This window comes from Stigmatopora argus, chromosome 7 (assembly GCF_051989625.1).
Source record: "Stigmatopora argus isolate UIUO_Sarg chromosome 7, RoL_Sarg_1.0, whole genome shotgun sequence".
NCBI classification, from domain to species: domain Eukaryota; kingdom Metazoa; phylum Chordata; class Actinopteri; order Syngnathiformes; family Syngnathidae; genus Stigmatopora; species Stigmatopora argus.
The window spans coordinates 1,242,779-1,466,792 of record NC_135393.1 but is presented as its reverse complement, the minus strand read 5'-3'; the positions used below and the strand labels follow the sequence as shown (position 1 = coordinate 1,466,792).

At 43.6% G+C, this 224,014-nt stretch overlaps 5 protein-coding genes, 1 long non-coding RNA gene and 1 pseudogene across 16 annotated transcripts in view; 2 read left to right on the top strand and 5 right to left on the bottom strand.

Annotated features, from left to right (window-relative positions):
- LOC144076970 (P2X purinoceptor 3-like) overlaps positions 1-11,027 on the top strand; it is an 88,498-nt gene extending 77,471 nt beyond the window's left edge. For 4 of the 6 annotated variants that reach the window (XM_077604379.1, XM_077604382.1, XM_077604378.1 and 1 more), the window contains 3 exons: positions 706-783; positions 3,851-3,919; positions 10,225-11,027. In XM_077604379.1, the coding sequence (XP_077460505.1) occupies positions 706-783; positions 3,851-3,919; positions 10,225-10,230 (153 nt within the window). In that variant the 3' untranslated portion in view covers positions 10,231-11,027. Of the gene's footprint in view, positions 1-705; positions 784-3,850; positions 3,920-10,224 lie in introns of those variants that run through there. The other 2 variants (XM_077604381.1, XM_077604383.1) reach the window with 2 other exon arrangements.
- Positions 11,028-27,148: 16,121 nt separating this feature from the next.
- ddt (D-dopachrome tautomerase) lies at positions 27,149-39,298 on the bottom strand. The gene is made up of 3 exons (XM_077606267.1): positions 39,079-39,298; positions 30,165-30,340; positions 27,149-27,245 (listed from the first exon to the last, which is right to left on the bottom strand). The coding sequence occupies exons 1-3, from the start codon at positions 39,184-39,186 to the stop codon at positions 27,173-27,175; spliced, it is 357 nt and encodes a 118-aa protein (XP_077462393.1). The 5' UTR covers positions 39,187-39,298; the 3' UTR covers positions 27,149-27,172.
- A 5,304-nt stretch (positions 39,299-44,602) lies between these two features.
- LOC144077165 (girdin-like) lies at positions 44,603-45,923 on the bottom strand (annotated as a pseudogene).
- A 5,956-nt stretch (positions 45,924-51,879) lies between these two features.
- On the bottom strand, positions 51,880-83,816 carry LOC144077699 (uncharacterized). Its single transcript, XM_077605615.1, has 2 exons — positions 82,997-83,816; positions 51,880-52,041 (listed from the first exon to the last, which is right to left on the bottom strand). Exons 1-2 carry the CDS (start codon positions 83,814-83,816, stop codon positions 51,929-51,931), a joined length of 933 nt encoding a protein of 310 aa, XP_077461741.1. The 3' UTR covers positions 51,880-51,928.
- Positions 55,600-59,779, top strand: LOC144077700 (uncharacterized). Its single transcript, XR_013301073.1, has 2 exons — positions 55,600-57,449; positions 57,770-59,779. It is a non-coding gene; the product is annotated as an uncharacterized LOC144077700 (long non-coding RNA).
- Positions 83,817-98,600: 14,784 nt separating the features above from the next.
- Positions 98,601-209,952, bottom strand: galnt7 (UDP-N-acetyl-alpha-D-galactosamine: polypeptide N-acetylgalactosaminyltransferase 7). Of its 6 annotated transcripts, XM_077605122.1 has the most exons (16): positions 209,510-209,782; positions 209,380-209,435; positions 189,382-189,493; positions 178,088-178,376; positions 176,976-177,142; positions 173,630-173,760; positions 170,144-170,223; positions 148,103-148,285; positions 143,714-143,831; positions 143,510-143,632; positions 140,790-140,905; positions 122,303-122,405; positions 122,123-122,221; positions 116,315-116,443; positions 104,846-104,876; positions 98,603-99,970 (listed from the first exon to the last, which is right to left on the bottom strand). In XM_077605122.1, exons 4-16 carry the CDS (start codon positions 178,345-178,347, stop codon positions 99,864-99,866), a joined length of 1,647 nt encoding a protein of 548 aa, XP_077461248.1. In that variant the 5' UTR covers positions 178,348-178,376; positions 189,382-189,493; positions 209,380-209,435; positions 209,510-209,782; the 3' UTR covers positions 98,603-99,863. The 6 variants fall into 6 exon arrangements, 5 of the variants coding, with proteins under 5 accessions (XP_077461246.1, XP_077461248.1, XP_077461247.1 ...); XM_077605120.1 differs by lacking the exons at positions 209,380-209,435; positions 209,510-209,782 and adding an exon at positions 209,794-209,952 and having other exon boundaries at positions 98,601-99,970; XM_077605121.1 differs by having other exon boundaries at positions 209,380-209,782.
- Positions 112,471-114,076, bottom strand: LOC144077782 (uncharacterized). Its single transcript, XM_077605770.1, has 2 exons — positions 113,458-114,076; positions 112,471-113,421 (listed from the first exon to the last, which is right to left on the bottom strand). The coding sequence occupies exons 1-2, from the start codon at positions 113,612-113,614 to the stop codon at positions 112,625-112,627; spliced, it is 954 nt and encodes a 317-aa protein (XP_077461896.1). The 5' UTR covers positions 113,615-114,076; the 3' UTR covers positions 112,471-112,624.
- Positions 209,953-224,014: the final 14,062 nt, after the last annotated feature.

Below are 224,014 nucleotides of genomic sequence, written 5' to 3'. Positions count from 1 at the left end.
ATTAAACATCATAACCACTTATTTGTTACTCTGTTAATAGATGGCGAATTAGAACATATAAAAATGTTTTTCCCATCAAATATCCTGTTTTTGGTGTTTTTTCAGAGGGTTGGAACGAATTAATTTGTTTTTAGTTAATTTCTATGGGAAACGTTCATTTGAGATACGAGTAAATCGACATACGAGCTCAGTCCCGGAACGCATTAAGCTCATATCTCGAGGTACCACTGTATACTGGCATCCTTCCTGGGCTTGCGTTGGTTATCGCTGGTTTACTCCCAAATCCCAATACCATGCTGGTGGGCTGGTTAGACACACTAAATTGCCCCTGGGTGTGAGTGTGAGCGTGAATGGTTGTGCGTCTCCTTGTGCCATGTGATTGATTGGCTGGCCACCAATTCCGGGTGTCACCTGCCTGGTGCCCGTAGTTGGCTAGGATAGGCTAAGAGGGGGAAATGGGAAATGTTGGGAATAACCACAAATGGGGGATGTTGAGTGAGAACGATTTGACAATTTGAACGAAACGAAACATTTGCATAAAAACAACTTCAGAATCTATCTAGTGTGATGAAACACCATATCTCGTTGGGATCTCAGTGTTCATTAAATCAATTGTTGTAGCAGTTTATGGTCTTCGGCTTAAAAAAAAAAAAGAAAATGCTGTGTGTTCATCATATTGTAATTCATAATCTCCCTATCATTTAGGGTACCGTGCTGTGTGACATCATATTGTTGAATTTTCTGAAGGGAGCAGAACTGTACAAGGCCAAGAAGTTTGAAGAGGTAAAATATTTTATTTTTTTGTACCTTTGCAGCGAGAGGTTCCATAACTTGAGATTACATGACAGTAGGGCCGGCAAAAGTTCAATATCGAAATGTATTTGAATAGACAATAAATCGCTCGATATATCAATAAGAAAAATGCATTCAATTTCTGAAACGCTTATCCTCACAAGGTTTGCGGGGGGGGGGGGGGTGCAGGAGCCCATCCCAGCTAACCATGGGTACCAGGCGGGGAACAGCCTGAATTGGTGGCCAGCCAATCGCAAGGCATAAAGAGACTGACAACCATTCATGCTCACACTCATACCTAGAGGCAATTTAGAGTGTCCAACCAGCTTAGCCTGAATATAATTGGAATGTGGGAGGGAACCGGAGTACCCGGAGAAAACATGCAAGCTCCAAACAGTTAGGACCGACCTGAGATAGAACCGTAGACCCCAGAACTGTGAGGCAAATGCGCTACCCACTCTCCACCGGGCTGCCTATTAAGAAAAACATGTTCAATAAAATGTTAAATAAAAAATAAAAAATCCAAAAGAAAACAGCCGAGCTTATGCAAATTTGGAGCGCCACGTCTAGCAAAAGCGGTGCGACTTCTTGTACTTGGCCGTGGGGCGGGTATGTGGGCTCAGCTGTGGGCCCTGAAGGCTCCACTCAGGGAAAAAGTGACTAGAATTGGATTGGATTGGATAACTTTATTCATCCCGTATTCGGGAAATTTCATTGTGACAGTAGCAAAAGGGTGAGAATGCAGATACAGGAAAAGCATAGTTACACATAGTTACAAGTTAGACAATACAGTCGCAAAAGCTGCAGCACAACAAAGAAAAAGCACAAAGTACAAAGCAAAGCAAAGTATATGGAATCATTAAGAATCACCAAATCAAATCATTAAGACAGAAAAGCAGCAAGAGCGGACGGAGCTACCGCCACCGGCTGCCAATTGAGCGGCGCCATCTTGGTTGCGGTAGCAAAAACGGATACAGACTCAAGAAAAAGACGTTGTAGAGTTGGATAAAGCTGGAACCACACACAGGAAGTCTTTGGGAACTTCTGCAGACTGTGACCGAGGTAGAGAATATGCACGCAACGTGTGTTATGCTATCCGCTAGCGTATGTTATGCTAGCTGCTAGCGTAAATTAGGCTAGCCGCTGGCGTGTTTTATTAAAGACAGCACAAGCAAAACTAAGTGCCTTTGATAATGCTTTATTGAGGTAAAACGTACACTGATATAAAGAGTTCGGCGTTCAACATGCTGGGCTCCACTGTCAGTCAGAGTTGTGTATTCCGGGAACTTGATTCCAGCTTTGGCGAAAATTCGAACAACAGTGCTGGCCGACACTTGAGCCCAGTCATCCATAATCCATTGCAACTCACGACATGCATCACTCCCAAGCCTTCTGTAAAAGCCTTCTCCTCGCTGTTATATCAGCATAGACAATTTATTCAAAATCGTCACGTAACCCGTGCGACGCTGCCTGGCTGAACTACTTGTTGGCCATCCGTTAGCAATCCGTTAGCAAAGTTGTTAAATTGTGTTCGATCCATGGCTTCAGTCCATTTTCCAAGCGTTCACACCCGCATTGTGTTGTCATTCACGTCAGGCATTTCCTCTGCTATAGTTCTAATATGCTGTTTCTTTGAGTATTGAGTGTTTTTGAGGATTAAAAGCGCTGCAAGCACACGTAAGTCAAATGCCTTGCCACTCCCCTGGGATGTTTTGAATGGATTTACCGTAATGCTTGGAATGCGCGAGGAGGGTATTTTTAGGGTGAACGTCCGCGTGGTTGATCTCAAAAAGTAGCGTGCCGACAAGAAATAAAACCAGTCACTCAAGCGGTCAGGGCCATACAAAAATTTAATTTTGTGCACAGACAAGGCGCACTGACTGATTGGGCGCTTCGACCATTTTAGGGATTTTTTTTTAGTTTTAGGTGCGCCCTATAGGTGTGAAAAAAGGACCTATTGATAGTGTTCTTAATTTTTTAGAACTAGTCTAGAATCTAGGATCTAGTCTAGTCTAGATTCTAGTCTAGTTTCTAGTCTAGTCTAGTCTAGTCTAGATTCTAGTCTAGATTCTAGTCTAGAATCTAGTCTAGTCTAGATTTTAGTCTAGTCTAGATTCTACTCTAGTATCTAGTCTAGATTCTAGTCTAGTCTAGATTCTACTCTGGGTATCTAGTCTAGATTCTACTCTAGTATCTAGTCTAGATTCTAGTCAAGTCTAGAATCTAGTCTAGATTCTAGTCTAGTCTAGAATCTAGTCTAGTATCTAGTCTAGTCTAGAATCTAGTCTAGTCTGGAATCTAGTCTAGTCTAGAATCTAGTCTAGAATCTAGTCTAGAATCTAGTCTAGAATCTAGTCTAGTCTAGAATCTAGTCTAGAATCTAGTCTAGTCTAGAATCTAGTCTAGAATCTAGTCTAGTCTAGAATCTAGTCTAGAATCTAGTCTAGAATCTAGTCTAGAGTCTAGTCTAGGATCTAGTCTAGGATCTAGTCTAGAATCTAGTCTAGTCTAGAATCTAGTCTAGTCTAGAATCTAGTCTAGTCTAGAATCTAGTCTAGAATCTAGTCTAGTCTAGAATCTAGTCTAGAGTCTAAAATCTAGCCTAGTCTAGAGTAGCCTAGAGTCTAGTCTAGAGTCTAGCCTAGAGTCTAGTCTAGAGTCTAGCCTAGTCTAGCGTCTAGTCTAGAATCTAGCCTAGTCTAGAATCTAGCCTAGTCTAGAATCTAGCCTAGTCTAGAATCTAGTCTAGAATCTAGTCTGGAATCTAGTCTGGAATCTAGTCTAGTCTAAAATCCAGTCTAATCTCGAACCCAGTCTAGTCTAGAACTAGTTCAGTCAAGTCTTGAATCCAGTCGTCTCGAACCCAGTCTAGTCTCGAATCCAGTCTAGTGTCGAACACAGTCTAGTCTCGAACACAGTCTAGTCTCGAATCCAGTCTCGTCTCATCTTGTCTCGTCTAATCACGCACGACCACTTACCAATTTGTTTGGGTGCCTGTTTTCCATAAAATCAGAAAACTCTTGCCACTTCGCCAACATGTGTATGATTTCCTTTTTAGCGAGGAGGTCCCCATTTTCACCTCCTCCTTGCTACTGAGCTCCCGCAACGCTCCGCTCATTGTTTGAAGGTATGTTTACATGAGGGAGTTGCAGCGAAAAAGACAGTGCCCATGCTGTTCTCATAAGCAGCGTCTCGCATCAGCCACCTGGTTGTATGCTCGTCTATCAAAATTTGTCTCGTATCTCAAGGTAAATATTTGCTTGGAATTTTACTCGTATCTCAAGATGCTCGTATGTCGGGGCACTCGTATGTCACGGTATTACTGTATTAAGGTCAATATCATAAGGAAGTTAATATGCCTGTCTTTTAAATGCAAAACATCAAATTGTTAAATTTGAAAAAAGATATATCTATCTTGATGAGAACCTGATGCTTTCCAATGACAGAAATTACAATTTTCTCACCAGAAGTTTAAGAATTCCTTTGATGGTTAGGGTTAGGGTGCTGCAACAGTTGTCACTATCAAACAAGAAATAAAACGGAAAAAAAAGTGGAATTTTATTTTATTTCATAATCAAGGCCAGTCAGAGCACATTTAACTAGGTAAGACGGCAGCGCCCTAGGTAAGATGGCGGCGCCCCACTCTAGGTAAGTTACATTTTGTTTAGTATTTTATCTGTTAATCTTTTCTCTATTTTGAAATTAATGACCGTATCGGCCACATTGTCTTGCGTCATGACGTCATGGCGTCATGACGTCATGGCATCATGACGTTATTGTCTTATGCGTTGTCAACTTGCAGTTTCATGCATGTCCACTTTTTATGTGCATATAAGCCGTACCCTTGATTCAGTCATCATTTTTTGTCTGACAAAAGTGGCTTATATGCTGGAAAATACGGTACATGTTTCATTAGCAACTAAATAATACCATACAACAATGATTACACGACAACACTAAAAACCACATGGCTTAAATACACCTTTGGAACAAACTGACAGGAAATACAGAGTTGATAAGCCCCCGCCTTCTGAGCCCCTGCGGTGAGTGGGTCAGCCCCCACCTGCGGTCACACGTCCTCTGCACAGACAATCACCTCAGAACTCTATCTACTACATGTCATGATTAACACTATTAGCAAACAAATAATCCGATTCAAGCAAAACCCAGATCCGCCAATGCGCTCTCTGGTATTCCTACAGGATCCAAATCTAATGTTGTCAGATCCGCCAATGCGCCCTCGGGCATTCCTACAGGATCCAAATCTAACGTTGTCAGATCCGCCATGCGTTCTCCGTCATTACAGGACGCGTCACAAATGTCATTCCAACGTTACCATATTTTGCTGTTTAATATACCCCCACATTTAATATACCCGGGTATATTAAATGGCGCACAAACGGGAAGGTACGATCCACTACGCACCCTTTATGCCGTGACGGGGTAAGAGAAAGTCTGTTGCTGACAGCGTCTTTGTCCGACTAGTAACTACTACTTACTGCTGAATAAAGTCTGACTTGGAATTTTAATTAACTTAAGTACAGTGGTACCTCGTCACACGACCGCTCGTCATACAATATTCTCGTCTTACGACGGATATTTCGATCGAATAATTCGCCCGTCATGCAATCAAAATTTCGTGATGCGACCAAGCCAGGTGGCCATGGCACTGTCTTTTTTGCATATCTTTCGTGTATAACAATATCTACGAGCACCGAATGAGTTATTCAGACCAGGAAACGCACAACGCGCATGCACGGGGAAAAGAGGGCTTTCTGGGTAATGAAGTATACTCGTGCACACAACGCCGACAGGCAATGGCACTCTTTCTCATAATAAAACTTTACCCACAATCAATACGTGGGTAAGCTCAGCTGCTGCATTTCCTGTTATTTTTATCTAATACGAGGAGTATTATATTACTTCTCGTTCGCTGCTCATAAGAACATCAGGGGCACTTGCTCGCAACTCCCCGCAATAGCATCCACGGTAGCAACTCTATCATAGGCGCCGTTCGAGGGGATGCGAACACAGATGCTACAAGCTAAAAGGGAGCCGCTAGCCAGCGCCCCCGAAGCTCCCATGAGCAGCGGAGCGATCGCTGATAAAAGACTGCTGCTCGTGGGCTGCTCATAAGAACATCAGGGGCACTGGCTCGCAACTCCCCGCAATAGCATCCCCGGTAGCAACTCTATCATAGGTGCCGTTCGAGGGGATGCGAACACAGATGCTACAAGCTAAAAGGGAGCCGCTAGCCAGCGCCCCCGAAGCTCCCATGAGCAGCGGAGCGATCGCTGATAAAAGACTGCTGCTCGTTGGCAAGTGGTCGTGCGTTATCCGATTGTGAGGACATTTGTGTGCATCATTTTCGGAATATTTTGAAGGGAATAGTACAACAGCAAACAGCCCATCGATAGCGAACGTGAGGGTGGAGTGTTTGTTCCGTTTACGAGTGCGTTGTGTGGGAAAAAAAACGAGGCCCTCCGCCCCTTTAGTGCCCCTCTCCCCTCGGCGAAATCCGCCCAATTTTAGTTAGATTAAACACATTTTATTTCTATTAAACCACTAGTTATGTGTTACTTTGTTAATAGATGAGGAATTAGAAGAAATAAAACATTTTTTCCAATCCAATATCCTGTTTTTGGTGTTTTTTCAGAGGACTGGAACGAATTATTATTTTTTCCATTCATTTCAATGGGAAACGTCCGCTCGAGTTACGAGAACCTCGTCATATGATCTCAGTCTCGGAACGGATTACGATCGTGTGTCGAGAAACCACTGTATCTATAATTATGCCCCCATGAACGCCATACAAATCTTGCTAAAGAAGCTGAGTAGCCGGGTATATTTAACGGCAGGGGTATATTAAATGGCGCACAAATGGGAGGCTCAAAAAAGCAAAAATCATTTACTATACCCGGGTATATTAAAATCAAAATACGGTAGTACTTTAAAACAATTAACCCAGGTTATCAAATTCCCCATTGCGTTCTTTGCACATTACTACAGGATTCAAATCTAACGTTGTCAGATTCGCCAGTGTATTCTCTGACATTACAAGTTGCGTTACAAAATCATTCCCACGTTAGTCAATTGACATTCAATTGGACTGTCCGTATTTAAGACAAACAATGTGTCCTATTGTAATTCCGTGGCGCCCCACCATCTGTCATCAAAGAGTTTTGAATTCAGAGCCGTTCTTCCATCCAGAGAGAATCCTTCCAACAGCACCAATTTGTAAAAGATTCTATTTTTGTGTGCTCTGCAATGAACAGCTATGCCTGCTTCTTTTATTTGCACTCTTTAATTCTCTCAAATGGGTAGAAGGTACAAACTTGATTTCAAGAAAATAACACAAAGGAAAAACAGAATATTTAACAATAACACAAATTAAAATACAGAAAGAACATTTAGACAATACAGACCAGTCCGGGCCCCCTCTCCATCCACCCTTCAGTGGCCTCTGGATTGGAGGGAGGTCCATGCTCCCAAGACAAGTCCACTTTTAAGACTACAGCACTAACTGGATCCAAGATGGCGGCGCGCACGGGTGCAGCGGCTCTATGCTCTCCAGTTTGGTGTTTTGTTTTCTCAATCTTATCGTTATTTACTAACATCTGCGAGGCAAACCTACAGACTCTACAGTCGCCAGGATTTAATTACTCTCAGGAGGAGATGCGATATATCCATCACAACAGATTACCAACGGACCTACAATATCCCCGAGGACATCTCGAGACCACCGGGATCTCCGTGGATAGTCAGCCCACTCAGAGTACGACAGGGGCGGAGAAGGGAAAGAAAGCAAAAGCGCGGATGCCGAGCGGTCCTAGCTGCTAAGCTAAGGAAGCAACCACATCGTGCACCGCTTCCAAGTATCTTCTTGACCAACGCCAGATCAATCACCCACAAAATGGACGATTTGGAACTTCAGCTTGCTACCAACAGCTTTGTCAGAAACTGCAACATTATTTTCATCACGGAAACGTGGCTACACCCGCAAATCCGCAAGGCCGCGATATCATTAGGTAGCCGGACGCTATTCCGAAATGATCGTTCGAAAGAATTATCAGGGAAAAGCAAGGGGGGGGGGACTTTGCATGTACATACACAATGAATGGTACTGCAACAGTAGGATCATTAACACTCACTGCTCCCCGGATTTAGAGCTCTTGGCAGTACGGTTCAGGCCCTTCTCTCTACCTAGAGAGCTAACGATTGTCATTGTAATGGCTGTTTACATCCCACCGGATGCTAACGTTAGCACGGCACTTAGCCTCCTGCTAGCGGCTGTAAACAAACAGCAGCTTGACCACCCCGATGGAGTCCTTATTGTCGCCGGTGACTTTAACCAACCATGTTAAAGACTGTTCTGCCTAAGTTTATCCAGTACGTGAAGTGTCACACCAGAGGAGCTAAAACTCTAGACCGTGTTTATTCTAATATCAAACATGCTTATAGAGACACCCCTCCCTCACCTTGCTGGATCAGACCATCTCTGCCTGTCCCTCACCCCCGCATAGACCCCACTCCGGAGGCTAACAACGCCACAAATAAAGATAATAAAAACATGGCCCGAGGACGCCCTTTCTCAGCTGCAGGACTGTTTTTCCCGCACCATTTGGGAACTTTTTGAACACCACAACCTCCAGGACTACACGGACACTGTACTTTCCGACATCAAAAACTGCACGGGCAACGTCACTGTTAAAAAACGGATACAGGTTTTTCCTAACCAAAAACCCTGGATGACCAGTGAGACACAGGCACTCATCAAATGCCGTAACACCGCCTTCAGGTCAAGGTACACATCCACCACCACCCTGCAGCAGTACACTGGAGCTTCAGGAACATGAAGTGAGACAGGTACTGTGGACTGTGAACACCAGGAGGGCTGCTGGCCCTGACGGAGTACCTGGGAAGGTGCTCAAAGCCTGTGCTGACCAGCTGACTGGTGTTTTCACAAAGATCTTCAATTGTTTCCTGCAACAATCCATCATCCCATCCTGCCTGAAATCTGCCACCATTATCCCTGTCCCTAAAAAGCCAACCATTGACAGCCTGAATGATTATAGGCCTGTTGCACTTACGCCTATGATCATGAAGTGCTTTGAAAAGTTGGTCGCCCGCCATATCAGGGATACAATCCCTCCCTCAGTTGACCCTCACCAGTTTGCCTATATAGCAAATAGGTCCACTTAGGACGCCATCGCCGTAGCTTTACACACAGCACTGAGCCACCTGGAGCACCATGGGAACTACGTGAGGATGCTTTTCATTGACTATAGCTCAGCCTTCAACACTATAATACCGGACATTCTGGCTGACAAACTCTCCCACCTTGGACTATCCTCTTCCATCTGCTACTGGATTAAGAACTTCTTAACCAACCGTCCACAAACTGTTAAACTTAGTCCCCACCTATCTTCCTCATTACACTGAGCACTGGCTCCCCTCAAGGCTGTATACTGAGTCCTCTTCTATACTCCCTGTACACATATGACTGTACACCGACCCACCAGTCTAACGCCATCATCAAATTAGCCGATGACACCACTGTGGTCAGACTCATCTCAGGGGGGATGAGTCTGCTTACAGAGATGAGGTCAACAAACTGTCTTTGTGGTGTTTGGTGAACAATCTCACACTAAACACCACGAAAACTAAAGAAATAATCCTTGACTTTCGCAAATGCAGCACAGATGTGGCCCCACTGGGGAACAGTGTCTATCCAGAAAAATGCTACTGTTACACCATCCCTCATTCACTTTAGATGCAGAGCATACCGCCTCTTTTTTTCCCCCAAGTCACTAGTCCTCTCCGATCTGAGTAGTGTGTGGCCTGCTAGCTGCACCGTAGCGTCGGGAATTTGCGGGTGTAGCCAGGTCCCTGTGATGATTAGCATGCAGCATTCTTGAACGTAGCGATTAGCAGCGAGCTGTAATTCCAAATCAACCGTCTTGTTTACAATGGTTCTGACGTTGGGGAGGTAGATGCTTGGCAGTGGTGGTTTTAGGGGCTGTTTTCTGATCTTAGCCAGCAGGCCCGCTTTTACAGCGTCGCTTGTTTTCTCTCCCGACGCTGCCTCCTTCAATGGCCAGAGCCGATAACTATCCATCGTGGATTCTCTAATTTTGCAATTTTTTCTGGCATGCTTTACGCGCAATGGAAGTCGCTAGAAAGCATAATCTCCTGCCTGATGGTTATAGTTCACATTAAAGTCCGGTATTGACAAACAACTTGCAAAAAGACATACAAAAAACTGGAAAAGAGTGCACAAATAGGGGAAGCCGCTGCATGTTCATGCGCTGCCATCTTGGAAATTATGCTACATTTGCAGCTAAGTACCAAGTTGGAAGTGAGAGAAAAATTGCCATTGCATTACTTTTGAATGACATTATTATGATGGTATTATTGTCTGTTTTTGTTTAGGTCTGAGGATAGCTGCATTGGTAGTGTGTCAAAAGAGAAGACGATGCTGCTGCGTTCTACCCTTACACTGACTTGCTCAGCATTTGCAGAGATCAAACTAATATTGTACTAAATTGATTACTTATACTTATGATATACTTTACCTTTTCAAAAGGCTGCTGTTTTATTTTTTTAAATGCATGCTACATTTTATTGTGTGGTGTGGGGGGGACAGACAGAGACACAAGATATACAAGACAAACTGAGACTCACGGTCGGTTCTAACACCCCTGTGGCTTTATTGCGAGAGCGAAAAACTCTTGATATCTAACTGTTGGAGTAATCATTATTATAAATGTGTTTGCAATGCTTATTTAGGAATATAAAGCCTTATTATAAACATGCTTACAATATTAATCAATATATGTGTTGATTGCTGTGCTTTTATGTTAGAGTTATTGGCATTAATAAAAGCCATTTTAATGCATCTCTTGCTAAAGTAAGGGCTGTGGTTAACATCAAGAGGACAGGGAATGGCCTTGGGCATGGAGAGGGCTCACAACAGGTGCTCTTGGGAACCAAGGACTGTTTACGGCTTCGGAAGATGGTCTCACAACAAGCGCTCATGGGAACCAAGGACTGTTTACGGCTTCGGAAGATGGTCTCACAACAAGCGCTCTTGGGAACCAAGGACTGTTTTGGGAAGATTCGACAAGACCTACAATTGTTTTGATAACTGTACAAAATTGTTGTGAGACTCTACGAATGTTTACACTTCTGTGGGGCATGGCGTTAAAATCTTATGAATAAATTAGCGAAGCGGACTTCGAGTGGTTAGAATAATCTTGACCGGACGAGCGGGAGGATGTATTCTCTTCTTGCAAGAATTAAATGGTGATGTGACTACAGATGCCTTTTTTATTGAAAGCTGAATTGGAAATACCTAAGGATAAACTTACAATTGGATGAACCTAACATTTGGTCCTTCGAGGCTAGGGTATACATTTGTGTTGCGTGTGTTACGTGTTGCGTGTGTTACGTGTGTCCTTCCGCGGAAAAGAAATTTGCTAACTGATAACTGAGTGCACGCGAGCTCCCTTCAAAATGGGCAGCCCAAATATCAAAGCGGTTAGCGACGACGATGTGAAACAGTGTCCGCCGTGTAAAGATGAAATTTGTTGAAAATCAAAGCGCTACAAGGGTTAAACACCTAAATTTATGGTTAAACAAATATGGGTTTGCTGGCCAGCTTAAATATGCATGAAATATTAAAACCTGCAGGATAAAATACGCACTAAGCATAGAAGTAATCTATATAATATGTGAAGGGAGATTCAAGCGAGGCGGCTTGTTCCACAGAAAGAAGAGTGATAAAACGGGTCCGTTGTGTAAAATAAAAAAAGAAAAGATAGCGCGGCCTACTCGGCTGACGGGAGAGGATAGGAATGTAAGCCAAGAAGTTGGAAAAAACAAATGAAATCGGGTTTTCAAAAATGCTATGTGCTGGGTTTGTGGAGAATTGGGACATATATCGCGTGATTGCCTGGACAAAAAGTCCAAACAAGGCAGGCCTGCTCAAAATGATTTGAATGGGGATTTTGAACATGAGGATGTTAAGCTAATTTTAAACCAGAGATCACATTCTTTGTGAATGAATTCAATTGGAATTTTTTGTGTGATGCTGAAAGTTGTAAAACGGCAATTAAAATGGTTATTTCCAAGTCCTAGGCATACTTTGCTAATAGTAACTAAATGTACTGTCAATGTACTGGAATGAAATGGCTTATTGTGGCTTATCCTGGTTTCGTTCCCGTCTGCTAGCCGGAATATTTTGGTTAACAGAAATACAAAACAGCCAATTAAATGTTTAGTGGGGTTGCCAAAACTGCGTTTTGGTCATATTCTAAACTTGCCGAATAATGCTTCGATTGCGGGGGAAGCGCTCTGTTTTGGTGCGGCTGATTTGACGGTGTTAGACATTATAATACAGTATAGTGAACGACCGCACAAGCGACTAAAATTTTTGGGGGACACCTTCCGTGGAGAATATTACAATAATTGGTCTTGAAGCAAACTTGAGGGCAGAAATAGGTTTTTGCTATGATATAGTTGTGCTTGCAGCATATTGTGATTATGGGGTCTTGGGAAATATTGTGCACAAAAAGAAAAGAGAGCGTTTTGGAATTTGTAAACAAAAGATAAGAATGCTGCTTCTGCAGCGAGCGTAAAGGTCACAGTCAGCGGCTAAGGGCGCGCTTCCGTTTAAACATTTCAGAATAAGAACAAAACATGGTCTGCAAGGGATGCAGGGTTCCGCGATTATCTTCGCATTTATTTTGGGGATTTAATCAGAAATGTCTTTCGAGGTGATAGAAAATCTGTTTGGCAAAGATTGATTTGGCAAAAGCTTTGGAATTGGGAATAATACTATTATTATTATTTTATTTTTTATTTGTGAAGTTCAAAGGGCTCTTAATTGAAGAGAGCTAGTTTTGTAGGATAAAACGATATTATTACAGTTTTTGAATGGTTGGATTGTTCAAAATACAGTGGTACCTCGTCATACGACCGTTCGTCATACGGAATGCTCGTCTTACGGGGGAAATTTCGATCGAATAATTCGCCCGTGATGCGGTCAAAGTTTCGTGATGCGACCAAGCCAGGTTGCCATGGCATTTTTTTTGGCATATCTTTCGTGTATAACAATATTTACGAGCACCGGATGAGCTATTCAGACCAGGAAACGCACAACGCGCATGCGCGGTGAAAAGAGGGCTTTCTGGGTAATGAAGTATACTCGTGCTCGCAAAAGTATCCCCGGTAGCAACTCTATCATAGGCGCCGTTCGAGGGATGCGAACACAGATGCTACAAGCTAAAAGGAGCCGCTAGCCAGCGCCCCTGAAGCTCCCATGAGCAGCGGGGCGATCGCTGATAAAAGACTCTGCTCATTGGCTGCTCATAAGAACATCGGGGGGACTGGCTCGCAACAGCATCCCCGGTAGCAACTCTATCATAGTCGCCGTTCGAGGGGATGCGAACACAGATGCTACAAGCTAAAATGAGCCGCTAGCCAGCGCCTCCGAAGCTCCCATGAGCAGCGGTGCGATCGCTGATAAGACTGCTTGCTGCTCGTTGGCAAGTGGTCGTGCGTTCTCCGATTGTGAGGACATTTGTGTGCATCATTTTCGGAATATTTTGAAGGGAATAGTACGACAGCAAACAGCCCATCGATAGCGAACGTGAGGGTGGAGTGTTTGTTCTGTTTACGAGTGCGTTGTGTGGAGGAAAAAAAAAACCGAAGCCCCTCTCCCCTCGGCGAAATCCGGCCAATTTTAGTTAGATTAAACACTTTATTTCTATTAAACCACTCGTTATGTATTACTTTGTCAATATATGGCGAATTATAAGAAATAAAACTTTTTTTTTCAATCCAATATCCTGTTTCTGGTGTTTTTTTCAGAGAGTTGGAACGAATTAATTTGTTTCCCATTCATTTCAATGGGAAACTTTACCTCGAGTTACGAGTAACTTGTCATACGAGCTCAGTCCCGGAACGGATTAAGCTCGTATCTCGAGGTACCACTGTACTTTAATATAGGAGATTGGCTGGTTAAAGAAAAATGAATGGAATTTCGGTTTTTTACAATATTATGGCATATTGGTGACAATTTGTGGGTCCTTTATTAAGCGTTGAAAATTATAATTAGGAAATGCCTAGTAAAAGGTTGATTTCTCTAATTTAATTATTGTAGATTTATCTTGTGGTAACAGAGAGCTATATGAAATAGCTCTTATCTTAAGTAAACATAGTATGGGGTGATTTACAAATTATGTCTTAGGTATTAAGAGTTATTTGGTTGTTAAAGAGATCAGACATGAAATTAACAATGCAGAAAGGGCATGAGAAATTTCGTGGCATTCGTCCAAATTATTAGGTAAATTGAACCTGGCTGGGGTAAATAAGATAATTGATTTAGGATAGGCATAGTTTCCCCAGAAGAAACATGGGGCGTCTTTAAGTGCACAAAAGGCGTTCCCTGTTTGGCCTAAAGGGGGAATATGCTTTGGTATAGGTCATATTGATGACTATTGGGACGTTACTGTCTATTACTTTGGGGGCATACAAATTAAGAATTTAGCCAAAACTTACTGCATTGCAATTATGGGGTTAATACACCTGAATGTTACGGTGATAACGATTGGCAATAACAAGCTTAGATAAAGGGGAATATCTACAACAAATTCAGGTGGGGCCTTTCATGGTTTGAAACAAGTGATGAAATAATGTCTATGTTTAGAAAATAACATCTCCAAATTATAAAATATCAACCTTTGAGAAATGCTTTAAGTAGATGGGTTGACTAGAATGGGCAAAATTCGATAGCGTTGAAAGGGGGTGTAACTTAATGCAGAACATGGAGATAAAGTTTTTACAAACGGTTAAATAAAAGGGTGTGTGTGTGTGTTTCAATGTGTCACAACTTTTCCGTTATTACATTATTGGTGAATAGATAGTTAATCACAGCCTCTCGCATGGCAGTCTACATGCTGACTGACTGGGGTAAGGGGCGGTGGCAATTGAACAAATTTCTATTTTTAGATATGTGGCATGTGAATCTAATACATTAATTATCTAGTTTCTTCAGGCATCAACCTTGCGGTTCGAGGATCTACTAATGCGAATGGATCCAGACCTTCCGGAGTGTGGAGTATTCCTGGTGTCCTCAAGAATTCGTAGGTTTTCTCTGGGTACTCCAGTTTTACTCCAACAAACCAAAATTATGAATGATTGGGGGAGCACTCTAAATTCCTTGATTATGAGTGCGAGCGTGGATGAGTGTCTGTCTTTTGTGTTTCAATTGGCTAGCCACCAAGATATATCAATATTCTATCAAGGTGGAATATTTCTGAAATCGCTGCTAAGCCTTTCGAGGACGGCGGTGGCAGAGTAGGACAGAAACAAAAAAGAAAAGAATTTCGTCAAATGAAATTTTTTGATTTCTGCAATGGGAAATTTTGGGAACCTGGGGGACTAAACAAAAACAAAAGACTTATCTGGGAGGGCTGCCATTTTGAGTCATGGTAAATTTCATGCCTCAAAAAAGGGGGAGGTTATATATATTCAATCTATATGCAGATATATGGCCAAAACACGGGCGATTCCCCCTCATGTCAAGCTACAAAAGCTACATATCTATTTCAAAGGATACATATGGATTTTATAGAATATGTGTGGTACATAACAGTCCTAAAACAGATTGGGGAAACCTTGTTGCAGAAACTGGTCTAGATTGGCAAGCTTGGATGACACACCCGTGCGAAAAAACCATCAGGCCTTCGATAAAATTAAACCATACGGTGGGGGCATTACAAATCATTATTCAGACTGACAAATTAAATTGTGGATCCTTGTCTGACGTTTTTCCTAAGTCCATGGGCAGGTGGAGAAGACTCTTTTTACAAAATTCTACAATTGTGTCTCAACAACAATGACCATGTCTATGAGACGGTAAGAAAATCGTCAGAGATGGAAACACCCGGATCCGCCATAGTAAAATTAAAATCTGAGATGACCAGAGAATTCATTTCCGCAACGGGGAGTTCCCAAACGGGAGGCGGTAAGAAATAATTGGTTGCTGTTGATGGAAAATGCAGCTATTACTATAAATCAAACCTGCATAACATGTATGGGGCCCCGCCCTCTCTTACGAGTAGTGCCCGCGCAAATTACTCCTGATTGTGTAGTGGAGATGACAAATGAAAATGTAAGCCCCAATTGTGAGAAATGGAATAATGTATACCCAGTTACAAGAGCAGCAAAGGACAAGTCTAACTTTTCAACACATGTCGCGTTTAATCATTTTACCTGCTTAGTCCTCACAGGGCACGGTCCGGCACTGGGAGCGATAAATGTGACGTGGTGTGCCCACGTCCTAAAACAGACTGCACCCCTGATACCACGTTCTGACCTATGGTGGTGGTGCGGCCAAAACAAATTATACGACTCCTGCCAAAATTGCAGCAGGACTTTGTGCCTTGGTCTAACTGCTATTACCAGTGTCTGTTTTTCCATCTACAGTAGAGGAGATACAATTGGCTGCACAGAAATCCGGTATGATGGCGGGCCCCTCGCGACGGCGTCGATCGGCATGGAGAGGGTGATCCGACATACATTGATGCGATTGGCATCCACGGGGCGTACCAGATGAGTATAAGCTGGCTAATCAGATCGCAGCAGGTTGGGAGTCTATTTTTCTTTTAATTACTCCAAACAAAAATGTTGATCGGATAAATTACCTGCATTACAATGTCCAAAAAACTTGGAAACTATACTGAACAGGGATTTGTGGCGATAAAGGAACAATTGGCAGCCACCAGTCTTATGGCGTTCCAGGGTCGCATAGCAGTTGATATGCTGCTTCCGCAGCAAGGGGGCGTATGCAATGTTTGAAAATGTTGCACTCAACAACACGTCACCCGGTGGGTCCCTCACCCAGGCCATTAGTGGCCTGCAGACCCTCAATCGCAATATGAAGAAGCATTCTGGAGTCGGAGAATTCCGCCTTGGAAAGCTGGTGGCATAAGTCCTTTTGATTTGGCCCAATTTGTTGCATTTTCCGTAGCCCTTTTTGCTGATTTTGACATTATGTGGGTGTTGTATTATTCCCTGCTTAAGATCTTTGATAAGCCAACTTATAAACACTGCGATTGCCCCTACAAATTCTAAATTACATGAATTATATCCTCTGCTGAGAAAACGTACTGAGGAGAGCAGTGAACTTCAAGAGCTTGGTAATTCCGAGGATGAATTGGGCGAAAATGATTTTGTTTTCTGCTTTTCAGACCAGCCGTGCCAGTGAGCGGGTAAAACTAAAGCCAACGGAAACGGACATTTCCTCCCCATTTTTATTTTTTGCCATAAAATGAATTAATGGAATAAAGCCAAAAGGAAGTTTTATAAAATGAAAATCATGTGCAAATTTATAATATAGGGGGGAATGTTGGAGTAATCATTATTATAAATGTGTTTGCAATGCTTATTTAGGAATATAAAGCCTTATTATAAACATGCTTACAATATTAATCAATATATATGTGTTGATCGCTGTGCTTTTATGTTAGAGTTATTGGCATTAATAAAAGCCATTTTAATGCATCTCTTGCTAAAGTAAGGGCTGTGGTTAACATCAAGAGGACAGGGAATGGCCTTGGGCATGGAGAGGGCTCACAACAGGTGCTCTTGGGAACCAAGGACTGTTTACGGCTTCGGAAGATGGTCTCACAACAAGCGCTCTTGGGAACCAAGGACTGTTTACGGCTTCGGAAGATGGTCTCACAACAAGCGCTCTTGGGAACCAAGGACTGTTTTGGGAAGATTCGACAAGACCTACAATTGTTTTGATAACTGTACAAAATTGTTGTGAGACTTTACGAATGTTTACACTTCTGTGGGGCATGGCGTTAAAATCTTATGAATAAATTAGCAAAGCGGACTTTGAGTGGTTAGAATAATCTTGACCGGACGAGCGGGAGGATGTATTCTCTTCTTGCAAGAATTAAATGGTGATGTGACTACAGATGCCTTTTTTATTGAAAGCTGAATTGGAAATACCTAAGGATAAACTTACAATTGGATGAACCTAACACTAACTAAGTTTTTAAACCCTTTCTGGGCAGGCAAAATTGGGCGTTAGTTTGAATATCAGTGGAGGTGTTTCAGTTTCGAAGGAACTTCCAAATATGTTCTCGCCTGTGGTTAGCTTGTCCGGGCAATTAGACCGTGCCCTTCACTTGGTGTAAAGAAGAGTTTTATTATACCAGTCCCCTGCTAAGAACAACTGTTTAAGAAGCAAACACCCGAGCCAAATCCAGAAGTCAAATCTACGTGTGACAAGCTACGCAACCTGAGTGACAGTATACAAGTAAACACTTTGATCAGTGTGCGCAAAACCAAATGGGCCACAGACTTGTGAGTTTATACAATATATAACAGTTGCTAAGGGACGAGCAAGCTGTGAATTGATTATGGATATTTGGCCTAACGTGTCTGTTAGCAATGTTGTACGAAGACAATGAAATGCAACCCTGGGAGACAGGCTGTGAATTTTCCAGACACCATGTTGGATACAGAATATGAGGACTTTGACAGATTTGAAAATGTTTGAGCTCGGACTAACATGAATACAATGTACATTACTAAAATAAAGGACAACCAAACTTAAGTTCTGCGCCAGCTACCTTTTCTAAAAGCATACGCTATTTTATATGCTAGTGGAAGTCTCGTGCTAGCAGCTAGTATGTCATGTTTTCATGGCATATTTTAGTGTTCGTACGCTTGTGTATGGTTAAAAACTGAAATTGCACCCGCGCCTGAGAAAGCGCCTTTTAATACGGTGCACCTCATTGTCATGAAAATACAGTATCATAGAGTGAACATAATTTTTGATGTCCAAGAGAACACAAATAACAGACATTAATAACCCCCGATTACTATATATATATAAACACACGCGCGAGCACACCCAAGTGCGCACGCAACGCACACGCGCACGCACGCGTGTATGCACACACGCACACAGGCCCGGGTGGAACGAGTGGTTAGCGCGTCGGCCTCACAGCTCTGGGGTCCTGGGTTCAAATCCAGGGTCTGTCCACCTGTGTGGAGCTTGCATGTTCTCCCCGTGCCTGCGTGGGTTTCCTCCGGGTACTCCGGTTTCCTCCCACATTCCAAAATCATGCATGATAAGCTGATTGGACACTCTAAATTGCCCCTAGGTTGTCCATCTCCTTGTGCCCTGCGATCGGCTGGCCATCGATTCAAGGTGTCCCCCGCCTCTGGCCCGGAATCAGCTGGGATAGGCTCCAGCAGTGGTGGACCGTCAGGGCCTGCAAGGCCTTCTCTGCTGGCCTAAAAAAATATCTCAATTACTGACTGATGTTAATTATGTTATGCCCATGAATACTTATTAAATAATTCCAAATTGTCTGTCAGCTTCCTTTCATTGCTTTTCCCATCGTTGCGCTGCTTCTATATGTGTTTTTATATTTAAGCATCTAACCAATCACATTTCAGCCATTACTTGTTGCCAGGGTCAGAAATCTACATGGGGGCCTTCACAATCAGTTCTGCAGGCCCTGCAGCATAAAATATACGTCGGCAAAACTGTTGCTTTAACCAATCAGATTTCGAGCTGGCGACACCAAGGCCTTCTCACAGGCGTAGGGATACGTCATCGCTTTCATAAACTATGATTGGCTAGTGATAGAGTGGACTAGCCAGAGCTACCAAACTTTATCTGGAGCAAATAATTGTTGTGTTGATTTAATAGCGGTTTTGTCAAATCGCAATGGCTGAAGGAGAAGAAATTGATTTATTTGCAGATTTACTGTCAAAGCCATTTTCAAGACGGACTCTTCAAGAAAAGCTGGACATCATTAAGAAAGGTCGGACAACTCCAAAGCTAGCAAGCCTGCCAGAACCGGACACTTTCAGCATTAAATCAAATAAAAGCTTATGCCAGAAATACGACAGGACAGGTTCGACTTTCAGCATTAGCTTCGATGGCGATAGAAAAGGAGGAAAGAAAGGAGGATGGATTTTGTGTACAAATAAAAATGATTTTTGGTGAGTAAAATATGGCTGTATTCCTAAATAATGTTTGAATGGTATGAGGTTATTATTGATGCTTTTTATGGGTCACAGCTGTAACTGCAGTAAAGGTTTTATCGCCATAAAATAGTTTTTGAGGGTTGGATTGATTCAGACATAGCACTGAAGGCATCGGTTTGAAATTCACGGCCTGCCACTGGGCTCCAGCATCCCCCGCGACCCTAATGAGGATATATATATATATATATATATATATATATATATATATATATATATATATATATATATATATATATATATATATATATAAACTATTTCTGCATATGCATGTCTGTGAGGTCTGGGTGAAATGGAGACAAGACCGTAAGTCCGATTTGAAGGCGGTTTTCACCTAAAGTTGGCAAATTTTCAAATTTGGACTCCAGTTTTTCAGAAAATCAAGATTTGTACCAGGGTGTCGATTTTCTTAGGTCGGAAAAGTGCGACTACGGGCCATTTCTTTTGGTACTTACGAAACTTTCAGATCAAAACTACTCTGTTTTGTAAAAGCACCATGACGAGGACAACATTGCACGTGCATCATTTTCCAGGTCATTCGTGTCGTCTTGCTAACAATCGATAAAAACCCTCGATTTTGGACACTTCCAAAAACAGCCATTTCATACAGATTTACGTCCGATTTTAATGTGGTTGTCGACTATGGTTAGCTTCAATAGTGAATTGTCCTGACAGGGCCAGATTTTTGAATTTCGCCTTTGGTTCTTCAAAAAAATTGATTCAAATCGACCCTGAGGCCGCATTTCTGACCTTTGACCCAGTTTTTTAACAAATGCAAAACTTTCAGACCACAAACGATTACAGTTTGTAAGTGCTGGACCCTATCTTAGTTGACTCCGGGCGGGGGACACGCAGAATCGGTGGTCAGGGCACAAGGACACGGACAACCATGCACACTCACACCCATACCTAGGGGCAATTTAGTAACGGCTGAAATGTGATTGGTTAGACGCTTAAATATGAAAACACATCTGGAAGCAGCACAACGATGTGAAAAGCAATGAAAGGAAGCTGACAGACAATTTGGAATTATTCAATAAGTATGCATGGGCAAAACATAATTACCATCAGTCACTGATTATTTCTTTGATTTTTTTAGGCCAGCAGAGAAGGTCTTGCAGGCCAGTGGAGCCTATCCCAGCTGACTCCGGGCCAGAGGCGGGGGACACCTTGAATCGATGGCCAGCCGATCGCAGGGCACAAGGAGATGGACAACCTAGGAGCAATTTAGAGTGTCCAATCAGCCCATCATGCATGTTTTTGGAATGTGGGAGGAATCCGGAGTACCCGGAGGAAACCCACGGAGGTCCGGGGAGAACATGCAAACTCCACAGAGGTGGACATGACTTGGATTTGAACCCAGGACCCAGACCTGAGAGGACGACGTGCTAACCACTTGTTCCACCGGGCCACCCTCCATTTCAACATACATTTCAAAATCATTGGTGCTCAAACTTTTTTGCTCAAAGATCTACTTTTCAAGGAGCCAATTTTACGTGATCTACCCAATGACAAAGCTCAGCAGTTACTATGTCTCCTGATGCCAGTAAAAACCCAAAGTAGTGTATGCAGGTGGTAATCATGCTTGGACACGCGATGGCGCTGCTTCCCAGCTCAAGTTCCATATCAAATGTGATTTATTTTGATGCTTTGGCTTGATTGGATTGAACCGCTGTGGCAATGTACATTTTGCTTGATTGATTTACTGCATTACTGTCGATCAGGTGATAAAACAGCTCAAGAATATCGAGGCAAGGAAGGCTACCGGTCCAGACGGCCTCAGCTCCAGACTACTGAGTGTGCGGATCAGCTTGGTATAGTGATTCTGCATATTTTCAACCTCAGTCTGCAGAAGGTCCCCACCTTGTGGAAAACTTCCTGCGTGGTCCCAGTTCCTAAGACGGCGTACCCCAGGGAGCCAAACCACTTCAGGCCGGTAGCATTAACCTCTCACCTGATCAAGACATTGGAGAGAATCATCCTCAATCACCTCAGCCCCCTGATGAATGCAGAGCTGGACCCTCTGCAGTTCGCCTATCGTCCAGGCATTGGTGTGGAAGATGCTACCACCTACCTGATGCACAGGTCTCTTTCACACCTGGAGAACGCGGGAAGCACGCTGAGAATGATGTTTTTTGACCTCTCCAGTGCGTTCAACACCATTCAGCCGGTTCTACTGAGAGGGAAACTGGAAGAGGCTGGAGTAAGGAACCACCTAGCCGCATGGATCATCGACTTCCTCACTGACAGACCACAATATGTGAGACTCCAGGACTGTACGTCTGATGTGGTAGCTTGCAGCACGGGGGCCCCACAAGGCACAGTGCTCTCTCCTCTCCTCTTCTCCCTCTACACATCGGACTTTAAACATAATACAAACACCTGCCACCTCCAGAAGTTCTCTGACGACACCGCTATTGTTGGACGAGTGACGGACGGGAACGACCTGGAGTACAGGGGAGTCATCACAGCCTTTGTTGACTGGTGTAGGCAAATTTTGGGAACCTGGGGGACTAAACAAAAACAAAAGACTTATCTGGGAGGGCTGCCATTTTGAGTCATGGTAAATTTCATGCCTCAAAAAAGGGGGAGGTTATATATTCAATCTATATGCAGATATATGGCAAAAACACGGGCGATTCCCCCTTATGTCAAGCTACAAAAGCTACATATCCATTTCAAAGGATACACATGGATTTTATAGAATATGTGTGGTACATAACAGTCCTAAAACAGATTGGGGAAACCTTGTTGCAGAAACTGGTCGAGATTGGCAAGCTTGGATGACACACGTGTGCGAAAAACCATCAGGCCTTCGATAAAATTAACCCATACGGTGGGGCATTACAAATCATAATTCAGACTGACAAATTAACTTGTGGATCTTTGTCTGACGTTTTTCCTAAGTCCATGGGTAAGAAGGTCGTCAGAGATGGAAACACCCGGATCCGCCATAGTAAAATTAAAATCTGAGATGACCAGAGAATTCATTTCTGCAACGGGGAGTTCCCAAACGGGAGGCGGTAAGAAATAATTGGTTATTGTTGATGGAAAATGCAGCTATTATAAATCAAACCTGTATCAAACCTGTATAACATGTATGGGGGGCCGACCTCTCTTAAGAGTAGTACCCGCGCAAATTACCCCTGATTGTGTAAAGGAGATAATGACAAAAGAAGATGTAAGCCCAAAAAAATGTATGAAATGGAATAATGTCTACCCAGTTACAACGGCAGCAAAGGACAAGCCTAACTTTTCAACACATGTCGCGCGTTTAATCATTTTACCTGCTTAGTCCTCACAGGGCACGGTCCGGCACTGGGAGCGATAAATGTGACGTGGTGTGCCCACGTCCTAAAACAGACTGCACCCCTGATTCCACGTTCTGACCTATGGTGGTGGTGGTGTCAAAACAAATTATACGACTCCTGCCAAAATGACAGCAGGACTTTGTGCCTTGGTCTCACTGCTATTACCAGTGTCTGTTTTTCCATCTACAGTAGAGGAGATACAATTGGCTGCACAGAAATCCGGTATGATGGCGGGCCCCTCGCGACGGCGTCGATCGGAGAGGGTGATCCGACATGCATTGATGCGATTGGCATCCACGAGGCGTACCAGATGAGTATAAGTTGGCTAATCAGATCGCAGCAGGTTGGGAGTATATTTTTCTTTTAATTACTCCAAACAAAAATGTTGATTGGATAAATTACCTGCATTACAATGTCCAAAACCTTGGAAATTATACTGAACAGGGATTTGTGGCGATAAAGGAACAACTGGCAGCCACTAGTCTGATGGCGTTCCAGGATCGTGCAGCGGTTGAAATGCTTCTTGAAGGAGCAGGGGGTGTATGCAACGTTTGAAAATGTTGCACTCAACAACACGCCCCCCACTGGGTCCCACACCAGGGCCAACGATGGCCTGCAGACCCTAAACCGCAAGATGAAAAAGCATCCTGGAGTAGAATAATGTCCGCTGACAGATTTGTGGCCTCGCTAATAATGATTTGGCCTAATTATTAGCCCTTTTTGCTACGATTTTGACATTATGTGGGTGTTGTATTATTCCCTGCTTAAGATCTTTGATGAGCCGACTTATAACCACTGCGATTGCCCCTACAAATTCTAAATTGCATGAATTATATCCCCTACTGATGAAACGTGCTGACACTAACAGTGAATTCCAGGAGCATGGTAATTCCGATGGATTGGGCGAAAATGATCTTATTTTCTGCTTTTCAGACCTGCCGAACGAGTAGAGCCTAAGCGGGTAAAATTAAAACAGCCAACGGTGATATCCCTCTCATTTTGAATTTGTCATAAAATGAATAACAAACATATAGTAAAAGGAGGGAATGTTAGAATTTTTATGGGGTGTTTCTATATGTTTTGTAAGCATTTTTCATAAGTAATAAGGCATTTTAATTACTTTTGTATAAGAGTGTCTTTAATTTGAGACTGGGACAAACTCGAGGTCACCCTGCTGGCTCCAGCTTGTTGACATAACACCTCACCCTCCAAGGACTGTTTACTGGGAGATAGACCTCGCAACCCAGCCACCCGGATGCAAGTTCGCAATGATCTACGAAGGACTCATAAATTGTTTTGTCTGGGACACCGGCAGTTTACCTTATAAAGAAATGATTATGCTTATACTGCAAATTCTTACGCAGGTGTTTTTCTTTCAATCTAATAATGGCAATTGTTTAAATCAGATTACCTTTGAATGTTTTGGTTATGTGCCGCAAAATGGACCGAAGAGTATGCCGCTCGTCAGAATGCACTGTGGACTGAGACGGCGTCACAAGGCATCTCCTTCGAAGTTGTAAGCAGAATTTGTTGAAAGATGTTCTTCCTTTTTTAATTAAATATTACTAATAATGATTTAAAAGGTTTGAATCATTATTCCAACACTGGTGTAGGCAAAACCACCTCTACATCAACACCAGTAAGACAAAGGAAATGGTCATCGATTTTCGGAGGAATCCTCAACAGACCACTCAGGTGAACATCCAGGGTACAGACATTGAAATCGTGGAGAATTTTAAGTACCTGGTTGTTCACCTCAACAACAAACTAGACTGGTCCACAAACACAGATGCCCTGTACAAAAGGGGCCAGAACCGCCTCTACCTACTGAGGAGTCTACGGTCCTTTGGTGTGCAGGACACTGCTGAGGACTTTCTACGACACTGTGGTGGCATCTACAGTGTTTTATGCAGTGCTTTGTTGGGGATGCGGGAGCACGGAGAGGGACAGGAACAGGCTGAATAAGCTGGTCAGGAGGGCCAGCTCTGTTCTGGGCTGTCCTTTGGACTCTGTGGAGGAAGTGGGAGAGCGGAGGATGCTGACCAGGATGATGTCCATCATGGACAACACCTCCCACCCCCTGCATGAGTCTGTGGAGTCCCTCCGAAGCTCCTTTAGCAATAGACTGCGGCACCCTCATTGCAGGAAGGAGCGCTTCCGCAGATCCTTCCTCCCATCAGCTGTCAGGCTCTTTAACAAAAAAATGGCTGTGTTAAGACCTACCGTATGCATGCATGTATATTTATGTGTATGTATGTATGTATATATGTGCTAAGCAACACGCTTATTTGATTATATATTTATTCATGTATTTATTTCTTGACCTACTTATTACCTATCTATTTATGTCTAAAATGCCTTTCCTATTCCTGCATCCTCACCCTCTGGCCACTGGAACAACGAAATTTCCCGAATACGGGATGAATAAAGTTATCCAATCCAAAAAAAAATCCAATTTGAAGTGCTGAACTTCTGTACAGTACCTGTACATAATTATACACGTTTGCTGTGCTATGCGTGTAGATGAAATTTTCCTTTCTCATTTAACCCATTTTTCAAAAGAGAATTTTTATAGCAAAACAACTGTCTTTTGGTTCTAAACAAGCAGGTGGGACCGGCAAGTCTGCCCCCCTTTGCCGTTCCCACCTGCTTGTTTAGAACCAAAAGACAGTCGTTGCGCTATGAGAAAGGAAAATTTCAGTTACACGGCAAACGTGTATACAATTATGTACAGGTATACAGAAGCAGGAGTATGCCTTTTAGGAAAAAGTAAGGAAAACTGACGGTCAATTTCAAAAGAAAGGATGACAAATTTTACCTATTTAAGCAATGCTTGGGTGTTCACTGCAGTGTGCACTGAAGACGCTATGGATTTCTCGAATCTGCTGAGTGTAATGCTTAAAACTACCACAAGAGAGCAGCAAGTTAACATATTTCTGGTCAGGCATACACATCGATAATCCTTGCAAATGCTCAAAGCTTGAGTTTACACACTTAGAGAAGTTAAAGAAATTCTATCAGTCGACCGCCGTTTCCGCCCAACATTAAAAATGTCAACTCTCCACGATGCACTGTTTGGACGAACATAGCGTGAGAATGTTAACATAAAACATCCATCCATAAATCACGCTTTATCTATTCTATAATCCTTAGAAAGTGTGATTTATGGATGAGTGTGTGTGTGTGCACCTGGAAACTCGCTGGCGGAAATTCTTCCGAAAATGACGTTTGTAAATGACGTGGAAAGGCGTCCTACCTTACAACTAAATTGGGTCAGCGCGGCCAGCAGCATCGTGTCTCCACCGAGTCTTTCCGTCACGACAGAAAAAAAAGTGTTTCGGGCAGCACCTGGAAACTCGCTGCCTGAAATTCTTCCGAAAATGACATTTGCATATGACATGGAAAGGCGTCCTACCTTCAGACCAATCAGCCACGCGGTGCGTTAAAGGGACATCATGTAAAAACGATACATACAGCAACTCTGCTTTCAACTTTAACAAATAAAAGATTGAGTTTACACACTTAGAGAAGGTGAAGAAATTCAATCACTTGTCTATAAGGATCTGACAGCCGTTTCTGGCCACCATAAAAAAAAATTCAACTCTACGATGCACGGTTTGGACAAAGGTAGCGAGGGAATCCTAACATAACCACACACACACACACACATCTATAACTCATGCTTTATAAGGATTATTATAGATCACAATCAAAACGTTGCCTGCCTTTTCGGGCGGCTGCCAAAGCGTTACTTCTCTTTCGGGCAGCTGTCAAAACGTTATTAGCTGCCCGAAAAAAGTATTTGGCTGCATTCGGGCAGTCGTAATGTCGACCTGCTTGATGTAACGCTTGGTGGATATACATATATAAATCTCTGTTCATCCACGCGCACCGCCATCACACTGAACCACTCTTCCACACAACACTTTAAAATAAAACACAGGCATTTTTATGAGGTTTGAAACTATTTTTAAACACATTTATTTGTTTTACAGGAAGCTCAGCACTGTTCCCTTCTTCCCAACCTGGTGAGGCTCCAACTTGTGGAACTGGAGAACAATCCTGTGAAAAAGAAAAGTTGTCAATAGAAAGCTATTATAATATGAAAAAAGTTCAGATTAGTCATAAAGGCCATGAAAGTAATAACACATTGCTAAAATACCATGCTATTCTAAAGCAAAAATGAATAGAAAAAAACAGATTAATAAATATGGAATCTCAAATCCATATAATTCAATTGGAAGAGAATGAGAATAGTGGAATATTTAAGCAGGGCGGTGACATAAAGGTGGGGCCGATTTGGTGGCCTCAGTATTGCATCCGTGCTTTCTGCAGATGATGTAGTTCTGTTGGCTTCATCAAGCCGTGATCTCCAACTCTCATTGAAACGATTCGCAACCGAGTGTGAAGCAGTTGCAAGAGGGTGAGAACACAGACACAGCAAAATACATTTTAGACATAAATAAATAGGTAAGAAATAAGTAAATGAATAAATAAGCGTGTTGCATGATATATATATATATATATATATATATATATATATATATATATATATATATATATATATATATATATATATATATATATATATATATATATATTGTGTGTTTGTGTGTGTGTGCATCGGGGGTGGGGATGGGGGCTGGGGGGATGGAGAACGCGCATGCGTGAGAGAGAGCGCACGTGCTTGAGAGAGAGCGCACGTGCGTGAGAGAGAGCGCACGTGTGCGAGAGAGAGTGGGAGAGATTGAGAGAGTGCGAGAGAGAGTGCGAGAGAGCGAGAGAGAGCGTGTGAGAGAGTGCGAGAGAGCGCGAGTGTGAGAGAGAGTGCGAGAGAGCGCGAGTGTGTGAGAGAGCGCGAGTGCGCGAGAGATAGATAGATATACAGACGCTCCCCTACTTACGAACATTCGAATTATGAACAACGGTACATACGAACATGTCTGCAAATTGCGTTTATGTCGAAAAATGTTCGTAAGTTCGATTTTGTATTGCGCGCCTTTTTCCGAGTAGTGCTTCTTTCCGCCGCTAATACCGACGCCTGGCGTTGTGAGAGCTCAGCTCACCCAGCATCCACCTTCCTCTGCCCAGTTCGTTGCAGTGTGGAAGAGCGGGAACGTATCTCCAGTGCACAAAGAACCTTTTTCATTTTTATCATTAAATATCTCGTGCATCCATTATTCAATATGGTTGGTGAAAAGCGAAAGGCTTCTAGTGAGGGAGGTGCAAGGAAGAGGCAAGCCATTTCATTTGAAATGAGTGGCAATAATAACGAAGCTTGATGCGCGTGAGAAAGTGGTGAGCGTTGCACGGGGATACAACTTGAATCGTTCGACCGTCAGTTCCATTTATAAACATAAAGCTCGAGGAGCAGGACCCAAATATTGAACGTTGCACAAAGTTTGCAAATCAATTGAATGATGCCATACAGTGCTACCACATCATTTATGATGAAAAAAAGAAAACTGCAATCGTCATTAGATAGCTTCTTTCGGCCAGTTTCTAGTAAATCTCTCTCTCTCTCTCTAATGTATGTATACAGTACTGTATGTATTCTCTATTTTATTAAATGTTATTCTTCCACATGGTGCCGTTTTATTAGAGGTGTGTGTGTGGGTGTGTGGGTGGATGGGTGGATGGATGGATGGATATATATATATATATATAAAAAAAAATATATATATATATATATATATATATATATATATATATATATATATATATATATATATATATAATTTGAGATTAGAGGGTGCCGTTCTATTTTTCAATTCTTCCACCAAAGTGCAGTTCTATTAGAGGTGCCGTTCAAATAGAGATTTTTCGGCATATATATATATATACACACAGACGCTCCCCTACTTACGAACGAATTAGGTTCCGAGCGATTGTTCATAAGTTGAATTTGTTTGTAAGTTGATTCAGTGCTATATTTTGTATTATAATTTATGTTTAAGGCCTATATAAGTATATATTGAAGGTTTATATAAGTGCATTTGGATGTTTAAGGCTTGTATAAGTAACACTCATTGGTTTGTACTGAAAAAAACTTAATAAAATGGAGAGAATATGTACAGTACTGTATAGAGAGAGAGATTTATGTATTAGAAACTGGCCAAAAGAAGCGATCTAACGACGATTGCAGTTTTCTTTTTTTTTCATCATAAATGATGCGGTAGCACTGTATGGCATCATTCAATTGATTTGCAAACTTTGTGCAACGTTCAATATTTGGGTCCTGCTGCTCGATCTTTCTGTTTATAAATGGTACTGACGGTCGAACGATTCAAGTTGTATATGTGCAACGCTCACCACTCTCACGCGCATCAAGCTTCGTTATTATTGCCACTCGTTTCAAATGAAATGGCTTGCCTCTTCCTTGCAACTCCCTCAATAGAAGCCTTTCGCTTTTTACCAACCATATTCAATAATGGATGCACGAGATATTTAATAATACAAATGAAAAAGTTTTTTTGCGCACTGGAGATACGTTCACGCACTTCCGCATTGCAACGAATTGGACAGAAGAAGGTAGATGCTGGGTGAGCTGAGCTCTCACAGCGCCAGGCGGTATTAGCAGCGGAAAGAAGCACTACTCGGAAAAAAATACAAAATCGAACTTACGAACATTTTTCGACATAAACGCAATTTGCAGACATGTTCGTAAGTCGTATGTTCGTAAGTAGGGGAGCGTCTGTATATATATATATATATATATATATATATATATATAGATATATATATATATATAGATAGATATATATATATATATATATATATATATATAGATATATATATATATAGATATATATATATATATATATATATATATATATATATATATATATATATATGCATGTGTATATATACGTATATATGTGTGTGTGGTGTGTATGTATATATATATATATATATATATATATACACACCACACACACATATATACGTATATATACACACACACCTAGCTCTGGTACTCACCTATCTTCAGTTAGGGAAAGCTCTCTTGTCAGATACCTAAAGAGCTCCGCACTGTGCTCCTTATTTTTGTCTGCTGTGTCAGTGACCCCAATAGCAGAAATTGATAGCACCACGCAGGGAGAGCAAGAGCCTGCTATCCACATTGGTAACCCTGGCTTCACAATCAAATTCATTCTCTGGAAAGAACAACAAATATATTGTTAACGTCATCAATGAAAAACCCTATGAAGAGACAGTAGCTGAATATCCTAAGTAGAGCTGCCAAGTTCTCCGGAATTTCTGGGGTTTACCCGGACAAGCAACGCAAACTCCGGGACTCCTGACCTTCCTAAACTCCGGAAATCCCCAAAAAACAGTTACTTACATTTTTTTTAAGCAACCACTTTGGGAAAGTACCACATTTCCAATTTAAATGCCTTAAATTCACACCATTGCTAAGGCTTCCACATCTTAAACCGGATGAATTTGGTAGCACGAGTGAAACACAAAGATTAACTTATTTTCATTATGCTGTACTTTTTCAATAGTTTGCAAAAACACAATATTTTAATTAATGTAAAAACATGATAACAGTTTGATTTAAATTGTGCAATGTTAGTATTTTTTTTTACATTTTATATTGATTTTGCGTGAATCACATTCATTCCGGAAAAACTCCGGAAATGGGACAAGGCTACTCCTAAAATGGGGTTGACGGAGGTTGGCAGCGTTGTCTAAGACAGTAACAACATATCCCCCCCTTTATTTTCCATTTGTTTTATCCTCATGAGGTTTGGGGTGGGTGCTCCTGGAGTCAACTTGGCAAATTATGGGCAGTTGCAACGATATTCATTAATTAATTCATTTTCTGAACCTCTTTATCCTCACTGGGCTCCAGCAGCCCCTGCGACCCTAATGAGGATAAAGCGGTTCAAAAAATGAATGCAAAAAAAAGAATGAGTGGTTACTTTGTTCCTAGGCTAACTAGAGCTGGGTGATAAAACGATGATTAAAAAATCAAATGTGAAATAATTTTTGTCAACCATAATAAACGATAAAAAAAATCTAGAATTTTAAATTACACCACCCGACCACCACGGAGAACGGGGGCGCTGTTGTGGGATGAACGCTAGTTCCAGACCAACGCTCAGGAGAAGAAGAGGATGATGAAGAATGTGTTTTTAGCATATTATCAATAAAGGCTAACATGGAGCATAAACGCAAAAGGACAATAACAGCCAAAATCAGTGATTATTAGATTCAGGACAACGCCGAGCCGACCCACTAAAAGATCCAAGTTAATTCTCCCTGGTGTTTTCTTTCTTCCTTTTCTTTCTTTCTTTTCTTTCTTTCTTTTCTTTCTTTCTTTTCTTTCTTTCTTTTCTTTCTTTCTTTCTTTTCTTTCTTTCTTTTCTTTCTTTCTTTTCTTTCTTTCTTTCTTTTCTTTCTTTCTTTCTTTCTTTCTTTCTTTTCTTTCTTTCTTTCTTTCTTTCTTTTCTTTCTTTCTTTCTTTCTTTCTATCTTCCTTTCTTTCTATCTTCCTTTCTTTCTAGCTTTCTTTCTTTCATTCTTTCTTTCTTTTTTAATGACTCGTATCTGTGCAAAAAGCAGCTTTATTGAAAATGTCCTTAACATTGTCCTCATTTGAAGACAGCCTGTAATATTTTTCTGACTTGATAAAGGTGTTTTCCCATTTTATGTAAATGTTCTACGGCCCGGTGGGGCGAGTGGTTAGCGCATCGGCCTCACAGCTCTGGGGTCCTGGGTTCAAAACCAGGTCATGTCCATCTGTGTGGAGTTTGCATGTTCTCTCTGCGTGGGTTTCCTCGGAGTACACCGGTTTCCTCCCACATTCCCAAAATTCCCATGGTAGGCTGATAGGACGCTGTAAATTGCCCATAGGTATGGGTGTGTGTGCATGGTTGTCCATCTCCTTGTGCCCCTTCTGAATCCAAAACAAAAAATGTCTCATGTCTCATCTTCCAAACTGCCTACCGTCAAAAGGGTTGCAGGGGTTGCTGGAGCCTAACCCAGCTGTCTTCGGGCGAAAGGCAGACTAAGGCAGACTATACCCTAGACTGGTCGCCAGTCAGTCATTAAGCACACAGAGAGAAAAACGACCATCCGCACCCCCAATCATTCCGCCACCAGCGGGAATTGAGCCCGCGCCTGCCCGCACCAAAGTCAGGCGAGTGAACCACTACACCACGAGGCGGCAAAAAATAAATAAAACTAAATTAATAGTCTGTGGCAGCCCAGTGAAGCCAGTGGTTAGTGCATCGGCCTCACTGCTCTGGGTCCTATGTTCAAATCCAGGTCACGTCCACCTGTGTGGACTTTGCATGTTCTCCCTGGGCCTGTGTGGGTTTTCTCTGGGTACTCTGGTTTACTCCTACATTCCAAAAACATGCATGGTAATCCGTCTCCTTGTGCCCTGCGATCGGCTGGCCACCGATTCAGGGTGTCCCCAACCTCTGGCCCGGAGACAGCTCGGATTGGCTCCAGCAACCGCCGCCACCCTAATGAGGATAAAGCGCTTCAGAAAATGAGATGAAGGTTGAGAGATATAAATGTTCTGAAAACGTTGCAAAAATGTAAAACTTGTTATCTTGGGTTAAATTCATCCATTTTTTAAATCTATTTTTCTGTAAATGGCAATGTTAGGTAAATTTACTCAGTTTCTTTTTGTGAGACAGAAAATAGTCTGCTTGCTAATGGTGGTGTCTTCAGTTGATTATTTTATTTATTTCATATTGCACAGAAACTTTTGGTTTGAAGGTAAATTTATAAAAATAAAGATGCCTGACAAAATGTCTTTACGTTTCATAGCGCAAGGGGGAGTTGTCTTATCTTTATTGCACAACAGAACAACAAAAATACTTTTAAAAATCATCCATTTCATATTCTCTTGTTATAAAGTAAGGTAACATAGTTAGCTTCATATTTGAATAAGGAGGAAAGTAATTTTATACTTATTCACAGAAGTTTGAAGTTTCAAATTTGAAACAAAAAAAGATGTGATAGTTATCGTGATAATGATCAAGACTGATATTTTTTTCTTTGTTGTGATAACATTTTTTGTCATATCGCCCAGCTCTAACGCTAACCCAAAAAAATAAATGCTAGATAACTTTTGTGTCTGGTGTCGTCTTTATTTCTTAAAGAATATGTGCAGCGTTGTCACATTTGTATGTTTGATCCTGTAACTGTAGATGCAGCAATGATCACTGTAGGATTGTTGGCAATTGAAGCCAACAAGGGCTCACTCAATGTGTCGAGCCAATGATATGATGCGGTTCAAATCATTAAGACAGAAAAGCAGCAAAATCACAAAACGAGCAAGAGCGGACGGAGCTACCGCTACCGGCTGCCACTTGAGCGGCGCCATCTTGGTTGCAGTAGCAGAAACGGATACAGACACAAGAAAAGACGTTGGAGAGTTGGATAAAACTGGAACCACACACAGGAAGTCTTCCACAAGATGGGGAACTTCTGCAGACTGTGACCGGGGTTGAAAATACGCAGAGTCACTCTTCCCAGCTTATCGGCACAGTCCCTGAGTAGTCTGGAGCTAAAGAATCAACAGTAGTAGAGTACAACTCCTCGACTCTGTTTCCGGCCTGGTAAGCGTCTACAGCTCTTCCATCTTATTGGGGAGGGATCTCACTTTCCCCACAATAATAGATGTGGGGAACACAATGTGTCCAAAGCAAGCCGGTGCAATGAAGGGCAGTGTTTAAGAAAAGGTGTATGATGACAATCGATATTAAGCACAAAATAATCAAAAAACATGATAGTGTAGGCGTGACGGAGCTGGTTTGCCAATACTAGAGCTGCCAACTACCCCGGAATTTCCGGAGTTTACCTGGAACTGCAACGCAATATCCGAGATATAAAGAAAACTTTGAACTGACGAAGAGGCAGCCTTCCATCAGCCAGATGTTTGGAAAAGGCTCAGGCGAAGAAGAGGTGCGACATAAAACAAATGCACGTGGCGTTTTTACTTGAACACAACATTCCATTAAGTGCTGCCGACCATCCGGGCCCGTTGTTTCGCAAAATGTTCCCTGACTCAAAAGTCGCACAGTTTCCAATGTGGCAGGACAAAGGCCTCTGCTCTGATTAAGCAGCAAGCTGAAATCATCTCAAACAATGTTGTGCATAATTCACCAGTGTTCACCATAAGTACTGACGGCAGCAACAATAACAATGACAAATATTTTCCAGTGGTTCTTACACATCCAGAAGATGGATTAATTAGGCAGTCCCTGATATCTGTACCAGTTGTTAAGGAAAGTTCAGCTACAGGTGAGAATATATTTAAAACTGAATGAAGAACTGGACAAATTTGGATTGAAATGGGAGAACTGCATTTCCTTTGGTAGTGATAATGCTCCTGTGATGAGTGGCAATAAGAAAGGAATTATTGGATACATTCAAAGTGAAAATGAGCATACTTTCTTCGCAGGCTGTTAGGTTCATTTAATGCATATAGCAGCAAAGAAGGCTACGCAAAGCCTTCCAATTAATGCGGAAGAAATACTGACTGACATCTATTTTTATTTAAAGTTCAGTGCCAAAAGACAAGCTGAACTAAAAAAGATGAAAGAATCATGTGGATTGAAAGATCTTAAGGTGCTAAAGCATGTCCCGACAAGGTGGCTATGGGAAGCATTGAAAAGATTCTTTAGTGATGAAACAGAAGGAAATTCTGGAGGAAACAAATCAGCTGGATCCCGACTAAAGTGTGTTTCTGCAGCTACACATCAACTGCCTATTGTCACTTCCTTTACTTTGCCCTGGAATTCTTCGACAAATACAACACAGCTCTCCAAGCCGAGAAGCCACTTATCCATAAAAGTCCGAGAATTTTGTGTGAACTGTACAGGTCCTTGTTATTGAAGTTTTTGAGTCCAGTAGCATTCAAAGGCAAAGCACTCACTGAAATTGATATTGACACAACGAACGAGACTGAAATGAAAGCCACAAAAGAGGTTGTAATAGGTGGGATGCACGAAACTTCATCAAAAGCAAAGATATATCTGAGGAGAAGATCATCAGCATTTATGAAAATGTCTGAACATTTTATAAAGCAGCAGCACAGTATATTCGCACCAAACTTCCACTGACTAACACCCTCCTGAAACATGCAGAAGAAGCAGATTTGGATGTTATTTCAACATCTTCAATTGAATCTGTGAGGTATTTGCTTGATAACTGCCCTGCTCTTATGCCAAGCTGTACTCGAGATCAACTACAAGAAGAGTTCTTCATGCTTCAAACTGAGGATATCACAGAAGCAAGGAAATTAGAGAGAGCTGATGAACAATGGAATGTTGTGGCATCAATGAAAGACAGCACAGGTCAGCTCAAGTACCAGCACATATCAGAAGTGGCCAGAGGGATTCAGATTATTCCACACTCAAATGCAACATGCCAAAGTGTTTTTGGCTGTCAGGAGAATTCAAACGGATTTTCGCAGTTCCATGGCTGCCAACATGCTGGAAGCTTTGTGTATAGTCAAAATGGACTTTCAAAAGAGAGACTGTTTGCCATGAACAGAAGTACAGCAAAGAAGAAACCAAGGAGGCAAAAGAAAGCCACACTGAACCAGCTGAAAAACCTATGTTAAATGTGGTGGAAATTTGAATTTACAAATAAACCATCAACAAATTATACTTTGTTCACTCTTATTTTCATTATGCTGTACATTTTTCAATAGTTTGCAAAAACACAATATTTCAATTAATGTAAAAACAATATAATAACAGTTTGATTTAAAATGTCCTATGCTTATTTTTATTTACATTTTATATCGATTTGGCATGAATCACATTCACTCCGGAAAACTCCGGAAATGGGACAAGGGTACTCCTGAAATGTGGTCGGCGGAGGTTGGCAGCTCTGCAATACTTATGGAGAAGCAGGAAGTTTGCCTCGAACACCAGGGTGGAATACATTAACCTCTTTGCCTTGGTTATTGCACAAGAAGGTTTACATTTAGTGTAACGCAAGATTAAAACTTTTTTTTAATCATTGTGTTTGGGCAGAGTCTTCACAACAATGTGTGAAACACAGCAGGTAACTCTGGGTGTTTGTTGTATGAACAATTTACCTGTGCTCTGGCAGTTGTGAAGCTTTTACCAATTTCATCCTTTCTGGCCTGTCTAGACATCCTCAACAATCTGTGAGGTATTTGCTTGATAACTGCCCTGCTCTTATGCCAAGCTGTACTCGAGATCAACTACAAGAAGAGTTCTTCATGCTTCAAACTGAGGATATCACAGAAGCAAGGAAATTAGAGAGAGCTGATGAACAATGGAATGTTGTGGCATCAATGAAAGACAGCACAGGTCAGCTCAAGTACCAGCACATATCAGAAGTGGCCAGAGGGATTCAGATTATTCCACACTCAAATGCAACATGCCAAAGTGTTTTTGGCTGTCAGGAGAATTCAAACGGATTTTCGCAGTTCCATGGCTGCCAACATGCTGGAAGCTTTGTGTATAGTCAAAATGGACTTTCAAAAGAGAGACTGTTTGCCATGAACAGAAGTACAGCAAAGAAGAAACCAAGGAGGCAAAAGAAAGCCACACTGAACCAGCTGAAAAACCTATGTTAAATGTGGTGGAAATTTGAATTTACAAATAAACCATCAACAAATTATACTTTGTTCACTCTTATTTTCATTATGCTGTACATTTTTCAATAGTTTGCAAAAACACAATATTTCAATTAATGTAAAAACAATATAATAACAGTTTGATTTAAAATGTCCTATGCTTATTTTTATTTACATTTTATATCGATTTGGCATGAATCACATTCACTCCGGAAAACTCCGGAAATGGGACAAGGGTACTCCTGAAATGTGGTCGGCGGAGGTTGGCAGCTCTGCAATACTTATGGAGAAGCAGGAAGTTTGCCTCGAACACCAGGGTGGAATACATTAACCTCTTTGCCTTGGTTATTGCACAAGAAGGTTTACATTTAGTGTAACGCAAGATTAAAACTTTTTTTTAATCATTGTGTTTGGGCAGAGTCTTCACAACAATGTGTGAAACACAGCAGGTAACTCTGGGTGTTTGTTGTATGAACAATTTACCTGTGCTCTGGCAGTTGTGAAGCTTTTACCAATTTCATCCTTTCTGGCCTGTCTAGACATCCTCAACAATCTGTGAGGTATTTGCTTGATAACTGCCCTGCTCTTATGCCAAGCTGTACTCGAGATCAACTACAAGAAGAGTTCTTCATGCTTCAAACTGAGGATATCACAGAAGCAAGGAAATTAGAGAGAGCTGATGAACAATGGAATGTTGTGGCATCAATGAAAGACAGCACAGGACAGCTCAAGTACCAGCACATATCAGAAGTGGCCAGAGGGATTCAGATTATTCCACACTCAAATGCAACATGCCAAAGTGTTTTTGGCTGTCAGGAGAATTCAAACGGATTTTCGCAGTTCCATGGCTGCCAACATGCTGGAAGCTTTGTGTATAGTCAAAATGGACTTTCAAAAGAGAGACTGTTTGCCATGAACAGAAGTACAGCAAAGAAGAAACCAAGGAGGCAAAAGAAAGCCACACTGAACCAGCTGAAAAACCTATTTTAAATGTGGTGGAAATTTGAATTTACAAATAAACCATCAACAAATTATACTTTGTTCACTCTTATTTTCATTATGCTGTACATTTTTCAATAGTTTGCAAAAACACAATATTTCAATTAATGTAAAAACATTATAATAACAGTTTGATTTAAAATGTCCTATGCTTATTTTTATTTACATTTTATATCGATTTGGCATGAATCACATTCACTCCGGAAAACTCCGGAAATGGGACAAGGGTACTCCTGAAATGTGGTCGGCGGAGGTTGGCAGCTCTGCAATACTTATGGAGAAGCAGGAAGTTTGCCTCGAACACCAGGGTGGAATACATTAACCTCGTTGCCTTGGTTATTGCACAAGAAGGTTTACATTTAGTGTAACGCAAGATTAAAACTTTTTTTTAATCATTGTGTTTGGGCAGAGTCTTCACAACAATGTGTGAAACACAGCAGGTAACTCTGGGTGTTTGTTGTATGAACAATTTACCTGTGCTCTGGCAGTTGTGAAGCTTTTACCAATTTCATCCTTTCTGGCCTGTCTAGACATCCTCAACAAATGTTTAGGTTAACGCCCACTTTGGGTGGAGGCACTGAAGGCTTTAAGAAATGGAGTCGGAACGGGAATCTCGCCTTTTCTCGAGCCAATAAAGAGAACTGGTCATGGAAGCTTCAATCATGTCTTGCCTATATTTTTGTTAACACTTTTTTTCACCAGATCTTTCAGAACAAAGAAAATAACATCCAATAACCTCTAATGGTAAATGTTTCGTTGAATATGAAATGTCTTCAAAATACAACAACATAAAAAAACAACTAAGAAATTATACTTGATGTTCCAATATATTTGGAGGCGACTGTAACAAAGGCTACTTTTGTTTGCTTGAGTTCCATTATTTCATGTGATGTCTTATTTGAGGCTTCGTTGGATGCTAGTAGTTTTGTTTTAATCATTTTTTCTTGCCTCAACTCTACCTTCATAGCTTGTAGCAACTTCACGATCATGTGTGGCCAGGACTACATGCAATTTGCAACAGTGAACAGACCTTAAATTGAATTATCAACGACAACTTGACGTGGTGAAATCGGTGATTTGAAGAACTGGATCATTTTAAAACTGGTGATATAAACTTAGAGCCAGTAGAAATATGACATTTAACAATATTGTCTTGCGTCAAATATGTACAAATCTGTATTTCTTTAAACGTGAGCAATACAATTTTTGATAGCTGTGGAGTTTAAAATGTGCACTAGTCATTTTCGAACATGACACTGTAAAAATGTATTTAATAACAGAGTATAAATGTTGAATAATTATAAAATTACTCACATCGTCAGGCTTTCCCAAAACATCTGCAGTAAATGAACAGAGTTTTTTCAGGAAATCTTCGGGAAATGAGCTCGCTGGCAAATTGGTTAGCAAATCGAGGAAGGGCATATTTTTTGGCGTGTGTTTAAGCTACAATTCTACACGTCTAGTAATATCTGCGTGTTTCGAAGCAAGTGGTCTCGACTAGTTCCTCCGCAGATATCACATATATATTGATCTAGATGCGTAATAAACTCTGAAGTTCAATTGGGAAGTTCGTTATCACTTCTCGGCCATTTTGTCAGAAACATTTGATAAAAATCACATCAAATCAAAATCAAATCAAAAGCCTTTATTTTCATCATACACAGCTGCGTATAACGAAATTGGTGGTGGTACTCCACAAAGTGCGTTTTCCCAGTTTAAAAAAAAACACAAATAAGTAATATAAAAATATAAAAAGTCACATCCTGGCAAGGTAAATTCTAAATTATTGCACAATCTAAGACCGGGGTAGGGAACCTATGGCTCGGGAGCCATATGTGGCTCTTTCCATGGGGGCATATGGCTCTCCACTAATCTGTGAGGTAAAATATGGAAATCATTGGTGAGAGAACTGAGTCCCGAACACACTAATAAGAGTGTCACTGCAGTGTCGACACTACCTGTACCCCTACTTTAATCATAATTTTGTTTTTATTACTCTTCTACATGCATGACATCATTGATACTGATTTATTAGCCACAGCATAACAATTTTGTCAAAAGAATTCAGAGACTTTTTGTACGTTACAGGTGATGAAATGACAAAAAAATAAAAAATCACACTTTCATATATTTTTACTTTTCAATTCCGAGAATGGCTCTCGAGAAATAACATTAGAAAATATGAATTGTTATGGCTCTCTCGGTCAAAAAGGTTCCCGACCCCTGATCTAGGATATTGCACATTGTTATTGCACACCCCGAAGTTATTGCACAGAAGGGATTGGATTGGATAACTTTATTCATCCTGTATTTGGGAAATTTCATTGTGACAGTAGCAAGAAGGGGGGAATGCACATACAGGGAAAAAAACACATAGTTACAAGTTAGACAGTACAGTCGCAAAGGCCACAGAACAACAAAGCAAAAGCACAAAGTACAAAGCAACGCAAAGTAAATGGGATAATTAAGAATCATCAAATCATTAAGACAGAAAAGCAGCAAAAACACAAAACGAACAAGAGTGGACGGAGCTACCGCCACCGGCTGCCACTTGAACGGCGCCATCTTGGTTGCAGTAGCAAAAACGGATACAGACTCAAGAAAAAGACATTGTAAAGTTGGATAAAACTGGAACCACACAACACAGGAAGTCTTCCACAAGATGGGGACCTTCTGCAGACTGGGACCGAGGTAGAGAATATGCAGAGTCACTCTTCCAAGTTTATCCGCACAGTTCCTTAGTAGTCTGGAGCTGAAGACAACAGTAACAGAGTAGAAGCCCTCGACTCCACTTCCGGCCTGGTAAGCGCCGACAGCTCTTCCATCTTATCCCATGATGGAATGGTTGGTCTGAAGCGTTGCTTCTTCTCACGGCACTTTTGCCCAGCTCCGAATTTCCAGCGGTATTGAGGTGTTGCTCCTTCTGCTGCGTATTGTAACAGCTAGTCCCATGTGTATGACAGCATAGGCATGGCTGAATGGTTCCAAAAAAAGAAGTAGCCAAAAGCAGAAAGAAGCCAGGCTAACAGAACAAAGAAAGTTGTAAAAACATTAAAGTAAAAAGTATAAAGTACAAAGTAAAGTAAAAAGGAATGTACGTATTAAGAAATATTAAAATGTAATTAAAAAAAGATAGAAGGGCTGGAAAACACGAAAAACAAATAAGAGTGGACAGAGCTACTGCCACTGGCTTCCGCATGACGGCGCCATCTTGGAAAAAAAGATTGCATGTCGTGCTAACGCAAGTTCAGAGTCCTGATGGCTGTGGGGAAAAACTGTCCCTAAGTCTATTTGTCCGTGCTTTGTGAGACCTGTAGCGTCTGCCAGAGGGCAGCAACTGGAACAGGTTGTGGCCAAGGTGGTAAGGGTCCCTAACAATGTTCTGCTGAGGTAGCGAGGGCTGGCAATGTCATCCAGTGACGGCAGAGAGCAGCCGATGATCTTCTGGGCGGTGTTAACTACTCTCTGCATGGCTTTCCTGTCTGCTGCCGTGCTTCCAGCGTACCACACTGTAATGCAGTATGCCAGGATTCTCTCCACAGTGGCTCTATAGAAGGTTACCAGAAGCTTAGTGTCCAAGTTCCTCCTCCTGAGTACCCTCAGGAAATGGAGTCGCTTCTGGGCCTTCTTTACCACTGCCGTGGTGTTGGTAGACCAGGAGAGCTTGTCCGTGACGTGGACCCCCAGGAATTTGAAGGACTGGACCCTGTCTACGCATATTCCATTTATGAGGAGTGGGGCCAGATCTGTGCTGGGTTTGCGAAAGTCCAGGATTATTTCTTTAGTTTTCGTGTTGTTTAGTGTGAGATTGTTCACTAAACACCACGAAGAATGTTTGTTGACTTCATCTCTGTAGGCAGACTCATCCCCCCCTGAGATGAGTCCAACCACAGTGGTGTCATCGGCTAATTTGATGATGGAGTTAGACTGGTGGGTCGGTGTACAGTTGTATGTGTACAGGGAGAATAGAAGAGGACTCAGTACACAGCCTTGAGTGGAGCCAGTGCTCAATGTAATGGAGGAAGAGAGGTGGGGACACAGTCTAACAGTTTGTGGATGGTTGGTTAAGAAGTTGTTAATCCAGCAGCAGATGGAAGAGGATAATCCAAGGTGGGAGAGTTTGTCAGCCAGAATGTCCGGTATTATACTGTTGAAGGTTGAGCTATAGTCAATGAAAAGCATCCTCACAGTTCCCATGGTGCTCCAGGTGGCTCAGTGCTGTGGGTAGAGCTACGGCAATGGCGTCCTCAGTGGACCTGTTTGCTCTATAAGCAAACTGGTGAGGGTCCAATTAATTTTTGAAATTAACTACCAATTGTTTTTATCTTTTTGATGTTGAACATGTTTGGACAAACGTAGCGAGAGAGTTAACACACACACACACACATAAATCACACTTTATAAGGATTATAGATTAATACAATTCAAATTGAGAAACACGCAATTTTTATTAAAGTGACCAAACATATTATTCACCAAAATTTTAAATGTTATGTACTTCATTATGAAAAGTGATACAAAACAGAAATGGATGAATGAATGAATGTTCTTTGTTATTGTGTTATTAATATGACAAAAAGGAGAGTTATTTTTGTGTTATTAATATGACAAAAAGGACAGTTATTTTTGTGTAATAATGATTCGTTACATTACATGTTACAGGATGTTGAAGGCAGCTTCTGTTTGAGAATCTCCAAGTTGTGACATCACAAGAAGGATGAAATTGGCTGGCTAAAGTCAAATTAATTTATTGTGCTTTGAACGTTCCCCCCTGGGATTTCTCCCAAACAATGAACAACTGGTGATTGTGTATACAGGCTACACGTGGAGATATGGAGGCATAAAAAGCTCTGATCGCATCCCTGAGGGGATCAGGACACCCTAGGCAGCAGTTCGATGATCGACTTTGTGGTCGTGTCATCGGACCTTTGGCCGCATGTCTTGGACACGCTGGTAAAAAGGGGCGGAGCTGTCAACTGAACACAGCCTGGTGGTGAGTTGTCTCTGATGGTGGGGGCAGATGCCCGTGCAGCCCAGCAGACCCAAACGTTTCATGAGGGTCTACTGAGAATGCCTGGCGGAGTCCCCTGTCCGAAGCAGTTTCAATTTCCACCTCCGACAGAGCTTCTCGCGTGTCCGGGAAGAGGTGGGAGACATTGAGTCCGAGTGGACTATGCTCCGCACTCCTATTGGTGAGGCGGCAGACCGGGGCTGTGGTCGCAAGATGGTCGGTGCCTGTCGTGGCGGCAATCCCGGTACCCGCTGGTGGACACTACCGGTAAGGGATGCCGTCAGGCTGAAAAGGGAGTCCTATAGGGTCTTTTTGGCCCACAAGACCCCGGAGGAAGACGACGGGTACCGCGTGGCCAAGCGGCGCGCGGCTCTGGTCATCAAAAACCCGAGCATGGTAGGAGTTCGGCGAGGCCATGGAGAATGACTTCCGGGTGGCTTTGAGGAAATTTTGGTCCACCATCTGACGTCTCAGGAGGGATTCAGGTGGAACAGTGGATCAGCTCTACACCCACAGCAGGCTCCTCAGGGGGGGGGGGGGGGCATGGGAGTTCGCCCAACCAGTCTTTATGTGCTTTGTGGACTTGGAGAAGGCGTTTGACCGTGGTGGGGGGTTCTCCGGGAGTATGGGCTTCAGGAACCCCTGATACACGCGGTCCGGTCCCTATATGACCAGTGTCAGAGTCTGGTCCGCGTAGCCGGCAGTAAGTCGGAGCCGTTTCCAGTGGGTGCTGGACTCCGCCAGGCCTGCCCTATGTCACCAATGCTGTTCATCACTTTTATGGAAAGAATATATAGGCGTAGCCGTGGCGTTGAGGGGGTTCAGTTTGGTGGCCTCAGCATTGCAGCCTTGCTTTTGCAGATGATGAGGTTCTGGTTGGCTTCATCAGGCTGTGTTCTCCAACTCTCTGGAACGATTCGCACCCGAGTGTGAAGCAGTTGGGATAAGAATAAGCACCTCCAAATCTGAGACCATGGTCCTCAGTCGGAAAAGGGTGACATTCCCTCTCCGGGTCAGGTCCTTCCCCAGGTGGAGGAATTTAAGTATCTTGGGGTCTTGTTCAGGAGTGAGGGAAGAATGGAGCGGGAGATCAATGGGCGGATCAGTGCAGCGTCTGCATTGATGCGGACTCTGCATCAGTTCGTCGTGGTGAAGAAGGAGCTAAGCCTAAAGGCGAGGGTCCTATTTATCAGCCAATCTCCGTTCCCACCTTCATCTATAGTCACGAGCTGTGGGTTGTGACTGAAAGAACGAGATCCCGGATACAAGCGGCTGAAATGAGTTACCTCCGCAGGATGTCTGGACTCTCCTTTAGAGATAGGTTGATAAGCTCGGTCATCCGGGAGGGGCTCGGAGTAGACCCGCTGCTCCTCCGTATCGAGAGGAGCCAGATGAGTTGGTGTTGCACCCTGCATTTTATCTTGAAACACAGGGATAAATAATCACAATAGTGATTCGTTGTTGCTTCCTCAATGCAGCTTTACTGATATCAGGAAAATCTCCCGTGGTTCAAGCTATGTGCATCAAGGCATCAATAATTCGAATACCCATATACATCCAATCCAAACTAGTGGTATGGGCATCAAGGCTCAAGGCATCAATAATTGAATATCGATATACATCCAATCCAAACTAGTTGTACATCCCCAACATGCGATCGTTAATAAATTAAACACTTGAGCATGTCACACTCTCCCCCACAAAACAAATGTCGTCTCGACATCAGTACATTCCAAGTATCTCTCCACTTGTTGGTTGATTCATGTTCCAAACTCTGCTTCTCTGTTTCCACTTTTTCCAACTGGCGTGCTGTAATTCGAAGTTCTTCTACAGTGGCTTGGAGCCTCTGATTGTCCGCCTCCATTTCCTGAATGTCAGCCTCCAAACGATGGATTTTCCGCTCAGCATTACCAAGGGAAGTTTGCAGTTGTTGATTATTGGAGTCCAGAGCTCTGTATTTGGCCTCCAGACGCTCTGGTGCTTGTTGGAATTAGTGACGCATGCTGGCAAGCCATTGAAGATGCTGTCATGGCTGGAGCTGCTGCTTCTCGAGCCAGGAGAGAGATTTTGTGATCCAATAGAAAGAGGGGCACCTTTAGGATTACAGTCCAGCCCCAGTTCCAAGTCTGATGCAACTGCTTTAAAAAGTTTGCCACTATTTTTTTTCTCTAACTCTTCTAACTGTCCTTTTTCCTCAATATGATGGACTCTATTTTCTGAAATTTGAAAGACAGGCTGGGCTTCCTCTGGATCTTCATGTTCAGGATCTGTATTAAATATCTTCTGTTTCACTGGCTGTGTAAATGGCTTGTTTTCATTTGTCAATAACTTCCAGCCACTACACCAAAGCGACTGTTGGGCATCATCCTTCTCACTGTAGTGAGTATGTTTGTAGGACTGCATGCTTTTGTGAATATGGACAGATCTGAGCTCTTCGACAGTCTGGAGAAGACTTTGGTTCTCCTTATCCAGTTTTAACAGTCGACTACGGATCTGCTCACTCACCTCCTCACTTAGAGTCTGCCGCCCCTGAAAGTTGTCATTAGTTTCAGATAGTTGTTTTATCTCCCATCCTAGGTGCTGAGACTCCTCCATGCTCCTCTTCTGAGCTAAACACAAAGTCAAGTTTTCATCCTGCAGCTCCTCAATGCATTTACGATCTGCATCCCTTCCTTGTTCCATATCGTAGATCCGGGCCTTCAGCAGCAGGCTGTGCTTCTCCAGCTGGTGGATTTGATCTGAGCGTGCCCTCCAACCTGCCAATTGATCCTCAAACACCTCTTTGGTTTCCTGCAGTATTCTGTTATCCTCTTTGAGATCCTCCACTTTGGCCTTGTAAAACTCCATCTTGTGCATTTGCTCCCTGTAGCGTACCACCTCACTCTCCAGGTTGTCAGCTTTGATTGCGCGTTCTCTCAGCGCATCCAGTTCATCGCGGTAGGCGCGGGCTGCACGGGCGTCTACGAGCAGCTTCAAATTCTCCTGCTGGAGTCTCTTTATTTCTCCCTCCATGTTTTCCTGCTCGTGTCTGTTGTCCAGCAGTTGTTCATTCCTCTCTTCTAGCTCGTCTAAGTTGTCTGATCTTTGCCTTTGAATCGGCAAGTTCCACCATCAGGTGTTGCTGAGTTGCCACCTGCTGCTGTTGCATGCTGGGAGGATTGACGATGGACAGTGGACTGGATGTGCCACAAAGCACACGAACCACAACTTCCCTTTCCTGAGTTATCTCTGCTATAGTCTCTTGTTTTGGTATGGAGTTGATTGATGCAGCAGCTGTCTCATTTGCATATGACACTGAACAACACATCTGTAAGGAAGGCAGAGTCAAAGAGGACATTTCCTCTTTCATGGTTGACACTTGTCCCGCAGGGGCAACCACTAGCCGTTTAAAAGGGGCTTCTCTTAGTGGTCTGACACCTCGGATTTTACATCCAACTTGGAAGTGTTCTCTACTCCCACACCGATAACAGTGTGTGCACTGCACATCTCGCCCTCCGTGCTGACAAGCAAAACACCTCCTTGGGACATAAGCCGGGCGGCTAGTGTTCCAGTGGTGTGCTGGGGGCTGGCTGAAGTAATTTTGTTGGGCAGAAGGTGGCTGGGGGTCCCTAATTGGCCTTCTAACTGAGGGTGGGAGGTAGGACTGAGGCTGAAACATAAGCTGCTGTAGTGTCTCTTTGATCTGAGTTATTTCTGCACTGAGATCTTTAAGAGAAGCAACACTTGTCTTAAGTTCAGTCAACTCCGCTAGTACCTCAGGGGACACTTTTGGTTTTTCTTTTACAGGGCAATTGGTAGGTCGTAGGTCTTCTGACTGTACGTTGCTAAAATGTGTTGCTGCCTGTAGGGTACTAAACTTCTTTTTATTTCTCCATTAGCACAGGCTACATTTAACCACTCTAGTAAAAGCTCATCTGTAGTCTTACAGTCCAGCAAGAGGCTGCATATCTACCCTAACACTGTCACTCTGGAGACCAGTGAGAATCGTGTACAAGCACATGCACTGGACTAAACTTGGGTCATACTGGAGTCCTGATTCTGATTCTCGAGATGCAAACAGTACCTTCTGCCTAAGACACAAGACTCACATTAAGAAACTTTGAGGATTCTCTTTGATATGCTGCACTTCTGAAGCTAACTGCTTATAGAGGTCGGTAGCACTCCTCTCCTGAAAATGAGCGCATAGGATGCATTTGAAAATATAAATTTTATAAAAAGAAAGCCAAGCCATTTTTTATATATATGTTGTACTTACTGTTTGCTTCCTGAATGTAGCTTTACTGATAGAGAAAATATAAATTTTATAAAAAGAAAGACAAAAAATTGTTTACCTATATAGGTACCCGGACATTTCGTTGACGGACACTTCGTCGCCGGACGCTATATGTTGTACTTACTATTTGCTTCCTCAATGCAGCTTTACTGATATATATATATATATATATATATATATATATATATATATATATATATATATATATATATATATGTTGTGCTTACTGTTTGCTTCCTCAATGCAGCTTTACTGATATTAAGACAATCTCCCGTGGTTCAAGCTGAAAGCTCCCGTGGTTCAAACACGTGGTCCAAGCTGAAATCTCCCGTGGTTCAAGCACGTGGTTCAAGCACGTGGTTCAAGATCAAATCTCCCGTGGTTCAAGCTGAAATCTCCCGTGGTTCAAGCACGTGGTTCAAGCTGAAATCTCCCGTGGTTCAAGCTGAAATCTCTCGTGGTTCAAGCTGAAATCTCGCGTGGTTCTCCCGTGGTTCAAGCTGTGCATCAATAATCAAATACTGATATACATCCAATCCAAACTAGTGGCATGGGTACCAAGGCATCAATAATCGATTATCGATATGCATCCAATCCGAACATCCCCAACATGCGATCGTTGATAAATTAAACACTTTAGCACAGGGTCCCCAAACTTTTTCTTGTGAGGGCCACATAACTTTTCCCTTCTCTGATGGGGGGCCGGTGTCAGTTTGTAACAGAAAAAGTGTGACGATCGTAGGGGAGCTTAATTTTTTTAAATTGTTTTCCAGAAAGCCACACATAACCAAATAACCCTTTCCAGGTTCTTTACAGAAAAAAAGTCAGGAAACATATAATAACACTATTAATGAAATAAATAATAACTAAATAACCCTCTCTGAGTTCTTCACCGAAAAAACAGGAAATAAATAACACTATTTATGAAATAAATAATAACTAAATAACTCTCTCTGGGTTCTTCATAGAAAAAAAAGCCATGGAACATTAACTTTCTGTTGTGCCATGCACAATCTTCTCCCTTTGCTCTGAAGTTTATGCACGACACCACAACCGTCATTACAGAATCCCACGTCAACATTTTGCAGCACAGTGCTTGGTGGTGAATTTGGCAGTGGACTCGTAGCGGGGCGGTGAGACCCCTTTTTTCCAACTCCCGGTTCATGCGTCCCATTATTAGACCGCGAGTTTCGGCCACCATGCTAGGAGCCCTGTCAGTCGTGATGCTAGCTAGCTTTGACCAGTCCAGGTCCAACTTCTCCATGGTTTGGCACACTTTGCCAAAAATATCCTCTCCCGTTGTAGTCCCTTTGAGACTTTGGAGGGCTGCCAGATCCTCGCAAATCTCAAAGTTTGCGCTAACTCCACGAATAAAAATGAGCAGTTGCGCTGTGTCTTGCACGTCCGTGCTTTCATCCAGTGCTAATGAAAAAAAGTCAAATTATTTTGTCTTCTGCTGCAGCTGGGCATGTACATTACTCCCGATTTCTTCAACGCGTCTGGTCATTGTACTCACCGACAGACTTACGGCATTAAATGCATCTTTCTTCTCGGGACACACCTCCTCCGCGACAGTATCCATACATTTCTTAACAAACTCTCCGTCAGGGAAAGGCTTGCCGCTGCTTGCTATCAATTTAGCAACCCAAAAGCTGGCCCGAACGGATGCCTGGTTCTGCTGAGATAGTAGTCCACTTTTTCGCTTTGAGAGTTTGTCTGCTCGTATTTGGCCTTGCAATCTATCGTACTTGTCTTTGTGACGGGATTCATAGTGTCAGCAAAGATTGTATTCTTTGAATACCGCCACCGTCTCTTGACAAATGAGACAAACAGCCTTTTCTTTGCATTGAACAAAAAAATAATCGTTTGTCCACTCCAGGTTAAATACCCTGCATTCTGAATCAATTTTTCTCTCACCTAACTTTTTCGCCATTATTCCGTTCTCAAACAGGTTGCAGTTTTAATATGCTTGAATAGTCCGCGATGGTCCCAGGGCTCCGCCCTCACCTGCGATCGTCCAGATGTCTCGGTAACACTGCTCGTGCATGCAACGGTGGACGTGCCCGCATGCATCAAAGGGAAACACTCTCCCCGCGCGTGTCACCAAAGAAGCAATGCGAAGCCCCGCTTCACTGGGATGATTTGTGGGCTCAGCAGGGGTGCAATGAACCAAACACAAGAGTAAAACGTCCCAGTCTTCAAGGCCAAATAGGAAAAAAATCCGATAGCGTCTCTGGTATTGTTCAGAGGGCCGGTCCAAATGTGCCGGCGGGCTGCATCCCCCCCCCCCCCCCCAAAAAATCCGATAGCGTCTCTGGTATTGTTCAGAGGGCCGGTCCAAATGTGCCGGCGGGCCGTATCCGGCCCGCGGGCCGTAGTTTGGTGACCCCTGCTTTAGCATGTCACATATACACACACACAAACAGTTTACAAGAAATTACAATTAATATACTAATAGTCTCGATGTGTCTGTTCGGCGAGCTGTCTGGTTTACAAGAAATTACAATTAATATACTAATAGTCTCGATGTGTCTGTTCGCCGAGCTGTCTGGCGTCGTCGCGGGCTAAAAGTATACTAAGACTTTTATTTGTTTGATGAAAATGACCATATAAAGTATTTCAACACCTTGCTGTATTGCAAGTTCTCTTATTTAGAAATGTACATCATAGGTCCATGGCCACTGAGAGATAAACCACAAAGGAAAAATGTATGACTTTTTAGTGATTTATTTGCGTGATACCGCTGCAAATCAGTATTTGCACACCTGTCTATCAGTTAGAATTCCTCAAAATAAATGACCATAGATAGTAAGGCTTTTTTTCTTTAAATCGTCGCGGGTTAGGGGATAGTGGTTAAGGTTAGGATAGTCACGGATGACTATGCAAAGAGTACCTACAAGCCATTGCACATAATTTTTTATAAAATAATTTTATTTATTGCCTTTTATTTTAATGTCAAAGTTCCTTTAAACAATCTGAAGTAAAAACTCTCTCTCTCTCATGATTATAATTTTGAGAGCGAGAGATTACCTGGATGATCGCTTTCAACAGTAAAAACTCTCTCTCTCTCATGATTATAATTTTGAGAGCGAGCGAATCCGGCGACGAATTGTCCATCGACGAAATGTCCGGCGACGAAATATCTGTTCGACGAAATGTCTGTTCGACGAACTGTCTGGCGACGAAGCGTCCGTTCGACGAAACGTCCGGCAACGAAGTGTCCGGCAACGAAATGCCCGAGTACCCAGAAAATGAATGAATTAATGAATTAATGAATTACCCACAGGGGGAAATTTGGTTCAATCTATCAATTGGAAAAAGAGGATGACTATTTCTAAAGTGTAATTTTGGATCCCATGTTCACAAAATCAGTCTCCCAAATTCAATGGTGCTTAAAAAAGAGAAGTTATTTGCTAAGATTAAAAACTGAGAGGAAAATGAACAATTTAATGTATGTGAATTTGAATGTTCATAGAATATCCCACATGATGTTTTATCAATACAATGGAGATCAGCCATGGCAAAATTTAATTTATAAATCACCAAAGTGGGAACAGATTATTTTTGTGAATGTAAACAATTGTTTTTATTATGCTAAATTGGACGAAACTATAATAGAGAGTAGTAATATTTGGTGATTTGGAGTAAAGGGCTATTTGACATGCATTCTGTTCAGGTTTGATGTGCGGACTGTTTCAATTAGGGAGCAATGCAGGCCATTTGGCGAGTTGACAGTCATCACAGCTGAGAACACAGCATTGGAGAATTGGACAATAAGAAAAAGACTATTCTGCCAGGATAATTTTAAAGAAGCAATAATAATAACAAATAAATCTAATGAGAATTAAATTCAATGGCAAGGAATAAAACTATATAATTAGGGTACGACACTCGAGTTAGAATACAATTAACAGAGACTGGTATGTTTGATTTCGCTCTTGTATTTGACAATTTTATATGACACGTTTAAAGCCTGCATTTTAAATCACTTTTTAACCTTTTATTCTTAAGGCTTACTTATCCATACAAATTAGCATTGCTCTTGACAAACTTGCAAAATGGAAAAATTTGATAGTTTCTGTACTGGCTTCTCTTACTACTTTATTCTTCTTGTTTTTACTTCATAGTTGCTGTATTGTTCCATGTGTGGAAACTAGGATTAGGAGATTTATTTTTGTACTAGTAACCTACTGTTTTGGCTACTCAATTACGTACTTGCTATTTATGATCCTGCCATTCAGTGCTCTCCTACTGGCTCTCCTTCACTTGGCCATTTTGATGCTATTCTTACGGAATATTATGAAATAATATCTGTGACCCATGGTTAATTTGCTTTGAATGTGGAGTTTTATTGCTGATGGACCTTTATGTGGAAGACTGGGATCGCAGAACGGTGGAGGAAGAACTGCCAGAAAAAAGAGCTTCAATTGCAGACAATTTGGTCGTAGAGGATTTGATTTTTATATTTTCTTTCTCGTTTTTTTGTTAGCATAATCAAGAAAATTTTATGGTATGTATTTTTCTTTCTTGTGTACGTGACAATTGAGGGTTTTTTTACCATACTGAAGGTTTTGATATTTAAATTTTTACTTTATTTGATTGGTAGTTTTGTTACACAGCGATAAAAATTAACAAGTTTCAGCCATATTCGAGTTCGCTCACCATGAACTCACCCTGATCAAAGTGATTGCTTTTATTGATGTTTGACTTGAGTAGACTGGTAACAGGAATGTGTGACAACAGTATATGTTCCTGGCTGTTACAATCAGGGACGGAAGACCCCAAAGCAGGCAAAGGCAGCAGGTCTGGATGTGGAACTGTTTATTGAAAGTGTCCAAAAGACGGGCAGAGGCACAAAAGGGAGTAGCGTAGGCGAGTCGTTACTCGTGGGCAGGAAGGTCGATACCCGAGGAGTACGTAGTGGAGTCCACAGCGAAGGTTACAATCCACGAGAGCGAGATCGTGGTCCGTGGGGCTGAGCGTGGTCGAGATCCTGGGAACAAAACAAGAGATCAGTAGAGGCAAGCAAGGAGATAGCGCGAGAAGGTACTTCACAGTAAACTGATTAATACGATGCACCGGCGTGGTCATGTTCTCGGTGGCTTTAAATACTCATCACTCGCTGGTGAATCACACCTGGTAGTGCTTGAGTCATTAGGGGATGGGCCTGTGATTGGGTGGCAGGCACAACCAGCCAACGGTCTGGTCCGGGGCCTGACCCTGGTGTTCTCTTTATAACAGGGGTCTCGAACTCAATTTACCTGGGGGCCGCTAGAGGCCGAGTCTGGGTGAGACTGGGCCGCATCAGGATTTCCACAAGAAAAGCACTGATAAAACATTCCAAAATTATCAAATATCTTTATTTTTTAACAAAAAATAATGAATTAAATAAATTAACTTAAAGATGAATAAAAAATAAATCAATCAGTAATACAAAACCAAATAATACTAATGAGCATACAGTAGATATACACTGGCTGGCTAAGTAGTGAAAATGAATTATTTTTATTCCGTTTCGAATGTCTGTATTAACAGCTCTTTAACCTTTAACTTTCTGAACTTGAATGGAACATTGAACATGAAATATTCTGAACACGGCTTCTCTTGCCTAATCCTTGCTGCTAGAGACCTGGCAGCGCTTCTTCTCACATAGTCACATTTGGCTTGAGGGAGGAAGCAGTGGAGACCCTCAGTAGAGCTTGAAGATGCTCATCAGTAAGTCTGGACCTGTACTTGGACTTATTGAAGTTCAAGGTGGAGAAGAGCTTCTCACACAAGTATGTGCTCCCAAAAAGGCACATGGTCCGCTTGAACCTTCGGGAAAGTTCAGGGAAGCTGGGGGTCAACTCTCTCAAAAATTGCCCAAGCTTGTCTGCTTCTCCACTCACCTCCCTGAACTTGGCTTTGAGTGCAGAGTTGCACTGCAGGTCAATAAGCTCCATTTGAAGCTCAGGAGGGGCATCTTGCACATCAAAGGAGAAGGGGTTCGCAAAAATTTGAAATGTGGCTTTGTGTGTCTTGAAGTCTGCAAATCTGTGATCAAATTCCTCCTGTAGCTTCGAAATGGCCTCAACATACTTCTCACCACTGAATGGTGTGCCTGCATCCACGAGAGCCTTGCATGCTGGGAAATGGCAAAGGTTTGTCTGAGAGAGCTGGGCTTTCCATAACACAAGTTTAGTGCAGAATGCTCTCACGTTGTCATAGGCAGCACTGACAAGTTGCCCCTGTTGTAGCTTCTTGTTCAGTACATTAAGCTCATGTGTGATATCAACAAGAAAAGCCAAGTCCATGAGCCATTTGGGATCACTTAGCACAGGATCAATCAACTCACAAACGGCGTAGCTAGCTTTGACTGCTGCATTACTGTCTTTGGTAGCCTTCTTGAAGAAATCCTGTTGCCTCAGAAGACGTGTTTTAAGACTGGCAACCTGGTTGGCTCTCTGATCTCCCTGGTATGTTTCGTACTCCTCAGCATGTCTCGTAGTACAATTACGTTTCAAATTGTATTCCTTGTGCACCGCAACTTTTTCAGTGTAATTGAGACACGTCGGGGTGCCCCTGTGTTCAACAAAGAAATATTGCACTCCCCACTTTTCTTGAAACAGTCTGTGCTCATCACCGACCTTTCTCTTCACGGCAGGCTTTGAAAGAGACATCTCTGGGGCTCTGTAATATGTTTTTCCACTTGGAATGAGTCTCGGGTTGATCTTTCACATTCAGTCGCGCGGGTTTGTGGCGCATGTGCACTTTCGCTCTCCGTTTCAATCGCGGAGATGGCTACAGACACTGACACAGGCTGGATCACGGATCATAGCGCCTCATTCAGTTCTATGCTGAGAGCAGCGGAGGAGTGATCGGCCTCACGGCTTTTCCTCCGCCCAGCTGATTGGAGGAATGAATGAGTGAGTGAGCGAGGCACTGGACAGCCCGGCCGATGTCCCGCCCTCCAGAGCCATATACCTCACCGTGATTGGTTCATTCAGCTCCGAACCAAAGTTCCCTCTAATTTTTTGTTGGTCTGAGCAGAAAGACAACCTCCCTGAGCGCACTGAGTACCAGTGTGAGCGACATCATCGGTACGCGGATGATTCGCCTAAAGACGTTTCGCCGACGGACGTTTGACAGACGGGCAGGTCGCCGAATGGACGTTCCACCGAACGTTCATTCGGCCGAATGGAGGTTTCGCCGAAACGGGATTTGCGTGCTCGCCCCGCCGGATCGTGTGTGTACAAGTTTTTCAACCTCGGCCCGCGGGCCATATACGGCCCGTTAGGATTTTTAATCTGGCCCGCCGCCGGTGTTGTCCAAATTATAGTAAAAATCAATGTTCGTCTACCATCAATGGCAGCCCGGGAATAAGCACTCTTGGGCGGGCATGGCAGTCCGGGAATAAGCACTCTTGGGCAGGCAGATGTAGCAGAACCGAGCCGTAAAATGACAGCAATCGGGTCAAATCCATCCTAAAACAGCGTTTAATGATTAATCACAAATACTGGATGATATCGCGATGTAGGCAAAAAAACGTCTATAGACGTCCATTCGCCAAACGGCTCAAAATGCTCTCAAATTCGGTCAAATCCAGCTGAAAACAGCGTTTAATGATTAAATACAAATACTATTATTTGTATTTAATCATTAAACTAACAAATACTAGTACGACCTGTCCGTCTGTCAAACGGCCGTCGGCGAAACGTCTTAGGCGAATCATCCGGTCACGACATCATCATTGCTCGCTATGGGCACACCAGTATCACACCTGCCACAAGCAGGTGCATGTCAATGTTCCCTCAAATTTTTCATGTAAAACATGCTGTAAAACACAAAAAACATGAGTGGACAGAGCTACTGCCACTGACTGCCACTTAAACGGCGCCATCATGGGGAAAGGGGTAAAAAATAAAAAAAATAAAAAAATAAAATAATAAAAAAAAAAATCGATTTTTTTTTTACTGCGCGCCATATGATTGCTACTGCGCAGAGAAGACGAGAGTAGTGCGCAATTGCGCACGCGCGCAGCTTAGAGGGAACATTGCTCCGAACACAAGTGTCATTCATATCAATTTTCCGGGCCGCACGAACATTAATCTTTCATATTAAGACGGGGGCCGCAAATTATCGTCCCGAGGGCCGCAGTTGGCCCGCGGGCCGCAAGTTTGAGACCCCTGCTTTAATTGGTACTGAAAAATATAGTAATGCACTTTAAGATTAAATGAGACTTTTAAAGAAAGGATTTTTTTAAACCACTTACACAAACGCATATAAAATCTAAATGTAATCCCTGCGTGCACCTTACAAACTAAGGAGAGTGATTTTAAATGTGTAATGAAGAAAGTGTCTGTCTCAGTAATGCGGCTTGTCTTCTACTCTGATGGAAAGAGTGCGCCCCTTAGCGGATAATCCATGAATTGCAGCGAATTAAAAATATTAATTCCATGTCTTTTATGCATTTTTTCTGATCGAACCTCCTTGGGGGCCGGTTCCGGCCCGCGGGCCGTATGTTTTTCCCCCCTGGTCTAAGTACTATGCGCGCACGTCTGGGAGAGTGAATGTGAGTGTGTGTGGGTGCGATCTTCCCCCCTCTCTGTCTGTCTCTTTTTCTCTGCGTCTCTTTTTCAGTCGACAGGCAAAGAAGAATTAAAGCGTTAAGCAGAACAAAACGTGCTGGAAAAAAACGTGATGTGCTTAGGACTGTGTGGAAAGTAAAAGTGTGAAACGTATTGTTAGAACTCCTTGTGGAAAAACGTTGTTGTCTCAGTGGTCACTTCTGGAATGGTAAACACAAAATAGCACTAGTTTGTACCAAGAAATAGTAGAATGAGAGCTAAAGTGTTTGTGGTTGATATTCTGGTGCGGATTTGGTAAGGAAAACTGAATTAAGTGGCGTGGTGTTTTCTGTATGCTTGCTGTAAATCACGTTGAGCAGTGTTTAAATCTCCGCAAGTATTGTGAGCTGTTTCCATTCCGAGAGTGAATTCCGAGAGTTTCAAGGAAGTGTTAGGCAGAGGAGAGGAGTGAGCGTTTTTTTTTCTGTGACCATTGCATACTTTGGAACTGTATTGCTTGCTTGAGGGAAAGCAGCATTAACATATGAAAACACAACCACCATTGACTAAAACTGAATTGAAATCATTTTGTCTCAACGGTCCACTATTCGGTTTGATATAAACACGCGGCTTGCGTTAGACCTTGATTTAGTGACATTAAAAAAAGCTAGCTGATTTTGTCTATTAACAAACCTAACATTTATCGTATTTATTGGTCTTTCGAGCTTCGGAGTCTGTATGCCGAAGGACTCAGAGGCTGAGCCGACATCGGGTGAAGACCGTGGCCGCAGCATTTAAGACCCTTTGAATGGCCTGGAGGCCACTCAATGGTGCAGTGGTTATTCCGCCTGACTTTGGTGCGGCCAGTCTGGGTTTGATTCCCACTTGGTGGCAGTGTGAGTGGATGGCGTAAAGAGAATTCAAGGGGGGCGTGAAGTCATCTGCTAAAAAAATGTTTAAATAGATTATAAGAATAATAAAATCAAAGAACAAATATCTGCCATTAAATACATGCAAAATATGATTATAGCAGTCACTCTGTTGGAGTAATCATTATTATAAATGTGTTTGCAATGAATATAAAGCCTTATAATATACATGCTTACTATATTAATCAATATATTTGCTCATCCTAAATGTGTAACTATATTAAACAATATATATATGTGTTGATCGCTTTTATGTTAGAGTTGAATTAATATGTGAAGCTAACGCTTACGCCAAGGTCGCTCTCCAGGACAGCTGGGACCAGCGAGAGATACAAGTACGCAAGGACATAAAACAATACACTGAGTTCTTGCTCCGAGGACTGAGTACTGGAAGATACACCTCAACCTTTTCCCCAGATGCAAGTTCGCAATGAAGATCTGTGAAGGACGCTTAAATTGTTGTTGGGTCAGCGGATGGCTATCAAGCATATTGTTTTAATTTGTGACGCTAGTTTGACGCTAGGTTTGCTTGATTATAGAATTGTTTTGTTTCTTGCTTACGCAATTGGATCGAGTCGATAACCTTGTAATTGTTTTGGTTTGAGGCCTTAAATGGGCAGGACATAATGCCACTCGTTAGAATAATCTTGTGGGGCGAGCTGCCGGATGTATTCTCTTCTTGCAAGAATTAAATGTGATGTGACTACAGATGCCTTTTTTATTGAAAGCTGAATTGGAAAAACCTAAGGATAAACCTACAATTGGATGAACCTAACACACTCCAACGGTCCAACCCGTTTTCTATTAAGCTAGTTTTTGTTACACGTTTTGAACGCGTCACTGATACTAACCACACTGACGCTACTGAGCGACTCGTCACAATCTCCGCAACCCGTCAACCCGAGCACATGTTCACCTTGTCCACGGTAAGGATTTGTTTCGCTCTTCAATTCTGGATCACATACCTTTCTTTTAGTGATTAAATTTTATTTACGATAACTAGTGAGCAATGTGATGATTTTGATGAATGTTGGTAGTGATAATGGTTATGTTTGTGATGATGATGGTGGTGGTGGTGATGGTGTTATGAGAGGTATCCATTCACGTGATGGTAATGTTGATGGTGATGATAATGGTTCGGTAATGGTTGTGGTGTTTCCGGCAGTTACAGTATAGTTGTTCAGTTATAATAGTTGTAGTAGTTATAGCAGTGTTTTGTTAATTTGTTGCTATTTTCACTTTGCAGAAATGTTTGGAGCAAAGAAAAGAAAGTACTCGGATGAATACATCAAGTATGTCTTCACTGTTACAGCGAGGAATGGAATTCACCGCCCTCGGTGTGTCATATGCCATGCAGTCCTTAGCAATGATGCCTTAAGACCTGGTCGTCTGGAGCGACATTTGATCACAAACCACGAAGCATTAAAAGAAAAGCCAAAGCAGTTCTTCACAGCCAAACTTCATGCGCTGAATCGTATGAAGCTGGACTCAAGCGGTGTTTTTCATAAAGAAACGTGGAAACTGGCAGAAGCATCTTACGCACTTATTGCAAAAGCAAAGAAGTCTCACTCTGTGGGGGAGACTCTTGTAAAACCTTGCATTTTGAGTGCTGCAAATACTGTGCTTGGGGAAGAAAGCCAATGAAAGTTATCAAAGATCTCCTTGTCAGATAACACAGTAAAGCGTCGTATTGACAAACTTTCAGAAGACATAAAACAACAAGTTCTGGACAAAATAAAAGCATCTCGTTTTTTTGCAATACAGTGTGATGAAACTACTGATGTTGCTAACCTCTGCCAGCTGCTTGTTTATTCACGATTTGTGGACGAAGGAACTGTGAAAGAGGAAATTCTTTTTTCAGCAACACTGGAGACAACAGCAAAGGCTATCGATGTTTTTTCAAAAGTTGATGAGTTTTTCCAAGAGCATGGTCTTTCATGGGAACAAGTAGTCAGTGTTTGTACTGATGGTGCCCCAGCAATGATTGGATCTCGCTCTGGATTCGTAAAGCTGGTGAAGGAAAAAAATCCTGCTGTAACTGTGACTCATTGTGTTATCCACAGACAAGCACTAGCAAGAAAAACTCTGCAAGGTAATCTACGCAGTGCTCTGAATTTGTCAATAAAAGTGGTGAATTTTGTAAAGAATAGCTCTTTGAATTCTAGGCTTTTCAAAGCTCTTTGCTCAGATCGGGGCACTGATTACAAGACTCTCCTGTTTCACACGGAAGTCCGCTGGCTTTCCAAGGGAAACATGCTGAGTCGTCTTTACGAGCTCAAGGATGAAGTGGAAATTTTCTTGCAGAGGCAGAAACAAGACAAACTGTATGAAGCATTCACAGAGGAAAACTTTCAGCTTTCACTAGCATACCTTGTGGACTTTTTTGAGGCTATCAACAACCTCAATTTGAAGTTACAAGGAAAAAGTACAAACATCATTGCACACTCTGATGTAATCAGAGCTTTCACTGAAAAAAATTCATCTTTGGAAACGAAAAGTACAAGTTGGGAACTTTTTAATATTCTCACATCTCAATGAGCTCTTATCTGAGAAGAGAAAACTTGAGCAGTATGACTTCACAAAAGAGGTTTTATCTCATCTCGATTCCCTTGCTGAGGAATTTATGCGCTATTTTCCAGAGGTCACAATGGAGAATTCTCTTTGGACTTTGGTGCAGAATCCATTTAACACTGATGTGGAGTTGTTACTGGACTCACTGCAAGAGGAAGCCAATGATTTGAAATGTGACTCGAGCGCGAAAAGGGACTTTGAAACAATGAAGTTAGAAGAGTTTTGGTTGAAATATCTTCCCATGTACCCAAAAGTAGGTGAAGAAGCACTTCGTGTAATTCTTCCCTTTTCTTCAACTTATCTTTGTGAAGCAGGGTTTTCGGCTCTTGTTGTCCTGAAAACAAAACAGCGGAAACGACTTGATGTAGCAAATGACTTGCGTTGTGCGCTGTCATCCATCAAACCTAGGATTTCTGATCTCGTGAGGAAGAAGCAACAACATCCATCTCATTAAATTAGTTCATAAAATTGTGCCTAAGTCTCATGAGTCTTTCCAAATATTATATGTCATGTTTTCAATTTATTTAGATTCTTAAAATTGCCAGTCAATTTTGGCAGTTTGCTAAAGTTTATTTTCCGCTCCCTTTCAACCAAATGTGTTTAGTTTACTTAGAAAAAATGTCTCTCTGGAATGTACTATTATTTGTTTGAGTGGCTTTCATTATTAAAATGTAATACAAACAGAGATCTGTTTTCCTGAACAATGCTAAGAAATAAATGCAATAAAATAAAATAAGTTCACATGAGCAAAAGACGATGGGAGATGGGGGCGTGCGGGTCTACTGGAAGCAAGAAGGGGGCGTCAGGTAAGATAGTTTGGGAACCACTGCTTTAGAGGATGGGCGGTATGGAAGATGAATGAATGAATGAATGGGCTGGACTTTGGCTCTGCACCTGGGTACAGAAGGATGACGACTTATTCAAACGAATTGAAGACATCTCTGGAGAGTCCATGTGAATGTGTCTATTCGTGAGTGCATGAGTGAGTGTTTCTGGCCATCTTAATAAAATGAAAAAAGGTATACCTGCAGGTTAAAGTAAATTCAGCGCAAACGGAAAAAAAATATTGATAAGGGTAGTTCTAAAGAGACAAAATGAAAACTGGGGATTTAATAGAGAAAACAGTAAGGGGGTGGGGTTTAGCAATATGGGGGTGATTTGCAAATTAGATCCTAAATATTAAGAAGTATTTGGGTTTCAATGATATCAAACATGAAACAATAATGCAGAAACGTGATTCATTCAAACAATTAGGTAAATAGTAGCTGGCTAGTTTGGAAAAAAATATTTTATATTAGAATAAGCATAATTTCCCTAGTGTTTTCAGTGTATGGAAGACATTCCCGGTCCTTTCCTGGGCGGGTGGAATACGCTCTGTCATGCGTCATATTGATGACTATCAGAATATCTATGGATTGTTGAACAATTCATGTCAACTCGATGAGGTTGCTTTCCATTGCTTTAAAGGCATACAAATTGGGAGAAGTTCGACCTAAAATTTACAGACTTGGTATTGCATTTACAGGGTTTTATCAGCTAAAAGTACAAATGTGAATATAAATGTAACGATTGGCAAGGACAACCTTAAAAATTAGGGACTTGACAATTCTCCAAGATCCAAAACATCTAACTAAAGTCAGATTATTATTCTAGATTATTAATTTCAAAACAAATTCGAGGCGATTGGGAAATTAGCTCTATTTTCCACTAGACGCTCGAAATTTAGCAAGCCTTCATGGCATAAAACATGTGCTGGTATATGGTCAACATTGGCAATTATGAAATATCAACCTCTGAGTAATGCAAAATTCTTTATGTAGACGGGTTACCTAATAATTAATGGAATGGGCAAAACTCGTACAGGATAAAATATATTGACTGCTACTACAATTTTAGAAGCACAGCTATTACCAGCTCATTTCTATGCAGGAACAGCTAAACTGATAACAGGTGTAAAATGTATATAATTTAACGCAAAACAAGGAGGTTAAAATTCATGCAAACGGTAAACATTTTTGGGAGTGTGTTTTCAATGTGTCACAATTTTTCCCATTATTGCATTATTGGCAAACAAACAGTGGCGGGCCATCAGGGCCTTCAAGGCCTTCTCTGCTGGCCTAAGAAATACCTGAATCATATTATATTTTGTCCATCAATACGTACTTATTATTCCAAATGGTCTGTTAGCTTCCTTTCATTGCTTTTCCCCCTGGTTGCACTGCTTCCAGATGTGTGTTTTCATATTGAACCATTTAACCAATCACATTTCAGCCATTATTTGTTGCCAGATCAGATCTGCCTCAAAGCCTGCACAATCAGTTCTTGCGGGCTCTGCTGCATTAAACTAGACTGTTGCTTTTAACCAATCAGATTTCGAGTTGGCAACCCCACAATGATTTTTCATAGGCGTTAGCATTTTGCTGGCTGGGACATGTCATTGCTTTCACAAACTATGATTGGCTAGTAGGCTGGCCAAACCGAGGCAGCCGAGATCGCAAACTCCACCCACTATGGCCGACAGAAACAAAAACAAATAGATTCTGTTTGCTCACAAAGCTATTTTCCAAACGGACTTTTTCAGGAAAAAAATTGACATAATTAAGAAAGGGCGGTCAACTCCGAAGCTAGCAAGCCTGTTACAGCCGGGAAAATGGCGTGTGGGGCACTTTCAGCGCGCTAACTTAGCTCCACAAGCAAATAGTATATTGTTGTTTTGATTTAAAGCCATTTTCAAAACGGACTATGCCAGAAATATGACAGGACAGGCTCGACTTTCATCATTAGCTTCGATGGCGATAGGAAAGAAGAAAGAAAAGAGGATGGATATTGTGTAAAAAGGATTTTTGGTGAGTAAAATTACAAATATGGCTATATTCCTAAATAATAATTTCAATTGTGGGCCAAGTTCTGATATCTGAAAAGCTCCAGTGTTTGTATTTAAGCTCCAGTGTTTGTATTTAATCACAAAATGCTGCTAGGAAGTGGATTTTACTCCAGTTAAATTTTTGGCGTTTCACCATTGACGTCCATCGCTGTCTTTTCCCGGGAAAAATCACCCCCCCTGGCCTGGTTGTAATGTCTCAAAAGCTCCAGTATTTGTATTCAATCAATAAATGATGCTAGGAAGTGGATTTTACCTAATTTTAGTGCATTTTTTGTCATTTCACGTATGGACGTATCGACGTTCATCGCTGTCTTTTTACCGAGGAAATGATACTCCGGGCCCGGTTCAGATGTCTAAAAAGCTCCAGTATTTGTATTTAATCAATAAATGCTGTTTTTGGCTGGATTTTACCCCATTTTCGGGCAATGTTTGCCGGTACGCCATTGACGTTCATCGCTGTCTTTTCCCAGGAAAATCACCCCATGGCCTGGTTTTAATGTCTGAAAAGCTCCAGTATTTGTATTTAATCATGAAATGCTGCTAGGAAGTGGATTTTACCCCATTTTTGTGCATTAATTTATTGATTATTTTTTATGTGTCGCAGCTGTAGCTGCAGTAGAGGTTTTATAGCCATAAAATAGTTTTTGAGGGTTGGATTGATACGTTGAAGGCGCTACCAGAAAATGCACCGCCCGCCACTGCAAACAAAGGGTTACTCACAGCCACTGACATGGTAGTCCTCGTGCTGACTTACTGTCGCGACTAAAGGCTGCAGTTCGACTTCCAAAACAAATTTCTATTTGTCAATGTGTGGCGCACACATCTAATACATTAATTTCCCATTTCCTTCGGGAATGCTTTTGCTGATAAGACGGCAAAGGGCCAGGGGGCTGCCAAGAAACCCTTCATTGGGATGGCAGTCTCGACTTGAAACATTTGCATTATCGACTATTGAATGGTGGGTTCCAACATTATAATGTGTTGAGTACGCATGGTGTCCCTGAGAATTCGTGGGTTTTCTCCAGGTACTCTAGTTCCCTCCCACAAACCAAAATTATGCATGTTAGGCTGGTTGGACACTCTAAATTGACCCGTCCATCTTTTTGTGATTTTTATTGGCTGGCCACCAAGATATAATCAATTGATCAGATATCAAAGGGGAAAAGATTCGGGAATTTGGAATCGATCTCTAAAATTTCCAATAAACCCTTTTTAGGGATGGCAGCGACAGATAAGGGCAGAAATATTTTAGGAGGGGGGATTAATGTATTAAACGGTGTCTATCCTATTATGAAAGCAGTAGACTACAAACCAATTTTTCCACCAACATCGCCTTTGCTAACTTTACCTGCTTTGAACTTGCAGGTCAGGGTCTGAATCTGGGCCGGTAAATGAGACGGTGCACCCATGTTCCAAGACAAACTGCGCTACTGATTCCACGTTTTGACCTACGGTGGTGGTTTGGTGCAAATAAATTATGTGACTCCTGTCAAAGAGCAGCAGGACCATGTAGTTTGGTTTCACTGCTCTTACCAGTATCTGATTTTCCATCTACAGTCGAGGAAATACAATTGGCAACCAGGTGTGGCGGCTGGCCTCTCCTGACGGCATTGAGCCTCATCAAGGGAGGGCAATCTGCCTTACATTGATGCAATTTGCATCCCCAGAGGCATAACAGATGAGTATGGGTTAGCTGGGCAGGGTGCAGCAGGTGGAGAGTCTATTTTTCTTTGGGTTACTCAAAGTAGAGATATGGATAGGATAAACAAAATCCTTTACAATGTCCAAAAACTAACAAATTATTCTCAGCAGGGATTTGTAGCAATGAAGGAACAGCGTGTGTGTGTAATGTTTGGAGATCAGTGTTACCTTTTATCCCTAACGACACGTCACCCGATGGGTTTCTAACCAGAGCCAATGAAGGCCTGCAGACCGTGAACCAGAATATGAAGAGGCATTCTGAAGTGGAGTTGTCCGCCTGTACAGACCTTTGGCAAGTATAAAGATTTAGTCTCCTCTGTGGGGATCTCAATAGCTGTTTTTGCTACTACTTTGACATTGTGTGGGCGTTGTCTTATCCCCTCCCTGCGCACTTTGTTAAGTTGACTTATAAATTGCGCCTACACATTCCAAATTGCAAGAATTGTATCCACTTATTACACAGCCTACTGGTGAGAGCATTGATGATGATCAAAATGAGAGTGAAACGCGTAACGTAGTCCAGCGGACGTCCGCAACGGCCCGTGACGGGGCGGGGAAGTGAACGGTCCGGCGTGCGTCCGCGGCGGCCCGAGACAAGACGTGGGAGTGGCCGGTCCGGCGGGTATCAATGCCGGCCAGTGCCCAGGCGTGGGATTGGCTGGTCCGGCGGGCCTCCGCGCCGGCCGGTGATGAGGCGTGGGAGTGGCCGGTCCGGCAGGCATTTGGTAGGGAATGGGAGTGGCCAGTCCAGCAGGCGTCCGCGCTGGCCCTTAAAGTGATGGCCGAGTGCCGCGCCCTTAACAAACACCAGAATTTTAGAAAAGTCGTCGGCCACCTTACCCTGGCTGCTCGGGGGGCCGCCAACCCCCTCGTCAAGGGGGCCCGGAGAGTCGCCGTCGCCGACCCCCTTGTCCAGGGGCCCCGGAGAGTCGCCGCCGCTTATGGGCGGGCAGGAACTTGGCGGGTACGGCTATGACCGGCGAGCCAGCCGGCATGGGGACGCTGGTTCGCGGCATAGCATGGGTGCGACAGGCGGGTCAGCCGGCACGGAGATGCTGGTTCGCGGCTTAGGCACGGGTGTGACAGGCGGGCCAGACGGCACGGAGAATCTTGTGCGTGTCTTCAGCACGGGTGCGACTGGCGGGCCTGCCGGCACGGGTGCGACTGGCGGGCAAGCCGGCATGGGGAATCTTGTGCGTGGCTTCGGCACGGTTGCGACTGGCTGGCCAGCCACCATGGGGATGCAGGGAGCTGGGACGGGTGGGGTCGAGCGAGGAGCTTGGACAGGCAAGGTCGAGCGAGGAGCTTGAACGGGCGAGGTCGAGCAAGGAGCTTGGACGGGCGAAGTTGAGCGAGGAGCTAATTCAGGGGCTCGAGCGTCCATACCCTCCTTCCGCTTCTCCCTACGGCAAGGGGCTCGAGCGTCCATACCCTCCTTCCGCTTCTCCCTACGGCAAGGGGCTCGATCGTCCATACCCTCCTTCCGCTTCTCCCTACGGCAAGTGGCTCGAGCGTCCATACCCTCCTTCCGCTTCTCACTATGGCGAGGAGGACGGCGTAGCATGCCGGGCCGCCACGCCGTGGCCCATTGTGGATGGCCAGCGACACGGGGAAAAATCTCGCTGCTGCGCCTTCCCACAATGACAAGACGGGCGGTGTTCGAAACTCCTACCTGAGCCTCTCCGTCGGCCGCCACGTGGTGGCCCATTGTAGATGGCCAGCCGACACGGTGAATCCAGTGTGGAGCCACACACAGGAAGTCCACAAGGTGGGGACTTTCTGCAGACTGAGACTGAGGTTAACACACAGTCCCTCAGTAGTCTGGAGGTTTGAAAGATCATCTTTCTTGCCTAGATCCTCCTAAAATGTCCTATCACCTAATCAGCAGCGAGGACGGTGGGGGGCTTCAAAGCACACAAGCAGCCCAGCAAGCACCGGCAGCTCCTCCATCTGACCGGAGAGAGATCTCAAGCTCGCATTACAATGATGGAATGCTCGGCCTGGAGCTTTGCCTCTTCTGTTGTCCATTGCTTACAGCTGATCCTGCGTGCATGACAGTGGAGGCACGGCTGAACGGCTCCAGAGACGTTTAGGACTAGCACAAAGAAACCAAGCCACGCGATGGGTGGGGCCGAGTTGCAAAAGCTGTAGAACAACAAAGCAAAAAGCACAAAATACAAAGCAAAGCAAAGTATAAGGGAAATCATTAAGATGTACCAAAATGACATACAAAAAGACAGAAAAGCAGCAAAAACACAAAACGAGCAAGAGTGGACGGAACTACCAATACCGGCTGCCACTTGAGTGGCACAATCTTGGTTGCAGAAGCAAAAACTGATACAGACACAGAAAAAGACGTAGAGTTGGATAAAACTGGAACCACACACAGGAAGTCTTCCACAAGATGGGGAACGTCTGCAGACTGTGACCGAGGTTGAAAATATGCAGAGTCACTCTTCCAAGCTTATCTGCACAGTCCCTCAGTAGCCTGGAGCTGAAGAATCAATGGTAACAGAGTACAACCCCTCAACTCCGTTTCCGGCCTGTTAAGCGCCGACAGCTCTTGCATCTTATCGGGGAGGGATCTCACTTTCCCCATAATAATAGATGGAATGGTTGGTCTGAAGCGTCGCTTCTTCTCCCGGCACTCTTGTCCAGCTCCGGATTTCCAGCGGCATTGAGGTGTTGCTCCTTCTGCTGCATATTTTTCACAGCTAATCCCATGTGTATGACAGCGTAGGCATGGCTGAATGGTTCCAAAAAAGAAGTAGCAGAAAGAAGCCAGGTTAACAGAACAAAGAAAGTTGTAAAAACATTAAAGTAAAAAGTATAAAGTACAAAGTAAAGTAAATAGGAATGTATTAAGAAATATTAAAATGTTTTTTTTTTTAAGATAGAAAGGCTGTAAAACACGAAAAACAAATAAGAGTGGACGGAGCTACTGCCACCGGCTGCCGCCTGACGGCGCCATCTTTTGGGGAAAAAGCTGGATAGCTGGAGTCCGAATCCAGATGACTCGGGCGATGAACAGGGGGCGACGGAATTCGGGTATTCTCACTTAGTTGTGCGAGTAGCCAGGAGTGACGGAGTAAGGGATGGGCCCGGTAATCGGTGGAGTATAAGCTGGGTGGCTGGCGTCGGCGAGAGCGCCGGCGGGGGCGCCGGCCGGGGCGCCGGCGGGGGCGCCGGCGGGGGCGCCGGCGGGGGCGCCGGCGGGGGCGCCGGCGGGGGCGCCGGCGGGAGCGCCGGCGCTCTCGCCGACGCCAGCCACCCAGCTTATACTCCACCGAGCGTCGGTGGCTTCCCGCTGGGTCCATGCGGTCGGATCGTTCTGTTATGTTCTTGGGGAGACGTCGAGGCGAGGTTACTAGGAATAGGACCCAATCGCGGGGAAGCAGGCGAGGACGAGGGAAATAGTGTTCATACCAAAACTTTAATAACTTAGGCACGATCTTAGAAAATAACAAAGACTTAGGAATCAAATCACAAAACCAAACCGCACTAGGGAAAACACGGGAATCAAGGAACGAGGTAAAGCAGACACATGGCAAGGGAAATAAGGCAGACGATCCGACAAAATGACATAATAATCAGTGGGGTTTAAATAGACATAAAAAGAACTAATTTTGAATCACGCGCAGCTGCGCGAGCACAACGGCAAGGCAGGAAGGACAAACGGAGTAGGGAAACGTACATCAGAACACAGGGAGAAGGCAATGGGAAAAACAATAACTAGCTACTCCTAACAGATACATTACTTGCAATTTGGAATTTGTAGGCGCAATTGCAGTAATTATAAGTCAGTTTAGCAAAACGCGTAAGCAGGTGATAAGACAACGCCCACACAATGTCAAAGTAGTAGCAAAACAGCCATTGAGAACAGCACAGAAGGCTATATATTGATACTTGTCGAAGGTCTTATCCCACCAGTCTGCTCAGGCGGACAGTTCCACTCCAGAATGCCTCTTCATATTCTGGTTCAGGGTCTGCAGGCCTTCAATGACTCTGGTAGGGACCCATCGGGTGACATGTCGTTTGGAATAAACGTGCAACATTGATCTTCAAACAATGCACACACACACCCTGCTCCACCAGCATAACAACCGCTTTGCGGTCCTGGAAAGCCATGAGACTGGTGGCTGCTAGCTGTTTCTTCATTGCTACAAATCGCTGCTCAGTATAATTTCCAAGTGTTTGGACATTGTCATATATGTTGTTTATCCTATCCATATTTTTATTTGGAGTAACCCAAAGCAAAATAGTCTCCGAACCAGCTGCACTTTGGTTAACCAACCCATACTAATCCGGTATGCCAATGGGGATGCAAATTACATCAACCGTAAGTCGGTTCGCCATCCCTCAATGAGGCTCAATGTCGTCAAGAGATGCCAGCTGCCGCACCGGAATTCTGAGCCACCAATTGTATCTCCTTGACTGAAGATGTAAAAACAGATACTGGTAAGAGCAGTGAAACCAAAGCACATAGTACTGTTTCTTTTTGCCAGGAGTTGTATCATTTATTTTGCACCACATCACCATCATAGGTCAAAACGTGGAATCAGTGGTACAGTTTTGTCTTGGAACATGGTTACACCATGTCCCATTTACGGGCCCCAGATTCAGACCTGCCCTGTAAGGTTTAAAGCAGGTAAAGTTAGCAAAGGCAATATTGGTGGAATTGGATGTTGGTTAATGGTTTCATAACAGGATAGATACTGTTTTATTAATTTTTTTACTGTAATAAATACCCCGACCAGCTTCCTCCATATGCAAATTGCTTACTTTTAACCAGTGAACATAAGGTAGACTTGATTCCAAGACAATAGAATGATACAAACAAAATTGTGTATAAACTAAAAATAGGAAAAGAAAATACTAAAGGCAAACCGGGCTGGATTCCTCACATGAGTTCAAAACCCTCCTCTCCAGACAGGCACAGAAAAAAAGCTCTCTCGTTGTCTTCAATAGTTATATTCGCATCAGTTAACATTCAGACACAAATGCATTAATTTATATTTCTTAAAAGAAGTGCACCACTAACTCCCCTTTTTCACAAGGATTAATATAGTAAGCCTGTGCCCTTTACAGTAATTAAGCCACATAATTTATAAAATGTATGCTAATCAAAAACTCCAAAGTCATTCAATGCAGTGATACCTCGAGATACGAGCTTAATTCATTCCGGGACTAAGCTCGTATGTCGATTTACTCGTAACTCAAATGAACGTTTCTCATAGAAATGAACTAAAAACAAATTAATTCGTTCCAACCCTCTGAAAAAACACCAAAAACAGGATATTAAATTGGAAAAACATTTTTATTTCTTCTAATTCGTCATCTATTAACAAAGTAACAAATAACTAGTGGTTTAATAGTACTAAAATGTGTTTAATAGTACTAAAATTAGACGGATTTCGCGGAAACGCGCTTGTAACATAAGAAACAAATTTAAATGAACCTGGATTACGTGCAGAGACACTCAAAAATTTTTTTAATCTAAACTTAATCCTAATTTTGTTTCATATTTGTATACCTTTCTTCTCCCAGGTCTGCTGTATGCTCGTATATCAAAATAGGTAAATATTTGCTCAAAATTTTACTCGTATCTCAAATTGCTCGTATGTCGGGGTACTCGTATGTCGAGGTATTACTGTAATGTGTATCGTGTTGCATATTAAACCCAGTTGTTTGAAATTAAAAATACCCCATTCTATTAACTTTTTGCCAAAATTTAACATTACATTCTCTTTTTAGTTCATCTATCATTTCCTATAAAAACTTTCTTAATGAATGTTTTTCAATAGTTAGACACAATATAAAATATACTAACAATTGATGAATTAAATTCAGACATTAATATCCAGATTCTGGAGCTGCAGAAATTCAGCGGGGCGTCGTCCAACCCAGTCCGCTCACGGCGCACTATTCTCGGATAGGCTCGGGGGGAACCCCCGCCGATTTTTATAGTGCTCAAACTCGGGAAATATATGGAGCTCGATAATTAAACTCAGCATGTGTCATTAAAATCCGCCCACAAAGCACTGTTCCCGGGAAGAAACCCCTCCGATGACTGTAGGGATATGATTTACCTACTCGGCGGGCCGGATTAAAAATCCTAACGGGCCGTATATGGCCCGCGGGCCGAGGTTGCAAAACTGGTACACACACGATCCGGGGGCGGGGCGAGCGCGCGAATCCGGTTTCAGCGAAACCGAACGGCGGTTCGGCCGAATGACCGTTCGGTGGAACGTCCATTCGGCGACCTGTCCGTCTGTCAAACGTCCGTCAGCGAAACGTCTTTAGGCGAATCATCCGAGTACCGGTAGAATGTGAATACTGCAGTGTTATGGATAGTGTAAACCGTAAGATAATGTTATAATGCATAAAACACTGAATGGCCAAATAATGTCATCGTTGAATGATAAATGATAAATTTCTTGATGTTTAGCTGATGCTTAGCTGATATTTAGCGATTAGTTACTACATGTGTCCTCCGAGCTGATCCCAATGGAATTTTTTTTTTTATTTGTTCTAATTCGCCATCTATTAACAGAGTAACAAATAACTAGTGATTATGATGTTTAATAACACCAGATTTCACGGAGGGGAGAGAGGGACAGAGAGAGATAGAGAGACATTTTTTGGTAACGCACTCATAAAATAAACAAATTTAAATGAACTTGGATTACGATACAGACACACACAAAATAAGTATAATCGAACCTTAGACTAAACTTAATTCTACTTTTGTTTTAATTTTTTTTTACCTTCTCCCGGGTTAGCTCTTTTTGCCCCGCCTCCACCCAGACTTTCAGCCAGAGTTTTTAAAAGGAACCTATCGAGGGTTGTTTGCTTTTGTCTTCCCTTCAAAATATTCCGAAAATGATGCACACAAATGTCCTCACAATAGGATAACGCACGACCACTTGCCAACTTGATCGGGTGCTCCTTTTGTATTGGCAAGCAAGCTCCGCCACGTGTACACCACTCTCATATTTTTTAATTATTTCGTGTTTAATATTGATTGTTATCATACGCCTTTTCTTTGCACAACTCTTCATTCCACCGGCTTGCTTTGGAGCAATTTTTGTTCCCTTTATTCTGCACTGACTAACGGGGAAAAACACGGGAAAAATGCAACGCTCCGCCCATTGTTTGAGGTATCGCTATACAAGGGAGTTTCAGCGAGAAAGACAGTGCCCATGCTGTTCTCATTAGCATCCTCTCGCATCGGCCACTTGGCTGTATGCTCGAATATCAAAATTTGTCTCGTATCTCCAGTTAAATATTTGCTTGGAATTGTAATCGTATCTGAAATCGGAATACTCATATGTCAAGGTATTACTGTATCTCAGAAATACCCAGTGCGATGATTTTTCTTAAGATTTTCCCTTCAAAGTAACACATTTGTACTCCCCATTAAAACCATGAATATGGAGGTGAAAATTGTGAATCAGGGGGTGGCTTATACACAAGAAATTGTAAAATTCAACAATTTTAAGGCAAATTTAAGGGTGCGGCTTCTACGCGGGTGGCTTATATGAGAGTAAATACAGAAATTAGAATGGTTAAACACTCTTATTTTCTCCTTCTCTTTCAGTACCAAGCATCCTTGCTGGTGAATGTTGCTTCCACACTGTTCTCTGTGATTGCTGTCGTCATCTATTCTGTAGATGTGGACCAAAACCCAGCAGCAGCATGTATGAATTTGGATGGCAGCTGTAACGCATTCTTCAAGGCCAAAGTTTGCATCAGTTACTGCACATGCTAACTGGTTCTGAGTAAAATTTACAAAAATAGTCAGCTCTTGTTCGACCACAATGAGTATCAAGTAACCCTCACACGGTCTCATTTATACAGAAGCAGGAGTATGCCACATCTCATCTCATTTCCTGAACCGTTTTATTCTCATTAGGGTCGCAGGGGGTGCTGGACTCTATCCCAGCTGACTGCGGGCCAGAGGCGGGGGACACCCTGAATCGGTGGCCAGCCGGTCGCAGGGCACAAGGAGACGGACAGCCATGCACTCTCACACCCATACCTAGGGGCAATTTTGTCCAATAAGTCTACCATGCATGTTTTTGGAATGTGGGAGGAAACAAGAGTACCCGGAGGAAACCAACGCAGGCCTGGGGAAAACATGCAAACTCCACGCAGATGGACATGACCTGAATTTCAGGAGTATGCCTTTAAGGAAAAAGTAAGGAAAAATGACGGTCAATTGCAAAAGAAACGCTGAGGAATTTTACCTATTTAAGCAATGTTTGGGTGTTATTTGTGGTAAAACATTCTAAACCAAAGTTAAAATATGACGAAAATAAAAACTCACACAATAGCAGTACTGTTGCGTAGGTCATGCAACTACCTTCAAGCGGAAATGACTAAGCAGAAGCACTCCAGTGTGCACTGAAGAAGGTATGGATTTTGGAATCTGCACAGTGTAATGCTTAAAACTACCACAAGAGAGCAGCAAGTTAACATATTTCTTGTCAGGCATACTCATCGATAATCTTGCTCAAAGCTTGAGTTTACACACTTTGAGAAGATAAAGAAATTGAATCATTGTCTATTAGGATTCCACAGCCATTTCTGGCCACCATAATGTCAACTCTCTACGATGCATGGTTTGGACAAAAGTAGTGTGAGAATGTTAACATGAAACATCCACCCATCCATCACGCTTTATCTATTCTATGCTCCCTGAAACACTTTTTTCCTGTCGCGACGGAAATACTCGGAGAGACACGGTGGTGCTCGACGCGCTGACCCAATGTAGTTTCCAGTTGCACACACACCATATATCATGCTTTATAAGGATTATAGACTAGATAAAGCGTGATTTATGGATAGGTGGATGTTTTCTAACTCCCGTCACGACAGAAAAAAAGTCTTCCGGGGAGCACCTAAAAACTCACTGGCGGAAATTCTTCTGAAAATGACATTTGTAAATGACGTGGAAAGGTTTCTTACCTAACAACTAAACTGGGTCAGCGCAGCCAGCAGCATCGTTTCTCGCCGAGTCTTCCCGTAACGACAGGGAAAAAAGTTTTTCGGGGAGCACTGGGAAACTCGCTGGCAGAAATTCTTCTGAAAATGACGTTTGTAAAAGACGTGGAAAGGCGTCCTACGTTACGACCAATCAGCCATGCTGTGCATTTAGGGCACATCATGTAAAAACAACAATTCATATATCAACTCTGCTTTCAGCTTTAACAAATAAAAGTTGAGTTTACACATTTAGAGAAGGTGGTGAAATCACTCGTCTATTAGGATCCGACAGCCGTTTCTGGCCACCATAAAAAAATTCAACTCTCTACGTTGCAAGGTCTGGATAAACGTAGCGAGAGAATCTTAACATACACACACACACACACACACACACACACACTCAAACACCCATAAATAACGCTTTATAATGATTATAGATCAAGGCTACTCGCGTATGGCCAGTCAGAGCATGTTTAACTAGGTTTAGACGGCACTGCCATAGCTAAGATGGCTTCCCGGGACCTAGGTAAGATGGCTGTGCCCCGAACAAAGCAGTGACGGGAACGTGAGTTTTTTCACGTTTTATGCAAGATACGTACGTTTTTTATTCTTGAATTTCATCCGTAGACGTCCAAATAAATTTTGTTTAGGGTTTTATCTGTTTATCTATTTTGAAATAAATATCGTCCGCTTTCGCTTGCATCATGACGCAACGGCGCCCTTTTGTCGTGAAGTCATCGTGTCACGGAGCCGTCAATTTGCTGTTTTTTTGCATGTAGTGTTTATATGCGCATATAAGCCGTACCCTCGATTCAGTCATCATTTTTTTGTTCGACAAAAGCGGCTTGAATGCGAGTAAATACGGTATGTTATCTGCAAAAAGCAAAGAAGCAAAACCGACGCCTCCAAATTGTACCCCTCAATGCATTGGCTGCACCTAGATATTCTGTCCATATGTCATGAGCAGGACACGGGCATAGGGCCTTGGCAGAGTCCAACTCTCACTGTACAGATCCTATTTCCGGAACTACGGGACTCCGGACAACCTCCCTAAATCACCAAAAAATGTCACTTAACTTTTTTTAAGGAACCATTTCGGAAAAGTACCAAATTTCAAATTTAAATCCCCCCAAATTCACACCATCGCTACAGCTTTCACATCTTACTTCCACTTTTGATTCAACTGCACTGTAAACCGGATGAATTCGGTAGCACGAGTGCATTGTGAATCATCCGAGTTGCAAGTTCTGACAATTGATTCGTCTTGTGCGACTTCAGTGCGGCAATCAATTCAGAATCGATTGCATAGGTAGCCTTTTATCGCTTTAGTAGTTCGGTTTTCATTTTTTTCATAAGTGAAGTAAGTATTATTTAGGCTGACTAAACCACCAGTGCCGCCTCGTGGTGTAGCGGTTCACTCACCTGACTTCGGTGCGGGCAGACGCAGGCTTGATTCCCGCAGATGGTGGTATGATTGGGAGTGTGGATGGTTGTTTGTCACTCTGTGTGCCCTACGACTGACTGTCGACTAGTCTAGTGTGTAGTCTGCCTTTCGCCGAAGACAGCTGGGTTAGGCTCCAGCAATTCCCCCAACCCTTTCGAGGATGGGCGGTATGGAAGATGAATGAATGAATAAACCACCCATCTTTTGTTTTGAAATAAATCCTATCATTTCCGGGGTTGTTCTAAAGGAAGTAGGCATACACAACACTGGAAACTCTTATCAATATGCCTGCTCGGTGTACGCGCAACAAGAATGGCCATTTGGATGAAACTTCTAATAAGAAACCCAGACACTCACAGAAGTTTATTGGTTTGTATTCGACAAAATATCCCTTGTTGAAGCCGTCTCCAAAAGGACCGACATTTGCACATTGCACAAGATGCATGTGCGACTTCAGCGTGACACATGGTGGAATTACTGACTGTAAAACGTACGTAGAAGGACCCAAACACAAAGATTAACTGATTTTCATTATTCTGTACTTTTTCAATAGTTTGAAAAAACACAATATTTCAATTAATATAAAAACATGATAATAACAGTTTTATTTAAATTGCAAAATGTTATTATTATTATTATTTTACATTTTATATCGATTTTGCGTGAATTGCATTCACTCTGGGAAAAACTCTGTGACAAGGGTACTCCTAAAATGGGGTCGACGGAGGTTGGCAGCTCTGCTATTTACTGCAGGGTACACAGAACAAAATCTTATTTCGGTCATACAAAACCTGGATCCCCCAGATCAGGGGTTCCGGTACCCTATGCAGTCTTCCCTCAATTATCGCGACTTCATTTCTTCGCGATTTTTTTCTGCTATCAATTACTCATTTTTTAAAGTTCATAATAATGTGAAAATCTCAGTGGCGGGCCGTCAGGGCCTTCAAGGCCTTCTCTGCTGGCCTAAGAAATATCTGAATCATATATTATATTTTGTCCATCAATACTTATTCAATAATAATTCCAAATTGTCTGTTAGCTTCCTTTCATTGCTTTTCCCCCTGGTTGCACTGCTTCCAGATGTGTGTTTTCATATTGAAGCATTTAACCAATCACATTTCAGCCATTATTTGTTGCCAGGGTTGGGGTTATTCTGGATAATATTATAGATGTATTCATCTTAATTACTTTTGTATAAGAGTGTCTTTAATTTGAGACTGGGGCAAACTCGAGGTCACACTGCTGGCTCCAGCTTGTTGACATAACACCTCACCCTCCAAGGACTGTTTACTGGGAGATAGACCTCGCAACCCAGACACCCAGATGCAAGTTCGCAATGAAGATCTACGAAGAAACTCATAAATTGTTTTGTCTGGGACGCCGGCAGTTTACCTTATAAAGAAAGTATTATGCTTATACTGCAAATTCTTACGCAGGTGTTTTGGTTTCGATCTAATAATGGCAATTGTTTTGAATCAGATTACATTAAATGTTTTCAGTTTGTCGCGACTAAATACAGAGAAGAATATACAGTGGTACCTCGACATACGATCATAATCCGTTCCGAGACTGAGATCGTATGACGAGGTTCTCGTAACTCGAGCTGTTTTTTTTTCCACGACAACGCACTCGTAAACGGAACAAACACTCCACCCTCACGTTCGCTATCGATGGGCTGTTTGCTGTTGTACTATTCCCTTCAAAATATTCCAAAAATGATGCACACAAATGTCCTCACAATCGGATAACGCACGACCACTTGCCAACGAAGAGCAGTCTTTTATCAGCGATCGCTCCGCTGCTCATCTTCTTCTTCTTCTTCTTTTTTCACCTCAGGCGCCTGAGGATTACCCTCAGCAGCGCTAGAGCTGCCACTGGAACACGGATAAGTTCATCCAGGGAGTTGCCCAAGCCGCGATGGTAGCGTTCGGTCATTAAGGCCGGGCAGCGGAGCCATAAGTGTTCAGACGACTCTGTTTCCTCGTCGCACAGGCGGCAGCGATCCGAGTTGGATTTCCCCACAAGGTGGAGCCAACGGCGGAGCAGGGGGTGGTGTCCACTGCGGAAACGAATCAGGTCTGTGCGGTCTCCTTTCGATAGGGCAAGTTCTTCCTCTGTGACTTTTGTAGTGTAGGTCTGCAAAAGGCGGGGGTGGGAGAGGGGGGGAGCGATCTTCACGTTGGATGATGGCACGTCTTGTGGCTGCGTCCGGGGGGGTATTGGTTTGGTCATCTAACGAGCCAAGTTTAGCTAGGGCATCAGCCAGGTCGTTTCCGCATATGTTGCAGTGGCCCGGGATCCACAGTAGCTGCAGTCGCTTAGGCGGAGGGAAAAGGGCGATGTCACCCTGAAGTCTCCGAATGGCGGGGTCTTGCGTATGGGGGTTTCCCATAGCTTGGACCAGCGATTTGCAGTCACTGAGGATAATTGATGTCTGCCAGTCTGCTGTTTCCCTCAGCCAGGAGAGTGCCTCGGTCAGTGCCACTTTTTCAGAGTGGTAGGAGCTGCTGCGGCTGCCAGTGGCACCATGCCATTGGTGGATGATTGCACTCTCCTTAATGACGACAAAACCTGCACCACCGTCCGCAGTGCCTTCTTTGGTGGATCCATCTGTGAAGATCTGTAGGTCCGGTTTACCCATGCTTCTGATGAGCTCTTCTGCCTTATCTCTTTGGGTGATGGTCGGCATGTGTTTAGAGACTGCGGTAAAGGCGGTTTGGATGGGGGGGGGTAATAGCCAGGGTGGGCAGGGATGGGAAGAGTATGTGCAAGGGGTATGGAGTTCGAGAGCGGTAAGACGGGGAAGGGTCGATGATCGCCAGTCTGGCTTCTTTTGCAAACGCATTTTAACGTTTTCATGGAGGAGGCGGTGTCGGGGATCAGAAGGAGGCAGCTGGTTCCAGGCATCCGCCTTAAGAAGTGCTTGTAACTTGAGGCGGGATGAGAGGGGTGTGAGATGTGCCTCATGTAGGACTGCTTCGGTGGGGGTAGACCTGAGGTGGTGAGTTATGGCGCGGGCTGCTTCCAGTTGGGCGGTTTCAAGGGATTTGAGGTGAGTTTGGGCCAGCCAGGGGGCCCATGCCGGTGCTGCGTACTCCGCAAGACTTCTCTGGGTGGCAATATACACTGTTCTAAGGTCGTTTGGTTGCCAACCCCAGGATGTGCCACTGAGTTTGCGGAGGAGGTTCGTTCTTTTGGACATGGTTTGGCGGACTTTTTTCGCTTGCTCTGCAAACGTGAGTTGTCGGTCAAAAGATACGCCAAGAAAAGTGGGGGTGGGGTTATGCTTGAGGGTGGCGCCATTTATTAAGATCTTTGGTTGCCATTTGGCCTCAGCGGAGTCCAGGCTAAAAAATGACGCTTCACACTTGGTGGTGTTAAGGTTTAGGTGTGCCTCGGAACTCCACCTCCAGACTTTTTCAACCTCCGCTTGAAGTCTGCTTTCCACCTCCTCTTTGTTCCTACCCCGACAAGCAAGAGCCAGATCGTCTGCATAGGCGCTGACCAGGGTGGAGTCGTTGAACTTGTCGAGGAGGTCATTAATGTAGATGATGAATAAGAGGGGTGACAGGACCGAGCCTTGGGGGAGCCCTTCTTTGAAGGTTCTGCTCCTGCCGGTGGTATTGTTGATCCTGACCCTGGCTGTGCGATTTGTGAGCCAGTTGGCGATCCATCTGATGAAGCGGTAGGGGACCCCCAGGTCTGCGATTTTTTGTAAGAGACCTGTTCTCCATACCTGGTCGAATGCCTTGCTGAAGTCAAAGAATGTTGCAAGCGTGCGTTGCCGTTGAGTCGACTGGAAGCCATCAGAGATGAACTGCGACAGTCGCAGGGCCTGGTCCGTCGTGCTTCTTCCCTTTCGAAAACCGGCTTGCCAGTGGCTGAGAAGCTGTTTATCTTCCAACCACCAGGCGAGACGGTTCACGATGAGCCTTTCCATTGTTTTGCTAAGCGTAGAGGTGAGGGCGATGGGTCTGTAGTTCCCAACGTCCTTTGGTGACTTCCCTTTTTTGAGGAAAGGGATGATGGTGGCCACTCGCCAAGCTTGTGGACACCAGCCCTCTAGCCAGCTGGTGTTGACGATATGGAGTAGTTCGGGAAGGATGTTTGCCGGAAGATTTTTTAGAAGGTCCGGGGCTATGTCGTCGGGTCCAGCTGCCTTACCCGCTTTAAGTTGGGACAGCGCTGTCTGCAGTTCAGCATCGGTGAACGGGAGCTCGAGGACTTGTCGCGGTGAGCCGAGCAGTCTGCGGGTAGCTGTACGTAGAGAACGCACTGCTCGTCTGCTCCGCTTGTCACTCTTGCGTCCGCTGACCGAGGCATATTCCCTGATAAATGCTGTTGCTTTGGCTCGGTCACTCACGTACTCCTTGTTCTTGTAGACCAGGGACTCGCCAGATTGTTGTGTTTTGGTGCCTGAGAGGGATTTTACTAAGGACCAGGCTTGTCCCGTAGATCTTGTCTCGGCGATCTTGGTGAGGTGTAAGCGCCATGCGTTCCTTTTCGCTTCAGTGGTTTTTTGTTTGATCTGTTGGCAGAGTGCTATCCATTCTTTCCTATTTTGTTGGAGGTCTCGACGTAGTCGATTCCTTTCGCGGATGAGGTCCTTCAGGTCCTGTGTCAACCATGGGAGCTCCTTCTGGCGGATAACTTTGACCGGTATTGTAAGTGCTGCTGCCTCTTTCATGTGTTGCACTAGGAGGGAGAGTTTTTCCGGGGCTGTGGCTGCTGCGGAGATTACGGGTAGGCAATCCATGAGGATGGTACGATACCTCTTCCAGTCAGCTTTCGAGAAGTTGGGTCGTACTCTTCTTTGTTGGCATTCGACACGGAGAGCACGGTTCCACCTAATCAGAATCGGTCTGTGGTCGGAGGTCATCTCGTCGATGGGTTCCCATTGCAGATGTTCGGCCGTGGTGGGGTCAGTGATCGTTAGGTCGGGGGCACTCATGCCTGCTCCTTGTTGGTATCTGGCAGTCCGTGTCCACACGCCGTCATTAAGGAGAGTTAGGTCATGGTCATCGACCCATTGATGGATTGCGTTACCCCTGGGATCTGTCTTGGGGTAACGCAATCCATGCTCATGGGAGCATCGGGGGCGCTGGCTCACGGCTCCCTTTTAGCTTGTAGCATCTGTGGTCGCAACCGCTTTGAACGGCGCCTATGATAGAGTTGATAGAGCCTAGGATGCTATTGCGGGGAGTTGCGAGCCAGTGCCCCTGATGTTCTTATGAGCAGCGAACGAGAAGTAATATAATACTCCTCGTATTAGATAATAATAACAGGAAATGCAGCAGCTGAGCTTACCCACGTATTGATTGTGGCTCAAGTTTTATTCTGAGAAAGAGTGCCACTGCCTGTCGGCGTTGTGTGCACGAGTATACTTCATTACCCAGAGAGCCCTCTTTTTCCCGCGCATGCGCGTTGTGCGTTTCCTGGTCTGAATAACTTATTCGGTGCTCGTAGATATTGTTATACACGAAAGAGATGCAAAAAAGACAGTGCCATGGCCACCTGGCTTGGTCGCATCACAAAATGTTGATCGCATCACGGGCGAATTATTCGATCGAAATTTCCGTCGTAAGACGAGAATATTGTATGACGAGGTATGACTGTACTGCACGTCAGAATGCTCAGGAACGAAGACGCGTTGTGAGTATTCTCCTTGCAAGTTGTAATCAGTTATGTGAACGATGTCTTCCAGTTTTAATTAATTATTACTAATAATGATTTAATGGTATTAATCATTATTCCAACACTTTTCCCCCTGGTTGCACTGCTTCCAGATGTGTGTTTTCATATTGAAGCATTTAACCAATCACATTTCAGCCATTATTTGTTGCCAGGGTCAGAAATCTGCCTCAAGGCCTTCACAATCAGTTCTGCAGGCTCTGCTGCATTAAACAAGCGTCGATAAGACTGTTGCTTTAACCCAGACATGTCCAAAGTCCGGCCCCCGGGCCAATTGCGGCCCGTGGACAAATTTTTACCGGCCCGCGGCCTCTATCATGATTATTATTATTATTATTATTATTTTATTTTTATTTTTTTAAATTTTTTTTTTATCATGAAATCAATAATATGCGGCCCGCCAGCACTGTTGACCACAGTATAAAATACATGTGTACAAAAAGCTATTTTTCATATTTTTCATTTCACCAGAAGATGGCAGTAGCCCTGTGGCCGCACTCTGGCCGCCGTGACCCTTGACCTTGCGTGATCGTTTCAGCCCAGCCCATTTCTAACATGGCGTCTGTAAACAAAAAAAGGAAAGTTGACCGCGAGGGCCGCCGCTTCCAGGACAAGTGGAAATTTGAGTATTTTTTCACTGAAATACGAAACAACTGTGTCTGCCTAATTTGCCAAGAGACTGGCTGTTTTCAAGGAATTCAACATCAAGAGGCACTACCAGACGAAACATGCTAGCTACGACAAGCTAACTGGGAACAAACGCGGTGAAAAAGTGAAGCAACTGGAAGCTGTTTTAACGGCACAGCAAAGCTTTTTCACAAGAGTCCGTGAGTCAAATGAAAATGCCACAAAGGCAAGCTACGAAGTGGCAACGCTGATTGCAAAGCACTGCAAACCTTTCACTGAGGGTGAATTTATTAAAGACTGTGTAATGAAAATGGTTGAGAAAATTTGTCCCGCGAAGAAGCAAGAGTTTGCCAATATTTGCCTGGCTCGTAATACTGTGGTACGGAGAATTGAAGACGTTTCATTAGATATTAAGAGACAGTTAGAGGCAAAAGGAACTGAGTTTGACTTTTTCTCGTTAGCGTGCGATGAAAGCACGGATGCGTCCGACACCGCTCAGTTACTGATCTTTTTAAGAGTGGACAATGACATGAACGTGAGTGAAGAGCTTCTGGACCTCCAGAGTCTGAAGGGCCAAACAAGAGGAACGGATTTATTTGTTTCTGTTTGTTCCACCGTAAAAAAACCATAACGGTCAAATTTCCATGGTTAGTTACTACTACTACATTCAAAGAATGTCAGGCTAAATAGTCGGCCCCCACACATTTTCACCTTACCAAATCTGGCCCTCTTTGCAAAAAGTTTGGACACCCCTGCTTTAACCAATCAGATTTCGAGTTGGCAACACTACAATGCCTTGTCGCAGGCGTAGGGATACGTCATTGCCTTGTCACAGGCGTATGGATACATCATCGCTTTCACCAACTATGATTGGCTAGTGATTAGCCAGAGCTACCAAACTGCATTTGGAGCGAGCTGCAAAAGCATATATATTGTTGTGTTGATTTAAAGCCATTTTCAAGACGGACTATGCCAGAAATACGACAGTACAGGCTCGACTTTCAGCATTAGCTTCGATGGGGATAGAAAAGAAGGAAGAAAGAAAGGAGGATGGATATTGTGTACAGTTAAAAATGATTTTTGGTGAGTAAAATATGGCTATATTCCTAAATAATATTTCAATTGTGGGCCAAGTTCTGATATCTGTAAAGCTCCAGTGTTTGTAGTTAAGCTCCAGTGTTTGTATTTAATCACTAAATGCTGCTAGGAAGTGGATTTTATCCCATTTTAGTGCAATTTTTGCCGTTTCGCCATTGACGTCCATCGCTGTCTTTTCCCGGGGAAATCACCCCCCTGGCCCGGTTATAATGTCTGAAAAGCTCCAGTATTTGTATTTATACAATAAATGCTGGTAGGCAGTGGATTTTACCCCATTTTAGAGCATTTTTTGCCATTTCGCGTATGGACGTATATGGACTTATCGTCGTTCATCACTGTCTTTTTCCCGGGGAAATGATACTCCGGGCCCGGTTCTGATGTCTAAAAAGCTCCAATATTTGTATTTAATCAATAAATGCTGTTTTCGGCTGGATTTTACCCCATTTTCGGCAATGATTGCCGGTATGCCATTGACGTTCATCGCTGTCTTTTCTCGGGAAAATCACCACTCGAGCTTATATACTGTCTGTGACCTCAGGCAGGAAGTGTGGAGAGTTTAGTCTGATTGGGGTTTTTCTTCCCCCTGTTGGTCTGGAGGGGGGCAGACGTATCTTCCGCTTAGTTGACTTGGATTGGATTGGATAACTTTATTCATCCCGTATTCGGGAAATTTCGTTGTCACATTAGCGAGAGGGTGAGGATGCAGAAATAGGAAAGGCATTTTAGACATAAATAGATACGTAATAAGTAAGTAAATAAATAAATATATAAATAAATAAGCGTGTTGCTGATATATATATATATATATATATATATATATATATATATATATATATATATATATATATATATATATATATATATATATATATATATATATATATATATCTGGAGTTGGTTCTCTAGCTTCCTCCTGTAGATGGTCTTTCTCTTCCTTATCTCTCTCTTCAGCTCCTTCTTGACCATTTTCAGACTCTCTTTCTCCCCAGACCTGTTACGATCGCGCCGCGTCGTCATGGCACGATCGGGAATGGATTCGGACCCAGGCGCGGGGAAGTAGGATTTGACGAGGTATTAGCTTCAAAGCAACATCTTTAATAACTCCGAAGGGATCTTACAACACAACGAGGACTTGTGAAACGAAAGCGATACCAAACCGGAAACAGGAGAACGAGAGGTATCGAGGAGAAAGGTAGCGTGGCTGCATGGCTACTGAATCCACGCAGTGACTTTCAGGAACATGCAGGAATTGAACAGGAGCTTGCAGGAACGATCCGACAATGATAATAGAACTAATTGGTGTTTAAATACTAACTCAGGAAGTCATCAACAGATTGATTCCAGCTGCTCTGCCTCTACGGCAGGCCAGAAGGGACAAAACGGGGCACTCCTGACAGTACCTCTCCTCAAAGGGACAGATTCTAGACGTCCTAATGCCGAATGTCCATGAAAAGCGAAAGGCAGGCTACCGTTATCATCGTCTGGGGGACGTCCGCGCCAGCCCGTGAAGAGACGAGGGAGGGGCCGGTCCGGCGGGCGTCCGCGCCGGCCGGTGACGAGGCGTGGGAGTGGCCAGTCCGGCGGGCGTCCGCGCCGGCCGGTGACGAGGCGTGGGAGTGGCCGAATCGGCGGGCGTCCACGCCGACCCGAGATGAGGCGTGGGCGAGGCCGATCCGGCGGGCGTCCACGTCGGCATTTGGAGAGGAGTGGGAGTAGCCGGTCCGGCGGGCCTCCCCGCTGGTCCTTTAAGTGCTGGCCAAGCCCCCTGCCCATAACAGACAACAGAATCTTAGAACGGTCGTCGGGCGCCTTACCTCGGCCGGGAGGGCCGGAGGAGAGTCGCTCTCGCCGCCGCCAACCCCCTCGTCCAGGGGCGCCGGAGAGTCGCTCTCGCCGTCGCCGACCCCCTCGTCCAGGGGCGCCGGAGAATCGCTCTCGCCGTCGCCGAGCCCCTCGTCCAGGGGCCCCGGCGCGTCGCCGCCGCTTCCGGGCGCGCAAGAGCTCGGCAGGCGGGAACCGGGCACCCAGGCGCTCCTGACAAGACCTAAAAGCCCTCTTCTTCAGGAGGGCCCTTAGATCCCTGGTTACCCACGGCTTACTGTTGGAGAAACAACGGACCTTCTTGGAGGGTACAATGTTCTCAACACAGAAGTTAATATAATCTGTGATGCAGTGGGTCACGCTGTCAATGTCTTTCCCATGTGAATTGCACAGCACCTCCCAGTCAGTGGTCTCAAAACAGTCCCTCAGTACCATGCTGGTCTCCTTGGTCCACCTCCCACTTGACATCTCGGTTCTTGAACCCAGAGAGGTTACATAAGTACTGGTTGCTCATCGTCCGCGTTATGATCGGGGGTGGAAGACCCCAAAGCAGGCGAGGGCTGCGAGTCTGGTTCTCGAATCTTTATTAGAATGGTCCAAGTAAAAGGCCAGGCACCAGAGGGGATGGCGTCGGCTTGTCGTTAGTCGTATCCGTGGTTGTGGGGGCCGAGCGTAATCGGAATCCTGGGAGCTACAAGAGGTCGTATATCAATGAAGGCAGGCGAGAAAATACAAGAGGGTACCTCACTGTGAGCAGATCAGACGATCCCGCAGCGTGGTCCTGTTCTTGGTGGCCTTAAATACTCCTCACTGGCTAATGACTCACACCTGGCAGCCCTCGAGTCATTAGAGGCAGGACCTGTGGTTGGGTGGCGGGCGCAACCAGCCACCAATCTCGTCTGGGGCCTGACAGTACCTCCCCCCCTACGCGGGCCACCTGGCCCGCGACGAAGGGCCCCCGGGTGTTCCCGGTGGAAGTCCCTGATGAGGTCCCTGGCGAGGATGTGGCGGGCAGGAACCCAGCTGCGCTCCTCAGGACCGTACCCCTTCCAGTCCACCAGGTAGTGCAGGCCGCGACCCCGGCGGCGGACGTCCAAAAGCCGTTCTACCAGAAGCGCCGGACCCCCCTCGATCATCAGCGGAGGGGGTGGGGGAGGGTTAGGGGGGGACAGAGGACAAGTCATGACCGGCTTGATCTGGGAAACGTGGAAGGTGGGGTGGATGCGGAGGGGGGGTGGGAGCTTGAGGCGCACGGCACATGGGTTTATTATCCGTTCGATCTTGTAGGGGCCGATGAAGCGGGGAGACAGCTTCCGGGACTTGGTCTTTAAGGGAAGATCACGGGTGGACAGCCAAACCTTTTGACCCACGACGTAGGCTGGTGCGGGGGCACGGTGGCGGTTGGCCTGCCCTTGGGCTGAGGGTAGTTTTCGGAGGGCGATGAAGTGGGCCGCCTTGGAAAACCGGTCGACTATGGTGAGTATGGTGGTGTTACCCTGGGACTTGGGAAGGCCCGTAACGAAGTCGACCGCAATATGAGACCAGGGACGACTAGGAATCTGGAGTGGGAGGAGTAGACCGGAAATTGGCTTGGTGGAGGACTTGTTGCGTGCACACACCTGGCAGGCAGATACGGAAGATTGCGTATCTGCCCTTAATGTCGGCCACCAAAAGCGTTGGCGCAATACCGCCTGTGTGCGGGCAACCCCTGGGTGGCAGGTCAGGCGGGAGGTGTGGGCCCATTCAAGTACCTTGGACCGCATTGAAGTCGGAACATACAGGTCCTTCTGCGTACCTCTTCTTGGGTCTGGCTCCAGCTCTTGGGCCCTCACTACCTCGGCTTCCAGCCCCGTCCTCATGCTAGCCACCATGCAGGAGGGAGGTAGGATCGTTGGGGGCTCCTCCTCCGAGTCCGGGGACTGAAAAACACGGGATAGCGCATCCGACTTCCCATTCCTGGAACCCGGGATATAGTTAAGCGTGAAATTAAATCTACTGAAAAACATGGTCCACCTGGCCTGGCGAGGGTTTAGCCTCCGGGCCGACCTGAGATATTCCAGGTTCTTGTCGTCAGTCAGAACCGTGAACGGCTGGCTAGCCCCCTCGAGGTGGTGTCGCCATTCCTCCAGGGCCATCTTCACCGCGAGCAGTTCCCTGTCACCAATGCCGTAGTTGCGTTCACCTGGAGACAGCCTACGGGAAAAGAAGGCGCAGGGGTCCAACTTCCCATCCGCCTGTTTGCGCTGGGAGAGGACAGCGCCGACCCCCACCTCCGAGGCATCGACCTCCACCTGGAACTGCAACTTAGGATCGGGGTGGGAGAGGACGGGAGCAACAGTGAAACGGGACTTCAGGTCACTGAACGCCGCCTCCGCTGCGTCTGACCAACAGAACGGGAGTTTTGTGGATGTGAGTGCTGTGAGGGGTGCGGCGACGCGGCTATAGTATCTGATGAAACGTCTGTAGAAGTTAACGAACCCCAAAAAACGTTGCAACTCCCTTCTTCCCTTGGGCCTGGGCCACTGAGTAACGGCCTCCACCTTCTTGGCATCCATCCGCATCTCCCCGGCGGCCACCACGTACCCCAGAAAGGTGGTCTCCGAGACGTGAAATTCGCACTTCTCAGCCTTGGCGAATAGGCGGTTCTCTAGGAGACGTTGCAACACCTGGCGCACATGCTGCACATGCTCCTCGAGGCTGCGTGAAAAAATCAAGATGTTATCCAGGTAAACAAATACAAATCGGTTTAGCATGTCCCGGAGGACGTCATTGATCAGGGACTGGAACACTCCCGGGGCATTGCAGAGCCCAAAAGGCATTACCAGATATTCAAAATGTCCCTGGGGGGTGGAAAAGGCCGTCTTCCATTCGTCCCCCTCCCGAATCCGGACCAGATGGTAAGCATTACGGAGGTCTAATTTTGTAAAAATGCAAGCGCCATGTAGCGGGGTAAAAGCCGAGTCGATGAGTGGCAACGGGTACCCGTTCCTGACCGTGATCTCATTCAGGCCTCGGTAGTCGACACAGGGGCGCAGCGAGCCGTCCTTCTTGTCGACAAAAAAAAACCCCGCCCCGACGGGGAGGAGGAAGGGTGAATCTGTCCAGATGCCAGCGCCTGGGAGATGTAGTCATCCAGTGCCTCCCGCTCCGGCCTGGAGATGTTGTAGATCCGGCGCCTAGGAAGGGAAGCACCGGGCAATAAGTCAATGGCAATGGCACAGTCATAAGGGCGATGTGGGGGGAGTGCTGAGGCCTGGTCCTCGCTAAACACCCGTGAAAGGTCCCGATAGCACTCGGGCACTGTTGATAGGTCAGGGGCATCCTTCCTCGGCGGTGACACTGGGGGTACGTGGGCTGCCTGGAGGCACTTGGTATGGCATGCCGGGCTCCAGGCTACCACGTTGGGTCCCCCCCAGTCGATCACCGGATTGTGCTCTCTTAACCACGGTAGGCCCAGAACAATAGACGCCTCCGGGCAGTCCAAGAGGTAGAAGCACGCCATCTCCTGGTGATTACCGGATAGGGGGAGTAGAACAGGGTCCGTCCGTCGCTCCACTCTGCCTAGGGTACGCCCATCCAGTGCCGTTATACTTAGGGGTCTCTCTATAACCCGAGTCCCGATGCCCAGCTTAGCGGCCACGGAGCGGTCGATAAAACTCTCGTCCGCACCGCAGTCGATCAAAGCAGTGGTGTTGTGATCTCTTCCCCCCCAGGAAAGAGATGCTGGTAAAACAAATCGACGGGAGGCTTCCTCAACGGCCAGGCTCACCATGACCTCCCTTCCTACTGGTGAGCCCTTGCTTTTACCGGGCGGGCAGGGCATGATGGCGAGAGATGGCCCCCCTTGCCGCAATAGAAGCATAGGGCCTGCCGGCGGCATCGCGAGCGTTCCTCCTCAGACGCTCCAGCGCGACCAATTTGCATGGGTTCTGACGTCACCACAGGAGGGGGAGGCGCAGCCGCTGCGGGGGAACCCGGAAGCATGCGCCGAAGTCCAACCATGGCGCCCACCTGCGAGTCACCTCGCCGCTGCCCTCGTTGTCTCTCGAGTTGGCTGTCGATCCGGATGGCCAATTCCACGAGCGCGTCGAGGGACCCTGGTTCCTCTCGGATCGCCAGCTCCTCCCGCATCTCCACATTCAGCCCCTCCAGAAATGCGTCCTGGAGGGCGGAGTCATTAAAGGCACTCTCGGCGGCTAAGATGCGGAATTCGACCGAGTATTTATTCTTAGGTTCTTGTTGCGGCGATATCGGTGTTACCAGGGGAGCGGCTGGGGTTGGCTGTGCACTTGGTGAGTGAGGCAAAGAAGTGAGTTGTGCTCGTATGTCATCTAGGGTCTCAGCCATGCTCGACACCTTAGAACAGAGGTACGCAATAGCTTGGGAATGCTGTTCCACGACCTGCGAAATTGGGTCGGAGGGGGCCTGGTCTGCGCCCGCGGGGTCCATGTTGGCGGGATCGTGCTGTTATGATCGGGGGTGGAAGACCCCAAAGCAGGCGAGGGCTGCGAGTCTGGTTCTCGAATCTTTATTAGAATGGTCCAAGTAAAAGGCCAGGCACCAGAGGGGATGGCGTCGGCGTGTCGTTAGTCGTATCCGTGGTCGTGGGGGCCAAGCGTAGTCGGAATCCTGGGAGCAAAACAAGAGGTCATATATCAATGAAGGCAGGCGAGAAAATACAAGAGGGTACCTCACTGTGAGCAGATCAGACGATCCCGCAGCGTGGTCCTGTTCTTGGTGGCCTTAAATACTCCTCACTGGCTAATGACTCACACCTGGCAGCCCTTGAGTCATTAGAGGCAGGACCTGTGGTTGGGTGGCGGGCCCAACCAGCCACCAATCTCGTCTGGGGCCTGACAGTCCGTTTCTTTGTTGGTTTGTTGGCGTTCACATTTGCTCTTTCACAGGTATCAAGACAATGATGCGTTGTACATCTCTGTGCAGAATTGTGGAAGGGATTTTTTTAGGGGTTTTCTTTGCTTGATCAGATTTGCTAGTAGAGACGGGGTAGCTCGGGAAGGTCTTGATGTGTACATTTCTGATTTCTTTTTCTGTTAATCCATAATAAAGTCATAAAAGAACCAAACTTCATGAATGTTTTTGTGACAAAGAAGTATCTGTTCCAATTTTCTATCAGAGAAAAATCTGAGTTGTAGAAATAACTGGAAACTCAAGAGAGCCATGACATTATGTTCTTCACAAGTGTATGTAAACTTTTGACCACGACTGTATACTGCCAGGTCATAAGAAAACTAGCTGTCAATTGTTCATGGAGCCCCTCAACCAATTGGGAAATAAAATTACCATATTTTCACACCTATACGACACAACGCCTGGAAGGATGACGTCTCAGTTACGGGTGTATTTTCATCTTTGGCAAACGAAGTTTTAATGTACTGTTCATCCTATCCAGATGAGACTCAGGATGATGAACCAAGCCAAATTTGCCTCCACAATGGCCTAAAAACTAGCCTTGAAATAAGTGCTATTATCAGATTGGATTATTCTCAGAAATCCATTGTTTGGAATATATATTTTAAACAACGCCTTAATAACTGACAACATTTCTTCCTTAGCACAGAGACTCCGGCCATCCAGTAGAATTATCCACAATCACTAACAGATACTTCTCACTTTGGACTGAAATTACCATATCTGTATAGTCCATCACCACCAACTCATTAGTACAGAGTGCCATTTAAGTGTGCTACATCATCTTTAGTGGCCACAACACTCTAGACCAGGTGTCTCAAACCGATTCCGCCGAGGGCCGCAGTGGGTCCTGGTTTTTGTTCCAACCGATCCAGTGCCGACATTTTAACCAATCAGGTGTCTTCTAAAGCATATTTAACTAGGTTTAGACGGCAGCGCCCGAGGTAAGATGGCTGCACCGGGACCGTTTTTTTTTCTATAATTTCATACATAGACGTCAAAATAAATTTTGTTTAGCGTTTTATCTGTTTATCTTTTCTCTATTTTGAAATAAATGACCATATCAACCGCATTGTCTTGCATCATGATGTCACGGCACCTTTGCATCCTGACATCACCGTGTCATGGCGTCGTCAACTTGCAGTTTCGTGCATGTCGTGTTTTTAAGCAGATATAAGCAGTACCCTCGATTCAGTCATCATTTAGTGACCGACAAAAGCAGCTTATATGCGCGTAAATACGGTATATAAAGAAGTAAATACTTTTAATATTGTACTCAGTGAAAATAGTTCCTTTTTGCCTGATATAAATAAAAATAAACAGGTTAATGGGAGTTTTAGTGCAAGTCCTTGATGGGCATCCGTCTTTCAGCAAGGTACACCTTCGCGTTCGGGATTAAACAGTTTGTGAAGGCTTTCGTGATACAGGCTTTCCAGTTGCTCATCCAGTAAACAGCTTGCAAGGCTTTGTTCTTGTTTTTTTAAAGCATGAGGACAGTGGAACTTGTTGATTAAGGCTGGCTTTACCATGAAGCTAACCACCAGCATCCCCACAAATGCGATCAATGTGAACCCTGGCACTTTCAGTTCATCTTTGAATAAGAATGTCTTGCACCGAGTTGCTGCCCTTTGCTGCCACGGCTGGGTCAAGGGGCAGACCTCGCTTGGTGCAGGTACGCGCCGCTAGATCGCCGGCCGACCGGCCGCTCGAGACGGAGCACACGCCCCTTGGCTCGCTTTGGCTTTTTATAATATTTGTCGCGTCATTCTTCTTCTGCTGTGAAATTCTTCTTCGGCACGTCATTCTTTTGCGGAGAAATTCTTCGGCACGTCATTCTTCTGCGGTGAAATTCTTCTTCGGCACGTTATTCTTCGGCACGTCATTCTTCGGCACGTCATTCTTCGGCACGTCATTCTTCTGCGGTGAAATTCTTCTTTGGCACGTCATTTTTCTGCGGTGAAATTCTTCTTCGGCACGTCATTCTTCTGCGGTGAAATTCTTCTTCGGCACGTCATTCTTCTGCGGTGAAATTCTTCTTCGGCACGTCCTTTTCTGGATCATCCAAATGTTCTCTGTTGGGGTTATTCTGGGATGTTATTATATGTTCATTAATCATTAATAGGTATAGGCTATATTTTAAGTTGGGACCGAGCAAGCTCGAGGACACTTCCCCCCACAGCTGTTTGAGGCCATTTAATTGTTTTCAGGACTATTGACCGAACAGGACACCATGTTCCAGGAGGACTGTTGATCTGAGTTAGCAATGAAGATCTACGAAGGACTCTGAAATTGCTTTGACTTGGATTCCGGCAGATGGCGATAATCGAATCAACTTCCGAAAATACTCGCATATTGTTTACAAATACTGTCGTTCTGTTTACCTTATATGCAAATTCTTACGCAGTTGTTTTGGTTTCTGACCTGATATGCAATTGTTGTGGCAGTTGTTTTTTGACCTTAAAGGTGTTATTCGGTTAGCTTATGCAATTGTTTGAATCAGATTACCTTAAGTGTTTTGATTATGCGCAGACTAAATGGACAGAGGATATGCCGTTTCTTCAGAATATCCTGGTGGCGAGGACGAAGCCAGGGGACTGATTCTCCTTGCAAATTTCGTAGCTATGATGTTTCTCTGTTTTTATTAAAGTATACAGACGCTCCCCTACTTACGAACATTCAACTTACGAACAACGGTACATACGAACATGTCTGCAAATTGCGTTTAAGTCCAAAAATGTTCGCAAGTCCAATTTTGTATTTCGCCTTTTTCGGAGTAGTACTTCTTTCCGCCGCTAATACCGACGCCTGGCGCTGTGAGAGCTCAGCTCACCCAGCATCTACCTTCTTCTTCGCTGCAATGCGGAAGTGCGTGAATGTATCTCCAGTGTGCAAAGAACCTTTTTCATTTGTATCATTAAATATCTCATGCATCCAATATTGAATATGGTTGGTAAAAAGCTAAAGGCTTCTATTGAGGGAGTTGCAAGGAAGAGGCAAGCGATTTCATTTGAAACAAGTGGCAATAATAACGAAGCTTGATGCGCGTGAGAGTGGTGAGTGTTGCACATTCAGTACCATTTATAAACAGAAAGATCGAGCAGCAGGACCCAAATATTGAACGTTGCACAAAGTTTGCAAATCAATTGAATGATGCCATACAGTGCTACTGCATCATTTATGATGAAAAAAAGAAGAAAACTGTGCAATCGTCATTAGGTTGCTTCTTTTGGCCAGTTTCTAATACATAAATCTCTCTCTCTCTCTACAGTACTGTACATATTCTCTCCATTTTATTAAATGTTTTTTTTTCAGTACAAACCAATGCGTGTTACTTATACAAGCCTTACACATACAAATGCACTTATATAAACCTTCAATATGCTTATATCGGCCTTAAACATAAATTATAATACAAAATATAGCACTGAATCAACTTACAAACAAATTCAACTTATGAACAATCGCTCGGAACCAATTGCGTTCGTAAGTAGGGGAGCGTCTGTACCTAATAATAAACCTATCACTCTCTGGCGAACCGCAGACGGGCCTGGATGTGTATTGGCTTCAGCAGAGGGACATTGCAGGATTTGAGTCCCTGGCGGCGCATTGTGTTACTGATAGTAGCCTTTGTTACTGTGGTCCCAGCTCTCTGTAGGTCATTCACTAGGTCCACCCGTGTGGTTCTGGGATTTTTGCCACTGTTCTTGTTATCATTTTGATGCCACCAGGTGAGGTCTTGCATGGAGCCCCAGATCGAGGGAGACCTCGTTAGAAGAAGTTAGATCTCTGACAGCCAGAAATCTTGCTTCTTTGTAGGTGACCAAATACTTATTTTCCACTCTAATTTGGAAAAATAATCTTTAAAAATCAGATAGTGATTTTCTGTTTTTTTTCACATATTGTCTCTCATGGTTGAGTTTACCCATGTTGACAATTACAGGCCTCTCTAATCTTTTCAAGTAGGAAAACTTGCACAATTGGTGGTTGACTAAATACCTATTTGCCCCACTGTATGGCTGGCTAGACACACATGCACACACGCAAAATCAAGATAGAAATCAATATTTCAAAATCTAATTCATAAATGTATAGACCGTAAATCTGTCCCGGTGACTGAGTGGTTAGATCGTTGGCCTCATATTTCTAGGGTAACTTAACACAAACCCCATCTATACATGATTTTTCTGGATATTTGATATCCATTTATTATATTGATTCTCTCAATACCCCACTCAATATCCATTCTTTCCAGATGGCGGCACCTGCACGAGCAGCCTTCAGAGGCTCTCTCTATTTGTGCACTCTCCATGTGTTTTGTGTGTCTTGTTGTGGGGCTTTCGTCAAAACCGGACTTTAAATTCAGCTATAACCATTTAGACTTATCGTTACCAGCAGCGAATAAGGTTTCTTGCGACTTTCACCGAGGACATAGCATACCGGAGGGGATTGCGACACTAGAAGCATCCCCATAGTTTGTTATTGGGTCTGCTCGGCGAAAGAGAAGGTGTCGGGAAAGAAAACAAGTGAGGCTGTCGAGCGGGCCTGTTGTGTAAGCTCAGGAAACAACCATTCAAACCTCCGCTGCACAGCATACATATATCTCTCCAACGTCAAATCAATTGTAAACAAAACGGACGATTTGGAATTAGAACTCGCAGCTAATCGCTACATTCGTGAATGCTCCATGCTAATACTCACAGAGACGTGGCCACACCCACAAATACCTGACATTACGGTGCAGCTAGCAGGCTTCACTCTACTTAGATCAGACAGCACGTGCGACACAGGAAAAAAGAGAGGTGCTGAGCTTTGCATTTATGTGAATGAGGGATGGTAAAACAATAGCACTGTTCCGGTTAGACACTGTTCCCCAGACATATAATTCACGTCGGTGAGATGCAGACACTTCTTTCTGCCCAGAGAGATAGCCGTTGTTATCACTGCTTCTCCAATGGATGCTAAGGTAAGTACTGCTCTCTCCCTACTAATAAACAAAATAAACAATCACCAGAACGCCAAACCAACTGCCGCGCACATAATTGCAGGAGATTTTAATCAATTCAAATCTCAAAACTGTTCTGATGAAATTATACCAGCACGTGAAACGTCCAATAAGAGGATAAAACTTTGGATCATGTTTACTCAAACATCAAAGGTGCATACACAGCCATACCACGCTTACAGTTGGGACAGTCAGATCACGTGTCTTTGTTCTTGGGCCCAGCTTACACTCCCTTTAGCCCACAATCCAACCCACAAAGGCGAACTATTATCACATGGCCTGAGGATGCCCTCCCCCGACTCCAAGACTGCTTTGAACAAACACAGTGGGAAACATTCCACCATGAGGACCTGGGAATCTTCACAAACACAGTACTGTCTGACATCAAGTATTGAATGGCTACGGTCAATATGGAGAAGACATCCAGGTGTACCCAAACCAGAAACTGTGGATGACCAGCCAGGTCAGATCACTCCTCCTGGACTGAGACGCAGCCTTTCAGATACGGTGACAGAGCACTCTACAGTGCAGTTCACGCCAACCTGAAGAGAGGCATTAAGGCTGCCAAAGCAGACTACAAGGGGAAGATAGAAGGGCAACTTGACGACCCCCGAACGATGTGGCAGAGCATTCGGACCCTTACAATTACAAGGGCCGAGCTGCGACTCCTGTGGACTCAGATGCGGCACTGGCAGAGAACCTAAACAACTTTTTTGCTTGCTTCGAGTCCCAAGCCCACCACCCAGTCACACCACCTCAACCTCCAGTACATCCCACACCAATCTCGGGAAGACATACGAGGCAAAGGACTTAAGGCATGTACTAACCAACTAGCACCAGTTTTTACAGAAATTTTCAACCTTTCACTAGAACAAGCCTCCGTCCCAGCCTGTCTAAAATCGGCCACCATCATCCCAGTACCCAAGAAGTCACCCGCTAAAAATCTGGACGACTACCGCCCAGTAACTCACACCAATCATCACTAAGTGCTTTAAAAATTGGTACTGAAACACATCAAAGCCTGTTTTCCTCTCATCCACGACCCGCATCAGTTTGCATATCGGCCGAACAGATCCACAGAAGATGCAATAACCACCGCCCTCCATGCTGCACTGAGCCACTTTGAGAAAAGGGGAGCTATGTCAGAACGCTTTTCATCGACTGCAGCTCAGCCTTTAACACCATAAGCCCGGGCATGAGACGGCCTACAGAGATGAGGTCCTTAGACCCAGCGAGTGGTGCGCTCTCAACAACTTGGCGGTGAACGTCTCCTAAACCAGAGAACTCATCCTGGAATTCCGACGGAGCAAGGCTGCTCTGTCCCACCCGTATGTCAACGGCAAATGTATGGAGCAAGTGGAGACTTTCAAAGTCCTAGGAGTCCACGTCTCTGCTGATCTCACTTGGGGGGCAAAACTACAGCACCCGTCAAGAAGGCGCAGCAGAGGCTACATTTCCTGAGTACTCGGGAAGGAGCATCTGAACACCAACCTGCTGGTGACCTACCGGTCTGCCAGTGAAAGCATGCTCACCTACTCTGTGTGAGACATAAGCTGCCGAGAAACCGACAGCTGCAGAGGGTGATTAACACAGCCCAAAAGATCATCAACTGCCCCCTACCTACCCTGTCCAGCATCTACAAATCCTGGTGCCTTAGAAGGGCACAGAGCATCATAAAAAACAATACACATCCCGGCTTCCACCACTTCAACCTGCTGCCCTACAGAGCCATAACAACCAAATCAAATAGACTCAAGGACAGTTTCTTTCCAAGAGCTGTCACTATACTCAACTCGAGTTCTGCACAGGACCTAACCAAGACTTATTACTACTAATTTTAAAACTTATTTTTATGTTGTTTATTTTTTATCTATTGTTGGAGTAATTATTATTATAAATGTGTTTGCAATGCTTATTTAGGAATATAAAGCCTTATAATATACATGCTTACTATATTAATCAATATATTTGCCTATTAGGAATAGTAATGCTCATCCTAAATGTGTAACTATATTAAACAATATATATATATATAGATATATATTGTTGATCGCTTTTATGTTAGAGTTAGAATTAATATGTGTTTTCAACGAAGACAAACGCTTACTCCAAGGTCACTCTCCAGGACAGCTGGCTCCAGCTAGAGACTTAACAATTCACTGAGTCCTTGCTCCGAGGACTGATTACTGGAAGATACGCCTCAACCCTTTCCCCAGATACAAGTTCCAGGATCTACAAGGACCCTTAAACTACTTTGTTTACCTTATAATGAAAATATTATGCAATTCCTCACCCCATTGTTTGGGTGCCTTGTTCAACTTTTATGCTCACTTCGGCAATTCTCGCACTGTTGTTTTTCTAGCCATCTAGGGTGTTATTGTACTGATTACATAAACATGTTTTTCGAGTGTCGCGATTAAATACAATGATTCAGTTACTGCAATTCAGAATGCCTTGTGGACTGAGACGACGTCACAAGGCACCTCCTTGCAAGTTGTAAGCAGTTATGTTGAAAGATGTTTTCCTATTTTAATTAAATATTACTAATAATGATTTAAGGGTATTAATCATTATTCCAACATCTATTATTATTTATCATTACTACATATTGATTATCTACAGTGGGGCAAATAAGTATTTAGTCAACCATCAATTATGCAAGTTCTCCTACTTGAAAAGATTAGAGGCCTGTAATTGTCAACATGGGTAAACCTCAACCATGAGAGAGAATGTGGAAAAAAAGTGAAAATCACATTTGATTTTTAAAGAATTTATTTTCAAATTAGAGTGGAAAATAAGGATTTGGTCACCTACAAACAAGCAAGATTTCTCGCTGTCAAAGAGGTCTAATTTCTAATGAGGTCTCCACTCGTTACCTGTATTAATAACATATTTTTACTCATTATCGGTATAAAAGACACCTGTCCACAACCTCCGTCTCTCACACTCCAAACTCCACTATGGCCAAGACCAAAGAGCTGTCGAAGGACACCAGAGACAAAATTGTAGACCTGCACCAGACTGGGAAGACAATCTACAATAGTTAAAATGCTTGGTGTAAAGAAATCAACCGTGGGAGCAATTATTAGAAAACGGAAGACATACAAGACCAATGATAATCTCCCTCGGTCTGGGGCTCCATGCAAGATCTCACCCCGTGGCGTCAAAATGATAACAAGAACGTTGAGCAAAAATACCAGAACCACATGGGGGGACCTAGTAAATGACCTACAGAGAGCTGGGACCACAGTAACAAAGGCTACTATCAGTAACACAATGCTCCGCCAGGGACTCAAATCCTGCACTGCCATACGTGTCCCCCTGCTGATGCCAGTACACATCCAGGCCCATCTGCGGTTCACTAGAGAGCGTTTGGATGATCCAGAAGAGGACTGGGAGAATGTGTTATGGTCAGACGAAACCAAAATAGAACTTTTTGGTAGAAACACAGGTTCTCGTGTTTGGAGGAGAAAGAATACTGAATTGCATCCAAAGAACACCATACCCCACTGTGAAGCATGGGGTGAAAACATCATGCTTTGGGGCTGTTTTTCTGCAAAGGGACCAGGATGACTGATCTGTGTAAAGGAAAGAATGAATGGGGCCATGTATCGAGAGATTTTAAGTGAAAATCTCCTTCCATCAGCGAGGACATTGAAGATAAGACGTGGCTGGGTCTTTCAGCATGACAATGATCCCAAACACAGGCAGGGCAACAAAGGAGTGGTTTCGTAAGAAGCATTTCAAGGTCCTGGAGTGTCTTACCAGTCTCCAGATCTCAACCCCATAGAAAATCTGTAGAGGGAATTGAAAATATGTGTTGCCCAACGACAACCCCAAAACATCACTGCTCTAGAGGAGATCTGCATGGAGGAATGGGCAAAAAAACAGCAAGTGTGTGAAAAGCTTGTAAAGAGTTACAGAAAACGTTTGGCCTCCGTTATTGCCAACAAAGGGTACATAACAAAGTAGTGAGATGAAGTTTTGGTTTTGACCAAATACTTTTTTTCCACCATGATTGGCAAATACATTCTTTAAAAATCAAACAATTCTATTTTGTTTTTATTTTTTTCCACATTGTCTCTCATGGTTGAGGTTTACCCATGTTGACAATTACAGGCCTCTCTAATTTTTCCAATAGGATAACTTGCACAATTGGTGGTTAACTAAATACTTGCCCCACTGTATGTATTTTTTTTGTTTGTTGTTAAGTCCATAAACTCAGCGAGTGGTGCGCTCTCAAAAAGTTTGGACTGAACGTCTCCAAAACCATGGAACTCATCTTGTACTTCAGACGGAACAACACCGCTGCGCTCTGCTGATTTCACTTGGACTACTTATTTATTTATGTATTATTGATTAAAGGGCGGCCCAGTGGAGCAAGTGGCTAGCGCGTCGGTCTCACAAATCTGGGGTTCTGGGTTTAAATCCAGGTCACGTCCACCTGTGTGGAGTTTGCATGTTCTCCCTGGGCCTGCGTGGGTTTCCTCCAACATTTCAAAAACATGCAAAGTAGGCTGATTGGTCACTCTAAATTTCCCCTAGGTGTGGGCTTGAGTGTGCATGGTTGTCCGTCTCCTTGTGCCCTGCGATCGGCTGGCCAACGATTCAGGGTGTCCCCTGCCTCTGACCTGGAGTCAGCTGGGAGAGGCTCCAGTGCCCCCCGCGACCCTCACTCAACTGGCAATCGTCTTGACAAAGTAATGTCCTTGTACAACACCATATTTGTACAAGAAAAGAAACGGCGGTCGCCATGTTCCTTGTGCGCTGAAAACCTCTCCTGAAGATTACATACATTGATGATTCAATGCCTCTGCTTCTGCCTCTCGAAAGGGACTTGGATTAAATTTCCCAATAAGTTTTTTATTTTATTTTTTAAACCAAGCGGAGAGGAACTATTTTCACTTTGGCTACAGTACTTAATTTAAGTATTTACCTTTTTTTAATTTATAGATGTATATTTAGATACATTGGTCTTATCATATGCCTATGAGTATAACATTTAATAAATACACGTCTTGATAATTATACTTGTTCATGTATTTTGTATAGGTGCGAAAATATGTACAGTGGTACCTCGAGATACGAGCTTAATTCGTTCCGGGACTGAGCTCATATGTCGATTTACCCGTAACTCAAATGAACGTTTCCCATAGAAACGAACTAAGAACAAATTAATTCATTCCAACCCTCTGAAAAAACACCCAAAACAGGATATTGGATTTGAAAAACATTTTATTTGTTCTAATTTGCCATCTATTAACAAAGTAACAAATAACTAGTGGTTTAATAGTACTAAAATGTGTTTAATAGTACTAAAATTAGACGGATTTCGCGGAGGGGAGAGAGAGAGGGGGGGAGACTTTTTGCACGGCAACGCGCTCGTAACATAACATAAACAAATTTAAATGAACTTGGATTACGATGCAGACACTCAAAAATAAATTTAATCTAACCTTACACTAAACTTAATTCTAATTTTGTTTTAAATTTTGATACCTTTCTTCTCCGCGTTGGCTCTATTTGCCCCGCCTCCACCATGACTTTCAGATGCAACCAAACAAGGGTTGTTTGCTTTTGTATTCCCTTCAAAATATTCCCAAAATGATGCACACAAATGTCCTCACAATAGGATAACGCACGACCACTTGCCAACTAGAAGTAGTATATACGCCATTCACACTGACTAACGGGTAAAAAAAAAACACTGAAAAAATGCAACCCTCCACCCAGTGCTCGTAGAGACATTACACGAGGGAGTTGCGACCAGAGAGACATTACGCGAGGGAGTTGCGGGGAGAGAGACAGTGCCTATGATGTTCTAATGAGCAGTCTCTCGCGTCCGCTGTATGCTCGTATATCAAAATTTGTCTCGTATCTCAAGATAAATATTTGCCCAAAATTTTACTCGTATCTCAAATGGCTCGTATGTCGGGTCACTCGTATGTCGAGTTACCACTGTAGTACGGTAGTAATAATAGGGGTGATCATACTTCACGGTTTTTAGATTATTGCGGTCAGGTCTGGTCTACGTTATTCACGAAATTCGAAGGGTTACTGTACAATTCAGAATCACAGCTGAGATGTTGCAGTGATCGACAGCACATTTAAAAAATGCATTCGTACATGAGGATGCCATCTAACAAACAATTTTTGAAAAAGAAAATTCCACTGTTATTTCTTAAATGGCATATTTGAAAGTTTTAATCATTAAGAATACAATAATTTTCTTCCATTATGCGTGCTTTTATTGGATTTAAAAAAACATTTTTATGCCACTGTACATGTTTTAAAATCATTTTTGGACAGTCCTAATTTTAGTACAGCTTCATAGTGTGTGAAAAGATATACCTACAAGGTTAAAGCCAGGGATATGCCATTTTCCATGATCAGTTACCTTCACCAATTAACCATAGTCAATTCATATAAATGTTTACCATATGACATGAAAGGCTCAGATCTAAAACGACCCATTACCATAGGAATTAGCAGTTTGAAGCAAGCATGAGCAAGTGTTACAAATCCATTGTGTTAACCATAATAAAAAAAGATTTTTTGTTGTTTGACTGAAGTAGCAGTCTTTATACAGCCACAATGTTGTTCACCTCCCACTGTTGAGTAGTTTTACTGGTGTCACAGTCTGACACAAACAAACTGTGTAGAAGGTCTGAGCGATCTAAACATTTTCCTGGAAAAGAAAAAAAGGTTAGTCATACCTCTACTTATAAATCCCTCTAAGTACAAAATTTTCAGGTTACGAAAGCTTTTTATATGCAAATGAGTGCCCGAAATACCAAAAAGATCCAAGTTACAAAATCCCCCAAAAAGTAAATGCATTTCCTTATGTTATTGCATTTAGAGAATATTGTCGCGGATGCATTGATTCTCACTTTAGAACCTTGCTACACTCTACTGGGCTCTCATTGGTTGTCTCACAACAACCCTCCATGTTTCTTTGACTACAGTTGACTGCTTAAACTTATGCTTGGAAGAAGCTGTGGTTGGCCGAGCAGCTTCGACGTACTCGCAGTCGACAACAACTCATGTTTCAAGATTGTCTTATGGTTTTTCACGGCCGTTGGCTTGGAGTTTTTCTTGAAGGGAGCTGTGGCCACTGAGTGCCTTCAAAGAACTCACAGTCGAGCCTCAACCTGAACCACTACTACGCTGGGCGAAAATGTGTTGCGGGGGCAGGCCATGAGCTTGCGGTCAGTCAGGAGGACGTTGACGAGTTGGTCGAGGGCCACCAAAATGAACTCTCAATGGAGCAGGAGTTATTGCAATGCTCGGCAATACAGGAGGAATCACAAGGAGGAAAGAGCCACCATTCCATCAGCACAAATTAGACAAAAAACGGGGGAGAACCGAACTTTCCTTCTTTGTGGAAAAACATCCTGAAAAAGTGTTTGAGTCGTGCGATTGCCCACTTTGACGACGTTTGTCTTGGGCATTTTAGAAACGTTAAAAGTCATCAAATGCATTTGTCTTCAGATCGATTTTTCTCAAAATGTCTGTCAACAAGCACCGGCGAAGGGGAACTTAAATCCAAACAGGTAAGAAGCAGTGTTGATAAATAAAGTGGGTGAAATATTAGATGCCAAAGAAATCATAAAATGTTAATGAAAGATTTAAAATTCAATGTAATATTGTTTTGTATTTTTCATTTTATGTTTATTAGATGTGTTCATGTCTTTGTTTGCTCCCTGCCTCTGTTGCCTAATGTTACCTACCTGACACAGAATAGATTTTGCATGTTTATTCCTTTAAATGGCTTATTAAATAATTGTATTATAATTTTCTCTCATTTTTGTGTGTCTTCACACTTTCCCTCCAAAATTGTGAGACACCGATGAATTTTTGAGGGTTTAGTTGACAGTTTGCCGTGGAACGGATTAGAGTATTTACATATAAAGTACTGCTCTATTTACGAAATTTTCAACATACGAAAAAAGTACTGGAATCAAATAATTTCGTAAGTAGAGTTACGACTGTACTACTGTTGAGGTTTGGTGTGCGCGGTGGTAGAACTTGGAATGGACCCACTTGCAGGGAAGCCTGGCGGAAGCAAAGGATTAGTGCGTGAAAAACTCAAAAATAAACATTGTTCTCCAAATTAAACTGTAAGGTCAATTTGATGATTTTCTTCTAAATACATGAAATCTGTTTAACAATAAGCACTGATATAAGCGCAAGCTGGGAGCAAGTGAGTTCTGAATCTCACATTAATAGGCAGAAAGTCTGTTGGTCTGATTTTTTTAAGTTTTTGTTTTCAGGGGGTTTTAAATCAATAGTTGCTGCTGTCACGAGCCGAAACCTAGTGTTGTTATTGTTGTTATGTTTATGTTTGTCCTCACAGCGCTTTAACCCTCAAAAACACTCAATACTCAAAGCAATAGCATATTAGAGCTATACAGAGGAAATGCCGGACGTGAATGACAACACAATGCTGGTGTGAACGCTTGGAAAATGGACTGAAGCAATGGATCGAACACAATTTAACAGCTTTGCTAACGGATTGCTAACGGGTGGCCAACATTGTAGTTTGGGCAGGCAGCGTCGCACGAGTTACGAAACGTTTTAGAAGGAATTGTTGATGCCGATATAACAGCCAGGAGAATCGAAGGCTTGGGAGTGATACATGTCGCAAGTTACAATGGATTGTGGATGACTGGGCTCAAGTGTCGGCCAGCACTGTTCGATTTTTCGCCAAAGCTGGAATCAAGTTCCCGGAATAGACAACTCTGACTGACAGTGGAGCCTAGTATGTTAAACGCTGAACTCTTTACATCAGAGTGTACTTTGACCTCAATAAAGCATTATCAAACTTAGTTTTGCCCGCGCTGTCTTTAAAAAAAATACGCTAGTGCCAAGCCTAACATACGCTAGCAGCTAGCATAACATACGCTAGCAGATAGCATAACATACGCTAGCGGCTAGTATAACATAGGTACGCTACCCACTCTTTTTGGGGTCCTTGGTAGGGGTGCTGTAGGGTGCTCCTTCTGGGGACCTTCTCGTTCTGCTGGGGACTTCGATGCTCAAATGGGCAATGACAGTGACACCTTTAGGGAATTGGGAAGAACGTCACCCCGAGTGATGTTCTTTTGTTGGACTTCTGCACGCTTGGACTCGTTTTTCAGCCTGACATGGTCCACTCGGACTCAATGTCCCCTGCCTCTTCCCGGATATGAGAGAAGCTCTGTCGGAGGTGGGAATTGAAACTTCTACTGACAGGGGACTCTGCAAGGGGTTCCCAGCAGACCCTAACAAAACGTTTGGGTCTCCCGGGCCGCACTGGCATCCGCCCCCACCATCGGAGACCCTTCACCACCAGGTGGTGATCGGTTGACAGCTCCGCCCCTCTCTTTACCTGAGTGTCCAAGACATGCGGCCGCAGGTCCGATGACACGACCACATAGTCGATCATCAAACCGCGGCCTAGGGTGTTTTGGTCCCAAGTGCACATATGAACACCCATGATGTAATAATGCATTATTGTCAATCCACGACGAGTGCAGAAATCCAACAATAGAACACCACTCGGGTTTCAATCAGGGGGGCCGTTCTTCCCAATCACTCCCCTCCAGGTCTCACTGTCATTGCCCACATGAGCATTGAAGTCCCCCAGGAGAAAAAAGGGCACTCTCCAGCACCCCCCCAAGGACTCCAAAAAGTGCGGGTACTCTGAACTGCTGTTTGGTGCATATGCACCAACAACAGTCAGGTCCTGTCCCCCCACCCGAAGACGGAGGGATGCTACCCTCTCGTCCACCGGGGTAAACCCCAACATACAGGCACCGACCCGGGGGGCAACAAGTACCGTATTTTCTCGAATTAAACGCGCACTCGAAAATAACACACAGGTAATTTTGGGCCAAAAACATCTGGAAAAACGCAGTAATCGAATATAGTGCGCACCTAAAATTTCCCGCTGACGAAAATCAGAAATCTTACCTTTTTTTCTTCGTTTCACGATTGTTTTGTTCAAAACCGGATAGAGAAATCTTCAGGTACGAGCGTGTCGAGTGTCGTGCAGTTGGTGGAGTTATGCGTTTGAATTTTAGGACAATAGATGATACACAGAGTGGACAAACATATCATGTAGACATGTTATGTTGCAATACCTTTTAGACTTCCTTGAACATTGACTACATTTCAATTGACAATACCATGTTTTAATTCAAATATCTATTGTCATTCTCAAACAAGAAAAGGAACATACAAATTGAATAAATAAATGATTTGAAGATATGCACAATGGAAAAGACTATCACATGTGTTTAAACTACAAGTGTTCATCAAGAGTACAAATGTATTCATTAGAATCCTTCAAATGAAGAGTCCGCATCAGAATCTTGAAATAGTCTCTGCAGATATTCCTCTCTCTCTTTGTCTGTCCTCTCATCCGTCTCCTCATACATCTCTTCGTTGAGAATCCTATCAACGTATATCGAATTTTCTTCCAGCTTCTCTGTTGCCCAATTCCTTTGCCACTTTGATGACTTTTCTTTTGAACGCTGCGGTATAACTTGCTCGTTTTGATGCCATGTTGCTTGTACAATGTCCAAAACTGAACTGAGAGAGGGTGAACTGAGACGAGTACGAGGCTAGAGGGGGGCAGTGGTGGTCTCGGCTTTCCGATTTTCGATTGGCTTTACGAGATGACGTAAAATCCGTGCGTCAAAGTGAGTTTGACAATGCTTTTTTCGATCGAAAATTTGTAATTTATTTTAGTTATTGATTATAACACGCACCCCATCTATTGGAATTAATTATATAGCAAAAATCTGCGTGTTATATTCGAGAAAATACGGTATGCCCACACCCACTCGTCGCCACTCACCCTGGGCAACTCCAGAGTGGAAGTGTCTAATACCCCTCGAGAGGAGTGGTACCAGAACCCAAGCTGTGCGTAGAGGTGAGCCCGACTATGTCAAGCCGGAATTTCTCAACCTCATGCAGCTCAGTCTCTTTCCCAACCAGAGAGGTGACAGAGAGAGAGAGGGTAATACAGTTTCCACTCATAACCACCAAAGCATGCATGGTAGGCTGATAGAAAACTCCAAGTTTCTCATAAGCATACGTGTCAACCTGGGCCAATTGCTCCCCTTATAAATTATTGCAATTCCCCTTATTAAGTGATAATAAGCCGTACAAATGCAACACGGCACATATTTACTCACATTGGGCGTAAAGTCTAAAATTTTCCCCAAAGTGGACATAGTGCCCAATCAGGCGGTGCGGCTTTTGTATGCACTAAATTCAAGATTCTGTACATGTCGCTGTATGATGCAGAGTTCGGTTGTCTGGGTACATTGCTTGCTGAGACGCTATCTTTATATAGTGGAAAAGGCGGACGTGTCAAAGGGGAATGAGTGTGTCATGTATGTCATGCTCAAAGCATGACAATATGACGTTTTTGTCTGCTACCAGTGACCGATACGATCCGGATTAGAGCCGATATAGGTAAAAGGAGATCAGTTTTACAAAAAAGAAAATAATGAATGTTGATGACAGAACTCATCCAAATGAAAGCAAGTACAATATATAGCAAAATATTTACCTGTTGGTACATGAGTGAAGCGATGGAGATCCTGAAAGCATAGAAGAAAATGACATCGAGAAACATGAGTTGGCCAAGGTTGGAGACTTTGGAAAAACTGGACATTGGAAGGTGATTGCAATTATGTTTAGCTGTCATTTCTATGAAAAAAAACATGACCAGTTTTAACTGCTTCACATCTTTAAAGCTGCTATGAAATGCTTAAGTAATGTCAGCCCACTTTTTATTTACCAAAATCCAAATATAAAAATTACAGAAAAAGCTTAATATAAATAAAATATGATCCTAAATAGTTTTCCTCTCTCAGATGCCTTGGCTCTTACCACTAAAAACAATCTAACAGAAAATGATGTCACACCAAGAATGAGCTGCAAATATTTGCTGTTTGCAAGGATGCAATAGGCTTTCTATTCTCTTGTTGCCATTCTGTCAGTGTGCTATATAGCGCACTAATAGAGAGCTAGAAATGATCAATTCTAAATGTGATGTAACTTAACGCATCAACCTTGCGGTTTGAGGATCTACTAATGGAAGCGGGATGGATCCAGACTTTCCAGAGTGTGGAGTATTCCTGGTGTCCTCGAGAATTCGTGGGTTTTCTCCGGGTACTCCAGTTTACTCCAACAAACCCAAATTATGGATGCTAGACTGGTTGAACACTCTAAATTCCCCTGATTATGAGTGTGAGCATGGATGATTATGTCTTTTTGTGTTTTTGATTGGCTGGCCACCAAGATATAATCTATCAATAAAATATCATGGTGGAAAAGGATTTGGAAATTTGAAATTGATTTCTGAAATCGCCAATAAGCCTTTTGGGGATGGCTGGCCACCAAGATATAATCTATCAATAAAATATCATGGTGGAAAAGGATTTGGAAATTTGAAATTGATTTCTGAAATCGCCAATAAGCCTTTCGGGGATGGCGGCGGCAGATGAGGACGAAAACAAAAAGAAAGAAAAATAATTTTGCCAAATGAAATTTTTGATGAGAATGCAGCAGCAGTACTCCACATTTGAAACTTTAAGTGGAGAAACAAATACTCGCTCTGTAATGGGAAATTTGGGAACGCTGAGGAAAAAACAAATTGGTACCTCAGTTTACTTGGGTGGGCTGCTTTTAACAAAGCTGGCTTGAGTCATGGGAAGTCCTATGTCTCGACAGGGGGGATGGTGGCCTCGGTACGGTGCCACTACACAACTCATAGGGTTAAGTTGGTTGCAGAGCATGCTTAACCTGTGCTCGGCATATCAGTGCACGATTTGAATTTCCAAAGAACCATTGATTTATAGTGATAATGGCACCCAAATTGTGTTAACAAAAGAGTTGGCTGGATGGACAAAAGGTTCCATATCTCGTTATGAAATCCATGCCTACATAACGAGGTCAACAGGACAATAAGATATGGAAATTATATCTAATTTGATAATTTAAGGAGGAATTGGATTGGATTGGATAACTTTATTCATCCCGTATTCGGGAAATTTCGTAGTCACAGTAGCAAGAGGGTGAGGATGCAGGAATAGGAAAGGCATTTTAGACATAAATAGATAGGTAATAAGTAAGTTAATAAATAAATACATGAATAAATATATAAATAAATAAGCGTGTTGCTTAGCACATATATACATACAGTAGATACAGAAGATAACATAAGGCAACAGACAAAGCACAAGAACACATGCGCATAAACACACATATAAACAACTTTTTAAAATTATGAATCAAAACAATTAAATATCTGCTTTTTCAGAAATGAACAACTCCATCATTGTATGTCCCGCAATTTCTTCTACATCTATCAAAAACAATAAGAGTCTTTCAGCATTCGTAAATCGGGGTACCTTTGTATTCTGATGATGGCGTTGTATTCGATGACTATGGGCGGGCAAGCAAACTACATAAGTTTTATAAATGTCTGTCAAAATAAAAAAAAGGGAAAACAACACCGCCTACGTCAACATTTGAGAAGACAGCAGTTTGTACGGTGCCTCATTGAGCACCTCTGAATGGAAAAAGATGAGGGTTTTCAAACCTGTGTTTCTACCAAAACGTTCTATTTTGGTTTCATCTGACCATAACAATTCTCCCAGTCCTCTTCTGGATCATAGAAATGCTCTCTAGCAAACCGCAGACGGGCCTGGATGTGTACTGCCTTCAGCAGGGGGAAACGTCTGGCAGTGCAGGATTTGAGTCCCTGGTGGCCCATTGTATTACTGATAGTAGCCTTTGTTACTGTGGTCCCAGATCGCTGTAGGTCATTCACTAGGTCCCCCCGTGGTTCTGGGATTTTTGCTCACCGTTCTTGTTATCATTTTGACACCACAGGGTGAGATCTTGCATGGAGCCCCAGATCGAGGGCGATTATCAGTGGTCTTGTATGTCTTCCATTTTCTAATAATTGCTCCCACAGTTGATTTCTTTACACCAAGTGTTTTACCTGTTGCAGATTCAGTCTTCCCAGCCTGGTGCAGGACAACAATTTTGTCTCTGGTGTCCTTCGACAACTCTTTGGTCTCGGCCATAGTGGAGTTCGTGACCGGACGTTTCGTCGAAAGACGTTTTGTCCCCGGACGTTTGGTCCCCAGACGTTTGGTCCCCGGACGCTTAGTCGACCGGACGTTTGGTCGACCGGACGTTTGGTCGACCGGACGTTTGGTAGAACGGACGTTTAGTCGACCAGACGTTTCGTCGTCGCGGGATTCGCGCGCTCGCCCCGCCCCCGGATTCATGTGTGTACATGTTTTTCAATCCTCGGCCCGCGGGCCATATACGGCCCGTTAGGCTTTTTAATCTGGCCCGCCGGCGTTGTCCAAATTATAGTAAAAATCAATGACCTCATTCATTTCCCTTTGCCCTGCAATACCGCTCATCACTCTCAATTTAAAGACTGCTCTCTTTCGTTGAATAATATGTTCTTAATGTTGAAAGTAAATTTGAAAATAAATTTTCACCTTCAATTGTCTTTTTTCTTATATTTCAATCCCCAGGTTTGATAAATTACATTGCGTGTCCAAATGCTGTCAAATTTTAGTATCCATTCTGGCCCGCAAGTCAAAAAGTTTGCCCACCCCTGGTATAGACAAACTTGCCTCTTTTATACTATTATTGTCCCAAATTAAATAGATTATCAATAAACTGCCATTCAAAAAGTTTGCCTACCCCTGGTATAGACAAACTTGCTTCTTTTATACTATTATTGTGCCAAATTAAATACATTATCAATAAGCTGCCATTCAAAAAGTTTGCCTACCCCTGGTATAGACAAACTTGCCTCTTTTATACTATTATTGTCCCAAATTAAACACATTATCAATAAGCTGCCATTGACGGCGGTAGACGTCAAAAACTTTTTGAATGGCAGGGAAATGAATGAGGTCATTGATTTTTACTATAATTTGGACAACGCCGGCGGCGGACCGGATTAAAAAGCTTAATGGGCCGTATATGGCCCGTGGGCCGAGGTTGAAAAACTTGTACACACACGAATCTGGGGGAGGGGCGAGCGCGCAAATCCCGCGACGACGAAACGTCCGGTCGACCAAACGTCCGTTCTACCAAACGTCCGGTCGACCAAACGTCCGGGGACCAAACGCCCGGGGACCAAACGCCCGGGGACCAAACGCCCGGGGACCAAACGCCCGGGGATCAAACGTCCGGGGACCAAACGTCTTTCGACGAAACGTCCGAGTACCTTGGAGTTTGGAGTGTGAGAGACTGAGGTTGTGGACATGTGTCTTTTATACCGATAATGAGTTAAAACAGATGCTATTAATACAGGTCACGAGCGGAGACCCCGTTAGAAGAAGTTAGACCTCTTTGACAGCCAGAAATCTTGGTTGTTTGTAGGCGACCAAATACTTATTTTCCACTATAATTTGGAATTAAATTATTTAAAAATCAATCATGTGATTTTCAGTTTTTTCCCAAATTCTGTCTCTCATGGTTGAGGTTTACCCATGTTGACAATTACAGGCCTCTCCAATCTTTTCAAGTAGGTTAACTTGCATAATTGGTGGTTGACTAAATACTTATTTGCCCCACTGTAAATGATAAGGCTTGATTGGAAATGATAGAAGGCTCTCTAAAGTCCAGAAGGTTTTGAAACTGCTATCAAGCTCATAAATTGTTTTTCTTAATGTAGAATATCATCAGCCAAACAACTTTTAACTTTCTATAACAGAGACTATTGAACACGCTAAGATTCATTTTAAGGAGCTAAAATTAACGTGGTTTCCCAGGGCAGCATTTGGGTTATGATGTCCAAGGAGACGCTAATTTTCAACTGGTAAGATTGTACCCTGGAGGAAATTATTGACATCCCACAGCTTAGGAAGTCATCATAAATATCATTTAACAAGGTACAAATTAACAAATGTTCTCAAGCATGGTTCAGACAAGATGGCGGAGCAATTGCATGGAGCATCAAACTCTCTACTTTTATACTTGTGTCGTGTTTTTCGTGTCTATTTTTGCGAGTTGTTCGTCAATACCGGACTTTAACATCAAATACAGCCCCATGGATTTATTAAACATCAGTGTTCGGCACGCAACTACAGTTTGTAACGACTTCCATTGGGCGCAGAATACATATACCAAAAGAGATAAGCAGCACCACCGTGGATTATTATCAGATTCGGACGACAAAGGATGGCAGTGTTGTGAGAGTGTGAGAGGATCCATAAAACATTCAATGTTGGAGCCATATTTAGGTTTCTTTGATTTCTCATCACATCTCATCTCATTTTCTGAACCGCTTTACCCTTGCTAGGGTCGCGGGGGTTGCTGGAGCCTATCCCAGCTGACTCCGGGCCAGAGGCGGGGGACACCCTGAATCGGTGGCCAGCCGATCGCAGGGCACAAGGAGATGGACATCCATGCACATTCACACCCATACCTAGGGGCAATTTAGAGTTTCAATCAGCCTTCCATGCATGTTTTTTTGGAATGTGGGCTGTGAGGCCGGTGCGCTAACCACTCCCTCCACCGGGCCGCCCTTCTTTGATTTCTACTCATTGAAATTTGATTTGTACGTTTTGTGAATAGTTTTGGAAGAAGAAATAGTGTTTAATTTATGGTAATAAGGATTACTGTTATATCTACCTGTTGAACCTGAGCTTACTTTGACTTAGCTGAGAGGGTCATGTGATGTGAAACTCCGCCCTTTGACATGCCCTGGTGGCGTGACCCGGATTTGAATGGTTCATCCATAAAAACGTGGGACAGTGGACAGTGTGGGAAGGCAAAGTTTTCGACCACACACTTGGACGCATACTTTATCACATACTTTACTGACCTGAATTACTCACGTAGTTTGTTAAGTTTATTATTCGATCATTATTTCAAAGTCAATTGGATTGTTTAATAAATACTTTTGGATTTTAATTTGGACAACTCTTCGTGCGTGCTTTTGTGTAATGCCGTCGAAAGCTCCACCATCTGCCTTGCGTGGCTACTGGCTATAGAAACATAAAGGTTGAAATCGCCACAACATTCAATATGATTATAGGTCTATCACACAATAACCTCATCCTATTCTCAAGAGAGCCGCCTAAAAATAGATACTCATGCACACAAAAAACATATAAAAGCAGATGAGTGTACAAAAAAGGAGATCCAAAATCTGACAGAGGTGTTAAACTGATGAAAAAAACAAGACCATGCTCTCAAAATATCACTTAAAAAGAAAAGGATTAATGACAGACCGAAATTTACAATAACAAAGTCTCATTCATCTAATTTTCTGAACCGCTTCATCCTCACTAGGGTCACGGGGGTGCTGGAGCCTATCCAAGCTGACTTTGGGCCAGAGGCAGAGGACTTTGGTGGCCACCCAATCGCAGGGCACATGGAGACAAACAACCATTCACGCTAACACTCTTACCTAGGGGCAATTTAAAGTGTCCAATCAGCCTACCATGCATGTCTTTCTGTGGTAGGAGACCGGAGTACCTGGAGAAAAACCACAGAGGCCCGGGGAGAACATGCAAAGGTGGACCGACATGGATTTGAAACCAGGTCTCTCACTGTGAGGCCGACGCGCTAACCACTCAGCTGCCGGGCCACCCCAAGGAACAAAGTAATAAAATAAATTCGAACTGCAAATTCAAATTTCTTGTCAGGAGTGGCCTGTTTTGTCCCTCCTGACGTGCCGTCAGGGAGGCAGCTGCAGTCAATCTGCTGATTGCTTCCTGGCTTTATCATTTAAGGAGCAATGTGTCAGAGGACCATTGCCGGATCGTCTCTTTTGTTTGTGCGTGCGTGTAGCATGCTGCCGTTTTGTTCCAGGCCATTGTGGATTTGTAGACCTTTGTTTATTCATTAAAGAATGTAGTTTGAAGTGAACTGGCTCGAGTCAACTCACGTCTCCTGCGCATGGGTCCCCTAAGATATTCCCGATCGCGCTGCGACGACGCAGCGATGCAGCGTGATCGTAACAGAACGATCCGGTCATAATGGACCCAGCGGGAGGCTACCCACGCTCGCGCCGACGCTCTCGTCGACGCCAGCCACCCTTTTTGAAGCCCCGCGACGACATGGATTCACTGAGAGGCCCCACAGAGTCTATTCGGGAGTCTATAATGGACACTTGGCGTGGGCACCTCAGAGACGTTTGGGCAGCGGAGGAGTCTCGACTAAGAGGTAGTACTGAGCCTCCATCCACCTTTAAACCCACCCTCCACTCAACCCGTCGCACCGGACTGCCAGCACAGCTAAATCATAATTCCAAGGCTCCGACACCCTCAGTTCATCGCCCCAGTTATTTGAATTCAGACTCCAGCGAGTTTTTTTCTCAATGGAGGGAGAATCCCCAGCCTCCCTCGGCCCCATTGGAACGCCAAATCTTTGTCGGTTGGGACTCTGATTTTTCTGAAAGTGAGGACGATCGGGAGCTAATAGATTTGTATGCTGGAGATTCGGACTCGGACATTGATTTTCTTAGCCGGTTTGGACTCCGATACGCTCCACCGGAGGACGTTGACCAAGACTCCACCGATTACTCCGACTTGGATTACCCCGACCATGATCTGCCAGGTGGGTGGGCCATCTACAAGGGACCACCACGTGGCGGCCGGCGGGGGGGCTCCGTTAGGAGTTTCGAACACCGCCCGTCTTGTTTTTTTGGGGAGGCGCAGCAGCGAGGTCTTTCACCTGGTCGGCTGGCCAGCTACGATGGGCCACCACGTGGCGGCCGGTGTGCTGTGACGCCCTCCCGGAGGCGGCGGCGAGCGCCATGCCGCAGGGAGAAGCAGAAGGAGGGCCTGGACGCTCGAGCCCCTGACCAAGCTCCTCGGTCGACCACGCCGCTCCAAGCTCCTCGGCCGACCACGCCGCTCCAAGCTCCTCGGCCGACCACGCCGCTCCAAGCTCCTCGGCCGACCACGCCGCTCCAAGCTCCTCGGCCGACCACGCCGCTCCAAGCTCCTCGGCCGACCACGCCGCTCCAAGCTCCTCGGCCGACCACGCCGCTCCAAGCTCCTCGGCCGACCACGCCGCTCCAAGCTCCTCGGCCGACCACGCCGCTCCAAGCTCCTCGGCCGACCACGCCGCTCCAAGCTCCTCGGCCGACCACGCCGCTCCAAGCTCCTCGGCCGACCACGCCGCTCCAAGCTCCTCGGCCGACCACGCCGCTCCAAGCTCCTCGGCCGACCACGCCGCTCCAAGCTCCTCGGCCCACCACGCCGCTCCAAGCTCCTCGGCCCACCACGCCGCTCCAAGCTCCTCGGCCGACCACGCCGCTCCAAGCTTCTCGGCCGACCACGCCGCTCCAAGCTTCTCAAATACCCGTGCCCAAGCCACGCAAGTTACTCCCTTTGCCACCTGGACCGCCAGTCGCACCCGTGCCGAAGCCACGAACCAGGCTTCCGGTGCCGGCTGGTCCGTCCAGTTCCTGGTCGCCCAGTTCCTGGTCACTTAGTTCCTGTTCGCCCGGTTCCTGGTCGCCGAGTTCCTGGTCGCTTGGTTTCTGGTCGCCCGGTTCCTGGTCGCCCGATTCCTGGTCGCCTGGTTCCTGGTCGCTCGGTTCCGGTCTGCCCAGCTCTTGCCCGCCCAGCGCTTGCCCGCCCAGCGCTTGCCCGCCCAGCTCTTGCCCGCCCGGAAGCAGCGGTGACGCGCCGGGGCGCCTGGACGAGGGGGCCGGTGATGGCCAGAGCAACTCTCCGGCGCACCTGGACGAGGGGCCCGGGGACGGCGGCAGCGACCCTCCGGCGCCCTTGGACGAGGGGGCCGGCGACGGCGGCAGCGACCCTCCAACGCCCCTGGACGAGGGGGCCGGCGACGGCGGCGAGAGCGACTCTCCGGCGCCCCCGGACGAGGGGGTTGGCGGCGGCGAGAGCGACTCTCCGGCCCTCTCGGCCGAAGGGGCAGGCGGCGCCTCGAGCAGCCAGGGTAAGGTGCCCGACGACCGTTCTAAGATTCTGGTGTCTGTTAAGGGCAGGGGGCTTGGCCAGCTCCTTAAGGACCAGCAGGGAGGCCCGCCGGACCGGCTACTCCCACTCCTCTCCAAGGGCCGATGTGGACGCCCGCTGGATAGGCCCCTCCTAAGCCTCGTCTCAGGCCGGCGCGGACGCCCACCTCGATGCCTCGTCTCAGGCCGGCGCGGACGCCCACCTCGATGCCTCGTCTCAGGCCGGCGCGGACGCCCGCCCGACCGCCCACCTCGATACCTAGTCACCGGCCGGCGTGGACGTCCGCCGGACCGGCTATGCCCACGCCTCGTCATCGGCCGGCGCGGACGCCCGCCAGGCCGGCCACAGCCACGCCTCATCACCGGCCAGCGCGGACGCCCGCCGGACCGGCCCCTCTCTCGTCTCTTCACGGGTTGGCGGGGACGCCCCCCGGACGATGAGAACGGAGCTCAACCGCCCTCCCTCCCTGCCTGATTTTTGGCTTTTGCTTTTCATGGACTTTCGGCATTAGGACGTCTTGGATCCGTCCGTTAGAGGGGAGGTACTGTCAGGAGTGGCCTGTTTTGTCCCTCCTGACGTGCCGTCAGGGAAGCAGCTGCAGTCAATCTGCTGATTGCTTCCTGGCTTTATTATTTAAGGAGCAATGTGTCAGAGGACCATTGCCGGATCGTCTCTTTTGTTTGTGCGTGCGTGTAGCATGCTGCCGTTTTGTTCCAGGCCATTGTGGATTTGTAGACCTTTGTTTATTCATTAAAGAATGTAGTTTGAATTGAACTGGCTCGAGTCAACTCACGTCTCCTGCGCATGGGTACCCTAAGATAAGCCCGGTTGATGCCGATGTCCAGCGGCTGTAATTCTTTGGTCAAGCCTCCGGGAACTCTGAGTATACGTCACTTAACCAGTCTCGGCGGCGCTCGTGACGTATATGACGGCTCGCCGTCTGTTTTGATTTCCGACTCCATGCGTGCTTACGTGACGTATACTCAGAGTTCCCGGAGGCTTGACCAAAGAATTACAGCCGCTGGACATCGGCATCAATCGGGCTTTCAAATCAAAGTTACGAGCGGCGTGGGAGCAGTGGATGATCGCTGGCGAACACAGCTTCACGAAAAGTGGCAGGCAGCGCCGGGCTTCTTACGCTACGATTTGTCAATGGATCGTTGCCGCCTGGGCAAACGTGTCTGCTTGCACGGTTGTTCGAGCTTTTGCCAAAGCCGGCATAATTTCTAAGGAGCCACATGGAAATTACGGTGACTCTGAAAATGAAGAGAGGGGGGGACCCGGCTATTTGGAAGGCTTGTTCGGGCAATTGTTTAATTCTGACACAGAAGATGAGGAGTTTGAGAGATTTGAAGGTGATGATGACTTGAATAAATTGTAAAATGTCTAAATAAAGTACAACCGAACTCAATTTTGCTTCCGTTGCCTTTTTAAAACATGTTTTTAGCATGTGGGTGTAGCAAGGAAGAACTATATTTCCCAGCAGTCACTGCGCACCGGAACCCGGAAATAAGCTGCTTCCGGTAGCCAGCGCTATCGCCAGCCGCTCAGCGCCGCTTGGTGGCACTCGGCGCTCACAAAGGGCGCTCTGTATTATAAGGCGCCCTGTCTATTTTGGAGATTTTTTGTAACTTTTTTTACTTTTATGCGCGCCTTATAGGCGTGAAAATGCGGTATATATATATATATATATATATATATATATATATATATATATATATATATATATATATATACAGTGAGGCAAATAAGTATTTAGTCAACCACCAATTGTTCTCCTACTTGCAAAGATTAGAGAGGCCTGTAATCGTCAACATGGGTAAACCTCAACCATGAGAGACAGAATGTAGAGGAAAATGAACAGAAAATCACATTGATTTTTAAATAATTTATTTCCAAATTAGAGTGGAAAATAAGTATTTGGTCAGCTACAAACAAGCAAGATTTCTGGCTGTCAAAGAGGTCTAACTTCTAATGAGCTCTCCACTCGTTACCTGTATTCATAGCATCTGTTTTAACTCATTATCAGTATCAAGGGCACCTGTCCAAAACCTCAGTCTCTCACACTCCAAACTCCACTGGGGACCAAAGAGCTGTCGAATGACACCAAAGAAAAAAATTCTAGACCTGCACCAGGCTGGGAAGACTTAATCTGCAATAGGTAAAACGCTTGGAGTAAAGAAATAAACTGTGGGAGCAATTATTAGAAAATTGAAGACATATGTGCGTTATCCTATTGTGAGGACATTTGTGTGCATAATTTGCGGAATATTTTGAAGGGAATACAAAAGCAAACAACCCTCGATAGGTTGCACCTGAAAATCAGGGTGGAGGCAAATAGAGCCAACCCAGGAGAATAAAGGTATCAAAATTTAAAACAAAATTAGAATTAAGTTTAGTGTAAAGTTAGATTAAACTTATTTTTGAGTGCCTCTGCATCGTAATCCAAGTTCATTTAAATTAGTTTATGTTATGTTACGAGCGCGTTGCGGTGCAAAAAGTGCAAACCCCCCTATCCCTGTCTGTCTTTCTCCCCTCCGCGAAATCCGTCTAACTTTAATAATATTAAACACATTTCAGTACTATTAAACCACAAGTTATTTGTTACTTTGTTAACAGATGGCAAATTTGAACAAATAAAAAAGTTTTTCCAATCCAATATCCTGTTTTGGGTGTTTTTTCAGCCTTCCACCATGATTTGCAAATAAATTCTTTAAAATTCAAATAATGTGATTTTCTGTTTTTTTTCCACATCCTGTCTCTCATGGTTGAGGTTACCCATGTTGACAATTACACGTCTCTTCTCAAGTAGAACAACTTGCACAATTGGTGGTTGATTAAATACTTATTTGCCCCATGTATATGTCCATCAACATGAATATTAATATGCTCATTAATATGTGCTGTCCCTTATTAAATAAATCAAACTCAAACGCGATTGAAAATAATCTGAAAAAAAATAATCCATGGTTTTCCAGCACTGAAAAATCCATGTTAGAGCTCGTTGTCTTTTTATGTTCAATTATGTACTGGGATTAATAAGTGCATGTTTGTTTCACCTTGAAATACCTCCATTCACGGTACTGGTTCTGGTCACAATGTGTAATGATTACAGCGGAATTATCACTTCCTCTTGTCAGACACTGATCATACTGCATCAGCTGGTTGGCTTCATTTATACGGAACAACTATATAAATAGACACACAAAATAACATTTTATTACATTTCATTCATCTACATCAGTGGTTCCCAAACTGGGGGGTGCGCCCCCCTAGGGAGGCGTAAAGAGAATTCAAGGGGGCGTGAAGTCATCTGCTAAAATTTTTTTTAAATAGATTTTAAGAATAATAAAATCAAAGAACAAATATCTGCCATTAAATACATGCAAAATATGATTATAGCAGTCACTCCAACGGTCCAACCTGTTTTCTATTAACAGAGATCTGTTTTCCTGAACAATGCTAAGAAATAAATGCAATAAAATAAAATAAGTTCACATGAACAAAAGAGGAAGTGGGAGGGGGGGCGTGCAGGTCTACTGGAAGCAAGAAGGGGGGCGTCAGGTAAGATAGTTTGGGAACCACTGATCTACATCGATGCAATATGTTTAAGGACATCCTGCCAAGATAGAAGGAATTGATAATGGTACATAATTGACTATTGTTCTAGCGACAAAGATATATCACCACAGCAGGTGAGTTTTGCTTAGAATGCCAGCCACTAATGACATTTTTGTGATCAACACAAATCAATTTAAAGATCAAGTCTGCGTTTAAAATGTGATTGTGGTTGCATTTTAACAGTCAATATGCAGTTGGGAGAAATAAATGCAGTCTCAAACAGTTAAATTAAAATCTAAAATACGGTGCTATCTCTACTAACGCATGCTTCAATATATATATATATATATATATATATATATATATATATATATATATATATATACGTATATATATCAGTAGCGAGCCGTCAGGGCCTTCAAGGCCTTCTCTGCTGGCCTAAGAAATATCGGAATCATATTATATTTTGTCCATCAATACTTATTATTCCAAATGGTCTGTTAGCTTCCTTTCATTGCTTTCCCCCTGGTTGCACTGCTTCCAGATGTGTTTTCATATTGAAGCATTTAACAAATCACATTTCAGCCATTATTTTTTGCCAGATCAGATCTGCCTCAAAGCCTTCAAAATCAGTTCTGCGGGGTCTGCTGCATTAAACAAGACTGTTGCTTTTAACCAATCAGATTTCGAATTGGCAACCCCACAATGATTTTTCATAGGCGTTGGCATTTTGCTGGCTGGGACATGTCATTGCTTTCAGCAACTATGATTGGCTAGTAGGCGGGCCAAAGCAGCCAGAGGTCGCAAACTCCACCCACAATGGTCGACAGTGGCAAAAACAAATGGATTTTGTTGCAGATTTCTCTCACAAAGCTATTTTCCAGACGGACTTTTCCAGAAAAAAATGGACATCATTAAGAAAGGGCGGTGAACTCCGAAGCTAGCAAGCCTGTTACAGCCGGGAAAATGGTGTGTGCGGCACTTTCAGTGCGCTAACTTAGCTCCACAGCCGGGAAAATGGTGTGTGCGGCACTTTCAGTGCGCTAACTTAGCTCCACAAGCAAATAGTATATTGTTGTTTTGATTTAAAGCCATTTTCAAAACGGACTATGCCAGAAATATGACAGGACAGGCTCGACTTTCATCATTAGCTTTGATAGCGATAGGAAAGAAGGAAGAAAGAAAGGAGGATGGATATTGTGTACAGTTAAAAAGGATTTTTGGTGAGTAAAATACAGTGGCAGGCCTCAAAGCCTTCACAATCAGTTTTTGCGGGCTCTGCTGCATTAAACTAGACTGTTGCTTTTAACCAATCAGATTTCGAGTTGGCAACCCTACAATGATTTTTCATAGGCGTTAGCATTTTGCTGGCTGGGACATGTCATTGCTTTCACAAACTAGGATTGGCTAGAAGGCGGGCCAAAGCAGTACACGAGGCAGCCGAGATCGCAAACTCCACCCACTATGGCCGACAGAAGCAAAAACAAATGGATTCTGTTTGCTCACAAAGCTATTTTCCAGATGGACTTTTCCAGAAAAAAATGGACATCATTAAGAAAGGGCGGTCAACTCCGAAGCTAGCAAGCCTGTTACAGCCGGGAAAATGGTGTGGGGCACTTTCAGCGCGCTAACTTAGCTCCACAAGCAAATAGTATATTGTTGTGTTGATTTAAAGCTATTTTCAAAACGGACTATGCCGGAAATATGACAGGACAGGCTCGACTTTCATCATTAGCTTCGATGGCGATAGGAAAGAAGGAAGAAAGAAAGGAGGATGGATATTGTGTAAAAAGGATTTTTGGTGAGTAAAATATGGCTATATTCCTGAATAATATTTCAATTGTGGGCCAAGTTCTGATATCTGAAAAGCTCCAGTGTTTGTATTTAAGCTCCAGTGTTTGTATTTAATCACAAAATGCTGCTAGGAAGTGAATTTTACCCCAGTTTAATTTTTGGCATTTCATCATTGACGTCCATCACTGTATTTTCCCGGGAAAAATCACCCCCCTGGCCTGGTTGTAATGTCTCAAATGCTCCAGTATTTGTATTCAATGAATAAATAATGCTAGGAAGTGGATTTTACCTAATTTTAGTGCATTTTTTGTCATTTCACGTATGGACGTATTGACGTTCATCGCTGTCTTTTTACCGGGGAAATGATACTCGGGGCCCGGTTCTGATGTCTAAAAAGCTCCAGTATTTGTATTTAATCAATAAATGCTGTTTTCGGCTGGATTTTACCCCATTTTCGGGCAATGTTTGCCCGTACGCCATTGACGTTCATCGCTGTCTTTTCCAGGGAAAATCACCCCCCTGGCCTGGTTTTAATGTCTGAAAAGCTCATTAATCATGAAATGCTGCTAGGAAGTGGATTTTACCCCATTTTTGTGCATTAATTTATTGATTATTTTTTATGTGCCGCAGCTCTAGCTGCAGTAGAGGTTTTATAGCCATCAAATAGTTTTTGAGGGTTGGATTGATACGTTGAAGGCGCTACGAGAAAATGCACCGACCGCCACTGATATATATATATATATAATAATAATAATCGGACATAGGCCCTGTCGTCATTATCACAACACAAAGCCTACTTGTCATCACACGCAGAAACTGCGTGTGACGAAATTGATGGTGCTTCTCCATAAGCTACGTTTAATCGGCAAAAGACCTAAATAAGTGTAAGTTACGGACTTGTAATTTGTCATTCCGCTGTTGAGGATACAGGTCGCTTACCTCTCGCTTACCTCTCACTGTCTTCCACTTGCCTTTCCTCAGTCAGCTAGTAGGAGGCAGATCACCAACCAAACATCTGTTCATATACCGCAGAGGGGAATGTGTGTTATGTTAGCGCGAGTTTAGATTTCTGATGGATGTGGGGAAAAAACTGTCCTTAAGCCTATTTGTCCGTGCTTTGTGGGACCTGTAGCGTCTGCCAGAGGGCAGCAGCTGGAACAGATTGTGACCAGGGTGGTAAGGGTCCCCTATGATGTTCTTGGCTCTGCTGAGGTAACGAGGGCTGGCAATGTCTTCAAGTGAGGGCAGAGAGCAGCCGACAATCCGCTGGGCAGTGTTAATCACTTTCTGCATGGCCTTTTTGTCTGCCGCCGTGCTTCCAGCGTACCACACTGTGATGCCGTACGCCAGGATGCTCTCTACAGTGGTTCTATAGAAGGTTCTCAGAAGATTGGTGCCCAAGTTGTTCTTCCTAAGTACCCTGAGGAAATGGAGTCGTGTCTGAGCCTTCTTCACCACTGCCATGGTGTTTGTAGACCATGAGAGCTTGTCCGTGACGTGGACCCCCAGGAATTTAAAGGACTGGACCCTGTACAGTGGTACCTCGTCATACGACCACTTGTCATACAAAATGCTCGTCTTACGGGGGAAATTTCGATCGAATAATTCGCCCGTTATGCGGTCAAAATTTCGTGATGCGACCAAGCCAGGTCTTTTTTGCATATCTTTCGTGTATAACAATATTTACGAGCACGGAACTAATTAATTTGATATTTTTTCAGAATTCTAATTAGTGAAGAAGGCTACCTTCATTAATTTCTTACCTTTTCTTTTCTCGTCTTTTGAACTTTACCAGAACTGACTTTGGGTTCATTTTGCTTTTGTTGACACTTTTACATCAATCCAAATTGATTAGATATGCATGCAACTAAAATTGGCCTGGGAATTAATGTCTGGAATTAACAATAAATTGTTTTTATGGATGCTTTTCATTGACTATAGCTCAGCCTTCAACACTATAATACCGGACATTCTGGCTGACAGACTCTCCCACCTTGGACTATCCTCTTCCATCTGCTGCTGGATAAAGAACTTCTTAACCAACCGACCACAAACTGTTAGACTTGGTCCCCACCTCTCTCCCTCCATTACACTGAGCACTGGCTCCCCTCAAGGCTGTGTACTGACTGAGTCCTCTTCTGTACTCCCTGTACACATACGACTGTACACCAACCCACCAGTCTAACTCCATCATCAAATTTGCCGATGAGACCACTGTGGTCGGACTCATCTCAGGAGGGGATGAGTCGGCCTAGAGAGATGAGGTCAACAAACTGTCTTCGTGGTGCTGGGTGAACAATCTCACACTGAACACCCCGAAAACTAAAGAAATAATCCTGGACTTTCGCAAACACAGTACAGATCTGGCCCACTCCTCATAAATGGAGTATGTGTGGACAGGGTCCAGTCCTTTAAATTCCTGGGGGTCCACGTCACGGATAAGCTCTCTTGGTCTACAAACACCACGGCAGTAGTGAAGAAGGCCCAGAAAAGACTCCATTTCCTCGGGGTACTCAGGAGGAACAACTTGGACACTAAGCTTCTGGTAACCTTCTATAGAGCCACTGTGGAGAGCATCCTGGCATACTGCATTACAGTGTGGTATGCTGGAAGCACGGCAGCAGACAAAAAAAGGCCATGCAGAGAGTGATTAACACTGCCCAGAAGATCGTCGGCTGCTCTCTGCTCTCACTGGAAGACATTGCCAGCCCTCCCTACCTCAGGAGAGCCGGGAACATTGTCGGGGACCCATACCACCCTGGTCACAACCTGTTCCAGCTGCTGCCATCTGGCAGACGCTACAGGTCTCACAAAGTATGGACAAATAGGCTTAAGGACAGTTTTTTCCCCCACAGCCATCAGGACTGAACTTGCAGTAGCACGACACACAATCCCTTCTGTGTAATAACCTCGGGGTGAGGTAACATGAAGGACGTTGGGCGGTGATCTGCCTCCTACTGGCTGACTGAAGGTGAGTGAGGAGACAGTGGGAGGTAAGTGATCCGTTTTTTTTCTTTGTTGGCATCTGCGAGGTAAACTTTTTCTGCTGTCGCCGGGATTTGATTGCGCTCGAGGGGTGATGCGATGTATCCATCACGGCAGAATTCCGAGTCTGAAATTATCACTTATTTGGGCCTTTTGCCGGGAAAGTGCACCTTGTGGAGAAGCACTACCAATTTCATCATACGCAGCTGGGTATGATGACAATTAGGCTTTTTGTCGAGTCAATGATGATGTCCGATTATATATATATATATATATATATATATATATATATATATATATATATATATATATATATATATACATACATACATACATACATACATATGTATGTACGTACGTAATATATATATATACACATATATATACATATATACACATATATATATACATATATATACACATATTTACATATATACATATATATGTGTTTTAACTGATCAATGAATTAACAATTTAATGGTAGTGAGTTAATTAAACTAGTTTAATGAAAAGAGAGTTTTATTTACCTGATTGCCACCCATTCTGTGGCATGGTCCAGTTTCCACATTCCCGCCATTCATGTGTCCCATACTGTCAATACAATAACTTGTCTCAAAGCCACGAATCTTCACACAGAGACATGCATGGACATAGTTTAACCTTTAAATAATGTACTGCATTTCTGTTGTGCCGGTTTGGTTACTCACCTCTCCCCATTCAACATTTTTTGCTGGTAGCGGATAATGTAAGGGAACATCATAAGCTATTTCCTCCATGAACCATTTGAAGCTTTTGCACCGATGTTCTTGCCTAATGAAAAATATTAACAGCAAAGCAACAGTTTTATTTCATGGCCTCACACACAGACCTAAGCTTCAAATTGATAATCACGTTGATAATCATAATTCATTAATTACGACAATTCTGTACATGAATCAGTTAGGGTGTGCCATACGGCGAACCAGCACTATTTGTGAAGTATCAGGACCCAATAGACAATACTTCAAGGTGCTACGAATTGGCGACCATGTCCCAACAAATAAAAATGACTACACTACGTAATAACATTTTCCATGTCAGAAATGAACTTGGTACTCAGATTTGGCGTTTTTTTCTCCCTATTTTATAGTTATTCCACCTAATACGACGCATCAGAGAATGCCCACTCAGCATATCTGGTTGACATCACAACTAAAATTGAGTACCGTATATACTCGCATATAACCTGTTCATAACATGCACAAAACTGCAAGTTGACGACAATGACACGATGACGTCACGACAAAATGACGCAAGACAATGCGGCTGATTATTGCAAAATACAGTGGTACCTCGTCATACGACCGTTCGTCACACAATATTCTCGTCTTACGACGGAAATTTCGATCGAATAATTCGCCCGTCATGCGATCAAAATTTCGTGATGCGACCAAGCCTTTTTTGCATATCTTTCGTGTATAACAATATCTACGAGCACTGAACGATTAATTCAGACGAGTTCCGACCCGGAAACGCACAACGCGCATGCACGGGCAAAAAGAGGGCTTTCTGGGTAATGAAGTATACTCGTGCACACAACGCCGATAGGCAATGGCACTCTTTCTCAGAATGAAACTTCATTACCCACAATCAATACGTGGGTAAGCTGAGCTGTTGCATTTACTGTTATTTTTATTATCTAATACGAGGAGTATTATATTACTTCTCGTTCGCTGCTCCTAAGAACATCAGCGGCACTGGCTCGCAATTCCCTCTTTGTAATATTTCTGGTCGCAACTCTCTCTCATAGGCGCCGTTCAAAGCGGCTGCGTTCAGAGCCATTTTAACGAGGGAGTTGCGAGCCGGTCTTTATGAGCAGCGGAGCGATCGCTAAAATGTACTACAAGACTATTTCTCGTTGGCAAGTGGTCGTGGGTTATCCTATTGTGAGGACATTTGTGTGAATCATTTTCGGAATATTTTGAAGGGAATACGTAGTACAACAGCAAACAGCCCATCGATAGCGAACGTGAGGGTGGAGGCGTGGCAAACCGCCAACCCGGAAAACGAAGGTAACAAAAGATTACAACAAAATTAGAATTCAGTTTTGTGTAAAGTTACATTAAACGTATGTTTGAGTGTCTGTATATATTAATCCAAGTTAATTTAAATTAGTTTGTTCCGTTTACGAGTGCGTTGTCATGGAAAAAAAACCTGTTCACAAACCTGTCAACCTCACCCAATTGCTCTCCTTATTAATGATTGCAATAGCCCTTATTAAGTGATAAAAAAGGCAAATATTTACTCACATAGGGCGCAGTTAAAAGTCAATATTTTCTCCAAAGTGGACAGGGTGTCAGGAGCAGCCCGGCTGCTATTCCCACTCTCGTTTGTCCCTCCTTGCCGTTATGCTCGAGCAGCTGCGCGTGATTCATGATTACTTTCTGATGTGTGTATTTAAACACCACTGAGTTGGTATTCATTGTTGGATCGTCTGCAAAAGTACCTGCGTAAATCCCTGCGTAGATTCCATGGTCATGCAGCCACGCTACCATTCTCCTCGATGTCACTTGTTCTCCATGTTCCGGTTTGGTTTCGTTTTGGATTCACACGTCCTTGTTGCTTTGTAAGGCCCTTCTGAGTTATTAAAGTTGTTGTTATGAGCACAAATTGCCTCGTCCCCACCTGCTTCCCCGCAACTGGGTCCTAATCCCACCGACCTCGCCGACGACATTCCCCGAGGTCGTAACAGAACGATCCGACCACACGGACCCAGCCGGAAGCCATTGACGCTCGCGCCGACGCTCTCGCCGACGCCAGCCATCCGGTTCCCACTCCCCCGATCATTGGCCCCTTCCCCCCTCCCTATCTCCTGGCTACTATCCCGACTAGGAGGTAATTCTGAGCCTCCATCGGCCCCGGTCGAACGCCCCAGCTCAAGTTTCACCGACAACCCGCCCCATCGCTCACTCCGTCGCGCTGGGCTGATGGCACAGCTAAGTGAGAATACCCTAATTCCGACGCCCCCTGTTCATCGCCCGAGTTATCTGAATTCGAACTCCAGCTATTCTTTTCCTCAATGAAGGGAGAATACCAGCCTCCATCGGCCCCGGTTGAACGCCTCAGCTATCTCGGTTTGGACTCTGATTTTTCTGATTGTGAGGATGACTGTGAGCTAATTGATTTGTGAGCTGGAGATTCGGACTCGGACTGTGATTCCCTCAGCCGATTCGGACTTCGATACACCCCCCCGGAGGACGTTGACCCCGACTTCTCCGATTACTCTGACCTGGATTACCCCAACCAGGATTCGCCGTGTCGGCTGGCCATCTACAATGGACCACCACATGGCGGCCGGCGGGGAGGCTCAGGTAGGAGTTTCGAAAACCGACCGTCTTGTCTTTGTGAAGAGGCTGGCCCGCCTAGTTCCTGCCTGCCATGTTCCTGCCCGCCAAGTTCCTGCCCGCCAAGCTCCAGCCCGCCAAGCTCCTGCCCGCCAAGCTCCTGCCCGCCAAGCTCCTGCCCGCCAAGCTCCTGCCCGCCAAGCTCCTGCCCGCCAAGCTCCTGCCCGCCAAGCTCCTGCCCGCCAAGCTCCTGCCCGCCAAGCTCCTGCCCGCCAAGTTCCTGTGACTCTCTGGGGCCCCTGGACAAGGGGGTCAGCGGCGGTGGCGACTCTCCGGGCCCCCTGGACGAGGGGGTGACCCCCCGAGCAGCCAGGTTAAGGTGACCGACGACCAATGTAAGATTCTGGTGTCTGTTAAGGGCAGGGGGCTTGGTCAGCACTTAAAAGGCCAGCGGGGATGCCCGCCGGACCGGCTACTCCCACTCCTCTCCAAATGCCGGCGCGGACGCCCGCCGGACCGGCCACTCCCTCGTCTCGTCACGGGCTGGCGCGGACGCCACCCAGACGATGTTAATGGTTTGCCTGCTTTTCTCTTCTCATGGACATTCGGCATTGGGACGTCTGGAATCTGTCCCTTAGAGGGGAGGTATTGTCAGGAGCAGCCCGGCTGCTATTCCCACGCTCGTCTGTCCCTCCTGCCTTGCCGTTATGTTCGAGCAGCTGCGGGTGATTCATGACTACTTCCTGATGTGTGTATTTAAACACCACTGAGTTGGTATTCATTGTCGGATCGTCTGCGAAAGTACCTGCGTAAATTCCTGCGTAGATTCCATGGCCATGCAGCCACGCTACTATTCTCCTCGATGTCACTTGTTCTCCATGTTCCGGTTTGGTTTCGTTTTCAATTCACACGTCCTTGTTGCTTTGTAAGGCCCTTCTGAGTTATTAAAGTTGTTGTTATGAGCAACAAATTGCCTCGTCCCCACCTGCTTCCCCGCGACTGGGTCCTAATCCCTCCGACCTCGCCGACGACGTTCCCCGAGGTCGTAACACAGGGTGCCTATCAATATGCACTACATTCAAGATTCTGTAGATGTCGCTGTATGACGCTGACAGCTTGACTGTCTGGGTACATTGCCTGCTGACGCGCAATAATTATTTTCACGACTATATGGCACTCCGCATTAAAGGCGCAGTCTCAGTAACAAGTGCTATTTCTGTATTTGACACACACACAAGGCGCACCGCACCAATACACGCAGCCAGGCATGGCAAAACATACAGCAGCTTAAACATACGGACACACGCTAAAAACACGTTTTTAAAAAGGCAACGGAAGCAAAACTTAGTTTGGTTGTAGTTTACACAGATGGACATGACCTGGAATGGAACCCAGGAACCCACAGCTGTGAGGCCGACGCGCTAACCATTCGCGCCACCGGGCCCCCGAATAGGAATCCAAGTTCATTTAAGTTAAATTTAAAGTTTATGTTACGTTACGAGCGCATCCGTCAAGTCTGTCTCTCTCTCTCTCTCCCATAAAATGTGGTGAGCTACCATTTTAAAGGCACCTGTGGTATTTTCTCACACCTTTATATGCCTTTCAAATATATATTTTTTAAACAAACAACAGAACTACAACCAACAATAAATCAGGGAGAGAGGAGTAGTTGGAGACGGGGATTTAATATGTGAATCCCCGTGTCTAAAACTGTAAATATGCAGAGCTCCCCAATAGGCCTATTGCAGAGCTGCCAACGGAATTTCAGGAGTTTACTCCGGACAAGTAACACAAACTCCGTTACCTGCAACCTCTCAAAACTCCAGAAATCCCAAAAACTGCCATCTAAATATTTTTTGAAGTAACCATTTGGGAAAAGTGCCAAATTTCTAATTTAAATGCCTCGAAGATCACACCATTGCTGCGGCTTCCGCCATCTTACCTACGCATTTGATTCAACAGCACTGTAAACCGGATGAATTCGGTAACATGAGTGCATTGTGAATTATCCGAGTTACAAGTTCTGATGAATCAATTGCATAGGTACCCTCTATCACTTTGACAATTCCGTTTTTGTTTCATATGGGAAGTAGGTATTATTAAGGCTGACTAAACCAACAGTCTTTTGTAATCTCATTTTGAAACAAATCCTATCATTTCCGAGTTTGTTCTGAAAGAAGTAGAAGTACACAGCACTGGTAAAAGTCACATAGTATTATAAATATGCTTGCTCCGAGTAAGCATAAAATGGATGGGAATTATGTTGTACTTTTTCAATAGTTTGCAAAAACACAATATTTCAATGAATGTAAAAACATGATAATAACAGTTTGATTGTTATTGTCCTACGTTATTTTTTTTCACATTTTATATCGATTTAGCGCAAATCACATTCACTCCTGATGAAAACATAAAACTCCTGAAATGGGACAAGGGAACTACTGAAATGGGGTCAACAGCGGTTGGCAGCTCTGCTATTGCAATAAGAAATTCTCAATCAACGATTACTAAATGATATAAATGTAGGAAACATTGATTTATGTAGTGAAAATACAATTGAAGTCAGAAGTTTACATACTCAGTGAAAATACAATTGTTTTCGCTTTTTGTTGTTGTCTTTGTCTAAAGTTAACTCAGTAATCGTACGTTTTCTTCAAGGCATAATATAAGCACAAACAACGTAAAAGGGCGGATTTTGCATTACAGACTTCGCACATGGAATTGTGGCATAAATCCAACGCCATACATGGACATTGGTGATGTGTATAATGTAATAACTTTAGCCCTGTGAGAGTGCTTGAATTAGACAAAGCCTCGGCATTTCACATTCATTCACTCATTTATTTTTTGCTTATCACCCTGAATTTCATTCATTCATTTTCTGAACCGCTTTATCCTCAATAGGGTCATGGGGGGGATGACCCTATCCCAGCTGACTCCGGGCCTGAGGCCACCTGAATTGGTGGCCAGCTGATCGCACAAGGAGACTGACAACCATGCACTATAACACCCATATCGAGGAGCGATTTAGAGTGTCAAATCAGTCTACCATGCCTGTTTTTGGAATGTGGGAGAAAACCGGAGTACCCGGATGAAACCCACGCAAGCCGGGAGAACATGCAAACTCCACACAGTTGGACCGACCTGGATTTAAACCCAGGATCCCAGAGCTGTGAGGCGGATGCGCTAACCACTCATCCACCGGGCCGCACCCTGAATTTGTTGCCACCCAATCGCAGGGCCCAATAAGAAATCAAGACTCACACAGAGCCATAACTATTGAAATTCTAGTGGGAAAAAAAGAATTCTGTAACGTTGGCATCAGCTTTATTAAAAACTATTATGTCAGTGTACATGAGACAGCAGAGGACATATGCCTCAATAGAAAAAGAGCATGTAGACAAGTTCTTATTGGCTTTATCCTAGAATACAAATTCATAGGGGTCAGAGGAGGAGCTAAGTCACAAAGAAGATGAGATTTTACCGTACAAGTTGAAACCGGATATTCAAGTACCATAAAATGGCCTCCGTGAGAAAAAAGAAGACACAGTTCCGGCATGGAGACATCTTGGGCTCCATTTCCATAGGATCGACTAAAAGGTAAATATGTTAGACTTTTAACCCTTGACTTTAAAAGAAAACCTGGTTATTAAAAATCAAATAATTTATCTCAAATTAAAAACCCAATTATCTTATTGGTCCACTTTTGGCGACAGTGGCCGAGACAACGAATGCCTTGCGTTTTTGCTCCCATGCCAATGACTAGGGCACCAAGCCCACATGCTAACCATTTAACACATAGATTATACTGCAGTTTTGCCCCCCAAAAAACAACCCGAATCATTGGACACATGCAATTTGTCACTTTGTCAAAGCTTGAGGAAAAATTTCAGAATAAAAAAAACAGAATAGACTGGTTAGTGGCTTTTCAACTTTCTTCTATATGCTCAATTCACTCCATTGCTCGGTGGGATGGAAAAAAATAGAGGTTGCTATTGCCACAGTAATGAAACTAAATTATAGAGAATGTAGTGCGCGATGATGTCCATCCAATCTATTGAATTCAGTAAAGTAGTTATGAGGAAGATGTTTAAAAGATTTTAGCTAGTTACAGTCTCAATAATAAAGTTTAAAAATGAGAAGAACTTTTTTTTCTCAGTATTTCAAGTGTTTTTGTGGGACTTATCGGAATGTGGAAACTAATTGATTTTTTTTATGTTGGCACTAATAATAGTTGTAATCAAGTAAATTACAGTTTTTCAAGTGAAAACAGAACAAGCACGCACGCACGCATATATATACATATGTATATATACGTGTGTGTGTGTATATGTGTGTGTACGTATGTGTGTACGTATGTGTGTACGTATGCGTGTACGTGTGCGTGTACGTGTGCGTGTACGTGTGCGTGTACGTGTGCGTGTGCGTGTGCGTGTGCGTGTGCGTGTGCGTGTGCGTGTGCGTGTGCGTGTGCAGGTGCAGGTGCAGGTGCAGGTGCAGGTGCAGGTGCAGGTGCACGTGCACGTGCACGTGCACGTGCACGTGTACGTGTACGTGTACGTATGTATGTATGTATGTATGTATGTGTATGTATGTGTCAGGAGCGGCCCGTTTGTCCATCCTGGCTTGCCGTCAAGGCAGAGCAGCTGGAATAAATCTGTTGAATACTTCATGAGTTTGTATTTAAACACCAATGAGTTCTAGTATCATTGTCGGATCGTTCCTGCAAGTCCTGCATGCTCCTGCATATTCCTGTGCTAATAGTATGTGTGTATGTATGTGTATCTATGTATGTGTATGTATGTGTATGTATGTGTGTATATATGTGTGTATATATGTGTATATATGTGTGTATGTATGTGTATATATGTATGTGTATATGTGTGTGGATATATATACATATATATACATATACATATATATACATACATATACATACATATATATACATATATATATATATATATATATATATACATATATATATATATATATATATATATATATATATATATATATACATATATATATATATATATATATATATATATATATATATATACATACATATATATACACACACACATATATATATGCAGGCTTTTTTGTTGTTGATAATGACGACAGGGCCTATGTCTGATTATTATTATAAATATATATATACATATATACACACACATATATGTATATATATATATATGTATATGTATATGTACATACACATACACACACATATTTATACACATATATATACATATATTCGATTCGATTTTTTGTGTGATACTGGAGCTTGTAAAACTGCAATTAAAGTGGATATTCCAGGTGCTAGGCGTACAAAGCGGAGGGTCTTTGTGACAACGGTGGGTGGTCAGGTTACCGCCGTTTTGGAAACAATTCCAGTTTGGATAAGAGATACGGATGGAGAGACGTGTAAAATGTCTGTGTTAGTAGTACCTGAATGTCCTGTCAATTTAGTCGGAAGAGATGACCTAGTGCAGGTTGGCCTGGCTTTGATCTCCTCTACTAGCGGGAATATGGTGGTTAAAAGACGAAAAGAGATTCAGAACGGCCAATTAAATGTGTTGCAGAGTTGTCAGCCTGCGTTCTTTTATTATACTCGACTTGCCAAATAATATACCGACTACGGTGGGGAGCGTCCTGTTAGCTGCAGCTGCTGATTTAATTGAAAATGTGGTGCAAAATGACCGAGTGGCCTGATGCGGCCTATGAGGAAAAAATTTGCTCGAGCCACACCGGCCGACGTTACGGTAGACTACCTGTATGCAGACGGTATTTCTACAGTTGTGGGGGGGTATGGAGTGTCCTGAGAGGTTGGAACCCCTTTTTTTTTGAATGGTAAACTTGACACATTGTATTATACAAGGCATACGATCAGAGGAGGAAGACTTTGTACATGTGGCCCGCGGAGTTGTGTTTGCAGCATATTTTGAGATTATGGGGTCTCGGCAAAAAATTGTGATGTGGTTGGATACCGGATGAGGATTTAATTTAGCTTATCATGGACTAATGGTAGTCTTCTCTAAAATGCAATATTCACAGCTATAAAGTGACATTTCAAACATGATACCTTGCTGGGGAGGCATTTGTAAACCGAGCAAAACAAGGAATTTGTGACAGATAAGATGTGTGTGTGAGAGAGGAGAAATCCTGGTTTTGGAGCGAGTCTAAAACTCACAGTTAGAGGCTAAGACCGTGCTTCCGTTGAGAAAAAATAAATCAGAATAAGAGCAAAACAAGGTCTGCAGGAATTGCAGGGTTCTGCGGTTACATTCGCATTTTTCAGATTTAACACAAGAATGTCTTTCAAGGGGATATGCAATCTGTTTGGTAAAAGATTGGTTTGTTTGGCTTTGAAATTGAGAATAGAGCAAAATAGCCATTTTTGACCAATTTGTCGAAGGGCTCTCAAATAAAGAAACTAGCTTTGGGGGGATAAAAGATTATTAATACTGTTTTTGAATGGTAGGTTTGTCCAAAATACTTTAACATGAGTTGGTTAGGGAAAAAGGGATGAGAAAATTGACAATATTATGACATATTGGCAACAATTTGTGGGTCCTTTATTAAACACTGGAAATTGTCATTAGGAAATGCCTAGTGAAAGGTTATTTTCTCTAATTTACTTATTGTAGGTTTTAATTGTGGTAAGAGGGAGCTACAGAAAATGGCTCTTATCTTAAGTAAACATCGTCTCCTTGGTCGGGGTGAGACGAGTCTGTTGCAGGAGGAACTCAGCCAGTGATTTTAGCTATTCTTGGGTAGGTTAGCAATATGGGGGTGATTTACGAATTAGATCTTAAGTACAGTGGTACCTCGTCATACGACCGTTCGTCATACGGAATGCTCGTCTTACGGGGGAAATTTCGATCGAATAATTCGCCCGTGATGCGGTCAAAATTTCGTGATACGACCAAGCCTGGTTGCCATGGCATTTTTTTTTGGCATATCTTTCGTGTATAACAATATTTACGAGCACCGGATGAGCTGTTCAGACCAGGAAACGCACAACGCGCATGCGCGGGGAAAAGAGGGCTTTCTGGGTAATGAAGTATACTCGTGCTCGCAAAAGCATCCCCGGTAGCAACTCTATCATAGGCGCCGTTCGAGGGGGTGCGAACACAGATGCTACAAGCTAAAAGGGAGCCGCTAGCCAGCGCCCCCGAAGCTCCCATGAGCAGCGGTGCGATCGCTGATAAGACTGCTGCTCGTTGGCAAGTGGTCGTGCGTTCTCCGATTGTGAGGACATTTGTGTGCATCATTTTCGGAATATTTTGAAGGGAATAGTACGACAGCAAACAGCCCATCGATAGCGAACGTGAGGGTGGAGTGTTTGTTCTGTTTACGAGTGCGTCGTGTGGAAAACAAACCGAAGCCCCCCGCCCCTTTTGTGCGTCTCTCTCTCCCCTCGGCGAAATCCGCCCAATTTTAGTTAGATTAAACACTTTATTTCTATTAAACCACTCGTTATTTATTACTTTGTCAATATATGGCGAATTATAAGAAATAAAACATTTTTTTCAATCCAATATCCTGTTTTTAGTGTTTTTTTCAGAGAGTTGGAACGAATTAATTTGTTTCCCATTCATTTCAATGGGAAACTTTACCTCGAGTTACGAGAATCTTGTCATACGAGCTCAGTCCCGGAACGGATTAAGCTCGTATCTCGAGGTACCACTGTATTAAGAATTATTTGGTTGTTAATGATATCACACATGAAAACAACAATGCAGAAATGGCATTCATCCAAATAATTAGTTAAATGGTACCTGGCTGGTTTAGATAAAATAATTGATTTAGGATAGGCATAATTTCCCTAGGACTGAAGAGGCATGGAGTGTTTTCAGTGCACGGAAGACATTCCCTGTTCTCTCCTGGGCGGGTGGAATATGCTTTGGCATGGGTCATATTGATGAATATTAGAATATTACGGATTGCATTAGCATCGAACAATTGATTTCCACCAAATGAGGTTGCTTTCTATTGCTTTAAAGGCTTACAAATTAAGAGAACTTTAGCTTAAAACACACCGACTTGGCATTGGAAATTATGGGGTTTAATGCGGCTAAATGTTGGAGTACAGAGATAATGATTGGCAAGGACAATCTTAGATAAGTGGGAAATGGACAATTCTCCAAGCTCCAAAATCTAGCTAAGAAACAGATTATGTTTGTCACTTTGGGTTTGACAAAATGCGTTGACGCATGAGTTCTAGAATATTTGAGGAATGTGAATCCCATTTCTAAAACAAATTCGAGGAAATTTGGAAATTGGCTCTATTTTGCACTGTATGCCCGAGATCTGGCGGGGCCTTTCATGGCATGAGACAAGTGCTGGAATTATGGTAAAAAAATAGCACTTCCAAATTATGAAATATCAAACTCTGAGTAATGCTTTATGTAGACGGGTTATCTACGAAACAATGGAATGGGCAAAACTCGAATGGAATACAATATATATAGACTGCTACTATAAAAAAAGATTTTTAGAAGCCAAACTATTGCCACCTCAATTCTATGTACAAACAGCTAAACTGATAGCGTTAAGGGAGGTGCATAACTTAATGCAAAACATGGAGGTTACATTGTTTTTACAAACAATTAATATACTTGTGTGGGGGTGTGTGTTTCAATGTATTACAGTTTTTCCATTATTGCATTATCGGCATACAAAGAGTTAATCACAGCCACTCACATGGCAGTCGCTCATGCTGGCTGACTGACTAGGGCGACGAACGGCGGCAATTCAACTTCCAAAACAAATTTCTATTTGTAGATGTTTGGCGCGCATATCTAATACATTAATGACCTATTTCCTTCGGAAATGATTATTGCTGATAGGACAGCAAAAGGGGGTGAGCTGCCAAGGAGCCCCACTGGGGATGGCGGTCTCCACCTGTGATGAAAATGTGCAGGCCACTGATGTATGGGTAAACGACCCAAATGGAAAGACCAGTGGTTAGCGCATCAACCGCACGGTTCTAAGATTTACTATTGACAGCTGGATGGATCCCGACCTTCCAGAGTGTGGAATATTCATGGTGTCCTCGAGAATTTGTGGGTTTTCTCCGGGTACTCCATTTTTCTCCCACAAACCAAAATTATGGATGCTAGACTGGTTGAACACTAAATGCCCCTGATTATGAGTGTGAGCGTGAATGGTTGTCCGTCTTCTTGTGTTTTTGATTGGCTGGCCAGCGAGATATAATCAATCGATCAGATATCAAGGTGGAAAAGAAATTTGGAATTGATTTCTGAAATCGCCAATAAGCCCTTTTCAGGGATGGCGGCAACAAATAATGGAACAAATATTTCGTCAAATGAAATATTTGATGAAAATGCAGCAGCAGTACTCCAAATTTGAAATTTGACGTGGAGGAACAAATAACCTGCTCTGCAAAATGGGGAATTTGGGAGCACTGAGAAAAAAAATGTACATCAGCTTACTTGGGTGAGCTGCCATATTGAGTCATGGGAACTCCTATATCTCGACAGGGGGGATGATGGCCTTGGTACGGTGCCACTACACAATTTATGAGTTTAAGTTGTTTGCGGAAATTTTTGCAGAGCATGCTTAACCTGTGTTCGGCATATCAGTGCACAATATGGAATTCCAAAGAACCATTGCTTTATTGTGATAATGGCACCCAAATTTTGTTAACAAAATAATTGACGGGATTGGCAAAAGGTTCCATATTTCGTTATGAAATCATTGCGCCCACATAATGAGTTCAACCTGACAACAACATATGAAAATCCTATTTGGTAGACTATACAGATCGCCATAATTCACTGCACAATTGGAACTGGATGATGCGACTAATCTGGTTGACTACATTAAAAAAGAAAAAAAGAAAATACTTTAAGGAAACGCATTGAATTTGGGGTAGCAGAGGGATACTGTGCTTCTCAACAGGAAACGGACTGGACCAACAGTGGTGCCAGGAGCCTGGGTGCTCAACCTACGGTATAAAGAAGAAGCACTAGCACGACACAAAGAGGGGAACGTCCATACCAAGTGTTGCTGACCAACCAGTTGACATGAAAATAGCCTAGAGGGGGATGTGGATCCACCTTTTGCACTGTAAAAAGGTTTTCTCAGTTGAAACGTTTGAGGAGACAGGTGAGAACAACTTTCTGATGTAATAAAATGAAATGAACAAGATAACCACTCCAATATTGATTGGAAGGATTATTGCTCAGGGGTCAATGCCATAAACCATAGGGATCTCATTTATATTGGTTTTATTGTCTCCATATGCAAAAAATGTGAAAGAGTTTCAATTGAGACTCAACCTTCTTACAAAGGGTTAAAACAAACGACCAGACGAGGGAAAATACGATCGGATATAACAACAACCTTTTCAATCACCATTCTTTGGGGTGTGTTTTTACAAAAGAAAAAAAACGTGCCATGCTTGTAAAGAAAAGAAAAGATATTTACACGGTGTCTACCCTGTTGCGAAAGCAGTGAGTGACAAGCCAAAATATTTTCTACTGTGCTAACTTTACCTGTTTGAACCTTACAGTGCATGGTCTGAATCTGGGTGCAGTAGATGAGACATGGTGTGCCCATTGTCCAAGACAAACTGCGCCACTGATTCCACGTTTTGGCTTATGGTGGTGAAGTGGTGCAAATAAATGATATAACTCCTGTCAAAAAGAAACAGGATTATCTGCTTTGGTTTCACTGTTTTTACCAGTATCTCTTTTTCCATAGAGGAGATACAATTGGCGGAATATCGGTGCGGCGGCTGGCCTCTCTTGACGGCGTTGAGTCTCATCGAGGGATGGTGATCCGACTTATGGGTTGGTTGGCCAAATTGCAGCAGGAGTCTTTTCTTTGGGTTACGCCAAATAGAAATATAGGGTAAACAACATCCATTACAATGTCCCCCCCAAAAAATTGGATTTGTAGCAATGAAGGAACAGCTGGCAGCCACCAGTCTCATGGCTTTCCAGGACGGCAAAGCGGTTGATATGCTTCTGACCGTTGATATGATCTTGGTGGAGCAGGGGCCGAGTGCAATGTTTGGAAATGTTGCACTCAACGACATGTCACCCAATGGGTCCATAACCAGAGCCGTTGAAGGCCTGCAGACCCTGAACTGGAAATGAAGAGGAATCCTGGAGTGGAACTGTCCACCTGGGCAGACTGGTGGGATAAGACCTTCGGCAAGTGTAAAAAAAATGACCTTCTCTGTGGTGATATCAATGGCTGTTTTGGTACTACTTTGACAATGTGTGGGTGTTGTCTTGTCCCCTGCTTACGCTCTTTGCTAAGCCGACTTATGGTTAGTGCAATTGCTCTAACAAATTCCAAATTGCAGGAGTTGTATCTGCTTATTAGACAGCCTACTGGTGAGAACATTGATGTCCAGGATTATGCTAATTATGAAAAATAGTTGGACGAGAATGATTTTGTTGTTCCTTTTTCAGACCAGACATGCAAGTAAGGTGAACTCGGGTAAAGATCGAGACAACGGACTTCCCCAAGTGTATTTGTCATAAAACATGAATTAATGAAATATAGCCGGAAGGAAGTTTTATTATGGGAGTATGTACAAATATACAATAACAGGGGGGAATGTTAGGGTTATTAGTCTTACATTATTATATATTGGCTTGTAATGAAGAAAGTGCTTTGCTTACTACATCTAAAATGCCTGCTTGCAACAAAGTATATGCTTTGCTCATTAATTAGACTAAACAAAAGGGAAGTTAATAAACAAGGAAAAGAAGCGTGTGACGCCAGAACGAACCGGGGACTAGATCTGAACGGTTCAATTTCTCCTTGCAAGAAAAATCCAGAAGATTGTTTTCTCTTTTCTTTTATTTGCGGAATGCCTATTGGTGAACCTATTACTTTACCACAACGATAATAGTACAATGTGTGGACAATATCACCGGTATAAGTAGAAAAATGCAGTTTGATGGTAGACAACGCTGCAACAGGGCGGAAACACGGGATAACAGTTCTTTGTGAAATAAAACAGCTGGAGCCAACTGTCACGTATATATGTTAAGTTTCACCGATCGTGAAGCGTGGTCGGATCCAAACGCAGGGAAAAAGGCAAACGCAGGGAGTAGAGTGCATTGAAAAAAACTTAATTAACAAGCAACGTTCGCAAAAAATAAAGACTAAAATCAAATAACAAAATCAAACGTCATGTGGAGGACGTGGGAAAACGAGGATCAAAGGACATGGACATGAGCATGAATGACAAAGGCAGACGATCCGACAAGCACTGACAAACGCGCAGGGTTTAAATAGACAGAGATGGGGTGACGAGACAATCAGAAAAGCCTGTGTCACACAAGAGGAAGCAAGCAGGAGGTACACCAGGGGAAGGGAAAGGAGAAGTGAACTCAATGGGCAGTGACGGGGACAGGTCACATAGGGGGAAAAAACAGAACAAAACCAGTCCCTAACAATTTATTCAGTTTCAAATCACGATTATAGGATGAGTGCGTTTTAGAGTACATCATAGTGTACTTCAAGTGACATTAAATGGACAGTCCTGATATTTAATGCTAACAATGACTTAATTTAACTGAACTATGTAAATTGACTATTTAGGACCTTCATTAATTACACTGATTTTAATTAAATCTTTTTATTTTGATAAATTTTGAAAGAAATTTTAAGAGCCCGCGGGAACCCTGGTATTGTACTAAACCACAGAAAACGTGCTTGTATGCATTTAAATAGTTTTTTTCTATATACAGTGTTCCCTGAATATCGTGTCCTCACTTATTGCGAATTCACTGCTACGTGGATTTTTTTCTTCTATTTAAAAAAAAAAGGTTTGCAACCGGAGGACAGGTGAAAATGGCGCAAGTCAGGCCACCGCCTCTTCTTCTGTGCTGAAATGGTTCGTTCTATGCACCAACGAATAAATAAATTAACCGCAGAATAAGAAAGGCTGCGCCGAAAACTCCGGCGTTGGCCGGAACTTCGGCGTTGGCCGGAACTTCGGCGCGGAGCGAGGTTTGCCCCTCAACAGGCAGCCACACGGATCGTATATGTGGGGTTGCTGCTGGATGCCTTATATAATCGACAAGTTCGATCAGCATGCGGGACGTCGAGGCAGAGCAACATGGAAGTTGAGATTCCATTTAAATCCGGGCAGTGGGCTGACATTGCTCGGCAAATTGTGAAGGCGGATTTTTGGGGGGGAGAAATGAGAGCCCCGGGCGACATTACGGCAAATGGAATCGGCCTTGTCCAAAAACAGAGCACTTTGGCCGGCGAGCATGGTGGAACGTCGAAGCGGAGCAACATGGTGGAAGTTTAATTTCTTGGCCAGTGGTCCGGTGGCGCATGCAGCCGGGTGGCCTGCGACCCGGCCCCGGTCGGAACAGGCACAAGAGTGTAGTAGTGAGTGGACTGTGTTTCAAGATAAGTGTGGGGTGTGTAACAAATACAAGACTTGAATAACAAAAGAAAGGAATATATGATTACTGTGAATAATGTCAAATGGGCTATAGGTTGGTGAGAATATACTTTGAATATATATGACAATGTATTATACATTCAATTTTTGCATACTTTACTTACGTTTGCACCGTCACCAATTATGCCAAAAAAGAGGAGTTCTCATTTCGTAACCCTACCGCGGTCATCCATAATCCTTATAAAGCGTAATTTATGGATGTGTGTGTGGTAAGATTATCTCGCTACGTTTGTCCAAACCGTGCAACGTAGAGTTAAAAAAAAAAATTATGGCGGCCAGAAACTTAGACGAGTCCTAATAGACAAATGATTGAATTTCTTCACCTTCTCCAAGTGTGTAAACCCAAACTTTTATTTCTTAAACACCAATTTTTCAAAATATTTTTTTAATAGCACAACAATGTCAATATCCCGCTCCAATCTTCCCTCACTCATAAACTAGACCAGAAGGTACTTAAACTTCTCCACATGGGGAGATTTGGAGGTGGTGATTCTCAACCCGACCGCTTCACAATCGGTTGGGAATCATTCCAGCGAAAGTTGGAGATTGCCACTTGATGAAGCCAACTGAACCACATCTTCAAAAAGCAGGGACCACCAAGCTGAACCCCTTAACACCATGGCTTGATATTCTGTCTATTAAAGTTACGAACAGAATCGGTGACATCGGGCGGCCTTGGCGGAGTTCAACCCCACTGGAAAGGTATCCGACTTTCTGCCGGCTCTGACACCGGTGATAGAGGTGCTGGACAACACGTATGAGGGCTTTCGGTACCCCATAATCCTGGAGTACACCCGATAAGAATCTCTGGTTGACACGGTCGAACGCTTTCTTCAAGTCAACAAAGCATATGTAGACTGATTGGGCAATATCCAATGACCACCTGAGAAACTTCCTGAGGGTAGAGAGCTGATCCACTGTTCCATGGCCAAGACGAAAACTACACTGCTCCTCCTGAATTCGAGTGCACCTTCCTCTCTAGTACCCCCGAATAGAATTTCCCGGGGAGGCTGAGGAGTGAAATTCCCCGACAATTGGAAAACACTCTACAGTCCCCCACTGACCCTGATGTCCACGCGATGTTGCAGAGGCGTGTCAACCAAGACAACCACACAAATCCAGAGACTTTAGGAACTTCAGATGGATCTCACCAACCCCCGGGGCCTTGCCACTGAGCAGCTTTTTAACCACCTTAGTGACTTCAGCTCCAGACATGAGAGAATCCTCCTCAGTGTCTCCAGGTTCTGCGTCTGCATAGGAAAGTGTGTCGTGGAGTTGAGGTGGTCTTCAAAGTATCTGCCCCACCCGATTAACAACATCCCGAGTCGAGGTCAGCAGCGCCCCATCCAACGATATACTGTATTGATCGTGCACCGCTTTCCTCTCCTGAGACGCTAGATGGTGGACCGAAATTTCCTTGAAGCTGTCCAGAAGTTGTTCTCCATGGCCTCACCAGGAGACGTTTGGGTCTTTCCCCGAGTCTCCAAGACATGCTGCCGCAAGTCCGATGGCGCGGCTACCAATTTAATCATTGAACTACAACCTAGGGCAGGGGTGGCCAACTCCAGTCCTCGAGAGCCACAATCCGGTCTGTTTTCCATATCTCCCTCCACCAACACACCTGAATCAAATAATCAACTCATCAGCAAGCTTCTGGACAGCTTGCTGATGAGTTGATTATTTGATTCAGGTGTGTTGGTGGAGGGAGATATGGAAAACAGACCGGATTGTGGCTCTCGAGGACTGGAGTTGGCCACCCCTGACCTAGGGTGTCCTGGTGCCAAGTGCAATAAGGACAAACTTATGCTGGAACATGGTATTCATTATTTTCGCTTTATGGGGAGCAAAGAAATCCAACAATAGAACACCATTCGGATTCTGATCAGGGGGGGCCGTTCTTCCCAATCACGCCCCTCCAGATCTGTCTGTCCTCACCTGCTTGGCACCTCTCACCGTGAGCGACACCAGAGTGGAAGAGAATCCAATCTCCCTTGAGAAGAGTGGTACCAGAACCCGAGTTATGCATAGAAGTGAGCCCAACTACATCTGGAACTTCTCGACCTCACGCTCAGGCTCTTTCCCAACCAGAGAGATGACATTCCACGTGCCGAAAGCCAATTTATGCAGCCGGGAGTCGGACCTCCAAGGATCTTTCCTTTGGCTGCCATCGAACTTTCAGGGCGCCCAACCTCTTTGGAAAAAGGAAACAACGTAGCCTCTTCGGGCTGTGCCAGGTGCTTGCCATTATGCCCCACCTCCACAATAGATCACATGAATTTACATTGGTTTTATTTTAACTTCTTAAATTGAGACAAAGATAAACAGACAGAACCGATATTAAAAGAGTGACAATTATATTCTAATAATCAAACATGTTATAAATGAGTTATACTGTACCTGAAGTCTTTCAGCCCACTTATGTCTCCATAGGCAATGGCTATGGTTTCAGGACGACTGGCGTAGAAGTAGTCCTTGTATTCATCCCACCATACCTCCACGACACGAACATAATTCTGTATAAAAATATATTTGTTTAAAAAAAAAAAATCTGACCAGAAATGAATAAAAATACCATGTGCAAAATAAAAAATAGGTGTCACGTCTACTTACAAATGATTTTACATTAGTAAAATTCAGGTTACAAAAAGCTTTGATGAAATACCCTTTGTTCCAAGATTCAAAAAAAAACATACAAGTGACAAAACATATGCCACTTGTTAATTTGGTATTATTTGTGCACTTCCCTACTTATTTATGTTGTTGACTACCTATACATTTATTATTTATTACTTATTCATTATTTATTATTTGTCTGTTTGTTTGTTGTTATTTGTGCACTTCGTGGTAAAGCTTTAAATCTCATTCTACTTGTATAATGATAATATAAGCATTCAAGTTATTTCAATTCAATTAAAAAAAAATCCCCCAAAACACAAATACACTTTCGGTGTCCAGTATTTTTATTTTTGAAATTGTCAAGTTATAGTTGCTTTTTTGTTGGCTATCTCCCATCACTCTTGGGATTTTTTTGTTGGCTCTCTCGCAGGCTCTCTCGCGCGCTCTCTCTCTCGCACGCTCTCTCACATGCTCTCTCTCTCGCATGCTCTCTCTCTCGCACGCTCTCTCTCTCGCACGCTCTCTCTCTCGCACGCTCTCTCTCTCGCACGCTCTCTCTCTCTCTCTCGCACACTTGGTCTGTCTCGCTGTCTCGCTCTCCCGCGCGCCGCCTCGCTCCCGCGCGCCGCCTCGCTCCCGCGCGCCGCCTCGCTCCCGCGCGCCGCCTCGCTCCCCCGCGCGCCGCCTCGCTCCCGCGCGCCGCCTCGCTCCCGCGCGCCGCCTCGCTCCCGCGCGCCGCCTCGCTCCCCCGGGCGCCGCCTCGCTCCCGCGCGCCGCCTCGCTCTCTCGCACTTTCTCTCACACGCTCTCTCTCTCTCTCTCGCGCTCGCTGTCTCTCTCTCGCGCGCTCTCGCTCTCTCTCGCGCGCTCTCTCTCGCAGGCTCTCTCTCGCAGGCTCTCTCACATGCTCTCTCGCAAGCTCTCTCTCACTCTTGCTCTCGCGCACTCTCTCTCGCACGCTGTCTTGCTCTCTCTCTCGCACGCTGTCTCTCTCTCTCGCTCTCTTGCGCGCTCTCTCTCTCTCGCACGCTCTCTTGCGCGCTCTCTTGCGCGCTCTCTTGCGCGCTCTCTTGTTCTCTCGCACACTCTAGCGCACTCTCTCGCAGGCTCTCTTGCACGCTCTCTCGTGCTCCCGCGCTCTCTCTCGCACTCCCGCGCTCTCACTCTCGCGCTCCCGCACTCTCTCTCTCACGCTCCCGCGCTCTCTCTCTCGCACTCCCGCGCTCGCTCTCTCTCTCTCTCGCGCTCTCTCTCTCTCGCACTCCCGTGCTCTCTCTCGCACTCCCTCGCTCTCTCTCGCACTCCCGCGCCCTCTCTCTCTCGCACTCCCGCGCTCTCTCTCCCGCGCTCTCACGCGCTCTCTCTCGCTCTCTCGCACGCTCTCTCGCAAGCTCTCTCGCAAGCTCTTTCTCTCTCGCGCTGTCTCTCTCTCTCGCTTTCTCTCGCACTCTTGCTCTTGCACGCTCTCTCGCAAGCTCTCTCTCGCACGCTGTCTCGCACGCTCTCTCGCACGCTCTCTCAAACGCTCTCTCGCACGCTCTCTCGCACACTCTCTCTCGCACTCTCTCTCGCACGCTCTCTCGCACGCTCTCTTGTTCTCTCGCACTCGCGCACACTCGCGCACAATCTCGCGCACAATCTCCCACACTCTCTCGCAGGCTCTCTCGCACGCTCTCTTGTGCTCCCGCGCTCTCTCTCGCGCTCCTGCGCTCGCTCTCTCTCTCTCGCACTCCCGCGCTCTCTCTCTCGCACTCTCTTTCGCGCTCCCGCGCTCTCGCGCTCTCTCTCTCGCACTCCCGCGCCCTCTCTCTCTCTAGCTCGCTCCCGGGCGCCCTCGCTCGCTCCCGCGCGCGCCCTCGCTCGCTCCCGCGCGCGCCCTCGCTCGCTCCCGCGCGCGCCCTCGCTCGCTCCCGCGCGCGCCCTCGCTCGCTCCCGCGCGCGCCCTCGCTCGCTCCCGCGCGCGCCCTCGCTCGCTCCCGCGCGCGCCCTCGCTCGCTCCCGCGCGCGCCCTCGCTCGCTCCCGCGCGCGCCCTCGCTCGCTCCCGCGCGCGCCCTCGCTCGCTCCCGCGCGCGCCCTCGCTCGCTCCCGCGCGCGCCCTCGCTCGTTCCCGCGCGCGCCCGCTCGTTCCCGCGCGCGCCCTCGCTCGTTCCCGCGCGCGCCCTCGCTCGCTCCCGCGCCCTCTCACGCCCGCGTGCCCTCTCGTGCCCTCTCTCCCCCACACGTCCTCTTGCGCCCCCGCGCACCCCCACGCGCCCCCACGCGCCCCCCCGCCCTTGCTCTCTCTCTCGAATAAGTTATTTGTTACTTTGTTAGTAGATGGTGAATTACAACCAATAAAAAATATGTTTTTCCATTGTAATATCCAGTTTTGGGGTGTTTTTTTCAGAGGGTGGGAACAGTCACGGAACGCATTAGGCTCGTATCTCAAGGTACCACTGTACTGATCAACAATGGTCGTGGAAAAAGTTGTTTGAAATAGTGAAAGTTTGTGCCCCGGTACCTTTAGCGTAGGTGAGGAACCAACATGTGCAGGAGGAGGATTGCCTTGCCATCCCTGAAGTCTGTATATATGGCCCACACGAGAGCATGGGACAAAGAGCAATTGGCCTCCACACTGCCATATCTATAATGACAAGAATATGCTATCATAATAGTGCACGTTTAGAAAATTTAGCAAACTCAACAACCAGTATCAATATCCTACCTTGTACGATATTTCAAAATTCTCTCCTCCCCATATCTGCAATCCAGGATCATACAGTCCCAGCTCAAAGAAGTAGTCGCGCTCGATAGCAAAGAGACCTCCTGCCATAGCTGGAGACCTATGCATTAAGAGGCACATATATGAAAAATGACTGACTCAAATCAACAGTCCTTATTATCACACTCTTGACAACAAATACTCACCTCATTATCACACACTTAACAAATACTGACCTCATTATCACACTCTTGACAACAAATACTGAATGAAAATTACCACATTTTCCCGCGTATGAGCCGCACACTTAAAATTGCCTTAAAATCATTGAATATGTCAATTTTATCAACGCTGTGGGTCTTGTGCGCATATAAGCCGTACCCTTGATTCAGTCAACTTTTTTTGTTACAAATACGGCTTATATGCGAGAAAATATGGTACATTTGCGGGTGGTGTGTGAAATGTATCAACATGTTTGCTGCCATGCTTCTTGAGAAATGTGAAATGTATCAACAGGTTTACTGCCACGAGTAACCAATAGAATGTTTCAGTACGTGTCATAGCCTTCATCCGTGTCATAGCCTTCATCCGTGTCATAGCCTTTGTCCGTGTCATAACCTTCATCCTTGTCATAGAGACTTTGTATGTCACGCAATCTTGTTCTAATAAAATCCGTTGATGCGGAAAGGGGAGTCGGAGATTGGCAGGTGGAAACAGTCGGAGATTGACCGGAGTCTGACGCAGAGTAAATCTCTGTCTGTTTTCTCTCCGTGCTCCCCTTCTGCAGAAGCATCAAAATCTCACTCCATCTGTCTTGGTGTGCTTACTTGTGTCCATCCTTGTTGAATGTTCAGCGTGGAAATGCTTTTTACGAAGCCACTCCTTTGTTGCCCTGGCTATGTGTTTGGGATCAATGTCATGCTGAAAGACCTAGCCACAACTCATCTTCAATGTCCTTGCTGATGGAAGGAGATTTTCATTCAAAATCTCTTGATACATGGCCCCATTCATTCATTCCTTTACAAAGATCAGTCGTCCTGGTCCCTGTGCAGAAAAACAGCCCCAAAGCATATTTCCACCACCATGCTTCACAGAGGGTATGGTGTTCTTCAGATGCAATTCAGTATTCTTTCTCCTCCAAACACGAGAACCTGTGTTTCCACCAAAGTTATATTTTGGCTTCATCTGACCATAACACATTCTCCCAGTCCTCTTCTGGATCATCCAAATTCTCTCTAGCGAACCGCGGACGGGCCTGGATGGGTACTGGCTTCAGCAGGGGGACACGTCTTGCAGTGCAGGATTTGAGTCCCTGGCGGTGCATTGTCTTACTGATAGTAGCCTTTGTTACAGTGGTACCAGCTTTCTGTGGGTCATTCACTAGGTCCCTCCGTGAATCTGGGATTTTTGCTCACCGTTCTTGTTATTATTTTGACGCCACGGGTTGAGATTTTGCATGGAGCCCCAGATCGAGGGAGATTATCAGTGGTCTTGTATGTCTTCCATTTTCTAATAATTGCTCCCACAGTTCATTTCTTTACACCAAGCGTTTTACCTATTGCAGATTCAGTCTTCCCAGACTGGTGCAGGTCTACAATTTTGTCTTTGGTGTCCTTTGACAGCTCTTTGGTTTTGACCATAGTGGAGTTTGGAGTGTGAGAGACTGAGGTTGTCGACAGGTGTCTTTTATACCGATGAGTTAAAACAGATGCACTAATACAGACGCTCCCCTACTTACGAACATTCAACTTACGAACAACGGTACATACGAACATGTCTGCAAATTGCGTTTAAGTCGAAAAATGTTCGTAAGTCCAATTTTGTATTTTTTTTCCCCCGAGTAGTGCTTCTTTCCGCCGCTAATACGCCTGGCGCTGTGAGGGCTCAGCTCACCCAGCATCTACCTTCTCCGTTGCAATGCGGAAGTGCGTGACGTATCTCCAGTGCGCAAAGAACCTTTTTCATTTGTATCATTAAATATCTCGTGCATCCATTATTGAATATGGTTGGTAAAAAGTGAAAGGCTTCTATTGAGGGAGTTGCAAGGAAGAGGCAAGCCATTTCATTTAAAACGAGTGGCAATAATAACGAAGCTTGATGCGCGTGAGAGTGGTGAGCGTTGCCTATATAACAACTTGAATCGTTCGACCGTCAGTACCATTTATAAACAGAAAGATCGAGCAGCAGGACCCAAATATTGAACGTTGCACAAAGTTTGCAAATCAATTGAATGATGCCATACAGTGCTACCGCATCATTTATGATGAAAAAAAGAAGAAAACTGTGCAATCGTCGTTAGATCGCTTCTTTCGGCCAGTTTCTAATACATAAATCTCTCTCTCTCCCTCTCTATACAGTACTGTACATATTCTCCATTTTATTAAATGTTTTTTTCAGTACAAACCAATGCGTGTTACTTATACAAGCCTTAAACATACAAATGCACTTATATAAACCTTCAATATGCTTATATAGGCCTTAAACATAAATTATAATACAAAATATAGCACTGAATCAACTTACAAACAAATTCACCTTATGAACAATCGCTCGGAACCTAACTCGTTCGTAAGTAGAGGAGCGCCTGTACAGGTAACGAGTGAAGACCTCGTTAGACCTTGTTAAAAATTAGACTTCTTTGACAGCCAGAAATCTAGCTTGTTTTTAGGTGACCAAATACTTATTTTCCACTCTAATTTGGAAATAGTCTTTAAAAATCAAACATAATTAAAAATCTGTTTTTTGTCCACATTCTGTCTCTCATGGTTGAGGTTTACCCATGTTGACAAAAGTAGGATAACTTGCACAATTGGTGGTTAACTAAATATTTATTAGCCCCACTGTAAATATGTATGTGTATACACACAGACACACACACATACACATTTCCATGGTGGAATACATTAACCTCTTTGCCTTGGTTATTGCACACGAAGATTTTAATTTAATGTAATGTAAGATTAAAACTTTTTAAGTGTGTGTATAGGAATCTAAGTCTATCCAAGACAATTGCAGGTCATTCTAATCTTTTCAAGTAGGAGAACTTGCACAATTGGTGGTTGACTAAATACTTTTTTGCCCCACTGTACGTAGTGTTCACCAAGTCTCTGGATGCAATAATAGCATACACATATTACGTAGGTATCAAGGTTTATATTTTAACGATCGACCACAAGACCTTCGATCAGCCTTAACTATTGTTAAGTGCTGACATGGTAAAATCTACGGTCAGAGCACGTTTAACTACAGTACGATGGCCGTTCCCCGAGCGAGCAGTGACGGGAGCGAAAGTTTTTTTCATGTTTTAAGCAAGATACAGTAAATTTCTTTCCTTGAATTATATTAATAAACGTCAAAATACATTTTGTTTAGCGTTTTACTGTTTATCTTTTCTTTATTTTGAAATAAATGACTATCTGCCGCATTGTCTTGCGTCTTGACGTCACGAAGGCACCATTGTTTTGTCATGACGTCACCGTGTCATCGTCATCAACCTTCAGTTTCGTGCATGTAGTGTTTTTATGCGCATATAAGACGTACCCTTGATTCAGTCATCATTTTTTGTCCGACAACAAAGGCTTATATGCGAGTAAATACGGTACTTATGTTGACTACTTAGTTATTCATTACTTATTTATTGTTTATTTATTATTATTTATTGATTATTTATTTGTGTTTATTTACTGTTGTTATTTGTCCCATTTGTGGTGGAGCTTTAAATCTCATTATATTTGTATAATGACAATAAAAACATTCAATTCAACATAAAAAACACACAGTAAACGCTGTCTTCAGTTTGCAATACTAGTAGCATCAGTGGCAGAGCCACTCTTAACGGGGCCAAGGTGCTAAATGGGGCCCCCACGCTATGTATACCAGAGCTGCCAATCTCTGGTTTTAGTCAGGAAACTACTATATTTTACCCTTCTTTTCAGCTATCCCCATATTACCTTTTTCCTATTATTTCTCATCTCATCTCATTTTTTGAACCGCTCTTTCCTCATTAGGGAGGCGGGGGGTGCTGGAGCCTATACCAGCTGACTCCGGGGCAGAGGCGGGGGACACTGAATTGGTGGCCATCTTATTGGTTATTTATTATTTATCTGTTAATTTGTTTGTTTGTTGTTATTTTTGCACATTTCAAACTTGTATAATAACAATAAAAGCATTCAATTCATTAATAAAGCACAAAAAACATTAGATGGGAAAGTGGCACGTTAGTTGTTGTTTTGTCGAATCATCAAAAATTGGGTTTCTTTATTGCATTATCCGGAAAAATAAGTTCTCTGAGCAGACTGGACAACCGGGAAACCTTATGATATGGTGTTCTGCCACTTTTTAACCAAACATTTGCACACATTCATACAAATAGTTCATGTTAGGTTTTAGTACCTATATGGCTCAGTACGTGTTTTTCTTAGTTGTTTCTCTCTGTCATTCAGAGGAACCCTCTTCCACAGCATGCTCCAATCCCAGGCTCCTCGAGCAAAGCCGTCTTCATCTCCTCCACCTTGCGGTTCAATGGTGAACATCTCACCGTGGATGGCGTCAATCAAAGGTACAGTACACACTGTTCTTTTAGATGGGAATGAGATCACAGAAGTAGCCATACATTCAAGACACATGAGGGAGAAGGTGGTCACAGACATATAGATATGGAGTGGGGATTGTCAAGATAGGATGAAACAATCAAGGTGAGATAAAAAAAATGGGAAAAGGAGACAAAAAAATTGTTAGTTAACACAGGTTGCAATGTTTTTACCTGTAACATTCAGAGGTATGTTTTCGTTGTGATTTCTCTTTTTGGTTTAATGGTACAGACGCTCCCCTACTTACGAACATTCAACTTACGAACAACGGTACATACGAACATGTCTGCAAATTGCGTTTAAGTCCAAAAATGTTCGCAAGTCCAATTTTGTATTTCGCGCCTTTTTCGGAGTAGTACTTCTTTCCGCCGCTAATACCGACGCCTGGCGCTGTGAGAGCTCAGCTCACCCAGCATCTACCTTCTTCTTCGTTGCAATGCGGAAGTGCGTGAATGTATCTCCAGTGTGCAAAGAACCTTTTTCATTTGTATCATTAAATATCTCATGCATCCAATATTGAATATGGTTGGTAAAAAGCTAAAGGCTTCTATTGAGGGAGTTGCAAGGAAGAGGCAAGCCATTTCATTTGAAACGAGTGGCAATAATAACGAAGCTTGATGCGCGTGAGAGTGGTGAGCGTTTCACGGGCATTGAATCGTTCGACCGTCAGTACCATTTATAAACAGAAAGCTCGAGCAGCAGGACCCAAATATTGAACGTTGCACAAAGTTTGCAAATCAATTGAATGATGCCATACAGTGCTACTGCATCATTTATGATGAAAAAAAGAAGAAAACTGCAATCGTCATTAGGTCGCTTCTTTTGGCCAGTTTCTAATACATAAATCTCTCTCTCTCTCTACAGTACTTACTGTACATATTCTCTCCATTTTATTAAAAAAAAAAATTTCAGTACAAACCAATGCGTGTTACTTATACAAGCCTTAAACATACAAATGCACTTATATAAACCTTCAATATACTTATATCGGCCTTAAACATAAATTATAATACAAAATATAGCACTGAATCAACTTACAAACAAATTCAACTTATGAACAATCGCTCGGAACCAATTGCGTTCCTAAGTAGGGGAGCGTCTGTACTCTCTTCTAGAGCAGGCTCCACTCCCATGTTCCTCTTAACATTCTGTCTTCATCTCCACCATGTTGGGGTTCCATACTATAGTCATGAGCATCTATATATTCGGTACTCGGACGATTCGCCGAAAGAGGTTTCGCCGACGGACATTTGGCCGACGGACAGTTCGCTGAACGGACGTTTGGCCGACCGGACGTTTGGCCGAACGGACGTTTGGCCAACCGGACAGTTGGCCGAACGGACGTTTCGCCGAACGGACGGTTGGCTGAACGGACGTTCCGCCGACCAGACGTTTGGCCGAACGGACGTTTGGCCGTCGCGGGATTTGCACGTTTGCCCCGCCCCCAGATCGTGTGTGTACATGTTTTTCCACCTCGACCAGTTAGGCTTTTTAATCCGGCCCACCGCCGGCGTTGTTCAAATTATAGTAAAAATGACCTCATTCATTTCCCTTTGCCCTGCAATACCGCTCATCACTCTCAATTAAAGACTGCTCTCTTTTGTTGAATAATAATATAGTGGTACCTCGTGATACGACAGCTCGTCATACAACATGCTCGTGTAACGATACAATTAAGATTTCGAGATGCGAGGAAGCCAGTTGGCCTTGACATGAGAGGCTGTTTATCATTGTAGCGCACTGTCTATCTACGAGCCCTGAACATTTATTCAGACGAGTTTCGACCAGGAAACGCACAACGTACATGCGCGGGAAAAAAAGAGGGCTTTCTGGGTAATGAAGTATACTCGTGCACACAACGCCGATAGGCAATGGCACTCTTTCTCAGAATAAAACTTCATTACCCACAATCAATACGTGTGTAAGCTCAGCTGTTGAATTTCCTGTTATTATTATCTAATACGAGGAGTATTATATTACTTCTCGTTTGCTGCTCATCAGAACATCAGGGGCACTGGCTCGCAACTCCCTCCCCGCAACAGTATCTCTGGTCGCAACTCTCTCATAGGCGCCGTTCAAAGCGGTTGCGACCAGAGCTACTACAAAGAGGGAGTTGCGAGCCAGCGCCCCTGATGTTCCCACGAGCAGCGGAGCGATCGCTAATACTACAAGACTACTTCTCGTTGGCAAGTGGTCGTACGTTATCCTATTGTGAGGACCTGTGCATCATTTTCGGAATATTTTGAAGGGAATACGTAGTACAACAGCAAACAACCCATCGATAGCGAACGTGAGGGTGGAGGCGTGGCAAACAACTAACCCGGCCAGAATGAAGGTAAAAAAAAAGATAAAACCAAATTAGAATTCAGTTTTGTGTAAAGTTACATTAAACGTATTTTTGAGTGTGTCTGTATATATTAATCCAAGTTAATTTAAATGTTTGTTCCGTTTACGAGTGCGTTGTCGTGGAAAAAACCCTGAACCCCCCCGCCCCCTCTGTGCGTCTCTCTCTCTCCCGTCCATCGGCGAAATCCGCCCAATTTTAGTTAGATTAAACACATTTTATTACTATTAAACCACTAGTTATGTGTTACTTTGTTAATAGATGGCCAATTAGAAAAAATAAAACATTTTTTCCAATCCAATATCCTGTTTTTGGTGTTTTTTCAGAGGGTTGGAACGAATTAATTTATTTTCAATTCATTTCAATGGGAAACGTTCGCTCGAGTTACGAAAACCTCGACATACGATCTCAGTCTAGGAACGGATTATGATCATATGTCGAGGTACCACTGTATGTTCTTAATGTTGAAAGTAAATTTGAAAATAAATTTTCACTTCATCTTCAATTGTGTCTTTTTTCCTATATTTCAATCCCCAGGTTTGATAAATTACATTGCGTGTCCAAATGCTGTCAAATTTTAGTTTCCATTCTTGCCCGCAAGTCAAAAAGTTTGCCCACCCCTGGTATAGACAAACTTGCCTCTTTTATCCTATTATTGTCCCAAATTAAACACTATCAATAAGCTGCCATTCCCAAAAATATCTTATTAAAAAGAAGACAAAGCAAATTCACAGATGGTGTTTTTATTAAAGCAGTAAAACTTACAAAAGCAAATTCACAGATGGTGTTTTTATTAAAGGAGTAAAACTTACAAATTATGTACAAAGGGAATTCACAGATGGCAGTTTTTATTAAAACAGTAAAACTTACAAATTCTACGCAATGGCTTGTAGGTACTGTACTTTGTTTGCAAATCGATCCGGGTTTTCATAGTCATCCGTGAGCTTTTTCAACCGTTCATTAACAGCTGCTTATGACTTTTTGGTCTGTCTGGGCATAATACCGCCATAAGCCTGTTGTATTCGTATTTCCCTATCATTTTGCTCTAATTTGAGTTTGTTTATAAGACGAAATAAATTTGGATGGACGAGTGACATTCTACGTTGAAATGCGCGGTGCCAACCTTCAACAGAATTATTAGTGCGTGGTATTCCCAGCAAGGTCTTTTCTCTAACATTCCATAAGGGGATAGCAAAACCTGGACAGCGTCGCCTTCCCCTTAAAACAGCACCTAGCCAAGTAGTCTCAAAGTAGATGAGAAATTCTGCTAGGACTTAATCTGTTTCCTTGTCTAGTGAAGCCATAAATGCATTAAATGCTTCTATGACATCCTCCTTTGGGACGAACGCCAGTGCTGAAAGTTTTTTATCACGAAAGTATTCATTGGGTCACTATACCAATTTTGTAGGCCACATGCCTGAATTTTTCTCCAGAGGCATTGACCGAAATGGAAAAAGCATCCAGATGTGTGAGAGTTTGGAAAATACTTTTGTATACTACTTATTACAGCCTTTTCAAAATCAACAGAATTCTTACCAGCTAAATAGCCATATGGGGCCATATAGGCTATTTGACCGGTTACCAGCTAAAAAGCCCCTGGGACTATTTGACCAAACTTTTTGACTTGCGGGCCAGAATGGATCCTAAAATTTGACAGCATTTGGACACGCAATGTAATTTATCAAAGCTGGGGATTAAAATATAAGAAAAAAGAAACAATTGAAGGTGAACATTTATTTTCAGATTTATTTTCAACATTAAGAACATTATTATTCAACAAAAGAGAGCAGTCTTTAAATTGAGAGTGATGAGCGGTATTGCAGGGCAAAGGGAAATTAATTAGGTCATTTTTACTATAGTTTGGACAACCTCGGCGGTGGGCCGGATTAAAAAGCCTAACGGGCCATATATGGCCCACGGGCCAAGGTTGAAAAACGTGTACACACGATCCGGGGGTCACACGATCCAAGCGCGCGAATCCCGTGACGGCGAAACGTCCGCTCGGCCAACCGTCCGTTCAGCGAAACGTCCGTACGGCCAACCGTCCGTTCGGCCAAACGTCTGGTCGGCGAAACGTCCGTTCATCCTCAATCAGGGTCGCGGTGGGTGCTGGAGCCTATCCCAGCTGACTCCGGGCCAGAGGCTGGGGACACCTTGAATCGGTGGCCAGCCGATCGCAGAGCACAAGGAGACAGACAACTATGCACACTCACACCCATACCTAGGGGCAATTTAGAGTGTCCAATCAGCCTACCATGTATGTCTTTGGAATGTGGGAGGTGTGAGGCCGACGCGCTAACCACTCGCCCCTGTATGAATCAAAAGCCTATTGCTAGGGTCAATATCATAAGTTAATATGCCTGTCGTTGTAAATCCAAAATAATCAAATTATTCAATTTTAAAAAAGAAATGAGTCTATCTTGATGAGAACTCCATGTTTTTTGATTCTGTTCTGTTCTGTTCAGACATAGGCTTTATCATCATCATCGAATCATCAAAAGCATATTGTCATCATACACGGCTGCGTATGGTGAAATTGGTGGTGCTACTCCACAAAGTGCGCTTTCCCGGTAAAAGACCAAAATAAGTAATATAAAAATATAAGAGTCATATCCTGTTAAGGTAAATAATAAAAAAATGCCTAATCTAAGATATTATTCCTATCCACGGAGATCCAGGTGGTTCATTGCAGGTTCGTTGGCAATCTGCTGTGATATATTGCATCTCCCTCCGAGAGCAACCAAATCCTGGCGACTGTAGAAAAGTTTGCCTCGCAGGTGTTAGCAAACAACGACAAGACTGAGGAAACAAAACACCAAACTGGAGAGCAAGAGCCAGCTGCGCCCGTGCGGGCCACCATCCCGGATCACTTACCTCCTCACTACAACCTCACTTAACTTCAATCAGCCAGCAGGAGGCAGATCACCGCCCAACGTCCTTCATGTCACCTGACCCCAAAGTTATTGCACAGAAGGGATTGTGTGTCGTGCTACCGAAAGTTCAGAGTCCTGATGGCTGTGGGAAAAAAACTGTCCTTAAGTCTATTTGTCCATGCTTTGTGAGACCTGTCGCGTCTGCCAGAGGGCAGCAGCTGGAACAGGTTGTGACCAGGGTGGTATTTGTCCCTGACAATGTTCCTGGCTCTGCTGAGGTAGCTAGGGCTGGCAATGTCATCCAGTGAGGGCAGAGAGCAGCCGATGATCTTCTGGGCAGTGTTGATCACTCTCTGCATGGCTTTTCTGTCTGCTGCCGTGCTTCCAGCGTACCACACTGTAATGCAGTATGCCAGGATACTCTCCACAGTGGCTCTATAGAAGGTTACCAGAAGCTTAGTGTCCAAGTTGTTCCCCCTGAGTACCTTCAGGAAATTGAGTCGTTTCTGGGCCTTCTTCACCACTGCCGTGGTGTTGGTAGACCAGGAGAGCTTGTCCGTGACGTGGAACCCCAGGATTTGAAGGACTAGACCCTGTCTACGCATACTCCATATATGAGGAGTGGGGCCAGATCTGTGCTGCGTTTGCGAAAGTCGAGGATTATTTCTTTAGTTTTTGTGGTGTTCAGTGTGAGATTGTTCACCAAACACCACAAAGACAGTTTGTTGACCTCATCTCTGTAGGCCGACTCATACCCTCCTGAGATTAGTCCGACCACAGTAGTGTCATCGGCAAATTTGATGATGGAGTTAGACTGGTGGGTCGGTGTACAGTCATATGTATACAGGGAGTACAGAAGAGGACTCAGTACACAGCCTTGAGGGGAGCCAGTGCTCAGTGTAATGGAGGAAGAGAGGTGGGGACCAAGTCTAACAGTTTGTGGTCGATTGGTTAAGAAGTTGTTTATCCAGCAGCAGATGGAAGAGGATAGTCCAAGGTGGGAGAGATTGTCAGCCAGAATGTCCGGTATAGTTTTGAAGCCTGAGCTATAGTCAATGAAAAGCATCCTCGCGTAGTTCCCATGGTGCTCCAGGTAGCTCAGTGCTGTGTGTAGAGCTACGGCGATGGCGTCCTCAGTGGATCTATTTGCTCTATAAGCAAACTGGTGAGGGAGGGATTGTATCCCTGACGTGGCGGGCGACTAACTTTTCAAAGCACTTCATGATCACAGGCGTAAGTGCAACAGGCCTATAATCATTCAGGCTGTCGATGGTTGGCTTTTTAGGGACATGGATAATGGTGGCAGATTTCAGGCAGGATGGAATGATGGATTGTTGCAGGGAACAATTGAAAATCTTAGTGAAAACACCAGTCAGCTGGTCAGCACAGGCTTTGAGCACCTTCCCAGGTACTCCGTCGAGGCCAGCAGCCTTCCTGGTGTTCATAGTCTGCAGTACCTGTCTCACTTCATGTTCCTGAAGCTCCAGTGTACTGCTGCAGGGTGGTGGTGGATGTCTTGAGACTGGGTCTGATTTGTCAGTCTCAAAGCATGCAAAAAAACGGTTCAGTTCCTCTGCTAGTGAGGCATCTGCATTAACAGACACTATATTGTCATTGTAATTGGTAATATGTCGTATTCCCTGCCACATCCTCTTTGGGTTATTTCCTGTGAAGTGCTCCTCAATTCTCCTTGTATATGCTGCCTTGGCCTTTTTAATGCCTCTCTTCAGCTCTGCTCTGGCAGTGCTGTATTGTACCTTGTCCCCTGACCTGAAGGCGGTATTACGGCATTTGATGAGTGCCTGTGTCTGACTGGTCATCCAGGGTTTTTGGTTAGTAAAAACCTGAATCTGTTTATTAACAGTGACGTTGTCCGTGCAGTTTTTGATGTAGGAAAGTACAGTGTCCGTGTAGTCCTGGAGGTTGTGGTGTTCAAAAAGTTACCAAATGGTGCGGGAAAAACAGTCCTGCAGCTGAGAAAGGGTGTCCTTGGGCCATGTTTTTATTATCTTTATTTGTGGCCTTGTTAGCCTCCGGAGTGGGGTTTATGAGGGGGTGAGGGACAGGCAGAGATGGTCGGATCCAGCAAGGTGAGGGGGGTTGTGGCTCTATAAGCATGTTTGATGTTAGAATAACCATGGTCTAGAGCAGGGGTCTCAAACTCGCGGCCCGCGGGCCAACTGCGGCCCTCGGGACGATAATTTGCGGCCCCCGTCTTAATATGAAAGATTAATGTTCGTGCGGCCCGCAAGATTGATATGAATGACACTTGTTGTGTTCGGAGCTGAATGAACCAATCACGGTGAGGTATACGGCTCTGGAGGGCGGGACATCGGCCGGGCTGTCCAGTGCCTCGCTCACTCACTCATTCATTCCTCCAATCAGCTGGGTGGAGGAGAAGACGTGAAGCCGATCACTCCGCTCGGCGCGCACAGTCCTCCGCTGCTCCCAGCATAGAACTGAATGAGGCGCTATGATCCGTGATCCAGCCTGTGTCAGTGTCTGTAGCCATCTCCGCGAGTGAAACTGAAACTTAACAGTAAGTGCGTTAACATGACACTTGAGAAATTCGGAGAACTGCCGTAATCCAATACGATCGGAGAGCGAAAGTGCGCACACACCCCGACGTGTCTCATTTGCACTGAAAAAGTTGCGGTGTACAAGGAATACAATTTGAAATGTCATTATACTACGAGACATGCTGAGGAGTACGAAAAATACCAGGGAGATGAGAGAGCCAACCAGGTTGCCAGTCTTACAACACGTCTTCTGAGGCAACAGGATTTCTTCAAGAAGGCTACCAAAGACAGTAATGCAGCAGTCGAAGCTAGCTACGCCATTTGTGAGTTGATTGCTAAAGCAGGTAAGCCATTCACAGAAGGTGAATTTATCAAAAAGTGCATATTACAGGCTGCACATATTGTCTGTCCAGAAAAGGAAAATCAGTTCAACCACATCAGCCTTTCTGCCAACACGTGGCAGAGCGCATTTCTCACCTGTCAAGTGACATTTATGATCAAATGTGTGAGAAAGCACAATGTTTCAGTGTATATTCATTGGCTCTGGATGAGACCACAGACATCACAGACACTGCCCAGCTCGCAATATATGTCCGTGGTGTTGATGACAATTTTGAAGTAATGGAGGAGTTGCTCACAGTAATTCCAATGCATGGCCAGACCACCGCTAAGGAAATATTTCACCAGCTGTGTGATGCCATTGAATGCCGGTTTGCCATGGAAGAGCTTTGTTGGAATAACAACCGATGGAGCCCCATCAATGACAGGGAGGAAGAATGGACTGGTAGCACTTGTTAAAAAAAACTGGAAGAGGAGGGTGTTGAGGAGGCCATAGCTCTGCACTGCATTATCCATCAGCAGGCCCTTTGCAGCAGATGCCTGAAGTTTGACAATGTGATGTCTGTCGTTGTGAAATGCATCAACCAAATCAGATCCAGGGGCTTAAAGTACAGAAGGTTCCGTGCTTTTTTAAAGGAAATTGAGTCAGAATATGGGGATGTGCTCTACTTCATTGAGGTACGTTGGCTCAGCAGGGGAAACGTGTTGAGATTTTTTTAGTTTAGAGCAGAAGTAAAAGACTTCATGGAGATAGACGGGGTTGCTGTTCCTGTGCTCAGTGATCCCAAATGGCTCATGGACTTGGCTTTTCTTGTTGATATCACACATGAGCTTAATATACTGAACAAGAAGCTACAAGGCCAGGGGCAACTTGTCAGTGCTGGCTATGACAATGTGAGAGCATTCTGCACTAAACTTGTGTTATGGAAAGCCCAGCTCTCTCAGACAAACCTTTGCCATTTCCCAGCATGCAAGGCTCTCGTGGATGCAGGCACACCATTCAGTGGTGAGAAGTATGTTGAGGCCATTTCGAAGCTACAGGAGGAATTTGATCACAGATTTGCAGACTTCAAGACACACAAAGCCACATTTCAAATTTTTGCGGACCCCTTCTCCTTTGATGTGCAAGATGCCCCTTCTGAGCTTCAAATTGAGCTCATTGACCTGCAATGCAACTCTGCACTCAAAGCCAATTCAGGGAGGTGAGTGGAGAAGCAGACAAGCTTGGGCAATTTTTGAGAGAGTTGATCCCCAGCTTCCCTGAACTTTCCTGAATGTTCAAGCGGACCATGTGCCTTTTTGGGAGCACATAGTTGTGTGTCTTCTCCACCTTGAACTTCAATAAGTCCAAGTACAGGTCCAGATTTACTGATGAGCATCTTCAAGCTCCACTGAGGGTCTCCACTGCTTCCCCCCTCAAGCCAAATGTGACTCAGCTATGTGAGAAGAAGCGCTGCCAGGTCTCTAGCAGCAAGAAGTAGGCAAGAGAAGCCGTGTTCAGAATATTTCATGTTCAATGTTCCATTCAAGTTCAGAAAGTTAAAAGTTTAAAGAGCTGTTAATACAGACATTTGAAACGGAATAAAAATAATTCATTTTCTCTACTTAGCCAGCCAGTGTATATCTACTGTATGCTCATTATTATTATTATTTTATTTTTGTATTACTGATTGATTCATTTTTTATTCATCTTTAAGTTAATTTATTTAATTCATTATTTTTTGTCAAAAAATAAAGATATTTGATAACGTTGGAATGTTTTATCAGCGCTTTTCTTGTGGAAATCCTGATGCGGCCCAGTCTCACCCAGACTCTGCCTCTAGCGGCCCCCAGGTAAATTGAGTTTGAGACCCCTGGTCTAGAGTTTTATCTCCTCTGGTGTGACACTTCACGTACTGGGTAAACTTAGGCAGGACAGTCTTTAAACGTGCTTTGTTGAAGTCACCAGCGACAATAAAGACTCCATCGGGGTGGTCAAGCTGCTGTTTGTTTACAGTCGCTAGCAGGAGGCTAAGTGCCGTGCTAACGTTAGCATCCGGTGGGATGTAAACAGCCATTACAATGACAATCGTTAGCTCTCTAGGTAGATAGAAGGGCCTGCACCGTACTGCCAAGAGCTCTAAATCAGGGGAGCAGGGAGTGTTAATGATCCTACTGTTGTAGCACCAGTTGTGTATATACACGCAAAGTGATGAAAATAATGTTGCAGTTTCTGACAAAGCTGTTGGTCCCAAATCGTCCATTTTGTGGGTGATGGATCTGGCTTTGGTCAAGAAGATACAGTGGTACCTCGACATACGAGTACCCCGACATACGAGCATTTCGAGATACGAGTAAAATTTCGAGCAAATAATTATCTCTAGATACGAGAACATTTCGAGATACGAAAAAGCCAGGTGGCCAAGACATGAGAGGCTGTTTATCATTGCAGCGCACTGTCTTTTTTACCGCATCTCTTACGTGTATAACAGATATCTACGAGCACTGGGTGGAGTGTTGCATTTTTTTCAGTGTTTTTTTCCGTCACTCAGCGCGAATGCCGAAGCGATCGCTAATACGAGGAGTATATATTACTTCTCGTTGGCTGCTTATAAGAACATCAGGGGCACTGGCTCTCTCCCTGCAACTCCCTCGTGTAATGTCTCTGGTCGCAAATCCCTCGTGTAATGTCTCTGGTCGCAACTCCCTCGTGTAATGTCTCTGGTCGCAACTCCCTCGTGTAATGTCTCTGGTCGCAACTCCCTCGTGGAATATCTCTGGTCGCAACTCCCTCTTTGTAATGTCTCTGCGAGCACTGGGCGGAGCGTTGCATTTTTTCAGTTTTTGTTCCCCCTTAGCCTGTTAACTCCCGTTGGCGGAGCGATCGCTAATTCAAGACTACTCGTTGGCAAGTGGTCGTGCATTATCCTATTGTGAGGACAGTCGTGTGCATCATTTTCGGAATATTTTGAATTAAGTTTAGTGTAAGGTTAGATTATTATTTATTATTTTTGAGTGTGTCTGCATCATAATCCAAGTTCATTTAAATTTGTTTATGTTAGAATAATGATTCAAACCTTTTAAATCATTATTAGTAATATTTAATTAAAAAAGGAAAAACATCTTTCAACAAACTCTGCTTACAACTTCGAAGGAGATGCAATGTGACGCCGTCTTAGTCCACAGTGCATTCTGACGAGCGGAATACTCTTCGTTCCATTTAGCGGCACATAACCAAAACATTCAAAGGTAATCAAAAACAACTGTCTCTGCTGTTTTGAACAATTGTATAAGCTCAACCGAATAACATCATGAAGGTTATAAAAACACGGTTGAGGTGTATCTTCCAGTACTCAGTCCTCGGAGCAAGAACTCAGTGTATTGTTTTATGTCTTTGCGTACTTGTATCTCTCGCTGATCCCAGCTGTCCTGGAGAGCGACCTTGGCGTAAGCGTTTGTCTTCGTTGAAAGCGATCAACACATATATATATATTGTTTAATATAGTTACACATTCAGGATGAGCAAATATATTGATTAATATAGTAAGCATGTATATTATAAGGCTTTATATTCATTGCAAACACATTTATAATAATGATTATTCCATCAGTTTATGTTATATTACGATTCACCAATGCGACAAAGATAAATAGAGAAAAATATGTAAGAAAAATGCAGAAATCACTATCATTTTTTAATTATTTGTGTGATAAAGCTGGAAGTGTATGAGCACCTGAGAAAAAAAGATATTTGGTACAGTTGCCTTTGTTTGCATTTACAGAGGACAAATGTTTCCAGTAGTTTTTTTACCAGGTTTGCACACTCTGCAGGAAGGATTTTGGCCTGCTCCTCCACACATATCTCCTCTAAGTCGGTTAGTTTTCAGGGCTGTTGCTGAGAAATACAGAGTTTAAGCCCCCTTCCAAATATTTTCTATTGGTTTTAGATCTACAGAGTGGTTAGGCCACGGGAGAACCTTGATATGCGTCTTACGGCGCACCTCCTCTACTGAATGCTTCAATTGTGGACATTTTTTTATTTAGCTGCAAGGCAATTTTCTCCGTAATCCCTTCCAGCCAGTGTACAATATTATCTCTGGTATCTTTGGACAGTTCTTTGGCTATGTAACAAGTTTGTGTCTTACTGATTGTATGTGGTGGGCAAGTGTCTTTATGCAGCTGATGACCTCAAACAGGTGCATCCTATTCAGGATAATACAGGCAGACTTTTGAAGGCAGACTAACATGTCTTCAGGATGTTTTTGGCAAATGTAAGACAAGCCTTTATATTCTTTTTGGACAGCAAGGGTTTTCACCTTGAAACTCTGCCATGGATGCCCGCTTTGGCCAGTGTTTTTCTAGACCTTAAATGAGGCCAGCGAGGCCTGCAGTTCTTTCAATGTTTTTCTACGTTCTTTTGTGACCTTCTGGATGAGTCGTAGTCGCATTCCTGGAGTAATTTTAACTGGCCGACCACTGCGGGGAAGGTTTGCCAGTTCTCTCCATTTGTGGATAATGGCTCTGACAGTGGTTCCGTTAAGCCCCAAAGCCTTGCAAATTGTAGTAGTAATAGCAATAGTAGTAGCAATCGCAGTAATAGTAATAATAATGTGAAAGGTACCCTCTTAACAACAAAGCCGAGCTGCCATGCTTCTTTTGTAACGAAATGGAATTTCCAGTAACACCACCTATGGAATTCTCCAGGAACGCCGCCTATGGAATTTTCCAGTAACACCGCCTATGGAATTTTCCAGTAACACCGCCTATGGAAATTTCCAGTAACACCGCCTATGGAATTTTCCAGTAACACCGCCTATGGAATTTTCCAGTAACACCACCTATGGAATTTTCCAGTAACACCGCCTATGTGTTAAGGCGTGCTTGTCACCGCCTACTTTTGTGTCACCGCCTATTTTTCTGTCACGTGATCTTTCAATAAAACCCGTTGATGCGGAAGGGGTGGTCGGAGATCACTGCGGAGAGCGCAGGGAGATTGAATTCTGTGTCTGTTTCTCTACGTGCTCCCCTTCTGCAGAAGCGTTAAAATCTCACTCCATCTGTCTTGGTGTGCTTACTTGTGTTTGACCTCTTTGAATGTTCAGCGTATACCTGACATTTTCTGGTGCCGAAACCCGGGATTCAAGATCTGCGGCGTTGGTACGGCGAGGGATCGAGAGGCCACGAAACTGACGTCAGCTATTCCCCGTTGAGAGAAGGGGCCAATAGGGATTGGTTCCCCGTCGCCCCGAGGCCCAGTGAACAAATACCCCTCGAACCAAGATGGGCACCTAAGACGGGTAAGGCGCTGGTTAAAATTATTTCGCAAAAACCAATCTAGAAGTCCCCGTTTCCCTGTGTGTGGGGGAAAAAAATATGTGTGTCGGAGAAAAAGTTATCTGTGTATACGTAAAGGTATAAAGATAAAAAGCAATACCGGATTGTGACTGTGTGTCGGTCTATCTCCGAGGAAGGCTGTGCCTTCCAAGGCAATCCACGTGGTTGACTGTGTGTCGGTCTTCCCGAGGAGTAGGATGCACGCCCCTCCTGATGGGACTTCGAAGTTTGCGTTAAAATAGAGTGAATGTGTAGAGATACAGTGCCAAGAGAGTGAGTAAAACAGAGCTCAATGTCAGAAATAAGATCGTACGAAGAAAAATAGAATAAAAACGGTGATAGCATACGTAATCCTCATAGGAGCAAGTAGATAAAACCGGAAGGGCAGTGTGACGCACTTACAAAACTCGACAATTGCCGCGCAAAATAAGAAAATAAATGACTAAAAAGGCTACCTAGGCAGATAAATAAGATAATAAAAGAAGTATTAAAGGGATGATAAATTAAGACGGGACGTCCCTGGGAAGAGGTGAGTAAAATTGAATAAGAGATATAGCGTAAAATACAGCCGTAAGATAAGACGTTCGTAACAAAGTAAGTGACGAGAAAGAAAAAGAATGTGAAGTAAAAGTGTTTAAAATGAGGTCGGGAACCAGTAAAGAGCTCCCGGCCAACGTGAAGTTTATGCTTAGGCACTTTCCTGATCACTGCGCTCATGCAGAAGATTGGAAAAAGAAAAAACATGGATGGAAAGGAAAGTTAGAAGTTGAACCGTTGGAAGCGATACCGAGAAGATTAGAAGTGAAGAAGGCTAAGAAAGAAAAGAAGCAAGAAAAAGTATGTAAGCAGTTGGAAGATGTCGAAGTGTGGCTTGGTCAAGCAAGGAAGAGAGAAGAGGAGAGAGAAGAAGATAAGGGAAGCAGAGCAAAAAGCATGTATGGCCACTGTGATAAATAAGAGGTCAAACGAAGTAACAGGAGCGCGTAGTTCAGCGTATAATCACCAACCCCCACCAGCCCAAGCTCCCCTCCGCAGGGAGGGGCGACTCCTCAACAGGTTGCTCCTCCCAGACTGCACAATACTCCTCACCCACCACACGATGGAGCCAGAGCAGAACAAAACGTCCGGCAGAGAAAACCACCACAAGGTGGAGCGATAGGAGGAGAGCCAGAGCCCGCAGGTGCCGCTGCAGGACCAGCAGGGGCCGCCAAAGTCCCACCATATGACTCGGCCGACACCCCAGTGCCATTCTACAAGGGAAGTATGGACATGGGTCCGATCGTCTCACCACAGATGCAAACGAGAGGACAAAAAGAAAGAAGATTAGGACAACTCTATCCTTCTCTGATGGCATCAGACCAGTAATTCAAGAAATGCTCGAAGCAGGCATTCTAATTGAAAGTCCATTAAGTGAATGCAACACTCCCATCTTTCCCGTGAAGAAAGCAGACAGGAACGTGGAGATTGGTCCAGGACCTAAGACAGGTCAATGCAGCAGTACAATCCAGAGCACCCTGTGTACCAGACCCACACACACTGTTGAACGAGTTAAAACCACATCAGAAATTCTTTAGTGATTGATCTCCACAATGCATTTTTCTCTGTTCCATTACACAAAACAGCCCAAGGCTGGTTTGGTTTCACATTCGAGGGAACCAAATACACATACACAAGGCTGCCACAGGGGTTCTGTGACAGCCCCCAATATTCTCACAAGAGATCATAGCATGTATAAGTCAGCATGAACATAAAGACACCACACAGATCCTAGTATGTGTAGACGATATACTGATAGCCAGTCCCACAGAAGAGGAAAACAAAGAAGAAGCGATCAGATCATTCAAACACCTGGAGCAAACTGGGAACAAGGCGTCACTGAAGAAACTGCAGTACTGTCAAGAGTCAGTCACCTTCCCGGGACATCAAGTCTCACAGAAAGGAAGGGAACTAACGGATGGAAGACGAGAAGCCAACCAGCAATGTCCGAAACCACAGACTAAAAAACAAATGATGGCCTTCTTAGGCCTAACCAACTACTGCAGGAGTTGGATTCCAAACTATGCAGAACTAACTCACCCACTGCTAGACATGATCTACGCTACTGAGATGACAATTAGGGACCCAGTAACATGGACTGAAGAAGGAAACAGAACATTCATGGAAGTGAAGCAACACATCTTGGAATTAGGAGTCCTGGCGCTTCCTGACTATGAAAAACCATTCACCTAAACAGTGACTTGCAAAGGGACGTTCATGACATCAGTATTACTACAACCACATGAAACAAAGATGAAACCAGTAGCGTTCTACTCAAAACGACTGGACCCAGTTGCAGCTTCTCTACCCCCGTGTACGAGCAGTGTGCGCAGCAGCATTAGCCGTACAGATGACAGCTGAAATTGTACTGTCCCATCCACTCACACTCCAAGTCCCCCATGGAGTGGATCTACTGATAACACAAACAAAAATGTCGTTCCTGTCACCAGCAAGACACCTGGCCATAACAGCCACATTTTCGCAACCCCATCTCACCATTAAGCGATGCAATACCTTGAACCCAGCAACGTTAATACCAACTGAAGAGGACAGAGATCCACACTAATGTGATGAAAGAACCAATGAATTCTGCAAACCAAGACCAGATCTCAAAGACACTTCCATTCCAGACAGCACTTATCTATACGTAGATGGATCAGCATCCAAATCAGAACAAGGGAAAAATCAAGTAGGATTCACAGTCATTACAGACAATGAAGTCCTATGTGCAGAAAAACTGCCATCCAATCTCTCAGCTCAAGCTGCAGATATTACAGCATTAACAAAGGCATGCACATTGTTTAAAGGTCAAAAGGTCACCATCTATACAGACAGCCAATATGCACACTCCACTCTACATGTATTTGCTGCACAATGGAATAGAAGAGGGATGAAAACATCCACAGGCAAATCAGTAGAACACGCTGAACTGCTGAAACAATTACTTGACGCAGTACTACTTCCTAAAGGCAACGACAGAATTAGTAGAGGAAATGCCAGAGCAGATGCAGCAGCTAAAGGAGCAGCACAAACACTCACTGCACAGTATACACAACAACAACAAAATGAGTTAATCCCAAAAACAATCTTAATTGCTATGCAAAACATTGCACCACAAAAAGAAAAAGATGCATGGATACATGATGGCACAGAACAGTCTGCAGACGGCCTGTACACAGTTAAAGGCCTACCGTGCTTACCAAAGAATTTATTCCAAATGGTAGCAAAATTGAGCCATGGAAAGTCTCATGTCTCAACAGGGGGGATTGGATTGGATAACTTTATTCATCCCGTATTCGTGAAATTTCGTTGTCACAGTAGCAAGAGGGTGAGGATGCAGAAATGTGGACATAGTACATGTATTCCATATACCAACAGGTCTAAATACCTACTTTAAAAAACTTTTGTAGGAACTGTTTAACTTGTTGCAGACATAATGTGCAAGGTAACCTCAGGCCCAAACGAGGCCAATGTCCAAAAGGTACCTACCCATTTGAAATAATACACATGGATTTCATTGAATTATCCAGAAGCAACCAGTATAAATACTGTTTAGTCTTGATTGACTCATTCTCTAAATGGACTGAAATAGTCCCCACAAAATCACCAGACGCATTAACAGTGGCGAAAGCCATCTGTAAACACAATCCCAGAACATGGGATCCCCAGAATCATCTGGAGTGACAATGGAGCTCATTTTTAAACAACATAGTACAACACATGGGAAAACACCTAGGAATAAGTCTGAAAAACCACTGCTCTTACCATCCGCAGAGCGCGGGACTGGTAGAGAGAACGAATGGTACAATAAAACTAAGGCTTAAGAAAACCATGGAAGAGACAAAGAAGCCATGGCCAGAATGTCTATCACTGGTCAAAACATATATGTGGATAGTACCTACTAGCTCGGGGTTAACACCCTTTGAGATAGTTCATGGAAGACCATTCTAACTTCCCCTATGGGAAGGTGAACCATGGCAAGAGACTAAGGGTGAAGCAGATCCACTCACAGAGTGGATGGTAAAAATGTTTAGAGAAAAACTTTTCCAAAGTGCATGTAAGCTGCCGTTATTCCCTTTGTCTCCCTTACAGGAGGTGGTGAAGCCAGGTGACCAGATCCTGATCCGAGTCATAAAAAGGAAGTCCTGGTCCTCGCCACGCTGGGAAGGCCCATTTGTGGTTCAACTCACCACCCCCCAGCAGTAAAGATCGCTGAAAGGTCGACGTGGATTCACCAATCCCAGGTCAAGGTAGTTCGAGACATAGGTGACTCTGATTAGAATGGAAGTCGTACGGTTCCAAAACCTTTGTCCATGAAAAACTCATCTGATGTCTGCTCACCTGCCACAAGCACCCCTCACCTAACCTTCACCTCCCAGACTTAGCACCCCACACAGAAGCCAAAATGGAAGCTGTTGCCACCCTCATCACAGTGACTACTGTCAGTGGCAGCCTGGGTGTGGCTGAATGACCCGCCCACAGAGACTCGAGTTGGAAAACGAGATGGTGCCATATTCCTGTTACAGAGAAAAGTGAAGTGGTATGAGAAGAACAATCCAAATAACTACTATGAAGGAAATATGTGGTATAATTTCATGGTGTTCCAGAAGAAACTCACTGGTGTGAATGAAAGTTGTTGTGTGTAGTCGCATACCTATTTCCACAGGTACCCCACTAGTGTACCCCAAGCCGATTGACCCCTATGCCAAAGACACTGACACACCTCCATGATATCCCGACATCCTTATACCACAGTACCAAGGCACTACACTTAAGTGTAGTTCCCCAGGCTAATTCCACAGCACCAAACATGACAGGTAGAAATTTCACAAGGTTCCTACGCCATGATTGGACAGATCTAGCTATGTTAAACAACATCCCATACCCACGTGATTTTAAGGCTGTGTGTTTTGCTATCAACATGTCATTCTGGGGCTACTCTGAGCCGGTAGGAGAAGTCCCCATGAAGTGCTGTAGTCAGGTACTTACCAAGCGCACGCGAAACACCACTGACAAAGCCCAGTTCAATGCCACAGGTGCGCCCCTGGGTGCCACATGCAGGGACTATTACACTCTCCCTGATGTGATGGGCACTCTTGCTCAAGATGATGGGTATTGGATGTGTGGACATAGTGTTTTTGAGCTTGCCCGTAGCTTGGACAGGCTGTCGTGCAATGGTGCAGATAGTCCAAGATGCATTCCTTTACAGGGGAGTGAAAATAACAGTAAGAGATAACCACATGGTTCAGTCTGGGGCACTGATGTTCCTGACCATAAAATGTGGTCCACCTCCCAGAAAATCGCACTGTCAGCACTTCCCTAGCTTGGAGTGGGTAAAGTTATGCTCGGTGTAGAGACACTGACCTATCGTATGGGACTGTTCATTAACCAAACTATCAAGGCCCTACAACTAGCCGCATGGATCATCGACTTCCTCACTGACATACCACAATATGTGAGACTCCAGGACTGTATGTCTGATGTGGTAGCTTGCAGCACGGGGGCCCCACAAGGCACAGTGCTCTCCCCACTCCTCTTCTCCCTCTACACATCGGATTTCAAACATAATACAGACACCTGCCACCTCCAGAAGTTCTCTGACGACACCGCTATTATTGGACGAGTGACGGACGGGAACGACCTGGAGTACAGGGGAGTCATCACAACCTTTGTTGACTGGTGTAGGCAAAACCACCTCTACATCAACACCAGTAAGACAAAGGAAATGGTCATCGATTTTCGGAGGAATCCTCAACAAACCACTCAGGTGAACATCCAGGGTACAGACATTGAAATCGTGGAGAATTTTAAGTACCTGGGTGTTCACCTCAACAACAAACTAGACTGGTCCACAAACATAGATGCCCTGTACAAAAGGGGCCAGAGCCGCCTCTACCTACTGAGGAGTCTACGGTCCTTTGGAGTGTGCAGGACACTGCTGAGGACTTTCTACGACACTGTGGTGGCATCTACAGTGTTTTATGCAGTGCTCTGTTGGGGATGCGGGAGCACGGAGAGGGACAGGAACAGGCTGAATAAGCTGGTCAGGAGGGCCAGCTCTGTTCTGGGCTGTCCTCTGGACTCTGTGGAGGAAGTGGGAGAGCGGAGAATGCTGACCAGGATGATGTCCATCATGGACAGCACCTCCCACCCCCTGCATGAGTCTGTGGAGTCCCTCCGAAGCTCCTTTAGCAATAGACTGCGGCACCCTCATTGCAGGAAGGAGCGCTTCCGCAGATCCTTCCTCCCATCAGCTGTCAGGCTCTTTAACAAAAAAATGGCTGAGTGTTAAGACCTACCGTATGCATTCATGTATATTTATGTGTATGTATGTATATATGTGCTAAACAACACGCTTATTTATTTATATATTTATTCATGTATTTATTTATTAACTTACTTATTACCTATCTATTTATGTCCAAAATGCCTTCCTATTCCTGCATCCTCACCCTCTTGCTACTGTGACAACGAAATTTCCCGAATACGGGATGAATAAAGTTATCCAATCCAATCCAAGGTATAGCAGATGAATTAAAAGCCTTTAGGGAAATGGAGTTGCAGGACCGGATGGTCCTGGATCTGATAACAGCCAAGGATGGAGCTGTGTGCCATAGTCGGAGAACACTGCTGCACCTTCATCCCAGATGAGACCGGCGACGAAGGTAACATTACTCGTGCCATAGCTAAAATGAAAGCCCTAGCCAAAACCATGTCCCAGGATCACTCAGCCGTAGGTACATCACTGTGGTCGTGCTTCTCCATTCTGGTTAAATTTGGAACCCCCATTCTTGTGATTTTGCTACTATTCTGCATTTTTACTGTGTATAATCCCGTGTGAAAGCGTGACCGGACGATTCGGCGAAAGACGCTTCGCCGACGGACAGTTCGCCGAATGGACATTTCGCTGAACGGACGTTTCGCCGAACGGACGTTTCGCCGAACGGACGTTTCGCCGAACGGACGTTTCGCTGAAACATGTTTTTCAACCTCGGCCCGCGGGCCATATACGGCCCGTTACAGATAACATTCATTTAGGAATAACAAGGGCATTTATTCACGGCCAAACACGCGCAGAACAGTACGTGACAGAATAAATAGAGAAAAGAAAGTAGTAGTAACAGTAAGTACTACTGTAATGAAATTGTAAATCCAAAAAGCAAGTAAAATTATTATCTTTGTACTGGCTCTTGACTAATTCATTTGAATCATTACTATTTACTCCCAAATGACACATTATTAAACTTGCATCCAGAGGATGAATAAAGATCAATATTCTTTGCCTGACGGATTTTGTCAGTTGACTTATATAGTCTTATTCATGTTGTTTACGTCTGACGGTGAGCAGTGTTCAGTGAATTTGTTTTGTGATCCATTTGTCACTCAACTACAATAATCCTTTTGGTGACCCTTGCTGACCCATGTGTTAAGGCCATGTGTTAAGGCGTGCGAGTCAACGCCTACTTTTGTGTCACCGCCTATTTTTCTGTCACGTGATCTTGTTTCAATAAAACCCGTTGATGCGGATGGGGTGGTCGGAGAGCACTCAATAATTTTTATATTTTTATATATATATTTTTTTTAATAGGGGTGACCCTAACTTCACAGATTTTCACTTTTCGCGGGGGGGACCGACCACCCATTAACCACGATAATCGAGGTATTACTGTAATAATAATAATAAATAATAATAATAATGAGGGGGTCGAATTAATCAATAATAAGTAACGCCCTGACTCAACATAATTTTAAAGTTTAGAGGGTAGTTGCTTAAATTTGTCCATAGTAACTCGGGACTTGCCTGAAGGTATAGATTTCAGACTCATTTGCACACAAGTATGAAAAAACAAAGCCTTCCAAACTGACAATCAACAACTGAAAGATGTCTCAAGTAGTGGTCAGCATTGATCTTGTGATTAATTCTGAAAAGATGTTTGTAAACAGATGTACATCTTAATATTGTTACTATTAAGAGTACAAATCACTACTGACAAAGACATCAATTTGGAGACATCTTTTTTTTTTAAACATATCACTGTCGCGGCCCGGCAGAAGAGTGGTTAGCATGTCGGCCTCACAGTGGGGGAATTGGGTTTAAATCCAGGTCGGTCCACCTGTGTGGAGTTTGTATGTTCTTTCCGGGCCTGTGTGGGTTTTCTCCAGGTACTCTGGTTTCCTCCCACATTCCAAAGACATACATGGTAGGCTGATTGGACACTCTAAATTGCCTCTAGGTACGAGAGTGAGCGTGAATGGTTGTTTGTCTCCTCGTGCCCTGCGATTGGCTGGGCACCAGTTCAGGGTGTCCCCCGCCTCTGGCCCGAAGTCAGCTGGGATAGGGTCCAGCACCCCTCGCGACCCTAGTGAGGATAAAGCGGTTCAGAAAATGAGATGAGAGAGATAAGAAATATCACTGTTACCTGTCTTTTGAAATAGGAGCAACCAGTGGAGCATACCAGTTGATCCCAACCTCACAGTGAGCATCCAAGTAAATTAGCACCTAAAAACACAAAATGACAGTATTTATTAAATTACCTTAATTTTCTGCACAGGTGTATATTCAATGAATGGCCTCTCTTAAAAAAATGTTATATAAGAGCAGCACATGATTTTAGAAGCAGTAATACTGGTGGTAGTAATAGTAATAGTAGTAGTAGTAGTAGTAGTAGTAGTAGTAGTAGTAGTAGTAGTAGTAGTAGTAGTAGTAGTAGTAGTAGTAGTAGTAGTAGTAGTAGTAGTAGTAGTAGTAGTAGTAGTAGTAGTAGTAGTAGTAGTAGTAGTAGTAGTAGTAGTAGTAGTAGTAGTAGTAGTAGTAGTAGTAGTAGTAGTAGTAGTAGTAGTAGTAGTAGTAGTAGTAGTAGTAGTAGTAGTAGTAGTAGTAGTAGTAGTAGTAGTAGTAGTAGTAGTAGTAGTAGTAGTAGTAGTAGTAGTAGTAGTAGTAGTAGTAGTAGTAGTAGTAGTAGTAGTAGTAGTAGTAGTAGTAGTAGTAGTAGTAGTAGTAGTAGTAGTAGTAGTAGTAGTAGTAGTAGTAGTAGTAGTAGTAGTAGTAGTAGTAGTAGTAGTAGTAGTAGTAGTAGTAGTAGTAGTAGTAGTAGTAGTAGTAGTAGTAGTAGTAGTAGTAGTAGTAGTAGTAGTAGTAGTAGTAGTAGTAGTAGTAGTAGTAGTAGTAGTAGTAGTAGTAGTAGTAGTAGTAGTAGTAGTAGTAGTAGTAGTAGTAGTAGTAGTAGTAGTAGTAGTAGTAGTAGTAGTAGTAGTAGTAGTAGTAGTAGTAGTAGTAGTAGTAGTAGTAGTAGTAGTAGTAGTAGTAGTAGTAGTAGTAGTAGTAGTAGTAGTAGTAGTAGTAGTAGTAGTAGTAGTAGTAGTAGTAGTAGTAGTAGTAGTAGTAGTAGTAGTAGTAGTAGTAGTAGTAGTAGTAGTAGTAGTAGTAGTAGTAGTAGTAGTAGTAGTAGTAGTAGTAGTAGTAGTAGTAGTAGTAGTAGTAGTAGTAGTAGTAGTAGTAGTAGTAGTAGTAGTAGTAGTAGTAGTAGTAGTAGTAGTAGTAGTAGTAGTAGTAGTAGTAGTAGTAGTAGTAGTAGTAGTAGTAGTAGTAGTAGTAGTAGTAGTAGTAGTAGTAGTAGTAGTAGTAGTAGTAGTAGTAGTAGTAGTAGTAGTAGTAGTAGTAGTAGTAGTAGTAGTAGTAGTAGTAGTAGTAGTAGTAGTAGTAGTAGTAGTAGTAGTAGTAGTAGTAGTAGTAGTAGTAGTAGTAGTAGTAGTAGTAGTAGTAGTAGTAGTAGTAGTAGTAGTAGTAGTAGTAGTAGTAGTAGTAGTAGTAGTAGTAGTAGTAGTAGTAGTAGTAGTAGTAGTAGTAGTAGTAGTAGTAGTAGTAGTAGTAGTAGTAGTAGTAGTAGTAGTAGTAGTAGTAGTAGTAGTAGTAGTAGTAGTAGTAGTAGTAGTAGTAGTAGTAGTAGTAGTAGTAGTAGTAGTAGTAGTAGTAGTAGTAGTAGTAGTAGTAGTAGTAGTAGTAGTAGTAGTAGTAGTAGTAGTAGTAGTAGTAGTAGTAGTAGTAGTAGTAGTAGTAGTAGTAGTAGTAGTAGTAGTAGTAGTAGTAGTAGTAGTAGTAGTAGTAGTAGTAGTAGTAGTAGTAGTAGTAGTAGTAGTAGTAGTAGTAGTAGTAGTAGTAGTAGTAGTAGTAGTAGTAGTAGTAGTAGTAGTAGTAGTAGTAGTAGTAGTAGTAGTAGTAGTAGTAGTAGTAGTAGTAGTAGTAGTAGTAGTAGTAGTAGTAGTAGTAGTAGTAGTAGTAGTAGTAGTAGTAGTAGTAGTAGTAGTAGTAGTAGTAGTAGTAGTAGTAGTAGTAGTAGTAGTAGTAGTAGTAGTAGTAGTAGTAGTAGTAGTAGTAGTAGTAGTAGTAGTAGTAGTAGTAGTAGTAGTAGTAGTAGTAGTAGTAGTAGTAGTAGTAGTAGTAGTAGTAGTAGTAGTAGTAGTAGTAGTAGTAGTAGTAGTAGTAGTAGTAGTAGTAGTAGTAGTAGTAGTAGTAGTAGTAGTAGTAGTAGTAGTAGTAGTAGTAGTAGTAGTAGTAGTAGTAGTAGTAGTAGTAGTAGTAGTAGTAGTAGTAGTAGTAGTAGTAGTAGTAGTAGTAGTAGTAGTAGTAGTAGTAGTAGTAGTAGTAGTAGTAGTAGTAGTAGTAGTAGTAGTAGTAGTAGTAGTAGTAGTAGTAGTAGTAGTAGTAGTAGTAGTAGTAGTAGTAGTAGTAGTAGTAGTAGTAGTAGTAGTAGTAGTAGTAGTAGTACATAATTGCTGAGCTTTGCAAGTGGCCTGTAAAAAAAGGTAGATCGTGGAAGGTTGAATCCTTGAAAAGTAGATCTTGATGAAGCTGTAGTTGGAGGAGGACTTGTGTTATACACCCACTAAACCAAAGGTGGGCAAACGATTCTAGAAAGGGCCGCAGTGGGTGCAGGTTTTCGATCAAATCTAGTATGTTAGTAGTTCAATCAGTGGATTGCAGTCAGGGGCTTCTTGTTTTCTACAGAAATCTCATTGGTTAAAGTGCCTTAACTGGATCAGTTACAACAAAAATCTGCACTGACAGCGGCCCTCGAGGACCGGTTTGCCCACCCCTGCACTAGATTTGCTTGCAATGAAGAATGCTTTGCTTTACTATTAAACTTTGCTCATTATCATTAGAGGATTATTCGTTTCACATGATTATATATTTGCTTGCAATGAAGAATATGCTTTGCTTTACTATTAAACTTTGCTCATTATCATTAGAGGATTATTCGTTTCACATGATTATATATTTGCTTGCAATGAAGAATATGCTTTGCCTTACTATTAAACTTAGTTTCATATTATAATTATATGGTTGCTTGCAACGAAGTAAATGCTTTGCTCCTGAGGACCTTAGTTAGACTAAACACCAAAACGCCTTGGACCTTGGACTGCTTGGAGTGGACTAAACAAAGAAGATTCAAAACACCTAGAGCTGCATATGACTTTCAAACCCTCCTTTGTTTTGACTATATTGAGGTCTCACTTATGTTTCCCACCCCTACTTTGAGAGTTGAGACGTCCATTGTCAGGGTCCTTGAAGTTAATAAACAAGAAAAGAAGCATGTGAGGGCAGAACAGAGCGGGGACTCGGCATGACCAGTTCGGTTCTCCTTGCAAGAAGAAATCCAGAAGATTGTCCTTTCTCTTTATTTGTGCGTACATTTGGGAATACCTGTATTTGGGAATGCCTATTGGTGAACCTATCACATAGTACGGACGCGAAATCATGTACATATAGTAGAAATGATGTGTGATCCTACTTCACGTTTTTTCGATTACCGCGGCCAAGTCTGTTCTACATTATCCGCGAAATTTTAGGAAATACTGTAACAATTCTCTGCCAAACACATTTGATGGGAAGGTCACAGTCAGGATACCTGTCCTTTGGTGGCCTTCTTGGCTCCAATACTTCGTGCCTGGATAAGACCTTCTCTTTTCTCATTTCTGTAGAGTTTCACAAGACCATCCCACTGCTTGATGTACACCTCCAAACGCTCCTTCAAATGGGCTAGAGGGTGGAAATTATATTTAAATATACAGAGGGGAATTTTGTCAACATGCAATTAAAATGATGAATGGACTTCATAGAATTATTGTCAAATTTTTAAACAGGCCAATGCAAAAGTAATCAAACTTGACCAATATAGGCAAATTGAAAAGAGGAGCCTTGCATTTTATTTGCTCCCCACTCATTCATGAATTCATACATGTTCCATACCGCGCATCCTCGAAAAGGTTGTGGGTGTTACTTGAGCCTAACCCAGCTGACTTCGGGTGAAAGGCAGACTACACCCTAGATTAGTCACCAGTCAGCCGCAGAGCACACAGAGACAAACGACCATACGGACTCACAATCATACAGCCACTGGCGGGAATCGAGCCCACACCGGAGTCAGGCGAGTGAACCTCTACACCACGAGGCGGTGGCACTAAGTCAGTGCGCCATTATTTTGTTCGTGAAGCCGTATATGGTTAGTAGCAGGTATCTTATACATGGTTAAGCAAGCAATAGACCATTAGGCCATAGGGAATTGTTTTTAATTAAATACAACAGCAAAATGTTAATTGAAGCCTGGTGGTTTTATGTTTGGATGGAGAGATATTTTAAAATACCACATGTTAAACTCAAATAGAAAACAATTAAATTTGAACCTAACTTTCATTGGCGGCCACATTAATTAAACTGAACAATTATCCACGTACACCGGAGTTGTTTATTCTTGCACAGGTCTATGTATGCATACAGAAATGACAGGCGTCATAATAATGAGATGTAATGTCATCCCTCGCTACTTCACGGCTTCAGTCTATTGCGGCATTTTCATATGTATCCAAAATCAAAAATGTTAATAACATTTTCAATATTTGTGCTGAAACTCGTAAGCACTCTAGCTTCCTTGAAGAAGGCCCAATGGAGAACAGCCAGCCACCCATCAAATCATCTTCGTTTGACCATCATACTGCACTGGTCTCTCATTGCCATTCTTTTGGATTAAAATCAAGCGGAAAAGACTTATTGTCCTTGTGGGTACATTACTTAACGTATTTAAATATTAATGCTGTGATCCTTCACCCCTTTGAAGCTTCAGTATATTGTTTTTATATTAAGTATAAAAAAGTCCATAAAAACGTCAAAATTCACGCTGAAATATTTTAACAAACCTACATCAAAGTCACAATAGGAAAATGGAGAACAACAGACTCAATAGGCACCTGTTAACATGAGTTTCATACATTTACGACCCTCGACTCTACAAGCAAACCTAGTGATTGAAAATGCAATAATTTGTCATCAGAAATTTAAAAAAAAGAAAACTGAATTTTTCTTAGTGGTGATGGTGGCCAGAACAACAATGCCTGCTAAATTGACTAGGGGAGGAATCCTGCATAAGCATCTGAAACCACGACCTCACGTCGTTTGTCACTTGGTTAAAACAGTCTTGAGGAAAATATTGGGGTTAGGACAACAGAATAAACTACTAACCGGGCACATGATTGAGGCCTTGTTGGCTTCAATTGCCCACCAGACAATCCTACAGTGACCATTGCTATATCTACAGGATTACTTACTTAGAAAAGAAGACACATGACAGACAAAGTTATCTATCATTTATTTTTGGATTAGTTTAGGAACAAATTAACATAACTCAATACATACTGCTATTTCTACCGCCTCTTGACTGCGTGCACCAGTAAAAGAGTCCCGGGTGAAACACAGATATTTGATTTGTTGCTAAGGGAATTGGGGGAGTCTATTGCACTAATTGGAGTAGGGGGAATGGCCCTGATCAAGCCATTCCTTCTCCATCTATTAGTGTAGGAATGAAAGTACTTTAGGACTCTGTGTTGGGCGTGAGTTCAGTTAGGTATTTCTTCTTGGGTACCTTATCTTCAGTCTGCCTCAAGATGTTTGTAGCGTACCAGCCGAAAGATGGTCAAGTCTCCACTGATGGTTTTCAGTTCGTTTAATTATATTACGTCCGTTTATAAAAACATCCAACAACCTTGAGATATTGTGTCGCTTTTGCCAGTGCTAAGATGTATAAAAAGACTAAGAAACTCCTCCGCGGTTCACGCATCAGCTGTTGCTTTTAAGTTTGTGACCTTCACAATAAAAGTGGGATGGCCTTTAGAGCGTAGTATGGAATAGTTTTGCTTTTTACTTTTGGAGCAGATTTTTTTCCCAGGGGCAAAGGTTTGTCACCCTCAGCTATTGGCCAGTTTCCTGCTTTGAAATAGATGCCATGGGACCAGAGCTACGGTCAGATGCTCAGCTGGTTCAAGGTGCCATGGGCGAAGAAGATGGGTCAGAGCCAAAATTGCTGAGGACACCTCTTTCCGGGAACTGAAGGAGATGTTCCGGGCCCATATGGCACAACAAAAGGCTCAGGAGGTTCGGATGGAACTAGAGTCTGCACGACAGTGGAAGGCTATCCAACTGAGGGTTAATTTCGATCTTTAGTCCCTTGTCTAGGTGGAAGATAAGCGAAGAGAAATACTACACACACACACACACGCGCACGCACGCACGGACGGACGCACGCGCGCACACACACACACACACGCAGGCACGCACGCACGCACGGACGCACGCACGCACACACACACACACACACACAAGGAGCAGTTTTAGACGGCATTGTGTTCGCAATTTTGTTTGTCTAACAGCCAGGCTTTAAGATGATTGGTGAAGAGGTTCAGAGATGGGAGTTCATATATGTTAATTGGTATTGAGTTCCAGGTATGTGCGGCATTATTTTATTCATGAGTACAGGTACTACTGTACTCATGAAAAAAATAATAAGGAAATATGGCCTCATAAACACTCAGTTGATATCACGCGGGGCGGCCCGGTGGAGCGAGAGGTTAGCGCGTCAGCCTCACAGTTCTGGGGTCCTGGGTTCAAATCCAGGTCACATCCACCTGTGTGGAGTTTGCATGTTCTACCCGGGCTGGCGTGGGTTTCCTCCGGGTACTGGCTGATTGGACACTCTAAATTGCCCCTAGGTATGGGTGTGAGTGTGCATTGTTGTCGATCGACTGGCCACCGATTCAGGGTGTCCCCCGCCTCTGGCCCGGAGTCAGCTGGGATAGGCTCCAGCACCCCCCGTGAAACCTAATGAGGATAAAGCGGTTCAGAAAAGCTCTACAACAAGAGTCTTCTGGTGGACAGCAGGGATGGAGTACAACACATTTGTAGATGTCTGAGGAAAGCAAACCCACCTTTGTTGCTAAAATCATCTATCATGACAATTTCTGCCAAGTATTTCCTGGGAGTCCTCTTGATAACACTGTGGATGGTTCTCAACAAGGTAGACCAACCTTCATTATGAAAAACTATCACCACACTGGACGTCAGCAATCTCTCATCATAATGCCAGTACTTGCACCTGCATCAATAGCAAAGATCGATAGAAATTGGATAGAATGTTAAGGTTATTATATAGATGGGTTCAAACATATTTTAACAGTTAAACACATTGTTATTTTGCAGTGCATGAAAACATCAGTATACAATTATACAATGATCAATAAAGTGTCAAAAGTAGAATCGCAAATATCTGATCATATTCATGTACACATTGGTGCAAGGTATTAGGAATTAAAGGAATGTTTTAAATTAAAAATGCTGTTCCTCCATATATATATATATATATATATATATATATATATATATATATACACACATACATAGTAATCCCTCGAGTATCGCGGCTTCACTACATCGTGGATTTTTTTCTGGGGGATTTTTTTTTTTTTTTTACTTTTTTTTGTAAGTTTATAAAAATGTGAAAATTCACGCTGAAACTCGCAAGCGGAGGACAGAGGAGTGGCCTCCGCTAGCGAGTTTCAGCGTGAATTTTCACATTTTTATAAACTTACAAAAAAATGTAATTAAAAAACTACTAATCGAAAGTTTTGCGGTTGATCGTTAAAATATAAACCTTGATACCTATATTCCTTTTTTAATTTGTCTACGTGCAAACAACACCCTCCCTTTCGGAACACAGAAAGCAAGTGATTGTACATTTGTGATTATTATTATTTTTTACACCAACTTCTACACTTTTACTGCAATGAATATCTGCTCCAAATATCTTATCGGCTCCCTTTAACTAATAATAATCAGTAACGGTCCTGGTTGATCTCTAGTTATTACTCAAAATGTGTAAAATAAATTAATTAATAAGCTGTGTTTTTTCATATACAGGGAGGCCTCTGGGTGCTCAGTTTCCAACTTGTCAAATATGTAGTAAAGGCTGAGTATGAGGGTCGCCTAATAGTAACTTAGGTTTAACATTAGAGAAAAAATGAGAAACAGGATAAGTACTCACTCGTCATGCCGTATATCTCTAATTGTTCTATCAAGCGATATCATGTCACTAGCAACCATGTTGAAGCCAAACTCTCTGATAGAGGCATGAATGGTTTCCTTATATTCAGGGCCGAGAACAAATGGCTTGGCTCCTTCTCCTGGGCCAGCTGGGAGACCTGGAGGCTCAGGATCTTTGGGTTCAAAGTTTCCAAGAACACCATTTTTCAAGATTGGGGCATTGTAAACATGAAAGTTGGGTTTGAATGTTGCATACTTCATTTTGGGGGTCTGCCCATTGTTGCTCCCTCCTAAGACAAAAGAATAAGTAAAATATATCAAATTTTGATAGACAAACATTAAATACATAAATTATGTCTCTTTAATAAGATATATCTTATTAATTAGGGCCCGAGCATCTTCAGCGCAAAGGCCCTATTGTTCTTCTAAGGCAGTGGTCCCCTACCACCGGTCCTCGAGCTACCTAGTGCCAGTCCGTAAGAATAAAATATTAATGTTTTCAATATCACCCTCCTACTTGAAATGAGAAATGATTATAATAATAATAATAATCATCATCATAAAAATTGCAATTATGCTTGGGACTTGTTTTTTTTGCCGTCGTGGGTGTCGTTTGTGCACCGACCCCATCCCCACACAATTTTGTCTTACCGTATTTACTCGCATAAAAACCACTTTTGTCGGACAAAAAATGGTGACTGAATCGAGGGTACGGTTTATATGCGCATAAAAACACCACATGCACGAAACTGCAAGTTGAGGGCGCCATGACACGATGATGTCATGACAAAAAGGCGTCATGATGCAATGGCGCCGTGACGTCATGACGCAAGCGAATGCGGCCAATACGGTCATTTATTTCAAAATAGAGAAAAGATAAAACGCTAAACAAAATCTATGAATGAAAATGAAAATCAAGAAAAAAAATACTGCTCGCTTGTGGCACAGCCATCTTACCTAGGTCACGGGCAGCCATCCTACCGTGGGCGCTGTCGTCTAAACGTAGTTAAATGTGCTCTGACTGGCCAGACGAGAGTACTCTTGGTTTTTAAATAAAACAAAATACCACCTTGATTTTTTTATCGTTGTATTTCTTGTTCGAAAGTGACAACTATTGGAGTCATATGAACCATCGAAAGAATTGAGACATTTTGACATTAGAAGCAATATGGCTGCCACAATATGTTGAACTTCTGGTAAGGAAATTGTAATTTATGTAATTAGAAAGCATCAGGTTCTCATCAAGATAGATTAAAATATTTCTAGGCTATTTTCAGGGTACGGCTAATATGCGAGTAAATACAATATTTGCTATAAAAATTAACTTAAATGTTTGTGTCATAGTCAAAAGATATTTTCTTGCCAGAATCTAGGATGCTTCATGCTTGCAGACCAAAGTGATTGCTTCTATCTGATTATTGTGTCTGGGCAGAGTCTTCACAACAATGTGTGAAAAACAGCAGGTAGCTCTGGGGGTTCGGTGTATAAACGATTTAGTTGTGTTCTGGCAGTTATGAAGCTTTTACTAATTTGATCATTCCTGGCCTGTCTAGACATCATGTTCCTTTAGTTGAAAGAAAGGTGTTATATCTTGTGAATGTTTAGGTGAACACCCACTTAAATCATTTAAAAATTGGAGTCAGATAACACGAGGGGGGCATTTTTCCCAAATAAACCATTGAGAAATGACCACTGAAACTGATCCGTGTCTTGTCTGCGTTCTGTCCAAAAATCTTTCAAAGCAAAGAAAAATGAAAAACACGTGATAGGCGCCATTCAATCGGCAGCCAGTTGCATAGCTCCCGAAACCCTCACTCGTATTCTGTGTTTTTACAGCTGTTTTATCCTTTATTTTTATGTTTTATTGTCTCTTAAGATTCTACTTGTTACTTTACTTTATATTTTTGTTGGAGTTATTTTGGGTACTATTATATGTGTGTACTATGAAGAAATATTAATCATTATATGTATGAGTGGAATATTAATCATTATATGTATATGTGAAATATTAATCATTGTAATCAGGCAAACGCTCAGTATAACTGTTACCAAAGGACACTTCCCCCTGCAGCTGAACCCGAGGACATTTAATTGTTTTGCCCTATTCCGAGGACTATTGACCTGACAGATCACCCAGTCCCGGGCTTCGAGGACTGTTGATCTGGGTTCGCAATGAAGATTTGTGAAGGACTCTTAAATTGCTTTGACTTGGATTCCGGAGCAGATGGCGATAATCGAATCGACTTCCGAAAATTCTCGCATATTGTTTTAAAATAGTGTTGCTCGTTTCACCTAATGTGGAAATTGTTTTGCTTGCTTGTGTGAATTCTTACACAGTTGTTTTTGGTTTCCGACCTTAATTGTTGTTTTGAAGACCTGATATGCAATTTTTGTTCCAGTTGTTTTTTTACCTTAATTGTGTTATTCGGTTAGCTTATGCAATTGTTTTGAATAACATAACCTTAATTGTTTTGATTCTAATGCAACTAAATGGACACAAGAGGATGTCTTTCTTTAGAATGATCCGTGACAGGGACGAGTCAGGATGGATTCTCACTTGCAAGTTAACGCTGGATTATGTGCTCTGATGTCTTTCCTTTTATTAAAGTATATCTATTAATGAACCTATCAATTTTATACTCCATACTTTAATGTTTTACAACTTTACTTTCAAGACTACTTCAAGACTCAAGTTGTGCAAGAGGCAGTCCTTGATCTATTAGTTTAGTTTATCTTTGCAAATTCTGGACATTTTTGGCCCATTTAGCCATGCCTCTGTTGTTTTACACCAGTGGTTCCCAAACGATCTTACCTGACGCCCCCCTTCTTGCTTCCAGTAGACCCGCACGCCCCCCCCCCTCCCACTTCCTCTTTTGCTCATGTGAACTTATTTTATTTTATTGCATTTATTTCTTAGCATTGTTCAGGAAAACAGATCTCTGTTAATAGAAAACGGGTTGGACCGTTGGAGTGACTGCTATAATCATATTTTGCATGTATTTAATGGCAGATATTTGTTCTTTGATTTTTTTATTCTTATAATCTATTTAAACATTTTTTTTAGCAGATGACTTCACGCCCCCCTTGAATTCTCTTTACGCCTCCCTAGGGGGGCACGCCCCCCAGTTTGGGAACCACTGTTTTACACAAAGGATTAGCTGTTAGTGCTACGCAACACCTGGATGCCCTTGGACCTCCCCGCGGAGTTAAAGAGGAAGAGAAGAGGATGCAGAGCTGGACAAAAATGTCAGGAGAGAAAGCGACGCTTCAGACCCAGCATCCCGTCTATTATTATGGGGAACGTAAGATCTCTCCCCAATAAGATGGAAGAGCTAACGGCGCTTACCAAACTACAACGACAATATCGGAAAATCTGTATTATGTGCTTCACGGTGACCTGGCTGAATGAACTAACACCAGACTCTCTCGTCTCCTTGGATGGTTTTCAGCTGGTGAGGGCGGACAGAAATGCTGAGGAGAGTGGTAGGAAGAAAGGTCGGGGACTAGCTGTTTTTATTAATAGTAGATGGTGTAGCCTCGGGCATATTACGATGAAGGAGCAACTTTGCACTCGAGATATCGAGCTAGTAGCTGTTAGCATCAGGCCATTTTACATCCACCGGGAGTTCTCGCACGTTATCGTTATTACTGCGTATATACCTCCTTCCGCCGATGTGGCAGTCGCTCGCGAGCTGCTTCACGCTACTGTGTCGCGGCTGCAGACGTGACACCCCCAGTCTCTCCTTACCTCTGGTGATTTTAACCATGCTTCCTTGGCTTCTACTCTCTACACCTTCACTCAGTATGTGAAGTGCCACACCGGGGAACAAAAATCAAATCAAATCAAAAGCATTTATTGTCATCATACACAGCTGCGGATAACGAAATTGGTGGTGCTACTCCAAGCTTTTCAAAGTGTGTTTCCCAGTAATAAAAAAACATAAATAGTAGTATAAAAGTATAAAAATTCACATCCCGGTTAGGTGAATTCTAAAATATTGCACAGAATTCTAAAATATTGCAGATTCTAAAATATTGCAGATTCTAAAATATTGCACAGATTTCTAAGATATTCCGAAGTTATTGCACAGAAGGGATTGTGTGTCGTGCTAACTCAGTTCAGAGTCCTGAATTAAAGTTTTCGAATGGCCTTCCCAAAGTCCTGACTTAAACCCCATTGAGAACTTGTGGACAATGCTGAAGAAACAAGTCCATGTCAGAAAGCCATCAAATTTAACTGAACTGCACCAAATCTGTCAAGGAGTGGTCAAAGATTCAACCAGAAGCTTCCCAGAAGCTTGCGGATGGCTACCAAAAGCACCTAATTGAAGTGAAAATGGCCAAGGGACATGTTACCAAATATTAGCGCTGCTGTATGTATATTTTTGACCCAGCAGATTTGATCACTTTTTTCTGTTCACCCATAATAAAGTCATAAAAGAACCAAACTTCATGATAGTTTTTGTGACAAAGAAGTATCTGTTCCAATCACTCAATCTGAGAAAAATCTGAGTTGTAGAAATAACTGGAAACTCAAGAGAGCCATGACATTATGTTCTTCACAAGTGTATGTAAACTTTTGACCACAACTGTATACAGACGCTCCCCTACTTACGAACATTCGACTTACGAACAACGGTACATACGAACATGTCTGCAAATTGTGTTTATGTCGAAAAATGTTCGTAAGTTAGATTTTGTATTGCGTGCCTTTTTCCGAGTGGTGCTTCTTTCCGCCGCTAATACCGACGCCTGGCGCTGTGAGCTCCGCTCACCCAGCATCCACCTTCCTCTGCCCAGTTCGTTGCAGTGCGTACGTTGCGTAAGTGCGTGACGTATCTCCAGTGCGCAAAGAACCTTTTTCATTTTTATCATGAAATATCTCGTGCAGCCATTATTCAATATGGTTGAAGAAAAGCGAAAGGCTTCTAGTGAGGGAGGTGCATAGAAGAGGCAAGCCATTTCATTTGAAACGAGTGGCAATAATAACGAAGCTTGATGCGCGTCAGAGTGGTGACCGTTGCACAGGCATACAACTTGAATCGTTCGACCGTCAGTACCATTTATAAACAGAAAGATCGAGCAGCAGGTCTGTTTTTATTGAACGTTGCACAAAGTTTGCAAATCAATTGAATGATGCCATACAGTGCTACCGCATCATTTATGATGAAAAAAAGAAGAAAACTGTGCAATCGTCGTTAGATCGCTTCTTTCGGCCAGTTTCTAATACATAAATCTCTCTCTCTCTATACAGTACTGTACATATTCTCTCAATTTTATTAAATGTTTTTTCAGTACAAACCAATGCGTGTTACTTATACAAGCCTTAAACATACAAATGCACTTATATAAACCTTAAATATACTTATACAGGCCTTAAACATAAATTATAATACAAAATATAGCACTGAATCAACTTACAAACAAATTCAACTTATGAACAATCGCTCGGAACCTAACTCGTTCGTAAGTAGGGGAGCGTCTGTATACCGTATTTTCACGACTATAATCTGACTACATCATCTTGATGTATCGAATGAAGTGGAATCGGCAGCGGCAGTGCTGTATCAAACGATAGGCTCAACCACTGCAATACTCCAGTGTTTTACTGCTTCAATAAAAACACCATCTGTGAATTTGCTTTGTCTTCTTTTTAATAAATTGATTTTACTTATTGCCTTTTATTTTAATGTCAAAGTTCCGGGCTAAAAGTATACTAAGACTTTTATTTGTTTGATAAAAATGACCATCTAAAGCAGGGGTCCCCAAACTTTTTCCTGTGAGGGCCACATAACTTTTCCCTTCTCTGATGGGGGGCCGGTGTCAGTTTGTAACAGAAAAAGTGTGACGATCGTAGGGGAGCTTAATTTTTTTAAATTGTTTTCCAGAAAGCCACACATAACCAAATAACCCTTTCCAGGTTCTTTACAGAAAAAAAGTCAGGAAACATATAATAACACTATTAATAAAATGAATAATAACTAAATAACCCTCTCTGAGTTCTTCATAGAAAAAAAAGCCATGGAACATTAACTTTCTGTTGTGCCATGCACAATCTTCTCCCTTTGCTCTGAAGTTTATGCACGACACCACAACCGTCATTACAGAATCCCACGTCAACATTTTGCAGCACAGTGCTTGCTGGTGAATTTGGCAGTGGACTCGTAGCGGGGCGGTAAGACCCCTTTTTTCCAACTCCCGGTTCATGCGTCCCATTATTAGACCGCGAGTTTCGGCCACCATACTAGGAGCCCCGTCATTCGTGATGCTAGCTAGCTTTGACCAGTCCAGGTCCAACTTCTCCATGGTTTGGCACACTTTGTCAAAAATATCCTCTCCCGTTGTAGTCCCTTTGAGACTTTGGAGGGCTGCCAGATCCTCGCAAATCTCAAAGTTTGCGCTAACTCCACAAATAAAAATGAGCAGTTGCGCTGTGTCTTGCACGTCCGTGCTTTCATCCAGTGCTAATGAAAAAAAGTCAAATTATTTCGTCTTCTGCTGCAGCTGGGCATATACATTACTCCCGATTTCTTCAACGCGTCTGGTCATTGTACTCACCGACAGACTTACGGCATTAAATGCATCGTTCTTCTCGGGACACACCTCCTCCGCGACAGTATCCATACATTTCTTAACAAACTCTCCGTCAGTGAAAGGCTTACCGCTGCTTGCTATCAATTTAGCAACCCAAAAGCTGGCCCGAACGGATGCCTGGTTCTGCTGAGATAGTAGTCCACTTTTTCGCTTTGAGAGTTTGTCTGCTCGTATTTGGCCTTGCAAGCTATCGTACTTGTCTTTGTGACGGGATTCATAGTGTCGGCAAAGATTGTATTCTTTGAAAACCGCCACCATCTCTTGACAAATGAGACAAACAGCCTTTTCTTTGCATTGAACAAAAAAATAATCGTTTGTCCACTCCAGGTTAAATACCCTGCATTCTGAATCAATTTTTCTCTCACCTAACTTTTTCGCCATTATTCCGTTCTCAAACAGGTTGCAGTTTTTATATGCTTGAATAGTCCGCGATGGTCCCAGGGCTCCGCCCTCACCTGCGATCGTCCAGATGTCTCGGTAACACTGCTCGTGCATGCAACGGTGGACGTGCCCGCCTGTATCAAAGGGAAACACTCTCCCCGCGCGTGTCACCAGAGAAGCAATGCGAAGCCCCGCTTCACTGGGATGATTTGTGGGCTCAGCAGGGGTGCAATGAACCAAACACAAGATTAAAACGTCCCAGTCTTCAAGGCCAAATAGGAAAAAAAATCAGATAGTGTCTCTGGTATTGTTCAGAGGGCCGGTCCAAATGTGCCGGCGGGCTGCATCAAAAAAAAAAAAAAAAAAAAAAAAAAAAAACATCCGATAGCGTCTCTGGTATTGTTCAGAGGGCCGGTCCAAATGTGCCGGCGGGCCGTATCCGGCCCGCGGGCCGTAGTTTGGTGACCCCTGATCTAAAGTATTTCAACATTGCAAGTTCTCCCAGAGAGAATGAAGGTTCATTGGACCAAAAGACCGGTGACCAATCGACCGTGTACCGTTGTTATCGCACTTCCTCCGGAGATCTACAGTCCGGTTGGGCAGAGGTTAAATGTGATAATAATAATAATATATGGAACATTGTTAAACCAGGACGGTTAGTTGGAAAACAGTCTGCACAGTGGGCAGAAATAGTTGCGGTCTTAGAAGCACTTGATTATGCGAAGGATAAAAATGTAAACATCTATTCTGATTCTGCTTATGTTGTCAACGCAATTTATTCCTCAAATGGTTAACATGGCAGATGCTATCCAGGACGGTTTGCATTGGTGTGGGGAAAAAGTTATACATGGCAGAATGCTTAGAACAGGAATTTCCGCATCTCCAAATGAGATGTCTATTTCTTTGTTCACAGACGGATGTAGCTATCGCACTCCCTCTGGAGATCTACAGTCCGGTTGGGCAGAGGTTAAATGTGCTAATGATAATAATATATGGAACATTGTTAAATCAGGACGGTTAGTTGTAAAACAATCTGCACAGAGGGCAGAAATAGTTGCGGTCTTAGAAGCACTTGATTATGCCAAGGAAAAAAATGTAAACATGTACCGTATTTTCACGACTATTTGGCGCATCGTATTTCACGCCGCAGTGTCAGTAACGAGTGCTATTTCTGTATTTTAGACACACAAAGCACGCACCGTTTCATTACACGCATATATATTATATATTATATACTGATGAACATCGAAACGCAATAGCGCTGACTTCCGGAAGCAGCTTATTTCCGGGTTGCGGTGCGCAGTGACTGCTGGGAAATATAGTTCTTGCGCGCTACACCCACACGCTAAAAACAAGCTTTAAAAAGGCAACGGAAGCAAAACTGAGTTCGGTAGTGCTTTATTTGGACATTTTACAATTTACTCAAGTCATCATCACCTTCAAATCCCTCAAACTCCTCATCTTCTGTGTCCGAATTGAACAATTACCCAAACAAGCCTTCCAAAAAGCCGGGTCCCCCCCCCTCTCTTCATTCTCAGAGTCACCATCATTTCCATGTGGCTCCTTAGAAATTATGCCGGCTTTGGCAAAAGCTAGAACAACCGTGCAAGCAGACACGTTCGCCCAGGCGGCAACGATCCATTGACAAATCGTAGCGTAAGAAGCCCGGCGCTGCCTGCCACTTTTCGTGAAGCTGTGTTCGCCAGTGATCATCCACTGCTCCCACGTCGCTCGTAACTTTGATTTGAAAGCCCGGTTGATGCCGAAGTCCAGCGGCTGTAATTCTTTGGTCAAGCCTCCGGGAATGACGGCAAGCTCTGAGTTCATTTTGATGATCTGGTTTTTAACCGTTGCTGTGAGATGAGCACGCATGGAGTCGCAAATCAAAACAGACGGCGAGCCGTGAAAAAATCCATCTGGTCGCTTGACATATACGTAACGTAGCCAGTCTCGCATTTTCTCCTCATCCATCCAGCCCTTTGGATTCACCTTCACAATGACGCTGGCTGGAAACTTTTCTTTAGCCAGAGTCTTTCGCTTGAAGATCACCATTGGTGGTAGCTTCTGCCCATTAGCATGGCAAGCGAGAACGACAGTAAAAGCCGACTTCTCGTGCCCGGTTGTTCGTATCGCCACCGTGCTGGTCCCCTTCCTCTCGACAGTGTGGTTCATCGGGATGTCGAAAGTCAGCGGCACCTCGTCCATGTTGGTTATGTGGTTTGGCTGTATAAGTTTGTCGGCAATCAGCTTGGAGCAGTAGGTGCGGAAAACGGCTAGCTTGTCAATGTAGTCCGCCGGAAGTTGCTGCACCACGGTTGTCCTCACTCTGATCGCCAGATGGTGCCGTTTCATAAAACGAAAGCACCACGGTCCTCCTTCGAAATGTTCAATTTTCAATTCTTCCGTGAGCGCTTTTGCCTTCAGTCGAATGGTGACTGTGGAGACGTTTCTCCCAGCTGCTCTTAGATCAAGAATCCAGCGCTCAAGATCCTCTTCCAGGTCGGGCCACCTTGCCTTGTTCCCACAGAAACTCAGCTTCCTCTTGTTGACCTGGCGAAGCTCCTTCTCCTGCTTTCTCCATTTACGAACCATGGATTCGTTGATGTTGAATTTCCTCGCCGCTGCTCTGTTACCATGATCCACTGCATGATCGATGGTTAGAAGCTTGAACTGTGCTTCGTAAGCGTGCCTCTTTGTGGAAGTATTCATTCTTTAGTTTGCAATTGAGCACATGCATCACTGTGCCCACACTAGCAGTATATATAGGAACCTTGTAGGGGCGTGGCTTTAGCATCTTCTCCCACACACCCCCTCCCAAGCCTTGCCCCACCAACGTCTGCCTTCTCTCTATATATAAAGAGGGTCTTCGCAGGTAGTGCTCAGTCAGGCTCCGGAGCTCTCTCGGCGCTCGGCCATGATCGCCGCCGCGAGCGCTCCCGCTCGGCGCCGCCGCGAGCGCTCCCGCTCGGCGCCGCCGCGAGCGCTCCCGCTCGGCGCCGCCGCGAGCGCTCCCGCTCGGCGCCGCCGCGAGCGCTCCCGCTCGGCGCCGCCGCGAGCGCTCCCGCTCGGCGCCGCCGCGAGCGCTCCCGCTCGGCGCCGCCGCGAGCGCTCCCGCTCGGCGCCGCCGCGAGCGCTCCCGCTCGGCGCCGCCGCGAGCGCTCCCGCTCGGCGCCGCCGCGAGCGCTCCCGCTCGGCGCCGCCGCGAGCGCTCCCGCTCGGCGCCGCCGCTCCCGCTCGGCGCCGCCGCTCCCGCTCCCGCTCGGCGCCGCCGCTCGCGCTCCCGCTCGGCGCCGCCGCTCGCGCTCCCGCTCGGCGCCGCCGCTCGCGCTCCCGCTCGGCGCCGCCGCTCGCGCTCCCGCTCGGCGCCGCCGCTCCCGCTCGGCGCCGCCGCTCCCGCTCGGCGCCGCCGCTCCCGCTCGGCGCCGCCGCTCGCGCTCCCGCTCGGCGCCGCCGCTCGCGCTCCCGCTCGGCGCCGCCGCTCGCGCTCCCGCTCGGCGCCGCCGCGAGCGCTCCCGCTCGGCGCCGCCGCTCGCGCTCCCGCTCGGCGCCGCCGCTCGCGCTCCCGCTCGGCGCCGCCGCGAGCGCTCCCGCTCGGCGCCGCCGCGAGCGCTCCCGCTCGGCGCCGCCGCGAGCGCTCCCGCTCGGCGCCGCCGCGAGCGCTCCCGCTCGGCGCCGCCGCGAGCGCTCCCGCTCGGCGCCGCCGCGAGCGCTCCCGCTCGGCGCCGCCGCGAGCGCTCCCGCTCGGCGCCGCCGCGAGCGCTCCCGCTCGGCGCCGCCGCGAGCGCTCCCGCGCCTGTTTTTTGGTGTTTTTTTTCAGAGGGTGGGAACAAATGAATTTGTATTTAGTTCATTTCTATGGGAAACGTTGATTTGAGATACGAGTAAATCGACATACGAGCTCAGTCCGAGAACGCATTCAGATCGTATCTCAAGGTATGCTTGTATAGTACAATATGTGATTTCATATTTCAATTTTAACCTCGTAATAGTTTGATTATAACTTCTTAATATTGAAATTTCTCTCGGATTATTACGATGTTTAACTTCTTGTAATTTCCCGCGGCACACCTGAGCATCACTCACGGCAAAATAGTTGGGAAACTGGATAAGCGAGATAGAGAGAGAATGGGAGACAGTGATATCTAGAAATACATAATACAAACGCGATTCTATTGCTTTTAGCTTCACATTTTGTTCCAGGTAACATGCAAAAAATTGCAGACCTCTAATCATTTTAAGTGGCAATGCATACAGAAACAGTGGCTGCTTTAGGATAATATCTAATCAGAAAAAGATTATCAAAAACCTTTTAGATCTCACCATTGTTCAGCCTGATTGAGTTAAGATCAACTTCAATACCTCCCACATGTGGCCATGGTAAAATGGGTGAAAAATGGTCTGCTGGGTATCCTTTCTGCAGGAATCCAAAAACCTAAAGAAAGGGAATATTATTATTATTATTTAATCTCCCAAATTAATAATGAATAAACATCAATTTTCAATGTAGATGCAAATACAGTGGGGCAAATAAGTATTTAGTCAACCACCAGTTGTGCAAGTTATCCGACTTGAAAAGATTAGAGGCCTGTAATTGTCAACAAGGGTAAACCTCAACCATGAGAGAGATATTGTGAAAAAACCCAACAGAATATCACATTGTTTGATTTTTAAAGAATTTTTTTACAAATCATGGTGGAAAATAAGTATTTGGTCAATACCATAAGTTCATCTCAATACTTTATGTACCCTTTGTTGGCAATAACGCAAGCCAAATGTTTTCTGTAACTCTTCACAAGCTTTTCACACAGTTGCTGGTATTTTGGCCCATTCCTCCATGCAGATCTCCTCTAGAGCAGTGATGTTTTGGGGCTGTCGTTGGGCAACACGGAATTTGAACTCCCTCCACAGATTCGCTATGGGGTTGAGATCTGGAGACTGTCTCGGCCACTCCAGGACCTTGAAATGCTTCTTACGAAGCCACTCATTTGTTGCCCTGGCTGTGTGTTTGGGATCATTGTCATGCTGAAAGACCCAGCCATGTCTCATCTTCAATGTCCTTGCTGATGGAAGATTTTCACTTAAAATCTCTCGATACATGGCCCCATTCATTCTTTCCTTTACACAGATCAGTCGTCCTGGTCCCTTTGCAGAAAAACAGCCCCAAAGCATGATGTTTTCACCCCATGCTTCACAGTGGGGTATGGTGTTCTTTGGATGCAATTCAGTATTCTTTCTCCTCCAAACACGAGAACCTGTTTCTACCAAAAAGTTTTATTTTGGTTTCATCTGACTATAACACATTCTCCCAGTCCTCTTCTGGATCACCCAAATGCTCTCTAGTGAACCGCAGAAGGGCCTGGATGTGTACTGGCTTTAGCAGGGGTATACATCTGGCAGTGCAAGATTTGAGTCCCTGGTGGCGCATTATGTTACTTATACTGATACTTATTGTTACTTTGTTACTGATGTCCCAATTCTCTGTAGGTCATTCACTAGGTCCCCCTGTGTGGTTCTGGGATTTTTGCTCACCGTTCTTGTTATCATTTTGACGCCACGGGGTGAGATCTTGCATGGAGCCCCAGATCAAGGGAGATTATCAGTGGTCTTGTATGTCTTCCATTTTCTAATAATTGCTCCACAGTTGATTTTTTTACACCAAGCGTTTTACCTATTGCAGATTCAGTCTTCCCAGCCTGGTGCAGGTCTACAATTTTTTTCTTTGGTGTCCTTCGACAGCTCTTTGGTCTTGACCATAGTGGAGTTGGAGTGTGAGAGACTAGGTTGTGGACAGGTCTTTTATACTGATAATGAGCTAAAACAGATGCTATTAATACAGGTAACGAGCGGAAACCTCGTTAGAAGAAGTTAGACCTCTTTGACAGCCAGAAATCTTGCTTGTTTGTAGGTAACCAAATCCTTATTTTCCACTCTAATTTGGAAATGAAGTCTTTAAAAACCAAACAGTGATTTTTTTTCAATATTCTGCCTCTCATGGTTGAGGTTTACCCATGTTGACAATTACAGGCGTCTCTAATCTTTTCAGGTAGGAGAACTTTCACATTGGTGGTTGACTGAATACTTATTTGCCCCACTGTAAATTTAGACTTTATTTCGACTGAAGTGATAAGGTTTGTCTTTACTACAGTAGAGCCTTGTATCATCCCACAATGCTCCCCAATGCAAATTGAGTCTTTGCCTGGGTCATAAATGGCCCAATTTTGGCTTGGATGGATGAGTTGCTGTAGATTTTGAAGTTCAAATCGGTTATTGAAGCTAATTCATTACCCACAGGGGGACATTTGGTTGAATCTATCAATTAGAAAAAGAGGCTGAATATCCTTAAAGCGTAACTTTGGAAAACATGTTGACAAAATCAGTCTTGCAAATACAATGGTGATAAAAAGAGAAGAGATTTGAAACATTAAATTTAATTTAATGTATGTGAATTTGAATGTTCTGAGAGTATCCCACATGTTTTATCAATACCATGGACATCAACCATAGCAAAATTTAATTCATAAATCACCAAGTGGGAACTTTTTTGTAAACGTAAACAATTGTTTTTATTATGCTAAATTGGACTTAACTCTTGTAGAAAGTGGTAACATTTGGAGATTTGGAATGAAAGCCAATTTGAAATGCTTTCTGTTCTGGTTGAATGAGTGGTCTGTTACAATTAGATACAGCTATATGGTGTATTGCAAATGTTTTTTTAATGAGTAAATATTTCTAAGGAACAATTTGACCATAAATATTAAGAGATTGTTTTCTTTTGTATCATGTTTGTCATGATTTTCAAGTCAAAAGTTTATAATGACAGGTTTTTGAGGATTATGTTAAATGTTTTATTATTTGATTTATTTCAGAATTCTTCTTAGTGAAGTAGGCTATGTTCATTTAATTTCTTACCATTATCCAAACTGACTTGATATGCATGTAGCTAAAGTGGCCTGGCATTTAATGGCTGAAATTAACTGTAGTGCTTTATCTTTTTGATGTCAAAGGGGATAATTGGTAGAAATTTAAATAGATTTGTATTTTATGTCTAACTATTGAAAAATCATTGAATAAGAACGTTTTATAGGAGATGATAGACAAACTACAAAGACAATGTAATGTTAAATTTTTGCCAAAAAGGCTACTAGAGTGGGGTATTTTTAATTTCAAACAAGTGGTTTAAATGTGCAACGTGATACACTGAATTAATTTGGAGTTCTTCATTAGCACGCATTTTATAAGTTATGTGGCTTAAATGCTGTAAATTGCACAGTCTTAATATATTAATCCTTGCGAACAGGGGGGAGTTGTTGTTTCAATTCTATTAGGAAATATAAATGTATTCATTTATTTCTGAATGCTAACTGATGTGAAGGTAACCATTGCAGAGAACAGAGAGCTGTTTTTCTGGGCTTGGCTGGAGAGGTTTTTGAACTCCTGTGAAGAATCAAGCCCGGCCGGTTTGCCTTTTGTATTTTTTTTCCTATTTTTTTAGTGTACAGACGCTCCCCTACTTACGAACGAGTTAGGTTCCGAGCGATTGTTCATAAGTTGAATTTGTTCCTAAGTTGCTCAGTGCTATATTTTGTATTATAATGTATGTTTAAGGCCTATATAAGTATATTGAAGGTTTATATATGTGCATTTGTATTTTTAAGGCTTGTATAAGTAACACACACTGGTTTGTACTGAAAAAAACATTTAATAAAATGGAGAGAATACATACAGTACTGTTTACATACATTAGAGAGAGAGATTTACTAGAAACTGGCCGAAAGAAGCTATCTAATGACAATTGCAGTTTTCTTTTTTTCATCATAAATGATGCGGTAGCACTGTATGGCATCATTCAATTGATTTGCAAACTTTGTGCAACGTTCAATATTTGGGTCCTGCTGCTCGATCTTTATGTTTATAAATGGTACTGACGGTCGAACGATTCAAGTTGTATTCACGTGCAACGCTCACCACTTTCTGACGCGCAGCAAGCTTCGTTATTATTGCCACTCATTTCAAATGAAATGGCTTGCCTCTTCCTTGCACCTCCCTCAATAGAAGTCTTTCGCTTTTCACCAACCATATTCAATAATAGATGCACGAGATATTAAATGATACAAATGAAAAAGGTTCTTTGCGCACTGGAGATACGTTCACGCACTTCCGCATTGCAACGAACTGGGCAGAGGAAGGTGGATGCTAGGTGAGCTGAGCTATCATAGCGCCAGGCGTCGGTATTAGCGGCGGAAAGAAGCACTACTTGGAAAAAGGCGCGCAATACAAAATCGAACTTACGAACATTTTTCGACATAAACACAATTTGCAGACATGTTCGTATGTACCGTTGTTCGTAACTTGAATGTTCGTAAGTAGGGGAGCGTCTGTATACAATTTTTGTTTGCATCATTCTATTTTCTTGGAAAAAAGTGTAGTGTACTGGTGAGAAGTAATGAATTTGTACATGGAGGAAGCCAGTCGGGCTATTTATTACAGTAAAAAAATTGAAAAATGAATGAAAGTGTCTATCCTGTTATGAAAGCAGTAAACGACAACCACATTTTTCCACCAATATTGCCTAAGCTAACTTTACATGCTTTGAACCTTACAGGGCAGGGTCTGAATCTGGGGCTGGTAAATGAGACCTGCTTTACCCATGTTCCAAGACAAACTGCGCCACTGATTCCACGTTTTGACTGATGGTGGTGCAAATAGATTATATAACTTCTGTCAAAAAGAAACAGGACTATGTGCTTTGGTTTCACTACTCTTACCAGTATCATCTGTTTTCACATCTACAGTAGAGATACAATTGGTGGCTCAGAATCTCGGTGAGGTAGCTGCCCTCTCTCAACAGCGTTGATCCTCATCAAAGGACAGCGATCCAACTTATACATTGATGCAATTTACATCCCAGAGACGTACCAGATGAGTATGGGTTGGTTGGCGAAATTGCAGCAGGTTGGGAGCCTATTTATCTTTGGGTTACTCCAAATAAGAAATATGGATAGGATGAACAACATTCATTACAATGTCCAAAAATTTGGAAATTACGGCTTTTATGCGCATAAAAGCATGACATGCACGAAACTGCAAGTTGACCCCGCCATGGCACGATGACACCACGACAAAATGGTGCCGTCATAACGCAATGCCGTCGTCCCGTCATGACGCAATGCCGTCGTGCCGTCATGACGCAAGCGAATGTGGCCGATACCGTAATTTATTTCAAAATAGAGAAAAGATGAAGAGCTAAAACGCTAAACAAAATTTATTTTGTCGTCTATGAATGAACTTCAAGAAAAATAACGTGTGTATCTTGTATAAAACGTGAAAAAACTCACGTTACCGTCACTGCTCGCTCGGGGCACAGCCATCTTACCCAGGTCCCGGGGCAGCCATCTTACCTAGGGCACTGCCGTCTAAACCTGGTTAAACGTGCTCTGACTGGCCAGATGCGAGTAGCCTTGATTTTGAAATAAAACAAAATTACATCTTGATATTTTTTCGTTTTATTTCGTGTTCGAAAGTCACAACTTTTGGAGTAATATGAACCAACGAAAGTATTGAGATATTTTGACATTAGAAGCAATATGGCTGCCACGACATCTTAAACGTCTGGTAAGAAAATTGTAATTTCTGTAATTATAAAGCATCAGGTTCTCATCTAGATACTTATTTCTTTTTTCAAATTGAATAATTTGATATTTTGCATTTACAAAGACACGCATATTAACTTATGATATTGACCCTAATAATAAGCTTTTGATTCATACAGTTTCTCAGATATACCACTTGAGGATTTTCCCTTCAAAGAAACACATTTGTAATCCCTATTAAAACCATGAATATGGAGGTGAAATTTGGGAATTAGAGGGGCAACTTATATGCGAGAAATTGTCAAATTAAAAAAAATCAAGGCATTTTTAAGGGTGCGACTTATATGAGAGTAAATACGGTATGCTGAACAAAGATTTGTAGCAATCAAGGAACAGCTGGCAACCAGCAGACTCATGGCTTTCCAGGACGGCAAAGCGGTTTATATGCTACTAGCGGAGCAAGGGGCCGTGTGCAATGTTTGGAGATCAATGTTGCACCTTTATTCCCAACGACATGTCACCCAATGGGTCCCTAACCAGAACCTGAACCAGAATATTAAGAGGCATTCTGGAGTGCAACTGTCCACCTGGGCAGACTGGTGGGATAAAATCTTCAGCAAGTATAAAGAATTGGCCTTCTCTGTGGTGATCTCAATGGCTGTTTGCTACTACTTTGACATTGTGTGGGTGTTGTCTTATCCCCTGCTCACGCTCTTTGCTAAACCAACTTATAATTACTGCAATTGCCCGTAAAAATTCCAAACGTTAAGAATTGTATCCACTTATTAAACACCCCACTGGTGAGAGCATGGATGTCCGTGACTATGATCAATATGAAAGCGAATTGGACGAGAATGATTTTGTTTTTCCTTATTCAGACCTGACCTGGAAGTAAGGGGAATTCAGGTAAAGAGCAGACCTGCAAATTCCCCCCGGGTGGAATAATGTTTGTCATAAAACAAAGTCATTAAAATATAGACATAAGGGTATTAGATTATGTGCATATAGTTAATAAAAAGGGGATGTCAGGATTATATTTTGTTACCACCCTCTGAAAAAAACACCTAAAAAAGGATACAACAATGGAAAAACATATTTTTATTGGTTGTAATTCACCATCTGGAGGCTGGTTGTGCCTGCCATCCAATCGCAGGCCCAGCCCCTAATGACTCAAGCACTTCCAGGTGTGATTCATCAGCCAGTGAGGAGGATTTAAAGCCACCGAAAACATGACCACGCCGCTGGATTGTCTTAATAAGTTTACTGTTAAGTACCTTCTCCTAGCGTGCCTCTCCTGATCTCCGACCTCTTGTTTTGTTCCCAGGATCCCAAGCACGCTCAGCCCCATGACCACCGACCACGATCTCGCTCACAAGCATTGAAACCTTTGTTCTAGACTCCACTATGTACTCCTTGGGTACCGACCTTCCTGCCACGACTAACGACTCGCCTTCGCTACTCCCCTTTGTGCTTTGCCCGTTTTTTGGACGCTTTCAATAAACAGAAAGTTCCACATCCAGACTTGCTGCCTTTGCCTGCTTTGGGGTCCTCTGTCCCCGATCGTAACATCTACTAACAGAATAACAATTAACTAGTGGTTATATTGTTCAATAAAAAATGAGGCATTATTGAATACAATGGGGAGTTCACGGATGGGAGAGAGAGACAGAGAGACAAAGAGAGAGAGAGAGACACTTGACGGATGCGCTCGTAACGTAACAAACTTTAAATTTATCTTAAATGAACTTAGATACCTATACACACTTTTTTATCTTACGTTACATAAATTTAAACCTTCTTGTGAAATAAGCAAGGGAAAGAGGTCAATGTGTTCTACCGCGGCTTTCGAGGACAACTTCCTGCTTCTCCATACGTATTGGCGAGCCAGCTCAGTTACGCGTGCATTACTCATGTTTTTCCATTATTTCGTGCTTAATATCGAATGTCATTGTTACGGCTGTCAGCCTGGGTATACATTATGTGGTGGGTTGTATTGTTTGGTGTTTGGTTTTGTTTAGCAGTTGCCTGGAGCTGTGGCTCCACACCTGTGGCAGAGCCCTGCCCAGGCCAACACAGCTGTGACGACTTCCCACTCATCCCTCCTCCAATCATGGTCCGCATCCTGCCCTTACTTAAACCCTCCTATTTTTCAGTTCTGGGCTCGACTGCCTGGCATGCAGGTGCTAAGGCAGTGGAGTCCTTACTTGCTTTAGAAGGCACCAATGTCCAAAGTTAAATAAGTTTTGTTTGCCCCAGCTTCACCTTATTTGTGAGTACTAAATTGATTGTTATATTGGGTATTTATGTTTTACTAAAGTTAATTATTTAGGGCTACATAGGGGCTTTAGATAAGTTTAGACACCCCGGGGTATACATATAGTTGTTGCACTTATACATGTAGTTTATTTCTGTGTCTAGACTTTTATTCCATCAGTTCTCACAGTGGCACCCTGAGGCCTTATTTCCTGTATTTTGGGGTGTTCATTTGAACACCTGTCAGGGGGGGGGGGGTTACCTTTTTTATTTAAGGGTGCCACTTTAGTATCTTTTGCTTCCCCTATGTTGTCCCATAGTCCCGGTTTTCTGTTGACTTTGTTGTTAATAAATTATCATGTAATGTTAATTGCCTTGCGTGTCTGTCTCCTCATTGGCCGGGTTTTTCTGCTGTGGTAGTTGCGACTCCCTGGTACATCTTACCACCAGGGTGAGTCATAACAGTCATCATACAACTTTTCTTCGCACTACCCTTCATTGCACCGGCCTACTTTGGATCCATTGTGTTTCCCTTAATTCTGCACTGACTAACGCAAAAAAAAACACGGAAAAATGCAACGCTCGGCCCGGTGCTCGTAGAGATCTTTAAACGAGGGAGACGCGGCGAGAAAGTGACATCATAAGAAGCCTCTCGCGGCCTGGCCACCTGCCTGTCTCGAATGCTCGTATCTCAAAATTTCTCTCGTATCTCAAGGTAAATATTTGCCCGGAATGTTACTCGTATGTCAAGGTATTGGATTGGATTGCATAACTTTATTCATCCCGTATTCGGGAAATTTCGTTGTCACAATAGCAAGAGGGTGAGGATGCAGAAATAGGAAAGGCATTTTATACATAGATAGGTAATAAGCAAGTTAATAAATACATGAATAAATATATAAATAAATAAGCATGTTGCTGAAATATATATAATTTACATATACACACATACATATTCACATCCATATATATATATATATATATATATATATATATATATATATATATATATGTACATATATATACACATACATATATAAGCACATATATACATTCATATAGATGTACATGCATGCATATGGTAGGTCTTAACACAGCCATTTTTTTGTTAAAGAGCCTGACAGCTGATGGGAGGAAGGATCTGCGGAAGCGCTCCTTCCTGCAATGAGGGTGCAGCAGTCTATTGCTGAAAGAGCTTCAGAGAGACTCCACAGACTCATGCAGGGGGTGGGAGGTGCTGTCCATGATGGACATCATCCTGGTCAGCATCCTCCGCCCTCCCACTTCCTCCACAGGGTCCAAAGGACAGCCCAGAACAGAGCTGGCCCTCCTGACCAGCTTATTCAGCCTGTTCATGTCCCTCTCCGTGCTCCCGCATCCCCAAAAGACCACTGCATAAAACACTGTAGATGCCACCACCGTGTCGTAGAAAGTCCTCAGCAGTGTCCTGCACACTCCAATATTGAGCCACATGGACCATTGGACGAACACGCGAGTGAACATCAACTGTTTTCACTCTTCAATATCTAAATATAAATTGGATAACTTTATTCATCCCGTATTCGGGAAATTTTGTTGTCACAGTAGCAAGAGGGTGAGGATGCAGGAATAGGAAGGCATTTTGGACATAAATAGATAGGTAAAAGTAAGTTAATAAACAAATACATGAATAAATATATAAATAAATAAGCGTGTTGCTTAGCACATATATACATACATACACAAATATACATGCACGCATACGGTAGGTCTCAACACTCAGCCATTTTTTTTGTTAAAGAGCCTGACAGCTGATGGGAGGAAGGATATGCGGAAGCGCTCCTTCCTGCAATGAGGGTGCCGCAGTCTATTGCTAAAGAAGCTTCGGAGGGAATCCACAGACTCATGCAGGGGGTGGGAGGTGCTGTCCATGATGGACATCATCCTGGTCAGCCTTCTCCGCTCTCCCACTTCCTCCACAGAGTCCAGAGGAGAGCCCAGAACAGAGCTGGCCCTCCTGACCAGCTTATTCAGCCTGTTCCTGTCCCTCTCCGTGCTCCCGCATCCCCAACAGAGCACTGCATAAAACACTGTAGATGCCACCACAGTGTCGTAGAAAGTCCTCAGCAGTGTCCTGCACACTCCAAAGGCACTACTCCTCAGTAGGTAGAGGCGGCTCTGGCCCCTTTTGTACAGGGCATCTATGTTTGTGGACCAATCTAGTTTGTTGTTGAGGTGAACACCCAGGTACTTAAAATTCTCCACGATTTCAATGTCTGTACCCTGGATGTACACCTGAGTGGTCTGTTGAGGATTCCTCCGAAAATCGATGACCATTTCCTTTGTCTTACTGGTGTTGATGTAGAGGTGGTTTTGCCTACACCAGTCAACAAAGGCTGTGATGACTCCCCTGTACTCCAGGTTGTTCCCGTCCGTCACTCGTCCAACAATAGGGGTGTTGTCCGAGAACTGCTGGAGGTGGCAGGTGTCTGTATTATGTTTGAAGTCTGATGTGTAGAGGGAGAAGAGGAGTGGGGAGAGCACTGTGCCTTGTGGGGGCCCCGTGCTACAAGCTACCAATCAGACATACAGTCCTGGAGTCTCACATATTGTGGTCTGTCAGTGAGGAAGTCGATGATCCATGCGGCTAGGTGGTTCCTTACTCCAGCCTCTTCCAGTTTCCCTCTCAGTAGGACCGGCTGAATGGTGTTGAACGCACTGGAGAGGTCAAAAAACATCATTCTCAGCGTGCTTCCCGTGTTCTCCAGGTGTGAAAGAGACCTGTGCATCAGGTAGGTGGTAGCATCTTCCACACCAATACCTAGACGATAGGCGAACTGCAGAGGGTCCAGCTCTGCATTCATCAGGGGGCTGAGGTGATTGAGGATGATTCTCTCCAATGTCTTGATCAGGTGAGAGGTTAATGCTACCGGCCTGAAGTGGCTTGGCTCCCTGGGGTACGCAGTCTTAGGAACTGGGACCACACAGGAAGTTTTCCACAAGGTGGGGACCTTCTGCAGACTGAGGCTGAGGTTGAAAATATGCAGAATCACTATACCAAGCTGATCCGCACACTCAGTAGTCTGGAGCTGAGGCCGTCTGGACCGGTAGCCTTCCTTGCCTCGATCTTCTTTAGCTGTTTTATTACCTGATCGACAGTAATGCAGAGACCGGTGGAAGAGGGGGGGGAAGGGGAGGAGAACGAGGGGGGAGCGTTGCTTCTGGTCTGGGGGGTCAGGGGAGTGGGGGCAGGACTGAATCTGTTAAAGAACTGATTCAGTTCATTGGCCCACTCCCTGCCGCCAGACTCCGGGTCTCTCTCGCTGTTGCCTCCATGGCCCGAAATAGTCCTCAAGCTCCTCCAGACCTCTTTGGTGTTGCCTCTCTGGAGTTGGTTCTCCAGCTTCCTCCTGTAGATAGTCTTACCCTTCCTCATCTCTCTCTTCAGCTCCTTCTGGACCATTTTCAGGCTCTCCTTCTCCCCAGACCTAAAAGCCCTCTTCTTCTTGTTCAGGAGGGCCCTTAGATCCCTGGTGACCCACGGCTTATTGTTGGAGAAACAACGGACCTTCTTGGAGGGTAGAATGTTCTCAACACAGAAGTTAATATAATCTGTGATGCAGTGGGTCAAGCTGTCAATGTCATTACCATGTGAATTGCACAGCACCTCCCAGTCAGTGGTCTCAAAACAGTCCCTCAGTACCATGCTGGTCTCCTCGGTCCATCTTTGTATGATCCTCGTGGTAGGTTTTATTTTCCTCACCATAGGGATGTAGGTGGGGATCAGATGGACCAGGTTGTGGTCTGAGCGGCCCAGTGGGGGGAGGGGGACTGTACTAATAATATAATCTATATATAAAAAAATGTAAATACTTTAAATACTGTAATCAGCGAAAATAATTCCTCTCTTCTGAATATAAATCCCTCAAAAACAGGTAAATGAATTTTAGTCCAAGTCCTCCTGCACAGACCAGACCTTTAAGGTCAGCCCCCTTTCAGCGAGGTACAGCTTCGCGTTCGGGATGAAACAGTTTAAGAACCAGTCCTTTGTGAAGGATCCAGGCTTTTCGGTTGCTCATTCAGTAGACAGGCAGCAACGTTCACAGTTTGGGGTCCAGGGTTCATCCCAGGTCGATTCTCCTGTGTGGAGGGCATGCATGGGTTTTCTCCATGTACTCCAGTTTCCTCCCACATTCCGAACTGGTTGAAAACTCTAAATTACTCATCGGTATGAGTGTGAGCGCGAATGGTTCTCCCTCTCCTCGTGCCCTGCGATTGGCTGGCCACTGATTCAGGGTGTCCCCCGCCTGGTGCCCGAAGTCAACTGGGATAGGCTCCAGCACCCCCCACGGCCCTTGTGAGGATAAGAGGTTCAGAAAATTAATGAATGAATGACAATGTATAACGACAATAAAAGCATTCAATTCAACTACCGTATTTTCACACCTATATGGCGCATTTTAAAGTCTAATTTTTTCTTGAAAATGATCAATGCGCCCAATCGGTCGGTGCATCTTCTCTGTGCACTAAATTCTATTTTTGTATGGCCCTAACCGCTTGAGTGACTAGTTTTATTTCTTGCCGGCACGCTACTTGAGATCAACTCAGCGGACGGACAGTCACCCTAAAATAGCCTCCCCGCGCATTCCAAGCATTACGGTAAATCCATTCAAAACATCCCAGGGGAGTGACAAGACATTTAACTTCCATGTGCTTGCAGCGCTTTTATGACAACAGAATGCGGGTGTGAACGTTTGGAAAATGGATCGAACACAAATTAAAAGCTTTGCTACCGGATTGCTAACAAATGGCCAACATTGTAGTTCGGGCAGGCAGCGTTGCACGAGTTACGTGACGTTTTGGAATGAATTGTCGATGCTGATATAACAATGAGAAGAATCAAAGGCTTGGGAGTGATGCATGTCGCGAGTTACAATGGATTGTGGATGACTGGGCTCTAGTGTCGGCCAGCACTGTACGAGCTTTCGCCAAAGCTGGAATCAAGTTCCCAGAATACACAACTGTGACTGACAGTGGAGCCTACCATGTTAAATGCCGAACTCTTTATATCAGAGAGTACCTTTAACCTCAATAAAGCATTATCAAACTTAGATTTGTGCGTTCCTGTCTTTAAAAAAAACACACTAGTGCCAAGCCTAACATACGCTAGCAGCTAGCATAACATACGCTAGCGGATAGCATAACATACGCTCACGGCTAGCATAAAATATGCAAGCGCCCAATCTATTGACAAAAAACAGAAAATATACCTGCAAATGAGACTGCGCCCCAATACACGCGTTTTATAGGTGTGAAAATACGGTATACTATACTTACTGTCATCCCTCGCCACTTTGCTTCAGAGGTCACAGCTTCAGTCTATTCGTGAATGAATGTAAACAAAATTCTACCATTTCTGCAAAAGCAGTGGGAATATTTAGTGATCTTGTGATAGAGGGTTTTTCAAAACACTGACTAAGTTTCGCATGGCAGGTTCGAAAATGTAAGAAAACGACTGGGATCCACTCTGTCGTGCGGCATTGTATGGCATCGAGTGCAGACAATGAGGCCGTAGAAGAATTTATAAAATAGAGAATTTATAAAATTCTAACAATTTTTGGAAGATAAGTACGTTTCACAGCAAGTTTTGAATTGCAACGAGACTGGGCTTGCGTTCATCACAGGTGAGGAGAAGAAAATCCCGGGACACAAGCCCATGAAGGACCAACTTACTCTTGCTCTCTGCAGTAATGCCATTGGAGATTGCAAGATTAAGCCCCTGCTAGTGTACCACTCGGAAAAACCCCAACCCTGACAAGCTAACAAAGTCCTAAAGGAGAAGCTTAACATCATTTGGAAGGCCAATGCCAAGGCCTGTGTCACTCGATAATTTTTAGTTAAGTTTGAGTTTGATTTATTTAATAAAGGGACAGTACATATTAATAAACATATACATATTCATGTTAATGAACACATACATATTGATGTTAGTGAACACATACATGTAGATATGCAAGATTATAGCCGAAAGCTAATTTCCATCTTCAGTCCCTTGTGCAAGGCGAAGATAAACGACTGAGACTGTGAGGCACGAACAGAGAGGGTGCTTTGGCTAAATACACTCATTCTGAAGGGAACTACAGTCACCTCTAGAGCCAGCTCTTGTTGATCCTTGCAGTGGAGGAGGTTTGGCCCTGCTGTAAAGACGTTGTTAAAAAAGAATAACCACCCCCTCAAGTGTTTGCCGATTCTTGAAAATGCCAACTTTCACAAATTTTCGAGTTGGTGGAAAAAGCCCATCCTGAAAAAGTGTTCGCAAATCATGCGATCGCCCAGTTTCATGACATTTATTTTGTGCATTTGAGAAACATTATTAAAAGTCGTAAGAAATCATAAAACGTTAATGAAAAAGATTACATTTAATGTTAGGTTATTTTGAATTCTTAATTTTAAGTTGATTGGATGTGTGTTTATTTGCTCTTGTGCTCGCTGTCTCTCTTGCCTAACATTAACTTCCTGACATTTGTGCACCTGTGCTTTAACACGAATAATTTTTGCATGCTTATTATTCAATTTAATGGCTAATTAAAAATTGGGACACTTTGACCAATTTTAAAGGGTTGGTTGTTTTTGTTGTTGTTGTTTTTTCAGGACCGTGGAAAGAATAAGAGAATTTACATATAAAGTACTGCTCTACGAAAAATCCAATTGAAGTTCTGGAAATAATTAATTTGATAAGTAGAGATATCACTATACAGTGGTACCTCGACATACGATCGTAATCCGTTCCGAGACTGAGATCGTATGACGAGCTTTTCGTAACTCGAGCGGACGTTTCCCATTGAAATGAATTGAAAACAAATTAATCCGGTTTTGTTTCCACGACAACGCACTCGTAAACGGAACAAACACATTTAAATTAACTTGGATTAATATATACAGACACTCAAACATACGTTTAATGTAACGTTACACAAAACTGAATTCTAATTTTGTTTTAACCTTTTTTTTTACCTTTGTTCTCTTCGGGTTAGTTGTTTGCCACGCCTCCACCCTCATGTTCGCTATCGATGGGCTGTTTGCTGTTGTACTACGTATTCCCTTCAAAATATTCCGAAAATGATGCACACAAATGTCCACACAATAGGATAACGCACGACCACTTGCCAACGAGAAGTATTAGTCTTGTAATATTAGCGATTGCTCCACTGCTCATAAGAACATCAGTGGCTCGCAACTCCCCCTTTGTAATATCTCTGGTCGCAACCGCTTTGAACGGCGCCTATGAGAGAGAGTTGCGACCAGAAATATTACAAAGAGGGAATTGCGAGCGAGTGCCGCTGATGTTCTTATGAGCAGCGAACGAGAAATAATATAATATTCCTCGTATTAGATAATAATAACAGGAAATGCAACCGCTGAGCTTACCCACGTATTGATTGTGGGTAATGACGTTTTATTCTGAGAAAGAGTGCCATTGCCTATCGGCTGTGTGCACGAGTATACTTCATTACCCAGAAAGCCCTCTTTTTTCCCGCGCATGCGTGGTGCGTTTCCTGGTCGAAACTCGTCTCAATAATTTGTTCGGTGCTCATAGATATTGTTATACACAAAAGAGATGCGGCAAAAAAAGACACTGCGCTACAATGATAAACAGCCTCTCATGTCATGGCACCTTGCTTGGTCGCATCTCAAAATTTGAATTGTATCGCGAGCAAATTATTCGATCGAAATTTTCGTCGTACCACGAGCATGTCGTATGACGAGGTACGACTGTATTGCATAACATATTAAAACATATTTTTAACCTACTTAATGCTGATTACTGCATGGCTACAGTCACTGTGGAGAAGACCATCCAGGTGTACCCAAACCGGATACCGATCACTCCTCCGGTCCCAAGATGCAGTGTTCAGAATTCAGGGGTCGGCAATAAATAATTGGTAGAAAATTATTGCAGTATATTGCCAAAAATATATTTTCAATTGGGCTTTCACAATGTAAATATATTTATGTTTACGCTGAAAAATGATCAATTATTGGTCGCCGAACCAAAATTATTTGCAATAATGTTCCTCGGCCATTTTCCGTAGTGTCCAAGAAATTTGCAAATGCATGCATGCAAAAAACACGCCTGCACGCACATTGCTTGCATTTCTCTATGCATTCAAAGTCAAATGCTATGTGCGCTGTGCACAGCGCACGCACGTGCGCACACGCTTGTATTGCACGTGCATGCGTAATCAGCGTGATCACAATGCGGCTAATTATTGGTTGGGACACTTAGAGCTGGTTGATTGGCTCATGCAGTTCTCCACTTGACCACATGCTAATTGGGAACGTTATTCCGTACTCAACATTGACTCAACATGTCCAAGAAGAACGAAGCGCTGGTGAGACTCCATTTTGGGATCGCGAGTTTGTCTCTCAGATCGTATCATCCTTCGAAAGGTTGCCCATAGTTTTCTATTTTTTCATATAAATCTACAACTGCAACGCAATTTTCTTCTTGATTTCGGATAAAAACTTCGGGATTGTAGTCCCAGGGGTCATTAAAATGTAATTTTTGGGGTTTAAATCTATTTTCCCAGTAACAATAATAACAATTTTCTCATGCTAAGCGCCAATATAATTTTCGCCCAATTATTGAAATATATTTTGATTAATTGCTTACAATGGCGTACAGAGGAATTTTGAGCCACGGAGCAGGTTCTAGACGGTGCGCCCCCTCAATTTCAGAACTCAATTATAAAGGCAGCCAAATGTGATAAATATCCTTGAAGCTTGGCGAGTTACACAGATTTTCTTTTGTAAATTTGCGAAATATTAAAAACTGGATTTAGAAATATATTGCAATAATTTTCATTTATAAATTTCTACGGGGAAAATTTAAATATATTTATTTTCTGTGGCCTAAATTGAAATATATACATTTTTTGAGACAAATATATTTCTGACACAAAAAATAATATTTTCTGGGCCCCCGCTTCAGAGCCAGCAACAGGGCACTCTACAGCACAGCTCACGCCAACCTGAAGAGAGGCGTTAAGGCTGCCAAAGAAGACTACATAGAAGGGGAACTTGATGACCCCCGAACGAAGTAGTAGAGCATACGGACTCTCACCAACTACAAGGGCCGAGCTGTGACTCCTGCGGACTCAGATGCGGCACTAGCAGAGGACCTAAACAATAAACAAGACCGCTTTGAGTCCCTAGCCCACCACCCAGTCAAACCACCTCAAACTCCAGTACATCCCACACCAAACTCGGGAAGAAGCTTCACCCCACTCATTGTGGAGGTAGTGGATGTGAGGCGTGCTCTGTGCAGTCAACCCCAGGAAGGCCACAGGACCGGATGGAGTACCAGCCAAAGTACGTAAGGCCTGTGCTGACCAACTATAGCACCAGTCTTGACGGACATTTTCAACCTTTCACTGTGTTAGGGTTATTAGTCTTACATTATTATAGATGTGCTCGCAATGAAGAACGCTTTGCTTAGCTTATTAGTCTTACATTATTATATATTTGCTTCCTATGAAGACCACTTTGCTTTACTTAGAATGTTAGGGTTATATTATATATTTGCTCGCAATGAAGAACGCTTTGCTTTACTTAGCTTATTAACATTAGAAATGTATTATAGTACATCTGCTTGCAACCATGTAAATGATTTGCTCCTTAGTTAGACCAAACAACAGGAAGGTCGAATCCTCTTGGACTGCTGGAATGTGTCGAAGATCCTTCGGCTCTACAAGGCCTCTATTTGTTCCAAAGTGGTTCTCAAGGGCAGCTGTGGGTTCTCTTTTTTTATTCCAACTGATCCAACAAAGTCATATTAAAGATTATAGTTTATGCTGAAACAAGCAGCAACATATTGGTAAAATTGCATCTTCTTATTTGATTGAAACAAAATCCCTTTGTGGGAATACTTGGGAGACCCGATATACACTGGTTCCTCTGCATTGATGAAGTAGCATAAATTGATTACAAACAAATAAAAAGTTGTCTAACAAGAAGAAGAAAAATGTTTTTCCATTGTATTTTGTGTAATGCTTTGAAAAAGTTTAATTCTGAAAATGTCTATTCAATTCAAATAAGTAATTGATTTCTAAAAAGTGTTAAGTTAGTCATTGAAAATATGACTTTACTATATGGCCATTGTTATGAATTATTGGTTATAAAAATGAACTTAAAGGTTTGAGCCATATTCAAATTTGCTCACCCTAAACTCACCAAATCAAAGTGTCTGCCTCTATCTGATCATTGGGGGTTGTGCAGATTCTTCACAGCAATGTGTGACTACAGTATATGACTCTGGTGTTTGCAGTAAAAACAATTGAGCTGTCTTCTGGCAATTGTAAAAGCTGTTCACAGAGAAACAAACATCGTAAAACTTTTCCGGAGCTGTGTCCAATGTTCCCTCTAAGCTGCACGTGTGCGCAATTGCGCACTACTATCGTCTTCTCCACGCAAAGCAAATCATATGGAGCGCACAAAATAAAATAATTTTTCCCCATGATGCCGCCGTTCACGCGGCAGCCAGTGGCAGTAGCTGTAGCTCTGTCCACTTGTTTTTCGTGTTTTACAGGCCTTCTATCTTTTTTTTAATTACATTTTAATATTTCTAAATAAATTCATTTTTACTTTACTGTGCAAATAGAAGAACAAGCGATGAAATCAGGTGAGAACTGTCTAAATCTGCTGTGTGTGGTTCTGTGCGTGCGTGCGTGCGTCTAGTACGTGTGATCGATTGTCTTCAACCTACACAATGGACTATAGTAAATGGAAATTAGCCCTCGGCTACAATCTTACATATATATGTTCATTAACATGAATATAAATGTTCATTAATATGTGCTATCCCTTATTAAATAAATCAAAGCAATATCATGGAAAAATATTGCATATAAATGTAAACTTGACTATCTCAAGTGACACGTTCAGCAGAAAAGTCATTGGAACGAGAATGAGAAGTGAGAAGGACAGATGTGTAAAATAAGGTAAAATGTAAGTCGGGTTTGTGCATATTCTAATGGCATTTATGAAGATGTTTTATTCATAGATATTTTTTCATTAATTTTCTGAACCGCTTTATCCTCTTTATCACTCACGTGGGGTGCTGGAGCCTATCCCTGCTGGCTTTGGGCCAGGGGTGGGGGACACCCTGTATCGGTGGCTAGCCGATCGCAGGGCACAAGGAGACGGACAGCCATGCACACTCAGACCCATACCTAGGGGCAATTTAAGAGTGTCCAATCAGCCTACAATGCATCTTTTTGGGATGTGGGAGGAAAACGGAGTACTCAGAGAAAACCCACGCAGGCCCAGGGAGAATATGCAAATTCAACACAGGTGGACCGACCTGGATTTGAACCCAGGACCCCAGAGCTGTGAGGCCGATGCGCGAACCACTCATCCGCCGGGCCGCCCATTCATAGATATTAATATTACATTTTATTATTACTAAATCATTTATGTGTAGTAGACATGCACCTGCTTATGGCAGGTGTGATACTGGTGTGTGCCCATAGCGAGCAATGATGATGTTGCTCACACTGGTACTCAGTGTGCTCAGGGAGGTTGTCTTTCTGCCCAGACAAACGAAAAATTAGAGGGAACATTGCCTGTGTCCAAATATCCTGTTGTTATAGTCCAAAGATGTCTAAGTTAAAACCCAATAGTATTTTATTTCAAACACGCCATGTTCCTTTGTAACTGAAACCCACCCGCAAACATTCAAATTAACACCCATTTTGGGGAGAGATAGCTTTAAAAACTGGATTCAGATCTACAAGACGTTGTCTCTTCCCTTGATAATAAAGAGAATTGACCATGGAAGCTTCAATAATGCAGCGCTGGCAACTACCCCGGAATTTTCCGGGTTTACCCAGAAGCACAACGCAACTTCCGGGACTCCGGACAACCTCACTAAACCCCGGAAATCCCAAAAAAATCTCTCTCAAATTTTTGTTTAAGCAACCATTTTGGAAAAGTACCAAATTTCCGATTTAAATGTCTCAAAATCCACACCATCGGTACGGTTTCTTGATTCAACTGCACTGTAAACCGGAAGAATTTGGTAACACGAGTGCACTCGTGCGGGGCACTCGTATGTCAAGGTATTACTGTACTGAAATGGGGTTGAAGGAGGTTGGCGGCTCTGATAATGTCTTGTCTATATTTTGTCACAAAATATTTCAAAACAAAAATAAGAACATCTGTCACGCATAAATGCAAAAGTTGTGCAAACTTTCAGCCTGTCAGTAGCGTAGGTAAAATGAAACCAAATACATTACGGTTTTCAAATTGATAACTATAATCGATCAATTAGGATTTAAGTCCTTTGTACTCGAAACTAAAGCGACATTTTCTGACGTGAAAACCAAAATCCATCGAATTGCAAGTCGACTATTTCAACCTGCATTCATATGACTGCCAAATGATTGAGGTGTGTCATTCCAGTGAAAAGGTATTTTAGTTCAATTCATTTACTCACCTGAGGTGCAGGGCGATTCCCGGAGCTCACTTTGGCTAATGAAGACCACAAAACCGCTAATACAAAAAATGAAACAATTACAACTAATCCCCGTAAAATTAATCCCACTTTAATTCTCATATTGGAAAACCTCGTAAGTGAGCCTTGTACGACAGCGACAAACTGGTGTCAGGCCAGATCTTCAATCAAAAAAGAAGTTAAACCAACCGCCTCAAATTGTTTTTCCTAGTCTGAATTACGGTAATGCACCACCAAACCAGGGAAATCCCGACATTCAAAATAAAAGTATGAAAATTCAGAACATAATAAGAGCACGTTGATTCCATAGAATGTAAAAAGAGACCCGGAGTAGTCAATCAGTAGAAATGCTGGTGATTTGCGTTGAAGGTCAACATATCAACATGTATGTACTACCGTGCTTTCAGGGCTATCTGATCGGACACCTTTAAGCGCGTTGTGCCAACGGATATTCTCAAATGTCGGCCATGTTAGGACAGAAACAGAGCGGTATTTCCGAACCACTGAGCGGGCGGAGGCACATTGCGGTGCGTAAGACATAGTCAAGTGTGCGGCAGGAAATGATCTGCTAAGAAGTCATGCCGTGTTAAAATCAAGAGAGAAAAATCGTAATATTACGAGATTGAAATCGAAAAAGGAATAACACGAAGTCATATTTTGTAGTATAGCAAGATTCAAATTGTAATATTATGAGATTTAAGTCATTTTCTTGCTTACTTTTATGTAACGTAAACCGGAAGTTGTTTGGTTTCACGGGCTTCAACTTTTGTCAACGTAAAATCTGTGTGGGCACAGAAGTGTTTTTCGCGTTATATTAAGAGATTTAAGTCATATTCGAAGACAAGGTAATCAAATTATAAGAGTAAAATCGTTACATTACCTTTTTTTACATCACTCAAACCGGAAGTGTTTCGGGTCCGCGGACATCGAATTTTGACGAAAAAAGGTCCGAGTGAAAAATTTTGATGTATTCAAAATATATCATTTCTCGCTTGTAGGCGGCCCGGCGGCGTGAGTGGTGAGCACGTCAGCCTCTCAGCTCTGGGGTCCTGGGTTCAAATTGTGGGATGTTCTTTTCTTTGTTCTGAAAGTTCTGGTGAAACAAGTGTTAACAAAAATATAGACAAGACATTATTGAAGCTTCCATGACCAGTTTTCTTTATTGGCTCGAGAAAAGGCGATATTCTCGTTCTGGCTCCATTTCTTAAAAAGCCTTCATTGCCTCCACCCAATGTGGGCGTTAACCTAAACATTTGTTGAGGATGTATGGACAGGCCAGGAATGTTCAAATTAGTAAAAGCTTCACAACTGCCAGAACACAGCTAAATTGTTTTTACAACAAACACCCAGAGTTACCTGCTGTTTTTCTACACATTGTTGTGAGACACAATGATCAAATTAGTGGCTATCACTTTGGTACACATACCTTTAAGTTATTTTTTATAGCAAATAATTCATAACAGACCACCTCCCCTGTTTGCACAGAGGAAACTGCACAAAACTTAATCAAATAAAAATTAACACATCAAAACCTTCAATCTCGTTTTAAAAAAACGTTCTCAATTTTGACGTACACGGAAGAAAAAAAACATACTTTACACACTACTTCATCATGGTATCAAAAAACTAGAAAGAAAATATAAAAAATATAATCCTCTTCGACCAGATGGTCCGCAACTTAAAGTTCTTCTTTTCGTAATTCCTCCTCCTCTTCCTTCAGCAGTCCACGATTTCAGTCTTGGTCCATAAGCAACAAAAGTCCACATTCAAAGCAAATTAACCATAGGTCACAGACAGCATTTCACAATCTTCCATTAGAACAGCATCAAAACGATCATGTGAAGGAGAGCTGGTAGAAGAAAACTGAATGAGAAAATCATACACAACAAATGATTGAGTATCAGAAACATTTGCGTTATTAATACTAAAAATAAATCTCCTAATGATAGCTTTCACACATGCAACAATACAGCAACTAAGAAGTAAAAACAAGAAGAATAAAAAGTAGCAAAAGAACCCAATAAAGAAACCACCAAATTTTTCCATTTTGCAAGATTGTCTACTCTAAAGCAATGCTAATTTTGTATAAATGAGTAATAAATACGTAGTGCCTACGATAGAATTCAACAGTACAGTGGTACCTCGAGATACGAGCTTAATGTGTTCCAGAACTGAGCTTGTATGTCGATATTCTCGTAACTCAAATGAACGTTTCCCATAGAAATGAACTAAAAACAAATTAATTCGTTCCAACCCTCTGAAAAAACAGCCAAAACAGGAATTTGGATTGGAAAAACATTTTCATTTGTTCTAATTCGCCATCTACAGTGGTACCTCCTGGTACAACATCCTCGTGGTATGACATGCTCGTGGTACGACGAAAATTTTGATCGAATAATTTGCCCGAGATACGATCAAAATTTCGAAATGCGACCAAGCCAGGTGGCCATGGCACTGTCTTTTTTGCATCTCTTTCATGTATAAAATATATCTACGAGCACTGGCGGACTTTGCATTTCCCCACCCCTTTTTTCCCCACGTTGGTCACATTTACATACAAGGTAAACAACAATGGATCGGCAGAGTTTTGCAAAGAAAAGATCTGGAATACACTCGTTAATCAGACACGGGGAAGCGGCAAGTTCCAAACAACTCTTAATGCGTTCGTTTTGAAGACTCCGGCGGAACGTCCGGGTGGGGTCAACCCGTAGAACTAAGGCAAAAAAGATTAAAACAAAATTAGAATTCAGTTTTGTGTGAAGTTACGTAATCAAGACGTATATGTTACACCCTGCATTCGATCTTGACACACAGGGGGAAATAATCAGAACAGTGAGATGTTGTTGTGACTTCAATCCAACTTTTACTGTCATGATTCAACACACCTCCCGTGCCTCAAGCTATTTGCTAAGACATCAATAATCGAATACCGATCTTCTTTAACATGCCCCACACTTGCCATGTGGATCCAAGGATCAACAGTCGAACACCAATACACCCATTCAATCCAAACTTGTTGTGCATTCTCAACATTCAATCATTAATAAATCAAACACTCTAGTATGTCACACTAATAGATCAAACACTCTAGTATGTCACACTAATAGATCAAACACTCTAGTATGTCACATATACATCTGAAAAAAAACACAAAGATCCTCCACTCCCCGGAGCCTTTTGTGTGTAAACTCTGAAAGCAGTGTTTATGTATGAATCATTGTTTTTACATGATGTGCCCTAAACGGGTGGCTGATTGGTCGTAATGCAGGACGCCTCTCCACGTCATTTTTGGAACATTTTCCGCCAGCGAGACGCCCGCAAATGACTTCCCACACCACAACTACACCGGGTCAGCACGTCCATCAATATCGCGTCTCGCCGAGTCCCTCCGCCACGACAGGGAAATAAAAGTGTTTGGGGGAGTAAGAATAGATAAAGTGTGATTTATAGACGGGTGGATGATTTTGGTTAACATTCTCACGCTACTTTTTTCTAAACCCTGTATCGTAGAGAGTTGACATGGTGGCCAGAAACGGCTGTCGAATCCTAATAGAGGAGTGATTGAATTTCTTCTTCTTTCTCTTGTGGTGGTTTTAAACATCACACTCTGTGACGATTCCAAAAATCCATACTTTCTCCAGTGCACACTCGAGTGCTTCCGCTTAGTCATTTCCGCTTGAAGTTAGTTGCATGAACTACGCAACAGCACTGCATTTATTTTCGTCAGATTTTCACTTTGGTTTACAATGTTTTAACAAAAATAACACCCAAACATTGCTTAAATCGGTAAAATTTGTCAGCCTTTCTTTTGACATTGACCATCACTTTTCCATTCTAATTCCTAAAAGGCATACTCCTGCTTCTGTATATATTGTACATTCCTTTTTTGCATACTTTATATACGTTTGCACAGTCACTTTTCACCAATTATGCCAAAAAAGAGGAGTTCTCATTTTGTATCAAGTTGGGAAAGGCGTAAACAATTGAAGCACGCCAAGATGGCAGCACAATCTTCTGCATTCCAAAGTGTTGGCAAGGCTTCGACCTCAGTTTTAATAAAAGTTTTATGATACTGCCCCTCTGAACAAAGCAGGATGTTTGTACACAGGAATCAGGATCAGTTTTTATGACAATGTCACTATGTTAAGCTTTGAAGCATCCATCACAACAGTAGAACACGGGAACAATTGTTTATTAAAAAACACCCGTGCTAGATCCTGTGCTCACACAAGCAGCCCGGTTTGCCTTGCATATTTTTACAATTTTTAGTATGTTTAGTTAATTTGTGTAATTGCAGAAAAGAAAAAAATCAAATATTGTTCTCGATCTTAACAAGAAAGCAATGATCATAATAGAAACCAGCTAGTATTCTTAATTTTGACTGATTAGGAATTTAGACTTTCACAAACTATAGTGATGGAATAAGTAAGATTGGTGTGATTTTTGTTTATTATACTTTTATTTCATCCCGTATTCGGGAAATTGCTTTTAAGACAGTAGCAAGCACATAACGATAACGGATAACGACAAGAAAAATACATTGTAGAGTTAGTTAGACATTCAATTCAATTCAATATATCGGCAAGAGAGAAAGAGACAAGGGGAGCTCCGAGTGAGTGCGTGTGTGTTTGTGTGCCCGCGTGTGCCCGTGCGTGCCCGTGCGTGCGTGTGTATGCGTGTTGCATGTGTGCGTGCGCGTGTGTGTGTATGCGTGTGTGCGTGCGGGAGCCCGGCCATTTGCGCTGACGAGCAGGCAGGCGAGGAAAGGCGGATTCCGTTCAAAACTATGGTGCGGGCCGTGCATGGTCCCTAATTGCAACATGGGACCATAACGGTAATCATTTTTTTCCCCCTAAAATTAGCATTGTTGGAATGTTTTGATCTCTAATTACATACATATGATACAAAAAAGGAGAGCAAATAGAAGACAGATAATTGAAAGTGAACATTTTGATTTCATAACCATTAAGTATTATTGATTGATGGCTTTTGTCATGCAAAATTTGAGTTAAAAAGCTAGAAGGACTACGTTAAGAAAATATTGGAAAAGGATCTGGGGAGGAATGTTACAATATGTCTGGCCACCATATTTGTGTACATTCCAAACTGCCTTCTAAAAAATAAAAACGTAATAGTCTGCTGTCATGAAATGAAATATCAAAATAAAATTGCTACATTAAAAATTCATAGTAGAGTTGATAATGTAAAGAATTGATTGCTAAATGATTTAAAAGATGGATAATCAATAAATCTAATTTAATACACTTGGGGATGCCAAAAAGTCATATGTTTAGAAAGTGGTATAATTATTTCAATCAGATCAGGTAAACGTTCCCTAATCACAAAGTTTAGACAGAAAAAATAATGAAAGAAGAGGTCAAGCCTCTGTGAAGTGTGAAAAGATATTCAACTTATTTGCTAACTCACTAAATTATAATATAGGAATAAATTAGACCTACTGTATTTACTCGCATATAAGCCGCATCCTTAAAATTGCCTCAAAATCGTTGAATTTTACAATTTCTCGCGTATAAGCGCCCCCTTATTCACAATTTTAACCTCCACATTCATGGTTTTAATAAGGAATACAAATGTGTTACTTTGAAGATAAAATCTTGAGAAAAATCATGTGGTATTTCTGAGATATTGTATGAATCAAAAGCACATTTTAAGGGTCAATATTATAAGGAATTAATTCATCTATTAATGGTTGTTTTCTTACTGCAAAACAGAAAATAACCAACACATAGTAAATGTTACTTTGCCGACATCTACTGGTGAAAAAGAGTATAGCAAGTTTTGTGCGCATATAAACCGTACCCTTGATTCAGTCATCATTATTTTTAGTTACAAATACGCCTTATATGCGAGGAAATAATAATAATAATAATAATAATAATAATCGGACATAGGCCATGTCGTCATTACCACAACACAAAAAAGCCTACTTGTCATCACACGCAGAAACTGCGTGTGACGAAATTGATGGTGCTTCTCCATAAGCTACGTTTAATCGGCAAAAGACCTAAATAAGTGTAAGTTACGGACTTGTAATTTGTCATTCCGCTGTTGTGAATACAGGTCGCTTACCTCTCGATTACATACAGGTCGCTTACCTCTCGATTACCGCACACTGTCTGCCACTTACCTTCCTTCAAGTCAGCTAGGAGGCGGCAGATCACCAACCAAACATCTATTCATATGCCGCAGAAGGGAATGTGTGTATGTTAGCGCGAGTTTAGATGTCTGATGGATGTGGGGAAAAAACTGTCCTTAAGCCTATTTGTCCGAGCTTTGTGGGACCTATAGCGTCTGCCAGAGGGCAGCAGCTGGAACAGATTGTGACCAGGGTGGTAAGGGTCCCCTATGATGTGCTTGGCTCTGCTGAGGTAACGCGGGCTGGCAATGTCTTCAAGTGAGGGCAGAGAGCAGCCGACAATCCTCTGGGCAGTGTTAATCACTTTCTGCATGGCCTTTTTGTCTGCCGCCGTGCTTCCAGCGTACCACACTGTGATGCCGTACGCCAGGATGCTCTCTACAGTGGTTCTATAGAAGGTTCTCAGAAGATTGGAGCCCAAGTTGTTCTTCCTGAGCACCCTGAGGAAATGGAGTCGTGTCTGAGCCTTCTTCACCACTGCCGTGGTGTTTGTAGACCATGAGAGCTTGTCCGTGACGTGGACCCCCAGGAATTTAAAGGACTGGACCCTGTCTACACATACTCCATTTATGAGGAGTGGGGCCAGATCTGTGCCGTGTTTGCGAAAGTCCAAGATTATTTCTTTAGTTTTCGTGGTGTTCAGTGTGAGATTGTTCACCGAGCACCACGAAGACAAATTGTTGACCTCATCTCTGTAAGCCGACTCATCCCCTCCTGAGATGAGTCCGACCACAGTGGTGTCGTCAGCGAATTTGATGATGGCGTTAGACTGGTGGGTGGGTGCACAGTCGTAGGTGTACAGGGAGTACAGAAGAGGACTCAGTACACAGCCTTGAGGGGAGCCAGTGCTTAGTGTAATGGAGGAAGAGAGGTGGGGACCAAGTCTAACAGTCTGTGGGCGGTTGGACAAGAAGTCCTTTATCCAGCAGCAGATTGAAGAGGATAGTCCAAGGTGGGAGAGTTTGTCAGTCAGAATGTCCGGTTTTATGGTATTGAAGGCTGAGCTGTAGTCAATGAAGAGCATCCTCACGTAGTTCCCAGGGTGTTCCAGATGGCTCAGTGCTGTATGAAGAGCAATGGCAATAGCATCATCAGTGGACCTGTTTGCCCTGTAAGCAAACTGGTGAGGGTCAATTGAGGGAGAGATTGTATTCCTGATATGGCGGGCTACCAACTTTTCAAAGCACTTCATGATCACAGGCGTGAGGGCAACAGGCCTATAATCATTCATGCTGCCAATGGTTGGCTTTTTGGGGACAGGGATGATGGTGGCAGATTTCAGACAAGATGGAATGATGGATAGTTGCAGGGAACAATTGAAAATATTTGTGAAGACTCCAGCCAGCTGGTCAGCACAGGCTTTGAGCACCTTCCCAGGTACTCCGTCAGGGCCCGCAGCCTTCCTGGTGTTCACAGACCGCATTACCAGTCTCACTTCCTGTTCCCGGAACGTCAGTGTATTGCTGCAGGGTGGTGGTGGGGGTGTTGAGACCGGGCCTGATTTGTCAGTCTCAAAGCGGGCAAAGAAACGGTTCAAATTCTCCGCTAGTGAGGCATCTGCATTAACAGACATAGTATTGTTGTTGTAGTTGGTTATATGTCGTATTCCTTGCCACATCTTCTTTGGGTTATTTTCTGTGAAGTGCTCCTCAATTTTTTTGGTATATGCTGCCTTGGCCTTTTTAATGCCTCTTTTCAGCTCAGCTCTGGCAGCGCTATATTTTATCTTGTCCCCTGATCTAAAGGCGGAATTACGGCATTTGATGAGTGCCTGTGTCTCATTGGTCATCCAGGGTTTTTGGTTAGGAAAAACCCGTATTCGTTTATCTATAGTGACGTTGTCGATGCAGTTTTTTATGTAAGAAAGAACAGAGTCCGTGTAGTCCTGGAGGTTGTCTTGTACAAAAAGTTCCCAGTTGGTGCGGGAAAAGCAGTCCTGCAGCTGAGAGAGTGCGTTGTCGGGCCAAGTTTTTATTGTCTTTATTTGTGGCGTTGTTTGCCTCCGGAGTGGAGTGTAAGCGGGGGTGAGAGATAGGCAGAGGTGATCTGATCCAGCTAGGTGGGGTAGGGAAGTGGCTTTGTAAGCATGTTTGATGTTAGAATAGACATGGTCAAGAGTTTTGTCTCCTCTAGTATTACAATATACGTATTGAATAAACTTAGGTAAAACAGTCTTTAAACACGCCTTGTTGAAATCACCAGCGACAATAAAAACTCCATCGGGGTGAGCAAGCTGTTGTTTGTTAACAGCCGCTAGCAGGAGGTTAAGCGCCGTGTTAACGTTAGCATTCGGAGGTATATAGATAGCCGTTGCTATGACAACGGTAAGCTCTCTTGGAAGATAATAGGGCCTACATCGAATTGCTAATAACTCTAAATCCGGGGAACAGTGAGTGTCAATAATTTTACTGTCGCAACACCATTCATTATGTACATACATGCACAGTCCACCGCCCTTGCTTTTGCCTGTTAATACTTTAGAACGGTCGTTGCGAAAAAGCGTTCGGCTAGCTAGCGATACCGCCGCGTCAGGGATATGCGGGTGTAGCCACGTTTCGGAGATGATAATAATATTACAGTTTCTAACAAAGCTGTTGGTAGCAATACGAAGTTCCAACTCATCCATTTTGTGGGTGATGGATCGGGCGTTGGTCAAAAGGATACTTGGAAGCGGAGGTCGGTGTGGTTGGTGTTTGAGCTTAGCAGCAAGCCCCCCCCGGCATCCTCGCTTCTGTTTCCTATCCCGTCGCCGCCTGCGACGTGCTTTTGGTGGGCTGGCTAGCCACGGAGATCCCGGAGAGTGTGTTAAGAAATCGGATGTATCGCATATCCTTCGGATAGTGAGTAAATCCTGGCGACTGTAAGATAACGAACGACACCGAACTGGAGAGCTTAGAGCCGCAGCGTCAGTGCGCGCCGCCATCTTGCATAAGCCTACGGTATTATCGGGAAAATTTGACTAAAGCCCTAGAGCAGTGGTTCTTAACCTGGGTTCGATCGGTGCTCGGCCGTCTGGTCGCCGGACTTTTGGTCGCCGGACGTTTGGTAACCGGACGTTTGGTCGCCGGACGTTTGGTCGCCGGACTTTTGGTTGCCGGACGTTTGGTCGCCCGGAAAGTTATTGATAATTATTATTAAAAAATTGCCCTTGGAACACCACATCCATGTCGGTTGGGACTCTGAACGTCTCGGCGCGATCATAACATTAATAATTTGTTTCTGAATGTTAATTGATGCTAATGTAACTATTGAAGACAATGGAAGAGCCCAGCTTAGTCGGTTTTAATTGCTTTTATTTTTCTCATCTCAGCTAATTTTCTGAACCGTTTTATCCTCATCAAGTTCGCGGGGGGAGCTGGAGCCTATCCCAGCTGAGTCCGGGCCAGAGGCGGGGGACACCCTGAATCGGTGGCCAACTGGGCACAAAGAGACGGACAACAATGCACACTCACACCTATGCCTAGGGACAATGTAGAATGTCCAATCAGCCTACCATGGATGTTTTTGGAATGTGGAAACCGGAGTACCCGGAGGAACCCCACGCAACATGCAAACTCCACAAAGGTGGACCGACCCGGATTCGAACCCTGGACCCCAGAGCTGTTAGGCCGACACGCTAACCACTTGTGCTAGCAGGCTGCCCTGCTTTTATTTTTTGTACTTTTCCCCTATTTGTTAGTTTATAGCAGTGGTGGACGGTCAGGGCCTGCAAGGCCTAAAAATATATCTGAATCACAGACTGATGTCAATTATATTTTGTCCATGAATACTGAATTCCAAATTGTCTGTCAGCTTCCTTTCATTGTTTTTCCCCTGGTTGCGCTGCTTCCAGATTCCTTGAGGCCTTCACAATCAGTTCTGCAGGCTCTGCATAAAACAAGTGTCGATAAAATTGTTGCTTTAACCAATCAGATTTCGAGTTGGCGACACCAAGGCCTTCTCACAGGTGTAAGGATAAGTCATCGCTTTCACCAACTATGATTGGCTAGTGATAGAGTGGACTAGCCAGAGCTACCAAACTGTATCTGGAGCGAGCTGCACAAGCAAATATATTGTTGTGTTGATTTAGCAATGGCTGAAGGAGGAGAAGAAATTGATTTGTTTGTAGATATACAGTCAAAGCCATTTTCAAGACGGACTTTTCAAGAAAAGCTGGACATCATTAAGAAAGGTTGGACAACTCTGAAGCAAGCAAGCCTGTCACAACCGGGAACGAACATTTTCAGCACTAAATTTAATAAAAACTTATGCCAGAAATACGACAGGACAGGCTCGACTTCCAGCTTTAGCTTCGATGGCGATAGAAAAGAAGGAGGAAAGAAAGGAGGATGGATTTTGTGTACAGGTAAAAAGGATTTTTGGTGAGTAAAATATGGCTATACAGACGCTCCCCTACTTACGAACATTCAACTTACGAACAACGGTACATACGAACATGTCTGCAAATTGCGTATAAGTCCAAAAATGTTCGCAAGTCCAATTTTGTATTTCGCGCCTTTTTCGGAGTAGTACTTCTTTCCGCCGCTAATACCGACGCCTGGCGCTGTGAGAGCTCAGCTCACCCAGCATCTACCTTCTTCTTCGTTGCAATGCGGAAGTGCGTGAATGTATGTCCAGTGTGCAAAGAACCTTTTTCATTTGTATCATTAAATATCTCATGCATCCAATATTGAATATGGTTGGTAAAAAGCTAAAGGCTTCTATTGAGGGAGTTGCAAGGAAGAGGCAAGCCATTTCATTTGAAACGAGTGGCAATAATAACGAAGCTTGATGCGCGTGAGAGTGGTGAGCGTTTCACGGGCATACAACTCAGTACCATTTATAAACAGAAAGATCGAGCAGCAGGACCCAAATATTGAACGTTGCACAAAGTTTGCAAATCAATCGAATGATGCCATACAGTGCTAGCGCATCATTTATGATGAAAAAAAGAAAACTGCAATCGTCATTAGATAGCTTCTTTCGGCCAGTTTCTAGTAAATCTCTCTCTCTAATGTATGTATACAGTACTGTATATATTCTCTCCATTTTATTAAATGTTTTTTTCAGTACAAACCAATGTGTGTTAGGGAGGGAGGGAGGGAGAGGGAGGGAGGGAGAGGGAGGGAGGGGGATAGGGAGAGGGAGGGGGGGAGAGGGGGGGAGAGAGAGGGGGAGAGAGAGGGGAGAGAGAGGGAGACAGAGAGGGAGAGAGAGGGAGAGAGAGAGAGAGGGAGAGAGAGGGAGAGAGAGAGAGTCACTTGACGGATGCGCTCGGAATGTAACATAAACTTTAAATTTAACTGAAATGAACTTAGATTCCTATACACACAAACTTAAAAAAAAGTTTTAATCTAACGTTACACTAAATTTAAACCTTCTTGTGAAATAACCAAGGCAAAGAGGTAAATGCGTTCCACTGTGGCTTTCGGCGAACTTCCTGCTTCTCCATACGCATTGGCGAGCCAGCTCAGTCACGCGGACACTACTCACTTTTTTCGATTATTTCGTGCTCAATATCGATTGTCATCATACGCCTTTTCTTCGCAGTACCCTTCATTGCACCGGCTTGCTTTGGATCCATTGTGTTTCCCTTAATTCTGCACTGAGTAATGCAAAAGAAAACACGGGAAAAAAGCAACATAGCGATTGTTGCACGAGAGAGACAGTGCGGTGAAATCATAAAGTAGCCTCTCGCGGCCTGGCCACCTGGCTGTCTCAAATGCTCGTATCTCAAAATGTGTCTCGTATCTCAAGGTAAATATTTGCTCGGAATTTTACTCGTATCTCAAATAGCTCGTATGTTGGAGCACACGTGCATTACTGTGTATTACTGTACACACATACATACATACATACATACATACATACATACATACATAAACACACACACACACACACACACTGGAGTCACGTGTCTGTGCTTCTTTCATTAAAAGCCTTGCTGGTGTGTCTGAACACACTAAGACTATCCGTTTTCTTTGTTCTACATTTATCTTTATATCCTCCAGAACAGAAAACAAGCACACGGCATTCTGGGTATGAGGTCAAAAGCCAATGCTAACAATACACAAAATGCATCAAATTTCCAATCGTGATCAATGCAAATTTTATTCGCCCTAAATTATGTAATAAAATAATTTTGTAACATTTAAGTATAGCTTGTCAGATTGTGTTACGTATTTGGCAAGACGTTGTGGTGAGGACACGAGGAATAGGACCCAATCGCAGGGAAACAGGCGAGGACGAGAGAAGTGGTGCTCAGTCGAAAAATTTAATAACTTAGGCAGGAGGCAAGGAAAGTAACAAAGGACTTGGCGAAAAATAATGGAAAACAAACCCGTCTAGGGAACACGGGGAATCGAGGAATGAGGTAAGGTAGACACATGGCAAGGCAAATAAAGCAGTCGATCCGACAAATGACTTAACAATCAGTGGGGTTTAAATACACAACAGGAACTAATTCTAATGACGCGCAGCTGTGCGAGAGCAACGGCAAGACAGGAGGGACAAACAAGAGTAGGGAAATGAACATAAGAACCCACAGAGAAAGCAATGGAAAAACAATAACAAGTCATCACACAGAAGCCAGAGCTGTGGAAATCATATTTCTTAACTTTAACAAAGAGACGACGCATGACATGATTAATGTTTGCTGACATGGTTTTGGCAGAAAAATGTTAGATGAGTACAAACGACGGATGGTGAGAACAGTCAAACTCAATCCACAGACCAGCTCCTAACCCCTACAACATGGTCTTGCAACAGATGGTGTCACTTTGCATCATTCAACTATTCAGCTTACTTTGCACAAGAAGATGCTATTGGGGAGAGTTCTGCGGCAGAAGCCTTTTCTGCGGACATGCCATGGAGTCACTTGACGTATGGTAGAGCACATTTGGACGAGCCAGTTTCATTTTGGAATATAATGCTGTGGGCTGATGAAACTAAAATTAAGTTATTTTGAAATACCAAGGGGCGGTGCAGTATGCATGGCGGACGAAGAACCCAAAATTTCAAGACTGACACCTGCTACCAACAGTAAAATTTAGAGGTGTTTTCATTATGCTTTGGGGCTATGTGGCCAGTGCAGGTACTGGCAGTCTTGATAAAGTTGATGGGCACATGGATTCCAGTCAGTATCAGCTGATCCTTACGAACAATGTTCTAAAATGCGTGACAAAGTTGAAGTTGTGCCGGCGCTGGATTCTTCAACAAGACAAGGACGCTAAACACTGCTCAAATTCTACTAAGGCAATCATGCAGAGGAACATGTACATCGTCCTGAAATGGCATTCTCAGTCTCCACACCTGATTATTATTGAAAATCTGTGGTATGATTTAAAGCGGGCTGTCCATGCTTGGAAAACCAGCAAACCTGACTTAACTAGAGATGTTTTGTAAAAAAGAGTGGTCAAAAATATCTTCAACCATTATTCAGACCCTCAATAGAAGCTATAGTAAGCGTTTAAAGGCTGTTATTACAGCAAAAGGAGGAGCTACTAAATATTGATATAATTTTTCTGTTGGGCTGCCCAAATGTATGCACCTGCCTACTTTTGTTTAAGTAATGATTGCACAGTTTCTGTAAATTGTATAAACTTATTTTGTCCTCATTCAAATGTCCCTGTTTGTCTGCTATATGATGTGTTTAATTGAAATTACTGGGGGTCCACGTCACGGACAAGCTCTCATGGTCTACAAACACCACGGCAGTGGTGAAGAAGGCTCAGACACGACTCCATTTCCTCAGGGTACTTAGGAAGAACAACTTGGGCACCAATCTTCTGAGAACCTTCTATAGAACCACTGTAGAGAGCATCCTGGCGTACGGCATCACAGTGTGGTATGCTGGAAGCACGGCGGCAGACAAAAAGGCCATGCAGAAAGTGATTAACACTGCCCAGAGGATTGTCGGCTGCTCTCTGCCCTCACTTGAAGACATTGCCAGCCCTCGTTACCTCAGCAGAGCCAAGAACATCATAGGGGACCCTTACCACCCTGGTCACAATCTGTTCCAGCTGCTGCCCTCTGGCAGACGCTATAGGTCCCACAAAGCACGGACAAATAGGCTTAAGGACAGTTTTTTCCCCACATCCATCAGAAATCTAAACTCGCGCTAACATAACACACATTCCCCTCTGCGGTATATGAACAGATGTTTGGTTGGTGATCTGCCTCCTACTAGCTGACTGAGGAAAGGTAAGTGGAAGACAGTGAGAGGTAAGCGAGAGGTAAGCGACCTGTATCCTCAACAGCGGAATGACAAATTACAAGTCCGTAACTTACACTTATTAGGTCTTTTGCCGATTAAACGTAGCTTATGGAGAAGCACCATCAATTTCGTCACACGCAGTTTCTGCGTGTGATGACAAGTAGGCTTGTGTTGTGATAATGACGACAGGGCCTATGTCCAATTATTATTATTATTAAATTGCTGATCCAAACAACCAACTACTTATGAATGCCTCTACATCGGTA

Bases quoted from the DNA above. Each gene is read 5' to 3' on its own strand.
- ddt (XM_077606267.1), bottom strand. From the start codon at position 39,186: ATGCCCTTCCTCGATTTGCTAACCAATTTGCCAGCGAGCTCATTTCCC. The intron at 30,341-39,078 runs GTGAGTAATTTT...TGTTCTTTCCAG, and splicing joins TTTTGGGAAAGCCTGACGAT to AGAATGAATTTGATTGTGAA. The intron at 27,246-30,164 runs GTGAGTACCAGA...TCTTTTTCACAG, and splicing joins CTTTCCCTAACTGAAGATAG to GATTGTTCTCCAGTTCCACA.
- LOC144077699 (XM_077605615.1), bottom strand. From the start codon at position 83,816: ATGTCAAGTGGGAGGTGGACCAAGGAGACCAGCATGGTACTGAGGGAC. The intron at 52,042-82,996 runs GTAGCCTGCCTT...TTTTGTTCCCAG, and splicing joins TCCCCCAGACGATGATAACG to GATCTCGACCACGCTCAGCC.
- LOC144077782 (XM_077605770.1), bottom strand. From the start codon at position 113,614: ATGAGGCGTGGCTGTGGCCGGCCTGGCGGGCGTCCGCGCCGGCCGATG. The intron at 113,422-113,457 runs GTGGGCGTCCGC...CGAGGCATCGAG, and splicing joins GCCTGAGACGAGGCATCGAG to GTGGGCGTCCGCGCCGGCCT.
- galnt7 (XM_077605120.1), bottom strand. From the start codon at position 209,937: ATGTCTTACGCACCGCAATGTGCCTCCGCCCGCTCAGTGGTTCGGAAA. The intron at 170,224-173,629 runs GTATCCTGACTG...TTGTGTTTTTAG, and splicing joins AGAAGGCCACCAAAGGACAG to GTGCTAATTTACTTGGATGC. The intron at 122,222-122,302 runs GTGAGTAACCAA...CTCTGTGTGAAG, and splicing joins AAAATGTTGAATGGGGAGAG to ATTCGTGGCTTTGAGACAAG.